The sequence below is a fragment of the Helicoverpa zea genome, chromosome 1, assembly GCF_022581195.2.
Source record: "Helicoverpa zea isolate HzStark_Cry1AcR chromosome 1, ilHelZeax1.1, whole genome shotgun sequence".
Classification (NCBI taxonomy): domain Eukaryota; kingdom Metazoa; phylum Arthropoda; class Insecta; order Lepidoptera; family Noctuidae; genus Helicoverpa; species Helicoverpa zea.
In genome coordinates, this window is record NC_061452.1 from 3,669,261 (window position 1) to 3,924,907 (window position 255,647).

A 255,647-nucleotide genomic window follows, 5' to 3' on the forward strand; every position below is an offset into this window, starting at 1 on the left:
TGTAATTTGAGAAGGTGGTTTGTATTCCTCTTTTGTTTTTATGATACTCTTTGCATGCTGATGGCACTTTTAACCCTAGGATTGAAGGTATTTGCTTTTTGCTTTTGAGTCAATCATGATAGTTTCTCTTTTTAACACGCTTATTTATGAAGTGTATGCAAGGGTAAAGAAAACACTGGTACTCAGACGCATCCGGTTAGACTGGAAGCCGACCCCAACATAGTTGGGAAAAGGCTCTGGAGATGATGATGTATGGGTAAGAACGTGGTAAGAACCACGGAGAACAAAGCAAGCAGAGATGTCATGTCTGACCTATCTGCCTTATGGTATCTCTGAGAACATTATTTATTGCTTATGCAACTGAATATTTTTTCTAAGACGTTTCAACCTTGACATATTTCCCATAACAGATCCGTCATGAATATTCTCCATCATAATTCCCTTCAAAGGTTTCAATTAATTGACTTAAAGGAGCAATTTTCTGAATGCTTTGCTAAATCATATTATGAGTAACCTTCGGTATTTTCTTATTTTTTTTTTATTTATAGATAATATACATTATACCGACATTCAAAATCACATTAATTTAGTTTTTGCCACTGTTTTTCCTACTCAATCGTCTTCGTTTCGTCAGAGCGTGGGTGGGTAAGCTTACAATAGGAAAATTCGGGATATAGTTGCATCGGTAATAAATTAGTTTTAAATAACTAAAATTTCCTTAATTCAGTGACAATTTGAAATTATGTTCCTTTACACATGGCTTAAAGTCAGAAATCAATCTCACTGGCGTGCACTTGGAGAGGCCTGTGTCCAGCAGTGGACTGCGATAGGCTGATGATGATGAAAGTCAGAAAGCTAAGTGAAAAGTACACAGAATTGGCCGTGTGTGACACAGTCCTAGTCTCTGATAATATTTATGCATCTGAAATAATTCCTCTCCTTAAACTTACAATAAATACAGAACAAATATCAAAACCGCGGGTGTAAATACCTCATAAATGAAAAGAAAATAGTACATATTGAGCAGACGAAAATCAATTATTTCACTGCTAATATAAATTAGCACGGACACTAGCATGTTTCCGTAACACAGAATTTATTAGGACTGTCCACGATAAAACGTAAAGATGGCGGCATGATTCTACACCCACGGCATTAAACTTGGCTGAGGAAATATAAATATTGCTGAAACAGTCATAGATGTGTCAGAATATTGTCATTAATGCGATTTTACGTTGCGTTTCGATTTATAAATAAACTTTTTTGTAGATTTCAGCAGATTGTCAACAGATATTCAGTATTAAAAGCGGGAATTGCCTGAAAATGCAAAAAACGGGACTTAAAAAACAAAAAAAAACTTAAAAAAGTAGTGAAGTGAAAAATATTTTTGTAAACATTGGTCCCTATAATCTTCTCGTTACTCGTTACAGCCTTTTTATCGTCCCGCTGCTGGGCACCAGGCCTCCTCTCTCATGGAGAAAGATTGAACGTTTATAATACCCTACAATGTTCATAAACGTATACCATTATGAGGATTATTGATTAACCTAAATAGCATAAAGACTAAAACGTCTTCTTTAAAATATTTTAACCAAAATGTCCCCTTATATATAAAGTGCCTCGATATCGATTCATTAAATTGTAATCAGTCAATCGTTAAGCATCTGCTACAGAATTTTGGGAAGAATTTATTAAAAGCTAAGCCGATTCTTAGGCGCTCGTGGTCGTTCCAAACAAATATTAATTGTTTTAGCAAAAGGTTTACGGAAAATCACCAAACTTCCTACTATTTAGAGACAGGCTTTCTTTGTCTCTTTATTTATTATATAAACTATATAAACTAGTTAATTATATAAAAAAGTGTGATAGTAAAACACATAAAAAAGTATTTTTGTAATTTTTGCAAACTCTATCGCATTAAAACTGTGTTTATTGTGTCGACTAACTAAATCCAATCCGTGTCGTAAAGAAAATCCCATATTGTTAACTACACATATTAAATCTCAAAATTCTAATTTTAAAGAACATTTTAATGACTTCATAAATCCGAAAAACACTGGAAAATGAAATAAATAAACATTTTATTTCGGTTAACAGGATATGTTTCGCATAAATTGTCTCATTATAATAAAACTCTTAGGCATATTAAAAAGAAGGTTGATACTTTGTTAAATCATATTTCTCTAAACACGGTTCTTAGTGAATCAATTAGATAACTTCGGGTAAGACCTTGAAAGTTTCGGATTAAAGTGGACTAATGACTGAACATTAATTGGAATAAAATTATTAGAAAGTATCACCTTGGCCAAAGTATAATCACTAGCAAATTCCTCCGGATTCTCTTGTTAATATTTTCACGAATACCTATAGTTCACTTTTGACACGCAACCATACGAATGTAGTATTTTCATAAATCCTTTGTTGACCTATTATTACAAACTACTAATTGTCTAATTTTAGCACGTGTCTTTTCTAGCAAAAATTTTACAAAATAATATGGCTGTGTGTTAAAGAAAACCAACAAATAAACTTTTGTTTTTGCGCTTAAGATTTACACTTGAAACCCAAATGATTGCTGGCTGCAATATGTTCGACATTCAAACAACTGATACCAGCCAGTTTTTCAAAACAGTTTTAGTCTGGTCAGAGATCCTTTGAACCGAATGAATTGTGTTGGCAATGATTAATTGATCAGCTTAAACTGGTAAAATTCAGGGGCCATTGTCTCTCGTATTATTTATGAACAATAGAGGTTTTACAGCACAAAAGTGGAATTATTATAGAATTTATGGCAGGTCTTTTGCTAGGAACCATTTTAGTGTAAAATTTTTAAACAAATTTCTTTTGTTTTAAAACTATGTTTCTTTTCTTTTTAAGAAATATGTAGGTAGCTTAATTTAAAATTTTGTTTTTTTTATGGCCTTTTTAGAGTTCCGTACTCAAAAGGATAAACCGGGACCTTACTACTTACTAAGACTTCGCTGTCGGTCTTGTTCGTCTGTCACCAGGCTGTATCCAATAGACCGTGATGCTTAGACAGTTGTCACAGATGATGTATTTTTGGTGCCGCTACGATTAAATTAACTTATTGTAAACTAGAATAAAAATATATTTTAACTTGACTTTTGTCGGTTCTTAGATAAATCGTACGGAATCCTTTTCGCATGACTCCCTTTGTCGGTTTTTGCTTATATTTTTTTATTATTCATTTTATTTTTACTTTCAACACGTAAATTGTGTACTTAAGTAGGCTTACTTCATTCATTCGTTCTTACAATTTGTCTGTATGTCTGTGTACACAATTGTCAGCTAAGTATCATCATTAGCGATAATACCTTTATTGTTGCCGTTTACCTCATATTTTTATAACTATGACATTTAAAATATATTTCTGATAAGCTTCTGCTATATATTTGAACAAAAATAGCCCTTATATTTTGTGAATAAAGTTTAAAATCATTTTGTATCTTTGCAAGGTAGCGTCCTTAGTTCGTCTTTAAAATATTTATACCACCTATTGCATTGGCACCAATTTTCCTAACTTTAACCCAACAAAAAATAAAGATTCGATAGAGTTGTCACAAGACTCCTACAACTATTTCTTTCAATCACAAATAAGTTATAAGTACATTCAATTCCCCAGTACATATTTTTTAAGCGTACTTTCAGCGCCAATGATCACTACCGAAACTTCGCTACTTTTCAATAATTTCCGAAACTTATTACAGCAGAGCTTACGCTAACAAAACATGAGTTGCTAACCGCAATATGGCGGATATTTTTCATAGTTTTTCAGTGGCCTACGCAATCAGTTGCGTGTATATTTTATGCATAAATCGTTCCCTCTTGTTTATCTGTTAGGGACGTAACGCAAGATCGGCACGCCGACATTTGGCTAGACGTCCGTTCGAGGTCATCGTCTCTTAGCGAGAAGCGTTGGGAAAACAGTTTCCTTTCAGTCATTTTAAATTACAATTTTAAACTAATGTTAGTGAATATATATTGGCCATTTCTTTTAATTTTACACACTCCATCTGCTTCTCTTCTTCATTCTAATTCTCCCAGAGCGGGCCTACTGGCAGAGATTTCGTAAGAAATAAGAAGTACCTTTGTACTTGATTGCTCTATTTTTTCTTGTCTCATCAAAAGTTTTACATACATAAACTATTAAAATACGTGCCAGAGTAAAAAAAAACCTAAAATCTAGGTAAACGAACTGTAATTTTCCATTTTCTATCACAACCTCCCCAAAGATTCTCAGTGAGATAAAATTAGCAACATAATTGCCAGACCATAAGTAACATAGGTGACAGGCGTATAATTTAAGTGTGTACTAATTAAGTATTTTCAATCAAATTTCGTCCAATTAAATTAAGTTAATTTCTATACAAAATCCTGTACTTGATATCAAAATCTAAATAAGTTGCGAAAATCATGCCAATTTACCGCCAACGCGATCTATAAAGTTGTGACATCAATATAATCTAGGCTGAACTAAATTTCTTCTGCCGACCGTACTACTCTGGTGCACACATATAAATTTTCACCACTACAACTTTCGGTTCTGGCGTTAAGCCAAAACTCATGTACTTATCTGAGATTCGCTCTTATTCGAGTTCCATAGTAAAAAATATATCATTGTGTTAGCTGTAAGCATTTTCAAACAATTATTGTTACAACACCGTGGTATGATAGTGAGTAATAATTGTTATTATTTATTAACCCTACTACCCACTCTCTGGATTACAATACCCTTCTCATATTCAAGGAATTAAGGTATGAGTCCTAACAATAGAAACATTAGGCAGAGGATTAATACACGATTATTTGTCGGTAGCCTTATTTTATTCAGTGCTGAAACTCGGTTCATAAACTACAACAGACGCCCATCTTTCTCTCACGTTACATCCTTAATGGTTACATTCCTGCAACTCTCCCGTAAGTAGAGGCTGACTGACTAGCAACACAGCACTCGGTAATTTACAAGTAGTTTTCAAAATTCATAATCACAAATTATTTATCGGCTAACATCATGTCTGATCGGAAATGATGATTTTAAGCTGATACAGTAGCCTAAAAGGTAACAACTAAATCATCATCATCATCCTCTATCTGCCTTTATTTTCACTTAGTTTATGTGATGTTAACACAGCCACGTGTTGCTCTTTTCTTTCTGTTGCTTACACCTTTCTTTCTGTCGATTTCCAAGTAACACTCTTTGTACATATACAGTCTTTTACACACCTCCATTAATGGTCTCTTTAGTCATCACCTTCCTCTTTATCCATTCGCATCCTTTTTATCACCTTTCTGACAACATGATCCTTATTTTTCTAATGATCATTTCTCCACTTAACATGCCCAAACAATTCCAAAGAAGCTTGAAAAAAAAAATGTAGCAATCGCTTTGTTTTCGGGCAGAATGCTTCCTAAATGAGAATATTTAAAATCTCAAGCATTTCTTGGATTGTCTGCGATGCTCCGGAGTGTTTGAGTGGCATAATGGAAATATGAGAGCATCTCTCATTCTGCATTTAAATTGTAAAATATTGCTCATTACATAAATTAATCTCTGACGGGGACAGTGAGGATCTTTTGGAAGTGAGGAATTCTTTGGCTATTTATTTTGTTACTATATATTTAAGTGCTTTAATTTTTTTTAAAGAAGTGAACTTGAAAACATACAGACTTGGTTACACCCTTATAACCCATGCAACGTTCAAATGTCTCGTTTGCTTTTTTTACCATATTTTAAACCTTCATCATCAACCGTTTTATCGTCCCATTGCCCAGAAGGCCTCCAATCAAGAAGTATTTATTCAAAGTACGCCGAAAAACAGCACTTGTCGAACGTCATACCTTAACCACGACGAAGTAAAGCAGGCGTGTTGGTTACTGTATCTAACACCGTAATAAGAAACAATGACGGAATCTTCTGAATAACATATTATAAGTATATACAATAACTTGTTTATTACAATATATCCTGATCTTTGAACCGCATACATTACAGTAACTACGTCATTACTACTAAGAACTGATATTCCGTGATATATTTTGTTTGGATCGCTCTCCGATTCATAACTGATGGCTTCTGGTGACGTAGTAAACTTCTGGGTGTAGGTATATTTGTGTTTGGATCATTCGATTACTCGTTTTTTTTTTTTGCGGCTCTTTGATTTTTCTATTGATTTTCGATTGATAGATATTTATCTTATGTTGAATTTTCAATGTGTTTGACAATAATTTTCTTTGTTCCCTAGCTGATAATAGTTGTGTTTTTATTCAACAGTTATTACCTAGTATTTTTTATCCTATTACATCCCATTGTAAGGTTGCGACTCAACTTCTACTGAAGGAAACCTTTTCCTTGCTTAGAGTTTGATACTAATTTCTGCGTTCACATTTCTGACTACCTCTACCAGCACATTATAACCCAAACCACTAATAAAATGACCAATGACACTACATTACTAAATCTACACGATATATCAAACACTGGTACACTCCTAAACTTCAAACCTAAAGTGTTAACAGGGCGTTAAAATAATATTTTTCCATAAATTTCTCATGACTTGGAAACTGTGGTAGGACCGGCCTGTTGCTTCTGGCATCGCGCCAACAAGAACGTGCGGTTTTTCACGACAACTTGTTCGACTAGATAATGTCGCCCTATAAATTTTTGGACATGTTTTAGTGTGTTTAAAAACTTATTTATATTGTGTGCCAACGATTGTTAAGAGCGTAAGACTAAGCGTTCTACATTTGGCTAGTAGTTTTGCTAATTGTTTTTGGAGATATCCAAGAAGCGTGGAAATTATAAAAAAGTAAACTGATGCATATGTGGTAAAATAAATTATAAGACACTGAACTCAAAACATTAGATTATTATTTTAGAATTACGAAGTTGTGTTGAAAATTGTTATGTGATTGTAGACAATATCGTGCTTAAGAATAATTATCTAAAACAATATTGTGGAACTCACGATCGATCCCAATTATTATTAAGTATATTTTGATGAAAATATTTTAATACTTAAATAAACATTCAAATGAATTAAAATCTCAATAGGTTAAAAACCAAATCGGCATCACACTGTAACTTACTTTTAGTAAGTATTGGTAAGAATATAAAACCTGCAAGCTTTCGGTGACTCGATCACACACGGTTGGATAGTTCTCTTGATGTATCGATACATTTTGTATAACATTACCATATTGAGCAACTGATTGAATGAATTAGTCTACACTACGTGTGTTGAAAGTTGGTTTTTTCTTTACTTTACGTATTGATAAAGTTGATTTGAAGTATCCCTAAGCCTTCTGCTAAAAAGTACTTATATTGTCTGCCTAGCTGTTTCCCAAGTAAGTTGGTGTGGCTTTCATTCAAATGGGATGCAGTTGAATGCTACTGTTTTAATAAAGCAACTGCTTATCTAAACTTCTCAATTCCGTATCTTGAGTAACCCGTGACTAACAGTATCAATCGGCGTTAATATTTAAATAGCAGCCGGGACCGACCAAGTCCACGTGCCTTTCGAAACACAGAGAAATTCTAAACGGTAGGTACTTGTCATAACTACTATGAAACGCAATTTAAAGGATGAGATCTATTTTTAAATATAATTCACAAAAAATAACGTAAACTTATTAAACTTTTGTGCGTGAATTTTCTTGTTTAAATGATATTATTATCCTTACTTTTTATGGAAAGTCAACCAATCTAGTCTTCCCCAGGGGACATACTCGTAATATTCGTGTCTAAATTAGGTTGAAATTTAGTTACAATATTCACGAATATACGAATATATTCTATGAATGAAGTTTATTATTGCCCTAGTTTTAGTTAAAACATTGGTTATAGTTTTATGAAACTATCGGCATGTCTGCCCACAAACATTCATTTAAATTGATGTTGATGAAATAAACAAATTAGGATTCTAAATCAATTATTACAATTGTTTCAAACTAGCGTTCGAGAAGCCTTTTTAGGTAGATAGAGCAAATTGGTATGTGTAATTTTGGTACCTAACTACAAATACTCCACATTTGTACTAAAAATAAAACTATCAAATTTAAACAATACAAGCACAACATAGTCCCATATTTTATCCTTAAATTTTTCCATTGACAAACATTATGTCTGGCCAATTTCCAGAATTCCTTCGAAAAGTTATGATGTGTATCTTTGAAAAATTATCTATAAGTAATGTATGCCTACATCTTATTGAGACATCGCTTAGTAAATACTTGCCTCCTATCTACTTCTCTAACCGCAATCAAAATTTTATTACTTTCGCGGTATTCTAAATATTTTATCGATGCGTCCGCGCCGATTGAAGCATAACAAGCTAGCGAAATAATCTTTCAGAACTTTGTAAAGGCTTTGGTATTTAGTTCCGATACTGAAATATTAGTTTGTATTAATATAGAATACGAATGCATTTCAGTTTCAATTAAACACAATCATACGTAGGCCGTAGATAACATGTCCAATAAAGATTAAGCTAAGCATTTCACCCCTCTAAGTTTGCAATCGCGTAACAGTACACTTCAGTACTTAGTTACACTAAGGCCAGGCAAATAGGATCACATAGCAAGAGTCCATTTTCGTCCACGTTCAATGTCCTACCGTGTAATCCTGAAAGCGAAACTAACGCCTACGTCTATCTTCTGCACAACGGCAATCAGTTTCATGGTCTAACCGCAATAAAACCTCTTTTATACATCATGAAAAACATGTTACCGGCTGCGCGAGCGCTTCTGACGCATATCAAAGATACGCGACGCCATTTCTTTTCGACTGTACGCTCCCGATTTGGCTCGTGGCCAAAGACGCCGCCTGGCGTTCAGCCAACACACCAAATCACCCCCTCTTGACGCTTAGCGGGAGAGCTTTCGATAGTGCTGGCGAAAATCTGTCGATACTGAAAAACTTTCGACACTTACAAGTCTGTCACATTTTTTTTACATTTCACTTTAAAAAAGTGTTAAGTAAATAACCCACTTTTACAAAAGAAAAAAAAAATAATAATTACACATTAAACGCAACTTACCATATGGCGTTTTAAAATTCGAACTAATGAACGTAAATGTTAGAAAGGTGTCTTTATAAACGCAATAAAACTAACTTTGTAAACACTCCTAACGTGTTGACACTTGATGTGAAACGTCACTCGTCCCTGTTCGTTCTGGTTCTTGGTAACTATGTACACGGTTATAAAATTCTCCTAATTAAAATCAGTTGTAATCCTCATTATTAGTTTTCTTTTAAGCCCTAAACCCATCAGGTTATGGGCCCAGGCATGGTCCTGGTAGTTATTTCAATAAATTTTTAGTAATCTCATCGTAATTTGTTAGCTTGAAGAAAATCTATATCGCACGTAAAAAACGCCGGCCGGCAACCAACATGGCGACAACAATGAACGCAACAAATTCCCTAGTCGTGGACAAATTAAAAGGCCTAGAAAATTATAATTCTTGGAAATTTATGATGAAGATGGTATTAATCCACGAGGATTTGTGGGATTTTGTGGAAAAGGAGCCGACGGCAGCCGGACAAGACAAAAAGGTACAAAAGGCACTCGCCCGCATCGCTTTGTCAGTGCAGCCTGCTGCATTTACTCACGTCAGGTCTGCGAAGACTGCACACGAGGCCTGGACTAACCTTCAAAAGGCGTATGAGGATAGAGGCTTGTGTAGGAGATTAGCACTATTAAGAACATTATTTAGTACAAAATTGGAAAACCAAACCATGGAGAGCTACCTAAGAAAGATCACTGAAACATCACACCTTCTTAATGAAATAGGATCCCCACTCGATGATGATTTTGTCGCAGTCATTATGTTAAGCGGCCTAACTGAAGATTATGACCCGCTAATAATGGCCATCGAAAATTCTAATATCAAATTATCAAGTGAGGTGGTACAAAGTAAGTTACTACAAGAGTCCTCGCGTCGTGATGACAGCAGCGGATCGGCCTTGGCAGTACAGAAACAACCAAAATGTTTTCGTTGCAAAAAGGCAGGTCACTTTATTAAAGACTGCCCAAGGAAAAATAAACATAGTAATAACTTGAAGAAGGTGGACGAGTCCAAGGGGTCGAAGGCTCTGCTTACAGCCTTGTCAGCGAATATTGAAGCAGATTCCTGGTATGTTGACAGTGGTGCTACAAGTCATATGTGTTGTGACAGGTCAGTGATGTATAATTTTGTAAAAGGTAAAAGTTTAGAAGTGAAAGTGGCCAATGGGGATAAGTTATTCACTGAAGGTGTAGGGACTGTAAGATTAAAATTGTTAAATGGTGCAATAAAAACAGTTAGCAATGTTTACTATGTACCTAAATTAAGTGGAAACTTGTTGTCGGTAAGCGCTATGATTAAAAGGGGTTTCAAGGTGGTATTCAGCCTCAGGGGGTGTCATGTGTATGATGATGGAGTAGAGGTGGTAAGTGCTACTCTTACAAAAGGCATGTATAAACTAAACATAGCCGAAACACTACCAGCCACTTCTGGCGATGTTACAGTAGCTTCTCAGGCCGCTGTGGAGTGTCTGGTACTGAATGCAGCAGTTGAGGATGGCGCTTATGAGACGGAGACAGACCCAGTACCAGGTGCATTCTCAGAACAGGTTTGGCACAGACGGCTTGGTCATCTCAACCGAAGAAGCATGAAACTTCTTAGTAAAGGTATGGTTTCAGGTATTTCTTACAGTGATTCTAATTTTAAACCCTGTATTGCATGTATACAAGGAAAGCAAAATAGATTACCGTTTCCTAAGAAAACCTACAGTAGAGCGACTGAACTGTTAGAGCTGGTACATACTGATCTGTGTGGCCCGATGCCATGTTCCTCATTTAGTGGATCAAAATATTTTTTACTTTTCATAGACGATTTTACCAGAAAAACTTTTGTCTATTTTTTGAAAACAAAAAATGAAGTTTTTGAGAAATTTAAAACTTTTAAAGTCTTAGTTGAGAATCAGACAGGTAAAAAGATTAAGATTCTCAGGAGTGATAATGGTGGCGAATATATAAATTCAAATTTTCAGACGTTCCTGAAAGACAATGGTATTCGACACCAAACAACAGTTCCTTACTCGCCGCAGCAAAATGGCGTGGCGGAACGAGCCAACAGAACGATTATGGAGACAGCAAGGTGTATGCTGCAGGATGCAAACCTGGCTCAACAGTTCTGGGCAGAAGCTGTTAATACAGCTGTTTATATTCGCAACCGTTGTCCCACAAAGGCAGTAATGGGATGCACTCCAGAAGAAAAATGGACAAAAAGAAAGGTATCTATCAAACATTTCCGAATATTTGGCTGTGTTGCATATGCATTGAATCAAAATCGAAAAAAATTAGATTCTAAATGCAAGAGATATATATTTGTTGGTTATTGCGACGAAACTAAAGGGTATAGATTGATTGACCCTGAGTTTCCAACAACTTGTATTAAAGCCAGAAATGTTACCTTTTTAGAAATTAAATTACTAAGTAAAGTGTCAAATGATGATAGTAAGATAACAGAACAATTTCAAAGTTGCACTCGTGATGATAGTCAACCTAATCAGCCTGAACCTCCCGTACAATCAGAATCATCTGTTGTAAACATTAATTTATCTGATGACACTACGTTGGAAAACAACCAAAGAGAAAGTATAATCACAATAGAAGATTCTGAGAGCTCTCACTCGAGCTCGCTGGAGGCCAGCGACCCTGCCGATGAAACTTATGTCCCAGGTTCATCTGATGAAGACTATGATGATACAATGGAGTCGCAGTCGACATATATGGTGAGCACATCTATAGAGGAAGATACACCACAGACTGTGAAAGAGGCACTTGCAGGGAAAGATGCGAAACATTGGAGAGAAGCAATGACTAGTGAGTACAAGTCATTCATTGATCATAATTGTTGGACCTTGACTGATAGACCAAAATCACAGAAACCTGTCAAATGTAAATGGGTTTTTAAGATCAAAAGAGGTTTGGACAGTGAACTTTTAAAATATAGAGCTCGATTGGTGGCCAAAGGTTGTACTCAAAAGCATGGAATAGACTATGAGGAAACTTTTTTTCCGGTCGTCAGATATTCCACAATACGAACATTGCTAGCTTTGGCAGCTGAATACAATATGGAAATAGAGCATCTTGATGTGAAAACTGCATTCCTTAATGGTAATTTAGAAGAAACAGTCTTCATGGAACAGCCCGAGGGTTTCCAGATAAAAGGTCAAGAACATAAGGTCTACAAATTGAATAAAGCCATTTATGGTTTGAAACAAGCTTCGAAAGCTTGGTATGAGAAAATTGACCATGTTTTATGTAACAAGTTAGGTCTTGTTAGGTCATCATCGGAACCTTGTGTTTACATAAAGTCTAATAGCAATTCAATGATAATAATTGCTCTTTATGTTGACGATATAATTTTGTTTACAAAATGTAATTTAGAAGAAAAATTGAATATAAAGAACGGATTAATGAAAGAATTTCAAATTACAGATCTAGGGCCAGCTCATCAAGTTCTTGGGATGAGACTGTGTAAGGAAAATTATAAAATTACTCTGGATCAGAGCAGTTATATTCAAAGAGTCCTGCAAAAATACAAAATGGATGATTGTAAGCCATCACCCACACCCATGGAATCAGCACTAAAACTACCAAAGGGTAATCAGAAGGATGATAACTTAGACTATCGAGGTCTAATTGGTTGTCTCATGTATATTACTGTCTGCACCAGGCCGGACATTGCTCATGCAGTCAGCTATTTAAGTCAGTTTAATGAGTCTTTTACAGAAATCCACTGGAAGGCAGCAAAAAGAGTTCTGCGCTATTTGAAAGGTACGATAAATCATTGTCTAGTTTTCAAAAAAAGTGGTTTAGACGTCATGGCGTACGCAGATGCTGATTGGGCGAACGATGATGGGGACCGCCGGTCATACACAGGGTATGTATTCACCATTGGACAGTCCATAGTTTCCTGGGAAAGTCGTAAACAAAAAACAGTGGCATTATCTAGCACTGAGGCTGAATACATTTCCTTAGCAGATGCCTGTAAGGAGGGTTTATTTATTCGTAACTTTTTAAAAGATATTATTAATAAGAGTGTTATTATAACAATGCATAATGATAACCAGTCAGCATTAAAGTTGTGTAAAACCTCCCTTTTTCATGCAAGGACTAAACATATTGATGTTAGACATCATTTCATAAGACAATGTGTCAATGATAAGATTGTAATGTTAAAATATTTGTGTACAAGTGATATGCTTGCTGACATTCTAACTAAACCTTTATGTAGAGTGAAACATAATAACTTTGTATCTCAGTTATTGTTAACTAAATAAGTTTAAGTTTGCTATGTAAGCTAATGTTCTGAATTAATGTTTTGTTTTTTTTTTGGATTTCATGAACTGAGTTTTTTTGTGTTGAGACTCACAAAGTTTTTTTTTTGGTAGTAAGTTGTTGTAAGTTGAGTAGTTATTGTTAATTAGGAAAGTAAATAATACTTGTTTCGTTTTTAAAGAAAGTTTATTTCTTTGCAATGCTACAATTTTTTTTTGTCACAATGATGCTTGTGAAACTTTTTGCATTGCTGGTATGCTTATTTGTTTATATGCTTATTGTAATGTATGTTCATATAGACAGTTTTAGTTATTATTTTATTGGTTTAAGGGCCAGTGTTAGAAAGGTGTCTTTATAAACGCAATAAAACTAACTTTGTAAACACTCCTAACGTGTTGACACTTGATGTGAAACGTCACTCGTCCCTGTTCGTTCTGGTTCTTGGTAACTATGTACACGGTTATAAAATTCTCCTAATTAAAATCAGTTGTAATCCTCATTATTAGTTTTCTTTTAAGCCCTAAACCCATCAGTAAACACAAGACACGTGCGATATTACCCTCATTCTGAAACTTGATGACAGACTTATACTTTGCAGGGGAGCATTAAACTCATAACCGGAGAAATTCAGTCAATCGTCATTTAATATGAAAAAGTACTAGCTTAAAATCGATTTGAAAAATCAATCGAATTTTGTTCGATTTCGACGCGATTGAAAGCGGTAATATTTTAAAATCGGAACGAAAAATAAATCGATTTTTTATTCGATGTCGATTCGAATCGAAAATCGAAACGTATCTCGCGTTCGGCTTAGCACCAAAGCTTACGCGATCAACGAACTAAGGACATAGTTGAAACGCATTCCTAGCTTATTGGTGTAGACTTTACGATTGAAACCGAGTCGATTCAACAAGCAAAGGTTGGGCTATCATAACAGATTTATTGCTTTTCATTTGGGTTGAACTCAATGGAAGATCCACTTAGTTTTGAAGTGTTTTGGGTTTTGATGGAGCAATATTTTTTCCTTGTTGTATTGATGTTTTGTTCTGATTGTACCCACTTATATCGATTTTATCTTCCTAATTACGTGTATTCACGTATACGTATTTTCGCAGACAAATAGAATAGCACAGAATTTATTTAGCTTTTTAGTATCTACAATAAATTTCAGAGGGAATGCAACTGAGATAAAGACGTGATGAAAAAATGCATATTTTATATCTTAATTCTCTTTTGATTTATGTCTATACATCTCTGTTTTTACAAATTTACTGCGTCAGTAGTTTTTGTCTACATTTAAGTCTCTATTTTATTATCTTTAAACTTTTGATGACATCTAAACATAGTTCCCGAAGAAAGGTATAAATGTGTTTTAAACTAGTGGATTTTACACGCCCAGCAAAAAACCTGTTGCGTGGTTCCAGTTGTCATCGTTTGACTGCTGCATTGGAAAAAGTGACCGGAAAATGTATTAGTGTAAAAGTACTGTAGGACAAAAAAAATATAGACTGCATAATCCTGTAGACATGAAAGAAGATGTTAAATAATAAAATATAGGAAGAAGACTTATATTTTATATGAATCACATTAATGACGCGAAGAAATGACATCATGGCCTGTCTATTTCTTACGAAGAAATAGGAAATTTCAGTGTATTTTTTCAATGACGCTTACTAATGTTCAGTTGCGTTTCGTTGTTGTGCCATTAACACAATTTCCTGGATCAATTCTGAAAGCTATTTGGTTGTTTTAACTGACGTGGGATAACATAAAGCATTTTAGCAATTTTAGAATTTACATAGAAAAAAAGTGTTAAGAACTTGGGAATTTCAGCAGCTAATGCAGCATTTTATCAATTTTTTATCTATACTAATATTATAAAGCTGAAGAGTTTGTTTGTTTCAACGCGCTCATCTCAGGAACTACTGGTCCGATTTGAAAAATTCTTTCAGTATTAGATAGCCCATTTATCGAGGAAGGCTATAGGCTTACTTACGTTTTACTATACTTTTTATCCGGGTTCGTGCCGACGTTCCCACGGGATGCTGGTGAAACCGCTGGCACGAGCTAGTATCTTTATAAATTGAGTATTTCAGAATGTTAAGTACCAACTGGCCATTCATACTTCTTCTATCTAAAGATTACTTGGAAAATCCTAATGACACTGGGAAATTTTACAAAAAAGTGTCCCCTACTTGTTTTGAACAGCCAGATTTTCCTGTCTTTATTGTCATTAATTATAATAATGTTACAGAATGGCCCATTGCGCGTGAGTCACTAAGAGTCAGGCGTCACAATTGAGACGCAGCTGCCAAAGGATCTCAGCTTACTTTGCGCACGGCGCACGTGTCCCCGACACCTCTATCAAAAACGACACATGTCACATAATTTGCATAGGCTAATTTATACCCTATGCCAATAACGGAAGGTTAATTGTACTGTGACAATGTTGAGGGCTAGTCTGGATTCGGGAGCCAATAAATTAATTTGAGAAAATTGATGTTTTTCTTACTGAAATGTTACATTGATTAGGCACTTCATTTTTTTCCATAGGTTGAAGATTTTTCCATTATTTTTTCACTGAAATTATTGCATCAAAAGATACAGTAGGCGGAACATGAATAGATAAATCCCGTAAGTAAAGTTACGGGCCCTACTTTAAGTGAATTTACGAGAGCAGCACACGCGCAGCTGTCGCACTCTCACGTTCGCGACAGCTGCTTTGTGTAAACCGTGTGGATGTGTGGATTTCTTAAAAGCTATTGTTTTAATGCTCATCTGAGAATTAACACGACTGTAATAAGAGTAATGTTTAATAATTTTAAGGACCCAAAACATAAAGAATTTCCGATGATGATTTTCGATTTCGATGCTTCAAATTTAAACCTTTGAAAATTTTGAAAATCACTTCAGAACTTGTTTCCAAGTTAAAATACAACTAAATGCATGTCAAAATTAAGAAATGAAATGAAATCGTTTATTTTGCAAGTTGGAAATTATATCAATTTTACACGTCATTTTAAGAACGCTGGGCTCGGAATTTCCTAACTGACTGATCCCTGAGAAGAAACGCCGCGCCGAAACAATCTCATAGTCTCAAGAAACTTACTTAGGTACAGCTATTTATGAAGAAACTGGTATATGGTCAATAATCAACCTATATATGCAGTTGATGTGTGGCTCTGAGGAATCAAATTATTTCATCTACGTAATTCAGCATCTATGACATGCATTTCAGTGTCGCAGTGACTACCAACCAAACAGAATGGGACCTTCACCAACACAATTACAGTTGACCATGCACACAAAAACAACAGATGTTCCTAGGAAACAATACTCAATTGATTTGTCATTATTCTTAACGTTAAGACTTGGCACCCGTTTATATGTTCACGACAAGTTCTCGAAACAGGTGGATGCTTCACGATCATGGAGAACAAAATGACTAGTGGAGGTGCCATAACGGAAAATCGCCTAAGAAAGTAGCGCGCCAAAATGCTGGTGAGCGACAGACGAGGAACGTTACTGTTTTCTCCATTATACGACTTTTCTGGAGCCGACCATTACTTGTAATACCAAAAATCGTTGACAGATGTCTCAAAGAACCCAAATGCCTCGTTAGTTCACTAATAACTGATCGTTTTGGTCATGCGCACTGTACGAATTTGACCTACAGGAAGGCGGCTGACCTACCTGCATTGTGGTTCCTCCGCTCATCTTTACTTGCTCCGTTTTCGCGAACCTTTTGATTATAATCTTCTGAGTCACTTAGAACACCCACGGAAGGTCCCGGTGTAGGTTAATTTTAGACCAGCCTATAAATAAGTAACTGGAAATCTAGATTGGAGTAGGTATTTAATAATGAGTTGTGTCAGTCAGTTCGGGATTTATATTCGTGTTTGAGTTAGCTTAAGTTAAATTGTTTTGTAATACCAGTATGTCTATTGCTTTTGATTACTTTGGGTTAAATTAGTTTTTTTTTTATTTGAATTTATAAAAAGTTTAGAGTTTACTCGCTGTCTACATACTTATATGAATGCAGCATTTGATAGAATAAAGCCACCGATTCCTTACGATTTTCAAACGTTTCTCTAGTTTATTATTGCGAGTTCCGATCCATATGATAGGAAAAGAGTAATGAATAAGTTACAATAATCGCTACTGCCATAATTTTACATTACAAACGAATTAAAACTGTAAAGGTTGCACCACGTAATAACACGATAGCCAAACCATAGCCGATTTGACCAATAGGCGGCAAGACGGCTTGTTTATCATCATACAAATACATAGTACAACCTACTCTAAAAAGGATTAGATCCTCATCACACATAACTACAACTAATCAAGCAATACCACTAATGCTCATATAAAACAGTTAGCCGCCATTAATGCTGGCGCCCATTAAACTGACACGATTTACGATGAGTAGTCATGGTATCGTAAACAGATTACGCAAGTAAGCTTCCCTTTGCAAGGTTATGTTACAGTGTGGAAATTCGTAGGTGTTGGTGGTTTTTCTGCTGGATTTCTTGAGTTGAATTTTAGGGTTCCGTACCCATATCCCGCAGGATAAAACGGAACCCTCCTAAGACTTCGCTATAAGACTGTATCCCATGTACCTACCGCGATCGTTAGAAAGTTTAAACACAAATTATGTAAAATTGTTAGTATTTCTATTGAATTTATAATCACTTAATCACTCGTTATGTGTGAACTTAAAGGTATGCAGTTTTATAAAAGTTCTAAAGTAAAGGATCGTTTTTATAAGACCCTTAATAAAACCTTATATCGAAGCAAAATTTCCAGCACTGCCATCACGCAACAGCTTTCATCATCATTATCTTTGCCACAATAATCTGGCAACATTCACCATGATATCACCTATCGTCTGTTTCCCGTCTATTCTGTCAACCACGAAGTCTATAAACAAATAGGTCGAGACACAAACCCCATCCGGGTTGTGATGATCGCAGGCGCAGCTATTCGGTGGTAATTTGCCAAAAAATTGGGAGCACGAACGCTGATGCGACGATAAACGGCTTTTGGCTAGTTACACTGACCATCCGAGTGAATGAGTGACCTATTACAATTTAAAGTGAATTCCGTTAGTTTTTTGTTAGGAATGGTTGTTTTTCTCTCTGGATGTTGATCTAGATTTTTAGTGTTCTAGTTTGAGAATTTTATTTCTTGAGTGACTTCGTTGAATTTTCGCGAGTGATGCTTGCAAATCATCGATTGTAGTCAAAATTGTATTAAAATTTTTTACGGAATTAATTTACCCAAAAAAAGAAAATAAGCTAAATTCAAATTGATGTTTTGAGATTCTCAAAAGTCACCAATCTAGAACTAAATCACAAATTACCAAACACAAAACCAGAGAGATAGAAAGAGAAAAAAAACAATAATTAAGGAATCTTCAAGATCTCCAGTGGTTGGTAACGTCGCTCGACGGGAGGCGCGGCTATATTTAGCTGCGCGCGCGCCGGTACGCGTGCTTCACCGCGCATGCGCGACGGTGCAGATGTGTGCGTGTGACTTGCGATGTATGTACCTGGGAGAGCAGTGAACTTATGAAGCAGGTATATAGGATACGTTAAATAAGGTGAAAATCTTCTATGCTCTATTTGAGAACAAAGTTTCGATTCTAAAATGTCCATTTAACAAAAAAAAAATGTAGGTAATGTTTAGGTTAAGTAAGGTGGGGTTTCCGAACTGTTTGAAATAAATAAAAAATAAACCTTTTGCGCTCGTAAAATAAGGAAGAAAATAATAAACACAATATCACATTTTCTCCCACTCAAACAAAAATATAAAATTAAAAGCGTAATAAAAAAATCATAACACGAAAGAGATAGAGTGAAATTGGATTTCTTGTTTAAACAATAAATTACGAAAAATATTTAAAATGATTAACATTTACGAGTGTTTTAAGAATTTCACCGACTTCACCTAGTTTTAAAATCGAGTCATATTGTCTCAATAACTTTTTGTCAAGCAATATTTAAAAAAATACATAAATGATGTTACCGACCTATGCTCTTACAAATATAGTCTTACACAGAGAGAAAAAATAGTATGACAATAGAAAAAAAACCTTTTGTAGTAGAATGTACTTGGCGTGTTTCCAACATAGGCGTCAACGCTCCGTACACGCTGCGTAAACGCTGTCAATTTGTATAAAACAATCAATCTGCTTTAATTCATTTAGAATATTTCATTAGCTATTGTTACCACTCCTAATTACATACATATTTAAAATACAATCCTTAGGTATTTATGCTTATAAAAATAGTCATAAAACAAGCGCAACGTGATAAAGGACATTGTTCCGGCTCCATACATGTTCTGCCTAAGAACCGTTCGAATGGAAAGTGACTTCTATAAACTCTTAAAATTATATGGAATCCTAGGAAATAAGTTTTCACGAACGGACACTTCAGGAAACTAAAATAATTACGAAAAAAGTTAATATTTTGAGGTTATAAATAAAAAATAACCAAGCTTGCGTGAAATATCAGAGTAGTATTATCAAACTACACTATACAAAAAATCAACAATACTATGTACAGCTCTATATGTTCTCTTCTAGATCTAGGAAAAGACTACTCTACTAGATACTAGGAAAAGAGATAGTAAATAGTCAAGTTTAAGATAATTCTTTGACAATGATCATTTTATAAAGTTGCATTTTCTGTCTGTCCCTTTGAATGCTTTAGATCTTTAAAACTACGCAATGGATTTGGGTGCGATTTTTTTTTAATAGATAGAGTAGGTCAAGAGGAAGGTTTACACCAAGGTTTTACATTGCCACCGTGCGAAGACGGGGCGTGTGACTAGTTTTCATAAATGCTTAGAATTTTTATGAAAAACAACTACCTAAACGCTTTTGCTTTCAACGTTACGTTTCTTAATATATAGTGAATCCACTTTGGATTTGTGATAAAACGCATAAGTTTCCAAAATGGAAGAGTTCCATTCACCACAATTCATAAAATATCGATATTATTACGATGGAGAATTATTTATTTAAATGATTGTTACTACTTTTATATTAGACAGTTACCTAGCTATCTACATGCCATAAGGCGGGAATCGAACCCGCGGTCTATTACCAAGAAGGCACAGACCATACTAAAAATGTCATTACCACACAAAATAATTTAACAGTTAAAGTAAGGTTTACCAATAACAATGAAAGAGGTTTTCGAGGATGTGCAATAAAAACAATATTTATATTCAATTAAAGGTTTTTAATCATCAATATTTCTCAATAATATATCTAAGAACTGAGCTTTGGTATCTCGCCCAGCTTAAATACCAGATAATAGTCATTATGTGGGCACAACAGCCCACTGTTCTACGCCCAACGATACAATTGCAACAGTATGCCTGATGGTAGGAGCTTCTTACAAAGTACACAATTGCGTCCAACAGTGCATTGCATCTTATTATGCTCGACTGCTTCAGACCAACACGTCGTACATATAAGGTCATGAGCTTCAACCTGTAATAATAAATACAAAAAATCATTAGTAAATATCAAGTAACTTGCAATTGTGGCAATTGATTTGAAAACCGAGAAATTGTGTGCTTATGAAAACATAAGTAGGTAGTAACATTCTTATCAAAATTAGAAAAACACTTTCGTAGACCACTTACCATACGGGGAACAGTCCATTGTTGTATGCAACGAAGTATATCTTCGTTTTCTAATACCAAAGAACCTCCAGCAGATCCACAATTTATACAATATACTATATTCTGCATCCATTGTTGTAATTATAATATAACTAAATTCGATCACAGACACAGCAATATCCGAAAATGCTAGTAAAATCCAGTTCTTTACACAAAGCCGAGTCTACCAAGTACGCAATCTAATCGGAGTCCGTAATCAAGCCAAAGTTGTTAGAATAAAACCATGAAACGCATAGAAAATCACAAAAGAAACGATAGTCGCAAAGCAATCAAACCAATCAAACTGACTTCTAGCAAACTGACTGAAGTACACCAGTGTTGCCAATTACGAAAACTATAATCCTACTCGAATGCCAAGCTAGAAATTCGCGATTCGCTCAAAACCATCTTAAAACATTATACAGAATACTAGCTTTTTTCTAGCTAGTCAGTTTAGGTATTTAAATGAATAAAGTGTTACCAACTAATTTTAATAACCGACTTCGGAAAGTAGGTTCTCAATTCGATCCGTATTTACCGAAATCCCGAAAACTTCCGAAACTGGCAGCACTGGCTGACGGAAACATTTTATAAGGCATCAATAATTGTGACCCTACTTTTTATTTGGAATTTATTTATTTGAAGTGTCCGTGGAATACTAAAATATGTTTCAAACAATATAAAAATAAATAAAAATTATAGTATAATTTATATTCACATCGGTTCTTAGGCCAAAATTGAACAATGTCCTTTTCATCATCAGTCTAGCCTTTTTCTTACAATGGTGGGGTCGGCTTCCAGTCTAACCAAATGCAGAGGTAGACCAGCGTTTTACATGCGAGTGGAGCGACTGTTTATCTGATCTACTTACCCCAGTTACTCGGACATCCCGAAAAAGGATCCCTAGGTATGACTACTGTCAGATTTACTGACCTCCTGACTATCCAACTTGACAAAAAGTATTGATGAGGAAAATTACTCAACCATAAGAACCCTCTTCGTGTCCAAAATCCAGGATTTCCAATCTAAGGACCACCAGTTCTCATGCATCAGAATATTTACTGCATTGAACACTTCAGTGACAGGTGGTCGGCACATTGTCTGCCAACGCTACGATTATTCACTGAAACAAAAGCAATTCGGACACAGAACATGCACCAATACTTTACTTGCAAGACAGTCATTTAATAAGAATAAAACGTGAATAATGCTATGATCGTTATTGATGAAGATATAGACAAAAGACGGCGAAATCAGGGACTGATGAGAAAGAGGTAAAACCAAGTGACTTGTAAGTTCAACAGAAAAATATTTCTTAATTTCAAACCTTTTTGTTTATTTATGAAGTCGTTGTGACAAAGTGGTATTTTCACGACCGAATTTCAGCTATTATCAGGATAAGTTTTAGGTATAAGTACTTAATGAACATGGATCAGCAAAAGACTGCAGAAGAAATAGAAGAGATTTAGATGCTAAGGAAAGATAAAGAGAAAGACAAATAACTACTACTAGAGATAATCAGTTGTAGTGGAGAGAAAATAAATAAATGTTATTATCATTAAGAAAAGGGTGTCATAGTTATATTTCCTCTCTAAAGAGTGAGACTGAAAATGTGTCATAATGATAGTCATAGGTATAAAACAAAGACGACATAGCAGGCTTATGTTATTGACGATACTGACGTGCATACTTGGCTATAAGCCAAAACAAAAAGGTATCAACATCACCTTAATGTATTATATTAAAGACTAGGCTAAACACCCGGACATGCTTGACAAACAACTGGGGAAATTATTAATGAGGGTGGGTGACTATTTATTTTGTTAAAAAAAGGAACTTGGAGACAGACCATAATTTTCCAACCTAATCATTTAAAATCCAGAAACCATCAATCAGATTTGAGGAAACTCTGACACTAGGGCCAATAAGATGATTCAATCTACGCTGACTACAAGAAAAACATTTCTACAAAGAGTCTTTTTATTTCCCATAAAGAATCTGAAACACTATTGTTCTGTCACACAAAATCCAAGAAGAACTTTGTTGACGTAGTCATTAGTCTATTCAGACTCCCTTCTATTTACATAAAAGTACCAAACACTAAACGAGATTATCTACCAGCATCATTCAAAGCGTAATAGTCCAAAACTACGTCTCCAATAATTAATAACTCTCAAACTCAAGTGTAACAGACAGACTTTCTTATGAATACACCGGCGAATGATTCACGAATCTTTCCTGAAACGTCGGTAGTGTCTGCAGGAATGGTGGCAGCATGTGCGAAGATCTTATGTTATGCATACCTACAGGATGTGATGATGAGTTGATTCATAGCTTTTGTGACTGAGATGAAGTTAAAAAAATGGATTTTGTTTTTATTAAGCGCGTGCTGTCAGAACCTGTTAGAGTCGATTCTATATGGTGACTTATTCGTATTTTGAAATTCGAATAAAGTTGTTTTTTTTTTACAATAAACATTGTGAGTCGTCTTAGCTTTTATTTTGACTATCATGTTAACGATTCTAAAGTTGACAAAACGATATTTTTATTTCACAATTCAAACACATTTGAAGAGCAAAGTTTCGACACCTATATTGTTCATAGTAATACTGAATATGTCTATCGCGTCCTGACATCAAAACTTTTAATTTTTCACCGGTCGATGAGGAAGAGGTCAAAAAAATTATCCTATCCATTAAATCGAAAGCGGTGGGCTGTGACAATATCAGTCGCCAAATGATTATTTCTATTCTAGTCCCAATTCTTCCTGCTATCACCCACATTATCAACTTTTCCCTATTCTCTGGGGTTTTTCCTTCACTTTGGAGGAAAGCGTACGTCTGTCCTCTTCCTAAAATTTCTAATCCAACTCTCCCCAATCATTTCCGTCCAATCTCGATCCTGCCATTCTTATCCAAAGTGCTAGAGGCTTGTGCCCATAAACAATTCGCTCGTTTTGTCTACGAAAACCAACTTATGAGCCCATTTCAATCTGGATTTAGGCCAGGCCACAGCACTTCCTCTGCCCTTCTCAAAGTGACTGGCGATATTCGACACGCCATGGAAGACGCTAAGCTGACAGTGTTGGTTTTAGTCGATTTCTCAAATGCGTTTAATACCGTCAGTCACGATATCCTTTTATCTATCCTGTCATATATCATGGTCTCTTCCGATGCATTGGACTGGTTTTCTTCTTATCTTCGGGAGCGCCAGCAGTCGGTTCGGGTAGATGAAGTCTCGTCAACCTGGTGTAATTTGGATGCTGGCGTTCCTCAAGGCGGCATACTCTCACCCCTTTTGTTTGCAGTATTCATAAATTTACTTACTCCTGAGCTTCAGTGTTCGTATCACCTCTATGCCGATGACTTGCAGTTATATCGACATACGACAGTTGATGATTTGGTTGACACGCTCGATAAGGTTAACGCAGACTTGGCGGTTGTGAAAAATTGGGCGGACAGGTTTGGAGTGGCAGTCAACCCTGGGAAATGCCAAGCCATCATTATTGGTGGCTCGAGGAATATTATCAGGGTGGATACTTCCAGCTTGCCGCCAGTAGTATTCAATGGCATGACAGTACCTTATAGTGGCAACGTCAAGAACCTTGGCTTACAAATGGACACCACACTGAATTGGCAACCACAAGTCGCAGCTGTCAGCCAAAAAGTCACTAACATACTACGGTTCCTCTACCGTCTGAAAAATTTGCTTCCGCCCAGTGTGAAAGCGATGCTTATGTGAACCTTAATCTTCCCCATAATCGACTATGGTGATGTGTGCTACTATGACCTGAATGCAGATCTGCTCAACAAACTTGACCGGCTTCTCAATAATTGCATTCGATTCGTTTTTAATCTTCGCAAGTACGATCATGTGTCAGTGTATCGAACGCAGCTCAGATGGCTACCTATTAGGCAGCGTCGTGAGGTGAGGGCATTGACGACTCTTTTCTCTATTCTTCACACTCCTACTTCACCTTCTTATTTAACTTCTCATTTCAAATATCTTGGCTCACATCATGACAAAAATTTACGCTCTTTCAACAATCGCCTTCTACAATGTCCTACACATCGTTCTGATATCATACACTCTTCCTTCTTTGTAAAATCTATTCTTCTCTGGAATGAGTTACCTCTGGAGATCAGGATGGTAAATACCCGTCACACCTTCAAACTCAAAGTTCGTGACCACTATCTTGGGAAATTGGCAGAAACATAAATAGTCAGTTTCAAATTAACTTTCTTAATATGTTATTAGTATTGTTTGTAGTGTACATATTTATATAGTTATATATATACATATATATTATTATTAATTTATTTGTGTATTGTAATATATGTAGGTATATGTTTCACACTAGTTTTTCAGATTTGTTTGCACCTACCAACGCTTTCTCTCCGCCACCCAAAGGTAGACTGGTAGAGAACGCCTAAGGCGTTAAGTCCGCCATTGTACTATGTGTGCAAGAAGTATTTTAAATAAAATAAAATAAATAAAAAAAAAAAAAATATGACAAAAAACAGACCTCACACCTAACTAAAATTTCCACACCACACCCACGAATCTAATGGTGTCTACACACCAAAGCCGCTGATGCCGGCGGCACAGCCCGGCGGCCCAAGCCGCCGGCCGTATTTTGTTCAATCATGCCGCATGATTGTACAAAATACGGCCGGCGGGTTGGGCCGCCGGGCTGTGCCGCCGGCATCTGCGGCTTTGGTGTGTAGACACCTTAAAGCATCATAAACAGATTTTCCGTGCATAACAATATAACGCGCATTACGTGCCACAATCGCCTGCACCGCTCACACACACATGCGCGCGCGGCGGCCATCTTGCCTGCGCGTGGGCAGCCGGCGGCGAGCGGCACGTGCGAGCTATTTTGGGCGGCGCCCGCCCTGCCCGCGCCGCCCGCCCCCCGCTCAAGTGGATTGCGTAGACACGACGATTGATTTGATTTCATTCTTTTGTGTGTTTTATCATTTGGTCGGTTTTATTGAAATTGTTTGTGGATGAAGTTTTGGCATACTTCCTTGCGAACTTGTTATATAGGAATAATAAGATTCAATAACATTGTATTCCTTATCTTTTTATATTTTTTTAATATTCACAAAAGCTAGCTCGTTATGCCATCACAAATTTTCATATTTTGTAACAAAAACACCCTAACACTCTTTCATAGATTTCACCCGAACGCAATACAAAACAAAAGCCAGTCGCGTCTATTCTCTTCAAGACTTGATCTTTGCGTTCATACCTTCCCGTGGTCACTGGCAGCGCTCGCACATATGCCTTGATGTCGTATTTAATGAGCCGTCCACAAGCCTACAGACTGTGTTGTGTAAACAATCATAAATCCAGTTTTTTCGACAGTCACAGGTTACGTTGGGGTTGTAAAATTTACTCGTTAATGACTTGAGACGCCGCCTGTTAAAAATTCTATGGTCATTTTACTTTATTTGAACGTAATAAGAGTATGCGCTTGCCTAAACGGTGACTCGGGCCTTTTCGACACCTAACTACATCTGGACTTCTTTTGTGGGAAATCATCAAATGATTCCGCTGTGGGTGCAGCGTGAGGGAGTGTCAGACTTTTACTGACTAAAACCCACTATATTCCTTCTGGTAACTCTCAAGTACATAATGTCAGGGAATCTTTATGGTAAAAGTTAACGTTTTATATGTGGTATTAAAAATGGCATACAATGCTACCTACCTCCTGACGTAAATTGAAAGTGTATTGATCAACATACATCAAATAATTAGGAGCTAAAAAGCATCACGCTCAATAAATCAAAGTTGTCTCCGAGCTATTTAACCGGATTATAATTTATCAGCGAAATCATAAAATAACTGAAATGCCTAAATAGAAGTACCCTCATCAAAAGTAATTAGATATTTTGAAGCCAAACGCTCCCGCAGAATTTAATATGATTATTACCCTGTCCTTCTAATCAATATGGAAAAAGGAATTTTACTAAACTTTATTAAATAAATCAAATGGGTATCAATATTGAAGAGATCATGACCTTCGATTGATTGATGAAATGTTGACTCAAGTACATTTAAAGGTTTCAATAAAATATATATGTTAATATATATGAGTACATAACTTACCTACCCAAATACTATTATATGTTCGCAATACCTTCATATTTGCGCATCCGGCTCACCAAGGTGACTAGGTCTTCACTTAGTCACTAACTATTCATAAATATTATTCAGAGGCTGATGCATATCTGCACTGAATGATGCATATTGTAGTCAATGCATATTATAGATATGCACGGAAAAGTAATTGGAGAGAAGAGTTTTTCCTTTTAGCTGTGTGTAACTTTGACTACTTAAAAACGTTAGTCGCATATCTTAAATTAATAGAAACATGTTCGGAGCAACACCAGTAAACACAACCATACATATTCATATAAAAGCTAGAAATGACATGACCCAAACTTGCACCACATACCTACAACCTACTACGCTCACCAAACCACTATAGAACAAAAGACAACCACCAGATTCTCGCAAACTTACAACAATCAAACACTGTCTTGTCTAGAGACGGGATATCCGCGGAACTATCGGCTGAGCTGACACCGTGCACTCGTAGACCTATGAATAAATGATAAATGCTACTTCGTACCCTTCGGAACGTGGAGGTACGAAAGTTACTGTTTATTCAACTTGTCGCCTGTCTGACACTTGCAGCTTGCATGCTAAATGTCTCTCGCTTGCAACTTGCTTTTAGAGATTGGCTGGTGGAGGAAGCTAGTTTTGTAGATATATTTCATGTACTCTTCAGCCGGCGTCACTTTAGTTGTTGATACATTTCCACATCAGAAACTGTCAAGCGAGTCTGAGAAAGCTCTGAATCGTGGGCTGGTAAGGTGATCTTTGGATCTTCTCTCACTTGATAGGAAGGAAAAATCTAGCAAAAGGCACATTTCTGTATTCTGTCACAAAATTAATCGAATTTGAGCCTCAACTCTTGCTCTGCTCTTTAATTTGCAGATTTCAGTTTTTGGCTTATTATTCAAATATCAACAGCCATTTAGCAGTAAGTACCGGAACTGCTACATACCTACAAAAAAATAAGTCAATTGTGCTGTCAATTTTCATGACGGAAAGACATCTCGAGGCTACTAGATGAAATCACAGCAAAACAATGACGTCACCATTTGTAAATCTTAAACAAAAACTATACATTAGTATGTTATTTTAATGATGTAAGACTCATCTATGAACCGTTGCTATCCGTCACTAAGCATAGTTTACCCATTGCTAATTACGTATTTACTTGATATTTAATATATTTGACACTACTGAAGTAATTTTTTACTGTTTCTGCTATAGGTTAAATGTCACTGGTTTTGTTCCATTATATAACCTCATATGAGGAGTATGCAAAAAATGTAGCCTTTATCAAATAGTAAATAATTAGTAGATAGTAATAGTATCTCCGGTAACATTGGCACGTCATTATTATGAGATAAGCAGGCAAAAAAGATAACATCCTGTTATCTACCTAACGCTCGAAGCTTGCATACTTTGGTCGTAGGTTGTCCAGATTTAAAATTATTGCACCTACATACATTATGATCCGGCTTCAGATGATATTATCAGCCAATATGGCCGACTTTGATTCAAATGACGTAATAAAGCTGTGATGGCATAAACATCATCATCATCTTTGCTTAACTCAATAAAAAAGGCGAAATTACGTAATAACAAAACCGTCCTTATCGATCCTAAGGAGGTTGAACAGTTTTCCTTATACCGATCTGATTTGTTTAAATAAAATAAAATTCTTTTTTCAACAACCTAACTTTCATAGCTCCTTACAACCAATCATAAAAACTCTCATTAAATCAAATAACAGTATTTGCAAACCGTGAAGCTTAAAGCCTTTTAATTTAAAACCTTTGTCAATAAATTAGACTTTCTTTTTAAAAAAGGCTTGTTAAGCTTAAAAATAGTCTAAGTGGGCTTACTAGTAATCGTAGGTTCGTGGTTTCTGTGATTGAAATGTAACCTATCGTGTGTTGAGAATGTATTTTTTACCTTTATGTTCGTGACTGCGCCGTGTACTGAATAGAAAAGTGTGGTATCATTACAGACAGAGACGGAACGGAAGGCTGTTGTGGACAGAGGTAATGGCTAATAGTTGGTGCTCACCTTGAGAATATGAAATTGATAAAGATTGTGATTGTTCATTATGGTAATAAGGGCGTGTGTTATAAATGTTTATAGAAAATTGGAGTGCAGAATTAGGAACCAACAATTTTTTTAAAATTTAATGTAAAAGTTTATGTGTTAGATAAACTCCGAGAAAGCAAGATGAATTTGGAAAATAAGAATGATTTTAAAGAGTCTTCGATTCATAAGGCTATTGCTATTTAATATGATATTTACTATTGAATACAAGTAGTTGCTGGCTATCCTAATTGGATGCTTAAGCATGAGCTCGGATAGTGTTTTAAGTATTCCTTTATTATATAGTATTCCTTTTCAAACTAACTTTTAACTTAAATTATTCGTAAGTAATGGTTAACATATTGATTTTTTACACTTACGCGAATATTAGACATTTAATAATAATATTAATATAACGCGATAAAATCCGTAAAAGTAGTTTTATTTAAATATTCGTAAGTAATTCAATCTGAATTCTGTGCTTGAGGAAGAAATTACGTTACATTTTCCTTAACGCAATAAGGTAAATAATAAAATTACTATCTTATTAAATAAATAAAAAAGATCTTAAGACTACTAATTAATCGTTTGACACGTTTTCACAAATAACTTAACTTAAAGTTTACTGGACAGTACATTAGCCTAAGTTTGTTTACGTCAAAGAATTTGTATGTTTTTGCGTCACGTTTAAAAAAGTAAGGAAAAAGTTTGGAAGACTTACGAATACTTTGAAAGACTTCCACAGGTCAGCGACTTTCGAGTTACGTTACATAAAATGGCGCTCATTGAGCAATGAGGTTCGACACTTCGGGGTTTTGGGTTCAGTTCCGATTTAACAGGATGGGTTGCACTATGTAAGTATATGTGTATTTGTATTTCTATGGGCCCTAGTTGCCTGAAATAAAGGAATAAATAAATAAATAGACAACCAAGTCGTTAGTTTGCCACCAATTGGTCAAATTGGCAATTTGAGGGGTTATGGTTTAGTTATCGTTATACTTATGTGGGAGGTATATGGTGCAACACACCCCGAGCTCAGTTTAGCTGTACGAGAAAAACGTGTAGGCTTGTGTTAGGCACGATAGTTTTTCAAGCAGGTTTCGGGACTTGCTCTCTCAGAACACCTTCTCCGATATAAAATTCTGTGTGTTTTTGACAATCGACCATCACATCAGGCTCAACTTATTTTGCATGTGCATCTTAAGTCCTTTGTCCATATAGATGCATACAGTGACTTATAAAGCATAACCACACAAGTAAAATTACAAACACAATTCGCTCTTGATAATTTTAGCAAATAATTATATAAGTGAAAAACAATAATTCTTTGATAAATCCTCCCATTAGCAACAAGGTGTTCGGACACAGTTTACACAAGTTTTTTGACCGTCCCGTTCAAATCTCATACATTTTATTAACATCTCTCTATAACTGGAACTTTGCCAGTGTTATTTATAGAAACGATTTCAAGGATTCAATAGAGTAAAAACACATATGAGTCGAACAAAACGACCATCATAATGCTATGAATATTAGAAATTGTGAAACTGTTATCAAATGGACGTGATTTGATGTAATTTTCTAGCGTTTAAGTGAGAGTCCATATAATCTTGTCTAACTACTAAGCTAATTACTTTTGCTAAGTAAGAATATTATGATTTTTCTTCAAATTAAGAACAGAAAATTCTTAAAAGTATGAGAGTTTAAATGAGTATGGCTGTAATAAATAATGTATGTTTGTACTCTTAAATATTAGTAATTTATTACTATCTCATTTTGGAGATGTGTCACAAAAATTTTGCTTTGAATCTCAGCAGCGATATACGTAGTCTACCACGGGTTAGTCGCAAAGAAATTGAGCGTAAAGCAAAAACACAAAATCCTTCAAAAAAAAGCCACAAAAAATGGCAAAACTGTGGCCAGTGGACATTTCATATAATTATCCCGTAATTAATGGGCCGCTGAAAACAAAAGGCCCTGAAAAACCCTTTGATTTGCCGCTCCATCACATTTCCCCGGGTCAAAGGCTTCAAAACTCAATAGGGCCTGAAATTCCAGCGAATCTACTTTCACGTGTTGCTTCAATAAATTTCTGTGAAATTTTCTGCATGTTTGGTGACAATAACAAAAAATAAATAAAAACAATCTTCAAAAAAAAACTACACGTCCCTTTCCAAAGCTGCTGTAAGCTTCTTACTTGTGTCTAACCAAAAGATTTCTATATTACATTATTTTCTTCTCACAAGTATGTCAATGAAAAATATTCTAGTTTCATAGCTAGGAAAAGAATAAAGGCAGCAAGCACATTTCTATGTTAATGATGATGACTACTCGTAAAACAAAATTATTTCGAAACAAAGATGTAGGCAGTAATAAAAGATCATGGTCTGGTTATTAAAGCTATGAGAAAAAATACAAGTTTTATTTATGAAAGTGAAACTGAATGATGAATTTCATAATTCATAAAAAAATATGATTATAATTCTATAATTTAGTAATCTGAAAATTATAATGGTTGTATTGTCGTAATGGGGATGACAGGAAAATTGAAAGTTAAGCCAAAAAGCCCGCGAAAAAGACTGACACAATTTAGTTGGATGCATCTTGTAAATCAGTGCAGTACAGAAATTCACTGGTGGTGAGTGATAGCGGACTATAAACGGGCGACACGAAGATGGCCGCCCTAGCAACATGGCGGCCAATTCCTAAATGGAATGTCATAAGTTTGGCAGTTACTTACGTATCGGTCGCGATGGGTGGCGGGAGGTGAGTGAATGGACGCGGCAGCGCTGGCGTCATGAGGAGTAGCAGACAGCGTCTCACTAATTTTACCATCTGGCTCGCACGCACCACTAAGTTTAGCCGCCCCAAGATAGCCTCGGTCCACGACCCATCGCGCATAAACTTTTCACAATTAGACTATTATTTTTGGTAGCAAAGTCAGTCGGTCGATTATTAATAGAGGCTTTTCCGAGTTTATATTCGTTACGTGTGTTGTGGTGTTAACTTTTAGTGAATTTATACATAGACGCTTATAAATAGGATGTGCTGAAGTTTCGTCTGACGGACGGGGGAATACCTTCCTGAAATATCGTACTACGGCCGGTGGTTTGCGTGTTTTCGGACGCATTGGTAAACGATTATTTATACATTGATTGTGAGGATTTTGCTCGCGGTCGTGAGCGCTACGCAGCGCGAGCCGCATCCCGCGCTCGGGGACGGCGTAGCTTCAAGTATCGTAGGCCTACTCTAGGAAGACCTCTAAGTTTTTATTCTGATGATTAATTTATTCCTCTTCCATCTTCAATGGCGACTTCTTGATAAGATTTGGGGGTTATTTCTCAGTCTTCTTTTTTCAGACTTAAATAATGATAAATTAAATACATTTACATCGTAGCGCTTATTCTATCGTCGGCTGTGTGCTAGAAATAAAAGATGCGGTCGGAATTTATTCAAGCAAATAATCTGAGTTGGTGATTCTTAACATTATGAAAAGTACGGAAATTGGTTTATATAAAAGGAGAACTTCAAGAAAGTATGAAAGTTGTTTATTAGGCTTTTGTTCTTAACTTTTATTGAGTTATTCAATAAAATTTTATGAACTCCAGTTTATTGAATGAAAACATCTACAAAGAATTATGTGAAAGTTTTGCATATTTTTAGAACGTCTACAACTCTCGAGGTTTTTCTAAGAGATCTTTGTGTTGTGAGGTAATTTGATTTACGTGGTTGTAGGTATTTCGGCAATAAAGTGTACGTCTGTCTCATCGGGTTATGAGAGTGACGGAATAGGGAGTGCATCTGAGACTGCGCAATTGCTTGATCTTGGCTGATCTCCTTATATGGGAACAGCCTCCGTGGCTGAAAATCGGCCTCAGACGCCTCTATTATTATTATACATAATGACTAAGTAAGGGTGAAGGAAAACATGTTGAGGAAACCTTGACTTAGAAGTCTGAAATTGCTAATCGGCCTTGAGCAAGCGTGGTGATTAACGCTAATTCCTTCTCTCTATGAGAAGAGGCCTGTGCCCTGCTATGAGACTATAAAAAGGCTGAGGCTGAGATAAATTATTTATAAGACCTGCCTTTTTCGCAAATAACCATCCGTTTCTTTTGTGGCTGCTTTTAGTAGAGGTAATTGAACTATCTTTACAATACAATTGAAGTAAGCCTTCAAAAGAAAAAAGATCGACGACCTCACCTACTCGAACAATTCTCTCAAAAGCCGAGCGAAAAATCAACTCGGCAAAATAAAAAATACATATACCATAAAAGCTGGGCTGTCAAAAACCATTATGACAGCAAGTTGGGATATAAACTGAGAACTAAAGGGGGGGTGCAGTCTACCCACACTACCGGCCTCCCGCCAGACAGGCAAAGGTATTTTAGTCTGGCCTGATCTGTCAATTTGAATTAGCAAGTGCAGTAACAGCCGAATGGGTAATTGAGATGGCGAGCTAATGCTTCTGGTGTGCATGTGTGTGTGTGTGTGTGTTGTGGTAGGTTAGTGATGGCTTCGTAGGGGAGTTTTGGTTTATTGTTGTTTGATAGGAATGAGGGAACTGGTTTTGGTATTCTGTTTGAGAGATTTTTGGTAGAGTGTGTGCAAGCGGATAGGTTTCTCAAAGACTCCGTTTAATAATGAAATGTTGTCATTTAAATGTAGCTTAAGAATATGTAGGTACTAAGTTTAGATCATTAAAAATATTTAACACTCGATTCTGTGTTTTATCTTCAAAGGTGTTACTTCTAACTTACAAATGTTGCGAAATAAAACCAATACTACAAATCTGTAAAATATATACAATGACGTCACCATCATCTGCAAAACAATAACAAGACCATCCTGCGATGGTGTTGCATCACAAAAAAAACGGAATAGTGACAGGAAGAGCGCACAGCCGGTGAGCCCAAAAAATATTACGACGGTCATCGACCCGTGCTTGCGTTACCGTGTGTACGCGCCCTTAAATATATCCGCCCTACAGAGGAAGGAAAGTAGCAGAGATGTCATAAGCAAGGTAGGTCAGGTTAGTTCTTGTAGGTGTGATCACTGATCAGTTGGAACTTACGAGACGTTCGTGTTCCTTGTTTAATCAAAACAAAGTCAAAGATTGGTCTTAATTGATTGGTGATTTTAGTCTGAAAACAATTTAAGAATGTAATTCAAAATAATCCAAAGGAGAGGGCGGAGCTGGTCACGTTCATCGTCCCCCGAAAACTCACATTTTGGCGCGCAAACCGACATTTTGCGTTATGACATCTCCTCTAGTCATTTTGTTCTCCATCGCCCGCCCTGAAATCATCCCGTTTTCCTAATTGACCTTAATTTTCAGGTTGACTCCTACCTTCGTTTAATTGATTTGGATCCCGGGGGCAGTTGAAGTTACGAGTATGTTATGTCGAGAGCTAATAGATCGATTTGAGTTTTAATCGATCAATTTGTTGTTGGTGAATGAGTTCGAGTGGTTTGACTGGAGTTTTAAGTGTTCTGATTTGTAGGTACCGGTGTAATTTAATAGTTAATGAGTTTAAAATTGACCTAATCATTTGCCATTTACAGCCAGTTTCTTCATCAAAAGTTAAAGCCAAAGTAAAAGTCAAAGTAATGTCAAAAGTAAAAGTAACGGTCAAATTCGCTTTTTCAAGGCTAAAGTGACAGCAAAACTAATAGAAAAATTGAATTTGACCGTTACTTTAGACATTACTTTAACTTTAACTTTTGATGAAGAAACTGGCCGTTAGACATCATTTCTTTGAATATAAATTAATAGTAGATAAGGTACATCATCATCATGCTTCGACTTTTTGTCTGGATGCAGGAGAGTACCAGTTTTTACAAGGAGCGACTGCCTATCTGACCTCTTCAACCCAGTTACCCGAAAAACCCAATATCCCTAGATAAGACCGATTTTCAGATTACTGGCTTCTGACTACCCGTAACGACTGCCAAAGGTGTTCAAATGACAGCCACAAAACTCAACATTATTACTTAGAAAATAAATAAATCGATACTCACGTCACAATCGAACATTTTTACTTAAAAGGAATTCCCGAAAAACTTGTTGAAAACATAACGATTTAAAACCTGAAGAAATAAACCTACTGACAGTGCATAAAGTTTCATGAAACGTGTTTCAAATCAATTGTCATGGCGGGTTCATTATTTCACCGTTGTCTCACCCTCCTGCAAGCGGCGCCGGCGCATCGGATGACTGAAACTCATTTGTTTAAGTTGGGGACTGTTTTACTTTGAATCAATTTTCGTTTTGGATTTTTTGTGAGTTTATTAAGTTAATATCTTGTGTTTTTTACGTAAGTTTTTACGGGAGTCGTTCGGTTAAATAGTTTAAACTAGCAAATCTATTAAGAAAATAAAGTAAAAATCAGTGTTCTATGTATTTCTGGAGACCAAGAAAATACTAAGTTATTTTTTGTTTGAGTGATATCTCCAATGTCATAAAATATATTGTAATCAGAACTTAACAGAGCAAACATAGGTACATTTTCCTCAAAAATCCTACAACAGTCATCACAATGTGACATATTACAAGAAAGGTGCACGTGTAAATTTTCACAAGTAGAATTACTAGTACATCAAAGCAAAACAGCATTTTAAATAGACGTATGCGTCGATAATAATCATATTTGTTGGCAGTCTGTAATTAAAGCCTTTGAATACACTGCAATAAGGGATTTTACTTGAAGTAATTGTGACTAATAGCGACTTACATTATTGATTCGACTGTACCAAGTAATGTTATGAGTGACGTGATGTGACACGTGGATGGTATGCGGAAGTTTTTGATTTAAAAAATAAATTGTTATTGTTTTACCGAATAAAACGAGATTGTCAAGAATAGCCTGAACACATAATATTACCGAGTAAGGATCTATTTATTATGAACCATTTTTTTCTTGCCTAATTTCCCGGTGTCGCGTCACATAAAAATAATGGAAGACAACCATTACCAACCATTTATGATTTTAAAATCGCCACCTAGACACGGATGTCACAAAACAAAATTTACAGCCTACAACATTCGAGCAAGTACGTTAAACTCAAACAAATCTCGATACCCTACACTGTACAGGAAAGAAAACAAAAAACAATCATAAAATCCGACATGCGACGCGGAGTGGGCACCCTCAGTTCCTCTGGCACTTCCCCTCCCTTCCCCCACTTCCCCTCCCTTCCCCGCATTTCAGCCGCATCCGGCGGGACACCTGCGCTCGCGCAGTCACGCATGCGCACAGACTTATTAGTTTTTAATACTCTCTGCCACGGTCCTGAATAATGAACTTTTTAACCGATGATTGAATAGAAAAATGGGTTTGTAATTATGGTAGTGGTGATATTTTGAGTTAGGGTAGTTTAGTTAGAAGATTAATGTTGAAAGTCTTTTTGATAATTTAAGTAACTTGACGAATTGCCAGATCTTAATAAGATTTTGCTGGTTTGGCTTTACAGGACAAGAAAATTAGGTATATTGGACGTACAGTTACGTAAAAGTACATGGTGTACAAGATCTTCACCTGTCTCTCGCACTCTTGTCACTAAAACTTCTAGAACCATCATAAAATTTTCCACAAGCTCTTTCATACAAAGTTTCCCTCGACCGAGCTATGCAAACAACTCGGTTTCCATAGCTGCTGCATCCATTATTCAAGGACCGCTAAGTGGCAAAGCCATCCGGTTCGCTGCCCATATATTATTCAGGCCCTGACTTGACACGTCGGCACTGACGCCCCACCCTCTAGGGGGGGCATGTCAGTTCCATCCCCAATTATGCACACGCTGAAATGTCACAGGCACTTAGTCCAGAATGACCCTTAAACCTATTGGCCTTTTATTTCAATGTTTTGTGGATACGGGTTAGGGATTGGCCGCAAGGTCGGGTTAGATACGTAAATCTTTTTAGGATTTTTTGGTTAAATACGAAATTTTTTGGTTATTTTGTGGATTTTTTTGGCTTTTTTTGGGTTACGTTTATTAGGTGTTTGTCCTTGATGGGTAAATGATTACAAAGGTTTTCTTTATTTTGTTGTTTTGTTTTCGCATTTCATGTTTATGGGTAACATAGTATCTTATCTTTCATGACAGTATCGTGTCGATCAAGTTGCAATCAATCACTACAGTCTGCATTATCTATTAACCTACTGAAGAGAAGGTAATGTCGCATTTAACAAAATATTATTGAACAACAGATAAATCTCCTCAAAATACAATTTAACCCATCACCAAAACAAAGTAAACAATTCGCAACAGTTCTAAAGGTAACTTCAACTATAAAAACGATACATTTAAATGCAATTCCGACACTTTTAATCATGGCCGACGTTCGTAGCATATGCAGCGCTGCATTCAGCGAATCAAGCGCTTATTTTCGGACTATGGAACACAGAAAACCGCTTAACCTAACCAGAGAGTTTATTAATGAAAATTGAGCGACATCCATTGTAACACTCAGACTGTTTTAGACTAGACCTTATATGAATCTAGGACAAGATATTTCCGAACTAGCAGTGTCCACTGGAAATTAGTGAGAAGTTTCAACAATGTTGCCGGGAAAAGGGAAATTAGCACATTGTATTTTTGTACTGTTTACTTTGAGTTCTTTTAAATTAAAATTTTAAGAGCTTTAAGTACTTTCTATAAAAGGTTTTTATTTTAATATTTTATCTGCAATAATACAGTGTAGTTTTTTTAAAGGATGTTATGTTATAAACTGATAATGAAATTAATTATAAAAAATGTGTAGAGTGACATATTTTTTTCATACTAAGATTATATTTTTCTTCAACCTTTCCTAACTAAACTAATATAATCCTACTAATATTATAAACGCGAAAGTTTGTATGTATGGATGTATGGATGTTTGTTACTCTTTCACGCAAAACTACTGAATGGATTTTAATGAAACTTTACAATAATATAGCTTATACATCAGAATAACACATAGGCTACAATTTGTAAACATATTGTTCGAAATACTAAACCTGCGCAGACGAAGTCGCGGGCACCAGCTAGTAACTAAATAATTTCATTTACAAAAAAAAGTTATTGTGAAATCGGGTCATATACATTCAATTTCTGAAAACATAACTAACCCACGAAATGTTTTAATTTTTATTATGTTCAATTTAGATTCTACGAAACACTTATGCATATGATTTTGTTATGTCTAGACAGGGCATTTTCTTATATTATATGTATATTGTATAAATTTTAAGCGCATGCGTTTTTTAGGTACTTATTTACTTATATACTTTAGACCGCCTAAAAAGCTTCTGAATATTTTGTTATTCTGTGGTAAAATGCCTTCATTCGAATATATATATTGTTTAAATGGCAAGGAAACTTTTTTTTTCATTTGTCTATTTATGTACAAACAAGAAACGAAAAAAGAGTATCTACATATTATACAAGATGAGCTGTAGATATTTCAGCCGCGATAGCAGAGGAAGAATTAGAGATATGTGGATAGGATGCAGCTGAGTACAAGTATTTCACAAGGAGTAAAATTAAGTGTGCTATATTTATTATACCTACGTAAACAAAACCTTAGATGATTTTTAGTGCTTGCATCGCCAACGAGCTCGCAAAATTTACTAGTGTGATAGCGCTCTAACTGGCCGCACTGATAAACAATATCCCATCCTCTAAAATACATAACACGATCATCCTAATGACTTATTATGAGCGTACGGGATTTGCTGACAATGTGACGATTAATGAGTGGGCACGTGTCGAACTGGATCCACGTGACGCACCCACGGGACTGACACCTATTCAGTTATTGTTGTTTTCGTATTAGCATATGCGTTGTGTGGACAGCGGTGAAGCGATGCAGCAGTGGTGTGAGGTTTTGAAAATTGAAGGATTAGTTTTGTGTTGGAGTTGGTTATTTATTTTATAAGTCAAAACTTCGTATTAAAACAGTATCTGATTTAATTTATACCCCTAATTTGGGAAAGGTTTTTTAAGTCATTTTATAAAGCTGAAATCAGCGCTCAATAAAAATACTCCAAGATTGTGGTGACTCCTTAATGAGAACAGTTGAAGTAAATACGACTACTTTCGGTAAAATTTTGTAACAAGCAAAAACCAGTTAAGATGCGAATAAGTCATTGCAGGTGAAATACAAAAATAGTTAGTAGATCAATAGTACAATTTAATAATTAATTTTTATATCTAAAATCTATTGTTGATTGATGCGTGGGAAATTCCTTATCGAATCCCTTTTTGAATGAGTGTCAGACTCTTACAGATTAAATCCCACCTACATATCCCCACCCCAGGTCCCATAACATATTCGGGAAATGGGACGATACACTTGTGCATTCTTTTTTATAGAAATTACAAAGCTAATACAGTAAACCGAAAGGCGATAATACCCACTAATCAGTGATGCACCGCGTCCCTTATTAAGTGAATTGTTGATATGAAAGCTTTCGCCGCCGGCTCTAGCTAACTTAATCGTACCGATTAGCAATAGTTACCGAATAATTACACTTAAATGCTGTTTGTTTACTGTTTACTGTATTTCAGTGTAAGGCTTGTGTGTGTGCTGTGGTTTGTATTAGCAATATATTCAGGTACTTTTTTCGCATGATTGTTTTCTACCATCTCTAGAAATATAATAAAGAGGAAACATTTTTTTCTGTTCCACTAAGGCACTAAACTACTGAACTGATTTAAAAACATTTTTGACTGATGGGAAGCCACATTATTCTCGAGTAACACAAGCTATATTTTATCCGGGTACGAGAAGAAGTTCCACCGGAACACGAGTAAAGAAACAGCTATATGTATTTTCCGAAGAATATTATGGCAGATACTTCGGGAGAAAAGCAAGATGCAAGTTGTTAAAGTTTGGGAAGTAAATCCGATTGCTCTGCATCATATGACCCTACAGAACATATAAAAAAATATTTATAGAATAAGTACCTATCATAAGTGTGTACAAAACCTACCATAACTTTATAAACACTTTGCACATGTCGCGAAAGACAACACATGTATTTTCCATGATACATTAATAATCATAATAACTTCTATAAAACAATAATTTATGGGGACATTAAAAATGTCATATCATTGTAATAGGCACTTTTAATATTTGTATTATAGAACGATTACGATACAAATAAATAAATAATCAATAAAAATATATTTGGAAGTGTTGGAATGGATGGATGGAAAATTTAATTTAAGGAAAATGCAACCGCCTCTCCTTTCACTCTCTCCCTCCTACTCCTATCATGTACATTTATCTGCATTTTTTTTAATTATAATAAGTGTTCCATTATTACGAATACAAGCATTTAAGCACAGTATAATGCACACCTGCAAAAATTTATTTCTTTATTTTCAAAACGTGCAAAAATCATAATTTCCAAACTCACAGTAAAAATGCAGCATCTGCTCTTCGTATATTGCTATAGGTATAAAAGTGAAATAGTTCCCGATATAGCCACAATTACTCTGGCGTCTGAGGCATCGAACACAAGTGTCGAACTAGTGCTGTTCATTACTTTGAAAGCATACAGCCCGTATATAATTCAGAACAACTCCGACACTATTTTTCAGTAAAACATTTTGTTGTTTTAGATATTTTTGTTATGGATTGGGATTAGGTTTTAGTAGGACAATAGACTGGGGATATATTTTTAACCGACTTCCTGAAAAAGAGGAAGTTCTCAACTCGTCGTTATGTATTTTCAAAATTCTTTATTTGTTTGGTATGGTATGCTTATCGGGTGGTCCCTTAGTCGTTAGGTCAGAATCTGATGATTAAAACCCTGAGAAATCGAAGGCATCTTTCAAAAGTTGCAGGCATGCATAGAGTAACCACTTGACACTCAGGAGTGTGTTTAAATAACACTATGTAATAAAAAAAAGCTTATAAAAATAGCGCTGATCAGATGATGGAAACGAGAGAAGCTTGTTCTCAATAGAGTGTCTTTTGTTTACCAAAATTATTTTGACACATCGATTCGCATTCAAAAATAATCTACTTACCTATTACGGCCAGTTTCTTCATCAAAAGTTAAAGTTAAAGTAATGTCTAAAGTAAAAGTAACGGTCAAATTCGTTTTTTCAAGGCTAAAGTGACAGCAAAACTAATAGAAAAATTGAATTTAACCGTTACTTTTACTTTAGACATTACTTTAGCCATAACTTTAACTTTAACTTTTGATGAAGAAACTGGCCGTTAGATTTTTAAAAACAAAAGCAGCTCATACATCAAATCCTACGCGTACCTATTACCTGCTTTACGTCATTAGAAAAGGAACCGACAATATCAGTATTTGTAAGTAATAAGTAGAAAACTACCGGTTATCCAGTTCAGTCTAAGTCGTTTCAGTTCAATTGTGAAGCATTTCACCGATTACAGGCATTAGCTCACTATTATAATAAAAGTATGCATATGGTTCAGTAGTTTCAATTTAAACTTCTACGGTTGCCGGTATTCATAGATTTAGTAGTATTTCGTTTGAATGAACACGCAAATTCTTACTACTGTTGTAATTGCCAAAGTAAATTCGTATGTCAAAGGAAAACTTCAGTACTTATTTAAATGAAATCATGTATGGGTGCGCAAAATTGTTCCCTCATGACTAGTATACGTAGATCAATCCATAGGTCCGATATAGTAATGTTGATCAGCTAGTTTTAACAGGATTTATCCGGATACTCGAAGTTATTCCCTCTTAAGAGAAATTAAATACCAATATAATAAACTCGGAGATATGGAGATAATTACGAGAATTGCTGACACGTGCTGTCCAAGCGTGGTTTCAGCCGTTATTAATTAAATTTCAACTCAAAGCGCCTGAAATGTAACACAATGTGGAAACAATCCGGGTTTAATTAACCGAAGATTATTTTAACGACACTGACATTTCGGGTGTTAAGTTTTTTTTTTAATAAGTCATTCATTTTGAAATTATATTTTTTTTGTACTGTATATTATTTATATTACATCTACTGTAGAGTGCATTTCTTAACCGACTTCCCATAAAGGAGGAGGTCCTCAATTCGTCGGGATCTTTTTATTATTTTTTTATGTATGTTCACCGATTACTCGAAGACGCCTGGACCGATTTGCAAAATTCTTTACTAAATACAATAATTGTTAAAAGTTAAAAGTGCTTACTAATATGTATTATAAAAATGCAAAAGCAACTGTGTCTGTCTGTCGAGTAAAATATTTTGGTCTGCAAATAGTCTATAGCTCGAAAAAGGACATGATCTACTCTTTATCCAGGTGATAGGAATAGTTCCCTCGAGATATGATTGCAACCGTGGGCGGAAACTAGTTGACCTTACAAAAGTTAAGAAACTAATCAATCATTCATTAACAGAAGCAACTTATTTCCAATTCCCTTCATAAATAATTCGCCCAACCATGTAGTATAATTTTATCACGATCAGTTATTAAAATCCTCCACGTTTTCAAAGTGGATATTTCTGAAACAGTCGGTCAAGGATCCTTAGTATTTACGGGTATGCGGAACTCTGAATCGATCGATAGGAGGATTTATAAATAAATACTGGCAACACACATCGGCTGGCCGTCATTACAGTTGACAACTCGGACGGTTTAGTGCACGACAAAGTGCTTTAAGTTGAAAACTATGACACTGCAATTTTATTATTAGAGGGCAGGGATTTCAAGCGGTTAAATGGTAGACACTGCACGTCTTGCGCGGCTGGTTACGACAATACTTAACTTGATATTTTCACACGTTTATTTTCTTACAAGGTATTGGAAATGTTGCAGTTGTGTTAAATCAATACCTTGAAGAAAGTTGGATTAAAAAAGGTGGACAGATTTTATGTCTAAGTATATTCTCCTGCTTCATCATCATCATCATCATCAGCCTATCGCAGTCCACTGCTGGACATAGGCCTCTCCAAGTGCACGCCACTGAGATCGATTTTCGGCTTCTCGCATCCAGCTCTTGCTTATAAAGTATAAATTTTCCCAGAATACTATCAACTAGATTTATCCATCCTTATCAGATTACTGCAATCTTATTTGAAAACTCTACAGTTTTCTTGAATATCAGATATCTGCGTATATGCGTAACTGATAAGTTAAGAGCTAGCGTTTTCATCTCGCTGTCGTCTATGGTTTTTATCAAAAGCCGACGGCCCTCTTGATGGTAAGTGGTCACCATAGACCAAGGCCGTCCAAAGTAAGATAAAACAAGTTTTCAATCAGCAAATGATGAACCTATTACCTATATAAAACTTAATAATAATATTAGCTACTTTTGAACAGGATAAATATAACAAATATACCTAATAAAGACGAAAGTAAGATCAGCATAACGTAAGCTAAGATGGAGTTTCTTCAGTGATCTTTAATTATTGTAGTAAATGGGAAAGCAATTTTTTTCCGACATTTTAATCTAGGTACGCAACATCTTCCTCAGAAATATTTTTCAACGAATATTCATTATAAAACGAGATATTCAAAACTCCACAGACCAAATTTTAAAATGAAGTTACGCAGGTAAACCTCAAAAGGGTGAAGGACAATCAAATTCCGCCGCTAGACATATTTCCTAGAAAGTTTTCCTTAAGCACACTCATTTCCTTCGAATCAAGAATTCCGTAGAATTCACACACGGGTTTCCCTCACCCATGATAACCTAAGGAGGATGTTATGAACGGAAACTGCAGTCTTTTCTTAGATTAACTTGTAAGGTACTAGTTTTAATTTATTTTTTATCTAGATTAATCTAAAGTAATATTATAAATATTTATAAAGGTTATTAGTTTGTTCGTTTGCCTAAATGGGCTAATCTCTTGAAGTACTGATCTAGTATTATATAGCTATAACGTGGAAGGCTCTAAGACGTCCATCCGGTTGCGTGAAGCCCACGGATGCGAGTGAACATTAGCTGAAACTATTAGGTTTCTGGAAGAATTCGTTACGAGGCGGGCGATGTCAAAGTATACAGTTAGTTTTCTGATAATCATAAAGATATCTATTAAAACACTGCGTATAGGAGACGCCTACCTATTATTTTTCTCTTGATTCTATTTTTGCCTTGATATTTGGTTGAGAGTGTTTATAAGGACTTTATCCTGAAGTAAAAAGTACTGGCCGCTTACAAAGCAGCTCAAGATTAAAAACAAACTTGGCAGTACCTAAGGTAGCTTATGTATCTGAATGAAATATATGCAATTTTTTTCCATGTGCGGGAAATGGTTCCCTTGGTACCAATGAGCAACCGCTGGTGGAATATAACTAATATGCCTAATTACCTGCTTAACAACTTTAGCAGCAGGCTCACAAAATATGTAACTCTTCACAATTTAGTTCAATAAAATTGTGATTATGATGTAAAGTAACTTTGTAACAGACCCTCGATGGAACAAATCGAATCTACATGTAAATATCCTTTGGCATTGAAAACAAGTTATTACCTGCGACAATTTCATGCGTAACCTTCAAAACTTTTGTCGTTAGATAAAAATAAACTACAGTTCTAATGCTATGGGGAAATGTTACTGATATTGTGTTACATTGTCACAAACTGGGTTATGTTCAAGAGTTTATGGTTTTCCTGATTCGTAATTTATTGAATAGAAAGAAGAGGAGAAGGGATGTTTGGGGAGTATTCCACTTACGGTAGCAATCGTTACAGCACCAATTATATTATCTACACTTTCAGCGCTGATCGATATTTAACATTAGAGGTATAAAGTCAATATTTAATAAAAAAAAAACATTAAAAATATTGACTTACGGTGCCTACGGTGTCTCTACTACATTTTTAATATGTGCTGAATAACATAAAAGTTCATAGATCTATTTACGGTTAAATTAACGACTTTGGAACTGATGCGTTCATATTGTTTGTATAACAAAACGGCAGTAACTTTTAAAAGTGTTTTCTAACTACCATAAAATTGAACTATGGTGTCAAATCGTTAACTTTCACTAGCTCGTTAACAGTTTGTTAGAATATTAACAAAATGTTATTGATTACTTTTTATTTTGTTAACGCGTTTCAAAGAAGTACTTATTATGAGCAAAAATATTAGATTTTTAACCATAAAGAAATGAAAAACAGAGCTTCTAAGTTTGACCCTTGGATGTAGGTATGTATGCAATTATCTTACATTTTACTGAACCGATTTTTTATGCGGTTTTCAGCAAAGTATTTGTCGTACTTAGGAGAATGTTTATGGTATGTTATTGATGTTGGTTTTATTTTAAATAATGTTGTTTGTATATCAAATTATTTATTTTTATAGTTTGTTATTATTTAGTGATAACTACACAAAAACAGACACATTCGAATAACGCATCAATTTTTAATCATTTTATTTCTTTCATTGCATGTCCATTTACTGAGATTACAAGAAACGAAAAGATGACGTAATTATCCATTTCTGCTCAATACCGGAATATCATATAACCTTATCTGAATAACAAGACAGTACATTCATATCACCCCCATCTCTTTCGACGTAGGTCATTTACATCTGCGTACGAAATTTTGATAACGGTTGTCAAAATGATAGTAAGTAGGAAGCATAAGATTGCAGATAGTTTCACCATTTTTAGTGATAATGTAGGTACTAGATAAAGACAATTGAAGATTCTGACGTGGTAGTCATTTTAGAATTTCAATCTAATGCTAGTTTCGTCGCGAAATATTTTTTATCACTTCAAAGAATACTACATGAGAAATAGTTACAGAACTCTTTTCATTTACGTTGTCCTCATATTTTTCAGTTCACTTCTACGTTATTGAATAAGTTGATATTTATTTACCAACATTTTACCAGAGCCAATCTTACTTTTTAAATAATAGGTATAGCTTAAATACACTTACGGCCAGTTTCTTCATCAAAAGTTAAAGTTAAAGTAATGTCTAAAGTAAAAGTTACGGTCAAATACGTTTTTTCAAGGCTAAAGTGACAGCAAAACTAATAGAAAAATTGAATTTGACCGTTACTTTTACTTTAGACATTACTTTGACTTTTACTTTGGCTTTAACTTTTGATGAAGAAACTGGCTGTTAGGTACATGGCACTCAAACTTAAAGATGGAACTACAAAATCATCAAGAAATATTGTCCCATATTTATTACCCTCAAGTGTATTTAATCACCACATCCCTTGGTAATGTAACAATATTTATTACTGGCAAGACATTCGGTGCGGCCACTCTTGCATTCATCTGAAATTGCTCCACACGTGCCCCCAACGATTTTTAATGTTACTCAGAGTTTTGAGTGTAGCTTAGTGTGGATAAGACTATATTTTTGTTTGGTTGGTTTCATGGTGATACATGGTGAAGTAAAATATGGAATTATCAATTTTTAAACACGATGAAATATTAGAAGGAACTCCATAATGTATATTTTTCAAATCAAATCGTTATTTATGAAAAAAAATGTTATAATATTTACATAATATTTACATTAATTTTAAAAATTAAAAATAAACTTATATATACAACTTAAAACTAATACATTGCATAAAAAAATTGCTCCTCATCGCTGTCACTGGGTAATGTACCTAGAAGGCTATTATGTAATATGTATATTTTTTAATTATGAACTTCTTTTTTCCCTGGAATGACCGATTTTTTCACTTTTTATCGCACAATTTTTGACACGAAATTGTAACACGAACTAATTACCTAGAGAAGGTTTTACTACCTTTACCTATAAGAGAAAAAGAAAATGAAATAACCAGCGGCTCCATTATCTGTTTAACAAAAAAATAAATAGCAATCTTTACAAATAAAAACTACCAGGGAAACATAAACCACAAGGCAGTTCCACAAGCTGCTATCGCGCGGGCGTGCCGCAGCCGTCTCGTGCAGGCCATGTGGCTCCACATCCGACGCACCTTGTTCAGGTTACCGAGTGACGACTACCACGAGAGATGGTGATTCAAATCCGCACAATATTGTAATATAATAATGAGTTCGAGTGCCAGAACGCAGGGAGTTCGAAGTCCCGTGGTCTGGTAGAGACAATATAATATGTATTTTGAGTGTGTTTGATTTTTCTGACGAACATGTTAGTAAACTTTCTCTCTGGCTTGGATTTCAAAAATGAAGAATTTTGGTTCAGTTAAGTGAATCTAAATCTTTTATTTTAATTACTTAGAAGCGGTTTAGATAATTACTTTTTATCAGATGCTGAATAAAGTGAGTAAAGTAAGTGAGAAATGGATAAAAACAAATGTGAAAAGAAATTAATCCCGACGCTTCTTCACGTGAAAATAACGTACCTAGCTGAAGTCACTAACAGACATTGTGAAGTCTAAACTTCTTCCAAACTTCTTCCAGCCATAACATAAAAATTAAATCAAATGCAAATACTGTTTACATCACGCACAATGCAGAAACAGATGTGGTGTGGGGGCCACAGGAGGCCTGCAAATCTGCAATTTATAGCTTCCAACGTTATGTTCACCATGCCATGATAAACACACTTAGAATTCAAGCAAACTGCCGACTAAACAGTAGGCCGACAGTTGAGTCAATGGACGCCAAAAATGTTTAAGATTTTGATTTCTAGCAAAGTTTTCAGTGTGATACCGGCTAAATAAATAAATACCTGATCTTTGTTACACCCGTGCATCGGAGAGCACGTAATATCGGTCCTGCACCTGATCTCTCTCCGGTTGTATCGGATTGCCGATCCATCGGGCTCAAGAATGAAGGAATAGTGAGAGCACCTGTGTCTGTGCAAATGCCTGTGCACTATAATATGTCCTGCGCAGTTGGCTTATCACCTTGCACGAGGACAGCCGCCGTAGCCGATACTCGCCTAGGACATCACTACCATTCATCGTCATACTGATTTATGAGTCCAAACAAACTATCGGCCGACTAAAAGTTTGCCGTGTGCGGTTAGGTACTCTTAGCTCGAATTTTAATGAAACAATCACGCTTCAAGTAGCTCGTTACGTTATTTATAACTTTATACGGATTTGAATCTTACGTCTTATTTCAAGGATTGATTTCACCGTTACTGGTTGCTATGCCAGCTTTAACAGCCTAAGTTATATTTTCGAAATTATCATGTTGGTCGACCAATTTATTGTACAGCCACTGAGCAAAAAACAGTACAATAGTTTTTGGGATGCCGATTTAGAAATAATGGCCAATAGGCAATTAGTTAGTTTAGGCAGATCAAAACTTTCTTTCCGGCTTAATTCAGTGGTGTTAAAAATCCGCTTAGAAAATAAAAGTATGCCAATCCTCTTTGGTACTAAAAGTGCAAGCTACACAAGTCCAATGAAAACTTTTCGTCCACGTGTTTCGAAATATCAGTTACGTTTCCGAATTCAAATGTCTATTCTGGTCTAAAAACGTCCAGGCGACATTATCAGCCCACGGTGCAGATGCACCTGACCTCGGGGCCTCGACACGGGTGGCGCGACCCGTGAACTTTGCACCTCCACGCAATTTCTAACGCCCTGGTACTTTATTTTCTATGTTGTTAAGAAATAGTGTATGTGTAGTTAATTGAAGGGTTGATAATTGCTGCTATGCACGGTCCCACATATATACTAAGTAGTTTCCGCACCCTTAAAATGTACTTAGCATTTGTCCATTCGCAGGACTATGTGCGTAGCATCATTTAATTTAATCGATACAGACATACGGGGCCTCTTTTTGAAAATGGGTTCATCGAGAACCTACCATATAGTACTCTCACAAAATCATTTAAATACGATTGTTACTTCCAAGAAATTTTTCACTCTCTATCACTTTTCTTTATCGCATATTTTGATGGGAAATACCAAAACACAATCTATATTAGAACAAAGGTACCACAAAATGTATTGCGATGGTATGAACCATATCAGTTTCATAGTAGGTACTATCGATAATAATCTGACTGAATCAAGTTTATCTGAAATTGATAACGTCATCTTATTCTAGAAGTTATGAAGGGCATGCTAAAGAATGATGATACACATATTGGTCTTTACGGTTTATTTCTTTATATTAATATTTACAAATCAAAATTGTCTAAGGATGCTGTAAAGTTACACTTATGGTCCAATAAAAAGGATGAGTTTTTATTGTATAAGCTTGCAAATATGATACTTTGGTAATGCTGCACTATGGAGTTAGCATCATATTTTTATGACCTTATAAATAAACACTTATAGCTAGAAATAATAATAAAATAATGATAAAATTCAATAAGAAAACTTAAATTTAGTATCCTTGATTTGGATTTCTATACAAAATCCAAAGAAGGCTGAAAAAATAAATAAAATAAAAAAAACAGCATCTGTAGCTCTAAGTCTACAGATCAGTTTTTACGATAGCATCTGAGAAGAATGAATTTGGCTTAGTACCGTGAATAGACAGACTATTAAAAAGGTGTAACCAATGTTGGTAGAAGCAGAACTGCTATCTCCATCGCCTGATCCCTCACCACTGCCTTCACCACTACCGCCATCCCCACTTCCGCCATCCCCACTTCCGCCATCGCCACTTCCACTATCACCACTTCCGCCGTCCCCACTCCCACTATCATTGTTCCCATCATCCCCATTTCCAGAGTCATCATCATCTTCATCTCTAATAACAATATCCCAGTTGCTTTGGGCATCCAAGAAATGAGTTTCATAAATCTGATCCCAGAACGATATAGTATTTGGATGAGGCTTTTGTACCAATATTTCGACTGTTGCTGATTCGAGTTGATTTATTTCCTCATTAGAAAGTACTCGAATGAAATTTGCCTGTGTACTTGTATAAGGTAGCCAATTAACTTGCGATAATTTAGTTGTTGGTGCACTGTAAACAAATAATGACCAATTAGAGTCATTACAAACATAAATATCGAACACACACATATACATAAATATAAAAGTCTCATTAACAATAGATACCGCTCTGTGATGTTTGGAAAAAGAACTTGTTACTGTTAAGCAAGATGTTTACCTATAGGCGTTATAATATTTGTACCAAAGAATAAGGCATTATTATATTTGTATGAAACAATACGTTTCATCAGTTGAGTCAGTAGTGAATGCTCGGGTGGAAGTATTAAATATTGTATATAAGTTACTTGTTTTGTTAAACTTACCCAGTTTTAGCAAAATTTGTCCACCTCTCGACAAGAATATCTCCAATGCTGAGGTCTCTGGTAGGAGTCGATTCAGGAGGGTTATCGTAAAACATATAAGCCAATTCTTCACTGTGAGCAGCAGATTCGACATCAATGGGTGCTACAAATGGTCGTCCGAGAGTGCCTCTATATGAAAATTGATACAAGTACGTTGGTGCTCCTGAAACAGATGCTCTGCTCCTGGCTTCCCTAATAGCTGAAACTAGCACCATTGTGTCACCAATGTACTCTACGTATTCGTCAACGCTGGTCATATCAATTGGATCGTCATCGAAATAGAATGTTCTTATACTCCGAGCTACTTCCAACTCTTGAGCACTCGTTTCAAATTTTAAATCGGGTTGTAAGAAATCCGTGAATGAATTTTGCATTCTCTGTAGCCAATCACCTTCTAAAGCCTCTTCGGACCTGATAGTACCCTCGTTATCGACATAGCCAATTATCATGGGAATCTGGAGGAATTCATTAGTACGGATAATTTCGGCAGGAGTTTTAGTCAAAAATGGTTGTACTCCACTCAATTCCTCTCTTTCCACACAAGGAGAGAAAGCCAATGAATTGTCTGTTAAATCAAGATCGTTAATAACACCCATCAAAGCTGCGAGACTAGTTCTTGTAAATATTTCTGATAACTGTTGAATAGTTGTCACTTCATGTCCAAGAGCTTCAGCTACTTCAAGGGCATATTTCAAGTTATCTCGAGATACAGCCCATGGAGCTATTGCATTTCCACTTTGAACGATAGCTTTTTGAACCAAATCAGTTGCACTGGGGGACATGGTAACCAGGTCAACGGCAGCTGCACCACTTCCATGGCCAAATAAGGTGATATCATTGGGATTACCTCCAAATCGAGCTATATTGGTCTTAACCCATTTTAAGCCTGCAATTATGTCTTTCAATCCAGCATTCCCAGGAGCAGTTTCAGTTCCAAGACACAAGAATCCTAGAATTGATTCACGGTAGTTAAGAGTAACTACAATTACACCTTTTTCTACAAAATTACGGAAAGATATCGGTGGCTCAGTTGGTTGGTCGAATTCCCTTCCTTTAATCCAAACCATGATGGGTAGGTTTTGAGTAGGGTCCACAGTTGGTGTGTAGATATTTGCTACCAAGCAATCTTCGGTACCTTCATAGCCAACCCCTAGAGATCGAACACATTTTATGTTTCTCCTATTCGCCAGGAAGGCATTTTGAAACATCGGGGCGGGTCGTGGTGCCTGCAAAAATAATTCAATTTTAAAACACTGTACGTCTCAGTAGCCCATTATCTTTCAGTTAGTTGACTTTAACGAGAGTTTCATGGGGGCAACAAAGAAAAAAAAATAAAACAGCGTGTAGTCTATCTAACCTTGAAACGAGTTAAAAAAACATGGACGTTACTTGAAGAAACATAATTTGCATACCTTAAACCTGTTGATGCCTGAAGTGGAATCAGCGTACGGTATGCCAAGATACTCATAGTGGGTTCCCGTCGAGGCAAGAGATCCTATCACAACACCTTGTGATATGGACACTACAGGCAACAATTCTTGCCCTGTAGCCAGTGCTACCAGCACAGAAAAAACACCCAAGGACAATAACATGATTTCCTCCCAAATGCACAATAGTTACTGAATAATGGATCAGAGAAAAACTAAATCTAATCAGTATGAGATAAACTCAAAGGCTTTTTTGGGTTTTATGATAACTTTATCGAGAGCAATCGCTTTATAGATATGAGAATCGATATCAATTGTGGAGGAGGTTCCTTTAAGATTCTAGGTGTCAAATATTTATAATTTTGTATTTCGATTTGTAATACGAATAAGATTGCTCAATGTTTTTCCCTGCCTGCAAAAATTTATCTTTCAGTGTGAACAAATTATACGCAATAGTAAAAATCGATCATCAATTTTTGCGTCGTAGGGAAATGATTGTGAAAAATGTATGCAAAAAAACAAGTATTATTAAGCTGGAACTTAATACTGTTAATAAAATATCCACTACTTATATAATAAAATATCCACTACAAGCAAGAAGTAATAAATTCAATTCAAAAATGTCACAAAAATTACCTAAGCAGCTATGTATAGAGGATTTTATGGTTATAAGCTGAGCAAATTAGAGCAAATATCAGCACAAAAAGTAAGCCAAAATGTGTGCCAAATAAAGAGGTCAACGACCCACATCAAATAATTTCAAGAAAAAATAATGTCCCTTCGGATACCGTTAACCAACCGCTCTCAGCGTGCAAATTTCAACTTTAACAGTAAACGAATAGAGGTCAAAATTTTGTGAAGACTTTTGTGGTCGGATTTTTTCAGTGGTTCCCTTAGCGGGGTAGGTGCTACGGAGGGCCGGGTCGCGGGGAGGTTTCTCAAAATGTGCGCAACACGTGTATGCGCCCGCGCCGTTTAGAATTCATGAGAATTTCTGATTCATTGACTCTTGTCGTATTGGAGTGAATTTTGTTTGGTGATAATTATCTTTTTTCGCTTTACCGACGTTGATGATTCATTTTATAGGGATTATGGTGCTTAATGTGTGAATTGGTATTTAAAGCGTTTTAGTGTGCTTAAGTCACAAGCGGTATTTTGATTAAGTTAGTTGTTTTCAATAATTATTTTTTTAAACTAATAATCACATCTATATTATATTTACTAACTATGTATTTAAGAACACAATATACAAATATAAGAACACGAAGTATGTGAAATAAGCATAGGTCCAAAGTGATTAATTGTGTACCAAAGAGCAGTGGAAAAATATTATAAAACTAAATATCACATCAAACCAAAAAAAAAAGAAAACAGAAAATAATCAAGCAAATCTTAACCTTTTAGTTCAAAGAACGATTGAACCAGAAGCTTTAAAAAGCTACTACAAAATTATATTCCCTAAAACATACAGAAAGATGGAATTCAAAATCCATTTAGAAAAAGACAAATTTCCCCTAAATTGTATTATCTCCGTCTCCCGGATCGGCCCGAGATGCGATGGTCCTAACATGTGTCACACCACGTGGGTCTCAGGCCTAAAAACCCTATAACAAAAACACCTACAATACATCAAAACACTGTTGAAAAAGCAACTCTAGCTACACAGAAATAAGGTCGTAATTAGGATGAAGTAGATGATGGAGTTATGATAGAAGATGTAAGTCAATGTTACCTTGTGGGAGACTCCAATGAGACAGGCGAAAGGTTAAACGTTATGCGTACCACATTGTACAACGTGCATCTTCGAGATCGAGAAAAAATGAGATTTCCAACAAAAAGTGTTTGGGTTACATTTTGTTACTTTACACGTAAATTCTACAGAATGTTATACCTCTGCCTACCTAGCCTTTTTACTATGTTGGGATTGGCTTCCAGTCTTAACTTGATGCTGCGGAGTACCAGTGTTTTCCATGAAGGGATTGCCTATTTGACCTCCTTTTACCCAGTTACCTGGGCAACCAGATTCCCCAATAGCCTCTATATCGCTTCTTAATTGCTAAATATGTTTAAGTCCAAACCCGATCTCGCCATCATCATCTGCCTAGACTTTCCCAACAATCTTGGGGTTGGTTTCCAGTGTAACTGGATGCAGCTGAGAACCAGTATTTTGATCCCGATCTGCCCAAATCACGCTAAATAAATAGCATTTCAATATGAGTAGAACAGGTCATACCTACGCAGAAAATATAACTATTGTTTAAAATTCTTGGTCACGGATCTAGGGCCTTTTAACTTACGATCGCGATTACAATCATCAGACGAAGTAGACAGAAAATAAAAACAAGATAAAAAATATTATGATCAGATAAAAGAGATTATATGCAGTTTGTTATCTAGAAAGATACAGAATATTTTTCCGTCTGGAGTTGCACTTTGAAAAATATCACATACTTAAGTATGAAGCATCGCGATGAACAAAAGCAAACTTGAAATATTATGGATGAAAGTATATATAGCTCTTTGATGTAATTTAAGAGGACGAATTGGAATTTTTGGCGCCAAGGATTTCAATTTTTCTCAGTAAATACAAAACGGATCAAAATACAACTTGGTTACCTGAAAGTTCATGATATAAACCTTATTTTGTTAGACGTAGAAACATGATTAGGTAACTTTTATAACAGAGAAAAATATATCAAACATACCTCTTTTTAAAAAGAGATTCACATATTATGGGCAAACGGGACCGATTTAAACCTCTTAACTTTTTTAGTAGTTGAGTATGTACATACTCTTTAAAATTGTAGAAGGAATTTTTATCAAATTATCATTTCTAAATAATAAAATTACAAAACCATTTTGTCGCTTACGACTTTTAGTTATAAGCTAGCGCGCGTATTGTTATCCTCGCCCCGCTCAGACGCTCCGACCCCTTTTGGCGCCTTAGATGCGCGTGCCGGTTATGGAATTATTGTTGACCAATTCCTCGCCTTAACCAATGTCCAACTTGCATTTGTGTCGTGAATAATTTCAATACATTTAGGGTCAATCCCCACTGAAAGAGCAGCGGCCGGCAGCGGCTGGCAGTGGCCGCAAATGCAAGTGATTGAGCGCGAGCGCGGCGGGCCGCGCGGCGCCGCGCTGGGCCGCACCGCGCCGCGCTCTTACATTGTCCGTGCTCTTACGGCCGCTGCCGGCCGCTGCTCTTTCAGTGGGAATTGACCCTTATAGAATCAAATTCGTGGCTTCTTATAACATTCAAAGTTACTCAAAAACCCGGTAACGAATTTGTACAATAAGAAACATAAAACTAACAGTTCTTACAAATTACCGCTTATTTAATCAATCGAACACTGTTTACATTACAAATAAAACGTAAACCAATACTTTGTTTAATTATCAACAAATATTGCATTTCCTCTACCAGCCGTGATGTTGATCAGTTTAGTTTTTATTGGTCGGCCGCTAGAGGGCGCTGAGTCACGTTCACCAAGTTTAATGTATGGCAGGGATTGTTTAACATGGTGTGTATCATGGAGAACGAAGTACCACGGAGGTGCCATAACGCAAAATCTCCTAAGAAAGTAGCGCGCCAAAATGCGGGTGTGCGGGGGATGAGAAACATACTGTCTGCGCCCTTTTACGCCTTCTTTGAATCCTATCCTTTTTGTAATACCAAAAATCGTTGACAGATGTCTCAAAGAACTCAAACGCCTCGTTAGTTCACTCGTAGCTGATCCACACACCATGCCTGTTTGACCTCGAAGAAAGCGCTTGACCTACCTGCATTATGGCATCTCCGCTTATTTTTCCTTACTCTATAATGTGTGTCCGTACACATACGTGCTAACTGAAATAGCGGAAACTGGCCATAAGCTGCCTTGTATAGGCAAGCAATTACACTGAAAGTTTCAGCCTACGGAGATTTTAGTAGTTCAAATACCTTTGCGTTTTATAATGGCAGTCTTGTTGGTGGAAGTACAGTTAGTTACTGCATTTCATTCAACGAGGTAAAATGTGCATGTATGTACACACACTAGTATGTTTTAAACATTTTTTTATATTAAACATGTCATAAAAGAAAGATGGTCAGAAAAGTATATCATTGATATGCAGCAGCAATTGGTTGTAGTACAACTCATATTCTTGCTGAGCCTCAAATATCCAACCCTTTTTTTTTTTTTTGGCAGGGGGAAAATCCTCATGGACTTCCCTCCACCTGGGGTCGGTGGAGGGGGTGTGCCGGACTCTTATCGGCTAAAAACCCACCCAGTGTTGCCTTCTATTACCTATTGTCGAGGGCACGGGTATCGCCAAAGCATTCTTCCGCACCCCCGACAGGTATTGGCCCGCCAGATGTTCAAAGGCGGGCCCCGTCAACCTCTGTGGCCGTCACCCAGCGGCCACAGCAAACTCTACTAAGAGAGGCGCGCGCAACACAACGCCACCGTCTCGAGGCCTGTTTCTGATCGGACGACAGACGCCCCTAGTCTGTCGCCCGCAGGCCGCGCCCTATGGTGGCCGGAGATCAGCCACCCTGCGACGCCCACCACGTCTGCTGCGGGCGGGGAGAGAGGAAGCAGTTTCTCTCTCCCTTTCCGCCGCCTCCTTTAAAACCATCACATCCTCACAAAAGGAGGCGACGGCGTTCCACCCTTCTTCGCTGCCGACCATGCAGGACACGACAGCCGGCAGCGAAAGACTTCCCGCAGCATCTACCGCTGCCGCTAGGTTACGGCGCTGCGTTGCCCATGCTGGGCATTCCACCAACGTGTGCAGCGCCGAGTCCTCGCTGCAGATCCCACAGTGGTGGCATTCGGGCGTGGGCTCCCGGCCTATGCGACACAGGAACTTTCCGAAACACCCATGCCCGGTAAGAACCTGTGTCAGGCGGAAGCTGAGGGCGCCGTGGCTTCTCTCCAGCCACTCCTTCATAACGGGCCTGATTGCCGCGACAACGGCGTGCCCTGCCATGGGTCGCGCAAGTCGCTGCTCCCATTCCACCATTAACACCTGGCGGAGCTCTGCCCTGCGCGCCTCAACTTGTCGAGGCACGAGGCACTCACCCCGCTGCACTGCTTCCTCGCGCCATGTATAGAGTGACGCGAGGACTTTCCCGTCTAGGTCCCATGGTGGGGATCCGGCTAGGAGGCATGCCGCTTCAAAGGAGATCGTACGGTATCCCCTTATGACCCTGATGGCCATCGCTCGCTGAGGTCTTCGCAGCACTGCAAGATTGCGGGCCGTCAGGGTGTTCGCCCACACTGGCGCGGCGTAGAGCGCCATCGCCCGCACGACCCCCATATAGAGCCTCCGGCAGGAGGTATTGGGTCCCCTGAGGTTGGGCAGCAGGCGTGAGAGCGCAGAAGCTGCGGCCAACAATCGGGGAGCCAGACGTTGGAAATGCGGCCCGAAGTCCCACCGACTGTCGAGAACGAGACCGAGGTATTTCATCGTCGATTCGACAGCGATGGTGACCCCTCCTACTACGATGCTAGACCCCGGAGGTGGCTTCTTCCTCGGCCCATGGAAGCAGAGGGCCTCAGACTTGTGCAAGGCCACCTCGAGGCCAAGACGCCGGATCCTACCCACGACCTGCGCGACACTGGCTGTGGCCCGAATGGCCGCCTGTCGGTACGTCTTCCCACGTGCTGTTACTAGCGTGTCGTCAGCGTAGCATATCACGCTGACGCCGTGGAGAAGCGCACCGCGCAGGACCCAATCGTATCCAGTGTTCCACAGGAGAGGGCCGAGAACCGACCCCTGAGGAACACCGCACGTCATCTCTCGACGACCCCATCCTTCTCGACCCGGGTACACCACAGCTCTTTCTGACAAATAGGCCCCGATTATGCGACGGAGGTACCCTGGCACTCCATGAAAACGGAGCGCCTCCTTTATGGTATTCCAGGGCAGGGTGTTGAACGCGTTGGCGATGTCGAGCGACACCGCCAAGACCACCTCGCCCCGGGCGACTGCTTCCTCCGCCAGGACCCTCACGCGCATGATCGCGTCAACTGTTGAACGCCCCTTACGGAAACCATACTGGTTGTCCGCCAGATCTGGCCCCTCTCCGGTCATGTGCTGAATAAGGCGGTCGGCGATGATTCGCTCAAAGATTTTCCCCACCTCATTCAGCAACACAATGGGCCTGTAGGCAGATGGTGAGTCTGCGGGGCGTCCCTCCTTCTTGAGCAGGACCAGCTTTCCGACCTTCCACTGGTGGGGAAACTGACCCTGCTGCAGACATGCGCTCAAGAGTCCTGCAAGTCGGGGCCCGAGAGCCTTTATGGCCAGAGCCCATACTCGACCTGGAATGCCATCGGGCCCTGGGGCGGTATTTTTGATACGAGCGACCGCCACTCTCAACTCTACCTGGGTCACTTCGGGCACGTCGTCGTCGTCGACCTCTGCATTGAGCATGCTCCAAGGCGGAACAACCCTCAATTACATCCCTCATTTAGTTTTTACTGGTATATTTTTCAAAAACGAAAGTTAATAAAATCAAAAACAACAATAGTTCAAAAATTATATACCTACTCATAATTAACTGTGGAATTATAAAACAAATAGGAATCTGAATAAATATGCAATTTCATAATAGCCTTGCAACGGACGCGTCATAGAAGTTTTTACGTCAATGCAAATAAATACCTAAAACGTCATAATCGTTAATCAAACTAATATCTCCTACGATTGAAAAATTGCGGTTCAATTAGTGTTTCAAGAAACGGATGTTCATGAATACAAATCTTCAATACAAGCTTCGAAAAAAGCTGAAAATAAAAAACTTTTTTACAAAAAAATATAACCGACTTCCCAAAACACTAAAAAGCAAAAAAAAAACGAATTTTAGGTGGATCGGCCTAGAAGTCGGTGTCTAATGGGTGTCCCTTAGTTAATTTTGCCACCGACTTCTAGGCCGATGCACCTAAAATTAGTTTTTTTTTTTGCTTTTTGTGTTTTGGGAAGTCGGTTATATTTTTTTGTAAAAAAGTTTTTTATTTTCAGCTTTTCAGTGAAACGAATACCTCACTTCACTATCCACATAACTGGAAAGTTCTCATTGATACGAAGAATATAAGCCCAAACACGAGGTAGTTTTCATTTTCAGTTGTCGAGCTCCCTCGACCTTCTCTGGTCTCCATCATCAGGTCAGCTCCAAACCTTCACTGTTGCAAAGGTCTCGTCAATACGAATAATATAAGCCCAAACATGAGGTAGTTTACAGACTCAGTTGCCGAATTCCCTCGACCTTCTTTGGTTTCCATCATCAGGTCAGCTCCAAATCTTCACTGTTGAATAGTGCTATCAGGCACACTAAGAGTGTCAAGGTTTAACCCTATGTATGTTTACAACTTTCGAAAGTTGCCCTCGATTTCTCAGGGTTTCCATCATCAGATCCTGACCTGATGACTATGGGACCAACTGGCAGCTATTCCGCGTCGAACAAAAAAAGAATCACGTAAATCGGTCTATAAATCTCGGAGTAATCGATGTACATACATAGAAAAAAAAAACATACCGGACGAATTGAGAACCTCCTCCTCCTTGGTGGGAAGTCGGTTAAAAAGGAGTTTTTATGAAGAAAATTCTTCCAATTGAAAAGCGCTTCATTTAATTTGCTTTAGAATGGATACAAATGAATACTGCAGAAATGAGTAGACTGACGTTGATCAGAAAAGTGTAAGACTTACATTGGAGAGCTTTGAAAGCAATCAGGTGTATTAATTGTTCGATAGGTATTTATGTATAAGAAATGGTCCGACTATGAAGTCGTTTAGACTCCAATATCTGAGTAAATGTGAACAAAAAATATGTTGTCGATTAATTTTCTTCTTTTGTATTAAGCAGGGTATTTTCGTTGGACTCTATACTTTCCTACTAAGATAAAATTGCATTCGTGTTTCTGAGAAACGCTTAACAGAAATTCAGTTCCTATTTCATCTATGAATCAAATTATTTCCTAAACTCCAAACAGCAGCCGTTAATCCCGGATTTCCGATCAAAGGACAAATACTTTTTTCGAAAGAAAAAAATCAACATACCCAATATAATTTCCTTTACACTTATTTGTGCATTAAACTCGAATTTCTCCCTGAGGAGTGCGCTCACGCAGTCGAGGGGGATCGTTCAAAAATAGAACGTTCATGGATTCCTATGCTTGCAAACGCCATGGTGGTTCAACGTTAGCACGCGCCTAACTTAAGCTCTTGTTATTTATGTATAAGTACAAGATTAGGGATAAATATGTATGTTTTGTCTTACGTTTTGTAAATTGGGTAATGTGAATATGCGAAAATCTTTCGTGAATGAGTTTTTGTTACATATTTTGCACAGAAACTGTAAAAACAACAACTTGGAAGAGACCTATTACGATGTCTAGCGGAAAATTGTAGTCGCTAAGATAAGTAGCCAGAGGCAGTAGATACGTGGTACATCGATAGATTTCCATACATTAATTTATTTTTAATTTCAATCACATAATTTGCACTATATTTTCTGCATAAAATATTCTCATAGACTTTATTAACACTAGGTATAGTGAAGAATTCCTTAATAACTGCCCAGTAGTAAATATGTATGCATCTATAGTAGAAGGGAGAGCGTTTACCTCCTGACAGATTTATGTGTTCCACAGTGAAACGCTTGGAGATACTTAATTATATGTCCTTATGTGATCGTTGACTAAATAGACAGCAGATTATAAGGGAGAGATACTATACGTTACCTACATTCTTAACCTTTTTTGATATTTTTTTAAAGGAAGAAATATTTTTTAAACTAATCAAAATCTGTAGCAACAGTGTTTTATTCAATTATAAATGAATGACACCGTGTAAATTGAGACGCCGCTTATGTTTTTATTTTATGACTTAACTACCTTCGAGGTCTTGCTTAGAGGGTTGCCCGGTTAACTGGCTTGAGGAGGTCAAATAGGCAGTCGTTCCTTGTAAAACACTGGCACTCAGCTGCATCCGATTAGATTGGATCCAACCCCAACATAGTTGGAAAAAGGCTAGGCAGATAATAATGATGAACTTGCTTCGAGGTTTCAGCCATGATTTCTTACCGCACAGAGATGAAAAGCCTTCAAAGTTAATTTGGTAGCTTTTGCTTGAAAGGAGAAAAATATTATCAGGATAGTTCTAATGCCCTCATTTCAACATTGTGAATCAAAACAACACTACGACGAAGTTAGTCATTAGTTCATGAAACAAAGATACTATTGTGTAGGACTATCGCTCAAACTCATAATTTTAGTTATTAGTTAATTTCACACTTCCTGCAAACACGTGGACTTTTCCCATCGATTATTTTAATTCATGTTTCTTCGTTGTATGTTCTAAGTAATGTATGTATTGTGTGTAATGTGTATTTTCCTTCCTTTGTTTGTTTGTTTATTGTGTAATATAAATTAAGCCTGTGTGTGTGGGAGTTTATTTGTGTCTGTAATTAAACTTGGTTCATGCCTTTTTTATATTTAGCGTTAATACATACATATATTGTGAATTCTAAAGGTATGTGTGAAGTGAATTTGTGAGATCGACCTGCACTTTTGCCTCCCTAAACTTAAACTTATCTTAGGAAACCTCTGGATCTAAAAAATAGTCGAGATATAAAAACTATGCCTCATATCTGACCTACTTATAATAAAGTCTATTATTAGAATTTTAAGTTTTTTTTATAGACGCCTAACATTTTGTGCCGTCTTGTTTATTTTTACGAAATATAAATTGGTTTACCTAACAAGTTGAAAGGGATTTTTTACCAATTGTCTACAGTCTAGATAAGTTCCTACTTATAATGTTTAGACAGAATATCTTCATAAAATGATAAGGGTAGGTAGTATCAAGGGTACGACTTTTGCCGAGTTTTAGCAAAAGCGTTTTGCAAAAAAATATATTGAAGATGAAGACCAAGATATCTCTCAAAAAATATTATCAACACAGAATTCTAAAAACTTATCAACGCAGGACATATACATTTCACTAACATTTTTTCTACTTAAATCTCCGATACAATTTCCTGTAATATAATTACGCGTTGCCATTTCAAAAGCAATCTTATCATGCACTTAGTAGAACTCAATTTGAAATTTCGCCAAAATGTGTGCGCTGTGTAAAGATGTTTGACACTGTGATGGGGGAAACAGAACTCTATGTCTAAAGTTATAAGGTTGGTTTTCAATTGTGGTTGTGGTGGTTGTTATGAACCAACGTGGGTGTTTAATGGCTGAGGAGTGAGGTTTGGAGACAGCTGTCGCTCCCCGGGGCACGCTAAGGGTTTTGTTTACAGCACAGTCTAATGACAAAGATCTCTGCGGTACCTACTGAATTGCTTTAGCTTGAATATTTACGGACAACCGAATTTATGATGTACAGTCTTATGTACGGGAATTTGCGTTTCTTTTTAGGATTTTTTTTTTGGTAAAATTGTTTTCTAAGGGATGGATGTGAAGGGAATTCGACTATCGGGTTCAATGACAGGTATTTGTGGTGTGAAGTGGTATCGATTGATACATTTCTTTATACCTACAGTTTTAAGTTATTCCCTGGCAACAAGTGAATTTACCTGATTATAGGTAAGTATTTTATGTCTGCTTTCGCTATTTACTAAGGGCCACTGAATATCGCATCATATCTTGCAACTATCATTTTAGCTGTTCTACCTAATACACAGTTAAAGAAAACATCTAGAGATATTACGCATTTGATTGAAATTATCACTTTTAATGAACAAACATCTTCACGTTATCGAAATTCGCGAGATTCCAAAACCTGTGAAAAAAATATCGTAAATAGTTGACACATCATTTCCATAACTGATTGAATTTGCCTTAAAAGTCACCATTATATACCTAATGACGCATTTGTCAATACTTTGTGTTGTCCATGACCCCTACTCCTGTCAGTATAAGCCAAGGCCCCTTATCAATTGAAAACGAACAAATCGTTTGATCTACTATTTTTTATATAATACGTTACATTACTTAGAAACACATTCTAGAAGGATACGTTTATATTCAAATAGTTTTTGATGAAAAGGTTTCCGCGGTAAGTCAACCCTAATCAGAAATGCGTGAGAGCATAAATATTTCGAAGACCTTTGAAGAGATTTTTACAAAACTATGTATGTAAAAATGTTTTGAGAAAAAAAATTAAACCGACTTCCCAAAACACTAAAAAGCAAAAAAAAACTATTTTTAGGTGCATCGGCCTAGAATTCGGTGTCTAATGGATGTTACTAAGTTAATTTTGCCACCGACTTCTAGGCCGATGCACCTAAAAATAGTTTTTTTTTGCTTTTTAGTGTTTTGGGAAGTCGGTTTAATTTTTTTGTAAAAAAGTTTTTTATTTAAAGCTTTTCAGTGATACGTATAGTTGTCACTATCCATACAAGTGGGAAGTTCTCATCAATACAAAGAATATAAGTCCAAATACGAGGTATTTTACATATTCAGTTGTCGAGTTCCCTCGACTTTCTCTGGTCTCCATCATCAGGTCAGCTTCAAACCTTCACTGTTGCAAAGGTCTTGTCAATACAAATAATTTAAGCCCAAACACGAGGTAGTTTACATATTCAGTTGTCGAGTTCCCTCGACCCTCTCTGGTTTCCATCATCAGATCAGCTCCAAATCTTCACTGTTGAATAGTGCTTTTAGGCGTACACCTGAGTATCAAGTTTTTGCCCTATGTATGCCTACAACTTTCGAAGGTTGCCCTCGATTTCTCAGGGTTTCCATCATCAGATCCTGACCTGATGACTATGGGACCAACTGGCAGCTATTCCGAGTCGAACAAAAAAAGAATCACGTAAATCGGTCCATAAACCTCGGAGTAATCGATGTACATACATAGAAAAAAAAAAAAAAAAAAACATACCGGCCGAATTGATAACCTCCTCCTTTTTGGGAAGTCGGTTAAAAATATGGTAGCGGTAAGGGCTTATGGTAAGACTGATTGTCACTTTACATTAGAAATATCGTGGTATCTGGAATATTCCGGAATCTGTGCTTACCTATGTGATAAAAAAATACGAAAATTGCAACACATCGAGAGAATAATAAAAATAACTTGAACACTTATTTTACAGTCGTTTTACTTTTGTTTACAGTTTACTTAGTTATTAATAATAATGGAGAATTTTCTCGTTGACTGGTTGTTTCGTTATTAAGAAACATTGAGAAAGTAAAATGTATCATGAATTCATATGTCCCCATTTGTATAAATAATGTTTTTTTTTCTATAAATTCTTATTTTTATCACCTTTACTCTATTGTTTTCGCATAATATCTATGCAATAAGAACTTTAAAAAACTGTGGAGTGGTCAAACCGTAATACTTACTCATAACACTGGTCAACAGCATTTTTGGTGCAAAGGTGAAATATATCATTTCTTATAGATTAATTGATACGTAATCGAAGTCCAAAACATAAAGTTGCACTAGCACGTAGGGATTTAGAGATATACCCCTCCTAAAGTACCAAAAACGCGTTTTTTAACGATATTTGACGATTTTTTTGAAGGACAGCAAAATTGTTTTTTAGTTTCTATCTATAGCATTATATAGTACTACTCTTCCCGATTGAAATTCATTTTTATTTCGAACGCAAAGAGTTTAAATTTTCATGAAATATGTATACAGCTACGATAGTTCGATCTTCCCTATATTTTATTTGGCTTGTTAGTATGAAAAAACTCCACTTTATATTTAAAATGGTATATATTGAGAAAGAAAACTTGCAAAAATATATACTAAAATGGGGTTAATGCGGGGAAAGTAGTACTATATAATGCTTAACTTAGAAATTACTAGAAAATTTTGCTGTCCCCAAAAAAATACATCAATTATCATAAAAAAACGCGTTTTTGGTACTTTAGGAGGGGTATATCTCTAAATCCCTACGTGCTAGTGCAACTTTATGTTCTGGACTTCGATTACGTATCAAATATTCTACAAGAAATTGGATATTTCACCTTTGCACCAAAAAAATAATAATAATTTGTTGACCAGTGTAATCCATATCACAAATGAAAATGAACCCTGCCCACAGAGGCCGAAACTTCAAAACTCGTCACATAAAATAAACAGTTCTAAGCAAACCAAGTCCCTAATCTAAATAATTATTTCTAACCAACTTGAAACCCATTCAAAAATTTGTACTGAACCAAATTTCCATTCAAACATTTAAGCAGACTTGTATTTACTAAGTTCAGTTTCTTGTTCAACAAATTGTTTGTTAGTTTAGCAAATATAAATATTTCGCTTGTTAACAGATAGGAAAGTTTCGTTTGTCTGACTTAACTTGGCGAATTGCGATCTAAACAAAATCTGAGGCGAAGTAAACATGACTTTAGGGAAGAATTTAATATTAATTAGTAGGGAATAACATGTATTCGGCTTTAGTTTTAATTATGTGTTATGGTTCTTAGTGAAAGATTACTACAAGTTTGTCAGATTTAAAAAATCTTAGGCATTTAGTCAATATTTAATCCAATTTGAATAATCGTTTCAGGTCTCAAGCCGGAATATATCTATATATTCCGGCTATCTATGAATATATCTATAAACGGAAAAGTTGTGACTATAAATAATAATTATTATTCATATCAGTCGAGGATACTAAATAAATTACAATAATACATAATTCATGGTGCCGTGACTTCTTTCCGTGCTGGCCGCCCGCAAAAGCACACGCCCTAGCTGAAGAAAGCTCTGTAGGGCGGGCGACTTCCTCGACCGCGCTGCCTCTACCGGCAGGTAGCGGGAACTAGGAGCCGCGCGCCGATTGGTCATTTGGCGTGACGTCACCCCGTTTCCAACCAATGGGGGGGAGCGCGCTCTTGCTCGGCCGCAGTCCTCATCGCCGCGCCTTCGTATGAGCCGTGTGTCGCTGCCGGCCTCCCCCCGCACCCCGCGACGAGCCGTCTCACCCGCATTCTAGTTGTGGGTGTCGCGCCGTGCAGTCCTCGCGTGTGCCGCTCAACTTAGTGCGCCGTTTGTGAGTGCTTTATATCCCGCACGAGTGTCAGTGTGACGGAGGATCCCGTGCCACCCCGCGGAGGATGTTAACAGCGCACGGTGAGTGATGTCGCGAGTCGACGGACGCTTATCTGGCTGCGGCGCCACGTGAACGCGCTCTATTTATAAAATGTAAACACGCAGCTAATTTGATTTAGTCTCAAATAAAATATTGCGGTATTGCTACTAAAAGCGAGAGTACGCGTCCGGACCGTGGTCCACTAGCGTTCGCAAATTAACAATAAAGACTCGGCGCGCGACGGTCGAGATTGCCGAGTTCCTGTAAGACGGACGTACTAGTGACGTGTTGAAGTCGATGCTTTTTAAAATTGAGAGTCTAGACCCCGACGCTGGTATTGAAAAGTGGATATTCGTGAGTTAACCTTGGATTGGTTCAGGGCTGGCGATAGCACGATAACGTGACCTTGGAGCGCAGTCTCGTGAACGCCGGCCGGCGCTGGAAGCGCGGCGAGCTCACGGAAAATGTCCAGACAAACAACGATAATGGTGTCGCAAACACAATGATAATTCTGTTAATGTGAGAGATTCGTGCAGGAAACACAATATCTTTAATATACACTGCCAACTGAAACATTCTGAACGAATTTAAATACATAACATTTGTATGTAATATGCAAATTGAACGAGCAATACGACAAATTATCAAATGACATTGATTGCCGTCATCGAGACTGATAAAGCAAAGGAGATCAAGCTAGTAATTTGGATGCGTTTCAATTAACTACGTGCAATACAAGTGACTAATGAAACGGTCCAATGATTAATTTAAATGAACATGAATCTGCTTAAATTCAATGGAAGCACACAAGAAATTGTCGTAAAGTATTTAATTATCTGTCTCAACAAACAACAAGCTACAAGTGTTCCCTTTTCTAAATGGCTGTAATTTCTACAACACGGTTTTCCCTTATAGCTGTTGCAATTTTTTTATAATGGCAGTCGAGTCAAGTCTGTCCGGTTGAGATACCTCGATACGGTCAGGTTCGAGGCGTTGGTCCCACGCCTCGTTCCACATACTCAATTCTTTCGATTTGCAATCGTATGGTCAGTGGGCCTGACACCGATCTAGTGATTTACATCCCCAATAAGAAGATGAAGTTCAACAACCAGATTATCAACTTTTATTATTGTTTGACGGCCCTTAATGGCTAATTCCAATTAATATGATGGTATATTTGCATGAAATATTTAAAACAAAACTTGTTCAAATGTTTACCTCGTCGTGTTCCTACACGAAGGTCAAAACACGTTTATCCGAAAAACTGGAAGCAAAAACGAAACTTAACAAAAATTAAGAAGATTTGGGATTCTCATTCGCACTTACGCACATTCGAATGTTGAAAGAGCAGTTGCCATATGTACTGTGTGCTCGTGTTCTTTCTAGCGTATAATAACTGCGTACATGTGCGAGTAGGATGAAGATAATTCGCATCGAGTGAGCGAACCGGCCATGCGAGATGCTCAGCCGTATCATAAATATTAATCAGGCGCTGGTGTCAACAGCCACCGCGTAACGTGACACCGCCGCGATCCGCTGCTAGCCTGGTACTTGAAGTAGTGCCCAGACGCCGTACTCCAGACAAACACGACAATTGAACGTAGGACTTGACACAAGGCTACACATTCAATAAAAACAATCACTATAAAAATTAAATGAATATGGAATTTTGAGCGGAATTCCTGCGCAAGAGTTACTTTGCTTGATTCTAATGCTGCATGAGATAGTAGAGACCAAACATTTGTTGACTCTTACTTACTACAGCTCTTTCTGTTGCAAGCAAACTTGTGGACTAGTGATAATGTTATCGTTTGGACATCCGTTTGTGCTTACGCATTCAGCCATGACCTGCCCTACAACTCACAGACTCCAGCCGACTGGTGAATGCACTACAATTTTATGTTAATTTCCTCCAACAACTTTAACAGTAGGTAGTTACCATAACGAGCAGGTCCATTATCTTAAAATTTCTATTGAGTTTGCTTAAATGATTGATATTGTTTATAATTAATACTAATTGGAGTCAATACTATTATCGCTTTTACGGATATCTAAAGGACTATCGAACTTTACGGAGAGTATCCTTTTGCTATCTTCTTGTAGACACTTTTATTTGTCTATTTGAGGAAATATTTTATTAACAATTTGCCTACGATAATTAAATGTTTGATCAGCATATTATTTTGCTTTTAGAAATCAGGTCTTCTGAAATAAAATCAATGTTACAATGTATCGGAAGTCTCGGCTGTCGTCGTCGGTTCTTCGCACCATCGACCTTCATGTTTGACATTTTACATAAATCCACAAACAGGTTTACTCTTATGTACGCAGATATAAAAACGTGTATTAGACACTTTATAATTGGTGTATTTTATGATATGAACAATAGTCGCAGCGGGGGTCCTTAATTATCTTTTTAGTTTGAAATAAAAATGACATAATTTAAGAAATAAGTCTGCAGTCTATCACGGACTTTTCATTATTTTAAATATTTCGATTTCATCTCTCTCTGCTTCAGTTGTAAACGTTAGCTATAATATTTAATGCATTTGATCGGTAAACATGTTTTACGTTCATGGACAAATAATTAAAATAATATAAGCAACATTACGGTACTATGTACCTATCACTTGTTCTGCATGTTGATTATAATGACGACATCATTACACGAAGTACCAACATTCAAATAATGGGCGACCATGTCGAGTTATGTCCAGAAAGCGAACCTGTATAAGTAGATGTGTGCTTAAAATGTAATTAAAAACAAGTTACCACAACGACAGCTCAGCTTAGGGATAATAAAGATTTAATTGCACAGGTGCTGAATAGAATAAAATGAGTGAAATTATTCAAAATAAAAGAGAAAAAGACCCTTCCAGTGGTCGAGAGATTGCAAGCTAGATTATCTTCGCAGACATTTCACACGAATGAAGACTTTATCGGGGGACGGATTACAAAAGTTTAAGCGGTTATCAAATCTTTGAGAGAATTAAAAGTGTCGGCTTCTTACTTTTCCACTATTGTCTCAAGAAATGGAAGGGCAATCTCGGCTGACAACGAAAACTCAGTTGTTTGAAAAGATTAATTATGGTAACAAGTTAAAATATAAAAAGTTGTTTTAAAGAGGCTAAATTCTAAAGAATGTTTATCCAATGAAAGAATGAGAACTAAGGAGATACAAGCAAACGAGTGGCACTACTCCGACGCAAGATCAAGACACGCCGGTCGGTTTTTGCTCGACAACGATGCGTGTGAGCACATCTGCGAAGTTTTTGCTTCTGTATGTGTGTGTACGAACACGTTTTTTGCTATGTGAGGGTATGCGCCAGCGGTCTGCTTGTGGGTTCTTGGCGTGCGTGTTCAACTGTCTTTTTTGTTTTTTCTTCATTAATATTGTTCATTTTATTACCGAACTCTACTACTGAGTAAATAAGAAAATATTTCTTTTATCCTTTGTTTTCAACATTATAAATATCATTAGTGTTAACAACGGCTTTTTCTATTCATATTATGTGCATAACGCTATCAACTAGTGCAGTGAAAAGAACCTGTGTTCTGAAAACCATACCTGCATATAGGTAGATGAAGATAATTGTTATATGAATGTCACCTTACATAAAAGATAATTTAGAGTGACGTGGAACCCATGTGTTAAGCCAATTAAATATGTAAAGTAGCATATGTGTGGTGGAGTTAACATGACATTCAATGTAATAGTTAATCAAAAGGATCAATGAAACGTTAAGGCTCTAATAAAACGATAATATGAGACCAGACTAGGAAAAAGCATTTAATATTCGCTCGACGAGGAAATACTGCCGCGTGATGTTACTCTACTTAAGACTTTATTTATATAGATGGACGGTTCACTTTCGTTTGGTGAATTCGAATTGACATATAACGTTTATTGATTGTGACACTCGTAATAAGAGTCACGAGCTATTGCGTAATGCGAACAATCTTATCCACTTCATGTAGAATACTTAAGCGGATTTTTTCTTACTATTTGTTTTAGTATCGTGGATACTCTATTGAGTATTTTAGTTCCAACGTAAGGTTATTAATACAAATAGTATTATTGCATTATCCTTATTGTAAAGCTAAAATTAGATGTTGTTATTCTTGACTTTGAAATAACTTCATTGAGTGCAATGCCTCTAGATGAGATAAACGATTGACTAATAAAAAATATAGTTAATACCTAATCGGACTCACGTTTTTCATCATCATCGCTATTATCCAAGGACTGTTTAATGTCAGCTGAAATATTCCAATTTAATGTTATTACTCTGCTCGGTATAACATTAAACGTTACAATTTCAGGTTCCCGATCCTCATTAAGTATTATTTCCTACAAAGGATGAAGTGGGCGTTCATTCGGTGTACCGTAAAGGTTCTCAGATTTCAATTAGTTAGACGAAACTTGGAGAAAATTCTATGTAGCAGATATTAATCAAACAATATTTTCGTTGAATTGAAATGTTCAATTAAAATCTGCTTGTCGTTTCAAATAAGTTATTACCTGCATGTAGAAAACCACACTTAATAAAAAATAATTATTTAGTTTTATTTTTAAGTTATTTTATTCCTTCATGTCTTAATTTTTTTGCTATGTTTACTACAAAGTCATAACAATATACCTTCGTGTTAAATAAAATTATATGCGGATTTTCCGTTGACCAGGTCATTTACTTATCTGCAAAAAAAGCTAAAAACAAACCCATCAATAAGTATTTTCACATTATAACCCTCCCTTAGATTTTTTCTTTATCGAGCCTTTTTTTCTATTTCGTAAAAATGTCTTGTCATTGCTGATATACGAGTATATTATGATGTAGTTGGAAACTTAAAATCTTCCACATACAGCGTCACCCTAGAGCATTCTTTGACAGATGCGAGGCGAGTGATGGATGTGCTCTTATCACGTCTGATAACCTTCCGACGTCTCCCCCCACTACGGAGATGCGATGTTTTAGCGAAAGTGCGCCTATAAATATCAGAGAAATAAATAACTATAGATCTTCTGCCTATGTGAAAATATAGTCTCTTATGTCTAAAATTGAACAAATTCTGTAAACACAATCATTTTGGCAACGAAAAGCCAGTTTTGGTATTAACAATAATGAATAAACTAACCGAACCAAATGAAGCAATAAATGGAATTTAAGCAGTGTTTTGGATAACTGCTTATTCGAATTGTACTGAGTCACGTGAAACTAAAACCTAGTTGGTAAAAGACCAAAGTACAAGCTGTATAAAATGCTTAAATGCAGTGGTAATGAACTCATTACAATAAAATGTAATTAAAAGATACACGAATTTATTTTTTGAAATAAAGTAGAGTCTGTGACAGACACTGGACGAGACTTCTTGGATAGGTGAAGTAGATAATACATTTATTGTGATTCCTGAACTGAAAGAAATTATAAGACTAGAGAGAGAAATAATGACTATAGAATTAATAGAAAGAAGGCTAATCAATCTTGTACTTCTAAAAACTTAATCTGCCAAAGAGATGCAAATTGAACACACTACCGTAAAGAGAACAATTATGATAGTGATTCATTACTACAACAATTTCATTTCCCAAATCTTTTACATTCCTATCTTCACTGTCAATCTCAAAAAACAACAACATTTACATAACAATTGTCGAGCTACTAACTAGCTACTGGCTTCACGGAAGAGTTTGCGCAAATAGATAAATTTACGCTAGTTGTATCATGATCTACTGCAGACAAAGGTCAAACGTTTAGATAACCTCGTGATTTTTCGTATGTTTTGTTTTTTTTTCTGTGTTGACGAGAAGATTCTCTTGTGTGATTGTAGCTACTTCTTGCATTGTAAGTTTTTGCTCTATCATTAATAATTTTGTGAGTACTTCCCCTAAAAAAATACTTCTGTATTTATTTCACCTCACAACACTTCATCAGGTCTATGGAGATGGCGTGATAAACTGGACTATTGCTCAAAGGAATGGCTTTTGGTGGGTTAAGGTAGAGACAAATAATACATAGGAGGTCTCCATGTTTTTATCTCAGTGGGGCAGGAATATAGGTACTATACAATTTTAATTTAATTGTAATTTCTGTTCACTTTATCATCAAAATATATCGTGTCTGCTGGACAACGCAACATTTTGTTTTGACTTGCTTTCTTCAATGACGTTTATCTCCGTAAGTACTTGCTCCAATTCGCTTCGGTAATCACTATCAATGAACAATCGTATACTGGAAAAGGGACTTTCGAATGACCTCGCTCTGACCTTATCACAGCCCATAATTATACAAAAAAGCGCTGGTTTCAAGTGAGAGGATATTTGTTGTTTGTCATTTTTAATGAGCACCCTCAATATATCAAAATTAATCTGACGTTTTACAGTACACGGATATTTTTTTTTTAATTTCCGAATTAAACCTTTTTTCTGGGTATGGGTTGATGCACTTTTGCTATTTTATGAATGTTTTATCTTGTCGTCTTCAGTCTGAATTTCTATTTTTGATAAGCCATATTTCAAATTAATTTAAAAAAGAACGTTGCTACCTGTATTTCCAGAATTAATTTGTATTTCAATTAAATAAACAGTTGCATAAAAAATTTAACATACACTAAACATTTCATTCATATGAACATGCTAATGACACCTAAAATGCAGGAAAATACTTGATCATTTTATTGTAAAGTCGTATATGTCTGCAAAAAAATCCAAAGTGTGATCAAGTTTAACAATCAAGCGTACTGTAGACATAACAAACCAAAAAGCAGACAACGCGACTGAATTCGAAGGCACGTCAAATTAGTTCACCATTTAGCGTTAACAAAACAATTTTATTCGCGAAACACGTTTGTTCACGAACTGCGACAGTATCTTTGTGTTCCGTTTTCATTAGAGAACTTGTCGCGTGTTATCGCACGCCGTGGCTAATGGCTTCATATCAAATATTGACTGTTTTGCTATCGTGTTACGTCATCCATCCAGTAGTTTATGCCACTTGAGTATTAACGTCTGTCGATTTGAATAATCATAAGTGCCAATACTAAAAGGCCGCTAGCTTTGAAGTTCGTTAGATCAGTGCAGTGCTGCTGTTCAAGAATTATGTTTGTCTATGCTAGACTTGATTGCGAATGTTTCGCATTCATTGATAGAACCTTCTTTGAAGGTACTGTGTAGCTAGTAATTGATATAGATACAATGCTCTTTAATAATGAACAAAGAAGAGCAAGCCCAGGAACTTGTCAAGCGCAGACAAATAAATTTTCACACAACTCCTTCAGTCTTTGCAAATTATCTAGACATTCTAGTCCATTCCATTCTCGTATTTGTTTAGATAATCTTATCGCTACAATTCTTTATTTACTTCATGCAAGACGATAAATTAATCTGCACTGTAGATACCTACTTTGTCAAGAAGTTTTGATTTTTGAGACACACTTTTTTTGTTATTTTTTTCAAAATCTCGATCCAAAGACTAGTTAGTTAAGTTTTGGTGCACCGTTTTCTGGTTTTTAATTCAAACACGTATTAGCATTGTCAAGCAGGTTTTGCACCAACAAGTTAGGTGCCTGTCGAACCCAGCCGTGTCCGAGTCGCAATAGTGTTTGCCTTAACCTTATCTTACTCGCCGTCTTCAAAACGTATTTATTTGATTACTTAATTATTATTAATATCTGCTTCTAATATAAACTGTATATAATTAGGTGTGGCAATATTTATAGTCATTCTGATAACATTCTTATCATTCATGAGATTTTCTTAACTTTATTTTTACTCTTTAATTAGGATCATATAATATTTTAATACCATTGGGATAATAGTTGTCGCTTTTTTACGATAAATGAATCCTCGACCACCGCCAGTGAACTTATTTGCATAAAACTGAAATTACTTTTGTTTTTGAAGTGCAATAAATTATATTAGGATGCATTGAATAATTGATCAATACCGCTGACGTCAAAAAAACTATTTGATGACGTCAAGTTTCAATTACCTTCGATTAATGTACAGTATCTAATTATCAATTTTAAAAAGTATAATTATTAGTGTTGGAAAAAAACCTTTTTTTTTTTCTAATGTGAAAAAAAACCTGATAAAACAGTTTTTTTTCTGGGCCTTGTTTTTTTCAAGAGTATAATAACTCTAAAATTGTTAAGCATTTAACCCGGCGGGAGTGTGGTGCGCAAAGATTACATAGAGTATGTGGTGGGGTGTAACATACCCCACGGAACAAAACGTCTTTTAACTAAGTATTTCTCCAAAATTGTACAAAATTATTACTAAGTATTATGAATGGGAACCCCTATAACAAAAAAATAACCAAATAAATACATATTTTTTAAACTTTTGTTACTTACTTAGCAGTTGAACAATTTGAGAACTTTTTGGTGACAAAAAATTATTTGCTCTATTAAAATATTCATAAAATCAACCATAATGATTAAAACAAAATAAAAACTTCTAAATTAACAAAAAATTAGATCTTCTTTCAATTAAAAATTTAAAAAACTTATGGAATCAAATGGAATATCTTAGTAAGAGGCCTCGCCGCCAGCACAATTTTTGCAAGAAAATATTGCATGTTCTAGGCACAGTGATTTTTTGCAGTTTACACAGACATGTATTGTGTTCCGATCTTTTTTCCGAGGACAATCCGCACATCCTCGTCATCCGATTCCCACTCGCTGCTAATCGCTTCAAAGTCATCACACACTGCTTGCGTGTATGATTCAAGCTCATGCTCAATGCAATGATCAAATTCTTCGGTAGAACTTGATTCATCTGAAGATTCGGCTAAAACTTCATCAATAATGCTTCTTATACGTCTTTCCTCCAGTGCCATTTTTATTCAAAAAGTATAAAAAATATAAGTATACATGTAAAAATACATACATATAAAAAATACGAAAACAATACGCGAACTATGTGGCGGGGTGTGACCTACCCCACGGACGTTTACGCACTTGCACTTCAATCACCAGCCGGCGTAACACCGAGATCATGCCACTATCCTCTACTGCAACCTCTTACCTCCAGCTACACGAAGCCCCGAAATCTAGTTGTTACCAGTTAAAAAAATATACCTAGGTAAATCAATGCTGGGGTATGCTACACCCCACCACACTCCCGCCGGGTTAAGTACCGTTAAACATTAATACTTAAGATTACATAATAGAGTCTTAGGTTTATTCTTGAATCTACTGTATTTTTCTGATAAAACAGTACCATAAAAATATTGGCAACATTCATTGATTAACTCAACACAAGGGAAATTTTGAAAATTGAACTAAAACATAGGCTAGAAAAAAAAAACAAATTTAGAAAAAAAACAACGATGCAAAGCTTTTTTTCATGTTTTTTTTTTCAATAAAGTGAAAAAATACAAATCGTTTTTTTTTTCATTTTACATCACTAATAATTATTTTATAAATTCAAATCAAAAACCTAAGGAATCGTTGAACTATTAGGAATGTATTTTTCCTTACATTTTTGGTCAGCGCTACCTCAAACGATGTCTACGTGACCAATTTAATTATTCACAATTACAAACAACAATCTACACGTCTCGTCTTCAAAATTCGATCCACTACGGAAGGCGAAACCAGTTTTATTTTTCCTAAAAATTCCACCATTAGAACCTTGAGATGTATTTAATTATGTAATATCGACATAACTAATGTCATATAGTAACGAATGATGTGTTAAAGTGATAAATTTTCCTAAGGTCATGCAAATATTGATATGGAGCGATAAGACGACCCTGCATTGTCTTGCAGGCTGCTTCTATCTTCCGTAGTCTTCTAAGATGTTTACCTAACTAGAAATAGTCTTGTTGAATCGGAAAAAGGTGTTTGTAAACTTTCTATGCTAGGTCACTGCAAAAGTAATAGAGATGATCATCCCAAATACATCAAAATCAACGGAAAAAGTACAAAATATTGTAGAAGAGACACAGTAGAAGCTAGAACTTCCAAAGAAAATCATGGTTCGAAACTTACAAATGTACGCAATCAAAACAAAGACAACAATACTAAATGAGATTGCGATTATAAAGAGCACTCAACGTAGAACTGTCAAGTGTTTTCCAAGCAAACAAGTTTAGTTTTCAAGCCATGTGTTTTCAAACACAATCAGAATACACACAAACTACTTAGAAACTACACGTGTCTAACATTAATCATATAAGTAAAGATTTCGTTTCAAACACGAAGAAACAACGAAAATATGAAAAAATGTTAACAAAGGTGTATATTTCTTATTCTGATCTTATTTACGCTCAAAAAAATTGTTTATGTAAGTACACCAGCCTATCATTATGTAGTATGAGGAATTCTAAATTTTTATTCAGTTAAATATTTATTTAACATTATACTTCAAATCCATCATGAACGTGAAGGGATGAGTCTCCCATATCACACCTTTCAGCAAACATTTTATCATCATTCAATCTTTCAAAAATGCGACGTCGGTTGTTCTATCATGTACCATATTTAATTTGTTTTCTTCATGGTTCTTTTGGCATAATTATGCCAAGCAAGTTTTTGGGAATTGTAAATTCTGCAAGGCAATCAGCTATCCCTTTTGCTTGCCCATTTAAAGCAAATACTCTGGCACCATTGGCCATGATGGCTGACTTGATTATTTTGTTTATTGATCAAAGAGAAAGGTAAAATATCTAAAGAATTTTGAGACAGTTTGAGACCAGACAGTTAAAGATCAAGGCGATCTATCCAATCCCTTGTACCTAAATAGTTTTAGTTCTTACAGAATTCCAGTAACACAAAGTGAGATTAAGTTATTGTTAGAACTAGATGCGACTGACAGTCCGTCATGTTAAGAATAGATTTTATTTACTATGCAAATACATACAATACATTATCTAGAGATCTGATATTTTAAGATACTATAGTGGTCATAAAAATGAGAATATAAATACCAAATCCAACTTCAAAGTCAGACGTGATCATCATGAAAACTTCAAGCAAAAATATCGGCAGACTTAAAAATTTCAAACGGAAAAAGACCTTTTTGTTTTTCACGCCTATCTCGAACGTTCAAAAACCGTGCGACTTTAAGTATACATCATTAAAATTGGAAGCAAAGAGAAGGTTTTTGCCGTGGAAACTCAAAATCCGCCCAGCCTACACTTACGTGGGCGTCGGGCTCCGAATGAATGAACGCTTCGGCTGTTTTCGGAAACGTTCGACCATCTCCGGCGCCCAAGGTCGCAGGCGAAGGGAGGCCGACCCATTTCCAAGGGGATCGATGGGAGCGAGAATCACCACCCCAAAATTTGGGTTGTTAGGGCTGTCGGCGTTTTCAATGTCAAGTGATTCATGTCGGCCGTGGTTATGAATTTCACGTGTATATTACCATATGCCGTGACATCTAACTGTTAGGTCCCGATGACTAAAGCTTTGATTTGCACCCACGAATTCAGTCGTGCTTCTGAGTGCTCGGAGGCTTTATTCGAAATACGTCTCGAACAAACTTTGTTTTTGTTTTGTCTTTTACTGTTGATGTAACAACATCCCTATGGAGCCTTTAGGTGATAGTTTACTAAGTAACGACAATGTTTATCTAATTGAATTTTCTTTTTCTGTTACGTGGGTCGATGTTTTTTTTACAGTTCCAATATCTAGTATTGATATCACGTAATTCACTAGATAATTCCGTTTTATGACAATTTAGCTAGCACATGAAGCGGATAGAATTTGATAGCAATAAAGTTTATAATATGATACCTATTTGCTTACAAAGTTTAATGTTGATTTTACAGCTGTATAACCGAGTCATATTACAATTGAATTATTGAATAATATAGAGTTACTAACATTGTTTTTCTATGTTAATTGTACGTTTTCTACTTTATTATTCGACCTACTTTTAGTCTTTTGTCTGAAGCCTGATTTATTTGATCTGTGCCGTTTTCTGCATTTCTTCACAGAGCTGTAAGATAAACGTTCTGCTATCCAATATTAAAATCCAATCTCTTTAACAAACGCAAAACAATTATCATTTTCTAAACAATAACTATAACTTACAACAAAAAAATGTATTTTTTTTTTGTGAAAACTGTTGTGCTCACTCCCACGCACCCCGCGTTTAAGCAAAATTACAAAGGCAATTACACAATAACCGTACGCGGCTGTTTATTAAAAAGTCTTTATGTACTTTGAATCTAAAATAAGTAATTATTAAGTACATTCTTTTAATTTTTTTTCAACTCATTTCTTATATCTATATTATCACTAGCTTCCGCCCGCGGCTTCCCCCGCGTAGAGTTAGGTTATATCGCGTTTCCAAGAGAATTCTTCAAAAGTCCGGGATAAAAACTATCCTATGTTCTTTCGCAAGGTCAACTCTATCTCTGTACCAAATTTTATTAAAATCAGTTTAGTGGTTTAGACTTGAAAGCTCAACAGACAGACAGAGTTACTTTCGCATTTATAATTGACGACCTCGATGGCGCAATAGTCATCATGCCGGACCGCCGAACCTGAGGTCCCGGGTTCGATTCCCGGCTCGGTCGACATTTGTGTGATGAGCATGCTTGTTGGCCGTGGTCTGGGTGTTACAATATGTATTTATAAATATGTATATATGTAGCTATATGTAGTTTATCAGTTGTGTTAGCACCCATAACACAAGTTAATTAATAACTTACCATGGGGCTAACCGACCGTGTGTGAAAAGGTGTCCCGACATTATTTATTTATTTATTTATTTATTTATTTATAATATTAGTAGGGATTTTTCCTTCTCACAGATGTATAAAAGTCTAAATGAACGTGGAAACCGTTCGTCAAAACAGAAATAATTCATATCATTGTTATCACTACACCAAGTTAGCTTCCATAATCTCGTGTTATCAATCTTTCAATTACCTATCAATAATCATAATTTATCAACGATTATTTACTATCAGTTTTAAAGATACTTAATTGATATTTCTGCGTAAATCGTACTAAGTTTGCCGTAATGAAAAAACTTTGTCTGAATTACATGTTATCATATTGTGCTCTAGACGCCTTTAATTAGGGTTGCGTTTCCTTTAAGTGTAATTATTTTTCCTGCTAGCAAAATTTTAGATAAGAAATATAATTTTCATTATCTGAAAGACCGTTAAAGGGATAATAGGATAATAACCTGCAGAAACCTCAAAATAATGAAACTGTTCGCTGACCACCAACGACGCTTAGTGATCAAAATAATATTTTTACTAAAACGAAACTTTATTTTCTATCTGGCCATTATATCTCAAGTTCAACAGATAGGAACGACGATACTGTGAATATACTTTAAAATGACATAAAACTGCGTACGTATATTTGCAGTAATGCCCCTATGAAACTTGATCTTCGCAGTAACCACCTTGAAAAAGCTGGTCTTCGAGAATGTCATTACGTGCAGTATTAGAAAGTAAATTACTATATGACTGTATAATAAACTTCTGCTTTTAATGCACTCGCTATACAGACACAAAACAACACAGCACGAGGCAGGAGTTACATCAACGAATAACAAATCAAATGTAAGATCACTTCTGTCACGATATTAAGGTTGCTAGTATGTCTATCCGGATTTATCCGAAAAAATCTGGAAATATAGAACTTTGTGCGGAATATGAAAATAATCTGAACTATCTGGACTTCTTTAATGAAGTGAGGAGAAATACAAAAAAGTATTTTCATCAAAAGGCAGGATTTTTTGATCTGGGAATGGAACTTACACAGAATCATTTCAGAAGAAATAATGTTGATAAATAGGATTCATGTCACTTTTATCTCGACGCAGGTCGATTGGTCGGCTAGTTGATTGTCGTGATAACCAAACACTTCCTACTTCTGCGCTTGAGTTGCGAAATCGCTCCGTGCATTGTCTATTCACTTCCTTGCGGCCTTGAGTGACGCTCTATATCGAATATCGAGAACTGTAAAATTAATCGATATTATCTGTAAAGTATATCGTGAAATATTTGAAAGGGTAACTGTAAATTAAGCCCTAAAAAATACTCTGCTGCTCTGAAGTTGGCTACATAAGTAACATCACGGGAGTTTGTGTGAATAAAATTTTGCGCTCGCGCAACAAGGCAGGCAAAGTTATGTGACAAGAACTGTGCCAGCCACGATAACATCATCCAATCTTGAACTAGTTGTAATAAATTGTTTATTCAGCAGTTTATTAGAAGTACTATTGTTAATAGCAGTTGTTTTTATTATGACAGCTGAACTGAAAGACTGACAGACCTTTTTGTTAGTAGTGTTTTTACTATCTATTGAAATAATAGTGCAATATTATAATGAAGATAGTACTATAGATGTAAGATTGTTACAAATTGAATTCGCACGTAATATTTAATGCCATAAAGACTGGAAAGATCTTCGAATCTTAATGAATATGCTTAAGTGATATAGTCATTAAGACAGTTATGTCTAGCTTCATTAAGTAGATATAAAAATGAATAGGTAGGTACACTGAATGAATATAAATGACATAAATTAGGGAAGAAGCTTGAGATGATAAAAATAAAGTCGACAGAATGTAATAAATATTTATTAATTATTTTATTAGATTTGAAAAGGCCAAAGTCTAGATCTAATTCCCAAATGATTTTTAAGAAAAAATATAAATAAAGCCAATCTTTGCACACTTGCACATAATTATCCGAATATAGATTTTAAAAGCAATCTTGTGAGGAATATACTAAGTATTACGCTTTAAATTCTCGAGACATAGCACAAAACAACAAAAAAACGTACAATCTCATACAAATTAATTCAAAATGATGAATAATTAAATCATTTGGACGCTACCAAAGTCCGTCAAGGCCGCATAAGGCTAAAGAACGAAAAAAAACGTTGCTTTAAAATTCTGAAAAACATATCAAATTAAAGAGGAAACATACATAAAAAATAATAATAATATTTAAATTATTCTAAATAATAAAAAATACTTAAGTAATATTTATTACAAAAAAAAAATAGTAAAAAAAAAAACAGATCTTAAAAACCCTTCTGCTGTAACTAACCATGAAAATAGCAAATAGCGTTATGGATACTCAAACAAAAAATTACACACACAAACGCAAGGTTACCTAGGTCAGACGTATACTGACGTAACTGTAGGATAGGTTATCTCGTATCTCAAAGCCTACATTATGAGTTACATATCTTTAAACACTGCAAATGCGTTTTATTTTGCTATACACATAAGGATTTCCTCTTGCGCCAAACCTCAATCGCACACACTATGTTCTGCGAAAATAAATCTGAGTTTTCCTTTGTACGTGAGTACGGTCAACGACAGAAGTAGAAAAAGAATTTCGAACACAGCATCGACATTTCCTATGTACACTGTTTTTGAATATTTTTTGGACATTACACTAGTTTATTGTATTTCTAACGAACAGCTGTTATTTTTTTTCTATAAAAAGTATCTGCTCACTCGTGATTTATTTGATACTAAAACTTTTGTAGGCGTCTATACTACTATCCGTAGCACTACCGAACAATCGTCTTAGCGTGGGTGGCGCCGTGCAGTGTGAATATTAAGCGATCATGACCACTTAATCCAGCGTCTACACAACAGCAGAAGGTCGTAACTCCTCATGATGCATTGGCGCCAACTAGCGGAGATTAATATAATTTTTGTTAATTGAAACGGACTTGGAACATATCTCCTCTAATTGAGCAACCAATTTTGGATTCTGGAGCGTCTAAATATAAACTTTTTCATATGTCACAAGACCCAGAAATTTGGTTGTAACTAGTTGTTCAATGTTCGCGAATTGGGTCGTAAGTATAAAAACCATAGTTGCTGAACCCCCTGTATTAGTCAGCTTTCGCAGAACTTAAGAACTTGAGTCACTCTTGTATATTATTCTGACTTCTGACCTATGTTTTTGAAGTTATTATGTGCTATCAAGACCCCTGTTCTGTGGAAATTGAATGCACTCCTTGCATCTTCAGGCTACCGTTTTCATAGTCAATTGTCCAGTTCCGTTTTGATTAGGGCTTACACATGAACTGCGTCTGCGCATTGCTGGTTTATATCTGCTAATCCTGCTATATTACATGCAATTTAAATACTACTATGTCTATATAAGAAGTTTTTGACATATTAGGGAGGTTTGTTGCGGTTTTCTGACAAAAAATTACACTTTTCTGCTTGAATTATATTCAGATATGTATTAACTTGCTCTTCTGATGCTAAAAGTATCACAATAGGTACGAACACACGCTTTCCTCGTTATGTATTTGAAGTATTTATTAGCAAAGTATTTTTCCTACTCCATTGGAACGATTTACGACGGTACATTATTTACATTGGCATAATGTACTAATATCTCTGTAGTTTTGTCCTTAAAATTCTTGGCTAATTTATGTGGGTAGCTATCATGTCGAGAGATAACATTCTTTCGCATTCCACTGAATTATAATTACAACTCTTTGTCAAAGTTAACATAGGTTTTTCTACTACAGAATTCAATTTTACATATATTTTGTTCTCTTTATAAGTATTTGTAAGTTCCTAACATAATGACAAGTCAATAGGAGTAAACATGTTTGGTACATAAACGATTTCGGTTTTGAGTGGCACTAAACTAACTTAATCAACGAAATACATCCTCATCTAAAACTTAAATGGACTACCAAATAGGTCCTACTACTTACCTACGGTAGAAGGCTCGATTAAACCAAAACAATCAATGCAAAAACCCAATAAGCTGCTTAATGAAGTGAAACAACAATCAAAACTAATATTAAAATTAATATAATTAAGACTCCTTTTCGCTCAGCATTTAATGCGTATGTTTACAATAGTATACGTTAAGTGACGTATACTGACCTCCACGTTTTTCAACAAGACTGTACTTTTCAACTTGGTTCAAAGCGGTCGATTTGCGGAAACATAATACCTACTTAAGTTTTTTGTGAGTTGATGTCGTAACTTCACGGTCAATGTCGACAAGTCGGCCTTGCGACTCACTCGACCACGACTCACGCTCGATATCATCCGAATACTGGACATCTAGTTACGTAAGTCAACTATTAATTTGCTAATGTACCCTCGCGCAGTGAATTTAAATCGAGTGCTAATCGAATCGAATCGTGTTAGTTTGCGACGCTCATCGGTGGCAAGTCACCTAAGCAAAACTTAAATCGAGCCATGTATACTAATGTATGTTTATTTTGACGATTTTTATTCACATGTGTAATTCGGAGATAAATAAGCCTTTGTTTCGTGTGTTATAGCGTCTAGCTCTAACGACTGTTTTTGAACAAAAACACTATTGTTATACTTCAAGCTTTATACAAACACATAACCACCAAGTTATACTGTAAAATAAGAACATGTCAAATAAAAATTTCAATCGCGTAGAGTACTTTAACATGGCCAGTAGGTACCTATATCATAAAATGTAATATATCAGAATACTGCCCCAAGTGCACTTTCTCCACTACAATGACCTGTCTAATAGTCGACTGATTGGCGATAACCTCAGTTACGACGTTCTATGTCAATCGTGAACAATAAAACCAATAAATTGCACCAAGTCATTGACACTGTTACATTACATGAGTAACATTAGTATTATCAAGTGTAAGCGTCACTACTCGCCTCGGTCGCAGTATTTTTAGCCTAGGCCGCACTAAAAATAGTACAACAGTTATTACTGAATTAATATTTCTAAAAACGGATCGTCTACGCGCGGTGATAACGCGCCCGAGACCGATAGTGCGAGTGACGTTTCGCCGCCATATTGGATTGTTTGTTTTCGTTTCTTGTTGACGGAATTTTTTGTTGTGCCAGTGTTTTTACATTAAAATTACAATAAACTTTTTGCTTCGTGTTTGGTTTTATGAAATGTTTGGTTACAAGATTATAGTGGAGAATAAAATTGTGATGACTGTGGACAACCTTACTTAGGTATTCATAAATTCTAAATTATATTAGTATTTATAGAGCCTTCCGAATAATGACTCTTTTCAGAATAATTTCGATTTTTTGATGGACAGTGCAGCGTTGACCTAAAAAGAACAGAATAATTAATCAATTATTCCTGCTTACACGTGCTTACATTTTTGAATGCCTAAATAAACATATTCAAATTATTTTCAGTATAATTAAACACATTACAATTTTGTATATTATTTAAAAAACTGTCCTAAAACTTGTAAGAGTTTGTTGTAACAATCGACTATTATGTGGGCATCTCTAAAACCTTTCTCTTATTTAATTACTTGGTGAAAGGCATGTGTATCAAATTACTTGAGTACCTACAAAATATTGTACCCACGGCAATTAAACAATCCATATAGCCAGTGTATTTATAGATTCATCAATTATACAGTAAGCTATTTCCATTGATTCTCAAACATGTTTGCCTACTATTAATTTGCCGTCGATAAACTGGAATGAATATTAATAAAGTATTTTCAAACTGATGCTAAAAATAGCAGCAGATACTATATAGAAAAGAAGAACCTTAAATAAAACACATTCTTTCTTCGAATTTAAATTAAGAACAAGTTATAATCAGCCAGTTACTATGTATTTATTGTTTAGAAAAGAGTCTCGTCAAAAAGGTTCGTTTACATTGGCAATGCTCTACTTAGTAGATTATTCAGAATTAACGATGTAAGTAAATACTGATATATAAACTGTAAATTACCAAATTATATGTAAACATGACCCGTATGTTTGAGACCATGACATGCTGCATTGTATCTCGATAAGACCGAATTGTTGTTCGAGTAAAATCGATTTCATTACTCATCGTAATCATATTGGTATGGAAATACATAGAATCATTGGTACTTATGTACTAGTATTTTACAAAAATAGATTTTTTGAAGGACCCAACTCTTATGTTATGTTAGAATTACCTTCCACTTCTACAATCAATGAAAAAAAATTTAAGTACTTATTTTTAAGAGTAACCATTATAGCAGGTCTTCGGCAAAATTTCCAGTTTGCAACAGCACAATAAAAAAACAAGAACTGAGGTCAAATTCTTAAGTAAACAAACGGACTACCTGCCATTATCAAACATGTTGAAACATAAAATCGTACATAATCTGAGTAAATGCTAAAATATTAACCGGTTAGTGCGAATGCCATGACAGTTTATCCTAAAGTGCCTTGTGACACGCCATGCTGACGTTTTACGTACAAGGAGGTAATATATCCAGACTTCTAGAATATTGGTTGACGAGAAACTTTCAAAAAAAGAATTATTTTACTGTCAAACTCAAACGTTGCACAACATTTACGACCAGTATCATCATCCCTTATCAGCTAGATCATTTAAATAGAATGACGTTCTAATTGTTTAACAAATCTGTCATTATGTTTCTTCATCAGAAGTACCAAGTTTACGTTTCCGCGGTACCTCTAAGTACCATTGAAGAAAAGTTTGGGTCTTTGTACACGTAAATAAATCAGAATAGATTCCAGCTTGTCACTAATCACAGTTGTAATAAAACTTAGGTACAGAGTTTTGTCAGAACTTTTCTAATCTCTGTCTAGTTTTAGTTTTACCTACGTCAGTCTTTCCACCTAACCTATTTTACTCGGTCGCTAGTTTGGGAAACGAGCTTTGAACACGCATGGAGTATCATGTCACTTCGTTAGCTAGCTTCACAATATCTCAACGAAACTTATTACATCTGGATAAAAACATAATTTAATGATTTGTCGTACTTAATACGACATATCATTAAATACGACCGTCTCTTTTTGCTGAAAAAATATTTCTATTTTCAGGGTGATTCTTTATTAATTCCCTTTACTCCTCATTTTATAACATTTTAAAGAGTTTAAGGTCTATTTTAATTAAATGATTCTTCAATGACATTGTATACTAATATTTTTTTTGACATGACAATGACATCATTGTTGTAAATATTTATTATAGTGTTTATTAATTTTAATAATTATCTTGTTCCAGGTATGTTCTGGTCGAGTTCTTGATGGCAATCCGAATGTGTACAAGACACGGTCGTCTGGTTGGGCGTTATATCAAATCGGCAGTAGTTTGACCTCCGGTGGGTGTCCGACTGTGTTCGGCGATACGATTTTGGCCGAGCTTACGTCACAGCATCTACGTGAGTATGTTTTGGAACAATGGCCTCTGTTCAACACACGATTGTAAAAAGTTTTAAACTTTACACTAATGAGATGGGGTTAGAGGTTTTGATAACGGAATACTAAGACACTGTTTAGATTTCTAAACAAAATTTGAGAACTGGATACAATTGTATTAGAGATGGAGACGAAAAATAAAGGCGGCATAATTTAATATAGCGATTTAAAGACTAAACAAACACTGCACATAATTTTAAAATATTTGATAGTCATTTAATTGTGCTTATCGCCTCAGTGACAGACGACCCATATACTGTTGTGAAAACAATATCTTGCGAGTTTGATAATATATAATATAATTACAAAAAGATAGGCCAAATAAATAGGTACACGTTGACTGACTTTAGGCATCGAGTAGATAACCCTTATCGTTAACTTTTGGCATAATCTCTATCGTAAACAAATCATGTATGTTTATCTGTACGGAAAAGAGATTAAGATTGATCGGCTTGCGGTACGATAGACTAAAAACATAAAAGTTATGTCATGAAAAAAATGTGACAGCACCATTTTACAATTTTATGGTTATTTTTAGTCGTAATACCAATGGCTTAGAAGTTCACGTGCTAAGAATATTAATTTATTTCGGTTAATATAATATTTGAAAGTTTCACAATCCAGGATATAAGCACCGAATACAAGCGATATGATCTATTAAAAATATATCTTTGCGAACATTATATTTTATCTAATCTAATAACTAAGGGCTCACCGTAACAATACTGCCTATAAATTAATTACTATGTATTTTTATTTATCACCATAAATTAATCGAAGTGATGTCAAAATGTATGCATTAACTCGATATATGACATCACTGAAGACGCCTTTGACTTAATGACAAGCTTCACTTATGATTACGACATCGTATTAATATTTGAGACTGTAGAATAAAATCGAATTTAAACAATTTTATCCTTGACAACAAGTTTACACGTTTGATTTGTTTTTCTGTCCATTATTACCTATATTTATGTACTTTTATAATTTTGGACTAATATTAATTAATATTTGAATAAAATATGTATTTTTAAAGCTTTTACTTTAATCTGTGCCATTAGAGACGCGATTAAGCATTACTTTTATTAACTATTCATAGCTTATAGGCTTTAATTCTCTAACTGCCTGTGAAGATTATTAAATCTAATGTAGATAAAGTAGCTTTTGCCGGTCAGTGCTGGGGACGAGTATCTTAGTGGAACGGCTGGATTTTTCTGTAGACACCTGTATGTCTAGGGCTGGCTAGCAACATCTTCCCACAAAGACTTACTACATAGTACTAATATATCCGTATTATAATTTTAAGCATAATTATACTGTATTTATGACCTGAAGTGTGACGTTCCTTTTAAATGGCTTGATATTTAAAATTATTATACCGACGATACGAAAATGTTGTTTTACCAGTGTAGTTCTCTGCAAAGTCAAAATATTTTCCTTGTCTGATAAAATCATAATTGTGAACGTGTCTACTCAAAAACTAGTTTTTTTTTTATCTTAAATAATTCTGATATGCATTACGTCGAAAACAATTTAAATTAATTACCTTCTTGTATAAATTACACACCTATAATTAACGTACTTACAGCACGTAACTTAGACAGTGTTTTAATGGGTTTTACTTTTCTGTGTGGTGTTGCATTATAATTTACGGTCATCTAACGTTATACAGTAACCACAAAGGTATAGCAAGCTAACGTTGTAACCACATCTGCGTCAAAATTAAAAACAATTAAATTATAATGGGCTTTTTTCTTACAAGTTGCCTAGTTGGCAGCCCTAGAGTGCTGCAGACTAGGGCACCAATCAGGCGCGCCACGGAGAGCGCGAACTGCGCGGACGCATCGCTTCGCAGATAGTAATTTAGTGTCGTTGCTACTTGCTACCGAGCTAGCCTCAACCGGTCCTCCAGCAATTAAGTGACACAGTAAAAGTATTAAAAATAATAATCTTTAACGCACACGTTTTACATCGTGTCGTTAAAAGGATATTAGTTATCAAAGAACATAAATAATTGACTTTTTTATCTCAGTATTGATAGCAGCATTCCAATTTAATTATTATTAATAAGATTTATTTTCCTATTATTTTTCTTGTCCTGTTGTCCTGTTATCTCCTAGAGAATCAGTCTTTAGAAGATATAGATAAGTTGCAATTTCAATATAGACATTAGGATTATACAGACTGTAGGATTTTAAAATTAATCTAGCTTTAAAACAAAAATTACAAAATATCTTAGTTGAATATGAGATTCCAGGAATTAAATTGATATCTGCCTGCAATTGTAATCAAAATTAATGTTTACAAACAAGATAGAACACAGGTCTTTCTAGAAAAAAGCAGATATGCGATGTAAGCTCAGTACTTAGTAGGTACAATTTTATTTCGTTTGGTTTACGAAGGTCACCAGTTACCCAGTAAACAAACCAATTAATGTTTTTTCTTTCAACAAAATTCGGAATTGATTAGGGTTCTTAAGTACTCACGATAACATCTTCGTGTATAATACGAATACACATTTTGACAAAACACTTTATTAAAGGTGATGTAAAAAATGTTCGAATACATTTGAGCACGCTTACGATTAATATGGTAATTCCGTAATAAACTCAATAGCCATAAATCCATTCGGTCCACATATTCCAGCAAAAATATTTACTTAATATACCATAGCCACAATATTCTTTATTTAATAGCTATGTGGTAGCATTTTTTTCGTAATTTTCATCTACCGTCATAAATTAACTGTTTGTCGTATTACAAAAGTGACGTATGGATATGACAACATATTAATTTTCATTTTGACACAAAATTTATTACAACGTTGCGTCTTGAATTTTTTATGCGTCGGTAAACTTAATCATTGTGATTTAAAACCTAATTCGTACAACCTGTCTAGGAGCCCAGTGACAGGTGCAACGCCATTTATGGTCCTTCCCACTTTTTTCAGCGGCATACAGAAAATGTGGAAAGTGGCCTTTATGCCGTTGACATAAAGTTCAGCACGATCGAATAAAAAAATTGTAGAACCGATGCGCTTACGACGTTCCCATGCGATCTTCACGTACATAACTTTTTTTTTCTTATCTGAAACGGGTCTACAATGAGAAGATTCTGGTTTTGCAAGGCAACTTGCAATGTCGATACTCGATATTATCGACGGCATAGGTATTTCAGTTTTGTTTTAAATATACTAAACGAAATTTAACGATTCTACATCGCATAATGTTGCCAGTGTCATTTTAATTTTGAAGCGGACAAAATTATATAAGTAACGATAATCTTAAGATGGTCTACACAATACTATGTAATTTTGAGTCGGCACAAATGTGTTTCGTAAATAAATATTATATAAAATTGCAGTAGTTCATGCTGCTGTCATAATTCTTGCGTGTACTTGCTATTAAAAATATTTCTGTATAGTCTAAGCTGACGAGTCTGAATATCACTGTTTATTATATCACGCTTCTGTCTGCCAGTTGTAATTTCATCAATACTTCAATACTTAATTCGTTGTGGAGACCACTCACATTATGACTTGTATTACCTGTGTTTAAACCTGCAATAAAAAAAAAATACTCAAAACTTTTTTGTCTAGATGTTGAGATGTTTTGAAGTAAATTAGATTCTATGAAACTTGAAAATAAAGTTAATAATTTGTTTAATGTTTAATGCAACGTTGCAAGTCCTGCATAAAAAAATGTAAATGCCCTCCGTGACTAGGACAGCTTCTTGTGACCTTGACGGCGGCCATTACTTTTTTTTCGCGCGTTCAATGTTGCCAACACGACGCCGTGCGGTGCGTTCGCTATTTCATTTTTATTTTTCTTATAAGGAAACTTGTTATGCAACTTCTTTTTTTTTGAAATACGTATTACGGCAATTAATGGAGTTAATTTCTTTAATTATATAATATAATATATTTTTGTTTAATTTCAGTACTTACATAAGGCTTAAATGACTAACATTGCAATCAAGTGTAATCTTTCTTTGCCCACAAGTTTACGATAAATGTTCCATACTTATAAGAATCACTTTAGATAGCGTTATCTTCAACGTATTATCATAATACATCATGCAACGAAATGTGAAATAAACTTGTGTTCCGAACAATCACCCTTCGCATAACGGTATTTAAATTTGATGCTCATAGATACATGGCTAATTAACTATATTCTCGTGACCTCGTTAATAGACCAATATATTTAAGAGCATTACAGATTAGTTTATTTTTAAAACATCATATACGCGTCACGTAATATTGTGTGGTATGTTCCTATTTTTAAACTGACCGTTACAAGCAACTTTGATTTGTTTATAAATATTAATTTAAAAATAGTACTAGTGATTCAGTGGTTTTCTAAATTTAAACGTTTGGAAGTAATGATAATCGTTCATTCATTCTTTTTTTAACATTATTATTTAGACTTTTTATGCGTGTTGTATTCTCGAATACTTATAGATTTGCGAATATCGGAACACGTACGAATACCTGTTCGTATCGATGTCAGATAAGGGTAAATTACATTGACACTGCAATAATCTTATCATGTTATTTTGGCAAATAAAGCGTGGAAGTAAATAAATATCGATTGGTAGAGCATGTGATGTTGTTATCTATTACGCCTGACGGGGCTCGCTAATCCGCTTCCTAGTCGAGATAGCACGTTTCGTGGATTCGCCGACGAACTTTGCTAATCGAGCGTTAAGATTAGTCTAACGGAAATCTTAGTTTATTAGAAACTTGGTTTACTTTGGGTTAAATTGTTTACTATACCTGGAGGTATAGTAAAGGCTTTTATCGGTATGTTAAATGGTAAATACAGTTTGGACAAAGATTTTTCGTTTAAATACCTACCTTGAATTTTCCATAGCTACCGGTTTACTTACCGGTTTGCAGTTTTCTGGACATCACACGCATAGGTATAAGAAAAAAATATTAATAATTAATGAGAATCAAAGAGCATTCTGTCAGTTACGAATTATCTACAAGCATTATGACGTCAACCGTCTACGATTAGAACCCGCAAATCGATTTCGTATCATCTTCTAACAACCGAAAGTAAAACTTGTTCCAACACTTACGTAATACAAAACTTACACACGTTGTAACTAGGCTGATGACCGAACATCCACACACCACAATCACAAACGATTTTCACATTCGAAAGAATATATAGAAAATAGTTGAAGCTCCAATCTTTCCACTTTCTTCTACACATCGTTAGCACCATATTCAAGGACAGTGACGATACACACCTACAAGGGCGTAGTCGAGTTCCCCATGATGAGTTTGCACAACAATTTTGAACTCTGTAACCAAAAAAACAAGTGCTAGTTTTGCTTGACAAGTTTTTTAAGAGTCTCGGCCCGCAGATTGAATAAACTGCTTGACACACATTCGCGTTTTGGGTCAGACTGGTGCGAGAGCGCAGTAAACAAAATGCTATGCCCGTTACGACATCTCAGTATTGGGAAGAAAGAATCCGTGCTCGAACATATTATCCTCCTATTATCTATGTTAGTTTTAAATCTATCAGTACATTGTTTGCAAGCTAATGATATTGTTATCAATAGATACACAAATCTGATATTCGAAAATGTATCAATCTTTTTGAACATTTTTTTTGTTCTATTGAAGTTTGATAATGAACTCTTTTCTGTAGATAATGAGCCACGGTATCATGTGTACTTAGTGTAACATAATCAACTGTTAAGTAACGTTATAAGATTATTTCGCAACGCTGTTTTGACAATACTGATAAGATAGCAATCCGGTGTGATCTGCAATTAACTGGATTTTTTCGGAACGATAGCATTAGAAATTATCATAAAACTTAGTTGTCATATATTTTGTATTCCAAAGTCTCTTATGAATTAAGATAGAAAATCAGTTTCAATACGATTCATAACATAATCTTGATTTATACTATTTTAATAAGAAACATATTTCTTTTACACTCAAATTAAACTTTCCTAATCATGACAGTTAATATTAAATTTTATTACTATTGATATTTATAACCGCATTTGCATTTGGATTAACTTTTAATTTCGTTAGCTACTTTCTCAACTTTATACATTTGAAGATTTCTATATTACGTTTAAAATATTGGTCACCCTACATACTCAGCGTTGCTGATACCATCTCTCCTGGCGCCATTTTCCCCCACATTAGCATCTGAAGAGAACACCACTTAATACAATTTGACATTGTAATCTTCAACAACAAAGGAATGACCTGACATCGCCTTATCAGTTACTTGCTCAACAATTTTATCATAACCAACACGACAACAATGAACACTTTATTCTCCAAAGCAAAGAGAGAATCTGAACTGAAAATTTAATTTTGTCAAGCGTATCTGTAGCATCTTTTTTAAAAGGAAGCAAGGGAATTGTCACATTGAATGCAAGAACTTCCTTAAAAGATTGTGGTACATCATCTGTAGCTTACTAAAAGTTAACATCAGTAAAAGTTTAACGGAATGTAAACAATTCGAGTGAATTGAACTCCACAGTCTCATTTAGCGTCTGTTGTGGAGAATTCCCAAATCGACAAGCAACAGGTTGATCAGATTCACGACTGGCCACATTTATTATGTGCATTCTGATTTGGACCGCTCAACAGATTAGTATAAATTCTGACACAGCAGTATTTCACACAAATCTTTAAAAGCCAAAAATAGTATGGATTTAAATAAATATTCATAAGAATCCCAGGAATAATAAAACTGTTATAAAACGTACTATCAAGATACGACCACTAAGATAAAAGACTTAAAGTTTGTTCGTTCGGCGGCAGTTAATGCTGTTAGTATTCAATTATGACTAGATTTCCGTCTGGGATTTCGCTAATCCACAGCACTTAGGAAGGATAACATCTATTTAAAAGACGATAAAACAAGCTCAAATAGAAAATCTCCTTCAACTTTATCAATTGATCGCTAAAAGCTTAACATTTACGTAAATGGCTTTGGTTTGGGTTTGGGAAATAAAAGTCGAATCAATGTAAATACTTGAAATCAAATAGGAATAGGTCTTAAATTACTCGCTGAGGAGAAAAAAGCTAAGGTGCTATAAATACATAAGAAGAATAAAATTAAATCAATATTTATAGCACGCAAAGTATTTAAACGTGCATATAAAACGGCATAGTTCTCAGTTCCGTAGTTTATTACACTTGTAATAGCTACTAATGTTCTTATAGTTGGAAAAGCACGATCAACAGCATTTGAAGTATGCATCATTCACATGGCGTCGCGCGAATCACTTGCATATTTCATGTGCAGTCACACGTCTTCCGTACAATGCCTTACTATTGGCATAAAATTAAGTGCATTGACGATGTCACCTTCACGGCTAGTACAAAGATCGCTATTATTTACTTTAAAATCAATAAAATTAAAATTTCTATCATCCACCAATATTGTTCGGTATTCATTAATTATATTTCTCTATTTTGAAGCTGCACCTACAATAACGGTATGACCTTTCCATCAGTCTAAAATAGAAATGCAATCCCCACCTACGGTAAAATTCATAGAATATTTATTTCGGTCCAATTACAGGAATATTGAATCCAAATTAATCTTTTTCTTAATATATTTTGCACGATCTACTTCAGATAGCTCTGGAGTTTTCTGCGCGCCTTCCGTCCATATCTATTTGTCAATCACTGGATTGAATTACACTTCGCCAGTTTTCGCAAGTCACAATAATGCCATCACTTTGTTCGGATTTAATTCTAAGTTGAGCTTTTGTTCGGCAAAACTTTCCTCTTAGGTATCTCATAATCCAATAAAGATTAATGTCACTCACCCGATATCCTCTATCACAAAGTTCATAAAGTTAATACAATACATATTTAGAACAATGTAACGAATAGTGACATTTTACCTTTTAAGCATTTATTGTGAGTACGTGGGTTTGGAATCGATATTGTTTGGAATAGTCCACTCAATTCTCGAGGTTTAATCGTTTCATGGCATTTGATTGATGGACTTTCACGACTAATTTTTGAAGTACATACCCCTACTATATATGCATGCGTCAGAGTGCGTTAATGGGCAAACGAAAGCAATGAGTAACGCCATGCTCCTCGGGAAAATTGTGGGAAAAGAAAATAATAGGTTTTTACCTCTACAGACTATTAGTTACGTGTAAATAATTGTTCATATTGATGTGCGGCTTGCCCTTGACTTTCATGCCGGCAATTACAAGGTTTAACCGTCTTTGCATTTTATCTTATAAGTCAATCGTTAGACCTACTCCATCATTTACATGGTCTGGCTCGAGTGTAACATCGTTTCAGGAAAATAAGCCGTCACATATTACGTAATGTTATGAGTTATCTTCAATCTAGCATAAATTATACGAATTCTCAGTTTGTTGAAACCGGCCTTGTCAATAGTGAGTACAGCATTGTGACAAACGTTTGACATATCAGTAGGGACCTATAGTAATTACAATCGTACCATCGCGACGGTAAACGCTACAGAATGTAATCTCCAACACCCACACATGTGTGTACACACACAACCACAAGCAAACATTTGTGGTTTTCTTTATCAATACGTACGGAGCTGGTGTGGTTGTGTTAGTGGGCTGACGTCATGCAATTGTCATCGCTGTCACGGCTAACAAGCGGCACTCGGTCACTGTTCTTGGTTCTGTTCTGCGTGAAAAATTTTATTTGTTTATTGTAACAAATGTTTGTGATAAATGACTGTGTTATTGCTGGATTCTTTCATTATTCAGTATCATGCTATAGGGGTTAGAAGAAAGTTACTATTGTTTTAATACCAGTAAGGTTAAGGCTTCATCGTCTGCACTATTAAGTGCAGTCAATCAAGCGTAAATGTTAAAATATTCAGTTCTATCAATAACTCCGTAGCTTGAACTTGAATAATTCCATCCAGCGTGAACCTGTGTTAACCACATTTTGCTTCACTGACAAACAAGGACAATAAATTAATTATATTACGGATACAACTCAATTCCCGCGTTGTTTTGGTCGACGATACTGCGTTAGTCAGATGTTTCGCTTTGTGAGATAAAGCATCATTTTGAGTTCCAAAGCGCTATCGTTGTGCGTCCCCGTTTCATGATCGCCCTGTAAGCTGACAATGTATGCTGTGCCAATGAATACAAACGTTTTGAGGCTGTTGGTAAAAAGTTAATATTCCTAACAGTTTCATTTGCAAGCGGTCCTTATTAATGAATCATTGTGTTTGTTTCATTTAAATGGATCAACTGTATCACATGCGTTCGCCGCAGGATAATTGAAGATGTGCATAACAAAAATGAATAGAGTATTTCCATAAGTTTCGAGTCTGTCTATCGTGCCAAAATGTCGCCCGACATTGAGATTGTTGATACAACTGGTGTTATGGCAGGTGCCTAACGGTATTTCTCATGAGCGATGCACGTGTCCGAATGAGCTTTTGAAAAAACGATTCACTTTCACTCTCATTGAACTTGACACGGGTCGTACAGTTAGGTGACACAGCGATACGCAGCGTTATGCTGATGTCATAGACACGAGACTTTGTGACTCGTAAACAACAATAGAGTAGTGATTGAACGATTTGTTTGGGCGCATTGTGGTCTTCGCATGCTAATGTATTTTTTTTCTCATTTGAATCAACTTCTGCTCTGAAGTTCTTTGTTTACTATAATATTAAATTACACTAAAGGCTTTATCCTTATTTTTTCACATAAAGCTAACCCATTATTTTCGCTACAAGGATCCTCATTATTCTAAACTTCATCTTGTACTTTTGCTTTCCGCTAAATTCAAGGACACCCCTTGATTCGGGTTCTCTCGAGTCTCTTTTTCACTGGGAAGTGACACGGTCGTCGGTCGGCAGTGAGACCTTGCCCCCCTCCCCCCACCGCCGCGTGCCGCCGTCCGCTGACGTCATCCGCGCCATCTTGCGACACTGACGCGTTGCTTGGCAACCGAACACACGCGACGCACTTACACAGGTTGTATCGCGAATTTTATCATGCAAATTGATTTTTTTTATGGTTAGTACTAAGATTCGTTAGCATTTTCCGTTTGGAATTGCAAGTTTTATGAGCGTCTATTTCATATATATTGCCTAGTATTTTGTTTCTATATTTTTTGTTTAGTTGACCATCGTCTTAGTCTTCATAATTTATTGAATTCATTCCATAAGAGATAATCTGTTCTTTTTTAGTTTCTGGAAACTAATTAAAGTATCTATTCCAATGTCAATAATTAGATATTGTGATGAAACAGATTAAGCATACCCATGGGACGCCTTTATCGCTCTCAGCTGTCAAGCGAAATTGATTCAAAACACCCCTTAATTGCTTAATTAAGATCTCCGTCAACTGAAACCTAATCTTTTTATTACAACCTTTTACAAAGATTACCGTTCATTGTTAGGATAATCTCCTTCTTCAATAATTTCGTTTGCAATTTTCGCTCGTTCAACTAGGCCAGTGGTTCTTTACCGGTGGTCCGCGGACCACTGGTGGTCCCTGGAGGCATTCCAAGTGGTCCGCGAAGCATTGCTTCGCGCCTTCCTAACTAATTTTATTTTTAACGACTTATCTATGCGAACAGGGGTTTTCGCATGGATGCATAAAAGATATCCATCTTACTTGTCCAACAGAAAAAAAAATATGTTTGAGCTACATTTTACGTAATTTTGGCTTTGAAAATTCGCGCTCGCTTCGCTCGGGTATTCAAAATCTGTGTACCTTTATTTTTGCTTTTGTCAACAAACAAAAAGTTAAGTACGTTTGGGCCACATTTTACGTAATGTTTGTTTTGAATCCGAAAAAAATTTCGCGCTCGCTTCGCTCGCGCATTTGGAAACTAAATACATAAGTATGACAGTAGGTACTTGCGTTTTCTAAACACAATGTTAGTTTGTAAATGAAAGATTTAGTTAAAGCTATAAATACGTACGTGGGTTTTCGACGCTTCTGATTGTTAAAAACTAGCATAGAAATCTGTTGGATGCCACTGCCGTGACACACAAGTGACATGCGTTTCGTTTTGAGTAGTACTGAACCAAGAATTCAGAAGTTAGTAAAGGGAATGCACGAAAGGGAGTCACAAAAATCTGATCAAAATCTGAAAATTTTAATTATAAAGTGTGCTCGTATTCTTTATCAAAGAACCCTCAATTTAGGTAAACCATTGGGGTGGTCCCCGGCAAGACAAAATTTGGTAAAGTGGTCCCTCATGCCAAAAAGGTTAAGAACCACTGAACTAGGCGGATCAAATCCTAGGTAGGTGGTATTTTCTATCTATGTAAATGATTTTGTTTCAAATATGTTTACTTATTCTACTTACTAATGCGTGAATGAGCGTTAAATACACACGCATTTTGGAAATCTATTTCCGGCTTACCATAGTCAATTTCTAAAATTCGAAAGTCAAAAATTTCAAAAAAATACATGGTTTAAATTTCCAAAATCTCAAATTCTAATTAAAATGAGGAATTTATAGTATATCTATGAACCACATATAACATTCTTCGTATAAAAAAGAATGTTAAAAATCGTGTCTGAATTTGTAACAAATAAATAGATATAAATTTGCGCTTGCGCTCGGAAAATCTCGCTATTGTACCTAGTTAGGTATTTCTTAGTACAACTTCAAGTATGTAGTCATCATGTCTTTCTAATATAACTGGAATGCGTGTTTCTGTGAACCTATCTAGTTCACAGCCTTGCTTCTTAGTAATTCAACTGGACGAATTAAAATCTTTAGAGCGAAAAGGAATTAAACTTATCCGACTTGTTAAAATGCCATGTAGGTAATACAGAATATAAATCATTTAGTTTTTTTTTTTTTTCAGTAAATAAGGATACCATGTTGATACCTTTTTGCTATTATGTAAATTGGCTGCAATTTCGGGCCTTCGGAAAATATATCGGGTGTGTCGTACACAATCACATTAAATCATATCACATATACTTTATGATATTCTATGGCAAATTGTAAAAAAAATAACCTAATCCATTCAGTGGTTTAACCATAGGAGTCATTTTTCGTTATTATAATTTACAACATCATGTGTAAAGCAGAGATAAAGTTAAGAGTATCGTATGTTTTGATCAGTTGACAGCTGTCAGTTTTCAAGGGAGAATTTCAGTTGTTTGTAATGACTGACTTTTATATGGTGTTCTAATTTTTGCACATTTTTATTCCATTTACTTTGTTTGAAAAAATCATTTTTTTATTTTTACGTATTTTTCTTTTATCTTTGTGTTAATCGACATATATTAACCAGTATATTAATGCATTTATTTTAATGTGATTATGAACGACACACCTGATATATTTACCCATATGGTAAAAAATATTGTAAAAGAAAATAAAGTAAAAATTATTTGGCCGGTGTATTGTGATATTATTAGGTAGATAAGTTTTATTGTATTCAGAAATTACCAAACGTTCAGTTCCTGTAACTTCGTATAAAACATCAAGATACGTCAAATATCCTATAACCTACGTCATAAGCATTGTAATTTTCCGGGTAAAACTGATATTAAAACAATATTTGTATAACGCATTATTAAAACTAAAAATATAATAATGGATTTATTCTTAAACATTGTCATTTGTTTTAGCATGCAACCACATCATACAAAACCAAAACACTTAGCGAAAACAATTTTATTATAATTAATTTAAATCTCCTCACTTTAAGTACCTGCTTAAGAACGCATAATGTACATACTTTCAACTTTAATAGGCAAGCCGGGGTATGTTTAACCGGTATGGTTAACGTAAGCAAAAATCAATTAGCGCAAGGAAACATAAATAACAACCTTGCTCTTATTGAATAATAAGAATACAGAATTTACTCACTTATAATTAAATAATAATAAATTTATTTCTTTAAAAAGTACAAACAACATAATATGGTAATACAAGCTTAGAATTAAAGATGAGATGATTGTACAGCTGCTCAATACAAATTAACACACTGACTCTCAAACTGAGTCATGCTCGTATTTTGATAGTCAGGCGGCAATTTACTACATTACAACGGTTTATGTACAATCTATACTATTTTAGAGGAAACATTTTTTTGTTTGTCCGTACCCCAAACATGTGCCAAATACTCTGAAACCACTGCAATGATTTGACCAATTCTTTCACTGTTACAAAGCTACACTTTTCCCAAGTAACATAGGCTATATTTTATCCCGTTACAGTCAGTAGTTCCCACAGGACGCAGGTAAAACCGCGGACAAACGGCTAGTCATTTATATGAAAGAACAAAGCCTAATTGACAGATAATGAGATAGGTCATGATATAGTTGATACACCAGTTTATAATTATAAATTAAAACATTGTACTGTTGAAGTAAATAAGGCCTTTTGTGAACAGTAAGATCTAGCTGATTATCTTAATATAAGTAACAGAAATTACGACGTTAATCATGACACCGCTAAAGATCAAATAATGTTACTCGGTTTTATTCCATTGTGGGTGATTTAAATGAAGAAGAAACTGATGTGAATATTCTATTTTATTACCTAATAAATACATAGTAATATTATGACCAACTTGCAGGAAACAGATTTTTTCGTGCGAGTACTACATAATCTCTGAATTTGTAGTAGGTCTATCAAAAAAAGTCTTAAAAATAGACTAGTAGGTGATTCCTGCATCACATACATAAAAACAAAGACAAAGAGAAGCAAAAAACATTTATGGATTGATCGGTTGCCATTCTAAAATATATGAAAGTTTCAGATTGGAAAAGAACGTGTTGCTAGTATAACACTACTACAGTCTGACAGTTTTTTGGGCAGTTATCAATAGCTGTCAGTTAGTTCAAACGACGGAATTATCCCTTGAAAACTGACAGCTGTCAACTGCACATAAGATGTGGTGGCATTATACTTATAGTTTGATATTATAGTACATGTACATAAAGCATAATGTTGTCGTTTTTTATCCATCTATTTCACCTGTGAAGGTCATTCATACGAGTCAACAATCTTTGTCTGTGGATGTCCAAAATTTGGCAGCTAAACTACTAGATCTGGCAGCCTGCCTGATAACAGCAGCCAAATATGATAGTAAACAATATAGTTTACAGCATTATGTCAATAATGTCAAATTAAAACCTGCTTGATGTAGATTTTATATTTTATTAACATTAATTTTGTGTTAATAATTGAAAAATGTTTATTTCTCAGATCAAATCACAACGTACTTAGTCAGGTAATTTAATGAATGTTAAGTATCAATTATTATCATGACGTGTTTACAAATTGCAGAAATATATAGGTACGTCAATAATTATTTTTGACTTAATAATCCCACGCTTGTCTGTAAAATGAATTTATAAAAAAATATACGTAAGTAAATATAAAAATAGTATTACGAACACAAATACATCCTACATGTATTTTGAGTTTTCAACAATACCGTAGCATAGATTTATCCTGTATAACTATAGGATAAATAATACAAATAATAATCCTAGAAATTCCCATGCGTCACTTGTTGAAAGTTTGTACCTCACCAATTAAATGTATGATGATATTAGGATACTCAAAACAACTGGGAAATACAAATAAAAAGTACAGGAAACAGTATCTACCCACGATACCTACAAAAAATGATTTAATACTTCTCAGAATTTGGGAAGCTACAAAGGTTTTATCAAATTGTTACTTTACTATGAACTGAATAACTTTGAAAGTCCATTGTTTTTCAAATTGTGAAATAATAACTAAAGTCCAAAAAAAAACAACTAAACGATGATAAAAAGAATATGCTAGAAAAGTCACTCTACTTAACCATTTAGCATATAAACAAAGTATGGTTTCAAAGTCTTGTAGAGCATCATCCGTAGCGTTTAAATTGTTCCTGAAATTAAGACCGACCATTGGCCTCATGACATCTTATGGTACGTCATAATATTCACGGATAGACCCCGTTGTAGACATTTAATGTCAATATTTTCCTTGTAACCACGGAATCGTATTGTAATGTATAATATTCCAAAGCAACTTTATATGCGAAAGGATTAATAAATATTTTACCATTCTATTTGAAAGTTTTTGTATTCATTGAATTGGAAATTTAAATTTATTGACACTCATTTGAATTCTAAAAGTATTACTTTCAATTGCTATCGATATTTGTCTGACTTTTAATTCTGCACGCATGTTGAATATAAAAAAAAAAACTTTGTAAAATTGAATCGGAGATTTCATCTTATGCAAGTTTAAGATTTTTTTCCTAACATTTATTTTTAAAACACGCTCGGGGTAAGCATGATGTTATTGGGTTTCCCAAATGCCCAAAAAAGCGGATTCAATATAACCTTTTTCTCTAGACCCTATAAATTGTTGTTCAACAACCGATAAAAAATAAACAAAAAACTTTATTAATAACATAAAAAATAGAATGTGACTTTGTTCTTTACTCCTCATATTTCTCTAAGAACCCAGGTAAAATTAAGGGACGAAGCTACATATACACATAAATGTATGTAAACACTGCAAAGTTTCACGTCCTTCCTCCTATAAGTAGTTTGTACTGCAAATAGTTTCTAATATCTACCTTACATGTGCACCCGACATTTATCATATAAAACATTCAAATCGAAGCCACATTGCTACTAAACGCAAGTCACACCACCAACACTGACACAGGCTAAACGGCTAATTATTTTTTACATTATTAACACTTCTTTCTCTATTGCGTTTTCACACACGTTCTCTTAATCGATAAAATATTTCCTCCATATTACATTACCTCTACATATTCTACATTATAATTGTATCATACCATAAACACACAATATGAAACCAACCTCTTTAATCAACACATCTGTAAATGACAGTGACAGCTACCACACTGGCAGAATAATTAACAAAAAAGAAAGAAAAAAGCAAACCGAAGCTGCGGAAAACTCCGGAGGTCGCAAAATAAATCGTATTTTCAGTTAATATCATCATCGGATATCCGCAGGCACCAATTAACTTCGCAGGACTTACACGTGCCGGCACACATGCTCAGTATTCCCGTAGTTTTATACGTACGTACGTGTACGCTTGTGTGAGTGCGTGGGATGTACAAAGTGCCACCCCTTGCATTGCACCCGGGTGGGTATGACCGGGATGGTGCAATTTAATTGAGTAGATAACTCTTATAAATGCTTGGAGTAGGTGCACTAATTAGGCGTTGCTTTTGAATTTGAATCTCCCAATTTTATGTACAAAAATATAAAATTATAATTTCGAATAAATTAATTTTAAGAGGAGGACTCAACAAAAATTTTAATCGCGTCAAAAACCTTTCTCTCCGGTAGACACATCTAATTATTCGTCACCCACGCTAAAAGGACTTACTGAACTCGTTGTCAAAACAAACTGATTCTGATTGAGTCGAGATTCCACACTCTGAACATTAGGATTCTGGACATAATAAACGCGTGGGTGTTCCTCCATTCACCTACCCTCCCCTACCCTCCCCCCTCCCTTCTCCCACAAGGTCGCGCGCCGACTAGTTGCGCGGTAGCGACACCAAAACAGGTGTTTGAGGCATATTTAATGTCGAAATTGCAGATTGTTTTTGTAGACTGTAATGTGTTATTATCGCTATTATTTGTTTTGGTTTGGTTTTATTTGTTTGGTAAGAAATTGGTTCCTATGTCAGTAAGAAGACGGGGTAGTCTGACAACCAGTCTCAACATGGGGTATCGGGTTGCCCGGGTAACTGGGTTGAGGAGGTCAGATAAGCAGTCGCTCTATATAAAACACTGGTACTAAACTGCATCTTATTTAGACTGGAAGATGACGCCAACATAGTTGAGAAAAGGCTAGACAGATGATACTACTAGGTAATATCGAAACCTCCCATGTCCAATACATCTTATAATTCCATCTAACTAACAGCAATTTAATTGAATTAATTACCTGACGCTGCTGCTCTTGACCGAGAAAAGCTCTTTAATATTGTTACCGGCACATCCCTGTTCGTCCACGAGGCGTTGCCATGGTTACCAGATTGTGAGGCTGCCTTATTGCATCCGGGATTTCCACAAACTGAAATCAATTTTACGGATTCACTGTACCAAGTTGTAAATTGTTTTTGATTTGCATTAACTGGAATATTAAAATTTGTAATCGTTTCCGAGTAATTCAGGATTATTTCGAGTCATTTTGTTTGTTTTCATATTAAACGTGAATCAATTGAAGTTTGTTGTTGAATTTATTTTGTTATTCCAATGAAAAAAAGTAGAGATTTATCCGTAAAATCATATTTAGTTAGAAACACGTGTATCGCAACCAGAAAGACAAAAAAAACTGAAAGCTTGATAAAGTTGAAAATATGGAAATAAAATTGAAACACCAACGCACTATGAGAGTTGAACTAAGCCGCTCAGAGTAGCTGCACACTACAAACTTTTAGTCGGCCGATAGTTTGTTTGGGCTCATAACATGGGTATTTAGCTGTTATCAGAACGACTGAAAACTTTGATTGGAATCAAGATTTCCTTTTAACTATTTTTTTTCCAACCATCGGATAAACTGTTGGACGACTGTTTTGTCTGCAGTTTGCATCTTAAGGGTGGCCAAGCCTATAAAAAAACATTATTTTGACTGTATGCTGCACCTACTACGTTTGACGTGACATCAGCCAATCACAGTCGCGTATTGTGACGTAAAAAACAAAAGACGCAATTATACTTCTACTTTGTTTCAAATAGAGCGTAGTTCTGCTAAACTTTCTAGACTGTGGTTCCATGAGATAATCTGTAAATCTGTTTGTTTGTATGGTTTTCCAATAACTGGTATTGTCAATAGACATTAGGATGAAAATGAGCTTTCTGTGGACAAACAAATACAATCGAATAAATGCGTTGCTTCAAATAATAATTAGTCTAGAAATAATAGTGTTATCGTCTCAGTATTAAAGCGATTTAATGATAAAAAAATAACTGCTAACTAAGATAACATATGCACATTTTTTCACAAATCGATACTATAGATAGTATGTTTATCTAATTGTAAGAAAACCGGTATAAAGTCGGTTTCGAACCGGTATTATCAAGGTGTAAGGAGACATTTTATCGAGAATATTGGTAGTAGCATTCCGTTATGATTTCAAGCGATCTCTATTACGTATGAAACAGTTGGCAAATTCCCATATTGACCTACTAACAAAAGATAAGCGAGTGAATCAGCCTCTTATTATTATTCCTCACATGTTTGGGAGAGGAGTGGGGGAAAGATTACTTTGGTATTAAAGTTTATTCACAACAAAGGAAATTCAAATGAGGAACCGTATTTGGGAATGATTCTTTTTGGTTTAAGTTTAAGCTGAAATGGATATCACTATTTGTTTGGTGAATTTTATCTCTTTGCTTGTAAGTAGTCGTGTTAGTATCGTAGCAGTTATAATTTTTTTCCTCCTTAAGTAAAATAAAATATTAGGTAATTATTTTTCATTTTTAAGAAAATCGTGAATTCAGTCTGTTTTTAGTCGGTTTGATATCGGCCAAATACCTCATCGTTGTGATGTGCGCACTGTGGGCCGACTAAAAATTTGCAGGGTGCGGGGTACCTACTCCTAATATTCCCATTAAGTTTTTCTCACCCCACACCAAACAGCAAATCAAAGACTTTCAAATCCGATAAACGAATACCTACAGTCTGGAACCTGAAATTCACAAGGCTTTTAGTGCCTTTAATATATTTACTAGACACCAACGTATATAGCTGTATATAAAGTGTATGTAGGCGTTTTGCCTGGAAACCGCTCGCCTACGCGTCTCGATCCTTGACTACCGATTTTTTCATTAGTAGGTATATGAGCGTCATTATTGAAAATCTGATCTATGTCGCAATGAAATGGGTTGGGCTCCTCTATTTTTTTAATTTCAGGTAAATATGCTTTATTTAAAAACTAGCTTCTGCCAGCGGTTTCACCGGCATCCCGTGGGAACCTCTGCACGAACCCGGATAAAAAGTAGCCTATAGCCTTTCTCGATAAATGGGCTATCTAACACCGAAAGAATTGTTCAAATCGGACCAGGAGTTCCTGAGATTAGCGCGTTCAAACAAACAAACAAACTCTGCAGCTTTATAATATTAGTATAGATGAAGGATGTGCAATTTGAAATATTTTTTTATCGGTGACTGTTTTTTTCTGTGGGATTACATGTACCTCCGATATTATTAAAGAAAATTGAAAGTATACCTTCAATATTAAGTTCAATGATCTGTCTACGTGTTTCGACTAATATATCTTTATAATACAGGCATCTATAACATTTTCATTGAAATATATTTTGCCGTTGTCGCATAGTACTAACTTCAAGGTTTCAGCGGAACGTTTCGCTGAAAGCTCTCTGTAGAGCAAATATAGGTACCGAGTTATTGGATTCAGGGAGTTGGGACGTGGCACGTGTAAAATTTTCTACTTTAAAGTTCATGATTGGTTATTTTTTGTAGGCAGCAACTAGTGCTGACTTTTATGAAGTTTCTATTCCTGTAGCAATATTTATTGAGTTACTTATAATTCTTTAGTAGCGTTCCTTTATATGTTTAGTTTATAAAGGTGGTAATTTTAAAAGATAGAAGCAATATGACCCATATATAGGCAAGAATAAGTTACCTTTACAAGAATCTGGAGAGTTTTATGCCAAAGCATGTAAAAACATTTTAGTATATTTGAGTGTGCAATTTTAGAAGGCGAAAATCGATCTCAATGGCGTGCACTTGGAGAGGCCTATGTCCAGCAGTGGACTGCGATAGGCTGATGATGATGATGATGAGTGTGCAATTTTAAAATAATCTCCAATGTCATAAAACAATGTGAAAAAAATAAATTTCCTAAGTAACAATTTCGTTGCGTTTTATGAAGTCAACGTCTAGAAAATTATAGTGTTCATCTTTTTCACGTTAAAACAGAGCGGCTTGAGCAGATCTAGGGCAGGGTTGCGATCTTGAAAAGGAAGAATCGTCTGCGCATACAAGCTTCATTTAACTCTCATTTTGTTCTCATATTTCTTTCTGAAACGATATTATGACAAACTGAATTACAATGTTTTAGTTAGTCGATCTCATGATAATAATGTAGAGATATTTTTTTGGAAAAAAAAGAAACAGTTTTGAGCAGCCGAGGTTTGGGATCTGAAGTCTTATTCCAATTATTGATACCTCATCCTCCGAGCCTTTTCCCAAACTTTGTTGGGGTCGGCTTCCAGTCTAACCGGATTCAGCTGAGTACCAGTGCTTTACAAGAAGCGACTGCCTATCTGACCTCCTCAACCCAGTTACCCGGGCAACCCGATACCCCTTGGTTAGACTGGTGTCAGACTTACTGGCTTCTGACTACCCGTAACGACTGCCAAGGATGTTCAATGACAGCCGGGACCTACAGTTTAACGTGCCATCCGAAACACAGTCATTGGTGTCTAAGATATACTTAGAAAGTACATACAAACTTAGAAAAGTTGCATTGGTACTTGCCTGACCTGGAATCGAACCCGCGCCCTCATACTCGAGAGGTTGGTTCTTTGCCCACTAGGCCACCACGACTTTTTTTCCTGAATTGATTGATACCTGTCGGGTAAAAAAATACATACTTTTTTATACAGCAAATTCATGACCACTGGATGAAATCATGCAAGCGGGTCTTGTGTTGAAAACTTTGCAATTTTATTTAACTTGTCAAGTTAATTCCTCTCATTAATCCATAGTCCAAGCTTTCCTTTTTGAGTGTTGCGTTAAAGATATTCTCAGTTATTTACCTCTGAGCGAGGGCAGTTCACGCCTTTACGCTTATGTTAACCTTTTAAGAAAAAAACTTAATGAGCCGTGAGAAAAAAGGGAAAGACTGCGTCTCGTTAATGCTTAGGCTTCACTTAAATTTGCATACACTCCCTTCTAGTTCATTAAATTAAAGTAAATAAGGCTGAGGTCAGAAAAAAAAACAAGAATATTTTTTTAACGCATAGTACTCCACCTGTGTACGCTCTAAGGATAAAACATTTGTTTTATATTATCACAGAATTATATTTTCCGTGACAACACAATGATTAGTTCTTTGATTTAAATGTCCTGTTTTTAGTTCGGCTGTATAATCGTACAGATAAAAATTACAGGTAAATGGAATTTACCTCGATTTTAATACCTTTTGTTATTATGTAAATTCAGGTAACTATAATCGTTTGGGTTGTAATGTGTTAACTAAGCTGCTATAATCATCCGCAGAGGGAACGTGATAATGCATGATTAGACGCAAGTGCCGTGTAACAAGCCACCTATAAACACAGTGACCTGACACCCGTCCACCCCTCCACCCTGCACCCCCTACAAACACCCTTTGACCTACACACGGGCAATGCCAGTTAAATGCACACAAACTCTCACAAGCGCAACTTAACGCACACACACAAATCTCCATGCGTGAACTAACGCATACATCCGCAAAATGGGGGATACTGGGCAAACATGACACCGTGAACTATATTTCATGCACACATCGAAACGTTTATGCACCAACACACACATAGACATCGGAATTTTGCAGTAGCGTGAATAATAAAATCTTTCAGTTGGCAACAGAAAAATGGCGGAATTAAATGTTGACACTTTAATTGAGTCGCTTACCAGACCTTTTCACGAGGCGTCAAAATGAAAACATTTTTCGCTTTCAATTTTAATTGCTTTCAAAGTAAATATTTCGGGTGATAAATTTTGGTATTAAGAACTTTAGCACCTACACAGTTATTTATTTAAAAATAAAATAGTATGAAATATTGTATTTAACATCAAATAGAGTTTCGATTATGGCATTCGCCACCAAATGTGAGATGTAGATAATTGTAATTAAAAATATAATTATTTATGAAAAAATATATGTTTTTTTCTTTTTACTAGAAACTTTTAAATAAAATATTGTTCGTTGCAATTTGCGTATAACATGATGAATAATTAAATTAGGTCATGTAAAAAGCAACCTAGAACTAAATCACGTCAACAGTGCTTCACATCACGCATAAATGGAAGGGGACTGCATACTAAGGTTCTGTATAGAAACTATTTGCTGAAACTTAGAAACATTTATATGAAAGATCTAAACTTTCAGGAGGACTTCGGTGAATTGATTGTTCGGGTATGAATTTCGGCTGAAATAGTCTTTAATTACAGTTTGAATCGAGAATCAAAAGTAACCCAATTTTGTATGACAACCTTAAACCGTGGTGTGTTCGGGATTAAAATGACCGATCAATATAGCAATACAGCAATATACATAGTAATACACAATATAGCAATATAACAATATAGCAATATACACAGGGTTACATAAGTACAGTTAATTCTCCTCAAATGTGATAAAAAATTAAAACAAAATAAAAACTGCCTATCGCAGCAATCGTACCTAGTAGTACCTAATGTTGCTGATGGATGGATGACATATTCCACCATTTTACCTGGTAATTAAACATTTAAATCGGACAAAAACAATGATAACACTGTTTTTATAAACACCTGTGCATTTTCCTCTAGTATATCCCCCACTGATAGCACGATTTATCATCTGCCTAGCCAGCTTCCCAATCCAGTTACTAGCATTGCCCTTGGTAAAAACAGTTGTAAGACTTTCTGGCTTCTGATCACCTGTAATGACTGTCTAAACTTTAATTCTGAATTGCGTTCAAAACGTCTTTTTTGCAGCCAAGTTTGAAATCAACTTTTTTTTTTAATATGTAGAAAGGATAGAAAGTTTAATGTACTTTTCTAAGCACGATCGGTGACCTACGGAACGGCTGTATTAAATTGCAGTTGAACTTCTGATGGTGCGGCTGTAACTGAACCACGTGCTCTTTCAAATGTGATTAACACGAGTATACAAGAATTATTGCCCTAAGCCTAGTACTAAGTTGTTTATCGTGAAACCTCGCAAGAAACGCGCCCTTTTCCACTAACGTGTGGTCACCATCGCGTGTTGCTACCGATAAATTATATTATATTACTTACGTATTGTTATGTTATTTTTCTCCTCTATAGTGAAGGAACGTTGTTTATACTCATTAAAGCTTTGCAATTAATACAGTGGCTTGGATTCACTGTTTTGCTTTCAAAATCAGAAATCTTATTTAAAAAAAAACAAGCTTTATATTATCTCAAGCTCCTAAAAATATAAAAATCGTAAGATTAAGTTATGCTTCTAATTTATACAGTGACAATCAAAAAAGTTAATCAAGTCATTAGATTAGGTTGTTTAAATTGTTGCTTCTTAAAGATAAAAGTTACTTATCAATATTTTGGTGTTGCCATAATAATGATAAATGACGTGATAAATTACGCACATCTGTTTTTTGAGCCGGAAATAATTACTGTCTTATCTTCAATATTAATAACTATTTTCCTACATGGCGATTGATAGCTTCAGTAGTAGCATAATATTTTAATTGATACTCAGATACAACTATGGAGTGATTGATAAATTTTGACACAGTCAAAATAGTATTTTTCCCTTTACCTCCGTAGGTTTCATTAACAGTTGTTTAATTATCCGAAACGTATGCGTAGTCACAATACCAAGATTCAGGGTTCATTATTGAACATTTATAGCAAAACGCACAAAAGGTTATGTGTTTCTATAAACTGCTATTAATGTTTGGTTCATATGCCTTCAATGAGTATTAGAGTTCACCACCCACGGTACATAATATACTACGATATATTACAATTATAATTGGGTCTCTTTTCATTAATACTTTTTGTTATTAAAATCAATCTCTTTTCTCTATGAATGGAATGTTGAGCTGGAAATCGAAATTATTTTATGTGAGCTAGATTTTAATGATAAAAGTTAGAAATGGTGGTTGAATATAAATATGTAGACTAGTATGTTTTTATTAGAATCGAATATGGTTTTAGTCTAAAACCTATCATGAATTGATCTATCTGACTATTTGAATACCGCTCCTCTTACACAAGAATTAAATTACAATAACAGCAGAGTTGGAATAATTTCACATGGCAACCATAAAATAACAAGAAAAAAAAGTATTTTGTTTAAACTACAGTATGCACCTAATATTTTTTACAAATTCAAGACATACAGAGAAAGCTAAATAACATGAAAGGATATAAATATACAGCGGGCTTACAAAGTCGGATCGATACTCAAAACAATTGACAAAATCCGACAATTTACATTCTGCTAGTGAACATCCGTTATCCGTCTACGCTTAGAAAAAAAAACTGCTAATGTAGTCAGACTAGCTACTGTCTATACGAATAATGTAGGAAATATAAAATGTAGAAACATTTTACGTACTTAGGTACTTGCTTTGGACGTTTTAAATCAACTCTAAAAGATATTTCCCTCAATACTCTCTTATCCCGTAATGTTGAGACTTTTAATACAGACGAAGCAGTGAGCAAAACTTGTAAGAACGTTCCCAATAATACAAATGTCGACTAATCTCTACAAAGTGAAACATAAAATTTACCATAAAGCGCGTACAAGAAGGCAGGTCACACAGATTTGCATAATGACCCTACTATCAGCCCACATGACCCCGTTTTTTGTCTAACACTGTTAACATCGGTAATCAACGTTTTCCTGTTACAAACACTGTGTCTGTTTTAATCTGCTTCACGAACACAACTTTCTCATATTGAAAAAATTGTGTCGTCTATCTCAAGATTTATGGCATCATGATCATCTCTTGCACTCTCTTCTTTCATTCAATCTTCATTTTTATAAACAAGTACATAAACTTCAGAATTGGGATTCTGCCAAATACTTTTTGTAATGTTTAAATGTAAATCGTCTACTTTGTTCAGTGGATATTGTTTAACAAAGGCGGCCCATTAATTATGTATGCCAATATTAGGTACGATATCCACATTGTCAATGACAGTGTCAAGTAGTAAAGATTTGCGAACTGTATTATTGTGAATATCTTTTCAATTGTTTTCTTTCAATCAATTCAGTGTTTTTGTTTGTTAATTACTTCCTAGTTTGTTTAAATTATCATTGACATTATTTTGATTATCAGTTTCAAACTTGGTTGTTTGAATACGGACTTTTTTATCTTCATCTTGTGCTTTGTAAACTGGTATTCGATTACCTTTGTTCACGCCTCTCTCGGTTGGTATTCTACGAGAGTCTATCGGACCCCAATCGTCCAATAAAGCTGTTGAACCACTGATTACGTAATCGTTGTAAACATTATCACTTAACTGTTAGACTAGTAGTAGGAATGTGTGATGTCCGGTCGGTCTGTCTGTGACCTTGCTTCAGAGCTTATGTTATTGATTACAATCGTCAAAGTTCGTTATTCATTTATCGTTGACATGTGTTTTATTATTTGCTTATTAGTTTTCTTCTTTTTTTAAATATATTTCTATCGATGCTCTTTAACTTAAAAGATGACAGTGCTCGTATTGTTAATGTAATATAATTTGCAGTATTTGCTACACATGAACCTTGTTTATCACCAGTCAATAACTATCATAAGGAAATATGTGTGCAAAACATACACCTACAGACTACAATGCTTTGGAAACTGTGACGTGTTCTATAATCCACTGTGATGGCATCAGCTACTGGAAAATGGATAAAACCGTCTATCACATGGACTATCAATATGATAAGTTAAGCTATTTATCCATGAGGGGCGTTTCTCAAGATTTCTTTAATGATTACCAAAATATTATTCCGTTTACGTAATAATCTTTGCATTTGTTACGTCACCCAGTTCTATAATATCTGTCATCGGCCTTGCTTCGGCTATGGTCACAATCACGACCATGGTTCCATGGCACGATGACGAGAGCTTTTGGCCTTAATAAATCTAAGTTGACAACGCCTTTATGACAATGGGAATAAGGGACACGTTCAAGAATTGATTCATGCTATGATTTATCACTACCGTTTACTTGGAATTGCGTTTTATTAGTGTTTAGTGGAATTCAACTTTGTTGTTTTAGTATTAAAATGGTTTTTTCTTTGTCTGCAGGTAGCAGCTGTTGACGTCCGCAGAAGCAGCCAGCCCAAAGGCAACTCTTTTTCTCGCCCCCCGCTCCCCGCATCCCCTTCCAAGATTGCTGCCACCATGGGTCGGAAGAAAATACAAATATCCCGTATTACGGACGAACGGAATCGACAGGTCAGTACCAGCAAACTAATATATTTACGCTTTAAAAATCCAAAATACCATTTCATGAAGCTATTAGGGCAATATTCATATTTACCAATTATTTTGTCGTAATTGTACAGCCATTAGAAAAAGATGAATTATAGGTCTATTAAAGCCATGGGCAATGATTAATCTGACGTAATTTGAAAATCAAAATCAAAAGTGATTCTCGCATACATAATATTGGAGGCTATTAGAGTGAAATGACCTTACCATGAGGCATGACCTAACAGATGCGGCCTATCAACACTCCCACTGCAAAACATTATCGCGACGGGACAACGACCGCTCCCGCTTGTAATTTATTAATTATACGATTACACTGTATATCAACCTTGTCCAGTTTATTATGACCCTACAAAGCACTCCACATCTCCCCCCATCTGAAAGTACATTTTTAATTACAAGAGAGCAGAGAAGCTCTTTGAAAGTGGTCTAGCAAACGCAACAGCAGACATGTAAAATTAAAATTGCGAAGGTCAATTTGCTTTTGGCGGTGCAACTTCCTTTGTTCTTGATATGGTAATACTTGAAAATAATAAAATAAATTTGCAATCTGCTGACATGTTTGTATTAGTACCTAAAGATGACAGGAAATAAACTGTTTCTGAGCACATGAATTCACTAGAACCTGTCGATTTTTTTGTTATTAAGGAAAAATACAAATTAACCACAGATGATGTGTTCGAACATGTTGCATTATTTAGTAGCTTGAAATATTGGTATTTAAAACGTACGCTCAATGACACATAACGCTGATGAGTTCCACTAATAATTATTTGATTCCGTCCGTGACCCAATAAAAAGCTTTTGTTTTCATTTTACCAATATCGAAATTACAATGTGAAGAGCCCTTGTACTTTAATGATACATTCCATATCGTCAAGCTTGACAATTAAAGTAGTTCAAAAGTTTTTAATTGCTTCATGGACCTTGTGTTTTGGCCCTGTAATCATTTTAGGGATATGTTTTTAATTTCTTAGACTTTCAATAATATCCTGCATATCTACATCTGTTGTTGTTTCAATCTTTTAATATTCTTGACGTTTATTTTTCAGGTGACTTTCAACAAGCGTAAATTTGGTGTGATGAAGAAAGCTTATGAGCTCAGCGTGCTATGCGACTGCGAAATCGCCCTCATTATCTTCAGCTCCAACAACAAACTCTACCAATATGCCAGCACTGATATGGACAAGGTTAGTACACTTTACTTCATACAGTTCTAGTGTTTATTTCTTCTTTCTAATATTAACCGTTTCACTTTTACGTTTTGAATATTTTAGTGGTACTGTAGCTTAATTTAGATCGTCACAAGCAATTTAAGCAACAATTTTATTTCACACTTTGTAAATAAAATTAATTATGAATAGTCTGTATTTTTCCCTCGACTACATTAGATTTTGTATTATTTACGATGTCTACATCTTTGATGATATCAATTTATTTGTTATTTATTTAATAAATATATTTTATAGCGAACACGTGTATGAAGTTTTGTAGGTTTTATGTAAATTTGTTATCTATTATAATTTCTTTGCGTAGCTCTTCGTTATTCATTATGTATGTAAATTCGGTAAAACAAGCTTCCTGTTCTTCATAAGTTTTCTGGCATTGCTCCTAAGGTTGTTGAGATTAATCTTTAGCATTATATTTTTCTGCACGTACTTTGAAATTAGTTTATAAGGGGAAAAAAGTATTTCATTCCAACAGTTTTTTTCTCTTTCGTGATTGTTAGTAATTTATCGTTACACGTCTAACACGCTGCTTATAATACTTACTTCATATTTTAATGGAAGTCCTCGTAATACTAGCTTGACTTGAGCCTTATTAGCATAAGGATTTTTTCTCGTTTATACAACGCCAACATTGGCTGAATAAACCGCTCACTAAGATCGTATGGTTTAGCCAAATGATACTGATATCTGTTGTTGTTTTCATTCTGTATTTAATGAATAAATTACGACTGGTAGGCTAACCTAAAAATAATGTAAAAGGAAAATTATATCATTTTACAAAATATTTGCGTTAAATGTGTCCGACAGAAAAAGAGCCCTAAAACGAGGCAGAAACGCTGGTTTTAGACTTATATTTTATTAATGTCCAATTAGTTAAGCTCCTTTTCCTTATAAAATTAGAATATTTTTTTATATAAAAATACGTTTCCTATCTTTACAGGTTCTTTTGAAATACACGGAATACAACGAGCCACACGAGTCTTTGACAAACCGCAACATCATCGAGGTACATTAAGTACGGCGTCATCTGTGTGCCCGTGATCGCAATGCAATGTCCATGCAAAATTGACTTATCCCATTAACCGCGTGCTTTCTACTTACACAATACCTAATGCATACATTTTGTTACTAAACTATCCCCCCCCGATATATCAAGCAATAAAACCTCACTAGTTATAGATGTAGATCTCGTACCCAAAGACCTTGTGTAAACGATATCACATCAATATATACATAAGATAGACAAACACGACAATAAAGCTACAGCATGTTTATTTCCTGTTAGAAAAAAGGTTAAAGTACAAAATGCCAGACACCCCGTTTTATACTAACAGTTTATGACTAGATACCCCAAATATTTATGTTATTTTTTCCTGTACCAGCATGGGTTTTGTATATATTGTGTTTATTTGAATTAACCGCGCCTACCTGACTCCGATGTTTTGATACAAGGGTAAAGTCAGTGTTGCATCATTGCGTTCGACACCACACAAATGTACGCTAAAAAGTTTCACGTACAATTTTACCTAGTTACACAGTAGTTTTATTGATAGCACTGTTTTTTTTAAACCCTCCACTACATACTGACGTTGATAAAATCTGAAAAAACAAAACAGTAGCAATTACGTTTAACGCGATTGACGCTGATAACGCTAATGGTGTGTATAGAGGGTGTAATCTAATAATTTAACTGGAGTTTAATGCATGCCAGATTAATACAGTACGAGTAGAGTATTTATAAGTTTGGCTCGTCAAGCCACCTGAGCTGTTTTCGCTGACACTTACAGGCACTAACGAAGAAAGAGCATAAGAACGGAGTGATGTCACCGGACAGCCCGGAGGCGGAACCCGAATACAACCTGACCCCGAGGACCGAGGCGAAGTACTCCAAGATCGATGAGGAATTCCAGATGATGATGCAAAGGAACCAGTTGAACGGCAGCCGAGTCGGTGTGGGCGTGACGGGAAGCAACTACAACCTCCCCGTGAGCGTCCCAGTCGGCAACTATGAACAGACACTACTGCAAGCTAGTCCACAAATGCATACCTCTATCAGTCCACGGCCCTCTTCTTCGGAAACCGATTCAGGTAATTATAAGCATTTTTAGCTCCCTTTTTTTCCTCTGTTTGTTGCCTACTGATTTTGCACGCGTAGATAATTCAAGTTACTCTTCTATGGTATCTAGTTTTGGATGCCTCTATTATCAATCAACATTCAAGTGTTTTGACACTTCAATTTACTTCATGCTGAGGACTTGCGCTACTATTTTGCTCTATGGCTGATGAAGTGCATTCTATTCTGATACAAATCTAAAAGTAGAGATTTAACCATTTTACCATACTATACCATTTTACCGTAGCATGAATTCTTTTCTGAAAACGTTTAACACCATTAATTCCTTTTCTATTTTATTTCCAGTATACCCAAGCGGCGGAATGCTAGAGATGTCAAACGGCTACCCCGGATCTGGATCTCCTCTCGACGCCGGCTGCACACCGTCCCCTTCACCGGGGCCGGCGCCGTCCCCTCACCGACACGGCCACAAGTCACATGGACACGCACCGCCGCCGCATCACTCGCCGAGACACAACAATCTGCGCGTCGTCATACCCAGCTCTATGCCGCCGCCGCAGGATGACATATCTTACGCTGGCGAGGTGATTGTGAGGATAAATTTTTTGTCATCGCTTTTTAGAATTACATCTCATTGTTAGAGCCTAATTCCCTATCCTACCAAAGATTTATGGGTCATGTTTGATAAATCATACCTACCATATAGCATGAATCTTCTAGTAAAACATGATTTGCCAGACTGGACATCCTAGAAATCGCTTGTAAAATTATGAGTTGGCTTGCTCAGATACACTTTCATTAACATCAACCATTGGACCAATCCAAAAAAGAGTATCATTTGCAGTAAATATCTTACCGTTTTGGGAGAAATTCTCTCATTTGATTCACACATTATACAATCGAATGTAAATCTATCATTCCAAATGGCTCAAAAATCACAATCTCATTCCATTTTCAATTCCCTAACCACCCATCCTCGTCTTTGCAGACACCACTCGGCTACTCAGGACTCGGCAACTTCGGACCACAGGACTTCAGCATCAACTCGGACATGGGCATCGGACTGACGTGGGGAGCGCATCAGCTGCAGACCCTACAGCACAACAGGTACATGTCTGTGATCACTTTCATATCACTTTTTATAATGTGTCGCTTCAAGATTATCGTGTTGACCGAGTCTGGGAGAAGGGGCACATTTAAAGACGTAAATTGGTAAATTTTGAGAATTATAAATTCTTCTTCTTGATGCCAGTTAGAATTGCTTTCAGTTCAGGATGTTATTGGTTGCTAATAAAATAATAGGAGGATTAGTTATAAGAGGCTCGGTCGATACAGATTTTCGTTGATGGTGTCCTCTAATTTAAGCTTGAAGCTTATACTAATAAATTGAACAATTCAGAAATGCAAAATTAAAAAGAAGAGATTCTTTTGTTTTGTGTATGCAAAGCGAAAGTTCCTAATGAACTGTGTTAACAAATGAATAAAATACTAAAAAGGATTCCGCCGTGACAGTGTAATCACTGCCGTGACCAGGATTCGAACCTGGGTTACTACGGCCACAACGTAGGGTCCTAACCACTAGACGATCACGGCTGTCGGAACCACTGATAGCAGCAACGAAAAACGCAATGTCTTCAAAGTTGGTTACATAACAATTCACGCTCGCGTGCACCTGAGTGAATTACAACCCAGAAAAAATGGCCAATTAACTCATTACTTGATACCTAAATATACAAAACGAATTTACCGATCCCATATCACGCATGTTCGCCATTATTGAACTAACGATTTTTGATCTAGCTATTGTGTCGGCACTAACACTTAAACATCTAATTTCTTCGAGCCAGAAAAAACTTCACAAATGACTACTGAACTTAATTTGAATGACAAAAAAAATACAGCTAAACGAATTTAAAGTGGTGGTTACCATGTGGAGGAATCTCAACAAAAACAAAACACAATTATAGACACGTGTAACAGAAGCAAAAAAATTAAAATCACATGTTTTCGTCTTCAAGTTGTGGTACAAGCAATTTGGATTCAGAAAATTAAATTAAGTACCTCATAAGAAACTGAGCAGAATAAATTGAAAGCAGTACCTGAAATACTTGAAGAACTGTTAAAAATACAAGGACATTATTCAAGGACGCTAGATAAGATCTTGAATAAGAATGTCTTCCGGGAGACGTAGCATGTCAAATGAATGGACGTTCCGCATGAACAGAATCAAATTGGATTCGTATTATGCCGAAGAAAAAAGGAGAAAAAAACTCAAATTAATTTGTTCCATTTTTTGTGGTAACCAAGAGAATTGTTGGATCAGATAAGAAATTCGATCAGAAAGACTCAGTACTTTTAAATTGTACTGATAAAGACACTGATGAAGTCTGGTTTTTATAATGATTACGAAGGACGGTTGAATGTTAAGTACAGTTTTATGCTGCAGACAGAAACTAGGGCAAACAATAAAGCCATAATACAGTCCATGACGAAAGTTTCTTATTGTTTTATTGCCATTCATCCATATTCCAATTCTTAGAAATATGTCGAACCCTTCAGAAATATTTGATACACATTCCTAATGAAACCACTTTGTGATCATAGAATGATCACAGATCCTAAGCTTAAACCAAAGTTGCCGAAATAGGACCCAATGAAAAACTTCCATGATTTTCATATCTCTTTATTAGAGACCCCTTCACAATTTATTCTAAAGAAATTTTCAAAAGAATTATCCTCCACCGTGACAGTGAGCACACTGCCGTGACCAGGATTCGAACCTGGGTTACTACGGCCACAACGTAGGGTCCTAACCACTAGACGATCACGGCTGTTGGAGTCATGTCTAAAGCATTTAAATGAATGATCACTTTAAGTTGTGAAAGTGGTTACAAGTACCAGTTTACTTTTGCAACAGTTTTGGTTGGGTGCTCTGGTTTTAGTGCTCCAGATCACTGAGTGTTTCTTATTGGTTTTAATAGATGGCGTGTTTCAAGAGATATGCTCTAAATGAATTTTGAGAACAACCGAGGCGAAATATAAATAATCAGGGACATAATGTGATACTGTAGCATTGGTTCCATATAGCAAATATTCATGCAGTTATTGAACTGCAAAGAAGATAGCCCGTTTATTTTCCATACTCACTCACCTTTTAATAGCCTGGAACATTGGACTCTCGCATATTTCAAAGTTTTAAAACTAGTACAATAAATCAAACACATAATATTAAAATAAATTGCAATAATCTAAATACTAAATTTCGCTAATTATGAATAAGCAATCACTTCCTCAGCAATAAATTAAAATAAAAAAAAGAGGAAATTCTTAGAGCTTTTCTACAATATTCTTAAAGCTAATTGGATATATTAAATATAATTAGCAATATTAAGTTCATTTATTACAGAATTATGTAGAAATTTAGCAATTAATATATGTCTGTTCTAATTTACATGTTTAATGGTTGATGAATTTCAATCAGCTGTCATGGTCTAAGATTAGATACATGTATCGATAATTAACAATAATTATGTTATATTTAAAATTTGCATTGTTTGAAATTAATTACGACTCTATTAAAAGAAACACCAAGTATCTCTTTAAGTTTGAATTATATAAAATACCTAGTCTTAAATGCTCCAAAAAAGTTTGCTCCGCCGTGACAGTGTAATCACTGCCGTGACCAGGATTCGAACCTGGGTTACTACGGCCACAACGTAGGGTCCTAACCACTAGACGATCACGGCTCATCTCCTTTGTCTTCCTATTCAAAAATAAAGAAATTGCAGCGTCTATTTATAATCCTACATTCGAGATTTCTCACTTCGTCCTGTCTGATATTGTAATACTTTATTATTACGTTGTATCATTTCTGCGATAGTTAAATAGCGTCACTGGTCTTAAGATGGGATTAAGAAGTGGGAATAAAAGTAGAAAAGAAAAACAAGTGAGCATTTCATTACTTTAGCAGCTATGTTTAACAGTACAATTTCTTAATCTGGGATAGTCTAAACATACACTCCCCTCTGTTATAAGCATGTAAATCGGTCATTGCCCAAAAAATAACTCCGCCGTGACAGTGAAATCACTGCCGTGACCAGGATTCGAACCTGGGTTACTACGGCCACAACGTAGGGTCCTAACCACTAGACGATCACGGCTGTCGGAGCTGGTGAACAATAGACCAAAATTTACCACTACAACACTAAGAGTCTTGCAAAAAGACCAATTTTCTGTGGTCCTCCTCACCCCCCGCTCTTGTATGAAAATAAGGCGACAGAGGGGGTAGCTGTACTGTTGTTCAGATTACTACTTTCACTTGATCGTTGCGCATGAGTGGGCCAGAGTACAGATAATTGCAACATAAATTACGAGTATCTTATCAGTCGCTGTTGCTACGGGCTAAGTTCTTTGCATGTTTCTAATTGGCTGGTATGAATTAAATATATGTAATGCAAATACGAGCTTATCAAGTTAACTTACTGCTATGACAGGTACTAATGTTCTCAGTTTTGATGAAGTGTTTACTCTCATTAGTTATGCGTGGCTTTAATTGGAGAAGGAAATTAATAGAGTGAATAATTTATGCATTTGTTTTTAATTCAATGTACCGTTGAAGAGTGTAATGGGATCTAGAAGTTCAGCTTAACCATATTGAACAAATTAAGAAACATTTTTGAGGCATTTTATTTGAAATCAAACCCAACCTCTACAATTTTTACCCCTAACTTCAAAATCAGAAGTACATTGACCCCTAAAATGTTCCTTCCAATTCCACCTTCACTAATAAGGTTGTCCATTCAACAGTAGCAGCTTGCCAGTGCTGGGCGGCGGAGGCACGCCCCCACCAGCCGCGTCGCCTAGCAACGTGAAGATCAAAGCGGAGCCGGTGTCGCCACCGCGTGCGCCTGACCACATGCACCGCGGCCCGCCCCCTGCGCCCGCGCCGCAGCCCGCACATCTATCTGGAGTTATTGATGGTAGGTATCTGATTTGTTGTGTTGTATGTGTAGCAATACTTTTTTTGAAAAGTAAATAATCGATTAGAGAGACTTAATCGATGTCTTTATCAGTAGCAGTGATATCTTAATTCCTTGTATGCCGGTGCGCGGATCCACGCAAGACAAAATTTTCTATTGTTCTCTAATTAACGACATACAAGAGGTTTATAGATTAAGTGTCTATAACTGTGTTATTAATTAAGTTGCATTTATTAGTTGTTTTAATATTAATATAGTAAATAATTGACAAGCCAATTAACAAACACTAACCTTACCAATTACAGTGTATCGGCACGTTGCAGGTTCAGTATCGTCGAGCAACATGGGCTCGCCCGCCGGGCAGGACATGCGGCACTCGAGTGCGGTGCCACTGGACTACGAGCAGCCGCACACGAAGCGGCCGCGGATCGAGGGCTGGGCCACATAGCTAGGCTATGAGGCCTTCGGCGCGTACCCGAGGCCCCTGCACCCGCACTGCTAAGCCGAGCGAGGCACAAGCACCTCACGCCCCGCGCGGCCCTTCTCTATCGAGCTTCGGTCACCGTCCTCCGACAACCCGCGGCACAGTGCTAATCTTATCACTCCAAAAGTCTGATAAGCAAAAGGTGCATCCATAAACGGTGCTTAAATTTTTGATGGCACGGTCGACTAACTTTCTCCAATGAGAATCGAGTCCCACTTTCTGGGCGAACTAGTATGTTACATATTCGTAGATCTCTAATGGGATCCTATATAATTGAATGTTCAACTTTACACTACCCTCTATTAATACGTAATTAATTATTGTAATGCACACGAGTACACTAAAGATTAAGATTAAATGTTAAAATTAAGTACAATAGCAACCCTTCAGAACAATTTTGAACTTTAAGTACATATAGATAGATATTGAATTCCCCTGTAAATAGATGACATTATATGTGCAATCCGTGCCATTGTCTGTTTAGCTTAAAGTTAGTCAATTTAAAGATTAGTGAGTGTAAGGTAATAGTGCACGACGTTGAAGTTGAGTGCTCTTGCGAAGCTGACGGTAGTGCGATGGACACAGACCACAGTAACGTGTCAAGTGCGATGAACACTATAAACAAACGACTGTTGACTTTTTGTGTTAGTGTTTTAAAAAGTTTTTTGTGCCATTTTAAAAATTATTATAATAGTGTGACATCCGAACTTGAATCTGTAAATTAGTAGTCGTAGTGTCATCACAGAAGATAATAAATTATATGTATTGTAAAATCTACTTTATCTATTGACATATTTATACATGAGAATCATAATGATATTTACATAATATGTATACACGTCCCGTTAGGAACGAATGTTATGTAAGTAAGTAGGTAATGTTAGCTAGAGATGAGTATATAAAGGTACCACACGAAGCTTTAAAATTTCTTATGATAACACTTGCACTCTAAGCAGATTTTGTAAGTAAACACAGTTTATATCGTAAACGTTTAGAACTCTTGACATTTCGACACTTTGTTCGAGTCAAAATTATATTGCATCTTTTTCTGGATTTTGCTTTGGGCTATTTTCAAATAGCAATGCAAGATGTACAATATTCGGAAAAAGAGTACTTCACAGTTTGATTTTATTCTGATTAATCTATGCTTCGATCATTACCTTATACTGTAAATCCCATTCATAATAATAATGATGTATGTATGGTCGTATCTCGTTGCAGACCAAAATATTATCGAGTCAATTTTGAATATCATATTTATGTAATTACTTGTTAAGTATGTGTAGGTTTATTTAGTGGCTATAATGGGTTACAAAAATGAATGGAACAACTTTGTTGATAGTACTTTTTATTTTGTTAATGTGATCTGAAGTAAGTTTAATTTCTACTTAAATAAAATTAATGCTAGTAGCTATTGTAACAGTGAACAATATACCTACAAGTCAGCTTTAAGCACATACAAAATTATATTTTACATTAAAATATTTACACTAAAAATATGCACTATATCACGGTCCGCCCTATTTTTAGATGATATTGTCTGAAAGAAAACTGTACATTGTGTCGTCCATAGTTCATAATCCCCCATTTTCCCCTAGACGCTGCTTTCCTTCCTGTAGCACGAGTCCCGTCACCTCCGGCCTCTCAGTGTTCACACTGAAGGTGCCCACTTGTTCCCCCTCTCCCCTCCTCATATCGTCTCACTGTAGTTGCCTTACTCACAGTGCCTAAATGTACCATTTTGTACCAAAATTTGTATGTTATAGCATTTTTGCTTTAATATTCACATCCTGGTAATCTTAAGTCATTCGAAGATGTCAATTGTTCAGATCGTAGTTGGCGTTCATGTTACAGGACAGTCAGAGTCGAAAGTAAAAAGAGTAAAAATAACATTTTAGATGTACGCTGGATGTCATGATTATATATAAATGTTTCCTGCTTTTTAGAGTTTGTGACATCTGCCCCTTTAACTGTAACTCTTTTCATTTTTGTACTCGACTGTACGAAAGCACTACGATCAGAACGATGCCTATAATATATTTCTTTACCACATTTGTCAGTCAAACTGTATAAATGTGATTATAAATATAAAAATATATATGTATAAGTGTAACGAACAACTTTGCATCATAGGATATCTTTAGTATAAACCTTCAAATCACAGTAACAAAATGTTAAAATGTACATTTGTTAAATTTGTACAGGGAGTTATCCATTTATTGAAGTTCAAAAGTCTGAACGCATAAGAATATTTAAAAAATAAAATGTATTTTCGCATTGTAAAATAAGTACACGGTTAGGTTTAACGAATTAATATTTTATTACCGGAACATAATGAATGTTGACCCGTTTATAGGGAACTATTGTAATGATCATGTAAGTACACCTTCAATGTTAGACTAAATTGTTAATGTGATATAATTACGTACACTGTTACACCCTGGGCCCGCTCGTTGTTACACCGGTAGGGCGTCACTCTCTCGTGTTGGACGTTTCTAGAACTTGATCCTGTGAGCTTGTTGAGTGCGTGGCGATCCTTGTAAATGTCTCCTCAGGGCCCCGTAGTCTGAGATTCTACAATTGCGTTATCTGCTGTTTTCGGTCGTTCGTTCCTAAAAGTTCCTTTCTCTGGAAGCGTCGATGTGTTTTGTAAATTTGCTCAATATGTTCGGCGATGATGCGAATCCTTGTTTCTTGTTAGAGTTCATTTCTATTTGTCCGTTGTATAAATTGGTATGTAATAATAAGTGTTGCATTGTACAATATCAAACACGTTTCTAATACTGTTACCTATATACCTATCACAGTACAGACGCACTGGCATGAGGTCATAGCCAAATTAATGAACGCAATTTTGCACAAAAACACATTGTTATCGGATGAAAATATTTACAATACGTAAACTTTCCTTTGTATTCGCGTAGTGATAAAGTGACGGACGATATGTATTTATCGCTTGCACAGTCTATTGTTTCGACTATATTGTATTATATTATGACAGTTAAGCTGGTATTGGGAGCATTATTTCCGAGGTTGTGAGCTTTGCTATCGGGAATGAGTTTCAAGTTTAATTAATTATTAAATATATAAATATAATTATTCATTTTGACGCACAACCGTGTTGTGTGTTATTGTAAAAAGCGTTTGTTTGTTCTTTTATATGTGCCTACTTTCGTAATAATATGTGTTTACCTGTATTTTATCTCGCTGTGTGACAATAGCAAAGGGCTTGTTCAGTTAATTTATAATCTAGTTCATTGCATTTAAAGAGATACGTAGTCATAAGTATGGAATAACAGAAATTATTGCTGAACTTCTTCACAGTAGTTGTCGATGTATTTACGTTCCCCCGTCTTTTTTGCTATTGCACCACAGTATAATAATATCGTGAACAATCCAAATAGAATATAGGAATATAAATACATATCCTTATTGAATACTCAAATCGATTTCACATTAATTTCTCTTGTAACAACAGTTGTGCAATACATATATAACAAAATGCTTAGGTAGGTATTAGGTATATTTTCGTTTGAATTTTACAAAGAATGCAAAATCTGTTGTATTTTATCGATATTTTTACTGATAATGAGAGGGACCGCCGACGGTTTTGCGGAGGTGCGTCCCGGGAATATTAAGTCATAATTGTGTAATTATTTTTTATGATAAGGCCGGGCCAAATATTGCATTAATGTAGGTCACACGGCGCTGTAACTCTGTGTCGAGGCAGCCATTCTGCCCTTTGTATTATAATTGTATGATGAACGAACATCTCAGTGGCTGAATGAAATATTAATGTTTATCGACAGTGTTAGAAAATTGTTATAAATTATTTTGATGACTGTTCGAAGGATAATAAAGAGTTGGATGTCAAGTTTCGTTGTTTATTTTGTAGCTACACCTTTCCTATAGTGTTATTATAATTTATGATAAAAATCTATCAATGTTATACGGGCTAGAGAAGAGTTATCAGAAAGCTATACAACAATATAAAAGAAAAAGACAAAATAAGACTTACAAAATAGACAAAAACTTAATAATTAAGAAAATATTTGTAAGGAGATCATAATGTACAAAACTGTCATAAGGGTTACTGTATTCGTTATATTATCAATACACACAAATCCAAGAATACTTCTGAAATGATTCGCTCTCCTATTTTTCATGTCTTATAGGATCTCCAAAAGCAACACGAGACACTGTTGGCCCATGCTCATCCACAGACTCCATATCCTGCGATACAATCCTACGTCTTTTCTGATCCTTCTCAAATATCTCTCTCACTTCCCTATCCAAATCTAAAGAGCTTGATCTTCTGGAATCAAACCTATCAACATTAAAACTGTTATGAACATCTATATTGTCTTCAGTAACATTTATAATTTGTCCTTCTAAGGTGTCCCTTGAAGCTGCCGTTGATGGTCTACTATCAAAGTGAAGTCTACTTTCAGTGTCTCCTATAATCTTTATTTCGCTTCCAATATCGGTTTTTGGAGTAGGGATCAAATGTTCTCTAGAATTGATACTGATTGGTGTATCAACTTTTCTTTGAAATCGGCAACGCCTGGTGAATCCTCCCATCCATTCTGATACTAGAGCTGTGGCAGCTATTATGAAACCAGCTCCTAGGAGAAGGAACATGCCTTGTGTGTCTTCTAGAGTTAGACCCTTTTCTTCAGCTGATGGTATTTTTATTGTACCGCTTCCAGCCTGTAACGAATTGTGTTATGAAGATGAAGGCGAGTGAAGGAATACTTTACTGTAAATTAATTAAACTAGTGACTGATTAAGCCACGATGATTGCCTCGAGGAATATCAAATATGTATACTTACAGCCAACAATTTTCCAGTAACACTTCGTTGCATTTCAAACCTGACTTCATCAGCAATCTTATCAATGATTCCGCTTTGTATCATCCTGCTTATGTCAAGGCTCAGTTTCTCCGAGTAAACTGAATTATTAGGAAACCCTATCGTTATGCCGAATGGTGCGAAGCACTCGTTTGAAATGTGGAGGGCTGCTCGCTTTGATCTGAAATGTTAGTTTTTTTAACAGATAGATTGCCATATTACAAGCGTAGTTGTCGGTATATATGTATATGTGCGATTTCAATTCACTAATACAAAGTTATCCTCCCTTTTAGAAACTTTCGTAACTGGTTCGTAACTGCGACCAAAATATAAATGATAAATAACTTACTTAGTCGCTGTAAAATTAGCTTGAACAATATATTCAAGTTCGGCTTTAGATCCCAAAAACGCATACGGCCAGAAGAAGGCTTTGGTTGTATTTCTAATGCCAGCTTCTACGTTGGGCACAAATTCAAGTTTGTTCAGCAATTTCTTGGTTTGAGGATCTGATGAATTTAAGAACCATTTTTCCCAACCTCCTCGATCTGTGTAATATTAAAAAAAAACCTGATGAACACGTTCAGACTGATGACCTTTTAGATAAAGATTTAATTAAAATAAAAAATACTGTGTATCTTATTTCATTACCTAAAGTGCCCACTCTGTAGAATCCTGCCAGCAATTGTTTTATGGTATCAACCGTTTCAGGGAACACTGGTAATGTCACAAATGCTATGATAGAACCAGTGTAGCAGCTCGTTATAATAATCGTAAAGATCCAATACCAACCTGAAAAAGCGAAAGCCAACTATGGATTAACTATTGCAGCTTTAAAAGACCATAATCATACTGAAGATAAACTTACCAATGAGCAAACGCGTGGTAATCTTATCCGTTTTGCTCCAAGAATTCTTACCAAGAAAGGTGAAGCAGTTGGTAAAAGTCCCAAAAACATACCAGAACATATTTTCGATTTCCCCACTGTTATGTAGCAGATGTCTTAGAGTATGCTTGTCCGAGAAGGCAAGAGGGAACATCCCAAAGAGATAAGTGAATGTTAAAGCTACCCAAACATGCCAGTGGAATGGACCGAGGATTGCTCGATAGCTGAGAAAATTAGACTAAAATTATATATCATAAACCTCAGTATACAATCAGTTACATTCTATACTAAATGATGTTATAAGTTACCGAGGCAAAGCTGTTGACATGAGTGTTATAAAGACCGCACAATCTTGCGAATGTGCTTGTGATACATCGAGGTCCCTTATTCTATCGGTTGTCAAGTACATGCCAGCTATACCTATATCTGCACGACCCGACGTTATTTCTTTAGCCACTGCATCACCGGACCTAGTGAAAAAAAGAATTAAGTAAATTAAATTGCCGCCCGCGCGTGACCATTGTCGTATCGTGACGTGAATTTGGTCAAAACGTTGAGCAAAGGAGAAGATTAAGTTCTGCTTGTGTATAAAATGTGATTAAAAGTAACTAAAGTTTAAAAATCTTCATTAGCTTAAATAAATCTTCATTAGCATTCAATGTGAAATAGTTTTACCCTAAGTGAAGCTCCAGTGGTTCAATAATTTCGATCGAAAAGTTGTTTCTTTCGGCTAGTAATTTAACTAGCCGAATTTCAACACCATCCCACACAACTCGAGGATTGCCACCATCGAGATCTGCTTTAATCCTGGACAAAAGTAAGTTTATTTTTCATCATGTCATCACTTTTGAACGTTTGTTGAACACTTGTCTAAAACTCTCTCTACTTTTTTTTGACAATTGTTCAGCAGATGTTTCAGTTTCTTTAGTAAGGCTGTAAGGAGTACCTACCTTCTGAATACGTATGGAGGCTGGTTAGCCGCTGCAACCAAAAATCTATGACCAGCATAACCTTCAGTCATTTTAGGAGGAAATAAGTTAACATTTCTGGAAAACTTTCCATGGTTCCAGGAATTTAGTACAACTGGTTGACTAGCACCCAATCCATCTGTATACAATTTGTGTGTATACAGAATGTATGGTGATTCCTAAGTAAACAGATAAAGATATATAATTACGCAATAGTTCACTAATTATTTTTCTTGCTTACTAACCAAGTTCGCATCATCTCCTTCTTTGAAGCTCTGCCCAATCACAAGTAAGTTCACAAACATTCTTGATACAACACTGGCTAGAAACTCTTGTACCGCCCACTGAGAGGACCTCGCGACTATTATTATTTTGTTCTTTGGCTGTTTACCCAATATTTTCGCACTTGCTTTAATATCAGTCAAAAACAGTATGTAATTTTGGCAATCCGTTGAGGCATGCAAGAGTTTACGCTCAACCAATTCACCACCATCGTTAATATATCCATGTACAAAACTCATTGGAAACCCTTTCAAAAGATTTTGGACCAAGTAACTTTCCTTAGATTTCACTTGACTGTCATACAGTATTACCGGCGTACAATCTTTGAGATAAGTCAACGTTATATTATGTAGTAAGTGCACTAGCGATGGTGTTTGATCAAATTTAGTCGTTTCATTAAGAAAATGCTCATTCCATAACTCTTTTCTAGTTTTTGGATGCCCGCGAAATACTGGATCCAGCGCTCTTTTTTTAATTTTTGCATCATCATCTATATCTTCTTTATTGAATTTTCTCCAATTAATTTCATGCGTACTTACATTGTTACTGGTATCCACGGCTATAGGCACAGGATTACTTTTTATTTCTCTTTTATTTTTAACTTTGTGCTGGGTGTCTAAGGTAGATTGAGAAGGATAATATTCAACCAGTACCTCTTCACCAAAGACTGAAAAAGTAAGAAAGATCACGATAAACCAAGATACTGCCATATTATTATCTAAGTCTCGTCTGTAGCGTTGAACCAAAAGTTAGGGTTTTTTATACGCTTTTACTGACCTTGGCGAACAAAAGTATCACAACACAGGTGTTATGATTGAAATTTAATTTTTGATGAACACTGCGGATTCTTTATGGTCACGGCTATGACCGTGACTTTTAGATATTTTTCGAAGAGTTAAGTAATTCTTTCTCCGTACATTCTTTATTAAGGACAAGAGACACAAGTATTTAATGAGCATTGGCAAAAGCCAAGGTAGTATAAAGTGAAACTTAATATTATTTTGTAGTTCTAGCTTTAGGTAAAGGTTTTGCAAAATAAAACATACAAATATTTATAGCATTTTATTATTCAGCACTGGTCACAAAAAGTGTTACAGTTCTTGTACAATATAAATAATGTTGCCGATACAAAATACAAAATCAACTTGTTCTAAAGTTTTGCACTACGACCTGAGTGCGGAGTCATGTCCGAGATACATTGTTCTAGCCGAGACGATGATAAAAAAGTGAAACTACCAATTTTAAATACTAATCCTATATTTACAGTAGAGCTTATTAAATAATGAATAAGTTTTTAAATAAGATTCGTAGCAAGCGCTTCCAATAACTTCAGTTGCAATAGCAAACCGAAGCTTTAATTCTAATAGAGTGAAGATTGAATTTACCGTTGGAGTCATGGTCAAGAATTTTGATAAAGAAGCACAAGATTTAAGCTAGGTAAAAAAAGGATAATGACTCAAACGGGAATTCGCCTATCAATAATTATTTTGCTTTATAATACGTCCTCGGATGAATCAACAGTTGTATAGACATGTGCAACATCACAGATGAACACAAATGCGATGTGGACAGACGTCTACACAATGCTACACACTACACACTTTAGTGTCCAAACCAATTGGCTATTTTTGCAAGTGAAGGAATCCAAAATTTTAATCTTATAAGGTACTTTTTAGGACTTGGATAAAAACCACAACGAGGACGTACATACAACCCTAAACTAAATTTTACTCGCTAACTACATCTATATTTACAAATTATAAAAGGCAGTGTCAACCACGAAGCTGGCAAGATTAGAAAAACATATTTTCTAAATTTTAATATGGCTTTCGTTTAAAATTACTCGGAAAATGGTAATCATTTTTAGGATGTATGTATGAGATAAATACTGGAGACTGTAAATTGATTATCACGATTATGACATACAAAAACTTCTAACTAAACAAAACATCTGCATTAATTTAAGGATTACAAACTAAAACGAACACAAAATAGGAAATATTAATATTGCAAAAAAACATTGCACGAGTATTGTTACAAGTAGATCATGCAACTACAACTAATGAAATCGACGCTGTCTTCACACTAGACGATTGAAAACACTTAATATCACAGTTTCCAATACATTTAGGACGTATTTAGAGAATTGTAACGAACATCCTCGTTACTATGAAATTGTCATCGTATGCTTTGTGACCATCGATATCTACATGGCACTCTTCAGTTGGTGACAAAACAATTTCTACTGTGAGTAAACGAAACCTTCCTTGCCTCGTTAAATTGATACATTTGATGTACCAACAATCAACTTTTACTGTAATATCGAGAATGGTATTATTATGCTATAGTAACTAATCCGCTTATTCTCCAATGTCGTTGTCTATACGTGAAGATCTGATGCCAGATTTGCCGGTCCAGGGGTAGACTTCGGGACACGGTTGACACGTTCTCATGTATCTGACTCCAGATTTGTGCCAGAGGTTGCATACTTTAGGGTTGTTGCATTTCTTAGGCCGGTCCTGAAATAAAGAAAAATTAAGATAAGTTGCAAGCTTGAGACAGTAGGTGTTTAGATAACCTATGTAACTTGAAAAGTCAATGAATTTTATTTTAGGCCTAAAGTAACAATATAGTCGCTTCCAGAATTGAAAGCAACAAAAGATTGTTTGTGTGAGTCATGTCTAGAATATTGGGCCAAAGACAGTGGGTGTTATTTAAATACTGAAACATCATCTGCCTAGTCATTTCCCAACCTGTCCTAAATAAAATCTATGTACAAACCTGATAATTGCACTGGAACGGCTGGAAATTGTTGAGCCTGTTGATAGGCGTGGGGTCCCTGACCCACTGCAACGCCTGCCAGTTGGTGACGATCCACACATCTTGCATCTGGTTAATGAAGTCCAGGAACATGATGAACCCTTCCTTGTGATGGGGTTGTGTGAACCAGGCAGCGTGGTAATAGAGGCCGAAGGGTGCCCTGGAATTGTGCAAATACATTTATTAGATTCAATATTATCATTACTGATAACTTCACCATAGTGACAGCCAGAAAAATATTTATTCAACCAACATCGAAGTAAATTTTTCCACAAAGGATTGAATTACCAAGTACGTAGATAAACCACAAGACAACGACAGCATAGTATAGCATAGTTTTTTCACTTCCATGCATTCTTCATCCGCATTGTGAAGGGCGGGCGTTTTGGGAGCTGTCGTTTGTTAATTTGACCTTCAAAAAGTGCTGATTTTCAGCCTACTTTGAATAAATGACTTTTTTTTCTTTTATCATGCTATCGAGTCGTAACTTAAATAATAACTATTTAGCTGTCTACATACCTGTTAGTAGTATAATGTCTATCGAAGTTCTTCAGTATCATCTTGTACACATTCTCGGCTTCAGGAGGATTGGCGCAAGCGTCACCCATGGAACAACGTCCACCGTTCAGATCTTGCCACATCACCATGGGTACCTCCCATACACCTGGAATGTACATAGAAATAAGATATAATAGGTTCTTATAAATCATTTATCAAGACTTTTTTCAATTTACAAGTTTATTCTAGCGGTTTAATCCGCATCAAATGGGAATCCCATTGAGCATCTGGATAGAGAGTAGCCTTCTTGGATAAACGGTTTCAAAGCGATCCAGTAGTTTCTCAGTTCAGCGTTCAAGTAAATAAAAAAATGAGATATTTACCTGGGTAAGACTTTGTAGGACAAGGTGGTATCATACAATCGTGGAACAATTTGTAATCAAGAGTGTATGGCCAGCTAGGCGGTCTGTTCTCGTAAACGGGTAGAGACGAATCGTAAGTGAAGTTTGCATCGTACAACATTTTGAACATCTTGTTGCCACCGACGGAAAGGAAAGGCGCTCTCATTCCTCTCACATCTTCAAGTTTAACTCCACCATAAGCAGCTAAGATTTCTCTCTGGCCACCCACTTCTCTGTACCATTTCTTTTGAGAGAACTGTTCTCCAAAACTATGGCTAAAATCATTGTAAGGTTTCGTTAGTTCGATCGTATCGTACATTTAATTAAGCAAATATAATGAAAATACAAATTCAAGTAAAGAAAAAAAAAAAAAAAACAAAAAAATGCAAAACTGATAAAAGAAAAAAAAACTCCATAAAAGTCAAATTAGCCTGAAATAAGTGTGACAGAAAATTCAAAGGCAGATATGGCAGTAAGTCTTGATATTGAGTCATTGAATATTGAGATTGATAATGTCAATAGTCATCGTCTGGGTTCAAAAACGGTCACGGAATGTGTTGTAGTCGATAAACTTACGAAATAGTGTGTGATGCCATCTCGTGTCCAGCGGAGTAAAGGTTCTGTACTTGACTGTAATCGGTCCACTCGTGGGACACGTAAAATGTTGCGGAGATGGGGCAGCCGTTAGGATTGACGCGGCCCTTCTCAAACAGGTCAGCGTACAGACCCTTGTTCAAGTCGTTTACAGAGTCGTCGAAGGTCAGTAGAACAATCTGAGGCACCTGTTCCACCGGCAAGTCGCCTGTTGTCGTGGGATGTGGTAATGTGCGTGTGGGTGTGTGAGTCGTGCCAGGAAGAGAGGAGAAAGAAAGAGGTTTCAAGAAGGGCGGAAGAGTTGAGGAAAGAGAAAAAAATAAAATGATTAGTTAATATAATATGCGATAAGATAGCTTTTATAATATATACGATATAGACGGCCATTAAACCCTGTTAGTGGCAAACTTGCAGTCTACCAAAGATGCCGATAGATGCAGAGATAATTCTATACTCGTGACTTACGATACTGTATGGGAGGCAAATTCGTGGCCATCAGCGTAAAGATTCTGAACTTGACTATAGTCAGTCCACTCGTGGGAGACGTAAAAAGTGGCGGTTATTGGACAGCCATTCGGATTTTTTCGGCCCCTTTCGAAAAGTTCTTCATAGTACATTTTGTTTAAATCATTCACAGCATCGTCGAATGTTATCAAAACAATTTGTGGTAAATCGCTGACGGGCAAATTTCCTAAGTCAGAAATATCATTTACAACAGTGACATTAATTTTACTAAAAATGTGGTCTATTAGAACCTTGTAAAATTATTTATAGAGGAAATTATTATGTACTTCATTTACTGTCAGGTATGAGTCCTTGAATTTGTACGTACCAGGTATTTCCTTGCCACCGCAGTAGCAGTCAGGTAGAAGACATACATCCTTCCTGCACTTGGCTGCAGTCTTATCAGGAGTGGGCTGAGGGTACACTGGGTCAGGCCTGGTCGGTGGGTGTGCGTAGATGTCAACAAACTCAGTCGTTTTGGAGACAATAGCCGTCGATGGCTTCAATGTTGGTCGGCTGCGACTGCTCAAAACAAAAACTGTTTTATATGCTGCAAAAAGTAGTAATGCTGTGCGTGAAGTGATGAAATGAAGTGCATAATATAATTGTACCTTTACAATTTAGTATTTTGCAACCCAATTTACATCAAATGTGATTTAACTGAACATATTTTTAATACTACAATGTAATGATTGTAAATAATAAATAGAAAAGAAAGTGAAAATGAAGTGGGTGATTGAGTTTGTATTCAGTTCTAACGTTGGTGGTGTTCCCCTGTTGGGCGCTGGTTGCGGCGACTGCGCTTCGCTCGCTGTGGAGTAGTGCGCAGAGCCGCGGCCTCGCGTACTCGTTGGCCTGAAACGTTTACATTTCCAAATCAACAAAACATTCGCTCATGTCACCCTCAGTTAGTATGCGTGAATTTAAAGACGAAGCATTTTCAAAACTATATAAAAAAAATGAAATTCAACTTTTTTTCATATGACATGATGAAATGTTTATTCAAAGTATGAATGACTTAAATATTTATGAACTAAAGGTGGCTCCATGACAGTCTGTTTTATGATACCACAAATATGTTAATAACAGTGTTACACAACATGCACTAGCGTACCAAACACGAACACATTTCGATACACTTATGATTCTGGTGCACTTAAGTACTACTAATGATGAGGTTGCAATGTGGTGCAATACAATTACGTGAAGCTACATTGAGGAACTTGCTACCCAAATAGCTTATTTTCTTAACTACAAACATTCCACAAACTACACAAAATTCCAATAGTGTGCAGGAAATGGAAAGGTCGCGTCAGGAGTTAACAATTCAGAAACTCAACTCAACCGACATGAAGTCCCCCAATGAGAACAGTATGTTAAGCGAAAGAGTTTAGATGTAGGTGCTATTAAACGATTGTCGAATAAGATGTTTGACTTCATGCTAGTTACTCGCGAGGCGGAAAATAAGGATGTTTTTAATAAACGAAGCCTCCACCTATAAGTAATGTGAGATAACGTCAGGCTGCTTAGACTACTGGCCGGCGAGTTTTGTACCTCTGGTATTTGATTTCGTTGCATTTTGGGTTCGCTTGCAGACTGTTGTCTGATGAGCATTTGGACGACGATTGGTAACTCCTGCGCCCACCTCCTGGGTTTGTCGCAGCTAACTTTATGGCGGGATTGACTCGTGAGGCTCGCGGTGGAAAGGATATACTTTTAGTCGTTGAAGTCGTCGGTTCAATCTTCATAGTCGTAGTCGATTTCGTAGTACTTGTCGTCGATGCGATTTCGCTCTCGAGTATGCTAGGTCGCCTTTCAGTCTCAGTTGAAGCTTTATCCTCCACAACGGATTGCGTGGTCTGAATAACTACTTCATCATTAACGTCCATTTCCCGAATGTTACTTTCAGTAGACGGAGCTTCATTGATAATATTTTGGAATTTGAGCGAGCCTTCATTTTCTGGTTTGTTAGTTATGAAACTACTGAATTTAGATTGATAGGGATCCCTACTAGGTATGTTCCTAAGATCACTGGTTGAACTGAGAATCGCCATTGGAGATGTTGGTAGATTGGTGTAAGCGAAGGGAGTGCTACTCATTGTGGTCATAGTTGTAGTTGTCGATGAAAAATCTTTAACTTCGCTCTCCTCGGTGAAGCTAATAGATTCAGGACTCGGAGTTACAAACCTGCTTAAAGGCTGTTCTGTTATTATTTGTAGACGTTTCACATTGCTGCGCAAAGGTTTTTCATCCACATACTTCAACGTTTTCTTCTGGAATCCTATGTTAACTATTTCATCATCGGTTCTTTGTATAGGCGTTGTAGGTTTTGGTGTTGTTGCTGTTGTCGAGAAATCTACAACAATTTGTGGTTCTGGTGAACTTACAAAATTGTTCAAGAAAGCTTTGATGACCGTTTTAACTTTACCGTTAAATATTTCTGTAGTTTGATCAGGGACACTTTCGTCCTCTAATCTGTAACTATAGTAGGAAGGTTTACGCGAATGTTTTTGTTTTTTGACATTGCGTATTCTAGTCGGCCTATGTGTAGTTGTAGTAGATACAGTAGTAGATGTAGTAGAGGTAGTGTGTTCACGTGATTCAAAGTTCCTATAGGTATTACGTAAATTATCTAACGTTTTGAAAGGCGAAACAGGAGGTTCGGTCCAAACGTATTGAGAGCTATCATATTCTCTTGTCGGTAGTTGCTCATTTAATGTGTTATTTAGAGCTTCGGTTGATAGCTCAATAACACGAGCGTTTTGTAAACCAGTCTCAATCAATGCCTCAGTATTAATAGCATTTTCTGTGGAGTCAACAATTTCTTGATTATTATAAGAAAATGGAGTAGGCCGTGTATTGACGGTCTTTATGTGGTACTTTGTCGATGTTGTTGAGGGGATCGTCGTGGTCCTAATTCTAGACTTCGCTGTTTTCGTTCTACTTGTTGGTCTTGTAAAGACCGGTATATCATAGTCATCTTCGCTGTTATCAGGGCCGAAATCATTTCTACGCATGGAGTTCTCGGATGACGTTTCGTATTTACTATTTGATTCAACTACAGGTTCAACTGACGCGTCCTTGCTGTTACTGCTACTATCGTAATAATACCTATCCGATTGCCTCTGCCTACTAACATTACCGCGATCACCGCGACTACTGGGTTTCCGAGCCTTATCGAAATCTTCTAAAGGTCGCGTTAGAACAGTCAACGTATAAGGATTATTGGTATTATTAGGATTACGTCTGATTGAAAAACCTGATGTTAGTGACACTTTTTTATTATTTCTGTTGGACTTGGATCTTACCACTTCCACATTATTATTGTTAGTCACTTCAGAAGAACGTCTTGATGAGGTTGGAAGCGTTTCAGTCGAGGATATCGTCTCTTTTAATCTAAACACATTGTCAGTCTTTTCAAAAGGTTTGGCAAGAGAGGAAAAGTTTATTGTGGATGATGGCGTGGTAGGAACCGACGATACATCGTCTGAAGGTTTTGAAGAGGATTCAGGAATTGGACTTTCATCTGTGGATGATCTGTTGAATACAAAGCAAAAAAAAAAACTTTCTAATTGAAGCTCTATAATAATACTACTTATATAAATTATTTAACAGGCGGAAACTGTCTCGTTTGTACAGATATATTAGTTAAGTTAGTGAAAACGGAAACTAATTATAATATGTTTAGTGTTTACTGCTGAGACAGATAAAGATACCACAAAAGCTACACAACTATCAATAGATTAAATAGATAAAAGAAACAGATCTGATAAAGGACTAACTAAAAATGAAAATTTAGGCAACCTTAAGACCGAAACAAAGAGAAGACAGAAATTAGTAATAAGTTAGATGTTTGAATCAGTTGAAAGGTTGCAAATGGAAGGTGAAATTTAGATGAATGTAAAAATGATAGATGGCAATGAATTTTGAGAGTGTGATTTAAGCCGGGATGATTTTAAATTTGAAATTGGTTCTTTTGTAGTACCTTGGGGTATATCGAGACGGGGTCATTGCTTCAGTGTAGGGTGCTGTAGTAGGGCGTTTTGTGGTCGTGCTGGTGCTAGTAGTGGGAGGAGTAGTGCTTTGAGTGGTGGCTTCGTACAAAGTCGTCCTCACGCTGCTTGGGTTATGATCGTACCCCAATTCATTACCTTCGCCCCTGGATCGTAGGCAATATTTCCATGTTATTTGGTTTGCTTTTACATTAGGCATTACTTTAAATACATTATCCTAGTAAATGATTTGTACAATAAACTTACCTTGTCGAATGGCGAATTGGTGCTTGGTATTGGTTCTGGTTGTTTATCTGAAATTATTGAAGTCACGATTAGATTAAGAGCATTTTGTATGTAGTCTATTCTTTAAGCAGCTATGAATTTTAGTCATGATTTTCAATAAAAAAATTGTGTCATTTACCTGAGGCTGTATAAGTTCATCATCATAGTCAGCAGGTTCTGGCCTCGGCGTATAGGTCTCCACAGGTCTCCTGGCAGGTGCGGGGGGCGGGGTGCCTCGGTAGGTCTGCTGAACAGCTGGGCGGAGCGAAGCCGTGTTATATTGCTGAACGTAGTCTGCCAATACCAGTTAGTGGGTTATGTGCCAAGTAATGTTATAGGGGTGGTTCAGGGTCGAGTGCATACATGGGGTTTACTTGTATTATAAGGTTTGAACTGTTATGAGGATTGAATACTGTTAAATGTATATTAATTTGTTTTTCATGGAAGCCCGTGGGTTGGTTCCTCGATAGTATTTTAGATTTTGACGAAGAGGAATGGTGTTAAGAGTATATTTCTTGATTTAAAATCTTATTTACAAAAGAAGATATTAATTAACGTAAGTTTTAATAATTATGAACCTGTAGAAAAAAATACCAACAGTTTTATGATACGGATTTCTTATTAGAAGTCGTCACCTAGGATACCAAGTTATATTGTTAAAATCATGGGTTTTGTATAATACAACCATTTGAATCATAATTTTATCATGCTAAATATGCTCCCTCTTCATACTTAGACAATATTTACATGTTTGTAAGTATTAGGAAGTATTTATAAAATAAAATTCATAAAATCCTTTATTATTGTTAATTGTTATGTTACCTGTATCTTTGTACAATTCACCATCTTCATCATACACAGCGTAGAAGGGGTCGTATTGATCGGGACTATAGTTTTGAGATCCATTGTATAACATCTTCGGTCGGGGACTTGCTGAGTAGGAAACTGGAGCTACGCTTTCTGTCGGTTCCAAGCTAAAAATACCATTGGTTCTGTTGAAAATCTCAATTAACGTGAACAACTTACATTTAAAAATGTCATTGAAAAGTATGTACAGTAGCTTCTGCAATATACAAAGCAATTTAGTCAGTCGATTCTACAGTCATCGTCGTTATAGTCAGTGTTAGTTTAGTCAGAATAGGTTTAGTGCAATATCCATCAATATACCGAAGAAATTCTACAGACAGTGTAAGTTAGTGGTGCCAAAAGTCGTCTCCAGTATATTTCATAGTTAGTATTTATAAAGTGGTGTTTCCATCTAATTACCTGTTTGTTTTATCGTCATGTTTAGTCTTTGTAAATCTAGTCTCTTGGTTGTGGCTATCACGAGGAGTTGTCAATTTCATTTGTGCAACAATATTCGGATGTCTTACTCTTCCTCTGGTCTGCTTATCATCATTTTGGGAAGTTTCTTGAAGTGTTGTCGGCTTAGCTAACCTATGCCTAACTGTATAGGGACGCAAAGTCGTTTGATTCAAATATTTGGGAGGTTTCATGGTATTCGGTCCATTTTCAGTAACTGGTCTTCTTATATGCATAATAGTTCTATTTCTAGGCATATGGTGCACGATTTGGTAATTAGATATTTCAGGACGAATCAATGTATTCGGGGTAGGGGTACCGTAGTCTACTAATACCGGAATAGGTATTTTTCCATTGATGTTTTTGTTAAAATCTTTCATAGGAGATTTTGTAACAACAGATACATCATTAAGATTTTTAGTGGCACTTTCTGGTTTGTAAACATTATACTTCATTGGTACTCGTGTAGGTTTTGGCTTAGCTCTAACTTTAGATGGTTCAGCGTTTTCTTCATAACTATCGTCATATTCTTTGTAATTCTGGGCCATTGGTGGTCTTTGTGGTTTCACTTCAGTACTGGGCATGTACTTTGGTTTAACAACAGGTTCATAGTAGTATTGTTCATCTTCATCATCGTAATAGTAATCAGCCATTTCTGGAGAAGGTTTTGGAATTGGTCTGCGTTTAAGTGGCGCTCGTGTAGTCGTAGTTGTAGTTGTAGTTATTGGGCTGTTGTTGTATGTGTTTGCTGCATTTTGATGGTTACTATAATTTTTAACTGGCATTTGAGTCGACTTTACAGCTTGCGCAAACAAGTTTCCGAGGTTTTGAATGTTCTTTGGTGTGCTAGGCTTAAATGAAACGGTACGGAATGTAACAGATTCGGTAGATGGATTGTTCCAGTATTGTTGTAGAGTTGATAGTTGCTGATGTGCCAATGCCGACAGAGGTTTAGGTGTAGAATTTTTTATTATTGCGTAGGCGCTATGAGGTTTGATGGATGACACTAAGTATGGTTTTGCAGTTGCAACTATGTGTGGTTGAAGGGATATGATCTTTTCTGGTTTGACGATATACTGATGTTTAGGTGTGGACAGAATGATAGGCGAGCCTGTCCCAGTGACTAATAAGTATGGCTTAGGAGTAACAGAAAAAGTATGATAAGTCTCTCCTTTATATTTATTATCTTCCGTTGGTTTAGGGGTGCTGCTAATTGGTCTGCTGAAGCTATAACTAATTGGTAATTGACGGTCATCATTGAAGTTTGGTGGTTTCAACTTTGGCCTGTTGGCATCAAGTGGAGTACCAGCAGTTTGACGAGGTACAAAAGCGTTATCATTAGAAGACTGTTGTTGTTGTTGTTGCTGCTGTTGCTGTTGCTGCTGCTGCTGCTGTTGTTGGGTTTGCCTAATCGGTTCTGGTCTTTGAATAACCTGGTCATAAGTCTGCCCTTGTTTAATGGGTGCCGATGATGGTCTTGCACTATTTACGATTGTTGCCACAGAACTACCCGGTCCAGAAGGTACGGTAAAAGGTTTTGGTGTACTCATTCCTTTATAACTTACTGTTGTACTTGGCCCTCGAGCACCAAGTTGGGAAATCGTCGTTACTTCAATTGTGGGTTTAACTATTGCCACTGGTCTTGGATGTTGATTTGAATTTCCAGGATTATACTGACCATTGCTTAACTTCGTCAAATATGCATCAAAATCGAAGTCTGGCTTAGCGAAAGGATTTTCTATATCTTTATATTTGTGACTTGGGTGGGTAAATTCATAAGGCGGTGGTGGGAAATCATCTCTGTGACGGTCGTCATCCTCGTCTTCCTCTTCTTCTGAAGATTCATCCTCTTCGTTAGAATTTTCTTCATCATCATAATCTTTATCATCTGTTGGTTTTTGAGCATGTGGCGGCAAGACCTTTACATTTCTAACTGGGTGTTGGTTATTTCTTATCGGTTGCTGGTTTTCTTGCTGATATTTATTTCTCTCTTGTTCAGAATTTCTATAATTTTCCTGAGGCCGAGGTGATGTGGGTACTGGGACAGGTTTACCCGTGACGATCGTACTAGGAACATGAGATGAATCAGGAAACACGAATGGACTGTTTTGATGATTTACGTTTGATGGTGTTGATGAATACATTTGATACTGTACATAACTCTGCTGGGGAACGTTATTATTAAAAAAACCTCCAGCCATTGAAGGAAATGTGTCACTGTTTAGTGATGATATTGGGGGACTTTTGGTTATTATTTGGGTTGCAGAGTTTAGGGGATTGTGAGCAGGCTGACTTGAAGGATCTGGTAAACTAGGTTTAAAAATTCCTTGGGAGTTGCTAACTTGATAGGTTAGGAACGGATTGGCTGTAGAATATAAATTATTATTATAAGGCTGTGGTCGTCGAGTGATCTCATAAAAATTGTTGTTATTTAAATTATTGCTAAACTGTTGGTATCTTGCATTTTGAACATTTGCATTGAATTTTGACTGTGGGAACTCAATAATTTTCAACGGCTTTAAGAAGGCCCAGTTTTTTCCAGGTGTCTTATAACCATTTTTTAAATAATATCTAACTTGTCTCTTTCCTCTCTCAGTATCATCTAAAGGTGAACCATCGGCATCTTCAACATCGGTATCAATCTCAATATACTCCATTTCTTCACCACTGTCACTTCTTTCTGACATTTCTTCTGGTTTTGTTGTGGTTGTAGTTGTTGTTTCATTAACACCTAAGTCTTTTCCTACCACTTCCCTTTTCCTTCTTAAGACTGGTTTTTCAGTCAAATCATTAGTAACTATTTCATTCGTCTCAACGTCTAATTGTCTGTCATTAGAAGAGTCAGTCACGCTGTCACTTTTGTCTTCACTGCAAATAATGATAATGTCTATTAGAGTCTTACTCGTGGTCATAAGTCATGTGTAATACTCTTGTTAGGACTTACCTGTAAGATTGGGGTGCCGGGGTAACCGTAGCAGTTCGTCGTTCATCGACTTGTGAGCCGAATGAGAAGGAGCCTATTTTACCATTGTTCTGAGGTATCGACGCAGGAATAATGTTAGAATTCAGATTTCTTCCGGAACTGATTTGTTGAGCTCCGTAGCCATCTCTGTCCTTTTGAACTTGTCCTATAGTAGGAGGCTGTCCTCGGTAAACGCGTTGCTGTCTGTCACTTTCAATTTCCTCGACGGGTGGTAGGTCGTCTACTTCCGCGTAAAGTTGTTGTTGCTATAATACAATAAAAGCAAAATGTTAAATAAAATATTCCATCATGATGTAAGTTTTCATCGTTATTGCAACATTACCTTTTCGTATTCTTGTCGGCTGAATTTAGGCTGTCCTCTTGAGGTAACGACGGGGTTGGGTTGAGCACGCGGCGGTGGCGGCGGGGGTGTGCGGCGGGGCGGTGGCGGAGGCGGAGGGGGGGGATCGCGTTCGTTGATCCTCTCCAACTCCTCACCGCCGACCGCGCTGGTGCCGTCACAGCCTACGTTGCGCGGCCAATCACACGTTTGGAGCTCGTGGCTAGAAACAAATGCGATGATTACATAATTATTACTCAAAGGTACTAGCAGTTACCTGCATTTAGATTTGGCTAGGATATTTAAAGAGCTCAAGGAGCGAATAGAACAGTTGCAGATTAAGTTTTTCAGCATATCATTCATGAACAGAAATGACTTCTACAAGCTGACGATGGCGTTAAAAGTGACTATAAGATTTACTGAGCGAAAATAAAAACTAAGTAGTTTAGTATTATAGGCGTTGCTTTTTCTGAGCTGTAAATCATATATAAGTTGTATACTCAAGCGATTTCAATATCGTAAAGTTTTACTTGTTAGTTAACTTCTAAAAAAAAAACTTTTTTGATGTGAATTTCCCACACTCAAACAAAATAAACCATAAACCACGACAGTCTATCTCTTTACATGAATGATGTTAATATTGTCACGCATGTTTGTTATTAGAATGCTTTTGTCTCTAGTGCTTCTCTTGTACTTGTATCATGGGAAATCTGGTAACTTAGTTTATATGAAACCTTAATCTTCCATAGCTTACAATGACATATTAAACATATTTTAATCTGAAAGTATTAAGGATAGATGTGCTTTTGTTTTTCATTAATAAAGCAACTTTCTAAAACCCAGTCAACGGTCAAACTTATCTGAATGATATTTTTTGCTCTATATTTGTAATTTTTCTCTTTTGAAGAAAAGTTATCTAATTACTTTCATCGTCATCACCATCACTCCTGTCATGAGTCGTCCACTGCTGAACTTAGACCTTTTATTTACCAGTTGACTGAGTCCAACCTTACTTACCAACATTGCCACTACCATTATTTTGCTCACACTTAATTCACCGTCTTCAAACAATTCTTCTGCTTCTACTTATAAACTAACAACTACAACATCCATACCTGTACATAAGGCCACCAGTGCATGACTCGAGTAGTGCGCCGCCAAACACGCAGACATAGTACAATGTGCAGTCGGTGGGGTGGGGATAGTAGCCGAACTCCTCAGGACAGTCGAAGTCCACGTCCCGTTTGATGTCGGCCGCTACGGGCACGCTGCGGATCGGGCCGGATCTCGACCGGGAGCGGTCGGACTGGGCGCCGAAACATTCTGGAAAGAGGAAAGATGATTTGGATTATTGGTACTATTGTTGTGAGGAGGAAGTTAAAGTACGCAAAGGAAGACTCCGAAAGTACGGGACCAACTAAGTTTACATAAGACATGAGCGATGCCATTTCTGCTGAAGCCATCCGCCAGGAAAAATGAAGAATGGAGACTGAGGTTTTTAGCTAATCGAATCTACGAAAAAACGAAGTAGATAAGGTTCTAAATGCAAATCTAGCATAGTTGATTGAACAACCCATTCTATTACACTAAATTGCAAGCAAAACGACCACAACGATAACCGATTAAATTAACGGCATAACGCAAGTATATCGAATGCATCACGCATACCCGCATTGTATGCGAAAGTGATATGCAACAATTGTCGCAAGCGCCTGCAATAGCACGAATAACGAAACTGCGCCGATACACTTTAAGATAACCACATACTAAACGAAATAATCACCAGAGACCACCGACGCGAGCCATAATAGATGTACTTAACGTTAAATAGGGATTCGACGATTAGGATATCGACATCGGTACTTGAGCAGTTACAATGCTTTCATAAAAACCAGTTTCTTTTGAAAAGGCTATTGATATGATTGTGCTTGCTACTTAATCTAGCTTTACAAATAAGTAATATCCCTACTCAATGTGTTACGTGTAAATTTCCAATTACGTTGTGGTCATGTCGAAAACTTAGTAATTAATATAGATATCGATACTTTTCATTTTCATCGAGTTCATGGTATCGATACTACAATCCCCGCACTAAAGCATGCAATTACCTCACTGTCCTTGCAAATTCATGCTCAGTTGCATCAAGCTCACCCCTATCTCGGCTGATCCGTTTATCAGATTCAGGTACGCAACCTCTTTGTACTAATCGATTTCGTCAAAGTGCAAACAACTGGATCTTCTGTTGTTCTATTGTTTTCTTAGAGCATTTAAACTACTGGAGCCACTATGAGTACAAGTCTCTACGAAGTCTGCAAATGTTAGCTAGTGATAGCTCACTAATGCATTTTTGGTCACAGCGTTACCAGGTATGGACCAGGTAGGGCACAGCTTATAGATGATGGAAAGACACAACAATGACGTGTCCTGTTGTTAACATTCTCTATGATTGTTTTGTACCAACTCAAAAGAGACAATAGGAATTGTGTTTTTCACATTCTAGGACCACTAGTGTGTAACATATTAGCAATAATACTTGATGCTGTGTAACATACGAAGCAAGAAGGTAACATAATAAAGTTACATCGACTTACATCAGGTGCAATTTGTTTGTAATTAGCGAAATTGTACAGAACATTGAACACTGCTTCATTAAGTAGTTTTATGGCTAGGAAAATGATGCTTAGTACAGATGTAGATACGATTTTATGTTCCGTAAATCCTTTTTATGGACACACACGTAACTATAAATGGGTTCTGATTATGTTACGTTGTTCAGATAACAAATATTACGTCTAGACATTTTTTTTTATGAATAAGTAGTACATAATAATATTTCTCATACAACAAATACATACAATAAACATATAGTTGATATGGCAAGAGTAAACTTAAACATGACTATGCAAATTTAATTTCAATTCATATACGTCCTTAGAGAATCAAAATTATTGTCCTTTAAAAGCTTAGAGTCAATATCGATCATCTTTGATGGATGGGCAAAAAATATTCTACTCGTTTTACTTCTTATTGCATTGTCACTTTTATACTCTGATCGATTCACTCACGATTAATCGACTCGATACAAAAGCAACCAAGACCAACACAACGTCCAACATTCTTGCAAGTTTTATTAAAATATTCACATGACGAAGTTATTATCATCATTGTGAAAAGGAGCCAAGAGTAAAGAGCCTTATCTTAATAGCAGACAATTTTGTCACGTTCCCATTGTATCACGAATTACGTGGGATGTGGGACAGCCAGCGAATCTCGCGCATGGATTATGATAATAAGTAGTTAAGTTCCTTTTTCAAATTCTGGTGTGTGCAAATTGTTCGTTATTCAAAATTGTATGCTTAGCTTTGGTTGAGCAAATAGTCCTTGTGTGTTTAGGAAAGTAAATAAAATTCTGCATGATCGTGTTTTGTTTTTTTTTTGTCTGTATAAACTTAATTTGCACTTAATTTTTTTTTTAATATTTGGTCTCTGCATTGTGCATGATGTCTATAAAAAATCTGTGTGTTTAACAATCAACCGACAAATATCTATCTCAACTAAGAAGTAATTACAATGGCGCCCTTTAAACACATAATGATACATTAAAACCAAAAACAAATCTGCATACAATAACAAAGACACAGGTAGAAATAACCAAACAATATATTAATTATCCTCTAAAGGTAATAAGCGAACCTTATCTAGATAAGGCACCATCATACCATACGTTTTGCAATACAACCTTGCATTTAAGACAACTGCTACGAACAATAGTAATAGGTATAGCGAACAAATGCTTGAATTTCCCACAAGTAGCTAATCCAAAGTCTCCATTAATTGCCACACGAAATTGTACCTTAAAACTGTTGAAATAAGAGTTGTGTTGTGAGTTAACCATGTCAGTGTCGACATACGACCGTCAAGGTTCGACTCACGATTTGCGCACGCGCTGTCTAAAGTACCCTAAGGCTTAGAGTTTACACACGTATAATTTTGATGTTTATCAATTGTAATATTAGTGTTAAATCGATAACCATCTAATTTTAGTTAACTTATATAACTCATGCCCCAAGCATATTTCAAATTACTTTTGCAAATTTATTATCTTGTATGCAAATCTTTCCGTACTAAGACCATCGACCTTCAAAATGCTTGTAATACGTTATTTTTTCCCAAATCATTACCGAACGACAAGTTGATACAATGAACTGAGATCGTTGTCACAAACATCAAACAAAAAAACATCGAATACCTAATCGTTTTTATTGAACAGTCTTATAGATAGGTACAAACAATTGCATCTACAATGATACCAACTATATGGGAATTATAGTACCCAGCAATTACATTAAAAAGTTGCATCGCACAAACGACGGATGCAAAACAGCAACACGCCCACCCTAATGGTTAGCTTAACCATGGTTAAGCACAACCCGGTCTAGAATTAGTGGACAACGAAATCGATCCAGTTGTCGCAACCACCGGCTCTGTAGTACGTATTAGCTTATTAATCAATCAGATCCCTTGATCGTGCCTGCAAGTGTTGCAAAATGTAATAAATCCGTAATTATTCTCCATGGACCATCCATGGAAGCCTGAGATCCATAATAATGTCTAGTTGTGTGGGAAATGCTCGGCCGATTTATCTGCATTGCAATATGACGTGTTGAAATATTCTCCAACCATTGTGTACACTCGATGCTCTAAATAAACTCAGATCCGACGTTTCAAGATCGTTGACTCCAACATTCTCAAGCGTTTTCTTCCTATCCTAACGCGATTGCGTTTCCATGTTTGAGAAATCAAAAAAGAAACTCGATGACTATTAGGCGATAACTACAGGATAGGTGTGGGTGGTAACGTCGAATATCGCCAAGTGTTGCGAACATATTTGCATTCAGCCATGTTGAATGCATTTACGCACACCCACAGTGATTACAAATTCTCGGAAACAGATTTAAATTACACTTGAAACTAAAAAAAACACTGTCTCTTTAATTAGGATACAAGCAAAAACAAATAACTTCTGTGACACCTACATACACGTCTACTGTTTCACAGTCAACAAATATTTCAATGTCTGTAGTTTCTAGGAAATAAATTACCAAAGTATTGTCAAACAGTAGAAAGAATAATCTGCGCAGGCAATTCTCAAGTTTGAATGAAATATGTTTTCACAAACAATGCTTGAATTATGTTCATGCTGCCAAAGCCGTAGATCAAGTGGAATGAATGTGGGATCACCCAGCGATCCGTGTTAACTGGTTGTATGAGATTTTCTCAGAGGGCAACACACCATCAGAGCTATGGAACCTGAGAAACATGAAGGCAGGATAAACATGCATGTGGCCACGTAGGAGGTAAATGGACCAGGATAGTCAGTGGGTGAACCAACTTCTAGGATGAGTAGGCGAGAATGGACAGACGTGATTGTATTGAATGATTTATGATATCTGTAATCTCCTAATGCTAATGTAGTTAATGCAAATAAGATCAGCAATCTAAAAGAAACAGTGTTGGACGTTCAGTACAATTTATGTTCCTTGGACATGTAAATGGGGAACTTGAGAGATGTTACTTGATCTGACAAAGAAGACAAGAGTAAAAGTCGGTTTATTTCTGTCGACATCAATAAAAGCTCTTGTTTTATTATTAGAATCGATTTAGGATCAACTAGATCTAAGTCAGAGGTCAATGCCTCGTTATTTTTAGACGTTGCTGCAATTTTGATTACTATGCTCCAATATTATGCAAGAGCAAAATTTTATGTACCAAACACATGAACAATACATTAAAATCGTGATCGCGTGCCCTTTGTGGAGCGTTGACCTTTAAGCTTTAATTCCTATCTGCAACCTATATCACTTCGCCAAACTGCCCATTCGTGGTTCGCCTGCACAATATAGATAATGATACGTCAAAATCGGCCTTGGACCTCTCACTAACAATAAATTCATTATTATGAATAACAATCGTGTAGGCGAGATTTTTGAATGTCTCATATTCAATCCAATTTAATTCTGACACTCGATTATAATTTACTTAATAAATTTTCTAAGTTCATAAAATCTTACGACATTAGAATATAATATCGAATCGCCCGTTCGATTATAAATCGAGAGACTCAATTAAAATGTTAGAAAAGTGAATGAGAGAACTTGATTTTGTTATTAAATAACATCGATTACCTAACAATAGTTCTGACACAACAATGATTCGGTATCAGTAGGTACGATAAAACAGCGAAATTGATGTTGACTTTGATAATTCGACAGCGAACAACTATCAAGTCAAATATTTGACCTAATAGAAAAATAGCATTGGGTTCTGAATTTAGACAAGTACCTACAAATTTTATCGATTTTATTGGGAACTCTTTGCCCACTATATATGGGTTCAAAGATATTTATTCTCAAAAAAACATAATATACCTACTTATATCATACATATACTTGGCTAATTTTCATATAAAACAAAAATATTAGTTTTACTTTCAAGACTAGTCGTCGTTACTTCTTGTCTGAATTCTACGCTTACTAACAAGGAGATATCATGATTATATTCCCAAATATTTAATAATATTGATACAATTATAATCACGCACGATCATTACGAGTAATTTGAACATGATCTGTTTATTGCATTAATATTAATAGTTCGAACGTTAGCATGCAGTAACAACGCCCCCGGGTGTGCTTGCGTTGTATGTCCGAACACACCCAAAATTTGTTATTAATGCTATTTATTATCTATTTGAATAATGGGGTTTGTACTCAATAAATATTCAGAAGGCGCCGCTACTAAAAGTAATGTATTGTTTGATAGCTAAATAAAAGGCAAAAGGCTTTCTTTTGCACCTTTATCTTTGCAAAGAATTTATTGGGACACTGTTTTTACATTAGTGTATCAGGCAAAAAGAAAGGCTAGGTTTGAATCTGCTTATTTACCTTTTACAAGAAGAATAAATACCCATTTACATTGCAAACGTAGGACCTATACATTTTCCCAGATTCCTCAGGGCTGCAGATTAAAAACTATAGAAGTAAAATGGCTATAAGAGACGAGAGATTATCAGATGTTTTGGTATCCCAATTGTAAGTATATTCATGGCAAAATCAGTAGAAAAAAATTAAATGGTATGAACCAATTCATTTCTACTTAAAACTGTGTAATTGTCTGTCTTACCAACGTTATTGTCGAACATTTCAGTCTAGTTTCTAACTAGACATTGACGTGATTTCTCATACAGAGAATGAAATATAAATTACACATGGCACTTAGAACTGCGTGAATTTGGCCGATCATTGCACTTCGTTGCGACATTACTTTCCGCGTCCGTATTTTTGAACACTGTGCAAGGCATAAACTTTTGGAAATTACCTAGATTGTTTAAAAAGAAGTAGAATATTCGAGAAAATTAATAACATTAAATTTTCGTATACAATACATAAACAAATATATTTAGTTACTTCTTACTTTCTGTCTCGAGTAATCAACACACGAGCCCTGCACAGTGTACATCCATTAACATTTTCTAGAAAAAAAAATGGAGCATAATGTCATCGTGAGTTCCGATGTTATCGCTGCCCACTCATCGCTTGAACCTCGTACTTACTTTAGTTGTCACGGTGTACGGCCTCGCTATCGTAATAATAGCCGCCTTTTCACTTTTTTTATGCACAACTACTCTAAAATATGCCTCTACGTTGCAACATTCGATACTCTAAACTGTCTCAAGGTTCTGTTTCTAAAGGAAAGGTTATATTCTAAGCACACGTAATTCCTTTGTTTTGCGTAATAATAAGAATGAAGTGTTCTAGACTGCTAATAGGTATCTGTTTATAAGTTGTCTTGGGAAGGACGGTCATATTGAAATGAGTTGCTAATAACGTCTCCCGCGCAAAGTTTTAATTAAGTGAATGTTAAGTAATAATACTTGCATTTTTAAAGGTAATATTAAGATTTCCTTCGGTAAATACAGTCAAGTTTTATATCAACATAAACCATGCCGGATGTTTCTTGTAATGTAACTGTAGATGGCGACATTAATTTATCATTGATTTGTCACCGTGAAAGAAAAATGTCCGACGTCCCAGAAACTTGTTATTTACCTTAATGTAGAACACTTTTAATCTGACAAGCAACCTTGGCATTTCGTTGAATTAGATGGCATTTTTCGTAAAAATAAAAACAAAAATAATTGAAGAATAATTGCAGATATCGATATTTGACGTTAAAAATCAAGGCCAGAAAAATATCCTTAATATTTCTAGTCTGTGATTTTACGACTTATCTAATTACGTACAAAAAGTTTATTTATTACTACTTATCGGCTAGCGACTACTTGTAATAACTTCCTGCTCTATTTAAATCATTACCTTGAACAATTACGTCTACAATGTCCTGAGCGGAATTCGCATGCCACTATAATAAATCAACAGTTCCAACACTCCTGTTTTTTACTTGAATTACCAATTCAGACATCATTTAATGTTAATAGTGCAAAAAATAAAATCATTACATATCAATTTATCCTCTTATTTTTTTTTGTCCGCATCAATATGCATTTTAACCTCCGTGCAATATTAGACGTTATTAAACCGAGCAAATATTGCCCACCTAATATGCAAATTGGTTTTAATAGCGTTTCCTTTGAACTCGAGTAAAATGTCAAGATTCTTAACTGTATTGTGGGTGGCAGATCGTGAAGATCGAGATAATATCTCAAGATGATATAAAATTTATATGTAAATTACAATGTTGATACAATAGTTTAGTAGCGCAAATTATTATCGTGATAACCATTTAAAAGTGCAACTTTGTTGGTAATATCGACCATTACATAGGTTTAGACTATGCCCATAATTTGTGTAAGTAGAACCACTGTGCAAATGTCATCATTAAATCTATCATTTCTAGACATTGCCCATTATTATAATTTCAATGTAATATTTCACTGTAAATCTGGATTTATGTTTATGTCATAATATTCACAAATAAGCATTAACACTTAAGTAAATCTTATGAATCATTGGCTTAAAATGCCTACCAAAATACCGAATAATCTTTTCAAAACAATTATATACCTACCTTTCAAATTAAAATTGGCAATTTGTATTAACATTTTAAATAATAACAAGTCATCATAGCGACAAAAAACACTATTTAAATAACAATTAAACAAAAACGAACTCCAATAAAATGGTCCGTTAATTGATTAAGTCTGCAGGAAATAGGTAGATATTATATAAAATTAATGTCATGATTTTTTAAATATTTTTTTTTTAATAATGAGTAAAAAACACAAAGAGCAAACTAATTTAAAATCTTTATTAACTGTCTTATCGTATATATCATCTGAGATTGTGTTCATAATTTTTGTCCAACGGATTTGTCATTTGTGTCACTGTGCGATTATTTTTTGTTTTTGCTACAATAAAACCTCTTATTCCTTGACAGTTCTCTCTTGAGAATGTCAAGGCAGTGTTGCCAGTATCCGGGTACCTAAATTAAATAACGCAACTTGTAAATGTTGGTACAAAGGAGGTTGATTATAAACCTTTTTTCATGTGCTTTAGTTATTTCTACGTAGTGTTTGTACAGAGGTCAGTGCTCTATAAAATATTTTAATACACGATCGCAGATAACTTGGAACAAAAAAGGTTTTATTAGACCAACACTTTGTGGCAGAGATTATATTAAGTTCTATTTTTTGCTTACGAAGCGAGAACCTTTATATTTATCGCTAGCACGTTTATACAGCGCATAAAATAACAAGAACATTATAATAAAGTACAAAATAACATTCAACTTATGATATGTAATACTGAAATATTATAAGAACATTTGGTCCATTATCAAAGCTCTTGGAGACCACACCGGGGATGACAGAGGCATGCCGTTTACTAATATTAAAAAGTTAAAATTTGTTTTTGACTTTTAAGCGCTAATGAAGGTTTAAAATTTTCTAAATTCATATTATTTTATACACGTATAAATCTTAGTTTTTAATACCAAAGCACTGCTTAAGTGGAGATAATTTACAAATTCACGTAACGCGATAACATTGCATTCCTATTGCCTACAAAGGGCAGACAATCTCAATTTACGTTCACAAATCAGCTGACAGCTAGTCACGAACACTAGAAATTATTTAATACCTGGATATTTTGGACGTCAATATTATTTTATTTGGAGAATGTGACATGATTTCCAATTGAATTTATTTGAATAAATTACGTGTCTTAAATGATTGTAAATCTAAAAACCGGCCAAGTGCGAGTCGGACTCGCACACGAAGGGTTCCGTACTATATTTTATAAAACGTTCCATAATTATAATATTAAGTTGGATTTCGAGCAAAATTTAGCAAAAAAACACGTTTGTTGTATGGGAGCCCCCCAAAATATTTATTTATTCTAGTTTCAGTATTTGTTGTTGTAGCGGCAACAGAAATACATCATTGGTGAAATTTTAATTCTCTAAATACCACGGTTCATGACATGGTGACAGTCGGACGGACGGGCGGACAGAAGAGAAAACACAATTTGTGACGATATACGGTACTGTTTAGCATGTAAACTATAGGAGCATTGATACATACATACGTACATCACGCTAAAATTTACTAAACATTAACGAGACCTAAGTTTCCTCACCTGAAACCATTTTAATAATGTTTCAAATGCTATCAATCGATAAACATAGAATAACATTTAAGGTTACAACGAAGATTCCCATGGTATTATATTGCTAAATATTGAACGGTTTAGACATTTAGTATGGCATACCGTAACAGAAAAATTGTTAGTGCATTGTGAGAACATTTCACAAGACTCAAGATAATCATTTATAGTATTGCTTTGATCGATAATCGCTTTTCGATCAATGATCGTGATCTGTAAATTGTCTAAATATTATTAGGAGGTTATATAATTAATGTTTATACACTCGCTCGATCTAGTTTTGATGATCTTTGGACGTAGTTGTTAAATTTAGTGTCTAGAATTTATTTTTGTAAGTCCCGGTTGGCGTGAACAAGGTATACATATAATTAAATGAACTATATTTTTTAAGTGAAAAAAGCACGTAAAAGTTTATAGTTAAAAAACAGTCTTCACAACCAACAAAAGTATTATATGCAAATCAAGTTATTCTTTCAAAATAGAACTACAATTAAATGGAGTGGCACATACCAATCAAATTCTGGTCCACTGGTCTACTATTGTAATTTCAATTTTAATCATTCGTGATAGGTCAGGCGCCCACTGCGGTCATAAACAAGACAATACTGAAAGTGATTAAATTAACCAATACTGAAACATTATAGGCTACACCTACAGTGAGGTATTTAAGGAAGGGAGTTAGGCAATTTCAAACTGGGCCACAGTTGTTGGTATTTTGGTGTCTTGTACCAAGTGTCATTGATAAGGAATTACTCTGAAATAGATTTGATAGGTACTGATATTTTGCAATGGTAAGGGTACAGTTTATTTGAAGCAGTACTGACTGTGATATTCGTAGTCTCCAAAAATGTCTTAAGTCCTTAACAATTAACATAGATCAACGCTTTCTCTGTTTCAAAAACTTTCTTCTTTGATTGCTCACTGAGGACATTAAAGTGAGCAGCTTAGTTCCATTTTTAACGGCAAATTGTAGAATAAATAAAAATATTTTAGAAACAAACTTCTTACTAAACTACATACATATCGGGTGTGTCGTTCACAATCACATTAAATGAAATGCGTTAATGTACTGGTTAATATATGTCGATTAACACAAATAAAAAAGAAAAATACGTAAAAATAAAAAAAAAAGAATTTTTTAAACAAACTTTTTAACTGTCCAAACCCACTTTATATTTCCTGAAACCACAATAAGCGGACAATTTCAAACCAACATTAATCTCAGCGCAAAATCCTATTGTCCAGTCGTCTTACCTCATAGTTGGTCCAATTGGATTCGTTTCGACATTTCCTGCATTCCCCGTGACAAGTGGGCGCAGCAAGTGCTCGGTCCCGGCGACAGAGCGCGTGACTATCGCAATACTGGCCAACGTATGAAAATGGTATAAGTGATCGGCGGTGAGCGATTTGTCGCTTGAGCGATTCACTTAATAATATTATATTCTTCAAATCCCTACATAAAGTTGGTGTAAGCAGAAAATTGAACCATATTGATATTTAGATTAATAATTTAAATATTTAGGTGATCCAATTGGATTCGTTTCGACATTTCCTGCATTCCCCGTGACAAGTGGGCGCAGCAAGTGCTCGGTCCCGTAGACAGAGCACATGACTATCGCAATACTGGACAAAGTATGCAGTTGGCGCAAGCGGAAAGCTGCGAGCGACTTAATATTGGAGCATTTTACTACATTATTTTAAATGCAGCCTTTGGCCAACAGTGTAAGTGTGCAATGATCAGAATATTATATCTACTAATTTATTAGGTGGTGACTATAATAGAAGAAGAAATATTTAACAAAAAAAACGATAAAGTAATTATTTTTGTAAATAAGTAATTGGCTATAATAATTTTGACGACATTCTGAAATATACGTATATACCGATATATGTATATGTAGTATTACTTTGAAAATAACATCAACAGAATGAAACAAAAGAATGAAAGCAGAATCGTGACATCACCCAGACATTTCACACTGTGTCGCCTGTCTCAAGAAATTATGAGCTAACTTTATCAGATATTAAATCATGGCCGACACCTCTGACACAAAATATTTTTATTCGTTATGTAAGTAAAGAGTAATTGACAGCCTGCAGTGACCGCAGACAATTCGTGACTGTCGCAATACTGTTAGGTATTTTGAGAAACAATATAAAAGGTCAAATGGTAAGCGGAAATGTGGGTGGGCTGTGCACATAATATTAGCCGTTGATTTATTTACAATATATACAGTTTTTAAAACAATGCATTTTATTGGCAGATACTACTGTACTCAAATTCATCTTTGAATACGTGTATTTAAAAAGTATTGGTTTTTATTAGTGTTGCATACTACAAAAGTAGGTAAATTATTTCAAAAATCACAAAATTACGAGTTGATGTTCTAATTACTAACACATATCTAAAGGAAAGATTCTTTTATGAATGATGAACTCTGTCACCCTGTCGTTTTTCTTTACAAAACTTCCTCTAGGAATCACCATATCGCCCATCGCTTGTATCTTAAATAATGTACATATTTAAATCGAAACTAAAAGCCACTTAAACATTGTTATTGCTTTATTAAACCACTATTTGATAGAAAGTTTTATTCCATTACAATTTGAATGCATGTCATTCATTTGTTTCTTTTTTAACATACAATATTGTTTGTTGTAAACAGGCCTATTTTGCTTCTTTTGACTTCTATGATATAAAATCAATGTTTATTTCATTTCATCAGAAATACAGGCAATAGTTACTCAATACTAATATAGATCAATCAATATAGAATGTCATATGAAAGGTACACAAATGCCATACACACCGACATATCCCACAACCGACGACATTGCTAACAGTCAACACGTGGTATCTTGCTACAAATATCAATACCGACCGGCAAAAAAACCGGACACTAAACGCCTGAATGACTTTCACACATCAATACCGGTAACAGATAATCTAATAACAATTATTATTCAGTAACAAAAGTTGTTCCGTCGTTCCGTGTTCCGAATCCGATTGGCCGGTAGCGATCATGAATTTATCGTGACAGTAAGAACTGTAGCGCTTTCAAATTACATATATTAAGCAGGCATAGCTTTAGGCTTTAAATCTGTTGTAAGTATGCCTAAACTCTTGATAGGTATTTAATTATATATTGAGACTTGACTGTAGGAATATTTGCCAAGAAAGTAAATAAATCTACAAGGAATTTCTAGTGTTCTATTGTGCCACTTTTGTTAATATTATTCTCATTAAACTTTGCGAGATAGACGACATTATCATAGTTTTGAAGCTTTACAAAGTACCAGGAAATGCTGCACCTATTCGCTACTAAAATGGCCTAAAATTGAAAATTCTATTAATCAGAACCAACCTCTGGAAAATTATACAAGGATAAAAGCATCCCGATCAATAAACCTTATCATCAATATGATCCATCACGAATTATTATGTGAGTATAGATACTAAGGCTACTTTAATAAGGCTAGATCTAGCCTTAATATTTCGAAATAGTCAGCACTTATATAAGACAATATACACTAATATTATCTAAACACTGATTATATGTAGTAAGCGCAGCCTATATTTATAGTATTGACAGCTATATGTTAAATGACTGATGGTTCTACAAACGGATACATGGACGAACTAAAGGATAGTCTGCACTGGTAACATAGACGGACGTTGTCACTCGACGTTTACTTTTCTTAGATTCTCGATAAATTGATAAGTGTAGACGATTATACAATAGACGATGATCATTCTTACAACGAGAGACTTAATCGGTTTTTTTTTCGGAATTCGATTATAATAGGTTTAGTTCCGGAGATTCGCGATTCCTGAGGTTCATCTCGAAGGGATCCGATTTATTTCATACTGGCAGTTTTCCCGCGGTTTCACCCCCGTCCCTTGGGATAAAATACAGCCTTAATTACGCGGGAAGAGTGTAGCATTTCAACACAGAAAGACTATTTCAAATCAGTTCAGAAGTTTCGGAACCGAAGTACAGTCAAGAATAAGAATAAGAATCTTTATTTGCAGAGACACGGTATTAGGTACAGGTGTTTTGGTAAATTACATAACGTACATGCATATCTCACCGCTCAATCGGTATGCAAATTTCGAGTAGACACTGGTACATACTACATTGACATAAATAAAAATAAATATTACAGTGTCATACACATACAAAAGTGTTATTTCAGACAATTCAATAAAAATTCAACAATCGAGATTATACAATCACAATCTATTTAATTACACATAACACAAAATATTAAATTAAACATTATTCAATTACACGAAATATTAAATTAAACATTATTTAATTACGCATAACACAAAATATTAAATTAAACATTATTTAATTACACATAACACAAAATATTAAATTAAACATTATTTAATTACACACAACATAAAATATTAAATTAAACATTATTAATTTATAATCTTTTTAATATTACTTACAAACAATCATCATAGTGTGTTAGACACTACTTACGCATTGTATCATGCGTTTTTGTGTTTAATAAATTCAGAAACCGTATAAAAACATTTGTCTAGTAACCACTTTTTAAGTTTGATTCTGAATTTGGATAATGGGAGTTCTCTAATGGATTTTGGTCAACAGATGATTCTCCAATGTAGACCTACCTCAACATTCAATAGAAGCCAAAGTACCAATCATAAGTTTATAACTTCGTCTATAATAAAGATTTGAAAGTCCAACACAGAATTAAACATAAAGGTCATTTAGGTATTAATTTGATAGTTATTGGTGTTGATTATGATTTATTTCACTTCACAAGCGTGTTTGAGTGTCTGTATGAGTGACCTATCGACCTAGTCTGATTAGACAGTTTAGACTTGTTAACACACCTTGTCTGCTTTTTTTTACGTAATCATAAACACAGACAAAAGCCTGCATAATGCTGATTGATTTATTATGTAACAGACATATATGCAAAAATATCGGAAACAGTGTTACTGCAAGTTATAAGATAAAACGTATGTAAGTTTTTTTTTTAAACATATATAAAAATAGGGCTATATTGAGATCACAAGACGTCAAAAAAGGATACATGGACAGAACATCGTTTAAAATTCAACTGAACTATTCATATTTTTTTAAAGAATAGCACAACACCCTAAGTGTTGTACTAAAATAATATAAGTGAACCTTTAAACCAATTCCTATTTCTTTTAATTTTATATTATATCATTGTATCAAAATAAAAGAGAAGCAATATTCTATTTGCATATTAGCGCAAGCGCCAACGCATGTTGGAAGCAATTACCAGGTTGTTACCCTCAACAATACGAGAAGACTTTATAGCCAGCTACCATTTAGAACTAAATAGTATTAAGTATAAAAACAAGATCCTTATTTAGTAACTACTCGACATACTAAGTACCTTTAAAATACCATTTAGTGGCACTTATGAGTACCTACTTTGTTCTGTATACTGCTTAAAATGAAACGTTATCTCTAAACGGTATTTTTTATAATAAAAACAAAGATAATTCACACCTATTTATTAAAATATAACTCGCTAATTAGGTGTGATAAGTATACATTTTAATATGGACACCAGGGTTGTCAAGTTTAAAAAAATATATTGTTACCGTAAATACAATCTTAAACGTTAATAAAAAAGAATAGATAATTATTGAGATAGAATGTATGATGATAATTATCAGTAAATTATAATAATAAAATATTTTTTCTAATATCGTATCTTATCAGAAATGTACTAGTAGACAACCCTGACTAGGTACAATAAAATGCAGAAAATCCGGTTTCATAATAAAATTGACAAAGTATACATTTTATTACGAGTGTCATGACATTATGACATATTGACCAAATATCGATGATTCACAATGACATTTGATGCATAAAGTTCCTATTCTTTGCACCTTTTTTTAAGCAAATTGAACCTTAACACTTAGACTTTAGATATATTTTGACGGCAAAGTTATTGTGGTAGTGGTATTTTTTTCTTTAATAAGCTAAATATAGTTTGTTAAAATGAGATAATCCTGCAAATTATGAGTTGATCAATAATTTGAAGATGTGTCTTATTTTTTACCTTAATTTTATGTTTGTCTTAGGTGAAGTCATTTAGGATTCAAATATGAATTAAACTCTTTCAATACGTGAAATAGAATAATTTTGTGGCAGTTGTTTTGATTATGCAAAATAAAAAAGAGTTTTGCTCCAGTAAATATTAATTAATATTCAGGCTAATTTTAGACACTGACATTTAAAAAAACCGCTTTACTTTCTTACTTTTTTTCATAACTTAGCGAGTTGACCTATCAACCTAAATTAACAATTTTACTTAATTCATTGATTCATTTTAAATACCATCATATGCTCGAACCGGAGCTAGAAAACAATTATGCATATTTCAGTCAAAACAAATTATATTATTCTTACCTTCTTACCTAACAAAATAATTATCCGATCTATACCCAACTTCAGTTTTAAAATTGAGAATAACATGTCTGAAGCTTCTTTTTCATGATCACGACAAAATAAACGACGTTTCAATACTCTGTGAAATTGATGAAAACGCTTTCAGTATTTCAGCGTTAGGTTTATATAATAACTATTGTATCTCCACTTAGGATGCAAATAAATCGAGAAAAAACAATCGCCTGATACTTCCTCTCGTTTCTACATCAAGCCAGAAAGTCTGACAACCACGAATTAGCGGATTTATTAAGATGACAGAGTTGGTCATGCAGGCAATTGATTCATTATAATCGCTAGCTGGTACTCACTAACGTATGTATTTGGTTAAACTAGAAGCCGAACCCAACATCCCTACTAATATTATAAATGCGAATTTGGTACAGAGATAGAGTTGACCTTGAGAAAGAAGATAGGATAGTTTTTATCCCGGACTTTTGAAGAATTCTCTTATAAACGCGATATTACCGAACTATAAGCGGGCGAAGCGCGGGCGGTAGCTAGTATTATATACATAGAAAAAGCTATAACTTTTCTGAAATCTAAACTAGCACATACAGTGTTCAAACTAATACACAGTTATCAGGACATGGCTTTTGAACCTTCAAAGTAGCACTAACTCAAGATTAAGTGAATATAAGTTATTAGTCTAATGTGTGGTCACCCATTCACAAAAATCTATTATGCATAACATTATCGTACAATATACTTCTTACGCTTCATAATTACGTGTATTACATAGCACATTATATCATTGTTTCGACCTACACACCTACTTAGCCGAAACACGATAAATCGCGTAGCTCGGACATTGACTTTTCAAAAAGAATTTCTCTCGTAAAATGTCGGCGTCAATCAAATAATTTGACCTACTGACTAAAATTGTATACCATAGTAACTTAGTTACAAAAAAAATACTTATATAATGATAAGGATAATACAGCAAAAGTTCGAGTAAGTACAATTTGCTTGGTTTATTTCATTAGTCGTATTCAACAATATGTATACTTTGGTGAAAAAAATCTTCAACCATACAAAGTACGGTTCATTGGGTTAAGTTTTTCCTCTTAGCAATCTGCATTTTAAGTTCAGGTCAAGCGACAAGCGGTACAAGTTTCTTTATAAGGTTAAAGAATTTAGGGTCAGTTCATCTTACTGGTTGCCCGAATCAATAAGTGACGTAGCCGTTTGCAAAACAGTTAAAACGGTTGCAATAAAACATTATTTTTCAGTCATCTTGCCTTTTCCCAACTATATTGGGGTCGGCTTCCAGTCTAACATAATTCAGCTGACTCCCTATCTGACCACCAATAAAACAATATTAAGAAGTGAGTATAATTCAAACATTAACTACTAAATCTCCCTATAAAAGACCACCCTATATCATTAGGAAGCGAATAACTTATCCTACACTAGTACTATTTCATTTTACAAACTCAGGTGTTACGTTACGGCTGTCACAAGACTTTGTACCAGTAATGTTAGAACTGAATGCAAGTTTGCAAGACTGCAAGCAAGGGACGGTGCGTAAATTGTGCAAGACACCACCTGCGGCGTATCCGGCATGGTGAAGTTATTCTAGCTGGGTGGGTGGTTACACTGTTTTGTACGGTACGAGATGAAAATGACTGGCTGTGAATATATATGGTATTATATGAACGTTCCTGGTTGTATTGGAAGGCTTTTGGAGTAAATCATGGAAATATAGTATCTAACTTATGAGAAAAAGTCAGACATAGAGCTATGCAAGAAAAAATGGCATGCTGCTGAAAATGTCGATGTTACTTTTGAAAGAAATAAACTCGATTAATTGACTGCTTTATAACAGATATTTATTTTTGATGATTTCTGTTTTTGAAAGATCTAGATTTTAGAATCCGATAATAAATCCAAATGTATTCAGGCCAACTATTTATTTAACGCTTCGTATAGTGGAGCTCAGCTCAAATTTAAATTTAAATACCTGATACGAACATTGGAAACAATCCCTAACAACAAGTGACAGTTTGAGATAAAACATATTACAGAATTATGAATAATTCACAACAATGTTTTACAAGTGAAAGCCTATCTTATTAAGTGAAGTATTTATAGCAATTTCTGTATAATTTGTAAAACAAGCTCGCAGATAATGTCTTATGAATGGTCGCGATGGGTGGTATGTTAAACAAAATTATTTGTTTAAAATGAGATGTAAGCCAGATAGAAGCCATTTGATTTAATAGCTTTAGGATTTTTTTTTATTTTCTTGGTATAATTTCCTAAAGTTTACATAGAAGAATTTACGTTTTATAATAGTAAGGTTATTCTTTAAAATTGAAGTTCGTTTTATAGACTTGTCAGAAAACTTAGGCATTGACATCAAAATTGTGAATGTCTATACCACTTACAAACTTCTTGAAAATAGTTACCGCTGTCCATATAAAGTGCAAAATTTAGAATTCAAAGGACGGATATGATAGATTACTTGGTATTATCATCCTTTGTCCCAACTATGTTGGGGTCGGCTTCCAGTCTAACCGGATTCAGCTGAGTACCAGTGCTTTACAAGAAGCGACTGCCCTATCTGACCTCCTCAACCCAGTTACCCAGGCAACCCAATACCCCTTGGTTAGACTGGTGTCAGACTTACTGGCTTCTGACTACCCGTAACGACTGCCAAGGATGTTCAATGACAGCCGGGACCTACAGTTTAACGTGCCATCCGAAACACAGTCAATGGTGTCTAAGATATACTTAGAAAGTACATACAAACTTAGAAAAGTTGCATTGGTACTTGCCTGACCTGGGATCGAACCCGCGCCCTCATACTTGAGAGGTTGGTCCTTTACCCACCAGGCCACCACGACTCCCTACGATAGATTACTTGGTATTAGAGACTGGTTCATTTTAACAGTATTTTGTTGAGTAATTAAAACGTGATTGCAAGGAAATATTCAGAGCAATATTGCAGCTATAGACACAGTTATATAATAGTGATAAGATCGTGAATAAGGAACAATCCTGTGCCAATATGCGAAATTAAGTTACGTTGGCACTTCCTCTGTACGTAAGTATTACCACTTTATAATATTGACTAATATAATTAATGTGAAAGTCAGTTTGTTTGATACACTTTCGAGATATAAAGTATGAATCGATTGAGATGAAATTCAGCAATAAGATATGGAGTAGGCTACCATGGAACAGAGATAGAGGATAGACGCCACTTTTATCCTGATTCTTTACGTTGTTCCCTTAGGACGCGGACGAAGTCGTGAATAAAATCAAGTTTTCAACACTTAGTCATATTTGATTCTATTATTTCTACAAAAACTTACAGAGTGAAACATAAAGCATATATAGTTCCCACAAAAAATAGGTTTATGTGTGTATCTACGGTATAATTATTTGTACTAGAAGTTCTAGAATTTTCCCACCTTTAATACCACAGGATTAATACCTTCATCAAATATATCGCAAGTTTCTGGTTTTGCGGTCTCACTTTCACAACTTTTACAGAAACTGTTTTGTAAGGAACATCTTAGCTTTTACAATTATAATAATTATCATTTACTTATATAAGTAACTTATTTATTTTAAGTGCAAATACGTACGTAAGGAAGATGCAAAGTAGTTTAAAAGTTTGAATAATATACTAACGCTAAAAGTGTTAACTCAAAGTTTTTGTGGTACCGACGGTACTACAAAAACTTTTAAATGTCTGTTGAACACTTGTCAAAAAAAATGGCAGATTATTACGTTGAAATAAGGTCCGTTTTGCAGCCACACTTTTTCAGACAAGTGTTCAATAGATGTTTAACTTTTTAAAGTTAGGCTGAATATGTCTCATACTGAGTTTTTTTTTTTCAGATTTGACCATCAGTTCCTGAACTTAGCAAATAATCAGATTAACAGTAAGTACTTTTTTAAAAATTTATGATATTTAGATTAAGAAAATTTTACAAAATATACACTAGTGTCACAAAAAACCTTTAAAATTGACTAAACAATTGATGGTAACGATAGTTTTAATTCATTGCAATCACAGTGTAGGTAACATGCATGCGCGTATCTACACTACCTGTCACGATAGTGCCTTCATATTTACTATTTTTTTGTCTTAGATGCATTTAATTATAAGTGCGTTAAGAAAGTGCATTTATTTTGATACTTTGGTTTTACGATAAAGAATAATCTATCCTTCTATTATTTATAGAAGTTCTATTAAATTATACAAAAAAATCTGTAAAGTTAGCAATAATTACTCACTTAACGGTATCAAAATTCTTGTTACTTTACCTTAAAGCGTGTTTAACCGACTTAAAATAAGGAGTTTCTCTATTATCGGCACCGATTTTAATGCAGTTTTCAGTAGATAGTTGTCAGAGTTAGGGATGGTAGGTATATGTATTATTGAAGTCATGTTTTCTCTCAATGTTAGAAGCCATTTTTACCTGAAACAATAAAAACACTTCATAAATAAGGTGCACTTCACAAAAATTTTACAATGGCCATTCACTCACGACCTACATTTACAAACTATGTACTTAGACATTATTTCCTATCAAGATACTAGAACATGCAAATAATAGGTTTTGTAACATTAAGCCAAGCCTGTCAGGCGCTTAGCAAATGTCCTACCTATCTAAAGTATTTAGAATGTCGTGGAACAAGTATCAAAATTCACTACCTATAGTACCTATACAAAGTATGGCTGTCTGTTTGAGTAATACCCAAAAATTACTAAATGTATTTTGGTTCGGAAATGGATGCAGTGATTCTTGAGATTTTGAAATATCTATACTAATATAATAAAGAAAACCTTTTTTGTACCCTAAAGGCTCCGGAACTACTGAAGCAATTCAAAAAATTATTTTACTCTTCGACACTCTTTCCAAGTAACGCAGGCATATTTTGTTATGTAGTGAATTGTAGTGCCCAAGGAATGCTGGTGAAACCGCGCTAATAAAAGGGCTATAATTTCTACAGGTGTAAAGTCGGGCCGTAAGTAAATAGAGAGTATTCATAACATTGTAACATGTTGTAAAAATCAAGCAAGGCTGACAGACAGTAAATGTCCTACCTAAAATATTTAGAACGTCTTGTCCCTGTCTAAAACGGCTCAAATACCTACACGATACATATATTTCAATAAGTATATAAGCCATTTAATATCAGACAAATAGCTAGATCACGATCTATGGTCGTAAATTATAATGCGCGCGCGCCGAATCGGGAGTAAAGTGTTATGTAGCATTAATCATTGTTTATGAGCTAGCCGTGATATGGACAATGGGTTCTGCACATCATTTTGTTGTTTAGAGCAGGCGATTTTGTAGAAAGTTTTATGGCATAAATATTATATGGATAATATTATTTGGTTACGGTAAAAAGAATATTAATATTGCTGGAAAATGGATGATGAATATCAAGGAGGATGTTAACACAATTTTGCGAAATCATTTCACAAAACGCAAGGAAAATCTTTAAATATGTTACTTATCAATATAAATACTTCTTTAATCGCCCCACTGCTGGGCATAGGCCTCATCTCACACGGAGAAAGATATAAAAACGAGTCTGCCTTTAATTTAGTGCATACATAAATTCAATAGAAATAATAACCTACCGCTTCTAACTTCACAAACTACCACATTTCCAATTGAATTCAGAGTCAAATGATTTAAGTAATAAATATCTTCCGACAAGAACATAATGCGTAAATAAGTTACTGAGCCCATTTCTATAAGATTACAAGCTTGGTTCTCTTACGCATTAATCTTATAATTCACTGCACACCAACCATTTCTAACGTAAGAATATAACGCAAAGTACTGCGTGAACGGTATTATGTAATAGAAAACAAACTGATGGCTATTTAGATATTCCTTTAATTAATTCGATTTCATCTGATTTACGTAGTTTGGAGTTTAGAGCGGTTTCGATAAGGCCTGAAATCTTACGGCTTGTTAATCTTCTGAGAATTACGTGGTAATTATTTGTATAGTTATTTGGTATGGTAATTAAATAGCAAATAAACAACATGTATTTTCCAAGGCGAGGTTTTTTACAATATAATTCCAGTACTACTTAACCCAAAAACAGTGTTAGTTACACTTACAATAAAAAAATACAAAATAAAAAATACAGCGTCTCGTTCATTCCAGTTGTTGTCAAAGAATAGATTCAAGTCATGTAAAAAATAGAGCCTATTCCGAGTCTGCTCCGATTTGGCTTGGCTTGCGTTTTTAAACGTTAATTCATTGATGTGCAAATGTAGGATTCTAAAGAACTCAGTCCTCCTATGAGAATGGAACTTTCGTATCATAGCATAATCTCAGGTAATATTCTATGACGTCTGCAACTATCACAGTATTGCACATTGCAAAAATTAAAACCGCATAATTCACTATACCGCGCTCCAATTTCAGCGCTCGCCTGTACGTAAAGCCGTCAACACTTGTACAAAATGTAATTACATCAATTTGCCAGAATGCAAGCGTAACATTGCAATGGCGTAATATTATGGAACAGCTTATGGAATCCGGAACACGAAGGTCTATAAATTAAGCGTTTCGCGCACGGATAGCGGTGCAATGTCTGCAACTATGTTCGTAGCTGAAGTAGTTTAAAAAGCATTTTCTTTTAGAGGATTTTATTTCATGGTAGTAAATCATACGACAGTAAAGGGAAACTTAATGACAATCTATAACAAGCTATCAGCATCAACCTAAATACTTTTCACCCGGCTTCCCGAAAACGAAGAGGTTCTCAATTCAGATGCTTGTACCTATGTTTATTTTTAGAGTAAGTTTATTGCTAAGTTTATTAATAACCTACTCTCCTAATTCATTTTTCCTAAAAGAAGTGCACATCTAATGGTACAGTAGCAAGTGAATTTAGCACATGTGTGTGTTAAGCTGTACTTTTTTTATTATTCTTTCACACAAGTGCTAGATTCACTTGCAATCTATCAGAATTAATTGTTGCACTAACCTAGGTACACTTATATAACACGTAATGTGGCTTAATTTGCATTTTAATGGCCTTAAGGCATTCTTGTTATGCAACTTGTACACTAAGATTAATTGTCGCGAAAACTATGAAGTAATGGGAAAATTTATCAGCTGTATATCTAGGCTGTAATATGAATAATTGCTGTCAACTGTAATTTGTACCACTTTGCGGCTTACTTTATAGGTATTTGCATATTGATTCCGGTTTCCAGGTTTAGGCTATATTGGTGTTACTCAGAATCAGCCTTATTTTTAGAGATGGGAAATCATCAAATGACTATTCTCTCGTTGTGAGTGCAGTGGTGAGCAGAGTCAGACTTTTACTGACCAAAACCCACTATGTTCCTTCTAGAGCCCTTTGTGTACCGGGGCCGCGGTAACTCTTTCGAACAATCGCACAGCTAAGTCAGATTTTGATCCTAGGGCTCAGAATCAGGACTGAAGTTTTATTGGTTCTTAACTGATGTTAACAAGTATAAAAGGGTTGTTTAAGGAGCTATAAGTTTTATAGTAAATGCAGTTTAAAATTACGGTGCAGTAGTCATAAAAGTACCGACTGTGAAAGTTTTAACTTAGTGCTATACTTAGCCAAGTTAGATTCTAGTCTAAAGTACATTACATGTATGTACTTATAAGGAAGTGAAACTTAATACTTTTTATGGCTTTTTTTCTGTAAGTACAAATTTTTACAATATGAATTACACGCCATATTTCATAGTCATGATACGTATCTCATTAAAATAAAAATTATAGAACAAGCCGTAACGTATGATTGAAATATAATTCTTACTTTCACGTTGCGTACAAAAAAGTCCTATTAGATACTTTCATTTACAATAATAATTTTATTAGTATGACAATAATATTTTCTTCGATATTTTATAGTTTTACATTTTATATTTTATAGTAACACCTAGAAATTACACTTCTGTTTCTATTATCAATGTTCTATATTGTTTGCCCACTAGAATTCAGACGTTCCAAAAATAAGGTCATATTAGACCATTTTAAAAGACTACCACTTGCCACATAAAAGCTGTCTCTTTGTTCCAAATAATTGACACACAAACAACCTTGAATACGCCATTACACTATCAAAAAGTCAGATCATTCTTATCACACAGTCGTTGAACCATTTGTCTAAACGTGGGTTATATCAAGCATCTCTTTGCCAAATAGATTGAGATAAATCCTACGTAAGGCACGTTTGATGAATTACTAAATCATTTTTTGTATATCAATTGACAGAAGCAGCAAGCCATCAAAAAAAAATGTTTCCAATATTCATTCTTCTATTTCTGCATATAAAAAATCATACTTTTTATGTTATTTATTCACGTTCCTACCTTGAAATTTATGTTCAGCTACATAAGTATGGTGCTACTTTTGTAACATAGACAATAAATAAGTTAGCCTTTCTTTTATACAAGGCTAGAACGCCGTTACCAAGTAACAAAATCTCGACTATAAATTCTCTCGCCAGCACAAAACATGTTAGGGTGCGTTCAGACCGATTGAACAAAGAACTAGAGCTAAGAACACGAGCATTATTACATAGCATTTTATCACTAGCCCCATATTAAATTGTTTTAATGTAAACTAACATAGCATTTTTCCGTACTATTTCGTAGGTGTGTACAGAATGAACAGTTTACCTAGGTAACTAGGTTGAAGAGTTCAGACAGGCAGTCGTTCCAACTACATCACTCATACTCAGCTGCATCTGGTGAGACTGGAAGCCAACCCCAACATAGTTGGCCAAAATCCAGCCAGAGATATTATAGAATGGGCATTCACTCGTATGTTTAAAACGCGTCTTTACAGTATTCTCTCACTAAAAGAACCAATATCCTCGTAGTATGTAGTACCTATATATGTACTGAGTATTATCTGTAGCCATTAAGCGCACCAGTACTGTTATGTGCGCGGTACCTCTCTGAGATAAAAGTCTCTAACGTGGTGCAGCACGCGCCACCGTTCTAAAGTGATTGGTTTAAGTTAGAAACTGAAACATAAAGGTTTTTTTGTAGGTATTTAATAAAAGGAAAATACGTTATCTACAAACATTCATTCCATAGGTATTTTAAACACTATTCTTCTAATTGGATAAATTTTCATTCTAAATCTTGAGTTGGTGCGTTTTTAGGAAAGATAAGTTGCCTGATAATAGAAGTTTTAATAAATGAAGTAAACTGTCGTCGATTAATAGAATAATCTCTAAGCTAGCTATTGAAATATTTGGAACTAAACATCGATTTTACAAACAAGTTAGACAAGGCAAATTTCCCAACTATCCACCACAGTATAAACCTCTGAAATACGTCTGTAACTATCCGCAACCTCCCACAACTTGGGCCATTACGAACACTTTATAGCCATGTCCAGACTTAACACACTATCCTCTAACAAGAGCGATCCAGTTACGACCACCTTATATAAAACCCTTGCAATCAATGGAAATAATTTCCTTTATCGATAGACCCAGAGCACACTGCAGACTAAATAGTCGGTCAATAGTTTGACGATTCATAAGAACTTCCATAGGCCCATTTGAAAAATAACAATAAGGCGATTATCACACTGCCCCGCATGATGCAGCGTAGTGCGTGGATGCGTTTTTTTCCGTTGTATGGAAATATCTCCGTTTGTATGGAAAATACGCATAGTCCAACACACTGAAAATGCATCCACGCGCGTTCATGCGGATCACGCACATACATGCGGAGAAACACGCACCCCCGCGCGTAGGTGCGGGGCGAGACGCAAGGTATGGCACACTGAATCCCGCAATGCCGCGCGTGATTTTGAATGGGCGTGACGTGTATATTTGAAAATGGAACTCGCTGTGCGTGAATTTACAAAACGCACCTACGCGCATGAGTGCGTGAAAAACCCGCACGATGATGCAGATCTGCACTCCCGCAGGAACGCGCGTAGGTGCGTCGACACGCAAGATGCAGCGTGATGCGGGGCAGTGTGAAGATCACCTAATATTTTGACTCCATTTTTTTTTATCGTGAATATCCAAAATTAAAGCATTTTTTTTTAAAGGAAGTGAATCCAATCAAAGTTTTCAATCGGTCTGATACAGCTAAATACCTGACCTACGTAATGTGCGTACTACCATCTTCATACTGATTTATGAGCTTAAGCAAACTATCGGCCGACTAAAAGTTTGCAGTATGCTGGTACTTTTACTAAAACATATTTCAAAGTGAAATACTCAAAGTACTTGTGCAAGGAATAATTTTGTTCAGGACGTTAAGTAATCGAGTTTCTGGGTCACTCACTACTGATTTGTGGTTTTCTGGTTTTGTATCTAAATGAATGGAAAGCAGGGAAATAATTCGATGTTTAAGGATATGTTAATAATTTATAGAATAAGTTAGGACTGGAATTTGTATACATTAAACTTTCATTTGACTCTTTTTTTCCTCTAATTCACAAGGTAATTATATATAATATATATTCCTTTCCACTATAGTCAGTAGGAAACATAAAATATTACCACATTTAAAAGATATAAGAATGATAGACAACCACATATCGATAGCTTTGACCTCATCCCATCACTATACTCACACACAAAATCATAAAATATTTTTTTATTCAACAGAACAAATCACAAATCGACGTTCATAACATAATCAAAAGAACTTTAAACTTATATCTATAGTTCATATTCAAAGTTGCATGTTTATATAACAACATCATTATTACATGTATATGAAATGTCATGTCAATCAAGAATCTAATTCAAATGTTCCAACCGATATCTGGCAATGGACCTCAAAATTAGAATAGGGTTGTCAGACTTACGTCATCATTGAATATAGCACCTACGTACATTGATGCAACCTTAACAGGATATTCAGATTATAAAGACCAATAAATATGTACCTACATAATAAGATTTTGAAAAAAATGCTGACCCAGTGCACTAATTTTGAGAGTACAGAAGAAGAAAAGACGCAATTAATTAATAAGAACAGACAAATGAATCAGATAAATTCAAGTTAACAATTATACATTTAATTTGGATATTTCTTCAAACTATCAATTGATAGAAAATTTAAATTAACGAATATAAATAATCTTTTACCCACTACAGGACATGGGTTTCTTCTCATAAGTATTTGCAGTCTGCGTAGGCTATGCTATGATTTTAAATAGATACAAAACATTACACTTAACAACATTAACACTGTTATGTCACGATTATCAACAAGCAAATCATCATAAAACTACATACTGACAGCCCTACCCAAGTACCCATTCATAACGCCTTCCTAACTTAGCGTGAAAATCTCGCGACAGATTTAGTTCAAGAGATAGTTAAGTAAGTCGCATTTCTGTAGTTGCGCAAAATATCAACTTGTACCTGTAAGCTTATGGTAATTTTCATCTGATAGTATTTTCGATTGGTATTGACTATGCAATCGTGTGCTTGCATAAGGAAAAATATGTTGCTGATTTTTAAAGAAAAATATTTATTTTTGGGTATTGTAAAACATATTTAAAAAAAAAAATCAATTTACAAGTAGATAATAATCTACGTCTTATAAAAAGAATGCTAATAAATCACACAACCTTTATTTTGTGAATTCTAATAGTCTTCGAAAATGATTATTATTAGTTTAAAAATCAATTTAATCAAACAAGCTACATCGAATAACAAAAAAGAAGCGCCCAAATTCTAATCAAGTAGGGGCGTACACGAGTCTTTTTAATTAAATCTTTTATAGAATGTAATCTTGCGGGAAAAATAACATAAAACCTTAATATAATAAACCAAAAAACCAAGACAATTAGTCTTTCACCTATATTTTTATAATTCATCTAAAAATATGAACTAAGTTATTATTAATCATCATTATCTGCCTAGCCTTTTCCCAACTATGTTGGGGTCGGCTGCCAGTCTAAGTTATTGTGTTTCAAAATATGCAATAATGGTAAATAAAAAAGTCACTTTCAACAATAATTTTGTAAGACTAGGTTTTCCCAAATCAACAAAAGCTAACAAAAAGTAGCAATCAACCTTATGACATTATTTTATGCGTAAGCGCAGCTCAGAATAAAAGTCTTCGATTTCATATCGCAATATTTCTCAGATCTCTTTAGTTTAACCTTCGTTATTATATTTATTGAACTCTTTGTGGTTACACAAAATTATTCGGGGTTTTTAAAGGACTTTGCTATTATTGATTTTCAGAACAAAATGAATCATATTGATTGTAGTTTTTGTCAATTCAGTATCAAAATTGTGTGGTAGTTGTTAATAAGGTTTTTTAAATCTGTCGATTATGTCAAAATCTTGAGATATTATAAATTTTAGAATAGTTTTCCTTATAAGCACGTTCTTTCTTACCACAGCCACTGGCTGAGTTTTTGTGTGTAAGCATTTATGTCAGTTGACAAATAAACCACGCAATAAGTATATTAAATTCTTCTAATAGCGAAAACCACAAACAGTTACTACCTGACTGACTACAAAATAACTTTGTTTACTCAGACATTATCAGTTACCGCATAACCGTAACACAGGCAATTTAATAAATAACTATAACAAAACCATTATTTCCCCACACTTTGACAGTGCGAAATTACTTAATAAACAAAGCATTACATAAGAAACTGTAACAACATATAAATTGTTTCCTGAACGGAAAATTGCTAGGCCGATAACCAGCCGATCGGCAGTCGGTCGATTCGCCGCGTCGGCCGATTGATGCCAATTTATGTTCATGTGAATATGCACGATTCTTGGTCGTTGTACAACTAGTAATTACCTTGGGAAATACTTTTACTCTTTACTCTGTAAGTAAGAGACGTAACAGACGTGGAAACGCCTCTGAGGGATGTAGCATGAGGAAATTAAGATAGGAAGTGATTGGGTAAACTACTTCATTATAAGGCACTATTTTACGATCAGGTTTTGTGTCGAACAACTTGTGTCCATAGAGTATGGAGCTAGGAAAGATAATTAATTCTCAGTTACCAATTTTACAACAATTAAACATTACATAAATACAAAAGTTACACGGCCAACCAATCTAAATTAACACAAAACTGACCCACAAATTAGTATGCTGCCAAAAAACGTAGGTACATACTCGTACATTCATCAAACGATACGCTACATGCTTAGTTACGTCAACAAGCTATTTAAATTAAGATCAACATACTATTTACTTAAAAATGTACATTAGAGAGAATTAAACTCGCAAAGCAATTTTAATTACTGTTCTAATCTTTAATCAAAGCGATTAATTCGAACATTGACACAGTTATGCGCTGGACTGTACGTATAGGGCTGCCACATTACATCATTTGCAACCGTATTAACCATGGAGAATACAATTACTAGCAGAGGTGCCATAACGAAAAATAGCCTAAGAAAATAGCGTGCCAAAATATAGGTACGCTTGGGACGAGAAACGTTACTGTTTTCACCCTCTTTGGACTCAACCATTTTTTGTAATACCAAAAATCGTTGACAGATGTCTCAAAGAACCCGAACGCCTCATTACTTCACTCGTAACTGCGGTCAGTTACGAGTTTTGGCCATGCCCGCCGTACGTGTTTGACCTAGAAGAAGGTGCCTGACCTACCTATTATGTCGTCTCCACTCATCTTTCTTCCGTGACTGGGCTATACGTATAGGGCTGCCCCATTACATCACTTACAACCGTATTAACAAATAAATAGTTCGCCATTGCGTCCACGTACAGAGAAAGTAGTTTCACAAACGGAAGGACAGACAGAATGATCTTGCTATGTTTATGTACGTGATTTGAGATAATTTGAATCCTTGCATAAGTAGGTAACCGTAACGCACGTGATGACGTTCGATAATCGACTTTATTGGCAACGCAATACGATTGATTATGCTGTGGTAATAAGTAAGCTCGCATTAGTTTTAAATGGATATGCACTAATGCCTATTATCTTAAGTATAGACGCTCAGACTGTGATCCGACTTATGTAAGGTAAGGCAGGGAAATCTTTTACAATTAATTAGGTCTATGCTCTGAGTACGTAATGAAACTGTTATATGTTAAGGTTTTACATTAGAATAGGTACAAATGAAATTACTACCATAGCCCTTGTTAAAAGCCGTGTTATGTTTGTATAATCTTCTATCTTCGTGTAATTTCTCTTGTAATTCAAAAGTCTTTTATTTAGTTATCAAAACAATCTGCTGAACAAGGGGACCCCACACTGAACATCTGCTTCGAAAGTTACCAAAACAATGAAATCTTTTAACTTACATAACAATTAAAGCTTTTTAAACCAATAAAGGCTGTTTTATCAGTAATTCGGGAAAGCATAACGATTCCATTCACAAACAAGAACGTTATTATAACAATTAGAAACTTTTAATCGATATGATTACTCGATTATATTTCGGAGTCGGTACCACGTTCACCGGTGTAGAAACGATATAATTTTGTTAATTATATTTGTTTTTGGTGGTTTATATAATCCAGTATGTAATGTACCTAGTATCAATTATTTTTTATTGTTTGTTTGTTGATATAGCGTTTGCATTTGAATCAAAATATTGGTATGATTTTTATAATAGCGATAATACCTAAACTAAACGGACAGCTAATAAAACCCTTTCTCAATCATCGAAAAATGAACAATCAACGATGGATTGCTATAACATATTTTCATTGATATGAAACTAGAGATTACATTTTTACATATGCTCCATATAAATAATATCCAATTTATTATCGTAACACAACGGATGAGTAGATTATAGATATCGACAACAAAACAATCATATTAATGGCTTCCTCATCGAAAACAAAAGTACATAGAAAAGGGCTACTCTAAAGCTAAGCGTCCACTTGTCGGTATCGTACGCAACGGACGCAACGCACGCAACGGATCGTAGTATTATTTATTTAGAAACTCAAACAAGATGTGCGATGCGTACGATGCGGACAGGTGGACGCACTTGTTTGAGTTTCTATATAAATAATACTACGATCCGTTGCGTGCGATACGTCCGTTGCGTACGATACCGACAAGTGGACGCTTAGCTTAATACGGATTAACCCATACATACACTATTACCAACGATTCCGCTCCACTTACTATAATTCAGACCACAAACTCTGCACAGTTGGGGAATTAATCAACAATAGCCAGTGAAAGTCGTCGCGACTGTACTCCAATTGAATATATACGAGCACAGAAGTGTTACGCTTATCCTGACTGCTTTTAAAAGAGTATTATGCCGTAACAATAGGATAAGGTAACTGTTATATCACTTAGCTATGTATTAATATTTTGCTCTTAAGAAAGATATCTGTAATGGATATCGTTAATGCTGTCCATTTTGAAGTAATGATTATCGATAAGTACAACGAATTGAACGAAAGGAAAATAACAATTGTTAATTAGATCAATATCGATATAAAATAATCGTTTTGAAAGTACAGGAAACAGGACGTAGGTACTTAACGGGACTTAAAATAAATATAGTTCATTTAAACTCAGGAAGCAAACGTGCGCCGACTCTTAATTGGAGTAGAAACCGAAATATATCTTCCTACAATGCACTATAAAAGTCACATTAAATTTTATTCGATTTACGTAATCGATAGAAAATCCGAGCACAGCCCTTTGTGCATCGAATACTAATATCGATTAATCGGCTTAAAAAGGAATTCTTTTTACGCAGTTGTCTAGACATTTTTACGCAGTTGTGAAACTTGTCAATCTCTGGCAATGACCGTTAGGGAAAGCTTAGAATGACCAGTTTTTAGTGTTTAGCTTTAACCGAGTATTTTTAGGGTTCCGTACCAAAAGGGTAAAACGGTACGCTATTGTTTTCGCTCCTCTGTCCTTCCGTCCGTCCGTCTCACCAGGCTGTATCTCATGAACCGTGATAGTTAGAGAGCTGAAATTTTCACAGATGATGTATTTCTGTTGCCGCTATAACAAAATATACTCGCTTTCAATATCTCTAAAAACTAGAATAAAATAAATATATTGCGGGGCTCCCATACAACAAACGTGATTTTTTGTCCGTTTTATAAATAATGGTACGGAACCCTCCGTGCGCGAGTCCGACTCGCACTTGGCCGGTGTTTTTCACTTGTTCTTTGATCTTGTTGCGTGGCGTGGCGTTGCGTACGGTTGAGCAATAAATTGTAACCTAATTTACTTTTACTTGTTATATTAAAGGACTGTTGCAACTAAGCGGTGTCGTGTTATTCGAGTCTTTGTAAGTCTGCATGGGTAATTATTTATATGTCTGTTGGTACATTTTATGTGGTAATATAAGAGTATGTTTTACATCGAAAGAACTAACAGAATATAGAAATGATAAACAAGGAGGCTCTTGCTTGTTTTAGCCTATAATATGTATGAATTTTGAGTCCCTCCATATGTAAAAAAATATTGAACCGATTGAAAACACTAATACCATACACGCTACATTATTACACACATAACACGATAGATATCCCAGACCAAGCTACTTCGATATAAAGGCAAAACTTCCTTCTTTCACGCCTGGATCACTACAAGATACCTACGCCTCAGAATTACAAAGAAAATGTATGAAATGGATTCATAACTCACACCGTGACCGTCTAGACACAACCCACATTCCACAACAAACATTAGTGAAACAATTACATTGGTATTACCTAAATAATTACATCCTATACTGTTACAAAATAAATGAGCTGCTTATAATAAGGCCCTAATTTTCGTGTTGTGTAAGACGCATGCGCGGTAACGAAGGCGTGACGTGGCTACGAAGGAGATTCACGCATTTCCTACGTAATCAACTGTTACAGTGTAAATACGGACAAACATACATCTGTACTATAATATTATTAAAAAGAAAACTGTGTTTGTTTGTTTGTAATGGATAAAGTCAAAAACTACTGGACCTCGTTTGTAATGGATAAACTCAAAAACTACTGGACTCATCATCCTCCTTCCCTTATCCCAATTCTATTTGGGGTCACGTTTTCTCCTTCCATAACATTTTATTCTCTTCATGTTGCAAAAGTTTTGGCTTAATTTTTATAGTCGGCCGCCTGCCTGACACTAAGTCTTTGGGAATGCTCAAAAACTATTGAACGGATTTTAAAAATTCTTTCACCATTGGAAAGCTACATTATCTGCGAGTAATATAGGCTATATTTTATCTCGGTACTGGCAGTAATTCGCACGGGATGCGGGTGAAACCGCGGGGGTACGGCTAGTTTTATATACACAGATGGTATAAATAAAAATTGTAGGTACCTGTATGCCATGTGATAAAAGAGAAACACATTATACCTTGAATGAAGGTTGCGTGCCTAAGCCCTTTTTATTTTATGTGTGTATGAATGTTACGCAATGTGTTGCGAGGAAAATAAGAGTGGTTTTAACTATAATTTGGACCACATTCTTGACTGCTTGATCTGTTATTTACCATCCAAAAATGTGTGAAATATTTAAAAGACACACTACTAATCAGTGCAGTTTTAACTTTAGAATAAACTAGCTCAGATAACCATTTCTCAAGACCCAAACATTCACAAACAAGCACTTGCTGTAAAGAATCTAAACTAAGCTACTAAATTTCAATCCTATTAAAGGTAAACACAACAAACAATAATCCACAATACGCTCGATATTTATCTCTACACCATGCCTAGTTCGCGACACTGCAAACAATCGGTGCAGGCGCAGACATCACGATTAGGCTGCGCGTGCGACCGCGGGCACGTTTTCATAACCACGGCGAACAAAACTGGGTCATTTGCACTAGTGATCTCGTTTTACAACGTTAATATTGTGTAGGTTAAAACTAGGGACGTGAGGTCGCTTTTTTATGGGGAAAACTTGACCTGAGATGTTATATGACGATAGATATTTGGGAGCATCTGAAGTATAAAGGTATATTATTGGGTCAGGAAAGGTGGTTCTTGTAGGGGGAAGCACAGTCTGGCTGTATTAATTTGCTAGTTGACAGTAAACTTGCCTGTTACAACATGATAAGAAATTAAATGTAGCCTATATCAAACTGACGCAAGCGTGCAATATAATAATATACAATTACGAAGCAATCTAATTTATCTGTATCCTATAGCTTGAATAATCAACTAATCAGCTTAATTGGCTGCACAGGATCCAGAACAGTTTAAAAGCCTCATAAACTAGATTACAAAACCCGACGGGAACAGAATAGCGGAAAGAATCGAATCCAACAATTAAGTCTCACCCTTTTCCGTAATCGATTATCGATTTCTTAAGCCAAGTGTTAAACTGTTGACGTACGCGTCCGATTTATAATCAATTCGGATTCGACCTTGTGGAGCGCCACCCTGGCGGCAACAGCGGGAACTAAAGCCGCCATCTTGAATTTTCACCTTCGTCAAGCCCCGGAGGTGGAAATGCATGGCCACTGTCACTTTCTAAGCCTACAATTACTTCTTAACCAAAGGAGACATAATTATTGCAAAACGTAATAACAGATTTTACCTGGAACTAGTATGTTTGCGAAATGTCAGTTGATATTATTTTCACTTGAACCGTAACAATCATTATCGCTTGTGACATACTGGGCGCTAGATTGAATTTATTGCAATATCATATCATATTCGTATTGCAATATGAAAGCGTACAAAATAGATTAATACCGCAATAATTACAGAACCGTGTAAGAAAAAACAATGTGTACAAAGTCGATGGAATATAACATTTTCACCACTTCAATTTCACACAAACTACTATTTAAAAATCAATTATGTGTTTTGCCTTCTTGCTTGAGTTCATTAAAGTAATTAATTTCATAAAATGCAAATACAAATAACAACGGATACTAGGGTTGGCTAACTTTACACATGATTGGGTTTGCCATGTCGTAAGAAAGAATGCGAAATGAGAGAGTGTTGATATTAATGTAACATGATTGTGTCATGTTAATACCCGCTAGCCCTTTGGCTAGAAAAATATGTATTTAGGAGCCTACGCAGTTGAATTGAGACGTTCTCCTTTTAGGGCAATCGGTTAAAACAGTCTCTATTGCGTATCGCAGCATTCAGTTAGACCCTTTTACTGGCCCAAAAATACTTACAGAAACTCTAACTAAAGTATCAAAGATTAATTATAATGCTGTATGTATCATCCAATATCTATAAAAACCTGTATTCCCTAAATACCCCACGTAATATGTTTTACACGTTCTTAATATATTATTCATAGATTTCTTGCGACGAGTCCGGTATGGCGCGCCTCCCTTCGATAGCTTTGACGGAAATTGCTCAAAGTATCATGTGCCACTAATTAAGGCTTACGAAAATCAACACAGTAATTAAAAACAAACCCGAGGTTTATGGTTAACATAAACCTCGGATTTGTTCGGGTTCGAGTAATTGCATTATAGTTATCAGCTGTTTGGGTTAAACACGGGTTTAAAACCACTGACAGTAATCTTGCCTTGACTGGATAGCATAGACGGAACGATGCGATTTTTTTAATTCTTTATTGTAAGGTGATATCATGTTTTATTAGCAAAATAATATCTTAGGTTTTAACATAACCAATTTATTCGAATAGTATTATAAAAATATTTTTGAGGAATAAAATTAATGTTTGCATTTTTTAAATTTGTTTCGGGAGGTGTGAGTAGGTTATAGATTAATAGCAGTCATTTATCTGATATCTAATATTCTGTTACTAAGAAAAATGAATAATGAAACCCTGCTGTGACAAGATTTACAAGCAGTTCAACGATCTAGAGATGAACAAAAAATGAGGAATCTAATTTATACTTCCGTGATCATTTCTAGAAACAAAAGCAAGGAAACATTTCCACGTAAACAAATAAAGGCGAAACTAAACTTTAATGACTATGCCTAACATTGTATCATTGGACATTAAAAGTACCACACACTATAAACTAATCAATCGACCGACAGTTGACAAAAAAAAGACATTACAAGTAGACAAGAAAATTTTAATTCCAATCAAAGTTTTCAGTCCGTCTAAATACCAGATCTTTGTAATGTGCGTACTATAGTTCGGCCATTCAGAGAATGCGTTCCTGACACGTCGCGATTGAACTGACGACGTAACTTTGCAATGGCGTTGCAGTTACGATAAAAATATTTTTGCTGGTTGTTTACCGTTTTAACAATTGAGGAGCATTAAAACAACATTATTATATCAATAATCAATGAATGTTATTACGTCGTCAGTTCAATCGCGACGTGTCAGGAACGCATTCTCTGAATGGCCGAACTATACCATTCTTCTTCATATGCTAGGGCCGCACTCATCGCGATAACATTCGGGCGATAAACTTCGTCTTCGGGCTACGGCGAATCTTGGTGGCCACATATAATAGACGAAGTTTATCGCTCAAATGTTATCGCGATGTACAAACGCAAAAACAACAATCCTCAACCAAGCGTCATAGCAGAGATCTTTTCTTTTATGGCCAGTTTCTAATGGGTTCCACAATATCGGCTCAGTCTCATAATTCGCAATGAATTCTAAAATTTTTTCGTTGCTCCAATCCATGTTCGTTCAGCACTGTAGTGAAAACTATAGAGAAAATACTAGCGTTGAAAACACGTCCGCTTGGCCGATGCGTACGGGCCGACTGAAGTGTGGCCGCGCACCGCGAAGTTCATCGCAATAAAACCCTTTGATCTGCGAGAGTTAAGCGATAAGCCCGAAGCTTCGCCCGAAGTGCCGAAGGGTTCGCGAATACTTGGCTACACATATCGCGATAACGTGAATATTCGGGTTATCGCGATGAGTGCGGCCGTAGCAATACTGATGTAAAAGCCCAAACGGACTATCGGCCAACTAAAAGTTTGCCGTTTGCACTCTAACGACAATCATTAGGAACTATGTTACGTTTAGGAGATATTCTCACACCTCACTTCCCACGGAACACATTAGTTGCTATATTTATGATTTACTTACGCCATTATTCTTTATGATTGTACTTAAGGGTTGCCTCATATCATGTGGGTTAAGGGAAAGACTTATTACGAGTTTGGACAAACTACATAATTATACTTAGCAACATACGAATATTCTCTGGTTTAATAAATTATGTGTATGACTGATCATTTGATGAGTTACTGAAAAAAATATGTGCTGATTGGCACGAATTTCTTGTTAATTCTTTGCAGATACAGAGCGCTCTTAAAATACTTGCGAAAACAGGGCCCCCTCTTGGCAGTCGGGTAAAACGTAGCCGTCTAATAAGATTTTGATACATAAATGCTAAATCGTGTTCACTGCGTTATCTATAGAATATTACAATGCACCAATAAATACCCAAACAACCAACCATTATATCACAAGAGAAATTAAGTAAAAAGCGATATTTCGTAATCGCTCTTCTTTTATTTCACTTGGACCACACGATAAGGGTCAGTACTCACGGTCAACTGATTGCCCGGCGCAGTTGATGCAACCGCAAATGCATTTTATTGAGGGCAACGAACCACGACCGGATCGACGGATCATTTTGATGCATCTCACTTGATGCATATTGCGTACGGATGCATCAATGCAATCAGTTTAGAAAATAGGTGCAACATAATAAAGGTAGGATGGGAACTGCTTGAAAAAGGATACTTTGCGGTTAGTGTATCCTTTGCTTTATTTAGCGTGCAAATCTAAAATGAGTTTAGAACGCAAGATTGTAATCTAGCTACGCGTTTACCACATAACAAGGTTCCCATTCGCATCAACAATATGTGACCACATAAACCCATTTGTACCATGAACTTTAAACCAACGTCATTAATAAACACAAAGGGAAGGACATTATCACATTATCTAAGATTATAAACAAATGATAGACAAAAACAAAGCTGGTAACTAGCCAATCATATAATCGTTAAGAACACGTAGAATCGATTCGTCAGACTCGGATAATCGCTCATATTAACATCGATTGGGTCCACGGACTTTAATAAATGTTTCGCGGTCGACATGTTGTTGCGTTTGTTGCGACATTACATTAACTTGGAGATTGGGATGTAAAGAGTTGTTTAAAGAGAACATGGAGAATTCATTTATTTATTTCCTGATTGACCTGTGGTCCTCGATAAAAAAAAAATACCGTAATTGATGAAATCTATCGAGTTGAAACTGTTGACAGAGAAGCTTTATTTCAAAGAATCGATATAAAATTAGGTTACCGAGAAAAGTAAAAAAATAAGTTTAAGGAAATTGTGCTTTTGGAGTAAATAAAAAAGTATTTTTACATGTATAATTTGCACTTATTAAACAAATTAATTCGCATTATTTTTTTAAACAACTGATTTCATTTTGCAGACTCCAAAACATAATTATTTCAATTATCTTACTCCAGAATTTACCGGCCAAGAACACACTATGTATATTACCACCGCAGATTGTCACACTTATGTGCACAGCCTAACACAAGCAATGCAACTTTAAGTACATTCGTATTTCAACACTACGGTGTTGTAACCATTGAAAATTATACGGAGCCCATATTGTTTTAGTGAAGCGAAACAACGGACTTAAAAAAAACATCGATGTTAATCTATCGGATTGTGTTACACTTACATTTAGAACGATAGACAGCTCATCTAACGTCAAAAATGGATTATAGGAATTTGAGCTTTAATTCTTCGGGAGAAAGGTTTAAATTGCGTGTGCGTGTGTAAATAAATTTGAGTGATTTTGATCACTGTCGAATGTTTGATGATTATTTTGTAACATCAACTCTATTTAATGGAACGCCGAACACTGCATGTAGCAACAAGTTACCTACTCTTATATCATGACAACCTGTTTAAGTCATGCTTTAAACTTAAACAGGAAATCGACGATTTTGAAAATTAATCAATATTCAATTATAGTAATACTGAAACAAAATTTATTGCTTCACGTCAGCTACCGATTACTCAGTGTAATCGATTAGACGTATCTGATGGAACTATATCGATTGATTGTTCGATTAGAGGTTCTATTCGAGTAGTTATCAGCACATTGTTGCTATATTGCAAAAGTATTCTTATTCATAATACCTACATATCTCAATCGATCAACTGTTGAGGTCTCGTTTACCATTTACGGCGAGTTTAACAAGCAAGGACATATTGCTTCATTTTTATCGATTCATATGAGTAACGATTCTCAATGGAAAATTAAATTGTTAGTGGAACAAAAGCAATTTGTGGGTACGTATAACAAATGCTTTAATTAAACATGTATGATAAATTCATCGATTGTGATTAAATGATGCGATTAATAGTAAAAATATACGCTAATTAATCAAAATACACGCAATTACAGTTCATTTATTTCCCAACTTTAGAAGCTAGTTATTTGCTCATTAACGATCTTAACATTAATAACTTAACGATAGAACTAAATAACATCTCCCACCCACATGCATTGTACTCAAAAGAGCTATAAACCATTCAACCTTGCACTCAGATCTTCCACGTAATCGATTCCTCGCGACATCGATATTAGGTAATAGGGTGGCAGTACTCGATGTCGCAACTCTAATGACCGACAAGGTCGAGGCCACGCGCGCCACTGAGGTCGCTAATACACACGACCTCACTCGATACAGCTCGACTCGATACAGCTTTCTATTTTCTACGAATGAGCTTCTGATTGATTGTTCTCTTGTAATCGATTTCGCTTTCGTTCGTTTCTTGTTTTGTTACGAATATGGTTGTGTGGTAATTTTTACGGTTTTTGTTTGCAAGTGTTATTGCTCTTTTGTGTAGCGATTAAAAATGGTGTATTTAGTACTATTGGATAATTTATCTTTAAGAAGAGTCGTTTAATACTTTCGTTAAGTAAAAAAATCTTATTTGATTCCCAACCAGTTGCTGCTATCCCAAAATCTTGACAAGGGCACCCGTCGATCGAATTACTCAACATATCAAAATTATCTGTCGAATCTCAAAGAAATGGTCTCGGTTGGGCGACCTTTGATTGCGCCGGCGCCGTCCGATGCATCGATCCGAGTGAAAGTGAACGATTACTGCAATCGAGTTATTAGGTGGGCTGATGTAATGATCACTTGTTGCACTTTTTATCGATTGTAACGATTGTTATGCGATTACGATTCAATCATGAGATGTTCGCATCGCCTCATTGCGCTGTGCTTCGGTCGGATGCAGCTCTGACTTTCTGACCGAGTCTTTTTGACCCTATTGTCTTAACCTTAAAATGCTATTTTAAGATGATTTTCAAGAATTTAGGGACATATAAGACTTCCGTGGTAGGAAGACAGGTGTCCATGTATGAGTGTGGAGGTAACAAAGATAATCAGATATCATCAGCCGTTCTCATTTTTCCTACAAGAAAAATAAAGAATTTCCTATACTACTACACACTACTGAATGAACAGTTAAGTAACACTGAATACTAATCTGCACTTGCCTTTACTTACGCATACTTTACATAGCAATTACCTCAAAAGGTACATACTACACTACACGCAATACTGAATATATAATAGATTGTACATAGCTCTAGGTGATCAAGGTACTGATTTGACTAACAGCTATTTAATTGCTTCATATTAATTGCGCCGGCGCAAACCTGTTTCACTTACTTAATAGACTTATGGTATTGATATTGATGTAATGGTTTCATTCACGCTGGTTACAAGTGCTCGAGTTAGTTACCTGAAACAATATAAATGTAACATTAGGAATAGAATAAAAATAGATGTTAATGACATTATAAGAAGATAGTTTGATCATAATTAGATGAAGAAGATGTATGTGTCAGCAGTGGTCGTCTTATCGCTGAGAGGATGATGATGCAGCTTTATTTTAACCTAACCTAACAAGAAGAAACGTTATTGAATTATATAAATAACTAAAGAAAGAAGAAACAATATGTCGAATATTAAATCAATCAAACAACGAGTTCACGCAAGACATAAAGGCACAACGTTTAAGGTAGGTAGGTACAGCTGTCAAGCTTCATTATTTTGAAAAACATATCAACAATAAATTCACTCAAAAATGTCGTAATAATGGTATAATCGGAGAAGAAAAAATCAATAATAAGGCTCAGGAACATTTATCAGAAAACGTGTACATTAAAACGTGTAAATTAACGACAGTCGTGAAATTAAATTTCATTGTAATGGTGTAGACGGGTGTAAGCGACAACGGTAGAATTCTTAAGAACTTTATTAATTTGATTGTTTGCCTTGACGTTAAAGCTTGGTTACTTAATGTTACTTTTACAAATAAATTAATAAAGGTTGATGTATAAAGTAAGTAAGGACTTATTTTATTGCCTCGTGGTTTCTTGCTATAGAACTTCTTTGTGGTCACTCCAAAACCGCGATATTTATTTATTAGCTGGTCAGTCTTGCCGCCCAAACCTTAACAATATAGAGAGAGACGGATTGTCAATGTTGATGTCCTTTTAATAATTTGAATTGCTGTGTTATTTGACCCTAACAGAAAACAAATGAATGAACCACACACACACAAGCTTCTAAAAAAACTGAAAGTAGATCCTTACAAAGTTATACATAGTTGAGTAACGAGCAAAATTATGATGAAGCGTTGAAGCAATCTATGCCCTTAATCTACGCATGATAGCAATCTCGGATCACACATTTATCGGTCACCAGCTAACGAGTTCTATGTAATAAATTGAGACTAGGTGACACAATCTTTAAACTACATCATCATCTTCCGGGCCTTTTCCCAGCTATGTTGGGGTCGGCTTCCAGTCTAACCGGATGCAGCTGAGTACCAGTGTTCTACAAGGATCGACTGCCTATCTGATCTCCTCAACCCAGTCACCCGGGCAAAAACTTGGTAAGACTGGTGTCAGACTTAATGGCTTCTGACTACCCGTAATGATTGCCATGGATGTTAAATGACGGCCAGAACCTGCAGTTTAACGTGCCCTCCTAAACACCACCAATACATAGAAAATACATATAAACTTAGAAAACTTTTCGTTGGTGCTTGGCTGATACTACAGAGAGAGGTTGGTTCTTTACCCATTAGGTCACCACGACTTTTTTAACAATCTTTAAACTACAGTTAACGAATAAAACAGCTATCAGTATGTTCTATCTAACCGCAGCTAAAGGACTTATTTACCTTACTCACATTTGGCGAACGTCATTGTTTGAAAAGGTCACAATCGTGGCTCGAATACAAAAGGATATTTTTACGCTTTAACGGGACTTGAAGGAGTGTCAGCTCGAGAGCAGGAAAACATTTATGCGCCAAAGTGAGCCAAAAATAAAGCGAAATAACAAAAGCGCTAAAAGGTTGAACGTCACAAAACTAGTCCTTCCAAATGCGATCGAAATTCTGTTTAAATTATTGCTGAATAATCGACTCAAAAACACCAAATCCAATAGATTTTCTGAGACCAATCCAAGCAAACCAAATGAATGACGATGCTAAACTTAGCAAGGACATTCTCAATGCAAATTCTCTTCCGAATCACTGCGAAACTATTTTCGGAGGCGATGTTCAAGGCTTAACACATTCACGTATTGTTAGCGCACTTACCGCTATAATGCTTGAAGTATGCACATACGTTAACGGTGTTCCTAAAGAAAATAAAAACAAAAACCCAAATACCAAATGTGGGTTACATAATGAATAATTCAACACTACCATGACAGGTTCGGTAAATTAAGATCAAGATACTGTTTTAGGATAATTTACAACGATCGATAATAAAGGATATGTTACTTACATACATTGATATTCCGGATGCAATTATTAGATTATGTTTCAAGGTAAACCAACGGATTTATATCTCTTACTTGCAAATTACTGCTGGTAAGTTTCTGACTGACAATTTAGTGTTGACAATGACGCATATCTTGAGGTATCAGACATAAAACAGACAACATTAACAAGACTGATTTAACGTGAAACAACTGATGAATACAATGTAAAGTAATACCAATAAAACATTGACAGTCAAGAAAACAACAAGGTTACAAGCAGCTGCGAGACCCTTTCGAACACAAATTTGAATCAATCCAAACTCAAAAGGGATTAACATGATCCGATCTCAAGGTGGTCAGTCAAATGTCTCTCGCGTACAAAAAGTTGCACGGCATACAGGCGACATGGTAGACGAATCGCTAACGTTAGATGTCATTGAGATAGTGCCTCCAATTGTTCCAACAATACTTGATGTACACGCATTGTACTGTCTGCCTCAAGAATAACGGAGGAAGCTGAGGCCATGTATCTAAACCTTGGACGGGAGAATAGCAATGAATGGACCGACCCTATCGACTTTACATACAATGCCCCCAAAATGTACCAAAGATGGGATTTAATTAATGTTGTAAGATCCAGTTGGAAGCGGAACTAAGTTATAATTTCCGCTCTTTTAGACAATGGATCGTTATGAGGCGTCGGTTGTATAATAACATCGGGTGCTGAACTGTTAATAGTGTCTCCTGTTTGTCGGTTCTTGCTAAATTGTAATTTACTTCGCAATTTAACACGCCACCGGTTAAGCATTAGATAATAGTCCGGCTTTTGTTTCCATTAAGCTGTTACTGCCTTGAACTTAGAACAAGTCAATTAAATCTCTCCTCTTTTTTCGCCAATAGAGATAAAAATAAAATCGTCATCTGCTTAGTAAAACTTTTTGCTTGTCTAAGCTATTCAACTTGAAATTAAGTCGCTGCAGAATTAATTTAAGCTCCAGTAAAGCAAATCAGATAAAACGACATTTCACATTCTGACAGGTCTAGTCTGTAACAGTATTCTAGTATTAGTCAAGGTAAACTTAATATTTTTGATCTAGTATTTTGACCTTTGCATTTACTTTCAAGTTTAGTCTAGAACTAATAAAAAGCGTGTAAAAAAAAATATATGATTGTACAGTCAACTTCAGGTCAGTGGTAACAGTTTTTTAGGAAAATCGTACTTATTTCTATTGGGCTAAGGTGCATGACAGTTACCACTAATGTGCAGTCTACTGTACTTGCATGTCAAATTGTCTTTGCTACGAAATACCTATTTGTTCTGAATTGTAGCGTAACGAAACGAGGCTTGTTATAGTAAGTATGTCTATATAAAAATATATATTAAACAGAAGGTCTTATTACAAAGATTGTTCCACTATAGTAATTTTGTGAGTCAAGTTATTTCGCAAGTCATTCTGAAGGATAGTGTTCGGGTTACGTGCAATGAAAAATGTTGCGATGTAAGAATTTTATGTATATTTATGTTAATTGAGACCTTTTATATTGCTTCAGATTTCAGAGTTATTGCAAAATCTTGCAACAGTCAAAATAGCCTCCTGTTTTTGTTTGTGGCATTATAATTATTTTATTTTTTAATTGACAACATTAAAATAAAGCTATTTAAGTTATGAGAATTATTTTTGAACATCAAACTCAATATTTTTAGACAATTTTGCAGTAGGTAATCTCTGAAATAGTAGCTATTAAGAGCGGTTGTAAACTGATTTCATTTAGACACTAAATACAATAAAGTTGTACAATACAAGTCTTAGAAATAAAATGCTGGTAATTAGAAATGAAAACAATAAACCAATATGAATTGAACGTAAAACAATCATAAGTACTTGTCAGTATGATTTCGCAATAGCGTGAGAAGTTTATCGACCGTGTGAATTTATTAAGCGAGTAATTAGCATTCTATTTATTACGAATGTCAGGTTTAGCCGCCAAATTATTTTAACAAGAACTCTTATAAAGGTAAAGAAACAATACTTAGATAAAATATTTGTAAAGCGCTTGATAAGTTACGGATTTATAAGTCGTACGCTCTTCAGTTCTACGATGACAAAAACAAATTTGAAACATGAGGAGATGTACTATATACCAAAATTCGTCAACGAAGCATTGACATTTAAAAAAAAATGGGATTATGATTGGAACTAACAAGCCTAAGTAAGATTAAATGCTACAACGGAAACCATTCATAAGCCTAGATTTAAAGTCTTAAAAACCTAAACTTTTTGCTCTTGTAAAATATTAAAAGATATTTGACCATTGCTATAAGAAACCTCTCAATTTGAACGTTTCTTTTGGCGTGACCACATTCCTTATACGTTAACATCGCATGGATATCCAAGATTTGTTTTTTTACAGGAAATAGTTTTGGACAACTTGAATTAAAGTCGCCCTTTATGGCAATGTACGAGTTTCCAAATTGAATTTATTCCGGTTTTTAATTAACTTTATTTGATTACTTGTGTGATTGCGCTGTGAATCATGAATGAGTTTTTCTTAGGAAATAAGGACTAATTCCCACAATAACCACTAAAACCTGACATGAAAAAAAAAACTGATAAAAAAAATCTCCTACCAATTTTTTTACTATCCAATTAGAGATCAAAAACAAAATAAAGCCTACTTTCTTACCAACATTAATATTCTAAAACGATTCCTTACTTACCATTCGCAACTTTTCCATCATTTAAAACTCTTTTCTAATCGAAACTTCCATATTGGCTGTCAAACCACTACTTAGTTGTGACGTCATAGACATTATACAATATGGCACCAAGTTCAATGCCATTGGGCAAATGTCTCCACAGAAGGTGAAAGTTGATGACGTCACTGTATAACCCGGCTAATGTTGTAACACTCGAGCAGATGGTACGGTTGAGGTAAGCGTGTGTTTTATGATTTGGTCGAGTTATGTGACTTCTGATCGTGAACTTTGCTGTGTTATAGTTTGTTAATAGGTTGTTTTGATAGATTTAGGAGTGGTTTTGGAAACAGATGTTACGTCTGTCGAGAACTTTAATATCTTTTTGTTTAAAATGGGTTAAGAACATCTAATTTTTTATGGCTGTGGCCGATGTTAAAAAAAAACTATTAATTTAGAATAGACATAACAATAAAATCAAAATAGTCCTTTACCCGTAGCTCTTTTCCCAATTCAATACAACTTCCTTTTATGAATATAGGTACAATAGCAATTTTTCAGTTACAATTACAACAAGCGACTGTATTGTGCTATGACTGTTATTTAAAACAAATGACAAACAATTAAACACATTCACCAAAAACTGCTAAAAAACAAAAAGCAATCGCATAAACTCTCATCAAATATTTTGAAAGAACGAAAGCTATTTCTAGTAAGAAAGTCCCATGCATAAACAGTAGTAGCATTAAAATGATATTATCACTTTCCATTTGTGAATGTAATTAATATCGGAATGATAATCGAAATATCTTTGTGATTAATCTTCAAGCCCTTTCTTGTATAATTATTCTTTCAAGTGTTTGATTTCACTTATAAATGTTTTGAGGAGTCATTTATACGGGGGTAACTTTTATATTTACATTAGCCTTCTACTTACTTAATAATACAATTATCATTTGACTGGCTATTTTTTTTATTTATTTTATTTATTTATTCCTTTATTTCAGGCAACTAGAGCCCATAAAAATACAAATACACATATATCGTACATTACAATACTTATAAACAATACATAAAATCACCATATCAATATATATACAATACTATATCTATAAAAACTTAAACATACTACCCGAAATAAATAAATTACCCGAGGATTGCCAAGCATCTTTGGGGGAACGTATACCTACTAATATTTTCAATAATAAATAACTAAGTATGGGTGTTTCGTTCCAATAAACATCTATTGATTTATTTAACAAGTAGTATTTTTAAAAGCTTCGTATTAGGCTTGGAATGGATATTATTAAGTTGTAGGCATGTTGTTCACTCTAAGTTAAACATGCTTGTATAAAATATTATGTCACGTCTGTAATGCAATGGGTGGGGATCGAACTTACTTCTGGATAACCATGCCAAAACATTAACCATGGGGTTATTGCCTCTAAAAATCAAATCATTATAAAAATATGCTTCTAGACATAGAGACTCATTTATTTTAAAACCTAACCTTAGACAAGGTCTTGTTCGAGATAATTTAGCTTAGGTAAAGTTTCGCAATGTTATTGTTTGTTCAGGCTGTCATTAACGAAACGAGCGCGTTCCTGCCTCTGTCATTATTTGACAAGGTTGTGGGTCTATTTCTAATGTATAATAATAATGATTTCTTGTTGAAATATGATCTCATTTTTGTAGAAAAGTATTACAAAAAACAAGGTAAAAATAAGGTAATTTTTAAATGTTTTATATTTAATATTTAAAAATGAAAAATATATGTTTAAAAATAAATAAATAATAGGTAATCATAGCAGTATAGCAGTTTTTTTTGTCTTTTATCATATTTGCAATATTTTATTTTTTATCCGATTCTTTAATGTTATGGAGGAATACCTATTTATAATATTTTGCAGATAGCCCGTGATATTTTCAAAATCTCTAAAACATTGTCATAAATGTAATTCAACCAAAGTCACAAGCGTTGAACCGTCATCAATAATAAGCCACAAAATCTAATAAACGTGCATAACACCACATAAAATAATAACAAAGCCTAGATTGTCACATCGTTAACAATATAACGAATTGGTTTCACATTTCCTGGAAACCTGGACTTTCAGCATGAAACTACCAATCCCCATTAAGAACGCGTGGTGATTAACGCTAATTCCTTCTCTGTATGAGAAAATGCTTGTGTCTCTTCAGTGGGAAATTGAATAAAGCTAATGATGAATTTTGAAGTCGAAGTTCCGAACATCTCAGTTATATTGTTTATATCTTGACACGGAGCCGATATCAAATTCCAAATCCAAAAATTGCCTAACATGATTTCCACAGTCACAGCAAATACAATCATCATCAATCAAAAACTATTAATTCGTCTCTGAAAACAAAAGTCATTTGGACACAATTATATTGAAACAAAATGACCACAAATTTACGGTTTTCTGAAGGCTAATTACACAAATGTCAAACTTGGACAATGCCCTTAGTCCGATCAGTTGGCGTTAACAGTCACTTTTGGTCGCGATTAGCGAAATTCATGACCTATAGTCTATACTCGTACTGAGTTATAAACTCCACAAGACCGTATAATAGATTTAAGAGCTTTGTAATTGCCGGTGCCTTATAAGGTATTTATAGTTTTGAAATTATGAACTTTAAATTCAATTGTTTATATGATTCGTAAAATGAGTGATCCTTAAAACTTAAACGTTGCAACACGCTCTCTTCAGAGCAACACGATTGGAAATGCTACCTATCTATGCAATCACATCATTCTTATGATATTATTGCTATACAAAAATGTCATGCAATTAAACGTTCATACATAAATTTAAATAGGGATCAATAAATAATGAACCAATGGTCCTTAAGTCCTCACACACACATAGTTACAAGATAATTTTCCGAACGATGTGTTTTATGCGTCTGTGTGATTAAAAGTGGGCTAGTCGAGTGAGCGGACTAGACGGCCTCGAAACACGCCTTGTAAGGGCTCGTTACCACGCGGAAATCGAGCAGCCTGGGAAACTAGTAACTAAATTCCTTTTGACGCAAAAGTAATGCAAGAATACAGCATGTAACATGAAAGGAGCCAAACCTGAAAATAGTTTGGTCAGCACAATGAGCAGAACCAATTAAACTCATTAAATATAGGCACCTAACATCATTAAAAAAACAAGATACTTATATTGCCCAGTCTCATTATGAAACAGGACAATATATCTAGCTATCTAGCACGGACTATTCAAGCCATCACATGCTTGAATAAAGTTACAGAAAAAGATCACAGAGACGCAAAAAATGATCAGAATTGCCATTAGAACTTGAGCAGCTCATGAAACCTTTTTTTTATAAACTGTTTTTCTTTCGGAATTCAGTCATCTATATATAAAAAAATGAAACCCGCTTTCCGTTGTCACGACATAACATGAAAACGGCTTGACCGATTTGGCTGAAAATTAGAGGGGAGGTACCTTAGACCCGGGTGAAGGTTTTAGGATAATTTTTATCACCATCCGGCTACGGGATGCGGGTGAAATCGCGGGCGAAAACTAGTTTGAAATTAAAATCATTAAATGATGGTTTGCACATTTAAGTCTTCATCATCATCATTTCATCATCAGCCTATCGCTGTCCACTGCTGGACATAGGCCTCTCCAAGTGCACGCCACTGAGATCGATTTTCGGCTTCTCGCATCCAGCTCCTGCCAGCCGTCTTGCGCAAGTCATCACTCCACCGTGCCTGAGGATCATTTAAGTCTAACACATTGTAAAATAGCTCAAAAGTTATTGACATTTGAGCGGTTTTTAGACTTCGTCATGCTGTCTGGCTTACGGCTAGACAATGAAAGAGTAAAACGAATAATGAGACTCGTTATCTTTTTGCTTTTAAACACTGAAGCGCTTGTTGATTTCCGTCGTTTACATTTAACTGTCTGTGTAAATGAATAAAACAGTTTAAAAAGCGTGAATCTTGTATCTTGTCTTAATCTGAACGAATGACACTAATTAAATGATTTCTTCCGCGACCATGTGCTGTTTGTTACAATAGTAATTGTTTCAGCAAACTTTGTTTTACTTCAAAAGTTATAACTTCTGAACTGTCAGGCAACAGTCAGCGAGTTTCTAGTGCTAAAATTAAGCTATCAAGAGCATTAAAGGGAGATTTATCTACTTTATTGTAGAAACACCTTTCCATACCTCTTTCAATATTTTGGCAATTATTCGGGTTTTCATTCTAAAAGACTTTATTAGAATTAAAATAAAAGTCTTCTAACACAGTCCTATTGACACAAATTCAGCAAGAGTGAGACAGGTACAGGTACACACACAAGTTGTCTCGACAATTATGCAAGGAACTAAAACCGCCTTGCCTTGTAAGCTCGGCTTGACACCAAGTAAATTATGCATTTAAGTAAATACCAATTAAATATACTGTCCTTGGAAATCAATTAAGATTTGCGCCATTAATCAATAAATGCAATTAAAGTCAAAAATGTTTGAGACCTCATTCTGATTGATCAATTGGTCTAAGTTCTAAAATACCGGGTAATTAGGCTATAAATGTCGGAATTAGCATTTAATGAGAAGTATAAATATCTTCAGTACAAATAATTTCATGATGTCGTTTCGTTAAACGTAACACAGACCGAGCAATAAAACCTTAAGTAAATTAATGTAAACGACATTTAAATCCTACATATATTATAAATGTGAAAGTTTGTGAGAATGTATGGATGTATGTTTGTTATTCAATCACGCAAAAACGGCTGGACCAATTTGGTTGAAATTTGGTATGTAGATAGGTGATACCCTGGATTAACACACAGGTAAATTTTTATCAACACACCACGCGGGCGAAGCCGCTGGCGGAAGCTAGTAAATAATAAAAATTTCAAGACCGTTCATTTAATTGCAATGACAAAATTAATTGAAATATCCCACTTCAAAATACTGTATGTAAATGCCAATGACCATTACTGTGCCAACCGTTGACATCCGTGAAAAAATCTACGTGGAAGTTAAAAGTGCACCTCTCTTGCATTAATCAGGTGCATAGTGAAAGGTAAGGGATGCAACAAGTTACCGAGCCTTCCGACCTTCGCGAGTCCAAGGTCGGTACAGCATCATTAGCAACTGGGTTTCCGCATGCCGTGCACATACAAGATTTTAAATTGCCGTATCAACACTACTAAATTACATACCGATCGTAAAATTAACATTCAACAACCTGTAAATTGTCTCAAGAGCATTTTAAAGAAAGTAACAAGCGCAATTTATTACGATACAGATAATTAGTTTGCTCTTTCGCGATAATTATACCGGAATAAAATTTAAAACATGCTTGCTGCGAATTATTTAATTCGAGATGCGATTCGACTAATGAGTTTTTACTTACCACGACCTCGATTAAAAATCGAATGATAGAATGCAATCTTTGTCTTCATTAATCGATGTTTATAATTACCTGGAACAGAAAACAAATTGATTAACATTTCATTGACACTTAACAAAGATGTTGACATTTCGGTAAGTAGGACGTAGGCTAGGTATCTTATATTCTGCGCGCACGCCCTTACGACAGCCAACGCCCGGCCTTTCGACGTAACTTTGTCGCGGCGGCTAGTGAATACTGATTTAGTATGATATAAACGAATTTAATTTAGTTTCAGTTATTTGAATTTTAAAGGCATGTAGAAAGTATTGCATTCAATATTATTATTTATGAAATATCAAGTCAATGATGGGCCAAAATAGGTACGTTGCTGACCACTACTTGTATCCTCTGATTGAAATGTAAACCGCATGATTGCCCAAGCAAGTTACCTCTCTATAAACGTCCAATTAATTTGAACTGATTAAAATGGGAACGTAGATGCGAGGTGACACGTGTCAGAGCTGTAATCACGACATCCACAGCAAGGCCTTTAATTACATGACAGTCGTCAGCTGGACACAGCCTTGACAGCACACTGAATTAGAATATATTTGTTCTGAACGTACAATGAAAGTTCACATTTAATAAAACAAAACCACTCATTATTGAACGTAAAGTGTTCCTCAATGAGCAATGCAAACTCGAAACGTAATTACAGGCTAAATAATTGCAGAGGAGATAATAAAGTCGTATTCAACATAATGATAGGGATGTGATCTGAACATATAAACACATGTTAAATGACAGCTCACGTCTCCATAACATATTAATGGCAAATCTATATAACGTAATCAAAAACTTTGCATAACGATATCAGTTTTATAAAAGCTCCACTTCTCAAACCGGTCGCTTCGACCTTGTAACGTGGTTGTAGGCGTTCAAGATCTGTCAACTGTTATGAAAGAGAAGTGTTGGATAAAATAAATAAATAAACAAAGACGAGGCTGCAAGGTTAGTGTGTCCGCCCTAGCTTCCGGCGGAACGGAATCTTGAAAAATCTTGGGTCAATTGACCATAATACATGGGTGTGTGACCTCGTATTGTGCTTTCGGCTGCGTTCACATAGGAAGCAATAAAGGCAAGCGCACATAGCTGTTGTGGAATTGGTTAATTACAGCTAATGTATGTATTCTTTATTTCTTTCTCAGTCATAATCGCGTTGCGAAACAACAGGCCCCACAGTTTTTTATATCTTTGCCACAAACTTACTTCGAAACGACAATTGTAATGAGATCCGGTTATTTTTTACGAATGTCAAATACTTGTTTAGTCTTCCGGGTAGTTGAAGCGAGTAAAATTATCTCTTTGGATTGCTTGTTTTGTTTTTTGTCACACCTACGCCTGATGGACTGATCTAGATTAAATGAATGATCTTGATATTTTTTATAACAATGTTTATTAAAAAGTTTTAGTTATCAAATCATGATACAACATTGTCACATTTGAAAACATTATGGGTTCCAAAATAATAATATCCAAGAAATAAAACAGAAACAGCTTTCTAGCTACTTATGCCCTAAAGGTTTATGTATATCTAATTAATTTTATTACGAACACCTAGATTCTAACCACAAACTGACAGGACCAATAAACATGTTCTACATAACCCTACTCTACATAGAAGTTATAAAATTACAGCAGCAAACGGTAATACTTATGTTTAATTAAATAGCACGAGTATTGCATCAGGGTGCGCAAGGGGTGTCAAGTTGAGTTTATCGCGTGAACACATCAGGGATTTCTCATTTATAAATCGTATGTAATAAATCCAGCCTCCCAGGCTTTGGTAACCCGAGCCGAAGTAACACGAGAGTGCCCGAAGCCCGACGAAGGTTTCGTAAGCGTCGTGTGCGCAGCCCAAAGGTGCATGCTACACGTTTACTTTTAATTAAAACAGCATTACGGTTGCCATAGCGACGCCAAATGGAAATTGTAATTGCTCACTACAATTTTCTGCAGATTGGAAGTTTGAAATAATGACTAAAGATATTTTCTGTGGGAATTTTCATTATAGAAGTTTAAACTTATTGCTTTTACTATAAGATTGCCTTAAAGAATTTAATCTTTTATTTCGACATCTTTTTACATAACACTTAAACTGACAGCGTGATTAAGAAGTGGAGCTGGGTATTAAAATCACCTGCGCGTTAATGTAAATAACAGTAGACAGCTTAGAGCGACTAAGAGATTAAGTTAATGTTACTTAAGTTAGCTACAACTATGAACACGATTGGCGCAGTGGCTAGACAAATGTCGCGTCGCACGATTCTTGCACGAGACAACCGTACATTATTAGGAATAGGAGTGCATGTATGTAAGTATTGTCGACTGATTGTGGATTACAATGATCCATGTGTGTTCAAAATTAGGGTACAAAATTCGATGTATTTTGTATGAAGCTAATGTCTAAATTCAATCTCCAAAACAAAGGATAAATCGTGTGTTAGTATCCGAAACTACATAATTAGGCAATGGCCACCATTTCTACCGAATAGAAGGGCCGTACACCCGTACACCCGTAATTGAGTCTGGTGATTTAACCTCTAGGCTACCCTACGGCTACTACTAGAGCAAAAACATAAACATAAGCATACAAAGAAAACCCCGGGTTGTCATAGTTACCGCAACTTCCTACAGCATAGAGTAACAACCACACGTTAGAGTCAGCCACCGTTAAGATCTTAGTACGGAAGAGTGATATCGAGATACAGTGGCCAGTGAAAATGCATTCCTTGCCGCGGGACCGATGCGGAAAGCGGAGAGATGCGCCCGACCGGGGAACCCGTAATTACGCGGTATAGAGTTGCTGGATGTGGTAGACGAGATTAAGGATGGAATAAAAATAATACATAAAGGAAAAAATACACTCTTTTTAAGAGCACTAAAAACATAACAATTTTGGAATGTAAGATACTGTTTTTTTAACGATAATGATTTGACTTATGAGTCACATTTCGACAAGTTATTCATCTTCTAACGTCAACTAATGTTATACTATGACTTTATGACCTTTTTTTTAACGACGTCAAAAATCATCAAATGACCCCTCCCGCTGTGGGTTAGCAGCAGCGAGGGAGTGTCAGACTCTTGCTGACTAAAAACCGACGTGTTCCGTCGTAGGCCTTTTTATGTGCCAGGGCCGCGGTATCTCTTTCGAACAACCCGCAGCCCCGGCAGATGACTTTATGACCTAAATTATATTTTCAATTTATCTTAAAAAAAATGTGTATATTTTTTACATTACAAATTAATAGGCATTAAAAGCGATACCAATCTTTCCTACAACAAAAACAATTAACAAACCAATCTGCAACAATCGTAACGGGAAGTGCTTGCCGTATCTAGTAAGCCACAGATCTGTGCAGTTTCCTTGCTACCATTAAACGTGAACATTGTAGCACGCGTGTTCGGTAGACGCGGAACAGTAATCTCAATGAAATAGAAACAACACAGTTTTGTACAAAAAGTTCTACTCAAGAATGATGTTAAAAAGAAAAGCTGTTTTGTTTTGTTTTTCACTTCATGCAGAATATTATACAAAGTACAAGTAATAAAAATACGAAGTAGAATCAAATACTTTTTTCTGTATTTTATTCTTCTCCGTAAGTCCTTCCAAACTAATGTACACGTAGTTACCAACTAAAAATATCCCGAGCGATTCCGAATCCCACGAATGGAATTCATAATAATTTTGATTGATTATAATAACCAATGAGCGCCAAACATACCTACAGGCTACAGGCAATTATTCAAAAGCTCTTGAATCATACTTTACACATTAAATACTTGATATACGATAGTGCCCGTAATTGAATATTGTGTTCAACTGTACTTTATGTACAAAGCCTCTCAATTTCAATGAATAATTCAAGAGAAATCTTTGCAATACATCTTATTTAGTAATTTCATATATATTTGTAAAATTAATTTAATATTTAAGTGTTTATTTCTTAATATAACATCGTGTTATTTTACTCAGCAATTACAATGTTATTTTGATAAATATAAAAATATTATTTTTCCTTGATCATTCAAGAAATAAAAGTCATGGAAGAAATCTCTGCAAATAAGATTTATTTGAATAAGCAAAGAGGCTTAATACTGCAGACTCACGCTTCGGTAAAACCCTTGAATTAACGATTGAAGATTCGAATAAATATTATTTTGAAAATCGTCGTTCTTATTATAAGCATCCAGCATCATTTTGACACAGCAATCGTTTATATTAACAATATAATTATATATAACAATATACAATACCTAATTCAATGTCCGATATTAATGGACAATTTCTAGGCTGCTTTTAGTTTACAAATCTCCTTATTCGTAGTCCAAGATTTACATCTCAAAATCACATTCCTGAAATGCTAACCAAATAACTGTATATATAAAATACCACATTTGCACTGCTCAGCGGAAATTTCGACACCTAACACCGGTCGTGTTTCAGAATTAGCATGCACAGAACTGGGATTGCGAAAACACCTTTAGGCTAGTGCAGTCGACTAAAAGTTCTGATCACGAAGTTTATTATATAATACATAATATATGTGTATGTACAACTACAAGACATTCGTGACAAAAGTCGACGTTATGTGGACAAAACTGGCATAAAAGTCGCGAACATTGCAATGTGGAAATGTCTTATATAGTTAAGTGACTGTTTAAAGTAATTTCTGGAACATTTGGGTAATTTTGTTGTGAACAATACTGTGAGATGTTGACAGGTAGGATTGAGTGTTACCCAATCCTAGAGGATAATGTATAAGCTAAGTTATTGGCATGCGAGGATTGGTAAGCAGACTCGTAGTGTGCAAAGTAAACTATCTTGAGAAGTATGTAGCTTGTTGAGTACCTAAAAGCAATTGAATCACTATTGTACGAGAATAAACATGATATACTTAGATATAGGGGAATTTCATGTCAAGCGGGAAGTGAGAATAAAGTGAGATCTCAGATTTTGTTCATCCCGAATAATTGCAATTAAGTCAACTATGAATCAAAAACTAAAATCTGTACCATAAACTCAATTGAATAAAAGATACATGTGTGACGGACGCATGTATCTTTTATTCAAAAAGAAACAAATGAATAACGCCATCATAGATAATTCTTACTTCTATTAAATCATTAGGTACTTCTTTTGCTATACAAAGCTATCCACGAATCTGTCGTTTAGCACAAAACCGTACACAATAAAGCTAAGTAGGTTTAACCGCAAGACATCACGGTTCCTCGTCTGAACCGTGATAATAGTTTACGCAATCCAGTTGTAACAGACAAACTAAATAAAGGACGTATTGTACTCCAAAATAACAATAAAGAAAGAAAATGTAAGACTTTGAAAAGTACCTAAATGATTACAAAAATTGATTATTACTTCATTCACAATATTTTTGCAAACTAATAGCAATTTGGTTTGACAAAAATATTTTTAACTGATTTCTTAAGGTTTTCGATTCGGATGTTTGCTCTGTACCAAATAAATCTCTAGAAACCACACTTTTACCCCTTGGGAAAAATGAAACCATTTTTGCATCTAAGCGTATATGAGATTGGCACTGTTATCATTTTCCTCATCTGTTTACATATCTTCCTTAACATACATACACTATGTTATGTTCAAGTTGAGTGCGCCATTCGTTACGGTCTTGTTTGTACATGTACCAACAGTAGGTCGACAACCTTTCTGATGGATGATCAGCATAACATTAAAAAATATTACAACATAAGAAGAATGGGATTGATTCCTAAAAGTAGCTGTTCTTACTAAGATATACATATGCGTAGCAAGGCTTTAAATCCCAAGTACGCACTGAAAGAAATATAATATATGGTGTGAAAACAGAAGCTCAACAAAAGTTATCGAAAATCAAAAAGGATGAAGCAATAATATAAGACAAATTACATACTTTAATACATACGTCATGATAAACCACTACTTTCCAATGAGTTTTTTCGAAGGACTATTCCAATTTCTGGTCTGTAAGAAATACTGTAGCTGAAACTTACTTTTAGCAACAAGAACTGTGGCAAGTAATCATTGCCAACCCAAGTTACTCAACTCCGATCAAAAATTTTAATGAAAAACACAACTTGAATAACGAAAAATGAGCTGTACCATCTTATGACGTCCCATATCATTCAGCATTAAGAAATCTTCTTGAGAATGCGTACGAATATGGTGATCGCCCTTCATGTACTTACAATACGGCGCATCTTGTTGCATAAGCGTTTCAATATCCATAGGTATTGTGAATAACTGTTAGTTTGTTGTAATTTTAATTTCCTCGATAATTTTTTTTGGGGTTAGTTGGTGAAATATGTCTTTGTCCTCACCTAATGCCATGCTAAGAAAACACGTACCTTAAAACGTGTGTCAAATAATTCACTCTCTTCCCTTAATACCTTAATGACTGTTTGTAATTTAGTATCATTATTTTTGATATTTATAGTGGTCATCAATCAAGTTCTATTAATAACTTATTTAAATATTCCTGTTTTAATGGCACTGCATTCGTAAAATAATTACTATATGTTTCTAATAAACCTTGCGTAATAACCACTTGAAATTACATCAACTGCAATAAGATAAAGTCATAAAAGTAAATCGATCTATATCTAAGCGTACATTTCACTTTTCCAAGTAAATCGGTGCCACTCTTTCTTTCAATAAACTGGGCGATCGTATTCCGATTACAATATCGATTACCGAAATCGATTTAACAAAATCAATGGCTAAATAAAATTACATTATAACTGTAGTTTGTTATTTTTAGATTAATAGAAAGATATGACAAAGAATGCTTTCAATTACATTAAGTAAAGAATGTCTATTTTAAGTTTCCTGTCCCATGAGTAAATATACACTGATTTTAAAACTATTGTGTCTATTTCGTGGACAGTGAAGTGGATAATTTTAAAAAAGTTACTTCTACTTACAAAATCGTGATCCAAATTTTATTCAAAAAAGCGATTACCCAAAAAATGTTCACGAAACTCGAAACGCTCCAAAAACTGCAATTGCATTACTTATTCTACATAGAAGCATTCGATCCAGATCATGATATATCTGATACACAGGCTTTTAACGAGCCGGCTTCAGTCCTTAGCAGTCAGGTGGGGTAACCATGCTGCAATTGCTCCAGTTTACACAATTACATAATAAAACAACTTAATGGACAAGTTACCTTGTTTCTGTAGACATTTTGGGCCGTTTTATGGCTGTTTTTGAAGTAATTCAACATGCTATGCATGCATGCTAAATGCTTGGAGTTCAAAGTGTTTCGAAAGATTTTGCAAGTGATATGAAAGGTCTAAAGGATATTTGTATGATAATGTATAGAGAGGAAACTGTTAACACAGCAACATTTAATACAGTATGTAATTTAGCAAAATACCAACAAAAATAACTTTTTAATATTTAGCAGCTCAATAGCAAAATCACAGCAAAAACACGTCAGAAATTACTGACCAAATATTTTCCAAAAATAATTTAGTGAGCTTTACCTTAATCTTGCCTCGAATCTCTATAGATACTAGAGGTAGAATACATGCATTAATTTACACATAGGAACTCATAGTTATCGCATGGTCAACATGAAGTTCATACATTCACATGTACACTTACAACCTTCTAACTGACGACAGAGAAACAAGATAAATGCGTGGTTGTTCCGGAATTAAACAAATGCTATCGGAAATAGAACGAAAAAAAGAAATAAAGAAGATATCCTTGCTATCTTGTTTCTATAAACCTGAATTGAAGAAAGTGTTAAACAACTAGAATTTATTATTACTAGAATATGTTCATCTCACAACAATTTAATTGAATAGTAATCCAAGAATTATAGTCCTCGTTCCGAAATACTACAATTTATTACTCCTAACTTAGGGAAGTCAACACCACAGGAATGTTCTTTCCTGGGGGCAAGGGATATGATCGATCGAGTAACTATAATTTCATAATCACTTTTACCATAATAAGCCCTTTGGTCTAATACTGTTGCGTATAGTCCATTTTATCTACTAATGTACCAGGAAACGGGTAAAGTTCAGCTATGTACAAATAGTGGACTAATAACTAATGTCCAGTAACTACTGTGTTATTTAACACAAAATGCTGCAGGTTATTTCTGGTACCGCACAAAATGTGCCCCAGTTCGGACCTATAGTGATGGCGAAAGATAAATATCGATTTAAATGTAACTGACCAGGAAAGGCTAGGAACGGGACAATGTTTCGTAACCCATTGTCGATATCGTTAAGATCTACAACATTACTGTTGCGGAATTGTCGATATTTTCTTTACGTAAGTATAATATCGAGATGCGGAATGATTTGTATTGTGGGCATTAAAAAAGTGTTGTTCATTCATTATGTATAAGTCTCTATTTCTAGTGGCATGTCTTGATACAATTTATGTGCATATCGCGTTCGTTTTGCTCAGATTTTAATGCGTTTACGGTATATGATTTTCACGCGGAAATATTTACTAGAGACAATTATCAACACAAGCTTGAACAGAAAAGGCATTTGAGTGACAAGAATACGATAAAACTACATTAACAGCCATCTGTTACTATCCGATTTTCTTGATTTCCCAAATCATCGATCACTGACTAACTTTTGGGCCGTAAATTGATACAAAACAAAACGACAACTGACAATAGACAATCGATAATAAAATAATCGATATTTCACAACTATTTCCCAATCAAGTAAGGTGACAACCTGATTCTATTAACAAGTTAATTGGAACAAGTGCACTTTATGTAATGTCTTGCTGAAACTTATGACCGTAGTGACGTGTATTTGTAATTGATTCGGTACGGAACGGGTATTACTAGTTCGATATGGTATGGATTAAGTGACAATGTACCTGTTGCCGTATGTGGCAATTCGTGGCTTAATCTTAGACTTGTACGGCTATTTTAGGGAGTGTGGTGAATAGTAGGGTTGTACTCACGATTTTGCCTTTTAAGATTTGTTCATCGATAGATTGTGTAGTGATGTCGGTTATTTTATGTCTGTTTTGGTTTTGCATATCACTGATAGAGAAGTATTGAAATTCATATAGAAGATTCAAGTAATCTTTTAATGTGATTTCATTTGATTCCTTTCAAGTGTATTTAGTGTGAATTTTTCACAGATTTTTTATCAATACCTAAAATAGCAGCAGCTCTAATATTTTTTACAATATTAATATTTATGCCACCAAAAACCAACCTAATCCTATGTTTTATTTATACGAATATGCCATACCTATATACCTACCTATATTCATTGTCCATACTTTTATGGTCACAAGCTCTCAGCTGCAGAACATATTATTTATAGTGTCCTTTATAGTGAAGTGGGCCAAGTAATTGTTTATAATAAATGCCTAACAGTCACTTGTAGACCTTGGGGCTATGATAAGGTCCATTATCAATACTACCGAGCTGTTGGACACGACCAACTTAAGGTCTAATTGGTGATTACTGATACAGCAGTAGGTATCTATATTACACAACATAAAGAAGAAATATTTAAAATGCTATGAAATAAAAATAATTAAACAAATGTATTGTATTTGCTTTAAAAAATCGACTTTATAAACTTAATATAATATAATGCATCTTAAAATTGATGTCTACATACAAATTCACTACAAACGCATACTCATTAAAGAAAGTTAATTAAAGAACAAAACACAGTTTATATTCCAGACGTATTTTTAAACCTGCAATACCACAACACGTTCCATTGTTCAAAATTCAAATTGTATAACACAGATTAAAAATAGCATAACAGATAATTTAAATCCTAACCTACTTGTTACCTTACGCAACTCGTTTAAAGAGGTTCTAATTAATATAGCTGTCAGTACTGAAAGAGTCGTTTCGTTTTACTCTAAGCTTCGTATTAAATTGATTTATTGTCTAGAATGAAAGAAACTGTATCTGACAGATTGCTATCAATAGCATCTGTTGTTTTCCGTTTACGAAACAAAACAGATGTGTTTTAACTGTTGCACAATGGTTTCGCGTGCCGACTGTCAGTTGTTCTAGATGAAAGATGGCCACGATATTTAACAGTTGTTAAAGATATTTATTGTCTATGCTATAGTTAGTTACATTTCAATATCCAACTAGCAATCTATAATGTTTAAAATGTTTCTAACATCATTTTTGACACGAATATAATTAGTAAAAAAATATTCGGAGCTTTTGCTCTAGTAAAATTCTTTTTTGTGAATGGCAACAATTATTAGGATGCGAGCTGTCAGTTTTTGCTCTTATATACGGCAGCCAGATGGTAATTAGTCAAAGTCGGAAATAATCTAGATTGTCTTACTTACTTTAAACAACTTTGTTTATTTAGCTCAAAACTGCTGTAATATTGGTGTTTACCTGCAACAAGAAAAAAAGAAACATTATTAGTATTGTCATTTATTGAAAAATATGCTGTTATCATTCATTCTTTCATCTTTCATCCATCCTTTAACAAAAAAACATAATGAAGGTTTTTAAAATGGCTCCCAAAACCTTTAAGAACCCAACACATAATCGATCACACCTTAAATTGACATAACTATCGATTCGCTCCGCTCGTATTACCACCAGTTCTCGATTCAAGTATCAATTTATCGACTCTTCTACACGGCCTTCAATGACATAATACTTTGCACTACTTTTCGATAAGTTTGACGCGATTCGATAACTGCGTCCCCGATTTCAAAATCGATTACAAGTTCGTTAATAGCATTTATTTATTTTGCAGTCATTAACTGTTGTTACAATTGTTTTATTTTATTTTATTAGGTGTTACTTGGAATGTCGTAGTAATTTGGAAGTTAATTTTCGACATTTTGTAATAAGTATATTTAACGGCTAAACAATTCTTCTTTGCAAAGTTATCTACTAAAAATTAACACAATAATAAAAAAAAGACGTGATATGCTGGTCAATTTTCAAAATTTCTTAATTTCCTATCGCTGTTTCTTCGACAATTATATGGGACAGTAACATTTTCGTACGCAATCTAAGATATATTGCTGTATTTGGAACATACTGAACCCATTTACAATTGTACTACTTATTAATACTATGTAGTACTGTTTTAGTAATATCTGGCCACATATAAAACAGCTATGCTTATTATCCTTATCTACAATTAAATGCATTTTGAAAACCAGCTGCGCTAGTCTTTTGTCTTAAGCTCAGACATTGATGAATGAGTCTAATTATCTAGGTCTCTAATAACTAATAATAATAAGCATTGCATAGTAGGTTTATTAATAGACGAGAGAAAGGCTTGACAACACTTGACAGGTATTTCAATCAATTTGTTCATGGATAATTATAGATTAGGAGAACTCGAATTTTGTGATTATATTGGACTACATTATGAGTTGAATTCTAATTCTCAATAGAACTTATTTTATGGATTTTCCTAGATATGAAACTATAAACAAAAAATCGTAGCACACTTAAATAATCTCAAGCATCAATAAACAAATTACGAGGAAAACCTCTCTTGTCTTAACTAAAAAATAATGATGTCATAGTGGTCAGATTTCCCTAATAGTATGCAAGATAAATATTGTACCAAAGAATTGCCTACATGCCAAAAGTATATTGAGTCATACTTATGATTTCTTGTAAGATGAACTGATCCATGTAATGAAGTTATAAACAGACTTACATATTTTTTAACATAGATAACACTTAGATGCTCTAGATCCGGGTCAGTATTCAAAATTCTAATATTTAACAAATTATGAATAATTGCCCTATCAACTTAAAAAATTGGAAAAACTGTGAATACCTGAAACGTTTTAAGATGGATTAAATGGATAATTTGTTTTAAAACTATAGATTCAGTGTTAATATTAGTAAAATTGTACAATAACATACATACTTACCTAATATGTTGTATTAAAACAGATGACATGAATCAAATCAGCCCAAACCAATAAGCAATAATTACATAAAATAAATATATATCTATCTCAAAGTATCACAATAATGTCATATACTTTATAACGACTCGTTAAATCATTAACCAATTATATTTATTGCTTGTTTGGATTAATATCAATTGAAATCTTAATAAATTATCCACCTACACTTGGTACTTCCTTATACGTAAAGTTGAAGCGGAATAATCTTGATTCAAATTAGTTGCTACGGGTTCAATAAAAAACATTTATTTTTTAAAATCAACAATAATAACAGATTCCGTTATTAGTATTTCTTCATAACATTTTATTTGAACGATTACTTTCTTAATGTTTTCCTACGGAGAAAATGTTTATAGTTAAAATTGATATCGTTGATAACTAAAGCGATAGCTACAAAGAGACAAACCAAACGGGTCTATATCACAATTTCCTAATAAGTAGTATTATTTGTCACAACACAGCAAATAGCTACTAATTCAGTAATTAATAAGTCGATTGCCTGACGACGTAAATTACGCCATTTAAGTTGTCGCTTCGCGGTTCCTATACGCTAATTGATAGCAGTATAACTTTCCAATGAAATAACAAATCAAACAAAATTAAACTGTATATTAAGGACAATTAAGTATATTTTCCTTTGTGAGGTTTAATATAAAATAAGTATAGTTTTGTTGTGTTGTGTAGCTGGTTTTAGTGCCTAGGTCACGGTTAGAGAGCGGCAAAAAAGATTTTACAGTTTAATTTGAATTGATCTTAACTATTAATCAATGTAAGAATTGCATTAACTCTAACATGATTAGGAAATAGTAATAATTTATGATTCGACAAGAGAAAGAATCGGTTCATGTTTACTTCAGTGATCAATATTGTAACACTTTAGTTACTTTTGCTCTGTTTATGATTTTGCAGCAAATTATCACAAAACGAATAGGCATAAAACCCATTCCGTATTATCCGAAAAAGAGTTACCTCAATGCCATTACCATCACAACAACAAACTTTTCCCATCCCTCTGCTCTTCAAAATCCACCTCTATCACCTACAACATAAGAGTAACCCCAGCCGCAAAAACAAAAAACTCCCGAATTTAAGTGTCGTGGATCATAATCAGTTGCGCAAGAGTTTTCACCGCGTGCGCACGACATGTCGGCCATTGTGACAATGGCTCGGAAAGAATACACTAATAAGACGATTAATCAGGCACTCGCTGATTACATGAGCGGATGTGAAACCGCTTTCTATGAGATATAATGCACAATTGAACTGTGATCAGAGGCTTTAAAACTGAAGCTTTGTTGATTTTCCTGTATGTAAAGTGGCGTTTCCTGATTTTCTATGAATAGGATCACGCCTTTAGGAGGTTTTTCTTGATAAACAGTCTTTAAAACCACAGTCAAACAATGTTCTTTCGTCCAATCGTTCTTTTCCGTGAAGATGTCATAAATTGAAATTGACCACTGGGGTAATCCTATAGCAGTTTTCCATAAAAAAAAAATACTTGAGAACGTACTTTTTGCAGACTCGGGTAGGCAAGATAGGTATTTTCCCACATCCAAATTTTTGTACAAAGAAACACAGAATTAAAACAATGAGACTGAATTGAAAGCCACAAATGCTAAGGACGAAAAATTCCCAGTAACAAAAGCCACCTTGAGAAGCCACAGTCTAAAAATGATAATATAAAACTTTTATACAGTAAAAGTTAAAAATAATAATGTTATGAAACTTTGACACTGAAAGTGGAAGAGAAAACACCAAATCCAGTTTTTTTTAGTCTGTCATCGACTCATCGCGGGTATTAAATAATGTTATTAAAAGAAAGTAACATTTTGTCTTGATTTTTGCTTGTTTTCATGCTACGCACTCGAGATAAAATGTAAGATATAGATACTCATCAAAATTGCTTTGAGACCAATTTGATTGATTGAATCTGAATGTGAAGGTTATTGAATATAATATGTATATAATTCATTTAGCTTACGGTAGCTTTATGACGACTAATATTTGAGGATTACCTACGATTGGTTTGGCCTGGTAACTGCGTTGAGGAGTTCAGATAGGGCAGTCGCTACCTGTAAAACACTGGTACTCAGCTGCATCTGGTTAGACAGACAGCCGACGCCAACATAGTTGGTAAAATAGCTAGGCAGATGATGATGTAAAAACCATTGATTGGAAACTGATAGACATAGTTATTCAAACGGATAGGTCGTATGCATAACATCACTTGGTAACATAGACAATAATAAATACTTGTACGATTACTTATCAATAGCAGTATTGTTCGTGATTCTTGTGTCAGGGCTAAAAAGGAAATTAACGCATATGCACATGGACGCCTCGCACACACGAGAAGGTTAATATCTAAAGTCTTACTTAGGTAATTGTATATGTTTAACAATTATTTTAACCTCGAATGCATCCTGCCTTTTCTCTTTTTTTGATCGTAGTTTAGCTGAAGATTCAATATCATTGAAGGCATAAAGATTATATAAATCAAAGCAAATAGAATGATGATTTTCGGAAGTCGTAAATTGATTTTGCGTCTTTAGATGTTTTTGGACGTAAGATTTACTCCACATTAATAATGTCTTCTTTTACATAAATTTGCAAATTTAGGACTAAAAACATTGCTTGTTACATGTAATTCTCAATGCATTTTTGAAATGAGACGAAGTTATTAACATAACAATTTTATTTAAATTGTTCATCAAGGGAGCGATAGTTACAATCTAACTATGCATCATGTTGCACCTTGAAATATAAATGCATCCTACATGTGCACCCACTAATCAAATTATGAGATTAATTTGTTTATTAATGAACAGTATGTCCGGTTCATAATAATATTAATATATGCACATTGCACCTAACTCTGAATTAGGATAATTACAGCATTAATCTGAAAGCAATTAAATACACCGAACTAAAACGAATTGCAATTTATTTTCACATCTCCTTTATAAAGATCTACTGAAGTGACTTGCTGACACTTCAAGTAACCCAATGGCTGGTTTTTAATTTAGTCAAAAGATACGCATTGCCATCCAATGTGGCAATGCTGCCAGTCTCTTGGATACGGATAGAGAGCTATGGGTAGCGATGATGAGTTCTTCAATGCCTTTTTTAAATAAATTCGTAAAAAAATTTACACTGTACACCAAAGTAAATAAAAACCAAAATAGAGCACCATAAAAACTTACAACAAATCTATAAAAACAGGTAACATCAAATCAGCTGATCGTCTAAAAAAAGAAAAAAAATACACCTAGCGGCGCGGACGCAACTATTTGTTTATTTGTTCAAAACTAGACACCATTATGAGTTCGTTTACACTACGACGATCTTCCTTTTGTTTTTAATTTAACGGAAGTTATTTTTACTAGTAAAATAAAGAGGATTTTTTTTTACTGTTTGTACCATAAAGGCTCCGAAACCATTGAACCGAATTGAAAAATTATTTCACTGTTGGAGAACTACACTGTTCCCAAGTCACATAGGCTATATTTTATCCCGGTACGAGCAATAGTTCCCTCGGAACGGGGATAAAAGTCTAAGTTAATAAAAAACGGCTAGTTTTTATATAACAATAGTTCTGAGTGTTTTGGCAGTTGATTAATAATAATTAACTTGCGTATATTTTTATGTGCTGTGAAATTGCCCGGCGGGTAAGATTAACCTGAATTTGTTTGCTCCAAATAATTTTGGTATGTAGATTGTAGGTACGATTAGTGGATGATGTAAGTTTGGTTTGCTCGCGCGAAATTGTGAATACGAAAAATTGGTCTGTGGTGAGTTATTTCAGACCTACAAGACAGCACATCGTACTGTTCGTATTTAATACTAAGCTAAAGAGTAAGTTGTGTGCTTATATATTTTGTTGTAAATACACGTAAAAATAAGTCAAATCGAATTATTATTTTTTTAATTTTCTTAATTATTTATTTACATAGATATTTACAACACAAAAAAAAACTATCCTAGTAAAACAAAAAATATATATATTACACTATATCTAAAAGGCGTCAAAAACTTCATCCCCATCGCTGTCAACTGGGAGCGTACCCAAGAGGCTGGCAGCATTACCTCGTTGGATGGCCATGCTGATCCTTTGTCCGAGGTAATAGCCAGCCTTTTGGTCACGAGAAGCGTCAACCAGCCGCCTAGACAGATCTTTAAATAGGGTGTGCGGATTCGGACCCCACGACCCGAGGGTTTCAACCCCAAACGGTTCGAAAATATAGTTGCCGACAAGGCCACTATATTTCCGCCGCTTGAGGTTCTCCGCGGCCGCAGCGGCAGCAGCAGCACAGCACGCAGAACTTGGAAGATGGGATGGCGCAAGAGTATCGAAGTCAAATCATATGAATTCACTTTGGCCTCTAGTTTGCTATTATATGCCTCGCCTTTACGAGCAGTATTTTCTTCGTACATTTTGAAGTCTCTAAAAGACGCTGACTTCAGGTCGGCAATTTTATTTGAAGAGAACATTACCTTATCATGGCTGGATATCTGCTACAGTTTTACCTTTCGCTTCTGTATGTCAAATATAAATCGAAGTCTTGTATTTGACCTTTGTGGAGCTCAAATGTTAAACGAATCCAATTCTATTGCTATTGGAGTTACACGATTAGGCTACGTCTATTATAAATGTTAATTAATTTGGAATATTTTAAGTAGCCGCTTCAGGCTTTACTTGTCGTAAAGTGTTAAAAGATTTTTTCAAAAAAAAGACTGTTTCTTTTTTCATACACTGTGGAATCGTAATGACAATCTGTATGTTTGATCTTGAAAAGGGAACCTTTTGATCCCATATCTTTTTGACTCATAAAAAAGTTAAAATAATCTTCTTATGCAGTCGGATAAAAATACGTGAACTTAGATAATTTTATCCTTCATCCGTACTTTGAAGATCAGAATATTCCTTAGCGCCATTCCTATATTTTTGCATAACTTTGAATTGACGTAACCATTAAAGACCTCAGGTAAATTGAAAGGTCAATAGCCTGGCTTAAAATGTAAAACGAGATTAGGGTATCGAACCTTTGTGGGTCCTAAATCTTTGGTTCGATAAATCTTGATTATTACCCATATTATGGAAAATATTATGAGCGCCGCCTTTTTTGGATATATTGAAACTGTGTTAACATTGTAAATTGTTGTCTTATGCTCTTCTTCTCAAACGATTTTCAACAAAATCTATACAGCTTTAGATACAATAAAAACTATTTAGAATAAAATTAACTGCGATTTAAACAATGCTCCTGTATAACATTTTTGTCTCTACCACAGTTCTCTTTTCAAAATCCCAACGGAACTCTTTTTATTTAACCCTTTTGGCAAAGGCAATGACCCAGACAGGACACGCCTTTTAGAGAAACAATTTCATAACTTATCATCCGACGGTGTTTTGCGATTTTTTTTAAAGTTCATAAGGTTAAATCCACGGAGGAGAAAAGACTAGCGGAGATGCCCTAACGAAAAATCTCCTAACAAAGCAGCGCGCCAAAATTCGGGTGAGCGGGGGACGAGGAACGTTACTGTCTCCACCCGTGCTCCACCCTTATACGCCTTTTATGGGAAGCCACCCATTTTTTGTAAATCCATCTAGCGTGGAATAGGATGATTAAAATCTAACCCTAAACTAACATCGACCACTAGTGACATACTCAAAAGTAAAGTAAATACTCAAAATTAATAATTCTTTTAAAATAGTAATTCAATTAGAAAGTTTAAAGAAGCATTCATTTGAAATGAACGAAGAAAAAGAGAGAGATAAAAAAGTTAGAAAATTAATTGTTATATAAGTATTATTTTGTGCAGAGAACTTGCCCCACAACAATTTATTTACTCCTCCAGAAATGAAATAGGTATCTAGGAACCATTAAACGGAGACTCGATGAAAAATCATTTTTATTCACAACGGGTCTAAAATACCCCCATGGTGTAATTTAAGTATCAACTTATGGCATTGTGTTAGTTCGTCTACTAGCCACTATGGCATCACAAGCACGAAAATTCGTTCTATTTGTTCTAGAACATGTCTAAAACCGTGCTGCGATGACTGTTGTTATTTTCGATGTTGCCACATTACGAAATTCACCAAGAAAAATGGGAATTAAAATTATAGGGACAGTGTTTATCAAATTAGAGTTTTCACAACTATATCATAACGGCGCATCCACTAAGTGGCTGACATTATGTGTGTCCGATGTTGCTCTGAGTAAAGGTACATTCAAAAAGTATGTACGGCAAGAGAGATATACCTATGTAAAACATTGCTGATCTATTAATATTATAAAGAGGAAAACTTTGTTTGTTTGTTTGGTTGTAATGGATAAACTCAAAAACTACTGGACCGATTTTAAATATTCTTTCACCATTAGAAAGCTATATTATCTGCAAGTAACATAGGCTATATTTTATCCCGGTGCGGGCAGTAGCTCCCACGGTACGCGGGTGAAACCGCGGGAAAACGGCTAGTGATGAATATAAATAAATCTACATAGTAAGAGTTATGATTAATTTTAAGATAATTGCAGCTTTTTTAAATAAGACCTTTTTTAAGAATGGGTGATTGCATTTTCGATGTCTGGTAGCACTTAATTTTGTAACGGGTCTCTCTGTCTTGATGAACACAATTTTACTTCAAATATACGTAAGTCGACTACTTACCGAAAGATGGTGTTTTTATAATATTAAATTTTCATGATAATATATCATATGTTTTGGTTTGTAAATAATCTATAAAAAAAACTTGTAGGATGCAAGGAAAAATGAAGCTATATATATATAGCAATAATATACATTGATACAAGATTGATACGAAAATAATACAAATTCACTTAGAGGTTCTAGAAATGCAGCTATTCGACGACAGATGTCTCTAGCAAAAAATATGTTTTAAAGCTAAAATATTACTTACACGTGAAATGTTATCCTATGGTATGTTTGAGTTTGGATCCTGAGCAATTTCTACAATTAATGATAGCGCATTTCATCGTTTTAATCGAGTAACAAATAAAATCTGTTGAAATTGTGGTAAAAATACAACCATGACAAGATGTCAGTTTGATGTAAAGGACGATATATGGGCGGTGTCCAGCCACGCCTGCCGTGACGTAGTCGTGACGTATTTGACCTACCTGAAGGCGCGTGACCTACCTGCGTTAGGGCATCTCCGCTAGTCTTTTCTCCTTCGTGGTTAAATCCTTTTTGCGTTTTGCAATGACTAAGACTTGATGTCATCTTCAATTTCATCGATTGTTCAATGGTTATTTTGTTAAAGATTTATTACAGCATTTAATTGTAGAAACTGGTTTTTGTGGGTGTTGTATTTAAATAAAATAAACATTAAAAGCTGCATCGTTATTAAGTATATACAAGCCGATACAAGTTAAGAAGATTTAAAAACTGGTAGAAGTTACCAAAGTGAGTCGGATGGTTGTAGCAATTTTTGGGGAAGTCCACGAGTTAAGTATTGAGTAAATTAAGGAAAATCAATCGTAATTAATGTTGAAATGCTAAATTATGTTTTTTACGCTTTCACTGTCAGATATTTTTTTAGAAATAAGAACGTCAATGTACATGAATTAGACCTTATAGTCAGATCTTAACATTTAACAATGTGAAGTTGTTCTTTTAAAAAGTCGGTAAAACTTGAGAAAAGAGCAAGAACATTAGATATAAAAATGAATAAATACCTATAAACTAAATAAAATTCTAGTAATTTTTATTCGAGCATTTTCCCAATGTTATGAAAATGCAACGTCACACATCGTTAACCAATTTGCTTAATACTTGACAAAGTAAACAAACGAACAATTAACAGAGCAACCTTAACACGAAAACCTTTCAACTATTACAGAAACAACACTATTTTGGCGGCTGTTTTTTGAGTAAAATTTAATTAGCTACCTTGTATCTTTGCACTGTGCTGTATAGGTAACCACATTTATTTTGACTTCTAAATTATTTAATTCACTGCCATTTTGAAAATAAAAAGTAATTAAATAAAATAATATTTGTTTCAGGTAAGTTCTTGTATATCCAGATAAATGTTCTTAAAATATTCATTAAATTCATAAATATTAAGAAATACAAATATTTTTTTTATTAAATACTGCACGGATTTTCATACGGTTTTAACCTAAAGAGAGAAAGAGAGCACTCGGCAAGCCGGGAGGATCCATTTATTTATCATACGAAACGGCAATATAAGCAAACAATTAGGGCAACTCCGTGGACAGAAACGAAACACCTAATTCCTTAACTATAAGCAATTATCACCTCATAAGTACATATACACCTGTTTTTTTTTGTCACAATTTTAATTTCACGCAAATTGCAACTTAATGTAACTCACAATAAGAGCCTAATTTGCTTTGATTGGACACATCAATCGCGGCGTCAATATTCTACCTACAGTTACTTAGAGATTGCACTTTGCTCTCAATTTCAAAGGGCAAACTAAGTGACCTTCTATCGCGACCTTTGGTTGATTTTCACGGCATTACTAGCTGTTGTTTCTTGTTATTTGTTTTGCAAGACAGGCCGTAAAATATAGCAGTAATTTATACGAAGTTCGTATTTTATATACCAGTAGTACCTTATGTGTTGCCGACACTTTTTGATTGCTTATAAAATGTGCAAGAAAATCATAGAAATTACCTATAATTTTATGAAATTATGAACTCCAAAAGTTAGTGTTAGTAAGTGAATGTTAAGGTAAACTTTAGAATTGTTTATTTGAGCATTTACAAACTATTATATATTAACTATCTGCAGCTAAAAAACTTAGGAAAACCAGTTTCATATCGATGTAATCTAACTCTTTGTGTTTTGCCCATTAAAATTATCTATAGCGCATCTGTATCCACGTAACTATGCATTACTAGTATTTGCAAGCCTTCAAACGCATGTGCATAGGTAAATATTCGTTGCGTGTTGTTAATCCTAAGGATGTTTCTACACGGTGCATGTAGCTGGAGCAAGTAAACGCGCACACGCAACAGAGCACGCAGGTAGCCTGCTTTTGGTACAAGTTCGAGTCACTGGATCCGCACGTATTTTTAAAATGTATGTGGCTCAATATGCGCTAGCTACTTGCTCCTTGTGTGTAGACGCACCCTAAGATTACGCGTCAACAGCACGCAGCGTAGGTAACTGTCGTGTGGAAAGACTCCTACAATTTTAGCCAGAACCAGTTACGATACAAAAACAAGCTGCTCGTCCCAATTTAAGTACTTAGCAGCTCATTAAATTTTCGCTATAAACAGATAGTATTTCTTACATCATAAAAATGTTGTTCAACCCAAAATCAGGTTACAAAACCAGAGTAAGCCTACCGGTTTATACGAACCATCTTACTGGTTATTGTGACCATTTTGGTGTAAACCTAGATTTTATCAACTGTTACGTTGGTTATGAAGTAGGTAGACCCGTGGGGCATATTAACGACCGATCCAAATATTCTGCCTATCTGTATAAAAATCGATAGATTGAATATTGGGCCATTAGTCGAGCCGCTAAGGCGATGACCGTTCTTGTGGGCCGGTTGACCTTTACGCCTTAATTTAGACTTGCCGTTCAATTCTCGCAGAAACTTATAATTAAATAAGTCTCACTATAATGAACGATCGTAATGGCGTATTCGTCCATTTGTGTATTGAACATAAATTAACTTGGCTACGTGTTAAAGTGCTAATGTCAAAGTAAATTACACGTGTGAACATTAATTCTGTGAATTACATTACGAATAATTAAGTGGGCCTTGGTCAAATAGCAATTTGTGCTTAATGATGTGGAAGGCACTAAAACTGTTAATGACAGTAACACCTAAGTAATCAAAAGTAAAAGTTGTTAATAATAAAACAATGACACAACATATTCCATAATCGAAAAAATCCATTCTATATTTGGAATCCCTTTTATAAACGTGACAATCTTCACACAAACAATGCGATTCAAAAATTGAATCGTCTTAGGCCTCTGCCTCGAATTTTGCGGGCAGCGGGGCGGCAGCGGCAGCGGCGCGGGAGCGGGGCGGGCAACGCATACCTGTTCTCGAAACTAGCGGGCAGATCGCGCGGCACTATAGCAGTGTAGTCATGTGTTCTGTTGTGTTTGCTGTTCCATATGGGTGTCCTCTCAAAGATGGCCGAAATAATTAGCGCTTGCACGCCCGAAGACATTTTGATACGTCACAAAAAAATATAACATTATGCCTACAATGCAGACGCCCAACGCGTGCGGTCACCGCTTGACTGGAGCGCACCGCTCGTTGCCCGCCGCCGCGCCGCTCCCCGCGCCGCTGTATTCGAGGGCCGGTCCATTTGATTATACGCGTAAGATCCTGCCGCTCCCGCGCCGCCGCCGCCGCCGCCCTGCTGCCCGCAAAATTCGAGGCAGAGGCCTTAAGAACATTGCTCGAAAAGGGGCGTATTCTATTTCACATCAGCCCTTATTGTCTCCTGCCTCTATCATCTTCAACAAAACAGTAAAGGACAACAAGACAGTGACTCTAGTAGCCACCACTACAGAATAGGCCGCAAACATTGAGCTGTACACGCATAATTTAGGATACCATAACGCATTATTTAACAATCTTGGCTATTAAGCCGTATTTTAGAGGTCCGTGACAATCACGTGGGTGGCTATTTGGCTATGAATAATTATTTATAACCCACAAAGTGTGTCACAACTTGATAAATGTCTCATTAAGCAAGCTTTACTCGAATGACATGGGTAAGATTTTGCAAAGGTACGTTTGTAAATCGTTACATAAACTCCGTAAATTGATAATCGTGGTTTAGGCGTTAACTAGATAGTTAATGGAGTGAATAAGTATGCAATTAGAGTTTTTGCTCGGGTATATCGAAATTGGGTTAGTGTTTTTCACCATACATGTTGGTATATACCGTAGAAGCATGTTTTTTATATGTTTTCGAAACACTATCAATCTTTTTGACCTGGATTTTATTCGCAAATCCAGTGGAATTAACAGGTTTTTTCTATAAAAGGAAAAACTGGCTGGAGTCAAATTCGTGTGCCTTGAATTAAAATTATTAAAAGTAAACTAATTCAAATGATTGCACAATATGACTCAGTCACGAAGATAACCTACTGCTGTTTTCTTTTTTGAATATTTTGTTAAATTATATTTAATTGCTGATATTTTGTATTTTTATTGCGTAGGAGAAATATTGCATTTCCTGGTTAATTATATTTTTTATAGATTTTTTGATAATTACTTGATGACAAACCAAAAAATATATAGTTTTTCGTGTTGGAATCAATTAGTATTTAAATTGAGAATTCGGGTGTGATGTATTTCAAATACCTACTAGAAGACAAAGCTGTATCTAAGATTGGCTATACCTAATTCCATTTAATTACTTACAAAATGCTATCGTATCGTTTGCCTTACCAAATCAATTTCAAAACAATGGACGATCAATGTTCTAAAGTTGTAAAATGTTGCTTAGCTATGACATTCTGAATTCAAACACTAATTGCAGTGTTCCAAATTAAAAAACATTAAAATGTTCACACCTACATTATTATAAGATAACAAAGGTCTTCAATCACAATTATTATTTGTCCATCTTTCAGCTTCAAATGATTGACGAAGACATAACGACAATCTCATGTTATTTACCAGTAATTGTATTTAAACGAATATGTGCGAAGATTCCGTTCAGTCGAAACGGTAATTTGCAAACATAAACAAAATCATTTATTCCTATGTTTATGTCGATAATATTTTCCTGCGGACAGTGATGAATATGGATGTCTATGGTCACGGTAGAGTGACCACTAGTGATGTGCTAGTGCTATTAGTATCGATTAACTTAATCTCGGTAGCGACAGTTTCGTATGGTAGGCATCCGGAACGGTACAGCTTGATTTCCTCTGGTTAATTATAGACTGGCTTACTTTGTAAGACGATGTTTGGATGATTGAAAGTCTGCGTTTTTCTTTAAAAGTTTGCATGTTGTGGTCACCCTTTGTGAAAAGTAACTTTGTTGTCAAAATGAGTAGTAAGGTGAAAGATGTACCGTCTTCGCCACTCATAAACTTAAGATCGCCTGAAAATCATTGATTTGACATGTTTTTAATCGATTTAATGTTATTAAAAGCTGAAGAGTTTGTTCACTTGAACGCGCGAATCTCTTCTAGGTCGATTTGAAATAGTATTTTTGTGTTATAGTCAATTTACTTTTTACCAGGGTGCACGAAGTAGTTCCTTAGAAGCTGAGGAGATCGCGTTGACGTATTACCCACGTATGTCATTCACCATACAATCAAATACAGACTACTTAGTATTTTCATAAGGCATTTAAAATATGCACAAAACAATACACGACTTCCGTAACCACAATTAAGGCTTAAAAACTTAGATTTGAGCTAGAGAGCCTATTGTTCATATCTATTGTTTATAAGCACCGGATACATACAATATTTCTCACAGTTCCGAAGTATGTGAGGTAATCAGTCGTCAGTTTTTGTCTTTGCTAGTTTGTCACGAGTCGGAAGGGAAACAATACTGTGTGTGTATGTGTGTGTGTGTGTATGTGTGATATGATGGTATATCGTTTGGGACAGGCTGAATGTTGTATGTTGTACAAACTGTTATGGATGTCGTCAAAGACCAGGGTTAAAAGAAAATAACCGCTTTTGCGATCTATGAAGTGCCGAGTGTAAGAGGGCAGTCCAATATCGGTCTACCCCAATTGTCAACCTCACCTAAGCGTGGTGCCTTCAGAAAGATGACAGGGCTCTAGTGACTGACTGGTGATGGATTAACCACTACGCAGCACTAAGTGGGGATATTAAATGCATGTTTTTCGCCTATGCAATTGATCAATTGAAATAACAACAGTAGTTTTGAAAACCCCAATGACTACGATAGCTCAAGACTGTCACATACATATGTATTTGAAACAGGCAGTATATGTAATTTTGTCTTGTTACCAAAACACAGACAACAAAGATCGAATATACTGTCACTCAATATAACAAAGTACCTATCATTGCAATCACTAAGCTTATATGCTGATGTCAAATAATTTGAAAAGGGCAGATAAATAACGATTATTTAAACATCAAATAGCCCACAAATAACCATCAAATGAATACTAATTGTCACTGAATACCTATTCTCACGAAATTACGTGTTACTTTGGCGCAACTGTTGCGCAACACTCAATGTTACAAACTACAAACATCCATGAGTGCGTTAGATGACGTTGTATGTACAATGCTTAGAGCATATAAATAAATGGAACCGCCATAGACAAATTGCTGCGAAAAATTGTGCCATCCTAACAAATACGGTAGGTGAAGGAATGAAGAATGGTTTGTTAATGACGTGCTAAAAGTGCTTTTGACGTGTAATGCTTTTGAGCTGAGTTTTGAGTTTTAAAATAATCTACTTAAATAAAATACAAACATCCGCATTGATCATCTCCTTCTTTTTGGGAAGATGGTTAACAATAGCAAATCACGGACATTACATAGGTTTGTAACGAATGAGCGGCGCAAGCTTTGGCATAGGGGAAAGGTAGATCAATGGCGTATCCAGTTGATTGTATTATCCAAGGTAGATTGTATGAATCACATACGATTTCATAACAAAGTTTGTATGGAATCCTAATTTAAACGTACGTAGTATTGCATAGTTAAAAATCTCTTTTCCTTTGAAGTGAGCTGAATTACAATTTATTGTAGTCGCGGTTGTTCGTGATATAAATAGGTTTGTTATGTTATAATTTGTTTATATGTTGTTGTGTTAGCTTTCTAGAGTATTATGTCATGTTTATACAGTACGTATTACGGTAGGTTTGTATTCTAAATACGTATAATTTACATCCTATTGAAAGTAGTTCAAACGTCCAGCTCTAACGAATGGCTTGCCGTAAAATTTGTCCTCTACGTTTATAACCAAATCAATTTTTGAAATTGTAATAAGGAACAAAACATGTTTTAAATTAATTTCATAACCTTTTTATAATGAACTAACTAAAACTTAAATTCCAATTTCAACCGTAAACCTCAATAATTTAAAATTAATCGTGTGACCAGTTTGCAAATACTCTTCAATTCGATTAAACTTTGCAATTTAAGGTAAGTTGGATAGGAATAGATAATCAGAGTATATGTGATCATGTATTTGAGCTCAATTCTCGATAATGTATGGAAACTGACTATTTCTTGTAGATTAGTTACGAAATGTTATCTCGATGCAAGATATAAGCTTCAAAAGGATCTAAACATGACCAATAAATAATATTTTCGCAAAATTGATTTTATAATTTTAATATTTCCAACATAATGTTGTTATTTGCAATGATTACATAAATATTATTCAAATATCAAAATTGAATTAAGTAGCGTGCAGTTTTATTTTTTATTTCCCTATTTAAATTACAATTTCAAATTCAGATGAATTGAAAAACATTTTTTTTAATTATTGGTGTGTTTAATTTTGATTCAGGAAATCTTATCAGTAATGTTATATAATAATTGATTGATTCAGGCCTCTACTTTTGACAAGAGCAAGTACCTAAATATTTTTTAAATCTGCGATCTTTTATTCAGGGACCAAATAAACTCTTAAATAGACTGCAAAAAAACATTTCATTAAAAAAATCCTCTTTATCTATTTTAAAACCACCGCCACATCTTACCTATCTATATGCTATAACTTAGTAGCTTGTCCAAGTGCATTTGCACTAACCCGCTGTCACTTCAAACTTGCATAAGTATCAAAGTGCAGTAGGGGTAATGCGAGTGCATACAATATGGCGTCAACAAGTAGCTGTGATCTATTGCAAAATGATTTATGATTACCTGCAGTCTACAGTCTAACTGCTGGGAACACCTACTCGTTATGTTCAAAACTTGGTACTTTCAAAATGTGTAGTAAGTTATATCATGACCGAGTAGGCTGTGTATGTATACTATAGTTCGGCCATTCAGAGAATGCGTTCCTGACACGTCGCGATTGAACTGACGACGTAATAACATTCATTGATTATTGATATAATAATGTTGTTTTAATGCTCCTCAATTGTTAAAACGGTAAACAACCAGCAAAAATATTTTTATCGTAACTGCAACGCCATTGCAAAGTTACGTCGTCAGTTCAATCGCGACGTGTCAGGAACGCATTCTCTGAATGGCCGAACTATAACGTAAAAAATTAAGAAAATATACAAGGTGTCTCAAAAAAGTTGACGTTAATTGAAGGATTAAATTCGAACAGGCTATAACTGTATTTTTTCACAAATGAGTATTGTGTAGTTAATGTTACTGAATTGAAATTTAAACGATCCTCAAAACTAACAAATATTTTCAATGTGAGTGAAATTACATGTAACGTAATGTAATTGAACCTATGTTTACAAGGCATTACAATACAATTTCTACGCTATTCAACCAATAATAAAGCGAATTTCTAACGCATAACTAATTCAATTAATACTACAACTTCGTAAATAAAATGACGTTTATAGACTTGACGTTTATGATGTTATGCACACACTGACGTATGTCAATGTGTCATTGACCCCGAGGTTTGACATTAAAATGCAGATAAGCTGAATGAAAGTAACATTTGCTCGGAGAAATGTGAATACATTTAGCGTACGTTCCGTTTTATCGTTCAAATGAAAGGAAGAGGATTATTCATTTATTTATTTTTTCTAAATTCTTAATTCAAAGAATGTTTTATTCATTTGTTTCTCATTTCAGTGTTTTGGAGTTTAATTAATTTATGAAATGTGCTTTATTTATCATTCGCTTTTCTGTTACAAAATATAGGTGCGCCGCAATTTGAAATTTGTCGTGAGGATGCTTGTGAGCATAATTAACAATTAACATAACTTCTACTTAATAGACGTGACTGTGCATTGATTTTAAACGTGCAATATGCAGTAGGTATATGTCCGTCCGTATGATTGCAGGAAATATGTACCTATATATAAAGTGGAGAACTTTCAAAGGTTTTTCAGCTACAATTTCTGAAATTTTCATAAAGTTACTTTTACTTGGCACCATATAGAACACAGTAATGACATTTGAAGCACATGTTGCCAACATGAGCCCGCCAATTTCCCTCAAAATCTCGCAACACTGACACTCTATACAAACTTACAAAATATCAATTTATTTACAAACAACCTACTAAATAGTGCGTCTTCCTAATTGCATCACTAACATAATAACACAAGGTGTTATTAAATGATAATCTTAAAGAACTATTAACCTTTAAGATAGGAAAATGGTGGTTTTGTAACACCGTATGTATGTTTGTAACGCATTGTACGTAGCCGTGTGAATGACGTGGGAGATATTTTTGTTATACAATTAATTTGTATTTTTTGGGGTTTCTACATAAATATGAAATTAAGCCGATGGATAATGATTCATTAATAACATACATCTATCTATCACAAATATGTATCTCCGCAACTTTGGATAGCTTCATAGTTTAAGTGAATAGCGGGAGTAATTTACCTTCTTATATCAATGCATTCATTATTTTCACTTGTCTCTTGGCATAAATATCTGTATAAGTAAGAAACATTAACACCATTTGGGTGCAGGTTTTTTTTTTGAGAAATGTATAAAATTGGATAATAAATAGACCTAAAGTGTTGTTTGAAGAGCCGACGTCAATTAAATATTAAAGACCGAAAACGATACATACAAAGATATTATTTCCTAAACAGTATGATATTTATGTTCATACAACAGAAATATTCAATAAAGTATTTTCATTGCTTCGTAAGGTGAACTTTAACCTCAAATAGACATGTAGCCAGTTGCCTCATGAGACACTAAAGGGCGCTTATGTAACACTTTAAATATCACATTAAGACATTTTTCATGTCATTAATCAAAGTCAATAAAAAACTCAAAAAAAACACAATACTGAAGTTAGAAGAGGTAGAAGAAGCCATTCTTGATTTCTTGCTCATTGTTCATACAGATTTGCTTGGCTACTTTTGTTTCGTAATGTTCATAAGAATTATTTACACAACAGTACTGAGCATGCGTCAAGTGACTAAATTCAGAATTGCAAAGTTTTGTGGTGCAAGCTTTTAGAGGTATATTGAAGTATGTAAATCTGAAACGAAATTGGTTTTCAACCCTCTTGGAACGGAAATTATGTAATAAAATCTCACAGAAACTTACACTTTCTTTCCTGAGAACCGAAATTAAGGTCCATAATACTCATTACTTAATTATGGTGACATTACAAAAGTATACGAATTTTTTCCTTCCATTCTTCATCATACCTTTATATTCTTAAGATTCTCTCTCACGGGTGTACGATCAGTCAAGTATTTTACCTGTAACAAAAACAAAAGTTCGTTATTAGAAAGTGAAATAAAGTCACATAAGATCTTTGTAAAAAAGCATATTCTTTTGATTATTACTGTAAGACTTAGTTGCACCTTTTAATTATAATGATATTAAAAACAAAAACCAGCCTGGTCTGGTCGCCTAATTCAGTTATCGTTACAGTTAAATGGTGCAACTTACCGTAAATCTGTATACACAAAAGAAAGTCGGCTGGCATAACGCAGCAGCGTTTAAGCCTCTAAAAATAAAAGATTAAAAAAATAAAAGAAAGTCGTGTTAGTGACACATTTTATAACTCAAGAATGGCTGAAACGTTTAAGCTTTAGATGGGTGATAGTTTAGACCGGGGAGGACATAGGATAGTTTTTGTAACCATCCGGCTACGGGAAGCAGTTATCTCGGGACACGGGTGAAACTGCTGGCTTAAAGCTTGTTATACATAAAATATATCTGGCCTTACTACAAAAACTTTAACAACTGTTTTACACTTGTCTAAAAAAAATGTGTCTCCAAAATGAACCTTATGTCAACGTCATAATTTGTCATTTTTTAGACAAGTCTTAAACTGACGTTAAAAAGTTTTTGTGATAAGACGGATCATGTTTACTAATTGAATCTCACCACTTACACAAACGAGTAAATATAGAAATAAATAAGTACGATTTGTGGTTAGTGCAACCACCTAGTTGCGAGTGGGCATCGTAAGTAGGTACAAGCGGAGAGTAATCATGACATCATAATGTTACTACCAATCTGTTTGCTAAGTAGCTTTGATTATAATCTGGTTAGCTTGATGGTATCATCATTATCGTCGCTGAATTGGGAGGTCAGTAAACAAGGTACATAAAATATTTTAACACGCTTTTATTAGTCCGATCTGTAGGTAACTACCTCTATGTAATGAAATCTAAGGTAAACAATTTAACTATTTTTGAAGGATTGTAGCGTCGTAAAAATTGTCAGCAGTATTATCGCACTGATCTGATGATGTAGCCAGAACATCATATCAAGCTGTGTTTGAACTTGTTAGAAAAGTCTTGTAATTATCTTTATCTGGTGTTTTCAAACTATTAATTTATTTCGTTGTCATTACCTACAAAAGTAATCCTTGCCTAATTCAAAATTAGACATTAATTTCAAATTAAATTACTACTTCAACTTCACTAATCAAAGCAACATTAGAACCTATTAAGTCCTAAAAGGCTTGGCTCCGCGAAATACAGCCTACCCAACAACAAAGAGGCTTTAGTTACCTCACTTTAATTCCACATAATCCATAGACAAATGACGGGCAATTTGCAGGCACATTTCTTATGGGAAACGGTTGAGTTCACTTGCGTCAGGGCCGAAGTGAACGGCTGGTCAAGGGTGCTAAATGTGAATGTTGAGCGCGCTTTGTTACCGCAATTTGGGTATAAAAGTATTGTCTTTTTTTTAGTGATTGCGCTAGGTTTTTTTTTTTCAGTGTGATTTTGGCTAGTTTTGCAGCTTAAACCGTTGTATGAGTGCAGACATACGCGAGACACAATTGATTTTCTATTGTTTTATTATTCGTGACATACAAGCCGCTACTAGGGCTTTAATGCCCGCAACTTAAATTCTTATCGAATTAATGTTAGCAAGTCTTGTACCAGACATATTCGAGTCAATTTAAATCTCACCTTCATATATTGCATTATGTTTTATTTATTCTTTCTATGAAATTACCATAATTGCCTACAAATAGTCCTCCTACCAAGTCCTTCCCTGTCCTTTGTCGCAATATAAAAACTCATCACCAGTAACTTTAGTAGGGTGACCAACATTCTGTGAGAAGAAAAATAATTGCGCGGATTCGCAACCTGTGAGAGTGTGAAACAAAGCGAGTTAGGTTAGCAACACCCGACTAATTGATGAACTCATACAATAACTAGAACAAGTTTGCATCATTTGCTTAGTATTTTATATTGCTTGTTTTTTTTTTTGTATCATCGCCCTTGTTGCTGAGCATTTGCCCACATTTCGGCCGTCACGACATATTTAAATTTATGTATGAAAATGGAGATGGAATTAATGGAAATGGAACCTTATTTCTAGAAGTTAAGATTTATTTTATTTTTGAGAACATGTGAAATTTCAAGTACGCAAAATTTCAATGGTCATGATCGACGAAATCTTTATACATTTTAAGCTGTGATTACATTTGATGTATCATAAATAAACAAGACTTTCTTAACAATTGCATCATCTCCATATAAAGACGGAACGATTTGCAAATGTTTCGAATGTATCTGTAAAATAAATTATTAGCTGTGATGCACAAAAAATATTACAACATCAGACAAATCATACTTGAAACGTATATTAAATAAGAGTTTGTGCATATCTTAAAAATACGTCTCGATCAATATTTTCGAATACTGAAGAAAGTTCGAAAGATCTTTCTTATTCACCTGACCATAGCATAATCAATCTTATTGCTATAGGCATAAGAGTTATTTACTACTATATATTTCGCGCAAAAAGAAAGCAATATACATAATATATAATTTCAATATGACCAAATGACTTATAGCAAGAGCGGTCGATCACCAAAACCGGATTGGTTCTAACAGTATATTGACGAATAATGTTTCCAATACTACTATTATTTTATAACTCTATACATATGTATTTTGACTGTTTCATGTTTTTTTCGTAGAAATCCTGCTTTGTTTAGAGGTACCTCTCGACAGTCGCCAATTGAAAACATAATTAATACTTGATCATGTTGCTTTCTTACTCACACAGAACTTATGAATTTTCCCTCGTACTGAGTATACACTGAAAGACTCGTTTGGCTAAAGTAAGCGAGACTTACACAATTTACTCACTAACAAATACACTTCCTACACTAAAATTGGCAGCTGGTGTAAATTTATGTGCAGTTTTTAATGAAAAAAGCGATCTAATCCAGGAAGAAAACTCACCTACAGCCTATATATATTAAAGTTTCTATATTAAAGTGATAGTAGTTCTAAAGGTTCCTGAAGGCACCCGGAGACAGTTGGTGATAAGTGACATCGCCATAAGGCGATATACGACATTTCGTAATCAACGCATTAAAAACACGTAAGTGATCACCTGCCAATAAACCACAAGGTAATCTAGTTTTACACTGAAGTGTAACAAATAATAAAAACGCATTTTAATAAAATCATAAAATATTCTACATTTCAAACGGTTGCAGATTTTGAATCCATATGACATTTCCTGATTCACAATATCTGTTCAGTAAAGACTATAAGAATTTATTTTAATTAATTATATTCACACATCGTTTTCTAAATGGTATTAGAAGCGCCCATAAATGGAGTTTATGGAGGTATTTAACACCATACAAAGAAAACTCGAAGCATCATAAATGCATGGCACACCATTAATATGTCATTTAGCTAATGAAGCATCTTAAACATCTAGAAAGTTACTTTATGCGTAAATAAATATGCACACACAACTTACTTCTAATTTACTGTAAATGACAAGAAACATAGTATGATATTTAACCGTGGCAATAATTACGAAACTTTTTAAATATCATCTGATATTACTTCAAGAATCATAGATCTTAAAATGCAACAGACTAGTCTAGAACCGATTTAATTCAAAACAACATATTTATTTGAATAATTTCGTCAGGCTGTCTCAACTGTAGAGCAATTCTATATAAATCAATCGTTTAGCTGTGACAACATACGCAAAAATGTAACCTTGGACAACTTTTGTTTTCCACAGAATTTAGTAGCTTATCTAGTTTCTACATTAATTTATATACTAATTCATATTTTGAAGTTTACGCTCTCGCCAGAAATAAATAATTGTAAGTTTGAAATAATTTGTGATCAAGTCGATTTTTTTTCCGTTAGGTTTTTAATCCATTTGAATCAATCATCTACCAATTTATATTCCATACTGAATGAGTGTGTACTCAATTTAAATGCTTCCCCGTTTGAGACAGGAACAAAATTGCTCACTTTTATAAACAAAGCCAGTTAAGTCATAAAAACGCACTACGTAACAAACTCGTTGAAAATTAAGTTTCCCTGGAAAAATCACGCTTATTATATCGCACCGACACTTCCAGTTTGCAACAAGGTGAAAACGCAACGACACCGCGTCGCAAGCGCATACACACACACTCGCGTAGTTAGGTATGTGTATGTGTGAGTGAGCTCTTTCTTCATAGTTTTGTTAGCGCAAGTCACATTTCTTCGGCGCTGTTTCTTAAGTCATGGCATATGATTAAGTGGTTTTCGTATTTGATAGGTGATTGTAGATGCAAAGTTTGAAGTTTATACATTTTATTTTCCGCAAGTTTTATTAGAAAGAGATCTTACGGATGTTGAATTGTTGGCTGATGAGGAAGGCCGATTAAGTCTAAGTATATGCAAGCCATAAATCAGACTAAAGCATTCAAAAACAATTCTATTTTTATTTTAAATATCTGGGTGGTCTGAGCTACATCCAATACTTATAAGTTTGTCTCATCAATTCTACAAAACCAAATAAAAAAATCAAGAGCGTAAGTTCAAGAGTCAATAACATCTATTTTACAATTTAAATCATGCAACGCTAATAAATTATTATTGGCAATAAAACCAATTAATTATATGTTTCTGTTAATATTTGACACTATGAGTAACATATACACGGATGGGTCAAAGAGCAACAATATACCGCAAACCGTTATGGAAGTAAAAAAATATCCTGTAGATAGATAAATCATGTTTCTTAGACAAAAAGGTTGAAACGTTTAACAGAAAATAAATAAAGAAATTGCCATCATTAATTACTCTAGTAACGTATCGATTAAAATATACTAACCACAGTATATAAAGCTGCATTTTGTCATGTATGTATTTTGGAGTTTTCAACAGAAATAGGATAAACTTCTGTCTAGCAAGATATTGCACATGCTTGACCAATGATTTGATAAAATCTTGATATTAAATATTTACTAAAATATTCTAGGAACATTATGTTTATACATGTCACGCGTACGTGTACTACTTGTACTACAAACTAACTGTTTATCCATGTTTCATCCCATATGATATCTGTTAATCAGGGATAATGTACCATTGCAGTAGTATTCTTAATCGATCTATTTGTTTATGAGTGTGATATCTTTTTCCTATGCATAATAATCGTGTAACTTGATTTATCATGATCCGGATCAAAACGCTTTTTTACACAATGTGCAATATTTCACGGTAAGACACGGATCTCTAATTTCTTTGTTCGCTAATTGAATTGTTGTGTTCTACCCACGGCTATTACAAGCTCTTTAAACTGTTACATTAGAAACTGTGCTCATGATCAGGCCTTGGTATTATGAAAAAAAAACACCGTCTTAAATTATAATTAACTTACTTTGAATACATTGTACGGTTCAATAGAATCACTATTTTCAACAAATTCTGAAAATGATGTGTCTTTAAAAACTATCCTTAATCCTTCTCCCGGTTTCAATAAATCTCAATATCATTTTTCCACAAAAAAAAAAAACAAATGAACTGAATAATTTTATGTAACAATTACGAGATTATTGTCCCAAAAACCACAACTGATACGAAAACGTCTCAATCCCTGGATAAATAAAGAATAACCAGCAAAATAAGGAACAAAATTTCATCCTACGGAACACAGTTCCTTCCTAAATATAACATTAACTACTTACCGCCAATTGTACCACAAATATGTGCATATATTACCGACGCCAGTAAACTACTTCCTTCCTAAGAAATGACACTTTCTTTCCTTTATGAAACTGTTGGAATACATACGTTACGATTAATTACTTACGCAAGCATTGCTTAACGTAGGAAGTGCCATAAGAAGCATCTTGATTGATACTTTGACTGTATTTGTACCTACTTCCAGGCGGTGGGAAATGCTGAATAAAGCGTGTCTGGGAACTAGATAATCGTAAGGTGCACTGGGAAACGGTGACTGTAAATATTGACTCCGTTCTACATAACATTTGGGAACGAAAGTTATGGCAACAAATTGCTTTTTAATTAAATCATTATAACGTAATATTTCTTCGCATATAAAATCGTGTTTCAATATTTAAATTATCTCTTAATTCTATATGAAATTCGTGCAAACATTTCGATTTTATTGAAATGTTTTAATGCATTAGATAAGTTGTAGATTTTGGAATTAAATTATTGCAACTTAATTCTATAATGTATAGATATTAGATAGCTACTTATATTAAAAGATTACTGTAATCGATTACACAAAAATCGTATTCATCAATATAATTAAGCACATCTTATAAAATTACACGTCTTTTCGTCGACCAAAAAAGACTGTTCAATGAGGAGTAGTTGTCACAAGACGCCCACTATAGGTGTACACCAATAGCATAAAAAGCTAAGCTACCACTAAAGAGTATATTCTCTCACTCAATAATACATAACAACCAAAAATCTTCACACATGAGGTAATTAGACGACATCTCAGTTACGTAAAGCGACGCGGGCGAAATGCGAAAGTACCCATTTCACTGCTACATTGCGCTCGCGCCGTATCGCACACACGGACGATTTCTCACTGACGCTGCATATTTACGATACTCGGTTTTTGATAAAATACATGTCATGTGTTTTTATTTCGGTGATATGGTTTTTATTATGCAAATTAAAAATTCTAATTGATTTTCAAAATTAACATCCTCATGTGTTCAGTCTTTTCCTAGCAGTATTAGGGTTGGATTTCAGTCTAACAGGATGCAACTGAGTACAACTGCTTTGCATGGAGTTGCTTCATATCAAATTTTAACCTCCTCAACCCAGTTGACTAAATAATTTTCAAATGGATATTTCCCAAAGAACACGTAAAAATACATATTTTTGTTAGTTTTTCAAAGACTCTACGCTCGTGCTCAGAATACGCATAAAATACGACATAATCGAAGCTAGCGTGAAGTACCATTCATTCTGGCATTGGTCAAAACCTTGATGGGGATTACTAAATCTTACGAGTAAAAAAAATCTTTTATTCTAAGCGGAAACTCGGATCATTGGATAAAACGTGTTTTTGAATTATTTGTTAAGAAACCTATACCGCAATATTAAAGATTTTTTTACACGTCAATCATAATATGTTTGTTTGTAGAAAACAGTCTTAATTATATTTGACCTAAGCGATTACCTTCCTGTAAATAAAGTTAACAAGCAAGAAACTTGAATTGAACTAACAATCATCAATTATAATTATCAATCGTAATAGGCGTATCAATCGGCTTCTCATTGTTAAAAAAAAGTAAAAATAAAACAAATGGCGTCTATTATTTGCAAAAATATTCTATGTTTGAAATGACGTAACTGTCAAAACAAAACGCATTCGAATTTTGAATCTGACAACTTCATATTTGTACCCACAATGAAGTTGTCTCACCAATGATACGAGTGAACAACATCGCATGATCAGATTACCGTGCGCGACTGTACACCTCATTAGCACTTACGGGTCATCTGTTTGTCAAGTACTGTTGAGTTCACAAGTGATAACGTGAACTGAGCTGTATGTTTAACCGGTTGTTTAGATAATCTTGTACGCGCTAAGTGCTTTTGTAAACTGTGTAAGTGTTAAATGAGTTAATAAAGACGTTTCGTTTGAAATATTACTATAAAAATAAAGAAAGAAAAACAACTTAAAATCATTTAAAAATTAATTCAGATTTCCGCAAAAAATAACTAATTACCAACCGAAAAGAAAACACTTCAGAATTGTTACCAAAATCGATTTACGATTGCGTAATCGATTACGCAAATCACAAGCAATGATTAGTCGAAATAATTAGCAGCAGTGACATTGCATCACCGGTCAGCGAGAAACCACCTGTTGAATGCGCTTGCGCAGAAGAAAGTCACCCACGCGACGCACCATTCATGACCGTGAAAGTGCGCGGAACGTTGAAACAATATAAAAAAATAACAATTCCGTGAGTAACGTCGGACTTCGTAAGTTATGTAACGTACAATGATCGCTTGTCTAGTTAACTATATCATGTTGGTGGCAATTATAGAAACGATAGTGGAGTTACTGTCGTTGTTTTACTTGTAGGTAATATATGTAACATTTCATAACATTATGTGAAATGAACGGAACTATGTACTTCAATATTTTAACCGACTTTCCAAAAAGGAGGAGGTTCTCATCGTTAGGAATTCTAGATCACAGGTTATTCTATTTCCTTCCTGCTATGACACCCAAAAGGATCCATTATGAATCTGTTTTAAACTTGCAAGATGAAATGGCCACTGCATTTAGATAAAATCTATACAAATAGATTTATTTTGTAGAGATTTTTTTTTGTACATTGCATATTTAAAAAAAAGCCAGCGTGTTAAAGCATAACTAAGAGCAAAGAATATATTTAGATAGGAAAGTAGACGATTAAAACCTATGTGAAACAGTTATTTTTTTCGAAGCGCAAGAAGCTGGGAAAGTCCCAACTAATTGTTATAACAACCATACTTCCTCACATAGACATGACTTGTAAAGCATCGATACAACTCTAATAGGCTTAACATTATGCTACACTTTACATAACATACGTAAATAAGGTAGTGCCACACAATACAACATTGATTAATAGCAAACATACAAGGTTGCTATGTGCCAATAAACCTACGCCGTGGTTGCTGGTCGGTTATCGTAACCAATGCGTTATTGTGTCATGATATCATCGTTTACACACCTAGGCATTAACTTGATGAGAATGTGTCGTAAGTACAATGCTTAATTTTGTGGGAATTAGCAATTTGTGCATTTGTGATTATTTGATGATGTTTCAAAAAAAACATATCTACAATACTACTTTCCACCGGTTTCATCTGCATCTCGTAATCACTACTACACACCTGAATATAAAGTATACAGCCTTCGTTGATACATGGAACATCTTATATTGAAGTATTTTTGTAATCGTTGTAATAACTAAGATTAGCGCGTTCAAGCAAACAAACTCTTCAGCTTTACACCTCCAATATTAGTTAAGACAATAGAATAATTCCATAAGCTAACACTATATTTGTTTTTCTGTGACCTTACAAATCTTTTTACACGGAAATCGTTAACTCAAAACACCTTTGATAAATATGCAAAATTATGAACTTACGACCCGCTCATTGATCGTAAAAATAAATACTGGATAAACTGGATTGAAATGATAGTGAAATTAAAATTTTATTTTACGGAAGACGTAAAATGATCTTTTATATATCAAACAAGTATATTTATAGACAAATTCGGATTTTACAGTTGTAAAGTGAGAATACGTGCATATAACGGGATGAATAGATATAATGTCTAAGACATGGTAGAATGCCAGGTATCCGATACCGATGTCATATATAGAACTAAGTATAGGAGAAAAACAAGGAAAGCTAACCCCAACACCATGTAGGATATAGGTATAATAGAAAAGAAGAAGGAAAAACCACATAGAAAAAGCTAATGTAATAAATCAAATATGGCCTAACGAATAATGCAAGTAAGTATCAATTTATGGCATCGCGATTCTTATGCAAATGTTATCGAAAACATGTTAAGCAAACTTAAACATACATATTATATTATATAACTTTACTAGGAATAGGTATGTATTGCAGTGTCAGATTTTTGCTGTTGCAAAGCAACTGTCTTGGAGGTGAAAGGTCGTAAGTGATGATTACTTGACTTCACGTACGACCTTTTGATTATATTGATGGATCTTCCTCGGTGCTTGACGAACTCAAAATATGACCGTGAAAAAGCCACTGTTAAAATGAATAAAAGTAAAAACATTATTGAAACACTTTTATATACCGGTATTATCCACTCTAGATAAGCATATAAAAAGTTACTAGGTAAAGGTTAACTTAACCATGTATTGTTGGCACTCAACCAGAACCATTAAACTATAAGTCTCAATGCCAGAACGTATCCGCTTTCCATAAAATAAAATAAGTTCCAGCAATTAAGTTTAACATGTCGAAACTAAGTTTACAACACTATGGAGCAATAAACTAAATGCTGTTAGCCCTAGAAGTGGCTGCAACAATAGATTTTATAGCAAACTATCTTTCAATCATACCTTATTTATGGTTTTGGATTCTTAAAGTACTTATAGGTAAACCTTTTCATTTGGACCTCCTTTTATCCCATCCTGTAGTAGAATGCTACATTTTTAATGTGGTATATTGCTTACCGCCTTAAAAGATTCCTCATTTGCAGTTGGTGCAATGTATACATATTTTGTGCTTCCATTCTACATTATCAGCCGTCATTCCAAAATTCAATCCCTTCTTAGTGACCTTTACAGAAAATCTATCCATCTTTTCTTTAAAAACTCCACAAAAACCAAAACCCCTAGAACTTTACGTTTTGCAGAATAAAACAATGTTCAGTAAGACATTGCTACGTGTTCGTAGTAGGTCACTCTAAGGGAAAGAAAGAAAGAAGAAAGAAAGAAGAAAGAAAGTTGTTTTACGAATACATTGTGCACTTAACACAATTTACGGTTAATTTTGTTCAAAAACGGATTAAAATAATCGTCATCTGCCTGGCCTTTTTCTAACTATAGTTCGGCCATTCAGAGAATGCGTTCCTGACACGTCGCGATTGAACTGACGACGTAACTTTGCAATGGCGTTGCAGTTACGATAAAAATATTTTTGCTGGTTGTTTACCGTTTTAACAATTGAGGAGCATTAAAACAACATTATTATATCAATAATCAATGAATGTAGTTACGTCGTCAGTTCAATCGCGACGTGTCAGGAACGCATTCTCTGAATGGCCGAACTATAGATATGTTGAAATCGGCTCTCTATCTAACTAGTCCAGGTGCAAATGTGTACCTATGCGTGCACATGAATTAAACGGCAGTCTGAACTTCTTCACCCAGTAACATAGACCTCTCAATACCCTTGGTGAGACTGGTTGTCAAACTATCTGACTGAACAAAAAATAGAACCAAGTTCATAATCACACGTCATCAGAAACATATTATGACCTACTGATATAAAACCACTGATGACTTTATTCATCAAACCAACACCACGTGCTTTTAAAAAAATATGACATCTGCTCATGGTAGCCATGAGGCCGATTAGTTGACCTTAACTGTCTACACCATTAATAACTTTGATATTTATTCTTTAAATGATTTTTTTCTTCCAAAAAAGCCTGAAGTAATACAATAAACTACTCCTACGCAACCCTGCCATTTTTCTTCACTAAAATGGGTCGCATATAAGGAAAATGAGAATAAAATGACCTACTCCTATTCTAATTAATGGAATTTAAAATATTCTATGCAACCTTGACCTCCATGACATTTTAGTGACAAAGATTATGGTAATATTGTATTCAGATGTGCGTGAGCGCCATAAGTCTCGGCTGTCGATTTTATATAGCTGTGTTATATAACTAATTTATATGTATTATCATTGTATGTCGAAAGGATTTCACGACACGTGTTTTGTAAATAATAGACGAATAATTCACGATTGTGAGATGAGAATTGATAGACAGGTTCTCAAAGAAATCTTTTCGATTTTTGTTTGCAATCGATATTTTGCATGTCATTTTTATAATTTACGAGTGAATTTTTGCACAATATATTACAAAAGTGTCTCTATTTATTTTAAATCTCAAGGACAATAACCTCACAACTCGTTTACACTCATTCAATCGATTAACAACATTGATCGATATAACCTATCACCTGGAAGCGCTTTAGCCATCAATATCGTATTATCTGTTATATCTCGCGAAAGGTGCTATTTCTGTAACAGCCGACAATGCATCGATGGCCTGTCTAACTTTGACTAACGACTGCCAGGTCGGGAGGTCAGAACACTATGATATACGGTGGTCGTGAGTAATATGAACTTAGAACATGGTTGCATGTTACTGCGAATACCAGGAGAATTGATAACCTCTGTAGATCATAGTGCTTGAAATTTTATGAAATAAAATTGCACGTCGGAATTTTCTTTTAAGTTCGAACAGCATATGAAGACAGTTTTTGAATTGCCCTTTTGCTTTTATGAAAGGAATATAGATTTATTTAAATACAACGATAAATAAGATTCCAAAAATCATTAAGCATTCGCAAACAAACAGTTTTATAATTGTTCGTACTAACAATGGAAATTATAAGAAGTTTATAAAACAATGCTAAGAACAAAATCGTGATATAATTTAAATGAAATGATTTAGTATAAGTACACCTACTGGGGTTAATGAACGATTACAGTCAACTATACTTTGAAAGAAAGAACTTAAGAATTAAATAAAAAATATTAAGTAGCGTTTAAGCAAGAGCTTGCAGAGATTTTGTGTCAGTGTCATGTCAACTGTCAAATAGTGACAGATTTGATTAAACTGGACAAAGAAAGCGCATTTAAAATTGTGATTGCTATTCTTGTTATTATGTTACATAAACTTCACTTTTATAATCATAATTTATTCAAACTTAATCAAAAATATCAAAGTATAAAAAAGTCGATGTGGAAAATAAGAAAATGATTTAAAACAAAATCGGACACAGTTACTGGTAAGTGTTTAACACAATAAATAATTCTATATCCAAAAATTCAGTCTACAAAAATCTGCTCAGCACTTTTTTATTAAGTGTTCCAGGTTTCAAGCTGACTTAGGTATCCAACTCACTTTTTTCTTAAAAAAGTAAATAACACTAATGCATAAGTGCATCTGTGTAAAACACTAAGTTACATAGTAAAACAGTTTTCCTAAATGGCACTTTTATGCTAAACTACCACCAACTACTAAACGCTTTGCACAACTCACTCATGTTTGATTCATACTAATTATTTCACTCGGCTCTGTCTGCACTTTAAAGTAAGTAGCACGATTTATTTGTCAACTGTACCAACATTAACTCGCATTTTCATGCAGACCAAATCACTTATTTCTGGTACTAAATAGACCTAGAATTCGGAATGCCTTGAATTTCGACAATCTCAGGTCACAAACTCCTAACTATTTCGCTATATTGTACAACTTTTATTTATTGTATTGCACTTTATTTTAAATCAGTGTGGTGAAATTAAATGGAAAGGAACGTCTTATCACGCACATTTTTCTGAATAAGGATTCAAAATGATAAAAGTACTTATACAGTCTTTATTATTGAAGAGAATACGATATTGAAATTGGATAAACCTTTTCATTATCATACTGAAGGCACATTCTTTCTTCTCATACAACTAGAGAAGAAATGAGCGTTATTCACCGCACTATAGTAAATAATATGGCATGTTATTATAATAAGCACATATTTTTAAGTGGAAATATTATTAAAATCATAGACAGTTACTTCAGTTTCTGTCCTTAACCTTGCCATCTTTTCGGAAAACACCCCACTTTTGTATCAACTGACCCACATTCTATTGTTCCCCCATCTGTGCCTAGGACGACACACAGACGGACAAGCGACGAATATCTAATGTTGTGTTTATGAAACTGCAGCCGGCAGCCTTGGCCGACATTATTGGACATCTATTGTAGGATTTACGGCCGTAAACCTCGAACACCACATGTTAACTCGGTATTAGACAAATATAATATTATTACGTAATTGAATATGTGGTTGAGCCGAGCCTATCTATATCCTTGTTTCGCAAAAAATGTGTAGGCAATAATTACGAAAATAATTCAATTTGAATGTCTGTCGGTCTATTGTATTGTTATCGCCGGTTGTGAGCCATTTATCCATGCATTTTTAAAGGAAAATAAATAAAGTCGTGATAAGGGTGGCCTGAAACAGACCCTTGTAACATAACATGGAGAACCCTCGTTGCCCACAAATATATAGGATAACGATTAAAACCTAAAAAAGAATAACCTAAAATCCGATATGGTGCAGGAAACTGGACATCTATGTAGTATTACTATTTTCATCTAAACTAATCTATTTGTTTGCAAACACCACAATAACTTAATTATGTATCCGACGCAAGTTGAGACGGTACATAACAATGACTGCACATTTCTCCGTACGGTCAGAGACATAACATTGTTATCACGGTTAGTGTTATGTAATATTGTAATTGATTTCATTCTATTTGGTATGCAGCTGTTTAAGTGGATTTTTTTCTATAAACTATTTTGAATGTATAACCATATTAGTGCTGTAATTGTACACAGTTATTAATGTAGGAGAAGCAGTAATAACAGATCAGTAAACCAATTTGTAGTTTGTACAAAGGTACGGGAAGGCATTACGGAATCCACAGATAAATAAACAACACATAGACATGTAACATTGTGATTAATACACTGTTTTTTTCAAACGACTCAGTTCATAAGGTACTCAACTACAATAGATATCTATTTCAGTATATACAAAAATTTAAAATTACTTTTTCATTTTGTTTTCTTGCAGTCATATAGCGTCAGTCATAATTTTCACTATCGCATTTCCAAAAAAGCCCACACAGAGGCAAGTTACGGACTCATCACATATATATAAACAACATTAATGTGACCACACCATATACCATATAGCTTGACAAGAAAGTGACAACGCCTCTAACTAGTACAGTCGCACACACTCGACACTTTATAGTTTTGCTCTAATACCTCTTTATGTAACTGTTGTGATACAATATTATTTGATACTACACTTTCATAAAGATTCAGTTGTTATTGTTATATTTGGTGTGTATTATATTATATTTCTATTGTGTATTTTCTGGTCAATTGATACAGATCAATAATCACTGTATACCTATTGAACTTTACTTTGGGTACAAACAAAACAAAAATGTACGAGCAAGCTAAACAGGCTATAATCTAAATACGAATTGATTCTAATTTTAACCATTTTTATACCATTACCATTCCATACCATACCATTTTTATTTAATACTCTATATTTAAAACACATTCTGTCACTGCCAGTACCAAACGCGCGAAAGTGTTCGAGTACGAGTTCACAGTACACCTGATACAGCCAAGCAGAAAAATGTTTGCATAACAATACAACGAGACTAATGTATGTATGCGTATTAAGAAACTGTGGCTTTTGTTGGGCCACTGGTGAAAAATAGCCCGTAGCTATATCAATTTAGATACACTGTGGTTCTAGTATGTGGTTACTTTGAGCGTGACAAGAGTAACAAATGAATGTGAAGTGCGGAAAATTTTCGTGCAGAAAGAATGCGCAGAAAGAGTTTAAGGCTGTCGAGGTGTAATTGTGAATAAGTGTAATTTGCTTATAAATGGGTGTGTGCGGTAAAAGATTTTTATGTGTAGAAAAATACAAGGATTGATGTTACGTTTTGCACTTTTGCATTTCATTATAAATTTTTACCACTCAATAGATATACAAATGTATTAGGAAAAATGCCAAGCAATTCTCAAAATGTTTCAAAACTTCATATATTTCAGTAGTGTCCTTGTATAGTGACACCAGCGACAGTTATAAGAATCTACAATAAACCACAGTGATAAAAAGCGCTAAATAGACTCTCAGACGCCAAACCGAACACAGACACACCAAGGATGAAATCAACAATTCAAATCACAAATAAATTAAAAGATGAACAAATATTTTTACGAAAATCTTCAACAGACGTGTGACTTTAAAGAGTATCTTGTACACATCATCTATGTTACTAAAAATATGTCGAAACCGGATTCTCACGAATAAAGAAATAACTATAGAATATTTACACACTGCAAACTAAACAGTCGGCCCACAGTTGACCCGATAGTTAGCAACAATTTTTTATTTGTTTGCAATCAAAGTTATCAGTCGGTCTGATACCGGCTAAATACCTAATCTTTGTAATGTGAGCACTATCAGTCACCTTCATGCTGATTTATGAGCCCAAACAAACTCATCATCATCCTCCGAGCCTTTTTCCCAACTATGTTGGGGTCGGCTTACAGTCTAACCGGATTCAGCTGAGTACCAGTACATTACAAGAAGCGACTGCCTATCTTACCTCCTCAACCCAGTTACCCGGGCAACCCGATACCCCTCGGTTAGACTGGATAGCCAAAAAAACTATCGACCGACTAAAAGTTTGCAGTGTTCCCTCTAAGACAAAAATCTTTCGATTTATGTGGTGTTTTTGTAAAAAAAAAAACTGTTATAACAATACATTTTAGCCACATTGACCCAAAGACATTTGAATAGCATTTACGGGACCTCATGACTCAGTATGTCGTTTACCTTTTAAAGAATTTATACAAGTTTTTTCGCATTTCCATCTGAGAGGATCATAAATTTTCGTAATGTAATGTTTATAACACCATATTTTGTAATGGAATTCCAAGTTTTTTTTCTATAACGCCTCCTCAGTCTAGACTTCACGAAAAGGTTTAGAATGACGCGCACGTCACTTTGATATTACACTAGTTATTTATTAAACTATTAACGTTAACGGAACCCATATCTTAGCGTTTTGTCATTGAACTAGAAGACATAAAACTCACATTGTTTTACATAAATATCTATATACATAAATAAAGGAAGGCTATATTATTTATATTCATCTAACGCTGAAAGATTTTTTCAGATAAGACTAGTAGTTCTTCCAATTATCAAACTCATCAGCTTTATATACTAATATAGATAAGTATTAATACGAAAGTAACAACCAACAAATATATCGCGCAAATTTTCAATACCAACTAGACAATTAAAGCCACAATAAAACACTGTAAACATAAGGAAACATTACAACCGTCAATGGCCTTATAATGTATTACAACGGACTTTTTCTACAAATCACAATTACATAATGTGTGTGTACTATCACAACAAGCGACTTATATGTCTACTAGGCGTTTTCACCCGCGTCCCGTGGGTAATACTGCCCGTACCGGGATAAAATATAGCCTATGTTACTCGGGAAGAGTGTAGCTTTAAAACAGTGAAAGAATTTTTCAAATCTTTTCAGTAGTTTCGGAGCCTTAAAGGTACAAACATATTTCAAAAAATATTTCCTCTCTATTATATTAGTGTAGAATACTATAGAGAAGTCAATCGCCAAAAGAAATGTAAATGATATATTTTCACTGAACAGTTGGCGCGATTAATGCCTGCGGCTAAACTATACATAAGTATGTATTTATATCGTAATAGAAACAAAGCGGAGATTACACAAAAATACGATGTTAATTGCCAACTTGCATATGAATTAGGTACGTAAAATACAGTTCAATGTTTGTTTTCATTTTATGTACCTACTAATTGATTATTAATTAAAGAATTAGTTTTTCATACTAAATCATCGAAATTCTATTTTTTCCTAACATTTCCTAAGTACTAAGAAAATGTTAGATGAAAAAAAAACAGTTTTCTTGACTCTATGTAAGCACCTACATTTTTAACGAGGTAAATCTACCGTACCGTATCGTACTAGCAGTAATGTTTAATTCATTGCCCAAGAAATCAACGAGACTTTTTTCTCGCGCCAATTTTCCCATGCGCGCGCGCAATGAAAACTCTGATGACGCGCGAGCGCCGAGCGCAGCTGGTTTTAGAGAATGAAAGTGATTAAAATTTAGAAGAAATATTCGACTGTATCACGGAATCTCGAAGTTCAAAATGCCGAAGTACTGAAGCCATAAAGTACACAAGATCGATGCACGTGACTTAGAATGTACGCTACATCGAAGTACTGAATTGCGAATGTTCATGATACCGATGTACGGAACATCGAAAGTTTGTTATAGCGAAGTACGTGATTGCGATTGTTCTGAATCCCGATGTACGGAATATCGAAAGTTTGTGACACCGAAGTACCTAATATCGAAGGGTTTAAAATCACGGTATCTGCGGTAATTGGTAATATCAACCGGAAATGCTTTAAATATCGTATTTTGATCAATTTCCAGTAAAAATGCATTGCTTTAATGTACTTGTGTTAAATCTACGAGATCTTATGTTGTTATTCCACGACTTTGTTTTCGATTTCTGTCGTGGTTCACATTTATTCATCATTATTTGCCGAGCCTTTCCCAACAACCACCCACCCACCTAACATTGTATTGAGGTCTGCATTATATTGAGCCTAGCCTTTCCCCAACAACAATGTTGGGGTCGGTCTACGAGATCTTATGTTGTCGCTCCTTGTAAAACATTGATGCTCCCCTGGCCCCAATACAATGCTGAAAACAAAAAGTGTATATAATATATAATGCAGACCTCAATACAATGTTAGGTGGGTGGGTGGTTGTTGGGAAAGGCTCGGCAAATAATGATGAATAAATGTGAACCACGACAGGAATCGAAAACAAAGTCGTGGAATAACAACATAAGATCTCGTAGATTTAACACAAGTACATTAAAGCAATGCATTTTTTACTGGAAATTGATCAAAATACGATATTTAAAGCATTTCCGGTTGATATTACCAATTACCGCAGATACCGTGATTTTAAACCCTTCGATATTAGGTACTTCGGTGTCACAAACTTTCGATATTCCGTACATCGGGATTCAGAACAATCGCAATCACGTACTTCGCTATAACAAACTTTCGATGTTCCGTACATCGGTATCATGAACATTCGCAATTCAGTACTTCGATGTAGCGTACATTCTAAGTCACGTGCATCGATCTTGTGTACTTTATGGCTTCAGTACTTCGGCATTTTGAACTTCGAGATTCCGTGATACAGTCGAAATATTCTATTATAAATTCAAATTAATTTATGGATAACAAATAAAAACGAAAGTAAATATCTTAGCCAAGCTTTTTAGACTCTTACGAAATATTATCTTTTTTAAATAATTTATTTATCGGTTGGCATTGAGAGTTATATGATAATGACCGAAATAAAGATCAATGCATTAATTACGAATAATATTACGAAACAAAAAACTCTAGCAGTTTTTAAATATCACATTATTAACGTAATTTAATGGAATTTATTTATTGGCACGATTTAATATTGCAAAAAAAAAATTCACATAATTTTAATTGATTTACGTAACATCGATAAATTACTGGTATCGTGTGCGGCTAACACTTCCTAAGCGCTTGATGACTGCACATTTTTGCAGACACATACCAATTAATTTACACAGAAAAAAAACACTTATAAAGTCTATATCTATAAAATAGTGACTTTCTTCTTACCTGTTATAATCGCTAGGGTAAAAAGCGCCACAGCGCAGCAAGACCTCATTTTCGCAGTGTAAGCACAGATCACGGGTCTTTGTACAAAATCGATATCGTACACTTCACAGCCACTTCACCACCGACGCATATTACACGGATACGCGCGTAAGCTCAGCGCGCGTGCGCAAAGTGATCGTGCCGCGTCGAGGTGCGCGCGCGCAGCACAGGAGTGGGGAGTGGGGGGTTGCGATACAATTGTTATACTTGAAGGCTGAGGGTCGGGTGGTGGTGACAGCTTGACTATTGATAGACGTATTTGACTTTTATTGTGTATGCTTTTGTTTTTGGGTGTTTAGAGTTGAGTTTTCTTTGTTGCGTGAGGTTTTTGGTAATGAATGAAGGATTTTTAGCACTCTATGTTATTGTTATATCTATCAATTATTTTCTATATGCTCCAAAACAATTTCTAACTTTACTATATTAACATTAATATATGTTGAAAAATTATGTTTCGTGTCACAATTTTTTTGCAAATCACAGTTTTATTCTCACACTGTTAAATTAATTAATATGTGATAAGAATCGCTTCCGTCTATGGCCCAAACCCCGCTGACACTGAAGCCTTGCCCAAGGGTTACGGAAGCGAGCGAAATGTCAGGGATTTGGCTCTAAGGCGGATATCGAGTAGGGCGGGATAATGCAACATTCCGACTGACTGGTCGAGTGGTCGACAAGTAGATAGTAGCCTTGTGTTGCTTGCTAAATTTTCTATACAGCCTACGTAAATCTGTATTAGGTTGCTGCCTATCAGATATAAGTAGAATAAGTCGCTAAAATAAAAAAAGTACCTATCTAATTTTACTAGATGCTGCAGACTTTTTACACTCACTTAATTTTGCCCAATTTTGAGTATGTAGATATGATTATCTCTTATATTATGATAATGATATATGTTAATATTACTTGCCGCTGAAATTCATTTTTTATAAGAGTCAATATTGAAGAATATCAAAAATTAACAAAATGTATGTATTAGTAATGTGGTAATCACACAAACATTTCACCTACCTAAATATAATTACGAATTAATACAATTTTAATTGATACACATTCTTAACATTCTTACGATATTAAACTATTTTGTAATCTACGTAAAAATATATTAAACTTGTCGGATCATTAAACTCACAAAGGTTAATTAGAATTCGGTAGCAAATTGCATAATCTATATATATAAAAATGAATTGCTGTTCGTTAGTCTCGCTAAAACTCGAGAACGGCTGGGCCGATTGAGCTGATTTTAGTTTTAAAATGTTTGTCGTAGTCCAGGGTAGGTCTAAACGGTGAGCAAATAAGGAAAAAAGAAATTGCGAGTAAGATTCCCGGGACGGGGGTGATTAGACAAAAACCAACTTACGGAATGCCGCAGAACCACAAAAGTAAAGTACTAGGACAGCATAATTCACCTTAGTAAAGTATACCAATAACGAAATTTCGATGCAACTGCTCACCATGTACCAGGGTAGCATAACTTATATGAGTATACCAATACCAAGTGTAGGTAGACGCTACTGCTCACCATGTACCAGAGCGGAAAAAAATACACCGGGCGCGGGTAATACCGCGGGGAACGGCTAGTATATAATAAACATATCATTAAAAAAACATTTGAAAATCAATAACAAATCCAAATGATATGATTACTATCCTTGAAACGATTTTAAAGCAATTATTTACGCTTATTCAGAAGTAATGTGCGTTATTTCCTTCATAAAGCAAATTAACAAGTTTCTTCTCGCATATATGAAAATCTAAATTTAAATAATAAAGGATTTTGACTTTGTGTGAATTTTTTCCGTTTCCTAGTACACTTTAAGGTTTTTTACTACCTGTAAATGGACCAAAAAGTTTATAAAGAAGTCATAATAATGACACTCCAAACCTTTTTATTGCCACCATTTAAAATAAATAAGGCTTTACTGAAGAGGGAACTAACATTTCCGAACGAATATAATTTTCACAATAAAAGTAGCTTTTGTGACAACAGTTTATGCGTTGATGTCTTTTGTAGGGAAACGAAGGTTGCACAAATATTGTCTGATTTATTCAATCTGTTTTACTTATATTTACTTCCTTTTTAGCTAAATGATGAAGTTTATATTTAGCAGCTTACACTACCTGACTACTAAATAAAATCCTTTCATGTAAAGAGAGCACATTCATAATAAAAAGGTCGACGATAGTGACGTAATTTGAACATCTTTGGCAGTTGTTACGGGTAATCAGAACCCAGAACGTCTGACAACCAGTCTTACTACGGGGTATCGGGTTGCCCGGGTAACTGGGTTGAGGAGGTCAGATAGGCAGTCGCTTCTTGTAAAGCACTGGTACTGAGCTGAATCCGGTTAGACTGGAAGCCGACCCGAACATGATTGGGAAAAGGCTCGGAAGATGATGATATCCCAGATAGTAGTAAAGTGTAGTATGACTTTTATTTATACATTCGATGCAACTGGACCTTGATATAAAGATGATGATACAGTTATGTATAATTATGTCACCTTTGATATAATTTGTATAATAAGATGTTTTAGAGTTCAAGGTCAGAAGATTGACCTTTATTCAAATTTCGTTCATCAGTATGTTAATGAGGTTGTATGGGTTTCACGTTTTATTAATTATTATAATATTAAGGTGCAAAGGGTCTTTATGGTATTGTTAAAAAAAAAACTAAGATATCTAACCATTAGGAGTAAACAGAAAAATAAAAGCTTATATATTTATAAGAATGAAAGGGAAAAATGTAGAGAAAAGTGACTGTATAATACTAATCAGACTGACTAAAGATTCCATCTGATAAATTATCAATTGATAAATATATTTTTATATTATTATCCACATAGGTTCTGATTTCGCCGTAATAAAAAAAAACCTGCTATTTAAAAAACATAAATTGCTTACTACAAGCTGTCTATTAATTAATTACGGTATTACAAATTCCACCAATTTTCTCTGAATTAGCCACGGAAATAATTCCGCAGTAATCGTTGCAATCAAATTCAATAAATTAAACGACATACCACTTTCGAATAAAACTCGAACATACTAGTAATTTTACACTTAAAACTGTTTATTTGATATACTATCGCAATCAATTGGAAAGTCCAATATGATAAAATTGCCTTTTTTGGTAAAAATCATACATATACCTTACTTTCAGCTATACTGCATAAACTTTAAAACTTGAATTTTGAAGTAATCGTTTCTATATTTTTATGTCAAAATTCATACTCATATTTTCAAGAATATAAACTACTAGCCGTTTTCCCGCGGTTTCACTTGCGTCCCGTGGGAGCTACTGCCCGCACCGGGATAAAATATAGCCTATGTTACTCGCAGATAATATAGCTTTCTAATGGTGAAAGAATATTTAAAATCGGTCCAGTAGTTTTTGAGTTTATCCATTACAACCAAACAAATAAACAAAATTTTCCTCTTTATAATATTAGTATAGATTTTACTCTTTCACACATGATACATTTAGACGAGAAAGTAGGGAGCTTGCAGCCAGATCCAAAGCTGAAAAAATATAAAAAAAATAACATAACATGCTGTAGATCCAAAAATATCTCCAATTATAACATACCAATCTACACTAGTTCCACAGTTTAGCCTACAAACATCTACTTTCGATAGCAATGCACCAGTGCAGCATTACGCAACTGTCCAAAAAAGTATGATGTAGGCCGCGAAACACTTTCGTTTTCGCACGAACTCGACCGAATGCCGACGCCGGCCGATGGTTGCCGAAGATTGCCGATCACGGTCACAGTAGTCAAATTACGCATGTGGATAGTGCTTTTTGATTTGAGGTTGATGGTATCTTAGGATCAGAATAGCTGACCATACACTTATAGATCTGCCTGAATTACATGCTTGCAGCAGGCAAAATTAACGGTGTACGGTCACGACAGACATGGATTTTCAAACCATCTGGCGGTTGGCGGCTGCCTGTGGTTTTCACGTATATTGTACATGCATGGACAGCCGAATCCGACGGATCGAAATATTTTCTCCGTAAGCAAGTTTACAGACAGTACTTAGATACCTTTTGGATCTAATCAATGAATTAACGACTTATTGCCTCAAATAACTATGTTAAATACTATATTCTTGGTCTACTATAACAGATACTTTCACAAATTTGTCTTGATTTATTAGTGATTTGGCAAATATTTTGTCACGATTTTATTCTAGCTACTACTTCCTGAAGAAAATCCTATGTCATACTTAAAATACCCATTAAATATTTGGATATTCCCTAACACACTCGACTTACGGAACTACATAAGCATTAGCCAATCACTCGAAACTTTTTGTCTATAGATACACATTGACACTCAATACACGTATGAATTCCTTGTGTGGCATATTTTAAATTCACTACTGAGAATTGTACGTACAAGTAGTACAGTTTGATTGAGAAACTTTTATTGCACGTACGTGTACGACTAGAAAAATGACACTTTGATTTTTGATACTTACTGTAATTGGAAAGAATTGATGACCCAAAAACGTTTCGTCGGGGTGTTCCTTTATTTTTGAATAAATTCATGATTATGGTATGTCAGTATTTAAAGCAAAGGCCGTATGTTACTTCTGTTTCCCATTAACTTAGAAAAAATACGAGGGTTAGAGAGCTTTTTGCAAGATCTTGAAATCAGAGATCAATATTATTTGGATAACATTATTACGTGACTTTGACTTGAAAAAGCTCTTGAACTAAGAAAAGTTAGATTTAAAACATGTTAACTTGGCCCATACTGAGACAACATATTTTTCTACCATCTACACTAACTCATGCATTATTATGAATTTATTAAAATTAACAAGGAAATATTTATTACAAAGAAAAAACACCTGGCTTGGCCTTATTAAACAATGCTATGAAATAAATTACAATTTTAAATTAAATATCAAACATTTAGACCATTACGATATCTTAAACATTTTATCTACTTTTTAGAGCAAAATAATTGCGAGTACAATCAAAACAACAAGCGCTTGAAATATTTGAAAGATTTTAATGAAATAACACATGATGAGTACACCGAAAACATATCATTTCAAAGAAAAATAACATCGCAACATTAGTTATTATTAATTATTGAATAATTACGATTTATTTTTAATATGTCCATAATTTTGCTAAAATTCTTCCATGAATTACTTACTGTTATAAAGAAGAAATGCTATCGCTTCTGAGCGCGACTGTATAACACAAATCAGCAGAGCTCATATTTCAGCCAATTTAATTTCTACATAGTCATCGTGTTATATGTATCTAGTTATACATAATAACAATTATGACCACAGTTTAAGTAGCCACAGTTAAACCTAAATAATTGTTAGTTACAAAATAACTACGAACATTTACTGTTGTATAATATTTAGATCAGATATGTAGGTGAGATATGCGATTGTTGATACATAATGTGAATGACCTCAATTGTTTTGTCATCGGTATTACAGGCCGCTGATAAAATATTTGGTACCCTGGGGCAGGTGGTTAGTATCGTTGCTGAAGTAATTGTGTTATGAAATATGTTGCAAGATAATAATTACACCTGAAAGAGTGCACCTGGTTTTTATTAAAAGCCTATGTTATCACATTGCTTGCTGTGGCCAATCGGAGGGTTTCTCGTTATTTAAATTTTCTTGATAAGGTTTTCTTGGCTTGACTCTTGGTGGTCTTTCATTGACAAGGATCCAATTAATTATTTAAAAAATAATAATCATCATCATCATCATCATCTCAGCCATAGGACGTCCACTGCTGAACATAGGCCTCCCCCTTTGATCTCCACAGTATAGTGCAAACGCAGTTGAGTCCAAAAGAAAATTCGGAGCAAAAGTAACCAAAGTCGATCTCTGCGACTAGAAAAATATAATTGAAATATCCTTATTTCTAACTAAGCACAAATCTACGGCTGTTGAAACATAAGTAACAAAATGTGAATGCATTTAGGTACCAATAAGCATAATTTCTTTATGTCAATGGAACAAGAACTATATCCCTAAAACAGCATCCATTATCCTAATTAAATTAAACTAAATGAACATTAACTCAGTATACAACTGGACACTAAAGCCTGAGCAACTAATGATTGTAATTCACTTGAAGGACAGTCGCTGCACGGAGCTAAGAGTTAAGCTTGCCCTTACTTGTTAGATTTAAGTACCACTTGTACTGTTAACTTTAACTGTTTGACCTTTCAATGTACTTCTTGACCTGTGGTTTTGGGTTCAGGAAATGATTGAAATGTAGGAATTCTAAAAGATGGCTGATCTTTTGTTATACTTTTTATACGACACTTGAAACCTTTATATCTATATTATTGTTGTACATGCGCAGACTTCCCTGCTTTTTCTTGAAATGCATTGAAAAGTCCTGTTTCATATTTTTGCCTATTTTTATTGTCCCATGACGATAAATGTAAAGGAGGACATCAAACACATAAACTGCAATAAAGCTTGAGAATATTACAGTCGTAGAATATTATAATTAATTTTAGACCAATCTCGAATGGAATCCAATTACGCACAACTGCATCAGGTAGGTACATGAACATTCCTGTCGAAATAACAATTAAGCAATTCCTTATCATTCGGCCTCATCTCTACACGACCAGTTTAGAAGACCCCTAACCCCAAACCAACTGTATTAGTTACAGAGATCTTTCTAAATTGGTATCTATTAAACAATGTATTGTAATAATTTCATCAATTGTTCAATAAATCACTCAGAGTAAGTACTCTTGTTATGTATTCTTATTCTTAATATCCTTTTTTCTTACGTAGCTACTTAAGATTTCGTAAATCTGTCGAGTGCTTTAATGTTTTTTATGAAGTTAGAACTTCACGGTTACCTTATTAAAATTTCGTAAATTCTAAGTAATAAAGTATAATTTTTACGAAAAAGATTTTATGAAAGTAAAATATAATAAGCATCAGTCAAAATTATTGTGTACATTGCATACCATAAAGCAGCATAGAATTTTCATGCTAAATTAATTTCGTAGGAACATACAAACCTTTATTGAAAATACTAGTGAGACTTTGCAATACTGGTGGCATTTTACTAAACCTTTTTTCTTTTCCAAAACTACCATATTCCCATAACACAAGATAAGTACATACCTAATACCTATCTATAAAAACCAAACGCGCGAACAAAAAAAAAATTGCTTTGGTCTAAAACAAAAGAAGCAATTAAATTACAACATGCTATTCCAAATTGAAATTGGTTCACTCCCATAACCTTACAAGGCTGGCCCACGAATTATGCGGAAATCCTTCAACTTGCGCGTACGCAGCGTGATTCTAGATCACTTATCGAATTCCACACGTCGGGTCATATCGTCTCTGCGCGTGAGTGTGTCACGTTCAATTATTTGGAACACGGTTCCTATGAAATTCTTTAGGTATTCGTGAAGGGGTTGGTCAAGGTTACAGGAGGAAAACTCTATAGTAATGACAATAGTAATTGCAAATTTGAAGGGAAAAAAAGCCAGACCAACACTATGGCTTTGATTGATGTTCCTACTAGGAGTTACTTCTATCTTAAAAAAATATTAATGTTGTTATCTGGTCTATAAATAAATTAGATTCCGCCAGCGGTATAATCCACGTTTTTTGTGTGAATTGCTCCGCGGTCAAGGATAAAAGGGTCCTTTCGGGTAGCTTTCTTCAATAAGCGGGCTTTCTAATAATAATAAAAAAAAAAGAGGAATTGCTTCTTTGATTGCAGAATTCAAATAAGAAACAAACTAACGCTTGAGCTTTATAAGATAAGTGTATATAAGAGTATACCTCGTGATAAATAATAAATAAATAATGTCGGGACACCTTTTCACACACGGTTGGTTAGCCCCATGGTAAGTTATTAATTAACTTGTGTTATGGGTGCTAACACAACTGATTAACTACATATAGCTACATATATACATATTTATAAATACATATTGTAACACCCAGACCACGACCAACAAGCATGCTCATCACACAAATGTCGATCGAACCGGGAATCGAACCCGGGACCTCAGATTCGGCAGTCCGGCTTGGTGACCTTTGCGCCACAGAGGTCGTCAAATATGATATGTGATATGTAAAATTAAAATATTTCTAAGCAATAATTACTCCTACATAAGATCGTGTAAAGTCCTCTAAACTGCAGACATTCCGACTGCGAACGTTCATTCACTAAGCCCGAGGTCGTAAAACAAAGCATTTTCTTAAAGCATACTCCAAATTACTGCTTCAATTCTCTTTGGCAAACGACCTTATTAAGTATCTCAGTGCTATTTGAGCACAACAGCGCCGCAAATAATATTTTGGATTGTTTTTTGTAATTTTACACAAATTATGAGGGCATTATGGATTAGCACAAAAAATTTAAACATTATTATTTAGTTTATTTCAGGTAAATGAACAATAGCGTAACAAATTAAGAATCTAGTGAAATAGATCATTCTGACTTATTGTATAGACCGGAAAAATATCTTTTTTTTTCCAGAATTGAAATAAGTAGGTTTTCCCAAAATGCAAATTAGGAATATCTCCTCAGATACCTATATACTTACATTTCCTCATTACCTTCCAAATAGTTGCTGTAAATGTGCACAGTCGAGGCTTTTTGTAAAAACTATGACGCAGAAATCTGTCCCCAATCACAATGCAGACTAAATCGTAGTTTGAAACTAGTTTACTATAATTATGCATTTATGTCCATTTATTATAATTATGTCCAGTACCAGGCGTCACTAAGACCTAATTCCGAGGAATTATTCATACATTATAATCGTTGCAAACGGCCTTGCAACGACCTCTACGTCAGAACGGAAACTTTTTCATACTATCGCCAACGCTTTACACAAAGATATATTTGCAGCTACAGTATTGATCCACGGTACATAGTGTAAGGAGGAAGTTGAATTACAACAGCAAACTAAGTTTGTATTATTCTTGTGTTTGACAAAGTTATTTTTGCTGCTAATTTAGGTGTTATATTTAGAGTTAGCGAAGTTTTGACCGAATGAAGATTAGATGTTCAAATATGGATCATAAGGGATTGAATATAGAGCACTTTTTTGTATATTAACATTTTGTAGATCAATAAAAAAAACTTTGTGACGGTCAAGTGTGTTAAGGGTCACTGTCAAATGCGCATATCCGCATTTTTGCCAAAATAGAAGTAGCTACGAAAACGGTTTAAAATAAAATAATAGAAAATGGGTCCAACGAATTATTTATTCAATTTGAATAGAATGAATGAAAAGCGCTGCTTCTTTGCAGAATCTAAAAGGCAGGAAATAAATAAAAATAGATAAATAAAATACCTATATTTAATTTGGATATTGTATTTTATGAACTGAATTGGTAAAAAATAAATATTATTATAGCATCGCGTTCAAGTCCCAATTATTTATACAGAAATAAGTTTAAAAAATAATGTTTTGTATAATAAGAAAAATATATCAATTTATTGCACCGTACAGTAATAAAGAAACTGAAAGTTGAGCACGTCATTGCTTTATCTTATTTTACAATCGATCCAGCCTTGGTTGTAAGGGTCTTGCAAAAAAATTTACGTCTAGATTATGTCACGTCAAACAAACCCTAGTTGCCTGGTATATTATCTGCCTAATAATAGTTATCTAGACATGCTCGAGTTATTGCATGGTTGCTGACATTATTGTACTACGTACTTTTATCGGAAATCTTAAGTATGTTGTATGTTGTATTGTGGGTTGTAATTATCACTAACCTATGTTTGTTACAATAAGTCTACTTAACTTTGTTTTGTTGAGATTAATCGATCACTGTGAAATCAGTCTTTGTATTTGTGAAGTAGTTTGAAAAAAAAACGTAAAAAATAGTGTGAATTTGATGTTTTTGTTATTTATTTTCCAGTTAGTAGATAAACCTATATTTTTCCAATTCTTTTATGGACTTTACTTACGTACTCATCTCTGCCGTACACGAAAATGACGCTTGATTTTTCACATAGGGACAACTGAAATAATTCCTAAAGGGAACTGGATGGTAACAATTTCGGTGCCTTAAAAATGTTGTCTGACACTACAACTACTACTGACTCGAAAGTTTTTAAAGGGAGCGTGTGAAGCTCTGACCTTTACTGAGTAAATTGCTCAAGTTTTCTGACATCTCATATCAGTTGGAAACTACACGGAAGTGCTACCATATACCATAAAAGCTTGTGAACAGCTTAAAGTGCACTATTAAATAAAATTTAATAATCTCTCGCTTCCATGAAATCTCATTTGATTTTTATTTAAGGTAATAATGTAGTTTTTAATGATAGTTCACATCAAAAGTAGAGGAAAAATAATGTGCCTTAAATACTCCGTAATGATATATTTAGTTTTTGCTTTTATTTTTTTTTAATGAAATGGTTACAAAGGAATGTGTCCTCGCTCGGCTTACATGCACATTAATTTAGACATTAATTGCGATATTTCATTGTTGCCTACAGTTTATATAACAATTTAGTTCAGGGGTGCTAAACGTGCGGTCCGCAGTTTGTTGCGTTGCGGCCCTCAAGGTTTTATTTGCAATTCTCAAGACAGTTCATTCCACCTACGTGTGTGGAGGTTTATTGACCAATTCAAATTATGCCTTGGTCATTTAATCCTTCAGAAGAAAAAAAACCAAAGTCACACAATTCGCTTTTTGCTCTTGGGCAAAAAGTTCAGTCTCATGCATATTGGTCTCTTTTTACGTCTATAAATAGCATTATTTCAACCAGGAAGAGCAGAATTATCACTCAAAGGTTAACTGTACTGCTTCATCTGAATAAGGCGTAATACTCTCAGCATTAACTTTTATATTTATACAAAACACCAAAAACATATTCCGCAAACCCATAAAAAGTATAGAAAAACTAATAACTCAAACAAAAATTTGCATACGAGAACTATTTAAGAACAAAATTCGCGTAATTGCCTTATTATTCGCTGCCATAGAGGAGTGCTAACCATAGACAATTATGTTACATTTTTGGCGGTAAAGCAACGTAACAAAGAGAATGAGATCACAGTTGTGCTAAAAAGAGGTTGTATACCACGACTCCTTCTATGGGATACTGGAAGATTAGTTCTGTGGCCATAATCTTGATGGGTTTCTCGAAATTTCGACGCATCTGTCTTAATTTTACTGTTATGGTGAGATAATTCAAGGGGCGTTTATGTTAATTTGTGTGGTATCTTCATAATTTGTGTAGAATTGTGAAATTTAGCTGTTAATAACTGTGAACTACTGCTAAGAATTAAAAAAAAACTATAGTTAAATTATTAAGCTAAAGATTTAATTGTTTGAACGCGCTGAACTCAGTAACTTCTGGTCTACTTTGAACTTATAATATGGAAAAAAGCTTCTAAAAATCTAAGAACTAAAGTTACCACTAGTCAAAAAACGAATGCCTTGCAAGCCATCCATTTAACAATACATTGTGACCATTTGCAATAAAATAACAATAGATACAAAATACACGAGCAACCTTATTATAGTCTATGATGATACCGCTGTTGCGTCGCCTTCTCAAATAATGTCAGCATTGAGAAACTGAAGCGAATTGGTAGAATATAGCGTATTATGGTTTACATTGTATTGTAGTGTAGTGTAGTATAATGTCCTGTGATTGTTAGGGTACGTGTTGCCTGGGGCGCAACGAACAGTACATTAAAACACGCACGTATGATACGTGCGCTTTTAAATGAGCAGCTTAGAAACAATACTTTATTAAATACATAGTTATGACAGTACATATTAATGAATCCAAAAATGTCACTGAGTTGCGCATATTTTAAAAATTGAAGATCTATTTTTATACTTGAAGTTCTTTAAATATCCTATTTGCAAATCTACAATTAACATCTTGAATTTTTTGGCAGATATCATTCACATACATTGCTCGTGTCATATCCATAGTAGCCAATAGCCATACAACTTGGCAACCAACCCATGTTTGGTTACATTGTTACATTACGAACGTTGCAACCCAGTGGACACGAACCTTAACAAACTACATTGGTACTACGATATTGCAGTGGGCTGGGAAGCGTGTGGCTCAAGGCTTTTTTGATGGAACCAGCAATCTGTTGTGTAAAGCGCATCGCTCTCCACCGACTAATTTCACGTTTAACTGCTTTCTATAACCATCTGTGTTATTACTGAACCTAGGTACAAATCCAGGGCTTAAATTGCAGACTTGTTTAAGAGATTTCCGAAGTTATAGTCGTAAATTAAAAATTGTTTATCTTTTATTTTAAAGAACAAGATAAATGCACAAAAAGAATAGATATCTACTTGCGTGATCGCCAAACGTACATAGGTAAGTGCTTCTTTAAAGGGCTCAAAAGCTCAACACCCTTCAACTGTAACTTTAACTTAACTTCTTAAAAATAGGGTTACGAAATACGCCAAAGTCATATGCTTACTTTGTACGCCAATAGCCTATTACAAAACCACATAAATATTGGAACTGCATATAAAATTGATAAACCATAGGCTGTTAACGTTACGTTAAACCTACTATTTCGGCGAAGCTTTTAAACTGTGTTGTGATATTAAGGGCTTAACCATTTGTTCTGCCTATCGCCTACACGAGGGTGTGACCGATTGAGTTGAGACGTCACGAAGTACTGTCAGTGACAAAAGTGTTTGTTAAAATAATTTTAGCATTGCATGTGCATCTTGATGTAGGTCTATGTATTGTCAAGTGGTTGTTTCATATTTATGTTTTAATTATTTTGTAAATCCTAACCAGGCTGACGTAGCGCATCACCGCGCAAGCCTCTACAGAAGATGTAAAAGAAATATCCGTATTTATCTGTATTGAATAAATAAGATTAACGAATTTTTATATCACAATAAGGGGAAATAAACCCAAAAAGTTTTTAAAATCTTGCATATTAAACAGCATCAATCGCCAAATTTCACGAATTTTTACAGTCAAGATTTATTTTCTTGTACTAACCAAATATTTTTTTAACAAAGAATATTACAATGTTCTTTATTAATTAACTGATATTACCGACTGTACCAATCAACATTGTTTCGGTAAATGTGAATTGACCAGCAAAACAATTGCGACACTCACGCATGCGCATTGCAAATTCACCTTGAATTCTAACCGAATGATTGTGGCTTGTAACGAGTAATGGTGTATCTGAATGGCGTATGAACCAATTTGTAATCATGGGTAAGTTCCTATACCTATGTAATTGTAAAGTATAACCACTAGAAACGTTATTGTACTGGCCTGTTCTGATATTACAAGTAGGTTAAAATACTACTAGCTACTAGCTACTTATAGCAATGTATATGTAATGTATGTTTATCATTTTCTCACTCACTCAAAACCCTTCCTAGTCCTTTCTGAAAATTCTCATCCCTCCTTCCTTAGTTCTTTCGAAAAATATATAAGTTTAGCTAAGAAATGCTACATTGTGATAGACACTACATGACCACCCGAGAAGACTCTTAGCATCGTGAAAACAAT

General features: G+C 35.1%; 5 protein-coding genes, 2 long non-coding RNA genes and 4 other non-coding genes across 31 annotated transcripts; 1 reads left to right on the forward strand and 10 right to left on the reverse strand.

Moving 5' to 3' along the window:
- Window positions 1-49,200: 49,200 nt before the first annotated feature.
- LOC124633088 (venom carboxylesterase-6-like) lies at window positions 49,201-51,987 on the reverse strand. Its single transcript, XM_047168185.1, has 3 exons — window positions 51,775-51,987; window positions 50,324-51,588; window positions 49,201-50,031 (listed from the first exon to the last, which is right to left on the reverse strand). Exons 1-3 carry the CDS (start codon window positions 51,952-51,954, stop codon window positions 49,548-49,550), a joined length of 1,929 nt encoding a protein of 642 aa, XP_047024141.1. The 5' UTR covers window positions 51,955-51,987; the 3' UTR covers window positions 49,201-49,547.
- A 13,673-nt stretch (window positions 51,988-65,660) lies between these two features.
- LOC124630022 (myocyte-specific enhancer factor 2) lies at window positions 65,661-124,820 on the forward strand. Of its 15 annotated transcripts, XM_047163737.1 has the most exons (10): window positions 65,661-65,876; window positions 85,788-85,944; window positions 111,995-112,144; window positions 113,233-113,370; window positions 114,350-114,415; window positions 115,197-115,497; window positions 115,829-116,073; window positions 116,472-116,596; window positions 120,290-120,462; window positions 120,768-124,820. In XM_047163737.1, the coding sequence occupies exons 3-10, from the start codon at window positions 112,091-112,093 to the stop codon at window positions 120,908-120,910; spliced, it is 1,245 nt and encodes a 414-aa protein (XP_047019693.1). In that variant the 5' UTR covers window positions 65,661-65,876; window positions 85,788-85,944; window positions 111,995-112,090; the 3' UTR covers window positions 120,911-124,820. The 15 variants fall into 15 exon arrangements, with proteins under 15 accessions (XP_047019693.1, XP_047019684.1, XP_047019762.1 ...); XM_047163728.1 differs by lacking the exon at window positions 85,788-85,944; XM_047163806.1 differs by lacking the exon at window positions 85,788-85,944 and having other exon boundaries at window positions 120,786-124,820.
- On the reverse strand, window positions 117,005-117,076 carry Trnah-gug. Its single transcript has one exon. It is a non-coding gene; the product is annotated as a tRNA-His (tRNA).
- On the reverse strand, window positions 118,243-118,314 carry Trnah-gug. The gene has a single exon. It is a non-coding gene; the product is annotated as a tRNA-His (tRNA).
- Trnah-gug lies at window positions 119,158-119,229 on the reverse strand. The gene has a single exon. It is a non-coding gene; the product is annotated as a tRNA-His (tRNA).
- Window positions 119,572-119,643, reverse strand: Trnah-gug. Its single transcript has one exon. It is a non-coding gene; the product is annotated as a tRNA-His (tRNA).
- On the reverse strand, window positions 120,062-120,890 carry LOC124630113. The gene is made up of 2 exons (XR_006984380.1): window positions 120,754-120,890; window positions 120,062-120,447 (listed from the first exon to the last, which is right to left on the reverse strand). It is a non-coding gene; the product is annotated as an uncharacterized LOC124630113 (long non-coding RNA).
- Window positions 124,592-128,640, reverse strand: LOC124630012 (ionotropic receptor 21a). The gene is made up of 9 exons (XM_047163718.1): window positions 127,894-128,640; window positions 127,631-127,827; window positions 127,356-127,487; window positions 126,989-127,150; window positions 126,663-126,904; window positions 126,446-126,586; window positions 126,147-126,342; window positions 125,780-125,978; window positions 124,592-125,656 (listed from the first exon to the last, which is right to left on the reverse strand). Exons 1-9 carry the CDS (start codon window positions 128,638-128,640, stop codon window positions 125,102-125,104), a joined length of 2,571 nt encoding a protein of 856 aa, XP_047019674.1. The 3' UTR covers window positions 124,592-125,101.
- A 339-nt stretch (window positions 128,641-128,979) lies between these two features.
- LOC124629960 (mucin-5AC) lies at window positions 128,980-242,245 on the reverse strand. Of its 7 annotated transcripts, none has more exons than XM_047163646.1 (16): window positions 242,084-242,245; window positions 142,744-142,951; window positions 141,632-141,851; window positions 141,271-141,554; window positions 137,847-138,016; window positions 137,164-137,318; window positions 137,007-137,053; window positions 136,733-136,906; window positions 134,302-136,284; window positions 133,507-133,602; window positions 133,076-133,269; window positions 132,226-132,451; window positions 131,632-131,924; window positions 131,270-131,414; window positions 130,712-130,910; window positions 128,980-130,449 (listed from the first exon to the last, which is right to left on the reverse strand). In XM_047163646.1, the coding sequence occupies exons 1-16, from the start codon at window positions 242,130-242,132 to the stop codon at window positions 130,291-130,293; spliced, it is 4,602 nt and encodes a 1,533-aa protein (XP_047019602.1). In that variant the 5' UTR covers window positions 242,133-242,245; the 3' UTR covers window positions 128,980-130,290. The 7 variants fall into 7 exon arrangements, with proteins under 7 accessions (XP_047019602.1, XP_047019611.1, XP_047019618.1 ...); XM_047163655.1 differs by having other exon boundaries at window positions 137,847-137,998; window positions 242,084-242,244; XM_047163662.1 differs by having other exon boundaries at window positions 137,164-137,279; window positions 242,084-242,244.
- LOC124630002 lies at window positions 138,025-141,258 on the reverse strand. The gene has a single exon (XM_047163707.1). The coding sequence runs from the start codon at window positions 141,236-141,238 to the stop codon at window positions 138,287-138,289; it is 2,952 nt and encodes a 983-aa protein (XP_047019663.1). The 5' UTR covers window positions 141,239-141,258; the 3' UTR covers window positions 138,025-138,286.
- LOC124630119 lies at window positions 162,938-193,693 on the reverse strand. Its single transcript, XR_006984383.1, has 3 exons — window positions 193,583-193,693; window positions 183,378-183,450; window positions 162,938-163,219 (listed from the first exon to the last, which is right to left on the reverse strand). It is a non-coding gene; the product is annotated as an uncharacterized LOC124630119 (long non-coding RNA).
- Window positions 242,246-255,647: the final 13,402 nt, after the last annotated feature.

What these genes read in the sequence shown, in the direction of transcription:
- LOC124630012 (XM_047163718.1), bottom strand. Translation starts at nt 128,640, where the DNA reads ATGGCAGTATCTTGGTTTATCGTGATCTTTCTTACTTTTTCAGTCTTT. An exon ending in AAGGAGATGATGCGAACTTG is followed by an intron (nt 127,828 to 127,893) that starts GTTAGTAAGCAA and finishes CTGTTTACTTAG; the next exon opens with GAATCACCATACATTCTGTA. An exon ending in CTACAGAGTGGGCACTTTAG is followed by an intron (nt 126,343 to 126,445) that starts GTAATGAAATAA and finishes AATATTACACAG; the next exon opens with ATCGAGGAGGTTGGGAAAAA.
- LOC124630022 (XM_047163737.1), top strand. Translation starts at nt 112,091, where the DNA reads ATGGGTCGGAAGAAAATACAAATATCCCGTATTACGGACGAACGGAAT. An exon ending in CTACAGCACAACAGGTACAT is followed by an intron (nt 116,597 to 120,289) that starts GTCTGTGATCAC and finishes TCCATTCAACAG; the next exon opens with TAGCAGCTTGCCAGTGCTGG. An exon ending in TCTATCTGGAGTTATTGATG is followed by an intron (nt 120,463 to 120,767) that starts GTAGGTATCTGA and finishes TACCAATTACAG; the next exon opens with TGTATCGGCACGTTGCAGGT.
- LOC124630002 (XM_047163707.1), bottom strand. Translation starts at nt 141,238, where the DNA reads ATGACCACGAGTAAGACTCTAATAGACATTATCATTATTTGCAGTGAA.
- LOC124633088 (XM_047168185.1), bottom strand. Translation starts at nt 51,954, where the DNA reads ATGTTATTGTCCTTGGGTGTTTTTTCTGTGCTGGTAGCACTGGCTACA. An exon ending in CAGGCATCAACAGGTTTAAG is followed by an intron (nt 51,589 to 51,774) that starts GTATGCAAATTA and finishes TTATTTTTGCAG; the next exon opens with GCACCACGACCCGCCCCGAT. An exon ending in ACAAATTTTGCTAAAACTGG is followed by an intron (nt 50,032 to 50,323) that starts GTAAGTTTAACA and finishes ATTTGTTTACAG; the next exon opens with TGCACCAACAACTAAATTAT.
- LOC124629960 (XM_047163646.1), bottom strand. Translation starts at nt 242,132, where the DNA reads ATGAGGTCTTGCTGCGCTGTGGCGCTTTTTACCCTAGCGATTATAACA. An exon ending in TACCCTAGCGATTATAACAG is followed by an intron (nt 142,952 to 242,083) that starts GTAAGAAGAAAG and finishes TCCTCTTTCCAG; the next exon opens with AATGTTTCGGCGCCCAGTCC. An exon ending in ATGGCATCACACACTATTTC is followed by an intron (nt 131,925 to 132,225) that starts GTAAGTTTATCG and finishes CAATGATTTTAG; the next exon opens with CCATAGTTTTGGAGAACAGT.